The sequence below is a fragment of the Populus nigra genome, chromosome 3 (assembly GCF_951802175.1).
Source record: "Populus nigra chromosome 3, ddPopNigr1.1, whole genome shotgun sequence".
NCBI lineage: Eukaryota > Viridiplantae > Streptophyta > Magnoliopsida > Malpighiales > Salicaceae > Populus > Populus nigra.
This window is the reverse complement of record NC_084854.1, coordinates 4735285-5021155: the sequence shown is the minus strand read 5'-3', so window position 1 is coordinate 5021155 and position 285871 is coordinate 4735285. Positions and strand designations below refer to the sequence as shown.

The window sequence follows — 285871 nt, the reverse complement described above, 5'->3', positions numbered from 1 at the left end:
CCCATGAGGCCCTTCGGACTAGTACTCCGGATCAGCCTCTGCCTTTCTCTGCGTTGTGTACTTTTGTCCCTCAGACTCAGAATATTGAAAAAAAATCCTTATGATTCTTCCTACCCGCACTTTCTTCCTACATTCCTAAGTTGAAAAAGAAAGAGAGAGACAAGGACAGAGAGAGAGAGAGATGAGGGGTAGATCCTCTAAGCAAGAAACTAAAGAGGGCATGGAAACTGGTAAACTTAGGAAGCTGAAGGAAGAGCCTCATCTCTCTGGTGCTTATATACGTAGCCTTGTGAAACAGTTAACCTCTTCAAGAACCAAAGACCCCATGAATCCCAAAGGCCACGGCTCTGCTGATAGTGATGGTTTTTCTGGCAAAAATATGGCCGATTATAGCGAAGGTTTAAGTAAAAACCAAAAAAGCCAACAACCCCAAGAACCTCAACCACACAAAAAACAGGTCAGGAGGAGACTGCACACCAGTAGGCCTTACCAAGAAAGGCTTCTTAATATGGCCGAGGCTAGAAGAGAGATTGTCACTGCCCTAAAGTTTCACAGGGCAGCTATGAAACAGGCCAATGAACAACAACAAGAACAGAAAAATCAACAAGAACAAGAACAGCAGCAGAAGCAGCAGCAACAATCATCGCTGCCTGTGCAGCTTTTACCCCCTCCTTGTTTTGAACAAGAAGGAAAAATAAAATCTAGGAGAAATCCAAGAATATACCCATCAAACTCTACCGATTTTTCTAATTATGTCGACAACTTTTCCTATAAACCTTTCACTCCTCCTCCTCCCTGTCCTCCTCCATATCCCTTTTCCTGGCCTAGTTCTTCAATTCTTGACCCAACTACCGCTGAAAATATCAACTTTCCCCTTCCAAACCAAACCTTAGGTCTAAACCTCAATTTTCATGATTTTAACAACATAGATACCACTCTTTATTACAGCAGCGACAACCCACCATCAGTTTACTCATCCTCATCTCCATCATCTTCTTCTTTCCCTTCTCCTTTCATCGCCACCGAGGAGATTCCTTCAGTTTCAAATACATGCGAAGGAATGCCACCTGCAGCATTTGATGTAACTGACTCATATGGTGGAGCCGGCTTACATCAAGTGATGGATGATGAGGAGATGGCAGAGATCAGATCAATAGGAGAACAACATCAAATGGAATGGAATGATACTATGAATTTGGTCACATCAGCATGGTGGTTCAAGTTCATGAAGACCATGGAGCTTGATCCTGAAGTGAAGAGTACAGAGGATGATGGCTGCCACCCATTTGAACAGGTCATGGAATTCCCAGCCTGGTTGAATGCAAATGATCAACAACATTTCAATGATCACTTCTCCCAAGACTATTTCCATGATGCTGCCTTGCCTTGGTAAGAACCCAAAATTTTAATATATAATTAAAAGATGCATGGTAAATAAATAAATAATGAGGAAAATGTTTTATGTTTCATGTTGTGCCACAGTAGGTGATTTTCTTGTCATTAAATGAATTAAGAGGTTTTGTTGATTTCAGACAACGAATTTCATTATCTGAATATGGTTTTAGATCAATAAATGCTTGCTAGAACCCTGAATTATACACGGATTAGCTAAGAGGTTGATCAGTGTGGGTTCAGATTTGCAGCAATAAACAATTGCAGTTTATGCTCTCTCTTTTCTTATCTTCTTTAAAATTTATGGCTTGCGAGGGACCTCTGAACCTAATCAAGGAGATGATCACCGGCTTTACTTTATAGGCTTGCATTAATTCAATCAGGCCGCAGAAGTTTTTCTCAATTGTTATTTATTTATTGATTAAGATTATTCCTTCGTTTTGGGGATTAACCATCTAGTTGTTGCGTGCTGAAAGAAAGTTTATTTTATTCCACACACGTCCAAAAGCTGTTGGTGGCTGATGAGTTCACTGATTATATGTTTTTGTTTGGTTTTGGATGTACAGCATGGACATTGGAGAAATTGAAGGAATTGATGGGGAGTGGCTAGCTTGACAAGGATTTTGATTATTTTTTGTTAATCAAATCCTTGGATGTTTTGTTCTCTTCTTTTTTTGTCTTTCTTTTTATCCATCGATCTTTTTCTTTAGTGGTCTTTGAGCAGCTTTGTGATTTTAATAAGGCTTGCAATTAAAGAAGTTAAGGTTGGGCACTGCCAGGCCATGAAGAAAAATAATTTACTCGAGGAGTATGCTTTTCAACTGCTTAATTATATTGAAATATTTATGCAGTTCTCACAAATCATATCACATTTCAACGTTTCGGAGGAGACACGCATCTTCGTATAATTATAGCATAATGCATTTGCTGCATGTTCTATAAGCAACTTCAGTTTTGGGGAAAAATGACAGCTTACAGCTCACAAATTGGCCTCTTGTTTTATTCTTTATCGTGAAAAGTCTGGGCAGATTCCTGTGATTTTGTTGAGCAGGGTGGTGGAAGTAGCTATTTGTTTAGTCAAGCAAACTTTACCTCTTTGCACTCAGTTTCTGCTACTTCTATATTTCCGAGGGTTCTGATGTATATTGGTTCTGAAAACCAGTCCTTGTTCCTCCAAAAAGTCCATCCCGTCTCCTCAGAATTAAATCTCGTCGGGTGCAATGCATTACCTGTTTGTTCAAGCATGTTTTTAACCTTGCCAAGCTTTGATCATCATTCGACTTGTATCGCAAATCTGCCGTGTGCAGGTTGACATCACCTTAATTAATTTACCCCTCAGAGTCATGCTGGGAATCCATGAATTCATCTCCTGCATGCCGGGCAATGATATTTATATGATTAGTTCTTGAAAGAAAACAGCATGAACTCATTTAAGCATGGTAGAACCCATACACACTAGTAAAACATAAGCGATTTTCTAAGAGGTGTTGTACACAAATAATATTAAACGGGGTTGATCTCGTTAATAGCTTTGATCCCGAGTTATATAGGATGACTCGAATTAATCCGAATCAATCTAGAAATTTTAAAAAAATATATTTAAAATTTTAATATTTTATATAAAAAAATTAAAAAATAATTCATACGAATATAGAATATACATGTTATAAATAATAAAGTTTAAAAGATTATTTCAAAAGATTTTTTTATCTCATATTAAAAAAACATAACTTTTTTTTATTGTAAACATAGGATATATTTATTAAAGTACTTCAAATCCCATATTGAAAAAATAACTTTTTTCTTATGAACATAGAGTATATATATACTAAAGGGCTTCAAATCTCATATTGAAAAAATAAAACATTCTTCTATTAGTTATATAGTGAATTTTTAAAAGGGTTAATAACGAACTAAAAAATATAAAAAAAGGGTCTTTGGCTAGGAGAAAAATCACATTTGAAAAAAAAAAACAAGTCTCTTTCAGGTTTTGTCGAGTCGACCGAGTTTGACTGTTTTTTTACTCTTGTCGGTCTTTAACCTTACTTGAATCGATCCACCTACCAGGTCAATCGAATTCCAGGTCGACTCATCGAGCAGTCCGGGTTTAATAATTATGATTGTACACGCATGAACTAAGAGTTTCTTTTGAAAGTAGCACAATAATAAAAAAAAAAGTTTAAAAAAATAACAATCTAGAAAATATTTAGAGTCGATGAAAGACTTTTTTAAATTATTAAATAAGCTAGCATAAATTATAATGAAATATATATATATATATATATATATATATATAAAAGATAAATTAAAATTTCAATGACAACACAACAAATATTATTTAATAAATCTTAACAAAAAAAAATATCATGATACTAAAAACTTCACTTACAAGATATCCACCACTCATGTAGCCATCACTTTTAGACAACTCATATGATCTATATGACCCACTAGTAAAATTATGACAGCTAATATTATAATAATATTAATAAAAAAAATTTATTTTAAAAATAATGATTCGTGGGACAAATAAAAAATAATAAAAAAAGCAACAAAAAGAGACAATTAAGTAGATGGTAACTTTGGCAATGTTTAAGAATGCTATGAAACTATATTTTTTAAAAATTTGAATTTGAATTTTATTTTATTTGTTTAAAAATAATTTTTTTATGTTTTTAAATTATTTTAATATATTAATATTAAAAATAATTTTTTTAAAATAAAAAATATTATTTTAATACATTAAAAAAAACACTTTAAACTGTAACTGTTATAAAACTTCCAAACACCCTTCAAAGAACTTATTAGTCCATTATTAATTGTCTCTATTTATAACCTTTTCCTTGATCTTGTATTCGTTTTTCTTCTTATTAAATAAATAAATAAGTAAAAAATAAGTTGAAACCAAACTCTTGTTAAAGCGCCAATACACCGTACCGGTTTCTTTTTCTTGCCACGCTATTCGGTTCCTTAAAACGCCCAAATTAGGGATTCTTACTGTTTTGATTGATTAATTAATCGCATCTTTCTTCAATTTCTGAGGCTTAAAATAATTGGAAATCTGTATGAAGCAATCAAAATTAGGTCTGTGTGGACAGGACTGATGGAACTGAAATGATGTTTGTTTATTTGTGGTTTCAGGGATGCGAAAATGTCATTAAGTTGTTTCTTTGGCGGAGAAGACAATGAGACGGTGTTCCTAGGCATTGGAGATAGAGGTTTTGGTGCCCTAGTATGTTAATACTAGGATATGAACATGGTGTATTTGACGGGCATGGTTCAGTAAATAGTGATTTTTCATTTTCAGTTTTGATCAAGCTTGAAGGAGTTGCGAATGCCACAAGAGATCAAATATGGCCAAGCTTGTTGGTTGCAAGAATAGATCAAATATGGTCATCACGCTTACATCCTTAACTTAATTTCAAACTCATAATTATTTTCTGAGTTCTATAAATCATACTGGAGCCTCCAGTCATGGAGGTGAAACTTGCATGTAACGCTAGAAATTAGTTCAAGAAACATTTAGAGTCGTTGAGTGAGGAGTTGATGCTTGTATTTTAACAAGTTCATAAGAAGTTATGTAGGCTGGATCAAATTTAAAGAATGGAGGCACTGATCTTGGCAAATAATAATCACAGTAGTATTTTTGATCGACTAAGATCGATTAAACAGAGAGACTGCTTAAATTATTTTTCACAACTTGCAATCAAAGCTCCAAATAGATTGTGCTTCCTAGTGACACCTCTACCGGAACTTGTGTTTTAACTTAAATATAGAACTTCAAGAACATACTTAAATAATATCATATTATAGACTAGACTTCAGATTCATCAACTTTAAGATCAATAAAAAGAACTGTCAAGCCATATATAGGGATGCCAGAATGCCTAATGCCCCCCTTTGTGCGAGTCCAGTGTCGATAGGTATCCACAGCTTACAAAGGCACGGGGTATCTGTCAATGGAATCGAGCCAAGGATTGTTCCTAGAAGGCTTTCTCACACGCCCCATGGACCTCCAAACCACGCTGTTGCACTTGAACCCAGACCCGAAAGCAATTTGCCAAATCCTGTCTCCTCTCTTCACCCTTTCCTTAGCTTCCAAGTAGGCCAACTCATACCAGACACTGCTGCTAGAAGTGTTGCCAAACCTGTGCAGTGTCATTCTTGATGCCTCTATGTTCTTCTCACTCAGTTCAAGATTCCTTTGCAGCTCATCGAGCACCGTCTTGCTGGCTGCATGGACACAGAAGTGCTCAAAGGCAAGCTTGTAGTCTGGAATGTAAGGCTTGGCCGGTGGCGATGATGGGGACCCGTTGCTGTTCCCAGATAAGTGCCTCCAAATCAGTGTGGTAAAGAAGAGGAGCTGCTCTGAGAAGGGTAGCACTAGAGGGCCTAGCGTGGTGATGTTGGTTTTAAGGGCTTCACCTCCTATTTGCACGAGGTCTTTGCTGACTTTCAGCCCCTTGAACTTCTGTTCATCTTCATCTTGGTAAATACACCTAAAGATATAGGGAAGTGCATGAATTAGCTATGGCAAGAAAATGGACATCTCTTTCCAGAGAGAGGAAGAATAGTGATAAGAGCCATGATTCGTCTTCTGACGAATCATCTAGTGTGAACACTCTCATCTAGTTTTTTTAAAACTCAATCCAAGCCAGTTTCTAGATTAATCTACATCGAGTTTAATAACAAAATTAATTAGTAGTCCAAAAATCAATGTTTGACAAAATTTTTTCTTCTAATTATTCAAAAAATGGTGCCTAATAACTGCTGACGGGTATATATAATTAAAAACCATGATGAAAAAAGCTAATAGCATTTAATATAAAAATATTTAATTTAGTCCCTAATCTATATATTCATTGTCAACTGACTCCTAAAAACTGATAAAGATAAGATGAGTGGTAAAAATATTACCCATTAAGTTTCTGTGAACCAATTCCACCACCTAGTTTATCTGAAAGGCAATTAATTAAAACGGGCCAAACAAGCAAACCTGAAACTACGGTCATCAGCTCCTTTGTGGGTACGGACTATATGTTCAAGGCGGTACTTGGCATGGCGAAAGTCGCGGCGGCGGTTAGACAAGAGCACGGCGGAGCAACCCATCCTAAAAAAGCAATTAGGAATAAGCATAGAACGGTCTCGGCCTGGATACCAATTATAGCCCACCATCTCAGTGCTAACCACCACAGCATAATTATTTGGGTTAGCTTGTAACATGTCACGGGCTAAATCCACCGCTATAATCCCAGCACTGCAGCCCATACCACCGAGATTAAAGCTTAAAATGTTGCCCCTCATCTTGTAGTGATTGATGATCATGGCAGAGAGCGACGGCGTTGGGTTAAAGATGCTGCAGTTCACCACGAGGACCCCAACATCTTTGGGGCGGACCCTGGTCTTTTCAAAGAGCTCATCAAGGGCCCCAAACATTACTGTTGAGGCTTCAAAACGCCCTTCCTTCATGGTTGCACAATTCTCGTGTGACATTATTGCTTTTGGGATATAGGTCTCGTCTCCTAAGCCTGATGATTTCAGAATTCTATTTTGGAATTCGAGGCTTGCCTCATCAAACTTGCCTGATTTCCTCGCTTGCTCAATGAACTGCTCCCTCGTCACCTACAGTGGGATTTAATTGTCATTATCAGACTTCGTGATATTATAATATTTGACTCAAAACCATTTGTAAATGCTATAGAAAACCCTTCAAAATAATACTAATAATTGTTGATGCTCCATATAAACATCAACGATTCCTCTTTTCTCTTTTCTTTTACGAAACTCATTGATTCTGAAATTACAGAACATGGGCAACTTTTTCCCTCTTAATTTTCATCCTAGATATATAAAACAGATTGGACTCAGAGTCACTTATCATGCCAAATGACTTCATTGAATATCCTAACTAATTAATTCCCACAATTGACATATAATTTCACATCTTGAGAAACCTGATTGTTTAAAGGATAACAGCACCATACTGCATAAGTCAAGTTTCGATGTCACATAAACCATGAGAACAAAAACCTTTTTAGGACACTAATAAAGGAGGCAAAAAGGGGTGATAATGAGATAAATAGAAAGAATTATTACCTTGAGATCATCATCAGGACGATAACATGCAAAATCAATGAGATAAATAGACCTTGGGCGTGACATGAAGTGGACAGAAACTGTGAACACAAGAACACCAAAGGAAGCAAGCACGGTGGCAAGATCATAGCGAGCATCTTGCCAAAGTTTCTTCCACAACTCTTCCCTGCTAAGGCTCCCCACCTCAGCACTAAACACGAGGACCAAAACAGGAATGGTAGCCAAGTAGATGGCATGATTGATAAGGTAATGGTAACCCAACTTGACATACTTTAGATTCACCGATTGAAGAAAGTCAGGCAACCTTTTCCTGACCCTCACTGAAAATGTTAGGGAACCAGCATTGGGCCCTGAAGACTCGACCCCATGCTTCACAATCTCGGTGGACAAGAGATCTCTTTCATTAGCCATTTTTAAGAGTCTAGTAAGGTCTTGATTCTTGATGAGAATGGTTAATGCGCATGTTCTGTGCTTTTATACAAGTCTGCATGGGATTGGCATTGATACTGATAACGCGAGGGGGTCAGCGGTGGGTGAGGAAAGTTAATGTTTACAACAACTTGAGTAAATGTGTAGTTGAAGTACCATCAACTGTCTTAAATTCTTCATTAAATGAAAGTGGCTCAGAACACAAAGTTCAAACTAAAAATTTTACTTCGTTTTTTCAGCCATTAGCCCATTACCATTTAAAGAGGATGACTTCACTCTTTTGCTGCGTTTTCTTGTGATATAACATATACAGAAAGTAGTTGAGACTTGAGACTGCTTGAGAAGAGTCCCTTACCAGACTAACATGCACCAGCTGGACCTAATTCATCCCGTATGATGTCAACTTTTTTATTTTTTCTCGAACCGCAATGTTAGCTTTTTTACTTTAGCTTCCACAGCTTAGCTTTGTACGTCACTCCGGTTCAGCACAGCCGTCGATATTGCCCAAAACGAAAGCAGCACGGCACATACACACTCCTGTATAAAAGAAAGAAAAATAAAATCGACAACTTTTAGCCGCATATTAAAATGTGTTTAGTATTGCGATAGCTATTGTGGTTATAGTTTAAAAAAGATTGTTTTATAAAAAATATTTTTAGTTGAGATTAGTTTGAAAAAATAAATATTTGATTAAAACTGTGGTTAAAATTAAGGTTGAACACAAAATAGTTTAATGTGTTTGGTTATGAATGCTTTTGAAATTAAAGTTATAAAATAATTTTAAAAAATATATATTAATATTGATAATTTTTAATTTAAATATTGTAGATTTAACTACTGCTACTACATCATAAAATAAATAATACTTTATATAAAATATTTTTTATTGTTCCATTAAACTATTTATAATTTTATCACGTATGAAATTCATCCGACAAGGACTACAGTTTCAATAGTTTTTTGAGCGTACAAAAAATCAGGTAAAATATCATTATGAATAAAATTAGAATTACGATCAAATTCTGCAAAGGTTACGCTATCATGCGATTTCCTTCTAATTTATGTAGTGTCATTGAATAATATTAAACACTAATTTTTTAGTAAAATACATTTTAAAACAAATGTGAAAATCACTAATTTATGCAATGCATGCAAGTGAATAAATTCACTTTACTGTTCACATGAACAGTGCAGTGAAAATCACTGCACTGTCAACGTATAACACAAACAAATATGTGCAGAGCACACTTTTCACTTTTGTTAAGTGAACAGTGTCAGCAAAGCAGGTATAACTTGCTTCTTCCCTACCTGCGTTTTTATGCGATTTTCAGTGGGTCCCATCAACTAAAAACACTGCTTTTCACTTTAACCAAACAGCATAAAATTGTGGTTTATTCAAAACGTAACTGCTACCGCGTAAACAAACACAGTCATAGGTGCTCTGCGTTCCGTCAAGGGCCGGGTCGGTTTTTTTTAACTAAAAATTACGACGTTCAAGTACTATACAAATGTATTTTAAAGAAGAAAAAAACATCTTGCAAATTGAGTTATAAACTATATTAGATTCAATAAGAATGTTTAATTTAATTATATGATAAAAAAACAATGATAATAAATATACTTAATTTATAAAGAAAAAGTGATATCAATGACTTGTAGAAAAAAATCTTGCTAAAAAAATAAAAATAAAATAAAATTACAAAGAATTCCACGATAACCTAATATTAAAGGATAAAATTAAAAAAATTAAAAAAAAAATTCGAGTTAATCCGAGTTAGCACAATGTTGAAGAAACTAAATAAAGTAAATAAAAAAAATTACGAATCTCAATTTTTAACCAATCTAATGTTAAATGATGAAATTTAAGAGAAAATTAATTTTTAAAAAATGATCCAAAGCAAAAAAAGAATAAAAATTAAAAGAATAAAAATCAAATTTGACATAAAAACAAAATAAAATGAAATGAAATGAAAGCTCTGAACCAGTTTGAGTTGGCATGATAAATTTATGACCCAAATCTTGAGGCAGTGTTATCTTCATAGAAAAAAAATCAAAAAATAAAAAAACTTGATCTTCAATAAACTCAATATTGAAATATAAAATTAAAAAAAAAGAGTAAATTGTTGTAAAAAAGATATATAAAAAAAGACCGATGTCAATTGAAGTTAACATTTTATACCCATGACTTGGGTCATGAGATCAGGATCATCGAATCAAAAAAATTATGAAGCTTAATTCTTTAAAAAAATATTAAAGGATGAAATTGTAAAAAAGAAAATCTTTCAAAAAAAATGGAATTTAACATAAAAATAAAATAAAATAAGAAGGAATGAAATTGAAGAGAAAAAATTAACTAAGAAAATGATATAAAAAATAAATAGCAATAAAAATAATAAGAACTAAATTTAATATAATAATTCATCATGATCAAATATAAAAGATGAAATTAAAAAAATATTAATAAAAAAATAATTAAAAAACAAATAAAAAACATAAAAAGAATTGGTATCACAATTGAGATAAAACAAAATGAAAGGACAGTACTAGTTTTTTTTTTAGGAGAAATAATCATAAAATTAAAATAAAAGAGCAAATTAAAAACAATAACAACGTATTGTAGCGGTCCTTTTTATCCTTTCACAATTTTTTATTCATGAGCACTCTCTTCTTGGTAAATTTCCTTCTTAGTCCCTTGATTCTTTTTTTATTTTGATCATCAAGCTACGGTTTCTTTCAATTTGATCCTTAAAAGTTTTTATTTTTTTTTGTTCTCATTTTTATGCACACCCAAGGTGCCAAAAATTGTTTCACAATTTAATGAAATGTTGATATTGCATGGAAAAGTTTAAAATATTTGCAAACAAAAAAAAAAACAGGGATCAAAGTTAACATTTACAATAATTGGTTGCCTTTTTTCCATGTTTATTGTTCAATAGGCATGTAAATCTTGGTTCCTCACTTTATATTTTCTTTCTCATCTGATCCCATCTTTTTTTCTGTTCCAAACTTCATTTATTTTACATTTCAGATCCTCGAGCTTGAGTAAGGAGAGAAAAAGTAACTGAAATTGTTTAGGAGAGAATGCTTTTGAGTGATTGAATTTCGACCACTGAATGCTTTGATTTTAGTATCTATCGATTCTTTTTTGAGAAAGAAATTCAATGAAGATAGTTTTTACCTTCTCTGGTGTCAAAAAGAAAACATGAATTGAAGCTTGAGAATTTTTTTTGTTTGACTTGATTTTAAATGTTTAGACGGATTAAAATGTGTTTCCTTGTTAGAAATGAAGCTATAGAGGTTCATAAGGTAATTGTTTTTCAAGTTTTAGATGAAATAATTGTTGAAAATTGATTTTTTTTTGTTTAAAAACTCATACCCCATTTTTTTTATCATCAAAGTTATCTTCGATGACATAAAAAGATGACATATGAACAACCTATCATCTACCAATACAAGAGATGTGTTGTCCACAAAAAATAAAAACAAAACACTAGGGTGGATGCTCTTTAAGAAAAAATAAAAATAAGGAGTGTTGGCCTAGGCTTCTAGACCCAAACATGCCTAGGTTTTTATGTTAGGTTGGATGCACGTATCAAGTCCATGTGCACCTGCCTCTTTAATTTTTTATTTTTTTATTTTTTAAATTTAATTATTTTTAAATAAAATTATTTAGATGATGTTTAAATAATTATGCTATTATTTTCAAATAATATTAGTAACTTCCATGATAACACTAGGAAGTTTTATAATTTTTTTTTATAATTTTTTCTTATGAGGTCATTCCACACTTATGTCCAGGTTACGGATTTAACAGGTTAACTCCGGTCGAATCGAGTTATTTTTTTATTTTATTTTTATTTTTTTTAAATCAATATTTTAACATTGGATTGATTGAGAATTGAAATTCATAATTTATTTATTTTTTTCTGTTGGATTATTCCAGTCTCATGACCCGAGTTGCTTGTTTGTCAGGTTAACCTGGGTTGACATAGGTCATTTTTTGTTATTTTTTAAACTTCATCTTTCAAGACTGGATTTATTGGAAATCAGACTTTATATTTTTTTATTTACTTTCTATAAGGTTATCATATTCTTATGATCCAGTACACAAATTGGTATATTAACATGTTTTGACCTAAATCAATCCAATATATTATAATTTTAATATTTATAAAAAAAATATCATCTTGATTATTTTATTGGAGTCAAATTATGTTTTTACCGGTCATTCAAGTTATTTTTAGACTCGCTAAATTATTAGAATCATGTCAAAACAATTCTTATAAAATTTAAATTTTTTTCCTACTAAAAAAACATATAACAATCTCTAAATATTTTCTAACATTAATTTTTTTTAATTCAAACTCGTAATACAGCGCAGGCTAACAATACACAGTACATCCTAAAGAGAAAAGGCTGTGCGCAAGCCTAAATATAATGTGTTCATACATGGCATTAATGTCTTCATAGTAAAGTGTTGTTGATGGCACGAGCTGCTATCTACACCGAAATAAATGCCCACTAACCGCCTAGCTGGCTACCTTGCTCGGTCAATGTCTCTGATTTTTGATTTCGAAGAACATACATTTCTCCAAAAACCACAGTAGCTAGCTTTGCCAGTCCTCCCATGGCGGCTCATTACTCAGTAAGGACAGAAAGACTACAGGAGAGGGAAACAACTTGCTGCTCTCTCGTACATATCTAGTTAAATTAAACTACCATATTTAAGTGGTCATCAAGGCTGTTCATGCTTTCATTTCTTTTGGTTGGGCGTTGGAATTAAGTGTGTTAAAAGACGTTTCTGCAACAAACACTAAGAATCATTTTGTTTCATGAAATCTAGATTTTCCTGTATTTATTTATAGTTAGAAAAGTTGGTTTGGAGAAAATATTTTTTGGCAAAACAAATTTAGTTTGGTTTTTAATAAAATGTTTTCATTTTATTCTATTCTGAATAAAAAATACTTTTCAGAAATTATAAAAAAAATAAAAAATATATATCTTGTTATTTATTGATTATAATTGTTATATATTTTGTTCTGAATCTTTTTTTCTTCAATTTCTTCCCTTAGAATTTAATTTGATTTGATTTTTATATCAATTTTATTTTTTATTCTTTTGATAGTTATTTTTTTTCTTTTATAATTTTCTTAAATGAATTTTGTTTTATCTATCAGATTTAGTCTTCATTATTTTGATTGTTATTTATTTTATTTGAAATAATTTATAAAATTAGATTTTTTTTTAATATCATCCCATGCCCTTTCAACTTTTTTATGTTTCAAATTTAATCTCTATTTTTTTTATTAATATTTATTTTATTTGAAATAATTTATGAAATTGAGTTTTTTTCCCTCTCAATTTCATCATCCTTTAACATAGAGTAGTTAAAATAACTAAGTGAGTCGTAAATTTTAAACTCGATTGGAGTTAACTTGAATCAAGTTTTAGAGTCATAAATCAGGCGGATTGACCCTAATTCACTCGAATTAATCTAATTATTTTTATTTTTTAATAAAATAAAAATAATATTTTTTTAAAAAATCACATAAAAAACCAACAAATTTTAACCGGATTTAAATAAAAAAATGTTGCTCTCAAAGTCAAACAATTAATGGACCTACGTACTTAAAGTTTCCATCGTACGAAAACTAAGTAGGAGTAATTTCTTAAAACGCAACATCTTGTTTTATTAGGAAATTGAGATACAGTTGGAAGCGTATGGTCCCGTTTAGATTTAGATCAATCACATTCTTGTATCAAAATGGAGTCAACTTTGTAGCTGCCATGAAATTACATCCTTGTTAATCGTTGACAACCAAAATATGAAATGTGTTATTACGAACATTGCTACCATTGTATCAAATATAGGATGCAATTGTGTTCTTCTTAAAGCTTTTATGAAAAAAATCATCATCCAAGCTACTAACGCTGAAACAATCAATATTTATATATTTATCAACTTTAAAAAGTATAATTTAATTAATCAGATTTTAAATTTGATTTTTAGAGATTACCAGTTCGAGTCTCACAAATCTCAAGATTATTGGAAGTTTACATGATCATTAACTTCAGGGCCAATAAGATTAGTCGAGGTATGCATAAGCTGACCGGATATCCACATTAATTAAAAACAAATCATATATTTATCTTGTCTTATTATAACTTTAATAAATTGTCTAGTTATTAGTTAGGTTTCTTTATTAGAAATTGTTGGGTGTTGATTTATTAGTTAGGGTTTTTTTATTATAAATAATTTCTTCAATGATATTCTTATATTTATTCCAATTTTATTTAAAAACTTATTGCATTAAGTCTATATCATATTAATTACTAGTTATATTTATAATATAAAACAAATACAAAATATAATCTCCAAGGTGGACCTATCAATTACATCACAGGATGGAATAGTGATTAGCTAGCAAGTATTATGGATATTTAATTTTAGCTGATTATTTTATTTTTAAGAGTGTATTTGGTATTGTGGTAGCTGTTATGGTTGTGGTTTAAAAAAAGTACTTTTATAAAAAGTACTTTTAGTTGAGGTTGGTTTGGAAAAATATATGTTTGGTTAAAAAATTATTTTTCAAATTGAGGTTATAAATATATATATATATATATATATATATATTAATATTGATGGTTTTTAATTTAAATATTGTAAATTTAACTACTGTTAGTACATAATGAAATAAATAATACTTATATGAAATATTTTTTATTGTTCCGTTGGTTTTTTAAGTGCACAAAAATATCAGGAAAAATATTATTTGAAACAAAATTGGGATTGCAATTAAATTCTACAAATGCTACGTCATCAAGTGATCTCCTTCTAATTTTTCAAATAAAACACAATTAAAAATAAAAATAAGAATTAAATTTTTTTGAAATAGATCGGATTCGTTTCAATACATTTAGTTAGTTTTAGGTTGGATTCGTTTCAATGCATTTAGTTAGTTTTAGATCGGATTCGTTTCAATTCATAAATAAGTTGAATTAACATGTTTAAAAAATATAAAACTCAATGCATTTTATTTTTTATATTATCTTTATTATTTTTATTTTATTTTTTCAAAGGTATTGAAAAAAAAGGCTAGATAGTTTTTTTTAAAAAAAAATTAATATTTTATTTTTATTTTTATGATATTTCTAGAGATTAAATTTATTTTTTTATTAAAATTTTTAAATTAAACTTTATTTCAAAAGGTAGAATGCCTTGTAACCTTTTCTATGGTCAACCAAGTGTTATGATCTCCTACCATTTTATCCTTCTGGCCCCATCTAAGTAGGTTTGACTTTCAGCAAATTTAGTATTTTTGTGAAAGAGAGTAACAATAGTTTGCAGAGAGCAGCTCTCAGCTGCTTTTCACAAACCTGTGGTTTGCGTGAATCCCATATCAATAGTAAAATACATTTTATTATAACCAAACATTTATTTTGTACTGTTTATTTTAAAAGTAAAAGCTACCGTATAAACAAACGGGCACTTAAGAGACCCAAGCTACCTTGGGTATATCCAAAATTTATTTATTTTTAATTTAATTCTGATTCTTTTAATTAAATCCATAACATATTTTATCTCATTTGCTGAATTCAAACCGTCTTCTTCTGTTATTTTCTCTTACACTGGGACTTCTCATAGCTGTAATGTTACTGAGTGGGATGTTTTAGGACCTGTCTTATTTTTTCTCGTATAAAATCCACAGAACCTTTTGTCTTGACTCGTAATGTCAGCACATGGTGCATTCCAATCACATCCAGACCGTTGAGCATCAAGATCTTACTTTTCTATATATGTCTTGATAACATTAGGATAGTCAAAGATTCATTTAAAGCAAACTTCCAATATTAATTTTAAGTTACCAGATGCAGTATTTGTCTATAACTTGAAAAACCAGACCAACACAATTCAATTCGATTCAGTAGAACACTTTTAATTTCTCTTTAATTTAAATACTTTAATTCTTCGAGATTTTTCATAAAAAATAAAATAAAAATCAGAAACGGAAATCTTACTTGAAAAACAAAAATTGAATAATCAAACTCAATCCTTCTTCCAGGGAAGAAGTATCCAGACCTTTAGATAGAAGAAATACGTTGAAGTTATTAAATAAACACAAGTTGATCGTTTATCTGTGCAATATCGATTATTAGTTATTGCATCACATATCTTCATTCCTGTCCTGCGATGCTCTTTTTTTTTTCTTTTTTTTTTAAGCAAGTATTAATGCCCAGCCAAGGGCGGAGGCATGCATGGGTTACGGTGGGCTTTAGCTTAAGTCAAGATTTTATCAATATTTTTTATTAATTTTATATAAAAAAAATTTGTAATTCTTAACCGAGATATCAAAAAATTCTGAAAATTTATGTGGAGCTTTCTAATATAATGCTTTAGCTTGGGTTAAAATTTCAGAATTTTTAAAGAAATTCAGAAATTTGATAAAAAAAAAACTCACAATTTGACCAATTTTACGTTATTGAGTGTAATTTTCAATCCAACCATCAGATTGAGCTGAAATTTTACAAGGGATCTTAAAATATATTAAATAAAACCTGGTTAAAATTTTAGAATGAACAGAGATTGGTAGTGCTAACAAAAAAAGCATCAAATAAAGGCAAAAAAACTCATTAAGGGTAAAATGATTATTTGTCATTAAAAAATAATTAAAACAAATCAATTCTTTCTTCCTTTTATATGTTGACGACTAGGCAGAAGCAGAATAGAAAAAGAAAGAAAAGAAAAGGCGAGAGAGAAAGAGAGAAAAGTAAGGGAAAAACATAAAAAAAAAATCCAAGGAAAAAAATAAGAAAAGTGAGAGAATAACCTTGTAAAATTACAAAGTCCAACTTATAAAATACTAATCTAAGGAAGAATCAAGTGAAGGAATGAGGAATTGAGAGAGAGAAAAAATTTAATTACTTTGTTTTTCAGTTGACATGAGATTGTTATTTTATACCGGTTAAGGGGTTGTTACAATATCGATTCAGATTTGATTATAGATAAATTATATTCCACAAAGTATTGAAGGATGTAACTTTAATAGTTAGTTTATTTTTACTTTCACTTTAATTTTATATACTTTTAAATTTATTTTTTAATATTTTGAATAGTGTATTTGAATTGAAACTTTACTGTTAACTTTAAAAATTAATGTACATGAGTTAATAATTTATTTTAAAAAAAAATTATATATTTATTTAATAATTCAAGACAGGAAAAATTCCTCGCTCCGCGGCGCTTGTACCTAGCCCTCTGGGCCGTCCCCTGGTCTCAATCCTAGGCAGATGGATAAACGCTACCCCACTTGAATGCTAGGTTCCCAGCTTTTCATGGCGAGGTTTCTGAGGGGCACTTCTATCCAACTGAAGCTGTGGACGATATGAGAAAAAAGCATCCGCAATATCTATGTAAATTCTTGTGAACGGAAGGGATAGTTGGCTAGGTAAGATCGAAATCTGCCACTTTCATGATGTGTGGATCGTTTTATCCAGATCGGTTGAACATCTATATCTGACCATTGATGATGAAAGAGCATCCATCGCTTTCAAAATCCGGAAGGTATCTTCTTACTTACCTCATCGTTGATGATATCACAAGCAGGCAAAGGCAATGGTAATGGCACTGGCATCCTTTCTGGTGGTATATGTAACCAACTCTGCGGCGCCTACCTTGACTTTCGATGTCATGCCCACTCGCTCTCGTGAGTTGGATGAAAAGCCCTGGCTCTGCACCTGAGTTTATATATAGCGACGGCAAACAGAGAAGATGCACTGTAACTTTGATCAAACAAATATATGATTGCAGTCATCGTCCAATATTTCCATGCAGAACAAATATGTTTGAATGGAAATTTAACCAAAATGTTTGTGGATTGATCCTCCTTGTAAACTACATGGTGAATTTCTTGATGGATTTAGAATCCGTTTGGCTACGTGGTGGCGTCCACGTTTCCTGCGGTCAAATTTTGTAAGCTGTTTGGTTAATTAACAAATGCTTATTACTGTACATGGGGCCAATAAATTACTGTGCTTGAAATGCGGGAAAAAAGAAAGCATTGCTTTCTGCACGTTACAAGACAAAGACCATGCTTCACTGTTCAGTGAACAGTGGATGCATAGCTCCATTATTCACTGAACAGTGAATGCATGCATCCACTGTTCACTGAACTTTTTTTTTAAATTCGTGCAGTTAATTAATTTCACTCACACTGAACATGAACAACAATTTTTTATTTTTTAAAAAAATTAGTTTAAGGTGAATTAAATTTACTTGTACTATAATCTCAATTTTATTCCTGATAATATTTTACCTAATTTTGTAGTTCTTGTCGGATGAATTTTGTACGTAATGGAATTGTAAATAGTTTAATGAAACAATAATTTTTTTATATATATAAAGTATGATTTATTTCAGGATGTAACAACAATAGTTAAATCCACAATATTTAAATTAAAAACCATCAACATTAATATATATATTTTTTCAAATTATTTTATAACCTCAATTTCAAAAGTACTCTTAACCAAACACATTAAACTGCTTTTTCTTTAACCTCAATTTCAACCACAGTTTTAATTAAACACCTATTTTTTCAAACCAACCTCAACTAAAAGTACTTTTTATAAAATAACTTTTTTCAAACCACAGCTACAACAGCTACCGCAATACCAAACACATTAGTATATTAATATTTATAATATAGTGTTCTTTACGCCTCTAAGGTGATTGATTTTTCCTGTTTCTTTGTCTTGATACAAAATTATTCCAACACAATCAAATAAAGACGAGAGGCCGTTAATGGATAATTGGAACTTTAACATCACAACATGGAACTCAAAGTTCTAATTCTTGATGCATGTGTTGAGATTCCTTAAACACATATATGTCACGGAAATTATAAATTAAAAAATATTTCAGGAGTTTTAAGAATTTTATTAAACAAATTTAGAGTTGTTTAACATCTATACAAAAATTACATAAAAATCAGATATTTTTTCAACTATGAATATTTGCTTTAAAACTTGATTGTCGCAAACTATAAGTCATCCAAATATTCAGTCTCTAACAATAATCCATACGATCCACCAGTAATAAATCTCTTAAACCTTTTTAGAAAAGAGTACTTGTTATACATTAGAGTGCTAACTTTTTTCTTTTGTGTTTTAGGTATTTACGTATTGTACTCTACTTATCCTTACATCACTTAGAAAATAATACATATAACATTCTAAAAATCTTATAAATGACAAACTATCAATTTTCTCCTTAAATAATATCACATATATTATTTTAAACTGATTTTAGAAATATATTCAATCAAGTATTTACTTGATTGTTTCTAGATCTAGAATTGTAATCCCTTGTATTAATCATATTCTAGTCCTCAATTTCTAAAATTTATTTACAAGCAAGTCCCACTTGATTAACTATCCTATTTTAATTTCTGATTTATAGTTCTTATATGTGTGACTCATTAGGTTCTCTAATAAGTTGATCCAAATATAAATCACAATCTTAAATAAAATAAGATTAAATTAATTAATTAAATAAATTTATTATCAATTCAACAATTGATTGATTTATATTTAATTATTAAGTATCATGTCTAACAACCTGTCATGATTTCTTAAATATTAGAAAAGTCATAAGTAATTTAACTTAGTGACTAGTTTCTCACTGTAATTATTATACGTTCATTAACAGTGTTCCAATTTAGACATATAGCATGAACTGTGTTTACTATGTCAAATCATATTTAATCTTAACATCATAGTCATTGATTCTTTAAATAGGATTTAAAACTCATTTTCAAACCTCATTTCACATTGTGCAAGAATTTACAATTAATATTATTTGAGAATAGATGAAATATTTTTCCAATTCATCTTGGGTGATGAATCTTCTTTTGATTACTTAAATATTTTCATATAGTTCATGTTATACTCAATATCTACTTATTTGTTACCCTTGATTAGAACAACATGTAGCATGATCAAAACATAACATTCTTTATTTAAGATAACTTAGTGATATCAAGTTTAAGAATTACTTACATAACCATCACGTAAGTCTTTCTATAGACACATGTGATCTCTCCATATGAAATTCTCATACAGGTCAATTCAGTGTACATGTTATACAACAAGCACTGGCATATTAGTTTTAGGTATTCTCCTTACATCTCTGTTTATGAAAACAATTGTTTTCTTTCATAAGAAAAAGAACATAATATATATATATATATATATATATATATATATATATATATATATATATATATATATATCAGTTTCAACAACTCTAATTAATGTTTAGTTTTAATAGAGCACTGACTAAGAACATTTAGAAACAATGCTTTGATACAATAAGAATCTCATAATTATAATAATTTTTTAATTTTCTTTGCAAAATATTTTTGTCCTCAGAACTTTATTTTTATTCTAGATTCTTTAATCAAATATTTGATGAATATTAAAGATAAATAAGTATTTACTAATAAATTATATATATATATATATATGAACAAAATTATATCAACTAGTTAATTACCTTATACATTATTAGCATGATTATGGGCTTAAAAGGCAAGCAACAGCAGAGAAAGTCTTGCTGAAAAACCACAGTCCAATTCAAAAAAGGTCCCAATTCAGTCAGAATTGTGGACCTTTTGTTTTATTTTGGCACAATGACAATATACAGACCCCAAAAGTTGCAGATCGACTCTGAAGTCTGGCCCCTAATTTCCTAGGACGGTCTTTGTGTTACTAGCTACTACAGATGCCTAACACTTGTTACCAGCACCACACCTCATAATAACTTGCAGTCGATTATCTCACTACAGTAACTGTTCCTGTCTCCAAATAAGTCAGCAAGCAGTTAAGGCTTCATTTCTAAATCCAGTAAAGGCACCAGAACTCATCAACCACACTTTCCTTCCAAGTGGCTGCATTACGAAATTGGGCACCATGGGCAAAAGCAGACTGGGAAGTGATTGATCATTGTATTATATTGTGGTATTGGATCAGTATATTGCATAAAGAAAAACAAAACTGAGCCAAAAAATAAATAAACAAAAAAATGCAACTCTCACATGCCTTCTAGAAATACCATACTGTTCTAATTTCTAAGCATTAAGAAATTTACACATTCATTTGATGAGGAAAAATTAAAGCTAATTATCTATTTTGCAGTCTATATGGCATAATTTCAGAGGCCAGCACATCACTCATCAGTAAAAATAGCAAAACAAATTCTGAAATATGTAGTCACTACCCCTATTTCTGACAAGTTTTGATGATCTGATACAAGGCATTCAAAGGGCCTTCCGTTTTTCTCTGCCCCCCCTCCCTCATATGTAGATGGTAAATTTGATTAGTGATCAGCGGCAGTATGCAATTTCCGGATTAAAATACCTAGATGACAAGAAGAGCTCTCTGCTTTGCATTCATAAGCTATAGCAGAAAAACGAACTCCATCAATAAACATATAATGACTCAGAGCCGAATTAAGTGAACAAAAAAACCTACGAAGGTTTAAATTTATGACCTCAAGATTTTTCACTGTTCCAGCCTGCGAGGCCAATTTCTCCAATATTCATCTCATCATTGTCTGCAAGTAAAGCATCTTCCACACCGACCATCTTGTCCTCATGCCCAAAATGCATACTTATATTTTCGTGTTCAGAACTACTCTCAATCAAACCACTATCCTCCAAGTCCGATAAATCGCCAAATGTTAAAATCTTCTTCTTCTTCTCTCTGTAACCAACAAGACTCAGGAGTTTTTCCTTCCAAACAACCAGAGGGCATTTTTCAATCAGTTCTTGACCTTCATAAGCTTCAGTCAAAAATACGCTAAATCTCTTCCCCCTCTCAGACACATAGAAAATCCCCATATGCTTTAAAAGAAGTCTCATCAACTTCTGTGGCATCACAAATTCCGTCCGAAAATGCGTAAGGTGATCAGTCACCAATCTCTTCTCAAGGGTAAAGCTAAGCAACTCATGCATAATGGCAACAGCCCTCTTATCAAATTCTAACGACCCAGCAGTAAGTCCCTTGGCATCTGCATATGGTGACAAATAAGACCTTTTCTGAAAATGGTCGATTTTCTCTCGATGTCTATACACCTTCTTGTAATTAGAAGGAAATCTCAAAGGAAATGACAATGAAAGCATTCCCGGCTGATAATTACTGCTTTCATTCACCCCTAATACTCTCTTCTCTAACTGTGTGATAGCCCAATCAGGATTCCAAGACACAAGCTCCAAATAACTGACTTCATCAACCAACTTAACAACCTTAAACAGTTCTGGATACCTATGCACCCATTTATCCCTAAAATCAACAGGCAAACCAAAATCTCTCCTAAAATTTGCTATTTTATCCAACCGAAGCCGCCTCTCAACAGACATCATTAAACATCTCGTCACATATTCTGCGACTTTGTCTGAATGCTCCTCGATTAATCTTCCCTCTTCTTCTACTAAATCCTCAGCTTCTTTTGTCATTCCGCACCATAGCACTCCCCTTTGATCCTTGTACAATTCAAAAAGCTTTGGCGATTTTCGAAGGAAGTCCGAAATTTTATGGGGTTTAGGCAGATTGATTTTAATCCTGTGTCGTTCAAGGTTCCTTACTGGGATTATCGTCTCTGGCTCCTCATTTAAAATCTCCATCACTGCCTTCACTTTTGATACTATTTTCCATTTCTCTGTCACTATTTCAAGATCTTGCACCCTTTTCGTGGTGCTTCTATCCTGCACTCGCTTACTTGTAGTCATCAATCTATTCTGCAACCAACCCAACAAAGTTTCTCTTTGCCATTTTCTTCTCACAGGCAAATAAGCAAACACCTGCGGCCCATTGGATTTATAGCTCAAAATTGAAGTTCTAACAATTTGCGTAACCATTATTAATGTATAGTGAGTTTCTAAGTTCAGACAAATGTATTGCGACAAGTGAAATAAGAGAAAAGGTCGCAATCTTGCCTTGAGTAAGGTTAAGAGGAACGTGAGAGGTGTGAAAAGGTAAAGAACGTAATTTAATGAAAAAGAGAGAATTGTGTTCCTAAAGTGTTTGTATAAATGTCAATCTGAGAACAGGTTCTTGACTGGAAAAGAAGCCCAAAAAAATTACTGCTGATTTGTTGCAAGAAAAGAGATAACCGGGAGAGACCAGACAACCAAGTTTCGATCACAAGACCAAAATTATCCTTCACTAAACAAACATTTTTTAAAAAATAAAGCCCTCCCATCCCAAATCATGCTATGGCAAATTTTAAAAATAGATCCATGGGCTTTAATATTCTAAAATAAAACAATTACAATGATATTTCAAGAATCATATAATGATGCCATAGTTTTCAAGTAAGATTAGAGGTTTTTAATGGCAATATTAGCAATTACTTTATGAATAATTATATATAAATATAATGTGCATAATTTTTTAAAAAACTTTCTTATGAATATTTAATAAAAATAAAATATCCATTGTTTTTATTTATAGGTTTTTATACAATTTTCTTAAATTAATTATTCCTTTATTTTTGTATATAGTTGCATAAAAATTACAAGGTATATTTTTATTTTTTGAAAACTTGCTTTTCAAATCATGATATGTTTTTATTAAAAAAACCATTTTATGAATAAACAATATATGTTCTTATAAACAAAGAAGTGATTTTTAACTAGAGAAGTTTTTTACAAAAATTCATAAAAAAACTGGTTGTTCAACACAATTGTGTCTCAACAATTTATCAAAGAAGAGAAAAATCTTTTTTCAAATTAAAGACATGTTGTTCCGTGCATTATTGTAAAATAATTTGCCGTTCATATATCAAGTAAAAGAGGTACTTATGTGTATACATCAAACTCTAATTTTTAATGAAAATTTTATTATCATATAAATGCTATTGTTTTCATTGAAATAAAAACCCACAAACACCAATAGATTTAGTAGTTTTACTAATGACAATTTCTGTTGATATTTACACTAACAGTCCATCTGTAATTATTTTACTGATGGGATCATGGACAGAAAGCATCCATCATAAAAATGTTCATTGATAATTTATGGTTTGTCAGCAAGTCCATCATTAATAAATTTACCGATGGACCATGAGCACCAAAAATAAAATTACCCTCTTCATTACGTCGATAATTCTTTCGGTACTATTTAACATATCACCAACATGAGAACTATATATAATTTCATTGGTGAGTTAATAGTTATAGTAGAACTAACAGTAATTCTTTTCCAACTCTCTAGAATATACTGACAAACTAATTTTGTCGGTGAGTTAACAGTAGCATTGATATTTGCTATAATTCTTTTCCAACTTTATAGAATATACAAACGAAATAAATCTGTCGGTAACCTCGTCAATAGTAATATAATTTTTTTAAAATAAATATATTAAACAGAAATAAAAAAATAATTAAAAAATAAAATTATATAAAATTAAAGCATTTATTACAAATTTAAATATTTGTACATTCAAATATAATAAAACTAGAATAGAGACGACGCTCAAAGAGGAGGAAGAGGATGTTAGTCATCCCTGAGACCATGTGACCAATAAGGAGGTGTACATGTACGATCCATATGTAATCTCATCTTCATTTGTTCTCGGTGGAGTTTTTCATAATCTACAGAGAGTCATGCATATTTTTCATTGAGATGGGTCGTACGTTATTGTACTCATTGATCTAACAAGGCTACGAACTCTAGAAATTGAGTGCTCGAAACCAATTATGAACATACAATGGTCAAAACACATAGGTTGTCTACAAGTTCTTGGTCGTAGTGTTAGAGAGTTCGTACACTTAACAATCTTGCCTCCAACTATAAATTTGAATTGATATTCAGGTGGGTCGAGAGATTGTCCTTGTATCTCTCCTTTAACCAACTATTATATATGTCCTGGAAATAAAAAAAATACATTCATCAAATTCAAGTAAATAATAACTAAAGAAAAAAATGGTTGAAAACCAACATACCACAAGGTTTTGAGCTCGGCTATCCACAAACTGTTGCATTTTGTTTTTGCAGTAATCACTTCGCACGTGTGTTTCCACAAAAAGCTCTATTGGACTTGACTTGTGTCCAAGAATCATAGCTTGCAAGAGAAAAATATTATCAGTTAAATATCTTTATAAAAACCAACAAATTAAAAAATAGATGTAATTAAAAAAAATCTTACCATCCGCTATGATGCGAAACGAATGGAACGAAGCCGTTGGCATGCGTGGTAACGGAACTGTGAATTTGCCAGCTCTAGCTCCCCACACCGGACTGTGACTATCGCATGAAACGTGTGGACATCATGTGTTAAATGTATCCGCCCATATAGTCTCTGAGATGTGTGGCAACTTGAAATCCTTCTAAACCATCATGTCATTCTAACCTAGCAGATTGCTTTCTTTCATATATATTTTGGATTTCTTTTGCGCCTTGTACAAAAAATCATGCAACTTATATGGTATAAACAAATTATCTATAAGTAAATGACAAATAAAATTTTAATATTTAGAATAAAAAAATTATTTTGATTTTGATGTTACCTCTTTGCAACGTGATTTTTTTAAACCCTCCTCACAACATTATCATTAGCTCTATCTCACTCAAATTCTTCCATTGCAGTAAAAATTTATATTAAAAAAATTCATTAAATGGATCACGCTGTGAAAGGACCTCCCTTTAAGTTGCAGCATCGCACTCGAAAAGGCAGTGTCATGGTGAGTCGATGTCTGTGCCTCAGGTACCTCTGCTTGGTCGGCACCTAATGACTTGTGGTTGTCATTATCGTTGCTAGAAAAACTAGTAGTGACCTTGTCCTCATGATGTGCGATTGATTTTTCCCTAAGCATCTATACAAATTTATGGAAAAAAATAAACAATTTTGATTTTTTGAAAAAGATTTGGCAGCACCTCCTCTATATGGGAAGCTACCCAAAATTTTTAATCTTGCAAATAGACAACATATATGCCACAAACTAGTTGATTTTATTCAATTTCTACCAACAATGTTGAATAATTCAAATTAGAACATAGATGCTGACAAATCGAGTGTTGTGGTGACTGTATTTTGTTGTAGGAGGTTGGATTGTGTTGAGATTGGGGGGGAGGGGGTGGCTATTTGATGCAATAAAAAATGCACAAAGAAGAAGTAGAAATGGGGAAGGGGGAGAGAAGGATCGAGCGCCAAGTCATAAATTAAATATTACCGATGATATTATTTCGATGGTAACTCCGTCGGTAATTTTATCGGTAGAAATATCACGTCACCATATTATTTGTCTTCTTAAATCCCGTTGTATTACTGTTTGTAATGTTGCCAGTATATACTGATAGAAGTTTTCTGTTGGTATATTCACAAACGAATTTTATCATTAGGTTAATTTTGTCGGTAACGTTGTCTGTAAAAATTACATGTTATCGTATTGTTTGGATTTTTTTTATTTCCTTTTTTTCCACCGCGATCCCTCGGTATATATTGTAGGAATATTCCTATCAATGTTTACCGATGGATTTAGCAATGAAAAATTCATTCGGTAAATATCACCACAATATACCAATGAAAAAATTACATTGGTGTTTACCTTTGTATTTACTAATTTTCTAATAATGAAAACAACTTTGAGAATTAAACTAGTAAGAGCATAGCTATATGAACAAGCATAAATATTAATTTTAATAATAGATTTTTATCTATTAATTTTGGATCTTTAAAGTGATATGTATATAGGATGCCAAAATCTTTTTTTTATCAAAATAAAGAGTCATTCCTGTATGTTTTTTTTTAGAAAAGCCATAGAATAGATGAAAGATTTTAAAGGTTTTTCTATTTAAACTTTCCCTTTCTCTTTCTTCGTTCCATGTAAAAACTCAAAATGAAATGTTAAAATACTTTTTTTTTATTTGAATATCACATGTAAAAAAAAAACCTAAATTGCACCATCCAAAATAATGTTATATTGATAATTTAACTCTTTTAACTAGCTTTTTTTCATTAGAGAGGCCGAAATGTACTCATTAATTTGAAAGGCATGCGTCACTAACTTAAATTCTTATCCGTCACCAATCAATCATCCAATCATCTCCGTACGTTTTGAACAATTTTTTTTAAATTGGTGCCAGTACATGACCAGCAGAATACTGTTTGCAACTTGGCGTATGCAAGAGAGTTAGGGTTTATATAGTCCTTCGTCTTATACAGAATTCCAGGACAACTATATATCATCAACTTCTAAAGTTGAAGATAATTTAGGATTTGAAGTAAGAATTCAATTTTAATCTTGCATGCCTGTCTTAAATTAATGGAGAACATGTTTTGGCCGTGCAATGAATCATTAATGTACAGTAGTGAACCAACAACCAAAAGAAACGTTGTCCATACCCATTCTTTAAACGAGGAGGAGAGGGTGGGCGCCAGATCAGGTTAAGTGTCCAAGTTGAGTAACGCGTTCGTTGAGTTCCACACTGTGTTCAAGAAATCCCAGGATTTTTCATCACTTTCAATTCTAATCAAATTCTTCCTCTGTCGTTTTCACTTACTATTACTCTATATATACTTTTCTTTTCCTTTATTGTTTCCAGTAAAGTCAAACAGGTACGGTTGCTTGTTCCTTAGTAAGTTGAGGTGAGCTCGTCAGGTGAAATCTCCCACATACTCTGATAAGCTCTGATGATGCAAGAAGCAGCTCCTCCTGTCATTTAAAAAAACATATATGAGACATAACGTTTAAGATTTTTATGAATTTGAAAGAGTTTCATGGTAAACTTTAGCGCTGTAAGTTGGAGTTTGAACTTAGAAGTAGCTCTCATAAATCGAGCTTGGATCTGTTTCCATCAAACGAGCTGTTTTTTTGCAAATTGCTGCAGACTCTTTAATTACAAGTTGGAAAAATGGTGGCCTGCTGCTGTTTCAAGAAAAAGACAGGCCCTTCAGTGGGGCACCACCGAAGCTTCCCTTCTTTTCCACTACATGACAAAAGCCCGCCATGAAATTAATTACAAGATCAACGGCATTTCCGATTTTTTAAATAGTGTAAATATAACTTGTTTATATATATATACATCTTAATGATATAAAGTTATTTAAAAGAACGAATTATGTTTTAATATATTTGATATATAATTATTTTAAGATTAGATTTTTCGTTTCTATTTTCTTCCAAGGATGTAATCAATTTTTTTATGGTATCATGAAGACGATTTTGTTTTTTATATATTTTTTTTAGAATAATTTTGTTTTTTATATTTAAAATGGAAGCAATAACGTGAAATTAAATCATTATTGCAAGCACTAATATGGATGATTCAATATGTTAAAAAAAACTCCAATCCACCATAGCCCTCCGCATCCCAAAAGCAGAAACAAAACGAGTATAATTCACCTACTCTGTAGAAAATATGAAAATTACAACTTCGCTTGCACTAAAACTCGTACGAAATGTCTTCGATATTCCAAATTATAACATAAATATGATAAAATCTATATTTTATGATTTGAAATTCTATGTTTATAATATAATTTCATAATAATAAATATTTCATTAAATATGATTCACCCATCTAGATTTTTTTCCTCGTAATTATATCATAAGCTAATTAAGAGCATGGTTTTTACTAATGAATGGCAAGCTAAAGGGTTTCAAAGCCATCACGGAAAGAGAGAGAGAGAGGTCCACCACCTAACCCCACTCCGTTCCTTTCATCCCAATTTGCATGCACATGTAATTATCACAAGTTCAACAAAATACCATCAAACACCTGACCTGCGGCTGAATGCTCCCGCGTCGTACCTTCGTTTTTGGCCCTACCGCGTCCCAAGTGTCCGCGCTCCCTCGCACTCTCCCCCTCTGACTCCCCTCAGTCCGATCAACACGGTTAGAATTTAGAAGACCTCCCATTTTCAAACCCCATCTCTCACTATATATACCTTCAGCTCGAGCCGCCATTTTCATTATCCCCCACCCCCACAATTCTCACAATCCCACCAAAAACAAAACGAAAAACGAAACTGGTCCCGGTTTTAAAGTTTTTGGATCATCAAGTTAATTGCTTGGTGTACTGTTTAGTTTGATTGTCCTGAAACAATGGTGAGACCTGGAACGTCATCTTCGTCGGTGTCATCTGAGCAACAGTCTGATAGAACTCATGAGCCCAAGTACAAGGGTGTTCGAAAGAGAAAATGGGGTAAATGGGTGTCTGAAATTAGGCTGCCTAATAGCCGGGAGAGAATTTGGTTAGGATCCTATGACACGCCCGAAAAGGCGGCGCGTGCATTTGACGCTGCCCTGTGTTGCCTACGTGGTAGTGGTGCCAAGTTCAATTTCCCTGACAATCCACCGGACATTGTCGGCGGGCGGTCACTTACCCCGCAAGAGGTGCAAGATGTTGCTGCCAGGTTTGCTAATGAAGAGCCAACATCGTCCACTGCTATGGGAGGTGAATTATCGTCACGTGTGGAGAATTACACATCATCATCGTCTGACTGTGGGGCTGGACAAATGGATAGTGATACTATAGACTGGTCTTTTTTGAATTTGTTGGATTCTGATGAGGGTGCATCCGATTTCGGACTCTATCATGGGCTGGACGATATGGGTGGTGATTATTATCCCCCTCCTACTCCGCCGCCGCCACCTGATTATAACGGGGACGATAACAACGGAGACGAAACTTTCTCTCACCAGTCATTTCTTTGGAACTTTTGAAGGGATTGATTCAAATTTTGTGAAGAACAATCCTAGCTACTGGAAAACGTCAGGAATTCAGGCTAATTTTAGCTGCCGGGTCACTGATGCTGCTTAATTCACATACATGTTGCTCTGTTTTTTCCAAGTCCAGGAAGAAGTTCTGGCACGAGAGAGGGACGTGGCCCAGTTTTTTGGTGCCATCTTCCAGTAGATAGGAAATACCAAGTTGTTCTCACTCCTTGAAACAAATAATGGTGTACATTTATTGTAGGAAGCCATTCTTTTACGAGGTTTCTTTTCTATGATTTTTTGTCCCAATTAAACAGTCCAAATAAACATGAAATGCAACTTGTTTTTTTTCTATTATTGCCTAACAGCACTCTCAAAGACTGTATTTCAATCCAATATTGTGGCATTAATTAAAAACAAGTGAGTTACGCATGAGCCAGATTCTCCAAGCTACTCCAAATGACAAGACTTGTCAGAACTTCTACTCCATATATCTTTCCAATTGTAAGATTAAACCACGCTACAACAAGAAGAATTTTATGCAGAAACGATTCTAAATAGGCAGCCAAATATTCTTGAAGGAGTGCTATATATTCCATATGCTAAACTACCTTTATTTAATTAATCAATGCTCATGATCATCATGACTTAATTTCTTTTGGTCAAACAAGAACTTAACTAAATAAACTACTGTGCCTAATCAAGCACGGCCACGGATATGTGTGAGAAACTACCTGGACGTGCAGAGGAGAATTTGGTGGTCAGAAACCGGCCATGGCAAAGTTGGAAACAAGCGATGGACGTCAATGGCTTTTAGGAACACAGATAATATAAAACTTGGAAGACAACTTGCATTTATATCACGTTGCAAAAATGCTCTAGAATGTATAGGGTTTCTTTACACCAGCCATCTATTTTTTACTCGTGACGACGTGGTGGACCAAACCCACTTTTCTTAGTATAATCAACTCGCTTCTTCTTCTTCTTCCTCTTTTTTTTATATATATTATACATAGTTGAGAGGAGTAGCGCTTTGATGCCGAATCCTGCCCTTATTATTATTATATATGTTGCATGTCGAATATCACCACAATGTGATGATTTATAATTGGTCCTCCACTCTTTGACGACCGTGGCTACTAAATTAAATAACTTCATAAGATTGAGACCCTAACCTTAACATACATAGGTAGATTATTAAATAATCTATTAAAGAACGCTACCAGTATTTTATGTGCCCTTATGTTGCGCTGTCGTAAATTATGAGTCTATTTTGACTATTTGCCCTAATTTTGACTCAGTGTATAACATCAATGTTATTTGAACCGTGGGTTTAGTCTCTCTTTTTTTTTTAAGTTTATCCCAGTTGCTTTTTTACATTATTTTTTTAATTTGAAGTTTTTTTTCATTTTAATCCTTAAATATTTGATTGATTGAAATTGAGCTTCCTAATTTATTTTAATTTGCATTCTATAGGATTATCACGATCTCATTACTCGGGTTGTAAATTGGTCCAAATCGAACAAATATGTCACCATCTCAATATTTTTTAAAATTTATCATCTGGTATGTTACAGTCTCATTATTTTAAAAATATATTGTCCGATATGCATCAGATTTTAGGTTTTCTAAAATCTATTTATTTTTTTATGGTTAGAAAAAAATTGATTTGACCTCAACATTAGAGGTGGTGTGTCTTCTCCATGCACAACTTGTCTACTTACCCAGACTCTTATAAACCAGTAGGTTCTTTAGTGACTATAATATAAGGTGACGACTTCTCAATCATTCAAATTATAATTTTATGAATAGTCCCAATATATTTAAAAACTTCTTGATCCAAGAGAAAAACTTGTCATTCGACGTTGTGTACATCACGACACTATGTTATTGGTATTTTTGTTAAATAGCCCTTAACATGTTTTTTCTTTATTTTATTTAAAATTTTAGATAAAATTACCTTTAAATGAGGTTATTAAAATGGCATTTAAAGAATTATCTAATTATGTAATAGTTTTTAAAAAGACTAGAGCTTTCTATGCCAATATTAACAATTACTTTATGAATATTTATTTATTAATTAACTTGATATGCAAAAGAATTTAAAAAACTTTTCTTACTAATACAAAATATTAAAAGGGAATAAAATTTTCATTTTATTACTGTATGTTATTTATTTATTTAATTATATTATTTATTTATTTAATATTTATTATAGCTAATTTAATTGATTCTTATGAAAAGCAAATGAATCAAAATAGTTTTATGACAATACTGAGTACATTAAAAAAAATTATATTCCAGAAATAAGTGAATGAAATATAGTAAATGAATAATTGATCACAAATTAAACGTTTATATTTATCATGATATATATACACACACACACACACACACACCCCTTCTTTCTTTTCGTTCAATTAATTAACCAAATTTCGATATACATACTCAAGAAATATTTAAAACGTAATTCTTAGATTTATTTATAAATTATTCCGTATAAAAATTAATTCAAATATAAATAAAAATCTAGCATAATCCACAGACTAGCCAATAAATTTAAGATATATATATTCTAAAAAGTTTATCTGGTGCAATATTAAATTCTTAAGCAAGATTTTTAAATATTTATAATAAATTCCACCATTCAAAACACCTTTTAAATAATTTATTATATAGCTTGCATCAAGAAAATAAGAAGTAAGTATTATTTAGAACAGTTTTGATAAAAATTAAATGACGACAATAGAAAAGTAAAAAAGATTTTTTTAAAAAAAAGAGTGAGGAACCGTAAGAGTGGATGATTGGGCCTGGAAAGCTATCCCCTACAAGGGCTTGTATGGCGCACGGGCCTAGCTCTTGAAAACAAAGCGTTGTAGATGAGGTGTCATCCAAACACGGCGTTGTTTGTTTTACATGAGATGTTACTATCCAAACATAGCCTAAAACCCCTAATTTTAGTCAAGTTAAAAGCACATCCAAAGCTTCCTCTTACCATCCAAAAATATATTTAAAGCTCGAAAATAATATTTAACGCATGAGAAATAAATGCAAAAAAAAAAAATAACTAAATTGTGATATGAACGTAGATTATGTTTCTGGTTTGATTTGGTTGCAACTAAAAATAGCTTACTAATATCAAATCCAGTTTTTTACACACAAATTATGAGCCTCTTTTAAAAATAAAATAAAATTATAAGTGCTGGCATATCATTATTACAAAATAACTATAGCATAAAGATAAAAATGCCGGCCAAAATCATTTTTAAAATTTAAAAAATTAAAGGTTAAATATGTAATTTTACTTTAAAAAATATAAAAACAAATAAACTTATTTTTATGAACAACCAAGTGTATAAGTGTTATTTTACTATACAGATAGAAAGAAAAGGATAAAAAAATCTCCTTAACGAAAGATCATTTTTTTTTCCAAATTTCAAGGGTGAAAAAATATAATTACTAAGATTGTTTTTTATCAAGTGACAAATGATATTTATTTAAAAAGATAACTTCACTCTCGATATCAAGATAATTATTAAAAATAATAAAAATAAAATAATCATTACAGTAATTGAATCCATAGTAATTCTCCTCAATATTAGAGGAAAAGGCCAAAACCTTTTAGTTTTTTTCTTTAGGTAATGTTTTCTACTTATTTCGAGGCACACAATCATGCCCTGAGCTTGAACAAGCTCACAAATTTAACCGGCCTTAATAATTGGCACTCAGAGACTGTTTGGTATTATGGTTGGAACTGTGTTTTGTTCCAACCACAAAAAATAGTTCTTTGGTTAATATTTTAAATGCAGGTTTTGAAGATGGTCCCACTAAAAAATATGTTTCTACTGTTAGTTTTGATGAAGCAGAATACTGTTGCTTTTCACTTTTCATTGCCGCTTGTTGCCATATCTTGCACTATTCACTTCTTAAGCTTTCTCTATTAGAATGATCCTCTACATCAGCGTTATCATCAACTTAATGATCCAAAACCAATTTTTTTTTCTGGGTAAAAACCAAGTCACCCCAGAAAGGCCTAATTAGACAGTAATCATCACAAAATAGTTTCATGTCCAAGTAAACACCACAACAAGAACACTTCAAATCCACCTCACCATTTTCACTTAACTTACCACCCCAAATCTTGAAGGTCACGAAGTTGCTTCATCCAAGGAAAAAAAGCAAACTTGTTTAAGGATTCACAATGAGATGAGGATGATTAGTCCTCACACATATCTTGCGAGACTGATCAGAATACATTCAAGGATTGCATAGACTAGGACAGTGATCTTGTTGGTGTTTCTGTTCAGCATGGTTGTAAACTTGTTACCGGCCATGGACCTGCTCTGTTTTTCTTGCTATGTACAAGGAAAGAGATAGAGTTGGGTAAGATATCAAAAGATAATTTATCAAATGTGAAGTTAAATGGCTTCAAGACAGAGAAAAAGGGGACATTGAATGTTAATTCACTTGGCACAATTGAATTAATTCACGGGTAGTTAACAGTGTCTTGAAATTCTAATTTTATTTCTATGATATTTTATTTAATATTATTGCGCTTTTAAAAAATCAAGAAAATTTTAGTTTTTATTAAACGTAATGGAATAATAAAAAATCTTTGATATAAGAATGATTTATTTCATGATTTAATAGCAATAGTTAAATCTACAATAATTAAATTTAAAACCATCACAATATATATATATATATATATATATATATATATATATATTAATTATTTTATAACATTAATTTGAAAAGCATTTTTAACCAAACACATTAAATTATTTTTTGTTTAATCTCAATTTCAACCATAATTTTAATCAAATATATATTTTTCTAAACCAACCTCAATTAAAAATACTTTTTATAAAATAATTTTTTTCTAATTAAAACCACAATCACAGTACAAAAGACACTCTCCTCCTTGGGTTATCATCTATCCATGTTTCCAATGAATGAACCCCACGATGATCTTGCAGTCTTGTCTTAAATTAAATTGGACTAATCATTAGCAACAAGAAGTCTCAATCAACCGTGAGAATATTTCAGGTCGCAATATTTACATCTCATTCACATCACCATTGATGTGAATCATCTTCCTCCTCTCCAAGCTTTTTCTTCTTTTCTCCGACAAACACGTTTATGGCACCATTGCTACCATGATGCTTTCATTCCTTTCTCGTTTTCACATCCCCCGACATTCATTTTCTTAATAATAATAACATCAATATGGAAGATTGAACCCTCTGGTGTATGTTTCTGTTACTATTTATAAAAAAAAATAAAAAAAACAACATTAAAAAAAAGGAAAAATTGAAGCACACCTGGTTTTGTTATATATTTGGTCATCCACTCAAGCTTATTTTGTTTCAATTCAATAAAATGACAGCCATTTTATCCCATTTTGCAGCTGCAAGATAAAGCCAACATAACACCATGTTGCACTTCATTAATTAGTGTTGTGAAAAAGAAAAAGAAAAAAGTCACCAAAACCCCTTTCATGCTATCAAATTTGGCTTGATTTGCCGCACCATGTGTGCTCTCTTTATCCCCTGTTCATAGCTGAGAAACACGTTACTCACGCATGGAGTAGGAAACAAAAACAGCAGCAAAACGACGTTGCCCGCCGAAAAAACGACCACCACAACGTTTTTTTTTAAAGCTGCAACACTGCCTATTTATTTGTTTTACGGCTGCCAAAGCACTCACGCTTTTTACAGCATATTTGAAGGACAAGGACATCTTTTTTGAACTCATTTCTCTAAAACAAACAAAATACTTTCCCTTTTCTTTTTATTTTCTTTTTACTTTCTCTCTCGATTCTTGATATTTAGAAACTAAAATGTGATAAAAAAAATAGAATTAAATTGTAAAAATCTAAAAACTAAAGATCAAAATTGAAAAAAAAAAACGTTAGGAACCAAGGGCGGAGCCAGGAATATTTTTTATCCTGGGCTACGAACAAATAAACATAAATTATTTTTCAATATCAATTAATAGACATTTTGGTTTCAGGCCTTTTATTTTCCATCACTTCACTAATGATACATGGAAATTTTCACATTATGAATTGAAGGATGAGCTAAGAAACCATACTATATACCGATGGGAGTTAAGCAGGTGGCAAAAGATGTGGTAAATGCGTGAAATATCATGAAGTTTGATTGAGTATTTATTTATTTATTTTTATTAATATGGATAATCGGGTCAGCTTACGTGCACCTCGACTAATCCTACGGGTCTTGAAGTTAACGACTATGTAAACCTTCAGTGACCTTGAGGTTTGTGGGACTCGAACTAATGACCTTTAGGGAGTAAACCTAGAGCTTGACCAATTAGGTTACTGACACGACCAAAAGATTGATGTCTTTATCCAAGTACAGGAGTGTCGAAGTAATAAATAACCCGGCAAGACCGGGGTCGAACCACAGGGAGGTTATTGTATAAATTATAAGCAACAATAATATAACAACAATAGTAACAACAATAACAATAATAGTAGTAGTAGTAGTAGTAATACTAGTAATAGTAATAGTAATAATAATAATAATACCAATAATACTATTAATAATGATAATAATAAAGATGAAGAAGAAGAAGTTGATGAGAACTTTGAGATGGAAGATTAACGTAAGGATTAAACAATGATAACAACATATGTCAAGGTTAGAGGATCCACTAATGGTACTTCAAACAAGTATAGTATAAACTCTTATTATTCAATTGGAAACCACACACAAAGGAGGTTCCAATCAGATTATAAATTGTTAACATGATTACATTAGTTATCTTATTCGAATAATGCTAATACTTGTAAATGTTGTCAGGCATTCATGATTATAACTTATGTTAACAACAAATCAAGTTCCTTTCATAGCTCAGGTGTCGGTTATACCATACAGTATGGGATATGAAAGTGCCAAGTATTTGTTGTACCAAGTGTTATACAACATAAATCTAGATTAACCATTTAACAAGCAAAGTATTAAAAGTGAACAAGATAACAAATATAAAGCATGTTAGTATCCAACATTAAGGTCCATGTTAAGTTTATATTATACTTATTTTTACACCATTAGTGTACCCTTTTCACCTTGACATAATTAACTTAGCTAGACATAATGAAAGAAAGAAACATAAATAAACAAGATAAGAACATAAATGAGAAAGAAGTTAACTAAGTAAAGAAAAGGAAATGAAAGGCATAAACAAGAGATTAATATAAATCTTAAGTATTACAGAAGAGAGAGCAAGAGCATGATCTTGATCTGAACACCAAGATGCCTAAATACATGGCAAATGCCTCCTTTTATAGGCCTAAATTTGGAACTATTGATTTGTTGACTAATTGATGAGTGGGTGGCCACATCTTGACTTGGTGACAATTCTTATCTTCTTGTCTGCCAAAAACGTCATTGATAACGTCATAATTTGAACAGACTTAAATCATGAAAGCTCTAGGAAATTATCTCATCTTTCCAGGGTAAAAATTTGAGATCATTTGGATGTCTAGAACTCGAGATATGGGCTGAACACTGAACAGTATCTGGGCTGCAGGACAGATTCGGACTTCTTCTTTGTTGCTACAATTTGGACTTGAAAACGGCCTTGTTAAATCTTGGGCTCCACATGAAAGTTGTAGGCCTATGTCTTATCTTTCCATCCATATAAAATGGACTTAAATCCAAGATCTACAACTCCATATATGACCCAATTACCGAACTATGTTCCAGTTTGGACTGCACCAGCATATCTTTGGCCATCTTTTTGTCATTTCAATTTCAGTACTTCAACTCATCAATCAATTCTTTTATTTATGGGATAGGCCTGCATTTAAGATGAACATTTACTATAAATTAAAGGTATCTTATATAATTAGATATGTTATTATAAAACATGCTTTAGTTAAGGAGTTATTGATACTTCAAGTGCAAAATGATGATATAAAACCTTGATAAAAATGCACTTTTAAGTACTAATCAGTTACACTCCTCATTGTTGATTGAGTATTTATTTCACTACCAGAAAACCGATAAATACAAACGGAAATACCGAGGGAATATTTCCGTCGGTAAATTTTCGAGGGATTTTACCGACGGACAAATTCCCTCGGTATATACCGAGGGAATTATAGAGGGACAAAAAAATTAAAATAAAGCAAAAAAAATGATGACGTGTCAAGATTTACCAACAGAATTTATGTCCGTCAGTAAATCTGTTGGTAAACTTGTTTACACTATTCATCATGTCAATTACAAAGGGAATCACCGACGGACAAAATCCGTCGGTATTTTCCAGAGAGCTCCAGAACTGTTCACTTTCCAATTGCACTGTTAATTGTTGTTCTTTACAGGAAAAATCACCGACGGATTGAAAAGTCGTCGGTGTTATTTGGTGGTTTTCTGAAAAAATTGAATTGATTTAAAATTTTCATTTAAATATTACAGACGGAATCACCGACGGACTGAAAAATCATCGGTAATTGTTGGCGGTTTCTGAAAACTTTTTACGAAACTGAAAATTTAAATTAAATATTACCGATGAAATAATTAAAAAATATTAATATTCAATTATCCATCGATAAATCCATCGCTAACGCGCCCCAATAAAAAGCTTGAATCCCTTATTTCACAAGAGACAGACTTATTTCTTCTTCTTCTACTACTTCTTCTTCTTATTCTTCTACTTCTACTTCTTCTTCTTCTTATTCTTCTTCTTCACTATATGTAAAAAACATCAATATCTATTTCTTTCTCTTCTTTTCTCTCCTCATCTCCTTCTATTTTTCTCCATGCTCGGGTATGTCTTCTTCTTCTTTCTTCTTTTATCCTCTTAGTTTTTTTTAATTAATATGCTTTACGAAAAAAAATTTCTCTCCTTAGCTTCACTTGCAACTACATTAAAGTAAGATTTTTCTTCTTTTTTCAAGATTTTTTAACCCTTTATATTTTTTTTATTTTATTTTTAATTTTTTTTGTTCTTAGTAATTGTGTAAATGTTGTTGTGAGATTTTTTTTTCCATATGAGATTATTTTTTAGTTGATTTATTTATAGGATTTTTAAATTTTTAGCAATTGCAACTTTATTTTTTTCATATGAATTTTTTTAGTTGAATTTATTTTTTCATTTTATTTATTTGTTGCAAATTTGTTTGAGTTTATTTTCTTATTTTTTTTCAAGCATTTTGAGTATATATTATACAGTGTTGATTTATGTTAATTTAATTATTTTATAATTTTATAAAATGATTTTTTTTTAATTTTTTTTTAATAATTACCGATGGAATTTCCATCGGTAATTCCGTCGGTAAATCCGTTGGTAATAAAAAATTATTACCGAGGGATATACCGACGAAATGAAGCGGGTAATTTTATTTTTTATTTCCGACGGATAAAAAATTACCGATGAAGGATTCACCGACGGAGCATTTCCGTTGGTGATGTCGTCGGTAAATTAATTACCGATGGAATATGTGTCTTACGCCGACAGAAAAATTCCATCGGTAAAACTGTTAAATCTTGTAGTGTTTGCTGCTATGGGATGGGGCTAAAGAGAGAGCGTCCGCGTTCCCCCAAAATTATTATTATTATATTTTTCTAAAAATTAATTTTTTTTAATATGTTTTGGATCGTTTTGATGCGTTAATTTCAAAAATAATGTTTTTAAAAAAATCATTTTGATACATTTCGGCACGAAAAACACTTTAAAAAACAACTGCAACCATATCTAAACTTATTTTTTAAAAATTTTATTTTTTTTCAATTAAAATTTTTAATGTTTTTCTATGAATCAAATATATATAAATTGGGATATATAAAATGGGTTCTTTTCTTCGGAATAGAAAATCCTAGAGATTTATTCAATGAGTAAGAAGAAAAATGGGATGCCAAAGGCTAAGAAGCCCAATAAAAAGGCACGAGGCTAATAAGAAATAATGCAGATGGGACTATTTACATGAACGGATTTGGAAAAAAATAAATAAAAAGACTATACATACTTATAAGATGGGATATTAGGTGTTTTTTTGGATCTATTTTTCTACCTGGAATACAGCCAACCTCAATCTTCTATGCTCCTCCGCCCCTGTTAGGAGCCGAATCAAAGTTTCTCGGCGCACCTTTTGAACAGTAAAAACAAAAATAGCTTTGCTTGATTTTATGTTAATTTTTGGCCATTGTTGTTGCAACTTTTCTTTTACTATAACCTAAAATTATATTTTATAATATGAACTTTTAATTTAATATTAGAATATTTTATGACATTTCAAAACATAAAACCATGACAATATAACGGGGAAGGACAAATTTGAATAAAGTTTAATGATTATATGCTGTATAGTTTTTTTAAGGATAAAAAAGGGATAACTATGAATTACTCTATACCCATTGTGTATTTGAAAGATAATAAATTAAAACTTTTAATTTATTTTGTAATAATCTCTCTAACCACAGTTTGACCTTTTAGGCTACCAATTTGTGGTAAGTATCGATACAAAAGTCGATTAAGGATTATTTTTAGTACTCTAGGGACCTAATTTTTAATAGAAACAATTGTAGACATGATAGAGATTTGAGCTATAGGTTGCCTAATTTCAGATTTACCCTAAAAACGAAAAAGCTCAAATATGCGTGAACAGCAGGATTCGAACCTGCGCGGGCAGAGCCCACATGATTTCTAGGCATGCCCGATAACCACTCCGGCATGTCCACCCTTTGAGGAAAGGTCTTTAAATATAATACTTAATATGTTAAGTCAAGGATTGAGATTTGAACACTTGTATACTTGTAAACACAGCCAAATAGACAATTGAAAGATGGAACTGGCTTGCTATAGCTTCCTTGAACGTAGTCCATAGCAAGCATGCTTCAAAAAATCTTAGCTAAAAATATTTTTGCTTTGAAGTGATCTTATCTGCAATGAAGATTTTTGGTCACAAATCAGAGTAAACTCATAGTTTCCTTCTAGCCAGTTTGATATAAATGTAAGCTTTCAATACTTGATGATAGATTCCAATAAAGCATTTCTCCAGCAAAATTTGTAGGGTTGGAAATGCTTGCCATCTGCCTTCAGATCTCTAATACAAAAGGAGATTTTCTCAGGTTCTTATGACTACTGCGTTAATATCACCTTGACATCAGAATATGCAGCAAGAACTTTGAATTAAACAATCACGAAATCTTGATATAGTCTCATTGCATCAAAATTAGATGACAAGTCATCATTAAGTGCCTTTACTTCAACAATTTGCCATTTAATGTCACAAATTGTACATTGATATTACATTATTCATTATAGCATGCTAGCAATACCTGCTAACACAGAATAACATACAAGGAATTTGGAGGCCAACTGGCAGCTTTTCCTTGGAATCATTTCATCTATTTTGAAGAAAAAAAAAGGGCTTCTACTATGAGATTCTAGTCAAACAATCAAGACAGCAGGAGGGAAACCATATCATTGGCAGAATCTGGTCCATCATTATTTACACTTGGTATTATGTTTTCAGGAGACACAAACTTCACAAACTCTCTGAGTTCTGTAAAACTGCAATGCTCACTGTATGGTACTTCGTATCTGGTAAACATACAAGCAAAAATTTCATATTAGTTCAATTCTGAAAGCGAAGTATGATGTGTGTCAAATTATGTCTATCATTGGAGCAGTTGATATATTCCTCAGCCAAAATGATGTGACCAGGTTTTCACATGCATTTTACTGTTTATATAACTCATTAAGCTATATAGTTCGCCAGTAACAATACATGGCAGGTGGCAACTAAACTCAAATGCAAAATGCACAAGTACCTTGCAAGCTGGCATCAAAGATCTTTCACTTCAAATATTTCCTTCAAATATTTTTCATGAATGAACAGGTAAGGTTTTTGAAGCCAAACACCTGAGCAAAATTTTGCATCTTCTATTATGATCCATGAACCACAGAATTGCATTCTCACTCCAGACATGAATCATTCCCTTTTTAAAGAAGATGAAAAGTGCATCACATGAATTTAAATAGTCAGGGATTTGCAGGTTTCATGCTGGGTTATATTAAATGTATTTTGTTTTCTAGACATTTTAAACTGGGTATGAATAAATGGTGGTCATGTTTAAAACTAAAACAATTTGAAGTTGGAGAAAAACAGAATAAGCGCTCCTTCCTCGGCTATTAAAACATTTTTCTAATTATTACTCGAATGTCAATGGATACTGTTTACGAGATAGAGATAAGGATAAACCTTATAATAGTTCCCTGCTGACACCTTCTCCCTGGAGATTTCTTCTTCCCTTTACCAAATGTCCAGCCAGTGGGGGAGAAAGCAACTATGAGAGTGAATCGACCCTGATTCATAGGAATGTATAAACTCAAAAGATCATACAAAAGCTAGTGGCACAGGCCATGATATTGCCATGCTAGCTCAATAACATAAGCAGCAACTAGCTAAACTAATTAGTGATGATAAGCATGACCAAAAGTGCTTGGATATGAAAGATGTGTCTACAAATTTCCTGGAATAGTTAGTTACTCACAAAAATATGATAGAAAATGGAAAGTTGATGTCAAAATCAAGCTTGTCAATAAATTTCAAGCTCATACACACACAAATGGGCGCTCTTGCACAGTACCCCATGTTAGTACGGCCTATGTGCTCATCAATAGAGAGCAAATAAGATGGAATACTTGTGCAAAATCATGTCACTTGGAAATCACAATCACTTAATCATACAGAGCACATTGAGGCACTCATTCAGGCAACTTTCCCCTTTGTGCATCTTATAAATTCACTTAACACTTTTCATGCCCTGTATAAATTAACTCGATTGTTGTAAAGCATGACATGCCCCCTCCCTACACATTCACACACACACAACTATTTATGAAAAAAATATACCACAATCTTTGGTCACTCACTGCATATTGACTTGATAAATGTTTCAATCTTTTGAAGCTTGAAAGCGTCCACATAGGCACAACATGAATGTGGCTTTCTTGTTCATTTAATGTAATCCACCTCATATCTTCTTCAGGGAACCCCAAGCATTCTAAAAGACGGAATTTTGCCATGTTGACATAAACCTTCTTATGGAGCACACGAGCAACCTCCAAAAACAACCTTTCCTTTCCTTTTCAAAAAATTGAAAAGAAAATGTTGCACCAAGTGAGAATAGTGTCTCGTTCAAACCATACAGAGAAAAAAATGAGACAGAGTGTGTGTGAGAGGGATGAAGACAAACTCAAGGACAGAGGGAGAGTAACAGAATCTACCAATTGTATAGCTTCCGATCAAAAAAAGTGTTTTGGGGTTGAAAGCTTCAGCTTGAATGGCCTCAATGACAAATTGTATTACAGCCTCCTGCTTCGGAAAGTCATACTGCAAATAAAAATTTTCAATGAGAAAATTTACCATGTGAGCTGATTCTTTTCGAAGGAAAAACTGGGAAGATGACTGATGCAGGAGCAACTATTGCTTGGATTTAGCCTTTTATGATTCCTATTTTATACTATTTAATTTAGTAGCACATGTTTGCGATTAAATTTTTATTAGAAGTGAAGTTTCAATTCAGATAAGTTGGGTCTTTTCTAGAATGGGTTTAGACCTGCCCTACACGAACCAAAGGCCCAAAGCTAGAAAACCAGAGATTACATCATTACCAAACATGGACTTACCTTGGTATTACAATATGTAGTATCAAGGATGAGAGTATGGATAGAAGACATTTGCAAAACAGGCATCGTAACCATTTTCTCAGAAAAACGAAAATCTCCCGTGTGTAGCACAGCCTGGCATTTACAATTTTGGTATTAAAATAAGAAATGTTAGGTAAAAAGTATAATATAACACGGTGTCTTAAAGTTCTAAGTGGACACACCTTACCATTGGGAGGTTCGAAGAGAATTATAATGGAGCCTGGACAGTGGTTTGCATCCAAGCATGTCACATCAACACCAGCAATACAGATCTTTTGGTTGAGAGGTAAAACATGTAAACTATCCCAAGGGATCCCAATCTTTAAATTTACAAGCTTTGCTGTGATCAAGGAGCAGTAAATCTTCCCATGACAGAAAGACCTTGTTAATCCTTGATAATCTGCAAAGACAATGAACATAGTTTCTTGAGAATTTTCAAGCTTTTAATTTAAGTACATTGCTTTGAAAGACCATACAGCGATGGGGAATGTGCCTAATAATTGATTGCTAGCAAGCAACAAATGTACTTTATCATCTTTCTAAGACACCTTAAGTGAATGCCCCATGCCATTAGTGACTTCTTGATCGGAGCAGATAAATTGACTTGTTTATGACACAAGGCATGGTTGAAAATAGATGCATACTCAAATATCTTTACAACTATTAGAATTTTCTTATTTAGTTTGCCAAATACAATTATTTTAAGAACTTACGGTCCATGTGGAAGTGAGTAAGAAACCAATGGGAACAATCTCCTCTAAGATATTTGAAAGCATCCTGCCGATACAGAAATTAGATTGAAGTAAGCAATAAACCAAGAAATAACATTAGTGAAGCAAAGGCGAAAGGAATAAATAAATTATCTTCTACAGCTCCATTCTGTAGTTAACATCAAAGGTGACAATGACACCAAATAGTGCCATATTATCAACTTTTGACTTTTGAGTGAAAAAAAGGATTGGTAATTAAGTAAACCGAGCAAATTTGACATGAAAAACTATGTTGAATTTTTACTAATGAATGATATATCATTACCACTCTAAATGGTGTCCCTGGTATGCTACACCACAAAGGAATATCTTTGAGCTTTCCTTTTTTAGTATTGTTTTTCACCCCTTGTTTACGAACATAGCCTGGCTGACTTTTTTCTGCTCCCCGTTGTTCTTTAGAGATGACACTAGTTTTTTTCTTGATAGGTACAGATCCAGGAAAATAATCCGTAATCAATTTGTTTGCAGTTGGTTTACTAGTGTCATCGCCAATAATTTTAGAAGCCTCTACTTGCATTTCTGCTCCATGGCTTCTCCGTGAACCAACTTCACCAGAGGCATGTGCATCTCCATGTGCCTCAATTGCATGATTAGACCCTTTTCTAAGCTCACTAAGAGCATGCACAATCTTCTTCCTAGGACCAAGTGCAGTGACACCAATGCCAAAGAGGTCCTGGAAAGAAGAAAAAAACAAGCATTTACCAGATCATATTCATTTCAGCATAACAAACAGAAATGACAGCTTAATGGAGAAAAGTCTAGAAGTCTAAATCACCCCCACTATCTAAATAATCAAGGAGGAGGTTATGACAAATAAAATTATGGTTCCACACATACAGAACTGCCCACGGCACAATCTTTCAATCGCTAATTCTTGGTGTTGATGATTGCTAGACAGTGTGTTTGGATATATTTTCCGGTCAAGAGCAGTAAACTCTTTCAAACTAGGTTAGTTAGTATTCTGTTGTCATTGCAAGTATACGTAGATAGGACTAGGCTCAATCCAGATTGTAAATATGAGAGGATAAGGTCACAGGCTATCCTTTGTAATCTATTTATTCCAAGTGAATGCACAGAAAAGATCATCCCTGCAAAACTTTCTTAAAACTTAATATGGTTTCAGAGCCTCAAATGACCTCTACCAATGCTTTTTAGTCTTCTGCTCTTGTCCCTATCATCCCAATTTCTCAACCTGTTTTCTCGTCTCAACCCAATCACTCTTTCACCATTACACTTACTCATAAAACTACATTGTGTGGAAAACACAATTTGAGCCTTTACTCGATTGTCATGATCTTAAAGGGTTCAATGATGGAACCTGTGCTGCTCGTCCTCCTGAGATTCCTAATCCTACTACTTCAATTCTTGAACCAAATCCTGCATTTTCTGACTGGTTCAGAAAGGATCAAACTCTATTCTCCTAGTTTCTCTCTTATATTTCCGAAGAATGTTTTTACTTATGTTGTGGGCCTTAAAGAGTTCTTTCCAGGTGTGGCAAGCACTGGTTAAGGCCTTTGGTTAGAACAGAACACTAACGAAGATAGCTTGAAAGAGAGTTCAACTCTTGACAGGAAAATAATTTGAACACAACGTCCAACAATGATTATATACCCCAACTAGCATTCTCTAAGTAAAACAAAAACCCAAGAATTTATTACTTAAAATTAATTTATCATGCAACAAAGTCCAGTAAATTTAAGCATACCTCTTCTGTCAGCCACTGTAAAGTCTCCCAATCAATCTCTTCTCGAACAAAATCCTCTTCATATCTCTCTAAACCCAGATTCCTTAGCCATTTAACAACAGGTGACACAACAACTTTCTTCGGACCACAAACAGGACCCTCCACGCCTCGTGGCACAACCTCAGGTCTCCCGTCATCACCACCAAGAACAACCTGCAAAAAACAAAAAAAAAATAAAAAAACACATTTACCAATCGAAGTCGTAAAAGCACAAAAAGCTTACAAGAATCCTAAAAACACTCACATCTGGAACACTATTTTCTTCTTTATCTAGGCACTCGTTAGTATGGACTAATCGAAATTCCTCGCTCAAATCCGAAATATCTGTCCCACAAAGCGGACATAAGACAAAACAATATTCATCGCCATTACAATTAACCTTAATTTTCTCTCTAGCTTCACTTTCTTCTTCCTCGGTACATAACTTAATTAAGGCATCAAGCTCACTATTTTCTTCGAAATCCTCTTCTTTACCAACATTAACTCCACTATAATCCACTCTTGATTTCATTAACCTAGCCTCAATCGAATTACACAAATATCCTCCACTCACTTCCAATTTTTCTTTTTTACCGCTCCCGCTATCAAATTTCTCGTTTCCAACTTTAGAAGAAACAGTACAATCGATGCTTGACTCTATAAAATCCAAACTGCAATTCTCGTCTAAATTGAAGTAATTGGCACCGGACTCAGTTTTCTGATATGGTAATAGAGAGTTGGGATCTATATTTTCTTTGCCGGGATTGGTGGGTTTCTTTGGCTTTTTTGACGGACGGCGAGGACTGTTGGCGGGTTTGTTGCGGATAGAAAGAGTCTGTTTTGGTGTTTGGGAGAGAGGGATTTGGAAGTCGTCGTCGTCGTCGTCGAGGGAGGAAAATTGGGACGAATTGAATTTTGAGGACATTTTGTTAGGGTTGGGGGGGCTGAGCTTCTGCAGGTTACGGGGTATGTGCTTTGTTTATGAAAGTAGCGGTAGAGTTTAGAATTGGGAATATGGGTTTTTGAATTTTTTGGAGCAGAGCATGAGGAGGGAAAGAAGTGAAGCATTTAGTTGAACCCTACAGTTTATAATATATTTCATTTTGGTCCTTACATTTTAAATCTTATCAAGTTTTGTAATTTGTTGCCTATAAACACGAACGAGAGTAATTATCTTTCTATGCGTCTTTCACTCACACGTGGATCCAATTTGACATCTTTATCTTCCTCCTCCCCTGTTAAAATCTCAGAGTGAGATCCTTCGTCTAATTTCTTTTCTCCACAACTCAACTCTCTTTTTCTTCTTCTTGTACAAAGAATACAACAGAGCTCAAGTTTCAAGCTGTAGACGACAGGTCATCGATATACTTCTCCTCTTCCTCAAGCATTGGTTATTTTTTATGAACAAGCATTACAAGGTCCGTATGATTTTCTTTTCTTAACTCAATTTTTTTCTGAATGGCTGATTTAATTTCAAATCCGATTCAGATCTCGAGTTACCAGATCTATTTTCAATGCTGTTTGATTTTTAAAATAAAAAATAAAAAAATTTATAAAAGTGACGTCATTCCTATCAACATAATCGTCATAATTTTTATTTTATTTAAAGGCTATGTTGTTGGAAACACAATTTTGGTAAAGGAAGTATCTTGATGAGGTTTGTGAGAATTTCATACTATAACTAGGCTTTTCATAGTTGCATTCTAAGCTAGTAATTGGCGTGCAAAACAAGTCCCTCGTATGAATAAAGGATCTTTCGATTTTGAAGCTAATAAATAAGTTAAAATATATAAAAATGATGAAATGTGTGTGAAAAAAGGTCAAGTGAGCTTCTCTACCGGTAAGAAGTGATTTATGATATTTATAAATATTAAAGGTAATGTAAGCTTATTTGATGGAGAAAAAAAACAAAGAGGGAACATTTTATTACATATAAAATTGAGTTATTGATTGATGTGTTACGCTTATTATTAATAGATAAATTGGTGATTAAAAGTAAATCATTAATAAAAAAAATAATCAGACTTGCTATTAATAAATAGATTAATAATTAAAAGTAAGTCATTAATAAAAAATATAACTAGACTAGAAAAGTAGGTGTATAATCAAACTTAAAGATAATTATCGATGAAGAAGAATAAATATACAATCAAGCTTAAAAATAACTATTAATGAAATGAAACATTTTATTTCATATAAAATTGGGTTATTGGTTGATGTATTACGCTTACTGTTAATAAATAGATTGGTAATTAAAAGCAAGTCATTAATAAAGAAAGTGACCGGACTTGTTATTAATAAATAGATTAGTAATTAAAAGTCAGTCATTAATAAAAAAAAATGACTAGACTAGAAAAGAGGGTGTATAATCAAACTTAAAGATAGTTATCATGGAGGAGAATAAATATATAATCAAGCTTAAAAATAACTATTAATGAAAAGAAATATTTTATTTCATATAAAATTGAGTTATTAGTTGATGTATTATGCTTACTATTGATAAATAGGTTGGTAATTAAAAGTAAATCATCAATAAAGAAAGTGACCAGACTTTTTATTAATAAATAGATTAGCAATTAAAAGTCAGTCATTAATAAACAAAATGACTAGACTAGAAAAGAGGGTGTATAATCAAACTTAAAGATAGTTATCATGGAGGAGAATAAATATATAATCAAGCTTAAAAATAACTATTAATGAAAGGGAACATTTTATTTCATATAAAATTGAGTTATTGGTTGATGTATTACGCTTACTATTAATAAATAGGTTGGTAATTAAAAGTAAATCATTAATAAAGAAAGTGATCAGACTTGTTATTAATAAATAGATTGATAATTAAAAATCAGTCATTAATAAAGAAAATGACTAGACTAGAAAAGTGGGTGTATAGTCAAACTTAAAGATAATTATCGACAGAGGAGAATAAATATATAATCAAGCTTAAAAATAACTATTAATGAAAGAGAACATTTTATTTCATATAAAATTGAGTTATTGGTTGATGTGTCATGCTTACTATTAATAAATAGGTTGGTAATTAAAAGTAAGTCATTAATAAAAAAAGTGACCAGACTTGCTATTAATAAATAGATTAGTAATTAAAAGTAAGTCATTAATAAAAAGAATAACTAAACTAGGAAAGTGAGTGTAGTCATTATGGTCACTCTCTTTATTAATAACTTATTTTTAATCATCAATCTATTTATTAATAAAGAGACTGACTAGACTAGGAAAGTTGGTGTATAATCAAACTTAAAGATAGTTATTGATGAAAGAGAATGAATATATAATCAAGTTTAAAAATAACTATTAATAAAAATCAAAATCAAACAAAAAAAATACAAATTTAAGTTTATAGATAATTAGGGGTGAAAAAGTTAGCCAATTCAAGAAAAAATTATTTATTATCAAGAGATGGTGGTCATCAACCAATTTATAGCTCAAAGGACTTTCCCATCATCACATGAACCTCCTTAGCCAAGAAACATATGTATAAATTGCATATATCGAGAATAAACTCCTAGGATGTTTATTGCAATTTCATTCTTTTTTATAAGATATTGTGAAGTGCTTTTATTTTATATGTAAGCTCCTAAGAAATTCTAAAATATATAAAATTAAAGTAAAATTAATAACAATTTATGTAATAAATAGAGAAAATCATGAGGACAATACACTCGCCTTGAACCACCTTCATCAATCATCATTCCAATGGGCAGTAATAGGTTCGTAGGTAGTAAGCAAAACCCTCTAAAGCCTTAATATAGCTTTCAACATTCCATGTAAGTGTTTGCTCATGGATCGTCTCTCAATATTGTTGTAAATCATATTTATTTTATCTATTTTTTCTTTAAATTATAGTTTTTAAATCCAGCCTAGTTCAAGATTTAGATTTCGAGTTTTGACAGGGTCACCGGGTTAGCTGGGTCAATTTTTATTTTTAAAAAAATTCAAAATGACATCATTTTAGCAAAAAAAAGTTAACGGGTTGCAACTGGGTTTTGCCGAGTCGCAAGGTCAATCTGCCGGGTCAGCCGGGTCACATCTGGTCATGACTTTTTCTATTTTTTTATCAACCCGACCCAGTTCCAGCCCCGGGTCGTTCGGGTCTCGGGTCGACCCGCCAGACCGGGCTGGATTTCAAAACTATGTTTTGAACACAATAAAATACAAGAATATTATAGTTATTTTCTCCATATTAATATTTTTAGTATCACTTGATCCTTCAATATCTTGAAACAATAAGTAAAGAATATTAAAAGTATATCTATATATTTCTAAGTCACTCCATGCATGCAATATCACTTGGCAATTATCATGCCACAATGTAAGCTATTGGATTATGTCTATGTAGCTCCTTTATCAACCTCAAAATATGCCTCTAAATGACATGCATCAACACTAGTAAAAAATTTAAATGTTTTTTCCTTAAAACGTGTCTACCAACACCTCTATTGAAAAATTGATGAGTCATTACTGTTTTTATCATTATTATATTAAGAAATAAATTTAGTAAGATAAATTATATTCTCTTATTAATATATACTAATTATAAATATAATATCAAACAAACAAAATATATGACAGCTTTATTGAGAATGATGAATATTTAATATACATATCTAATTGAATTAAATAATTCATTTTAGATATGCTCTTAAGTAATAAAACATATAAACATTAGAAAAAGCAAGAGCTAGAGAGCAGATATAAATAAGATTAGATATTTTAATACCTTATTTATTGCATTATAAAAAATTATCTTATTTTTCAATAAGTTAACTAATTACTCGGAGATTAATAGTTGTGAAAATTAATTATAATTTAATAAAAAATTCACTTGTCATGTTATAAAAGAAAAGGACCTTATTTAAGTAATAAAGCATTCATTTTTAAGTGATTATGAACTAAAACGTATAAGCACCGTAAACTTCATCTAATTAATTTCGTAAACTAGAAGCATTATAATTATAGTCCTTTCAAATAACCATAGCAAACAACTATGTAATTGATTGTAAATGTATTGTCTCCAAAATATGTCTAGAGGCTATAATTGAATTCTTTTTAAAAAAGTCAATAAATAGATTCAAGAAACGATACGTCGTCGGAGATTTTGTTTTCCGTTGGAGAGCCCACAAAAGAATAAACCATTAAAACAAAATAGAAATCGGCTGGCAGGAATCGGAGATTCCCTCAATCTTGCTCCTCTCTACTCCTCCCTGTCTAATTATTTTATTATATAGCAAACCTTTCAAAGCCAGATCCCAATCAAGCATCAGCAATCGCAGAAGAGACTGAAAGGTCAGCCACCAACGTCACTTCCTATGCTCTTTAAAATTTAGCAGATACTGAATCCGCATTGTAGTAATGTTTTGATTTTCCTTTTTTTAACTTGCAGGAGGTCTGTATCGATAATGTCAGGGGAGGAGAGATGGTGTGTGGTGACTGGAGGCAGGGGATTTGCAGCCCGCCATTTAGTAGAAATGCTAATTCAATACGACATGTTTTCGGTTCGTATAGCCGATTTGGAACCCCAAATTACCCTCTCCACGGAGGAGCAAAATGGAGCCCTCGGTCACGCCTTGAAATCTGGCCGTGCTAACTATGTCTCCGCCGATCTCCGTGATAAACCTCAAGTACTCAAAGGTTACATAATCACCATCTCGATTGATTTTTAGCTAATTAAGTAATTTCAAGCAATCTTTTTATTTTTATTTTTATTTTGGTTTTTTCAGTTATTGAAGGAGCTGAAGTCGTGTTCCACATGGCAGCTCCTAATTCGTCTGTTAATAGCCAACAGCTTCACTACTCTGTCAACGTTCAAGGTTAATACCTTTTTTTTTTGCTGCCTTGAGTTTGATTTATGAAGTTCCTGGTTTTTTTTATTTTATTTATTAGGTCCCCCCCGCCCCTGTAATTTATGTAGGAACAAAGAATGTAATTGATGCATGTGTGGAGCTAAAAGTGAAGAGGCTTATCTATACAAGCTCAGCAAGTGTGGTTTTTGATGGAATTCATGGAATCATTAATGGAGATGAGTCGTTGCCTTATACAGATAAGGTATTAGCAATACTGGTATTGTTCGGTTGAATTTGATTTGGGATTAATGAATTGCTTAGCGGAGATGAATCTTTTTCTTCTTCTTTAAACTGTTTCAGCCTCTCGATTCGTATTCAGCGACTAAAGCAGAAGGTGAGGCTGCGATTCTCAAGGCCAATGGTACTAATGGACTGTTGACATGTAGTTTACGGCCTAGCAGCATATTTGGCCCTGGAGATAGGTTGTTTGTTCCATCTTTGGTTGCTGCTGCAAGGGCTGGGAAATCAAAGGTAAATATTTCTTTTAAGTAAAAATGTGATATAACTTATTAGGATTTTTAAGAGATAATGTGTGTGTGCAGCCATGCACAGTGCGTGACCAAATGCTATTTGAAGATGATCACTAAGTACTACAAAATTCGTGGATTGTTTCTGAATATCTGTTGGTTACAGGTTTCTATGAACTTATTAAATGTCTTCTTATTGTGCTAGTAGTTGGAGTGGAAGAAATAAGTGTGCTCTAAATGAAAAGTCAATGTAGCTTTGAAGGAGGTTGAACTTTTATTGAATACTTTTTCATGCTTTTCATGCTAGTTTCCTGCAGTCAGATTATCAGTTTGGATGGCTAATAAAGTTATGTTGACCTGAATTCTTATTGAAAACCATGCTAATATATTAGATATGATTTGCAAAATTTTATTCTAGACCAAAAATTGATGTCCATAGCCATCAAATTATGTTCCATACTCTCTTTTGCATTAGCCATCTGCCATGCACATATTTAAGTTACTTTTATTCCCCGTTGCTGCAGTTCTATGCAGTTACTGATGCATATGTGGTATGTTTCTTTCATTACATCCAATGCTCATCTTTCTTCCTTTATTATTGTTTGAGCAGTTCATGATTGGTGACGGCAATAACATATACGATTTCACATATGTTGAAAATGTGGCACATGCCCACATATGTGCCGATCGAGCTCTAGCATCAGAACAAGAGGTTGCAGAGAAAGCAGCTGGGCAGGTGCCATCTTTTTCTGCTTTTCCATTTTTCTTTCAATAACATGTGTGCACGCCATTAACTTTTCTTGTTATCTCTTCTATTCAGATCTATTGTTGTATATAACTAAAGGATTGCAAGAACAAAGTTTGAGTCAGGAGATTATTCTAATTTTCAATAATTCTATTTCTTATCTGCGAAGAGTACACTTGCTGCTTATAACTTCTATCTCGTGTTTGAGTCCTGCAATCGTATTCTAGTTTTGTAAGTTCATTCCATGCATGAATTGACAGAAAGACACTAGTTTGGTTGGTACTTGCATGCAAGATTATATTCACAATTTTAGTTGGAGATGCTCTGGCCAGTGAGATTTCATAGACACTGCAAATGGGACAGATATCAATATTTATTTGGCATAAGAAAATCAGGTGAAGATAATTGGTCCTTGTCTAGCTGTGTGCAGATAGTATCAGTTCATTTTCTGCAAGTCACATGGCAGAGATATGTTAATAAGGAAGATGGATGGCATGACTAAGAGAGGATACAAGGTAGATTTGGTCAACTAATTTCTCTGTTGAAACCAGGCCTAAGAAGACAATAGCCACATTTGTCCATGAGGACCATGACAGCATATTCTTGATACGCAAGCCTCTACCTTGGCTGACAAGCCAAAACTTTTAAACCTTCCTGTGTCAAAGTTGGACTGAAAGTGGCGAAGTCACCTTGAAGGCTTGAACCTTCCTGGTCACTTTGATTCAGGAAGACATAAAGATCGAAGTGCATCATCTACATCTCACCCTTTTTCATGTAGGAAATTGATATGTAGGATGTCATGCAAAGCCATATGAAGTCCTTGAGAGAGCCCTTTACCTGTAGTCTAAAGGAAATCCCCTTTTAACTTCTAATTCATATGCTGTGTGATGATATGAAGAGAAATAATATCTTCTCGATGCTTTATCATGTTAGCTTTAACAAGAACTTGTGCGACTGCGACATGGTTCATATCAATCCAGATTCTGAAATGCTTCAGAAAATGCTGGAAAACAGAATAAGTGAGAAGGTTCTTGAGGGAAATTGGGAGAAGGTCCTGATTATTCCATGATGACTTGCTTTCTATTTTTTTCTCTTAAATCAGGGCAGTGTCATGCTTTGAAACTGTTATTTGCATGCTGACGTGATCCGGAGATTGCTTATAGCTAAACTAGATTAGATTTGCAGGCATATTTTATAACCAACATGGAGCCCATAAAGTTTTGGGAATTTACATCACTTATATTGGAAGGCCTTGGCTATGAGAGGTACTCCTTTTCTCTTAACTCTTTTCATTCGCCAGTTGTGTCCAAATGCTTATTTGTATCTCATAGTTTGATCAAATTACTCAGTTGTTACGAAGTGTTTGCTTTTCCTTTCCTCTCTTCCTAGTTTTGTTATCCTGATTTTTAACTGTTTCTCTCTCTAGTTTTCAACAAATAAGATGATTTATGTTTTTGCCTTGGCCATTGTGTACATTTCTTTCCTTTTGAACCTCCACATTGGTCATATCCAGTCGAGTCATCCTCGTCTTGTATTAGGGTGTTGATTTTAAGTCAGTCTAGAATCATATGGCATGCTTCTTAGATGCAACCTATTTCATATTATTAAAAATAGATATGGCACATTGTAATTGAATGTAATGTAATAAAGGAAGGAGATGCTACTTCTTTTCTTCTCCATCCATTTTGTTGCATGAGATTTCAGTACCTTCTTCCCAACATAGCATAGCATTCTGTATGTTTTTTTTAAATAAACAACTGTTATTGTTTTTTTTTTTGAGTTGGGGGAAGGAAGTAGGAATAAAGTATTTTCTCTCTTTTAATTATGAAAATAGAATTTCTTCATAAACAATGCAATAATAAATGTTTCATTTTAATTCATTATGTCTCCTTGTATGCAGGAAATTAGAAACAAAAATCATTGTCTCCTTGTATGCAGGAAGCTAGAAACAAAAATCATTCATGTATTTGCTAGTCCACAATTTCTGCTATCTGAATTGTTGTAGTTTGCAGACCAAGAATAAAGATTCCCGCCTTTGCTGTGATGCCGATTGCACAAGTGATAGAGTGGATATATAAGATATTTGGCCCATATGGGATGAAAGTTCCGCAGCTGATACCTTCAAGAATTAGACTACTCTCATGCAGCAGATCTTTTAATTGTTCAAAAGCAAAGGATAGACTTGGTTATGCACCTATTGTACCACTTGAGGTTTTCCAACATCCCATGACAATTTGCTTTTCTGCATGACATGATCTAGAATTATTTGGTAGTTTTCACAAACTTTTGTTGAGATTTGCTACACCTTCCAAATAGTTTATACAGAACCTTAATTAGATGTTGCTATAAAAAATTAGATTTAAACCCTGCATTAAGTGTTAAATGTTTCCATTCTAGTTTCTCAGTTTCTCTTACAACATTGTTATAGTAAGTTTAAACACTTTGAATAGTTATTCTAACTAGTTTGAAAGTCCATCGCAAGAAAAAATATTTTTATATGTTTTGGGCATTCTGAGTTGTTCAGATTTTGTAACACCATCTTACCTGTCAGCACAGCTCTCACTCAAACCTGAATGTCAATCGATAAATGCTTTTATCCTTACTAGCTGCTCAGATCCCATTGTCACTGTTGTTGCAGTCAATGTAAATGCTTTGTACTGTTATTCTAACTTGCTTGAAGGTCCACAGATACATTATTCTTATTATGTTTTGTGCATTTTGAATAGTTCAGATTTTGTAACGCAATCTTAGTGGTCAGTACAGCACGCTCTCTAACTTGAATGTAGATTGGATGAATGCTTTTACCAACCACCAAACATAAACACCAATTCAAAATGCATGCTATACTACCTTTTTTAATTCCACTACAATTGGATTGGTAATTTTTCTTGTGGTAATGTGATTATGATTTTTTGCAGGAAGGCTTAAAAAGGACGCTTGAGTCATATCCACACTTAAGGGCTGAAAATCAACCTAAAAGAGAAGGGCCATCTAAAGCCTCCATATGTCTTGGAAGTGGAAAGGGTACAAGTCATCAATTTCTGTTCTTCGTCATATTTTTTATGTCTGGCTCTACCGGATTTTAGCTCCCTGAAAGCATTTTTACACTATGCTGTTGAATGCCGAGTTCTATATAGAACTGAAATCGACCAGAAACTTGTGTACGAATCACCCATTGCACGCTTATAATGCTGGCTGCATTTTTATGGATGCTGAACTGTTGCAAACATTAAACAATGCAACTGGGAACATTGAAAATAGAAAAAGTTTGTGCCGAACCATGGATTTGGTATTTTAACAAGTGATTGTAGGTCACAAAAGATGAAAGGATTGAGGGGTTTGAGCTGGTTTCCACATGCCTGAAAATGATAGAATTGGGCATTTCATTTTTCTTTCACTTTAAGGTAACTTGATGAATTTAAAATGCAGAATAGGAATGTTAGCAATTGAAAGTTGTGGGGACATCATACCATGCATATTTTTTTTTGGTGTGGAACAAGTTGATATCAGTCTTTCCAGTTATCTCAACACTCATCTCTCCCCCCCCCCCCCCCTTCTCTGTGGATGTGTGTGAACTTTACCATGTATTGGAACTAATATATTTTCAGCTGTTGCCATTTTCAGTTGCTGATACACTACTTTGGAAGGATAAAAAGCAGACATTGATAACATTGTTAGTTCTGGTTGCAATTTACTACAACTTCATTGCTTCTCAGTCCACTATTGTTACTGCTGCTTCAAAGCTTCTCTTGGTGGTATCAGTCTTCTTGTTCATCCATGGAAATTTACCAGAGAAAGTGTATGCATGCCTGCGTTCCTTTTTCACTTGTCAATAAGCCAATCTTTTGTTTCTTAAAGAAGCATTTTTTTATCACTTAAGAATATGATATCTATAAGCCACATCCTGAATCCAAAGGTCCAAGTGTTTTACATGTGGTGCCAGTGGTTCCTTGCATGTGGTTCTTATCACATTTATCTTTTCTGGGAACAAATTTTCCACTATTAAAGAATATAATGAAACATGTGAAGTTTTGGGTTTTCAACATCATAATCTATTAGCTGAAAATTCAGAAAATTGCTTGCTCGAATTTCGAACACCAAGCATATCCTAAATCTTCTGATACAGTGGGGGACTGACAGAAGGTCACTGCTCTTTAATCGAGGAACATCAGTTCTGTATAGTAAAATTTTCTTTTTGGTGCAGGTTTGGATATACAATTGAAAAAATTCCCATGTCATATTTCAACTTGTCAGAGGAGAGGTCGCACCAAACTGCCCTTTCAGTGGCTTCATCATGGAATGCTGCTGTTAATGTTTTAAAATCTCTTTGCAAGGGAAATGACTGGTCATTATTCTTCCAGGTATTCACTGTTCCTTACAAGTTTCTTATTACAAGTCTTATTCTGAAGTGTAGTAAATTCATATTTGGATTTGCACATTCTTTTCTTAGTTCAGAAACTGTTGTACATCTGCATGCTAGTTCTGAACAGGGTTTGCATGTACAGAATGCAAAGATACTAAACTGATAATGTAAGAATAGATGCTTTCATGTAATGAAAGCTTCCGTCCGATACTTGATACTGCTAAACGACAATTTCTTGCTTGAGATATCGTTACTTTATCGAACATGTAAAATAACAAGCCCTACCGCCTGATTGCTATAGCTATGAGCTCCTACATTGGAATTGAATCTTGCATTATTTAACTAAATGCATTAAATATGTAATTTTGTTCTTTAAGTTACAGCAGAAATAAGTTCTGTTACAAATTTTATTGTGCTTTTGAAGTGCTTGATTTTACCTATTCAAAGATTTGGGTAGTTTAGCCATTCTTGTTTAAAAGTTGGGATGCCATGTGCCATTTGCTAAGGTTTTCCATTTGTAATGGAACAGGTGGTGATATCACTATTGATTCTTAGCTTCCTTGGAGCCATTTCATTTCAGACCTTATTTATTATAGGTACGCTCTCTGCTGTTCTTGTATGGGCATAAATATGCAGATATGCAATTTTCCTTCTTTCAATTTTCAACCCTATAACCTTGTGGCAGTTACATCAAGACTAATACTTTAAATTGAAAAGAGCAAGCCATGCCAAAAGTTTTGACATGACCTCTTACCTGTTATAACTGTCTTTAAGTACAATTTAATCAGAATTCTGCTTGCCCCATTTAATTATATTCCAGATGCAACCTTTTTACCAGAGTTTCTTCTTGTCCTGCTCCGACTACCATTATATGTATAATTTTTTAATGTCTTTTTTCTTTAATCACAGCAGTCAGTTTGAATAAGTGTGGTTTTGTGCTCCGTTTATTATTGCAGGACTTCCTGTTGCTTTTGCTGCATTCTATTTGTATGAGAAAAACGAACAAGCAATTGATTCTATGTTTTTGGAAGCTCTCTCTTTGGGTTGCAAAATGAAATCTGATATCACCAAAAAGGTAGTTGGTTCCAAGAAGAAAGATTGATGGCTGACTTCCATTTTTTCATCCGCATGCTTGTATTGTGTCTGGTACGGACTGGACTCTCTCACTTGGTAGTGTATTGTGTCTGGTACCGACTGGACTCTTTCACTTGGTAGTTTGATTTTGAAATGTGGGGGTTGTCATACGGTTTTGGGTTAGATGCAATTCTGCTCATGTTTGTCTATAGAGAATCCTTTGTGGAAATAAGCTACTCCTGTTTTGTTTTATAACTTGAATTATACATGGGAGCTGACATGGATATTATTCTACACTGATTTTTCTTGTTGATTAACATGCAATTTTTCTTTGTTTTAATGGAAACTGCATTAAAACTTGCTCCAGAAATTTTTATTCTTCAATTTTGAAGAATATGTTGCGGTAGTTTGTCTCTTCCACGTTGTTCCATACAGTTTGCCTGCATGTTAAACAGCATTGATTATGGAGCATGGAACATCTCTCAAGTCTTGGCTTTGAGCTTCTTTCTTCTTCAATCTTAAGCACGGACAAAGGGAAACTTTATTTGGTACATAAAATGGAAAGGTAGGTAAGTTATCCATTAACACATACCGGCAAAATGACGCCTCTTTGTGCACGGCCAGCTAAACACCGCAACTAAGGAATTTTTTTTATTTTAATATGTTAATGTTAATAATAAATTTATGTAATTTAAAAAATATTGAATAAGTTCTAAAATAAGATGGTAATGGGTTTAAAAAATATTTATTTTTTGTTTTAATTTTTTTAATTTTTTAATTTTAGATTATATATTAATGTTAAAAATAATTTTATTTTTTAAAAAATATATTATTTTTATAGATTTTCAAGGGAAAAGTACCTGGGATGTGATATGATTAAAAATTAAAACTACAGGGGCACTGGTTGTTTTTTTGTCTTAAAAAAACCCTCCATTCATAAAATCGGGCCCAGGCCTATGAATATGCTACGTAAAGTAACAAAGCAGACGGCTCTCCTTCTTGAAACCGCAAAGTTTAACAAATAACAAGTGCCTCTCTCTCTCTCTCTGTCTCTGTATCCAGTGAAGTCGCAGAAGAGAAACCACACAAAGCAGTTTGTCAGCACATGAAAGCATGGATTTTGTAAGCAACTTGTTAAATCATCTCCTTTTTTTTTCCTTGCTTCTGGGCTGCCTCTCACCTTTTAGTTTTGGTCTTGCTTAAAGAATCAGAAGAATTCATCAAGATACAATTAAGATACTTTATATATTCTCGGTCAAATGTATTATTTGTTTTGTACTTTTAGGAATCTATTACGCAAATAACTTCAGTTTTGCACCCACACACACACACAAACCATTTAAGGCCACCAGTAACATGAGTGTTTTAGAAAAAAAAAAAAGAGTAGTTGTTCTTGTTTTTGCTGTTTAGTTAAAGCTTTGCATGAATTTCGTGCTGTGCATGCATGATTGTGGATTTTGCAGGATGAAAAATGTGAATGATTTTCGTTTCTAATTAATCATGGCAGCTAGGGATGCTTATTCTACTTCCATGATTTTAAATGATGTAAATATTGAGAGCTGGATTGTGTGGGAAAATAGCATAAAACTTGATATCTTGTGTCAAGACTCGCATATTGCTCTTAATGAAGATGAACCTGATAAGCCAACTGATGGAACTTCGCCTGAAGAAAAAGCTAAGTATGAGAAATGGGAGAGAAGTAATCGTTTACGCCTCATGATTATGAGATCCAAGATCTGCAGAAACATCTACCTTTTTGATAAATCTCGCAAAGCTAAACATTTATCCTATGATCATATTTCCCCTCTCCACAAAGTTTGTACTACTCAACTGACCCTTCTTAAAGAGCCCACAAGTTTTTCACAGGCTATTCAACACCCACAGTGGCGCGCTGCCATGCAGCATGAACTTAATGCTTTACAGGCCAATAACACTTGGAGCCTAGTCACATTACGACCTTATAAACAGCCCATTGGATGCAAATGGGTATATAAGATCAAGCTGAAGACTGATGGGACCGTAGAAAGATACAAAGCCAGGTTGGTGACCAACGGATACAATCAGATAAAGAGCATTGATTACAAGGAAACATTTGCTCAAGTTACAAAAATGGTCACAATTAATTTGTGCCTTGATTAGTGTTGCTTCCTTGCGTGGTTTGTATTTGCATCAATTAGATATTAACAATGTTTTCTTGCATGGTGATCTCACTGAAGAGGTATACATGTCTTTATCTCCTGGTTTAGGACGAAAAGGGGAGAATCATGTTTGCAAGCTTCACAAATCACTATATGGCTTAAAACATGCATCTAGACAATGGTTTATCAAGCTGATCAGGAGCACTCAAAGATGCTGGATTTCATAATCAGCTGGCAGACATGTTTACTAAACCATTAAGCTCCACTCAATTTGGAGTCTTGCTTCATAAGTTGGGTGTCATTAACATACACTCCCAAGTCCCAACTTGAGGGGGGAGTGTTATAGGAAATTAGTCAAGCCAAATAACTTGTCAATCATGACAATTAATGCAGCTCAATCTCCCGTTATTGTTTCCTGCTTGTACACAATCAAGCTTGATCATTGGCAATAGAGTGTGTGTGTGTGTGTGTGTGTGTGTGTGTATGTTGTAATCCCTGTTTCTTAATACGACATTAATAGACTTTCTGCACATCAAAATCGTTTTAAGATGGTTATGAAGGAAGAAAAGATAAAGGTGCCTTCAACGTTAAAGAAGTAGTTGAGTATGAGACTTGATGATAGGCAGGATGATCTGCGATATAACGCACGGTGAACAATGAGTTAAAATCCAACCCAATTATATTCATTAACACCACTGCTAGATCTTAACAGGAAGCTTCAGTTTAAACTAAAAAGTATACTCTTCTTTGTAGTAGCTGGGCCATTGGCTAGTCATGGTGTTAGAACTTCGTACTCTTAAACTATTGGGCTCAGCCCCGTTAAACTCTTGATGAACGACTGCACGTTAATTTAATTTTCTGGTCAACCATCATCAATCATCCAGGAGATGATCCAAGAACAAATTGAGGAACGGCTACATGTTTTGCAGGTCAATTTAGAGGAACAAAATAGGAAAAATTAGGAGTAAATACATGCATACTTGGCTACGTATTATATAATTAAGATATTTGTTTAGAATATTGTTAAACAAAATTATCATGAGTTTTTGCAATGTAATTAAGATATTTATATGGATGACATGGAAAAATTAGCATGTGCTAATTACATCAAAACGATCGTTTTGGGTAATCAAAACCATGAACTTCATTTTAATCAATGATTGGGTTCCTTCGTCTACATTCCCCTAATTAATTACGGCATTAATTAGGTTTGACCTCTCGGTTAGTCAAGCAAGGCAAAAACTTTTCTTTTTTTCTTTTCCTTTTAAGAACATCAAATGAATATAAAAAACTTCTACCACGTACGTAAATGGTTCTAAATTTCAAACAAATAAATAAAAAAAAATTAAAAAACTTCTACCACGTAAGTTTAATTCCAAATTAATATCATGTTCTTGATTTAATTATAGGATCTGAAGATATTATAGATTGGTCAAGCACCAAATTAAAGTTTTAAACATGATGTATCAACTTCTTCAATCTTGATGTTTTTTTTCAGTTATGTATTTATAAACATTCTTTTTTTTTGTATTTACTTTTTTTTTGTGACTTTTTTATATTTTTTTGTATATTTTATTTTTGGCTACTTTCTAGATAGCCTTTTCAATATATCAATTTATTCCAAAAAAAAATCATGTTCTTGATATTATAAAATATAAAAGTAGAACCCATCAAGAGTGCTTACCTTGAACCACAAGAATTCCACCGAGCAAAGCCTTTTTAACCAAGTAATCCCTTTCAAGTTATTACCTAAACTACTAAAAGTCTCTACTAATAAAATCTTTAAAGAGAACTATTTTTTTCCATGTGGAATACTTTTTTTTTCTTATATTACTCAATACAATTTATTCAATCATCTTCTATATTTAAACAAAAAAAACCAAAGAATCCGTTGTTTCGTATTATGATATTTAAAAGTATATTAAAATAATAATTTTTTAAAAAAATTAATTTTAATATTAACACATCAAAATAATCAGAAAATATCCAAAAAACATTATTTTAAAATAAAAAATAAAAAAATATTTTGAAATAAAAAAATAAACATATCCTTTTAGATTGTAGTAGTAAATTAGGGTACAAAGATCTTTTTCTTTTTTCAGAATAATAAGACATCTTCAATGCCCTTAAAAACACTCAAAAAAAAAAACATACCAAATAATTAGTTTTCAGGAGTTTCTTTTTAGATTTCATGTTTTTTGCATAGTAAATTAACAAGTTTGAAAGACTTTTTTAGGTCAAATTAATTAAGTACCTACAAATACTACAATGATTAAAAAATGTCTTATACTATTTAAAGAAAATTAGGGATTGTTCGGCATGTTCTTACTTGTGGAAAATTAACAATATTTAAGCATAAAAGGTCATACGTCCAGTTTTGATTATTTTTTTCCAAGAAGTTGAACAACTACGAAATGTATTCAAATGTTTTTTTAATATAGAAAAAAGCCTTTTTTGTCATAACTACTCTCTCTATTTTCAATTTTTATGTCCTATATATTATTTTAAAGCAAGTTAAACGTGTCTTACGTACGTTTTTTGTATTTTGCAACGCAAGTAATTGTTGGGCGAACATGTTTTTTTTGGTCAGGAAAAAAAAAGGTGTAGAGAAATATATTCAAAAGGATTAAAAATTAAAGATATTGTTTTGTAAATTTTTAAAAAGAAACGAAATATTTTTTTTTAATTTTTATAAACACAATGGACACTCCATTAATTCTGGTGCAACAAGGCAAAACATCAATCATATATATCATGCATGAAAGTTAATTGGTCCAAAATATGATATTCTCGGAACATTGAAGAAGAAGAAGTTGACATTATTTGGGCGAGATGATATCATTTCAATCTTTAATTCCTTGTTTTAAATCCAGATAAGATTGAATTTTGCAGTTGGTATGAATTAGTAATTTCTTGAGTATCTTGCAGCCGTTGAACAGAAAAAGATAGAGAAAAAGTCCCAGGACTTGTTCAACAACTAAACGGGGTTGGTTAATTAAAAAAAACTTGTATTGTTCAACTAAAACACGAGGTCGACCACTCTCCCTCTAGGTCACGAAATACGTGTAACTTGCTGAGGAAAAATAAAAACATTTATTTGAAAAATAAATTTTCTTTTTGGTAAATGATCGTGCTGATGAAAACTAGCTGATATTATTATTATTAGGGTAGAAAATGTATGGAAAACAAAGTATATTTTCCAATATTTCCTCGTAAATCAAACATAGATAAGGAAAATAAACCCACCGAATTGGGATTTCGGGATGGGTGGTTGGAATAATTACTAGCAACATTCCTAATCCTTTGACAATATCGGTAAAAAATCTATATATAGTCAAATGAAGCCCAAAGAAAGTTGCTGAATTACCAACTTATTTAATTTAATGCCAGGAGGTCTCCACCGCATAAAGCATGGTTTTTTTTTTTCCAAATAGTCAACAGAAAAATCAGAACTCAAAATGGTTTATAAATTAGGGGTTCTAGTCAAGTTTCAAAGAGACTGGATGGCGTATTGGAGTCTCAGTCTCTCCGTTTTCCTCTACCCCTGTGAGCAAACTTAGCTGACTCCGACGTCTGCTCGAGGTTTCTAATTCCAGCAGCCAACCATTTTCTTTGTTAATTTTCCAAGCAAAAGTTCAACAAACGAGATTTTTAAAAACATTAGTACAGACAAAAAGACATTCTTGGACGGTTGGAAGGATCCACTTGCAAATTAACATGCGCCATCCACTGAGGTTGGATCCCATTATCGTATTGGACTGCGCCGTGTTCCTGCCACCGTTTGCTGTGCTCTTGTACATTTTCCTAGAATTACACAAAAACAAGATCTCATTTTGTTTGCTACTATAGTAGTTTCTTTTCAGGAAGTGTTGCTGTCATAATAGAGTTTGTTATTTATTTAAAAATATATTAAAATAATTTTTTATTTTTTAAAATTTATTTTTAATATTAATTTATCAGAACAATTCAAAATTATAACAAAAAAAATATCTAAAACTTTTTAAAAAGCATGACTCCACCACAACACCAGGTGGTTGTTAGTTTCAAAGCTGTTCTGGGTGTGTGCAACGAGAATTAATGAACCTTGGCGTAAAGGTGGAGGTGAAATTTACATTGTAATTAATGAAGAATATTCTTCGAAGATTTTTACAATTAAGTCTATTAAAAATAATAATCAATCAATGTACAGACTACAGGGAGAAAAACATTAATTATAACGCATGCTTAAATTACAAATGGATGCCTATCGTCAAATTTCGACTGAGATATCCAGCCGCGGTCTCGTCTTGCTTTCCGGTCGACAAGATTAACTAACTTTGACGATAGACTAAGGAGGTTAACGTTTTCGAAACTCAAGTAGACAACTACTTTCTCGAATAATAATAATAATACGAAGAACATTCTTGAAGGATTGAGCCATTTCCAGAATGAATGCGAAATGCACTAACCTAGGGTTTTATTTAGACTAAAGTATTTAACATCACCGCCGTATTTCCCTGCTTCATATCATATATATGGCGTTTGGTCCTTCATTAATTTCCCTTTAAAACTGGCTCTTAAAATAATAATTGTATACATATATATATATATATAAAGAAAAAGATAGCACAAAGGTGACATCGCCCATCAGAAGATGGAGTGAGTGGCTTCACTTTCGGTTGATAAAGAATTGATTTTTTATATATTTGTATAATAATCTATTTATTTTGTAATTATTATCATGAAATTTGGAATTCAGGCGAGTTTGAACACCATAATGTAAGTTCAAACGCTAAAATAGTTATTACTATAGAATTTAGAATTTAAATGAGTTTGATCCTCCTAGTGTAGCTCAACACTAATTTATATTTGATAGAAAATGATGCACGTTTTACACTAACATATCTAGAGTGATTCTTGTTACATCTATGTTGTTGTGATAGAAGTTTAAAACACCTTTACAAATAGGATTAATCAAATATAAATATAAATATAAATATAAATATGTCACTTCAATAATAAATAGAACTCAAACGTGAGACCTTAAAGCTAAATGAATTTTTTTATTTATCATTTAAACTAATCTATTGGAAAATATCGCTATTAGAAAATTAGTATAACAGATATACCGACAAAAAATTTTGGTTAGTAAATTATGGTGAATTTTTCTTATTAAATATACTCCCGTAATAACTACTGGTAAACACTATGGCTGGGGAATTGTGGATGACCCGTAGTGTTTCAACTGTCGGATGCTCTCAATCGGTTTTGAGCACTCAAACTTCGGAGTTCGAGGCGATTTTAGACTAATGAGTTCAAGCTCAAATGGCTCATCTTGCTGCTGATTATGAACGATCCAGTGCTGGGATGACTAAACTCTACCGATTGGTAATGGAGATGAGATCACAAATGAGTGGTACACGTGTTTTTTATTATTCGACTCACAATCCCGGCAAAGACTTGCCTCCTCCTCCTCCTCCAGCACTTTTATTCTAAATTAATTGTATTTGAACTTATAAATATTTAAACTTGTAATAAATATTTGATTTTTATATTAATTTATTTTATTTTAATTATCATTTTATTTATGTTTAATTGTTTTTTAATATATATATATATATATATATATTTTTAAATTATTACTGACGGGGTTACCGATGGACTTTGTTCGTCAGTACATTCCAAGAGCTGAAAAAGAATTGCTACAAATATCATTGTCACTGTTTACTCACTAACGGAATAGTACATGGTTTGTTTGATATATAATTTTTCTATTCGTTATATGTTATATTTATTGATGGAAATACCGATGGAATAAAGCGGGTAAATTTGTTTTTTTTTTATTGTTTTTTTTGTTAGGAAATTCATCGGTAAAATTATTATCAACAAATTCACCAACATACTAAAAATCACCGATAAATTAATAATTAGTGAACCTATCAGTAAAATTTATGCCGGCAAATTTTAAGTATAAATACTAAAAAAAAATTCTTTTAGTAAATCAAAAAATTCCGGTAGCTTATCATTTTAACTAACAAACTAGCCATTCAAAATTGATATATATAACTTGTAATTCTACTATTTTTTATATTTGATCCTGTAATCGTACATAGTGTAATATATTTTATAGAAACCATGCTACATAAGCGTGCATGCCATTCATTTGCGTAATTAAACTATTATGAGTTAATACTTACATATATTAAAACATTAAATCATTTGTTATTTTATTTTAATGAATTTATTATCTTGAAATAAAGGAGAAAAAAATTGAAAGCTTTTCCTAGAGTAATACTATCTTACATAATATATAATTTTATAGAATTTAATATTTATCTGTTGGAGAGGACAATATTTTGGTGAGTTGATCATTAAGATTGAAAGATTTTTATAAAAATGTTTTAGAACTCCATAATTAAGTGGAAGATTTTATAAGAATCTTTTTATCCTACAATAATTAACTATAAGACTCTTATGAAAAAAAAACATGATTTTCTTTTAATTTTGTTAATTTAGGATTTGTTCTATTTTCTATTTTCTTTCTAGATTTTCTACAATATAATAAAAGTGTACGTGAAAGGCAAGTAAATCTAAAATATCTTTCCTTTCTAAATTTTCTATCATATCATGTGAACCTATACATCAAATTAAAGTTTAAAAGTGAAGTGTATCTAAAATGATTTCTTTTTTCTAGATTTTCTAGGACATAAAAGGAAGTGCGAATATCTAGAATAGCTTAGTTTCGTGTTTATTTGGAAAAAAATGATGTGTGAGTATCCAAATAAAAAGGGAAATGTTCCAAATATATAGGCTGCATTAATTAAAAATAATACATATACCCAAGTAAAAGTCACCAAGACAAAAATAAAAAATAAAAAAGCTGCTCCTTGCGTCCTCCAAGTCTCCTATGTAATTGGTTTTCAAATATTTGACTAAAAAAATGGGAAATTAAGTTGCTGCAATCTATCTCGAGAAGGCAATAGAGTTGCTATCTCTGTTTGAAAAGAAAGTGTTCTCCAAAACATGTAAATTTCCCTTCTTTGTTATTGTGGAAAATCCCTTCCAAATTCTTTTATTATACAAGTGTGTGTGTGTGTGTGTAGACACACGGAATTTTGTTTGATTAACTTAATTCTATGCCGGTTTGCTTCGGCAATCAAAAGGTTAGGCAGCATCAAAGACTTCTACCGTTGTGAAATAGCCTTCCATTGATTGCTGTTAAGCCCAAAATCTGACCTTTTTCTTCAATATTTACCAAACTGTGTCACATTTTCAAAGGTCTTGCATGAGCAGCTTTGAATGAATTCATTTATTTTCCTATTGACCGCGTGATACTCTGTGTCTTGTGTTTTGGTTTGTGGCTGGCTAGATATAATGGTGTACCAGGTTTTGCGTATGAAGACTAAATCTCTTTCACCGAGCATGAAAATGTAGACAACGAGATATTCTCTTCTGTAGCCAAATCATCTCTATAAAAGATGACATAAATCACTCCAAAACTCAACCGTGAAACCCCACAAAAAGCACCTTGGGTCTATCCCTCGGCGTATTTTCTCCTAGCATAGGAAAACATAAATAAACAATAATAATAAAAAACTCCCGAGTGTTGTAAACACATATAAAAGCACCCGAGAATCATTCTTGAGTTATTAAAAGGTCATTGATCACGTCCTTTAAACCAATCCTTGCCCGTTTCTGAGTTGATTAAGCAGATTTTTAATTATTTGCTAGTTAGTAACTCTATGTAAAGAAAGACGATAAGATAAATGAAAGTTATTCCTATCTGATAACTTCTTGTGCTTCATTCCTTTCTAAACAGTGCACTTCCTCTTGCTTTGGATAACAGCTTTCTGGATACACCTCGGCATTAAGCAAGGTATGTCTATGCCTTCTCCCTTCTGGTAATCTTAGCTTAATAGCAATTATCTTCTATCCATCCCATTCCCTTTTAGCCGTTTCCAAGTTTATGCATGGAAAACTTTCTCGTCTTTTAAGTTTCATGTTGTTGGGTAATATTGTAGAATTCATGATCACAAAAATGAAGAATGTGCGTTGTCGTGGCGGGTGTCATCTGACCTCGGTCGTCTGGCTCATCATCTTCTGCTTCTTCACAGCTGCTTCCGCGAAGACCCCAGTCAGGTTCGTCCTCGTCCCCAGCTTTCCCCCCCTTCATTTTACATTTCTTTTTGTTCGTGTGTGTGTTTGTGGAGAGAAAGAAAGAGCCGGAAGAGAGAGAGACATTAGAGAGAGAGAGAGAGAATGCACTAATGAGATTATTATTGTTATGTTCACATGTCTCGAAACTGTTCTTAGTTGGAACAGGTGAATTTAAGGCAGACATTCACAGAACAACTTTTTCGATAACTTTTTCCTCTCCAATAATTTTTGCGTCATGTTTTTGTGTGGTGAATGGTGGCCAACACCCCACAGTTTGGTGCTGCCCATCTTTTTATTCTTGTCTTGTTCTTTTTTCACGTTCACAGTCAAATTAAACAACCATTTCCATACATAGTATTTGGTTCTCTCCCCCTTCTCAAGCATTAGAGCATTAAACTAATCAAGGTCCTAATTAGGCTAAAACATAAGTTAACAAGAATCTAGCCATAAATAGGTCCAATTTTTAAAAGGCTGTGCAGTGGCATGCTTTGCCTTCAAAAGCAGGGCACGCCTGTGAGTTGTTTTGTTAATTGTCATCTACAATACATGAAGATTCGGACCCACGACATTTCAATTTTTATATATTTAAACTTAGAAATTGATTTTTTCTCTCTATTTTTCTCTCCTTCTGTCTACTTATTTTTTATTACGTGAGTACTGCAGTTATTCTTTTAATATTATAAAAAACTTCATGACTTTTATGGGACAAATAAATGTTCATAAATTCTTACTTAACATTTTCAATTCTTAGAAAATATTGTAAATAATTATAAAAATAAAAAAGGGATATATATATATATATATATATGTATGTATGTATGTATATATATAAGCTTTATTGTGAGGTGTAATATATGTTACCGTGATTTACTATGCAGAAAAATTCCAAGGACCAGCGACAGCTCGGCTCTTGGGGTTCAGCTAAATATAAAGAATCGTCAACGGGTACTCAATCATACATTATTTTGGCTAAATAATTAAGTTACCAATGAACCATTGATGAACATGAAGGCGTCATACTAGTACAATTTTTACTAATTAATTGGTTTTTTTGGCCTTCTCAGGTGGTGATTGATAATGGACTCGTCGAAGTCACATTCTCCAGTCCAGATGGTGATGTTACCGGAATCAAATACAAAGGAATCGACAACGTGCTTGAAATCGGCAACGATGAAGATAATCGAGGGTATGCACATTTCATTTTAATCGTGTAAAAACCTGTTCAATCTTCTATAGAATCCTTTAATCTGTGTTAGCGAGAGCAATTATACTAATTGCACTTCACGATATTTCGAATACAGATACTGGGACGTCGTCTGGAACAAGCCAGGAGATCCCATCATCTTCGACAAGTAAATTTCTCTCTCTCTCTATGTTGACATAAGCCAATGCCATGATACTAGATTTAGATCCTCTTATATTCCAAGAAATATGAATGTCCTGACCGGTGCAGAGCGGCAAATTGCACAGTTTAGGGTGCATATGCCATGCTACCAAGCTTAAATTGGATTGGAAAGTTGTTTTGTAATTTAAAATTCTTCTACTCTGCAGGTTAGTAGCAACAGATTTTAGAGTGATAATGGAAGATGAAAACCAAGTGGAGGTATCCTTCACCAAAACATGGGATCTTTCAATGGGAAACTCCACAGTTCCTTTAAATGTAGACAAAAGGTGAAGTCTAAATATTCTACACAATGCTTTAATACCATGAAGAATTAAAATATGCTTTCATATTAATTTGATTTCATGTTTGCAGATATATAGTAAGGCGTGGTCAGTCGGGGCTCTACTTGTACACCATATTGGAACGCTTGGAAGGATGGCCCGATGTTGACATGGATCAAATTAGAGTCGTTTTCAAGCTCCAAAAAGACAAGTAAAAACTAAAACAAAATCCATTCAATTTGCTATTAATCGATGAGTTCTACTGTAGTAGTGCTAGGAGTAACCAACGACTGATCTGATTTACTGTACATGTAAATTCTGGAATTTATTTTGTCAGGTTTCACTACATGGCATTATCGGACTCCAGGAAAAGGACCATGCCAATGCCTGAAGACCGCGTAAGTGGCCAGCCTCTGGCTTATCCCGAAGCTGTTCTTCTGACCAAACCGATAAACCCAGAACTTAGAGGAGAGGTAACTATTATTTCATCTTTAATTTCTCTGATGTGCCAACCATAAATAGTTGAAAAGTGACAGGCATGGTTGTCACTAGCTAGCCTCTGCTAGGGGATTATCATTGCTGGCTCGGTGAATTTTTTTCGTCATTCTTGTCCCTTGCGTCCGTTGTCTGAAAGTCCCGTGACAATGTGAGGTGCAGGTGGATGACAAGTACCAGTACTCATGCGAGGACAAAGATAACAAGGTGCACGGGTGGATTGCAGAGGACCCCCCTGTGGGATTTTGGATGATCACACCCAGTAATGAATTCCGCGTTGGTGGACCCAACAAGCAGGATCTTACTTCCCATGTGGGCCCCGTTGTTCTCAATGTAAGCAACCCAACTCTCTAATTTATCCAGATTCTGTGATACATATTCATGTCCGATTCCTTTAGTGCCTAAACAAGCTGAGGTTGTCACTTGTCGGCATAATTTTCTAACTTGCTATGTTCAGCTTTTGTCTAATTCCTTCACTCACATGTAGATGTTCACGAGCACACATTATGCTGGGAAGGACTTGAATACAGAATACAGAAATGGAGAGCCATGGAAAAAGGTCCTTGGCCCGGTACTCGTCTATCTTAATTCTATTTCACCGAAAGAAGATTCCTCGATACTTTGGGAGGATGCTAAGGAACAGGTTATAAATCTGCTACTCAGCTACTGATTCTATTGAGACGAATTGCGGATCATACATTTTTATTGACTGTAACATAATGTTCAATTGATTAATTTAGATGTCAATAGAAGTCAACCGGTGGCCATACGATTTTCCTCAATCAGAAGATTTCCCTTCTTCAGATCAGCGCGGTGCTGTCACTGGCCAATTACTAGTTCGTGACCGGTAATGCCATGGTGACTCTCGATGATCAACATGATTGAAGTAAATAACTGCTAATAATTGTTATTTTTTTTCTTTCATTCCAGATACGTCAATGAGAGGTTACTGTATGCCTCCTCTGCTTATGTGGGTTTGGCCGCGCCAGGAGATGTGGGCTCATGGCAAACAGAATCCAAGGTAACTTCAGTTTGAACTTGAAAAATCTTTATTTGAATTATCCAGAGATTTATCTATCTTCTTCTTCTGAAAAAATTGTTCTTTTTTCAGGGTTATCAATTCTGGATTCGAGCTGACAGACGTGGGCATTTTTTGATTAAAAATGTCAGAGCTGGGAACTATAGTCTGTATGCATGGGTTCCTGGTGTCATTGGGGATTACAAGTATGATGCTAATATAACAATTAATCCAGGTATGATAATCTTTCCCTCTCTCTTCTTGATCAAGAGTTACCTGTAACAGGATCAAAATGGATTTCCCTTATGTTGCATACTATGTGTAATGTGTCAAAATGCAGACGTGGTTATATTGAAAACTATGAGACTCTTGCTTCTTTGTCCTCCTCCTTTTTGCTCTGGTTAATAGCTTGATTATCACATCCAAAATGCAGGATCTAGGATCAGATTTGGTCACCTTATATACGAGCCTTCAAGAAATGGTCCTACTCTGTGGGATATAGGCATTCCTGACCGCACAGCTGCAGAGTTCTACGTACCAGACGGATACCCAACACTGATGAATAAATTGTACACCAGTGATCCAGCAGAAAAGTAAGCCCTCGTCAAAACTGCCACGCATTCCGGCTGCAGATTTGTCTTGCCTTCCATATATCTATATAACTCTTTATATGTCCAGGTTTAGGCAATATGGATTGTGGAACCGATACTCCGATTTATATCCCAACGATGATCTCGTTTATACCATTGGTATTAGTAATGTTAAAGACTGGTTCTTTGCCCATGTTACCAGGTAATTGTCTCACTTAATCTTTTAGCAGTAAGCTGGCTATTTAGGTAACTTTTGCCACTGCTAATTCTAACATTTGATCAACAACAGAGATGCAGGAAATAAGACGTACGATCCAACAACATGGCAGATTATCTTTGAACTCCAAAACGTAAACCGAAATGAAAACTACACTCTCCGATTGGCCTTGGCTTCAGCTACTGCATCCGAAATACAGGTATGTAAATTACGCCTCCTTCTCATTATCTGCCATTTTACCTGCTGCTAGAATTGCAGTTCTCTTTAATCAAATAATACTAAGAGTTGCTATAATTTGGTCAAAAGGTTCGGTTCAACAATCCAAGTAGCGATCGGCCACTATTCACAACAGGAGCCGTAGGAAAGGATAATGCGATTGCAAGACATGGGATTCATGGGTTGTACTGGTTGTATGGCATTGATGTCCCAGGCTCTCAGCTTGTCGAGGGAAAAAATACAATTTACCTCACTCAGGCTAGAAGTGATGGCCCCTTCCATGGTGTCATGTATGATTACATTCGTTTAGAAGGACCAAGAGGAACTTGAACAGTTGTAGAGGAATCCTATTATTCTTAGGATCCAAATAGATAGATTATATGTTAATTCAATATTGATGGTATAGTTCATATTCTTTTATACAGAAGAAAAAATTTGAATTCCAGCAATGATAGAGGCTCGCAAATTTCAATTTCCCATGTTTCCTTTTTTCTTTTTATGTCAGTAATAATTCGGCTCTGCCTTTCCATTGTTCTCTCTTTGTCAATGGTCCGATGAGACATCTTTCTCTGCATGATTACAACTTGTAAAACAAACCCTGTAAGAAAACATCAGTATTTGGTCATTAGCAACAGCAGTGCATAAAACCTGGATTCTTAGACCGACCAATTTCTAGTCTTAAACAACGTGAGACAACATTTCCTCAGCGATCACGTATTTGTTCCTGTTTTTTCTTAACCTTGGTCTTTGTTTTGGATGTTTAAGATGAATGAATTATTACTTTGGTCACTGTGTTTGGGTGCGTGCCTATCATTGCTAGCTAGTTTATGAGCAATAAACAAATGGTTTTAGTTTATCAGCGCTCTTTGTATATCATGAGCTAGGAATCATAAGAGGGTTTAATCTAACCTAGCACTAATCTTGTCCCAAAACATTCCCTCTCTTCCCCCTCATTAGGGGTGGAGTCGTCTTTGAAGTTCTGCTAAAACCCTCAAGTCTAGATAGGAAATTTGGTTTCGATTTGAATAGCCGGGCAGCGGGGGATTTTTTACTGAAAAACAAAGTTCTCTGACATCGAGCACCGATTTAAAACAGGAAAAGCTCAAGCTTCTCCCACTTTGAAGGTGGGTAAAGTTTGTTCAATTGTAGACCTTGCTAATAACTTGTTAGAAACTCGAAATAAAGTTTAAGACCTTTGCTAATAACCTGCTGGAAACTCAAATCCTGTATTACGAAGTACAGACCCAGCAGCATTTTACTGGCTTCTAAAGCATTTAGAGACTGTATACCCCTTCATCACTGCTTACACCCCTATAGCATTTTGCTCCCACCCCATTTGAGTGGATGTTTTTCTTCCTTGAATACTTATAGCTTAAAAAATGAAAATAAATAAATAAGCTCTATTCAGTTTGTGGCCGACTCAGGAATCATTTCACAAGTCTGGATTACGACTTCGCAGGCCCTTGGTTTTTTTTTCCTTTTTTGATAGTATGCCCTGTTTTCTTCTTTCAGTTGTTAAATATGGAAGGTATCCTGACCATTTGTCCTTTGTTGTGTTGGTGGTGCCTACAAAAACATGAGAAATAGGTCGTGGAATGCATCGTCTGCCATAGTACCGACCCAGATTTTCATAATCCCCTGTTCTTCCATCATCTGCGATTAGCTCATGCTCTGGCACTTAGAGAGAGATATTCAACTGTTTTGCCCTGTTTGTAGTGGCCGCCCAGATGTAGTGCTCAGAAACCATGTTTTCAGCACTGGTAATAGCAGTGTTCTAAAACTCTGGTAATGGCTGAACCATTGATAGTCTCTCGATATTCAACTTCAAACACCGGAGCTGCAGTGAGCAGCTTCCTAGGGCATCCGGAATGTATTCCTCTCAAATTCATCAAATAAAAAACAACTGCACCCTCAAGCACATTATGATGCACTGTTCTTGGAAATCCTAAATCAAGGAGCTCAGCAAGAAGGTTGGGTCTAAAAGACTGACTTTTGCAGGCGTATGTTAATAGTGGAGGGCATATATAGGTGTCAATGTTGATATCACCAAATATAATGATCATCTTCACATTTTACTAGCTGAAGCAACAAATTTCCAGTTTATGCATAAATCTTTCTCAAATTTTCTCCTCCTATTCCTCCCCCTCACTTTCCACCTATCTTTCAAATAAAGGAAAATGCCTCGGAACGTGTGATTTCGTCTCTCTTTCCTCCGATTTTAAGAACATGGAGTTCGAGAATTTGTGCAGCTAAACGATTATTTATAAAAGACCTACATCATTAATTATATGAAATGAATCCACGAACAATGAAGAGATTGGTTGCACAACACAGTAAAGAAAGGATCTGCTTCTCTCAATATAAATTTATTGATTGGCACTGTTGTCATTTACTGTACAACTCGACAGCTGAGGATTCCTATGGAACATTCAAATGGCAAAATTCTCCTAGTATCAAGGTTCTTAACTGGGGCAATGAACCCCAATAAGACCTACACACATTCATGAAACTGTATCATGCTTGAGCAACTTTAAATTTTCCACAACAGGCATAAACTCTTCTAGGCTCTCTTCAAACAAAATCTCAAATCGGCCTGGCCTCTAGATGCTGCAGCCAAATTATTCCATATTTTGAAGTTTAAGTTTTGACCTGAGTTTCCTTAGAAAACCTTCATTACAAAAAAAAATCTAGAAGAACTCAGAAAGTAGCCTTTCTAAGCTGCTTAAATGCTTCTATTAAAATTTGTAAACCATTTCCTCTGTGTATCCAGCTTCCTTTAGTAGGCCAGTGAGCTGCAACAGGGCAAATAGCAAGTATTAACCAAACGACAAATTGTTGACTCGTCAGAAATAACAAAAAGATGAATGCACCAGTCCATACCTCCCCCTGTGAACGATCTTTAGCCTTATCACCAGATATATGTTTCATCATCCCAGGGGGTCCACACACCTGAAAGAGCAAACAATATTGAGAGCGGAGGGGTTCAAAATGAGTTACAAACTCATTCCAATTTCCACGTCAACTATATGGGAAAGCAAAAAAAAAAAGAGTTTACAGCTGATATGGATGGGTACATTTTCTGCCATGCAAGAACATATCTTTTCACTTAATGGACTAATGAAAGAGCAGGGTGACACTGACTGTGAGTTGAAATTTATAGAACTTAATTAAAGAAAATAGAAGTTGAAAACTATCCTAAACAGGGTTAAGTCCTTCGTAGCGTACCCAGGAAATAGTGATTATTGTTTCATAATTCTATGAATGCTATGTTGGTCAGTGATTTAAAGAAGCTCCTTATAACTCGCAACTTGAGTTTAGAAAAACGTAATCTGTTATGTAGGAAAAGGTATCTGTAACACGCAAGAAAGTCCCGACATCAAGAAGCAGTATTTATTTGAACAAGGGTTCATCATATCTGCTACGAAAGAAAAAGTATTGGAAGGGATAATGTCAATCTGAAAGCTCTAATTGACAATGCAAAGACTTTTTAAGGGTTCAGTGAAGAAAACAGTGATGGAGCGAAGATTTTCTTGGGTAGGCAAACACACATGCAAAACAAATCCAAAATAGTAATACCTGTAAAAGAGTATGCTTGCATAAGTATATGTTTGTGTGTTTGAATGTGTAATTACCTACATGCAAATTTAAACTTGCCTTGATATTAATGTGTATATATCGAGTACTCCACGTGATTGGAGAAAAAAGCCAAATCCAGTGTACCATATTAACGAATATATTAGGCTCAGCTTCGGAGCAAGAAACATGGATGACTAAGTATTTAATGAGCTACTATATAGCATAGATCAAGAAAACAGAAAAGGCTTAATTATCTAGTAATTGTTTCTAGTACAAGTAGGCCATGGCCCCCTCCACCACTGAACTAGCTTATATTTAATGAAGGCTAAAGATGCAGAAGTTACAAATTGACATTTACCAGGATAAGTGTATCATCACTCGGACCAGGTAAGCCTTTAACAACCATATCTTTTGATATGTAACCTGAACCTCCTTTCCAGTTCTTCGATGGATTGTCTACGGTATAGAATATCTGGGATTTTTACCATAAAAAATATCAAGGAGTTTTCATTGGAGAAGAATAACTGTAGTTAAACTGATACAGCAAATTTTCAAATTCAAACAACTGATACCTTTAAATTTGGATGGCTAGCAGCAAGAAAGTCAAGCTTCTGTTTAAGAAGTATGTCATCAGGGGAGACATTGGCATAAAGCAACGATACCTGTTAAGAAAAAATATAGATCATCAATTTGCTACTACTTTAGGTGAGAAGACTTCATGAAAAAAATAGTGAAAATGATTGATCTACATAAATAAATGATCTTGTAACTTATATTTGTGATATTCTGACATCCATATAATATTTGATGCTAACAGAAGCATTCAAATCATCATTAAGGTATGAGTGAAAATACAAAGTTACATATTAAATGGGCAGAAGCTAATGATCACAGAAAATAACATTAAGACAGTGTCACCTGAGTGTTGTCATCGGGATTCTTCAGTATAGCCTCAATTACTTGAAGCATTGGAGTAATGCCTGTGCCACCTGCAATCTGAAAGAACATGATAAAATCATCAAACTGGATAGCAATGAACATGTTTGTAAATGGACCTTGCAATAAGAACTAGATAGCACAAATGCAAAGTGATGAAAATATAGAACAAAAATTGAGCTAGCAAATCTTTTCCTTCGTGCTACATGTAGAATTGGACTGATAACCCACTATTATTTAATGTAAATATGATAATTGACTCTTCAGAAACACATATTAGGCATGGTTAGAAGAAAGGATGCAGAGCTGGCAATTCCCAACACCACCTTTCCCCTCATACCACTATTCTTTAATGTAAATATGATAATTGACTCTTCCGAAACACATATAGCCATGGTTAGAAGAAAGGATGCAGAGTTGACAATTCCCAACACCACCTTGCCCCTCATAATTAAGAGGGGTTAACACCCTTCACTTCGCTTCAAATCTACATGAGCTCTTACCATGCCAATGTGCTTCTTCATATTGGGAGAATATCTGAGCTTTTCAATGGGCCTGAAACAAGAAAAAGGCATCAGTGATAAAGACAATGTACAGTAAATATCTGTTAGCTTATGGTTGTGAATAACATACCCTTTCACTTCAACAACATCTCCAGATTTTAAGGTAGCGAAATGCTGACTCATTTTTCCTTCAGGATACACCTGTAAAAATTTGAAAGGAATGGGAGAAAAATTCAAGATGAGGAGCATTAACTAGGAATAAAAGGTCATCTTTAATAGTCTAAACTGAGGAAGTATGCGAGGAAAAATAGCTAAACAATTATGTCACTTACCTTGATTAATAAATCAAAATATCCCTTAGAATCGGGGTCTGATATAGGAGTATACCTGAGTAGAGAATAAGTTCCACAAATTAACTTTCAACAATCCAAGAATAAACTAACCATTTTGCCAGTAAAATCATTTCAAGAGAAGAGCCATGGAAACCACATTTTAACATGAAACTGTTTATCTTCCTTTTTTTCCAAGGAGGAGAAAAGGGAGGCAGCAGCTTTGATGGTCAAAATTCTGCTTGTCAAGGAGACTACAAAGGCCATAGCAAGTACAATTCGGATGGAATTCCATCCTAGGTCAAAATTCTGCATGTCAAGGAGCCTACTAACGCCATAGAAGTATAATTCAAAAGGAATACCATCCTATGTATTCAAGACATCCAGTTCTAAGAAACAATTTCAGTACTCAAGTATCAAGAACACTGAGATCCAAGAAAAAATTATAAGCAGTCAACTTTTACTCTAAAGAAAACAAGCCTCGCCATGAAAAAGTATGGCTGGAAGAAATCAAGCACCATATTGAGAGAAATAAAATTGGATCAAGCATATTGGAATCTAGAATGGGGAGACTTACGGGCGTACAACATATTTTGTTTTTCCTTCAGCATCTTGTCCTATTGGAGCCCTGCAGTTACAAAAGTACATCAAAGCAATGAAAGAACCAGAACACCAAATTAAAAAAAAAAAAACAAAATCTACAGAAAATATATGGAAGTATCAGAACAAGCGGCATAAAACACACCTTGTAATAATGCATGAAGCAATATCTAAACCCAACTTTGCAGCAGGATCAAAGGAAAACCTGGCATTCCCAAGAAAAGGGCAGGAAAACAAGTCATGATTATAGGCATGGAACACAATTAACAACTACAGTAACATTTGCCTAGAAAATCAGTTTCTCAGAGACATCACATAACGTGCTCCAGAACAACCCAAATTCAGTCAAATCCACAACAGGGCAAAAAAAAGCATACCTGAATAAATGAGTATTATGGCTAACTCTGGCAGTGTCTTGCAGCTTAAATTCAATCCATTTATCTGGATTGAGAGCTGAAAAGAGAGACAACAAGCAAGCAAGCATCAATATTGTTCCCAAAACAGCATAGCCACATTCCATCTTATGAACATAAGGGAGGAGAGAGAAAACCCACTCACCAACTTTTGGGCTGCCTTCTACTTTCACCTCTTCTAAATGAGCCTGGTACATTGTCAAAAATCACAAAGCATTTAAAAAATACTAAAACTGAAGAAGAAAAAAGGAAATACTCATCTCATAATCAATCGATTATGATGATGATCATCATCATAATCATAATATCCATTTAATCAAAAACAAATGAGTGTGATTTGATAGAAAACCCAGATGGGAAATTACCAAATTTGGAGAGTTGTAGTAGTACAAATAAGAGATTCCACCGGTAACTGCAGCGATTGCTCCAAAAGTGGACTTGGGCTGACCTCCGAATGAAACTGGAGTGGCCTTAGATAGTCTCCTGAAGAAGGTAGAAGCCATTTTTGTACACTCAAACTAAATTCCAAGCTGCAAAGCGAAGAAGCAAACTGTTAGCTAGGTAAATATATTCTTAGACAAATTCTACAGTGCCGCTGCATTAAAATGCCGTTACTGTGATACAATGCCGACGCTGTCCCTTGGCTGCCACGTGGTGATGAACCTCTGTATTTGTTTTTCATTCTTTCCCTCAAAATATTGAAACTACAATTTCGCCCCACACTTTATGAAATTTTAACGGATTAATGACACATTTCCCCTTATACTCTTACTTTTTTATGGATCTTCCCTTGTTTAGAATATTTTATGCATTCTACCATTTTACTATTGTTTTGTTAAAATTTATATCCTTTCATCTAATTTTATTACGTGTCAAGAATATATGTATTAATCTATAAGATTATCACTTGAAAATTAAGCTGAAGTCGGGGATTTCAAACCGCTATTTTTATAGAAGACTGTATAAGCCACAAGCTGTTCGATAAAATGACAAGGAGAAAAAAGACTGGAGTTAAATGGAGGAAATCATTTTTGAATTTATCCATCCCTTGTAAGAAGAGAAATACTAGTGAGAAAGAGAGAAAAATTTGCAGTTGGTGGCACTCAAACACTTAGTGCTAACTTTCTGAGTACAGGTGCCGATTAAAATAGAGACAACCAGGTGTGTGCGTGCAAACACAAGGCCATCCTTGAGGACTGGACTTCTCACACATTGTGGAGTACCAGTATAAAACCCTGAGCATATAATTTCTCTCGCTCTCTTTTAATTTTTGTTTTTACATCTATGCATGGCTCCTTGTTTTACCATTTGCTCGTGTGATTGGTCATCCCTTTGTACTATTTAGTCTCTCTTTTCTTGCCCTGAGTAAATTGTCACAAGTATTGCTTACACATTACTAGCTTATGTACACATTTGTGTTTGGAGTTATCTTTCATACATCTTTCTATTGCCTACGGCATTGTGTACTGCGTACTGTGTTTTTGCATATCATCTAGTTTTTATTTATTTCTTACAGTGATAAGCCAGAGTCATCAATCAGATCCTCAACAGTGTGGAAGGCAGTTTGGTGCCTGAATGCCCCGGAAAAGATAAGGAAAATGCAATCTCATGCCAATCCAACTGCTTTAAGCTCTATTTAGTCCCCTCTTCCCTTTGTAGGCATGCCAAAAAGAGGAAGAAGCTGTGGAGCCCACAATTTTCTTCTACGATTATGTGGAGACCACATGGTTAGCTAGTTCTAGGGTTATCAAGAGCAGGGTTTGGAAAGTAGCACTATTAATAAGCTGGGGAATGAATGCAGAAATGACTACATTGCGATTAGTGCTGCGTGTTTATGTTGACAAATTTGGAAGAGTAGGAATGAAAGTCAAATAGAGTCGTCCTATCAATCCACGTGAAGTAGCAAGAAAGTCATCCCTGCTCGCAGCATAGTTCTCTCTCTTGCGGACCATCCTTCCTTCTCCTGCTCCAACATCTTCTCAAAGAGGAGTCCAGATGGATAGAAGGGAAAAACCACTTGATGGGAACCTGAAGATAAATATGTAGGGGTTCCACTATGGTAAAGCGGTGGATGGTAGGGGTTCCAAGTGCAAGAGTAGGTATGTCGCTCGAGGACAAGCCATGAAGATTAGGGAAGCTCTCATCTTCGCGACTTCGTTGGGAACTCATGGGATTGTAATCGAATCTGATGCTGTTGCTACTGTGTCAGCCATCAAGGATTCAAGATTGACCCCTGCTTGGAAAGTTGGTCTGGTCACAGCAGACACCAAGCATCATTTACCATTTATGCTAATGTGTCCGTAAAGTTTATCAGTATAGAGAGTATAATATGGTCGTTTGAATTCTTTGCCTCCAGAATTCATTAGGGTTTTACAAGTCTCCATTGCATGTAAATCGGATGCCAGATTACATTGGCTAACACCCAAATGTAGTCTCTTTTTTCTTTTCTTTTCTTTTGACCAGCATAAATCATGTCCTTGCAAATCATAAAGATAAAAGAGAAATGACAAGACATCTTTTAAAGGAATGAGAGAAATAAAGGAATCAATGCACCGTGAAAACAAAAATGAAAAAAAGAAGGAAAATACTATGAAAAGAATACCCTCTCTCTCTCTCTCTCTAATTATAATTACTCTTATAATTGTGTTTTTAGATGAGAAAGATTTCACAATTAATGTATTAAATAGAATGTTTATGCAAGGAATATGACACTGATAGGTTGCTCTACTCCAGGATGCAATATTGCTACTACTTTCTTCCTGCGGATGATTAATTGAAGAGTAAATGTTATAGAATAAGAATAAAAATTGGCTTTCTCCTAGAAGCTATTTGGTTATGAGCGGTCGTTGTCAAATATTATCAATTATGAGGAAAATATTATAGCTAGATTTATTGTGCTCCCTCTCATATTTCGAGTGGTGATGTTTTATTTTCATTTTAATTTTTAAACTTTGTTTCTTCTTGATTGAGTCTTGTCAAATTAATGGTCAATTTCTTTTTAATTTATTAATCAATAACTAAATTAAAAGAGAGAGAACCATGGTGAAAAAGACACTAAAAATAGGTTGATGATTTAAAAATTCACACGAAACATTCACTTTAGTCCTTATAGCTTTCATTACGTAAATTTTTCATCCCTTTAGTTTGTGAAAATTAATTTTGGTCCGCAACTTTATTTTTCTTGTTTTTTAGTTTCTAATTCTAGATAAGAGAGAGAAAGTCATCAGAATCTAATAGTAAAGAGAGAAAATATCAATCAACACTAATTTAAACGATGAAAAATATCAATCTTGGTATCAATAGTATTCATTCGATGAGAAAAGTTCATCTAGGGTGTTCTTTTCCCCCCTCATTGCCCGAGAGGGTAGATTTGACTTTGAAATGTTTTTTGAATTTGATTTTTAGATGTCTTTATGTCTTATTCAAGGACATAAACAAGTTTACCAAGGTTTTTAAGATCTTTTCTAAGTGTTTTTGGGTCAAAATTAATTGAAAATTAATTCTTTTGACAAAAAAACCATTACTCTGATTTTTTTAGCAACCCTCTAATTACTAGAATTTAGGGTTGCAAACCACGAGTCGCTTATGATTTTTTTTAAAAAAAAAAGAAGGGTCGTTTGGCCTATAAATATTTTGAAAAAGCAATAAACAAAAAAGGCTTAGCATGCGGGTCGTCTGTCCATTGTTAATTTTTTTTAATGTTTTTTTAATCACTGCATTTTCATCCCCCTCAAAAATCAAAATAATAATATTTCATTTTTTTTGTTTTTTAAGTTCCACTTGCATGTCCTGTTTGTTTTTTAATATTTTTTATTTGATAAAAAATAATCCCGTATGCATGGTTATTGTGTAATTAAATAAAAAAATATTGAAAAAATATAAAAATATTAAATACACTAGTATGCATAATCACGATCATGAGTTTAATATGATATACTAGTTTCACTCATGTCTTTTTAAAATATTTTTTATTTTGAATTTTTTTTATTTTTTTATTTTATTTTATTTTTTATAGATTAGGCGTGTGGTTTGGTCTATGCTCCTACCTTATTATTATTTTTTAAAAAATATTTTTTTATTTAATGTTTTTTTAGCCTCTTAAAGTTAAAACAAACAAAAATTAACAAAATATCTCTTTTTTATTTGATTTAAAAAAAATATTTAACTTTAAAAAATAGGTCTTTTTTTTTTTTCAGACCCACACTCCTATCCTTCTTGTTATGTTTTAAATTACTTGATACTAAAAAAAGTCTCACCCACCTAGTTGTTGTGTGATTAAATAAAAAATAATTTATAAGATTAAGAGTTATTAAATTTAATGATTTAAATTATTGGTTTAACAAGTTGATATGAGTTCACTCGAGTTTTTTTAACTTTTTCTTAATTAAATATTTTTATTTTTAATTTTTCTTTTTATAGGCCAGGATTATAGGTAGGTACATGAGTCTAGCCTTATTGTTAAATTTTTTAAAATTTGTTTTTACTTAATGCATTTTCAGCCCTTTAAAATTAAAACAAAAAAATCATTCTTTCTTATTTATTTATTTAAATGGCTCTTTTTCTTATTTGACTTTAAAAAATATTTTTTTTATTTAACTTAAAAAACTAGGTTATTTTTTGTTTTTTCAGTCTCTTGCGCCTATCATGTTTGTTTATTTTTCAAATTGTATTTTATTTGATACAAAAAAAAGTGTATCTACCAAGTTGTTATATAATTAAATAAAAGATAACTTAAGAAATAAAAGTTATTGAATTCAGTGAGATATATGACTTGAATTACAAGTTTAACAAGTTAACTCGAGTCTAGTTTTTAACCTTTTTTTAATTGATTTTTTTTTAATTTCAACATTAGGTTGCTTTGAGATTGGATATAATCATTTGTTTTTTTTTTATGAGGTTGTCATGATCTTATAATTCAAGTGCGAGTTTAATTGATTAACCCGAGTTAATCTAGGTCAATCTAATATATTATCGTCTCAATATTTAAAAAGAAAATTCAATAAATCACTTCTCCGACATTGAAAAAAGATATCGTCCAATATAAATCAAACTTTGCATTCATAACTATTTTTTTTCTTTTTAGAAAACACAATATCAATGCATAAATATTGTTTTTGCATTAAAAAAGAATCAAATCTGCAGTGTAGCATGGATCAATGGACTAGTACAAATAAAAAACATGGGGTAGAAACTTCATAAGAATTGTGAGCCACCCCAAGAGTATTTCCCCCCATTTGCATTCTTTCTTTCTTTCTTTTTATTGAGTCTTTCAAACTATTTTTATCATATCAAATCTTTTGTTTTCATTTGCATCCTTCTCTCTTTCTTATAATTGGGTCCTTCAAACTTTTTTTTTTCATTCACATCCTTTTGTTTCTCTTTTAACAATTGTAGTTTAGTGTTACATATTCATCCTTAGTAAATCATGAAAGGTGTTTGGAATCATGAACATATGAGACAATGAGAGAATGAAGAAATATTTGAAAAATGAAAATACAATATAGAAGAAAGACACAATCTACCGTGGGTTGCAATAGTTACCATTTATTTTCCTTTTTTTTTCCTTTTCTTTTTAATTTTTTATCCCTTAACTTTTTTTATTTTTTATTTTATCATTTAACATTAATTTGATATGAGATTGAATTTGATGTTTTATTTCATTTGACTTTAAATAGGGCTCTCGCAATGTTAAAAATAAGTTTTGATATTGAATTATTGTTTGATTTGGCAAAATAAAATTTAATTTTATTGACTCAATCTAATTAAAACTTTAGAAATCCAATTTCAAAATGAAATGAATATTTACTCTTTTTTTCCTTCCTAAGAAATAACATCTTTGTCTTAGCTTTTCAACTTAATTTTTGGTTGGAATCAATCAATTTATTATCATTTATTAGTCACACATTATTCTCCATTTGTTTTATTGAACACGAATATAAACCTTTTAGTTTGCAAATATAATTTTCTTGATGATAAAAAAACATTAACACAACACCCGCACGCTTTATGATGTTGAAAAAAATGATTTAACCCGCAACGAATCAAACTAGTATTAGGCAAGCAAGTTTGAACGGAGGTTTCTACCAGTGTGAGCCACCATCTGACTTAATTTTGACCAGCATAGTGCACAAGTGTTGTTTCAAAGCATTTTTCAAAATTTATTTTTTATTTAATAATATAAAAATTAAAATAAATATTTGTAAGAAAGTTAATTAATAAAAATTTGAAAGGAAAATATTTTTTTAATTAAAATTATCTTCTCACATTCATGTGGTATTGGATTTTGAAAATAACATGTATTTTATTAGCAACAAGGTTTATTGAATAAAAACTATTGGCAGTTAAAAAATATTCATAAAAATTTTAATGACTTGAATTAAAGAGAAAAATGTATCTTTTTAATAAAATACTCACTTTTTTTATTCATATATTTCTTTTATTAAAAGTTTTGTTTTTAAATAAAAAAATTTATTATGATCATGAAAACAAGTTTAAATAAGAATAAAATAAACTAAAAATCATGGGTCAAGCATTTCTACACGCTATTATGAACAAATCCAAGAATAATACGTCTTATAATATTTTATAAAAAATCTATAATAAAAATCTAAAAACTCATTTTCAACTTGTTTTCACATGTAAATAACTATTAAACATCACCTCGTTAAACCTATTTTTATCTTAAAAAACCTCTATTCTTTCTAAAAATTCAAAATTAAACCACATCAAAAAAATAATTCAAGCTCCAATCTACTATTTTTTTTACAAGATAAAAATATCCAAACTACCTTCATATAACTCCTCTATTTTTTTAAAGAAAATACAATGCATCATTTTATAGTGCAAACAGTAGAATCCAACCATTTATAGTGATTGAAAAGTCAAGATCTGGATTTTAAGACTCTAAAAATTCATTTTTCAACTTGTCTTCACATATAAACACCTAAAAAACATTATAAAGGCCTTGCTAAACCCATCTATTTGCCAAAACACCTCCAATCTTTTTAAAAACTCAAAATTAAACCAAATCACAAAAACCCTTTCGAGCCCCAATTTATTTTTCTCAACAATAAAAAGGATTTAAACCACTTCCATGAAACTCTTCTTTACAAAATAAACCTATTAACATAATGATCAGTATTTTTCATTACCAGAATGTGCCCAACTAACCTCTTTCTCTTTTTTTTTTTATTTTTTTTAGTGATTTTCTCTCTTCTCTCAACGTTGTAAAAACAATGAAGTTTCAGACTATAACATAAAATTCTAAAACATTAGAGATCAAATAATGTATAAACTAAAACTTGAGGGGCTACACTAAAGTTTTCCATTCTTTTTTTAATTCCTATCATTGTGTTTGTTTTCTTGATTTCTTTTTTAACCAAAGCCTAAAATTATATTTCTCACAATTAATTTTCAATTTAACGTCATCCTATTTCTCGATACTTCGAATATGCAATAGCATGCAAAGTGAAAGCAACTCTTTTTTTTTTTGTGGCTTCCTTGTGTACATTTTAGGAAGTTGACAGATTAGTTGACCGCATCCTCCTCTTTCCTCCCCCTCTTTACTTGATTTAATTTAATTTATTTAATTTTTTAAAAAAGTGCCTGGACTGGACCATTGACTCGTATATTTCTATGGCTACGCATGTTGTAACACGTGGAAGCTTGCTGCGCAAGGTTTGGTACGCGGTTGATGGGAGACCAATGCGATAATCAAGAACGCACTAGCTGGTTGCCTCCACACATCAAATATAAATTAATTAGTCTAATGCTGTTAGATCGGCACTTTCCATGGTGAGCTACATAATCTTAGTATGATCTGTCACATCATTATTTACTTGATTAATAATAAAAAAACATTATGACAACATTAATTTATAGCATTAGTGGTTAGTGCTGTGATAACATGAACTTGTGTGCTTCCTCGCTATAGCTCGGAAAGTGTCCATGTCCCACTCTGCCCAAACAAAAGGTATGTATCTTGCTGCCTTCTGCAGCCAAGATGAACAGTATAGGATGAGATCAAATCTAGAGTTCACTGCCCATAACTTGGGGTGGGAGTTTAGATTGGCGGTTGAACAACATTTTTTTAAAATATTATTTATTTTTTAAAATATTTTATTTTTATTTTTAACTTCATCACATTAATGTTATATAAATAATATAATTATATATTGATCCTCATTTAACAGTTTACATTTTTTGGTTGAGATGATTTTTTGATATGGTATCAAAGCTTTAATGATCAAATGGTCACGAATTCGAATCTCACCATCCCTATTTATTTGATAAAAATCAAGCACCAGATAATAATAACCGAAAAACCGAAAAACCGATTAAACCGAGAAAACCGGAAAAAAAATAACCGAAAAAACCGAACCGTGAAAAAAAACCGATTAAACCGATTAAAATTTTGAAAAAACCAACCGGTTCGGTTCGGTTTCGGTTTTTTAAGTCTGGAACCGGAAAACCGAACCGAACCGAACCGAAACCGAAAAAAAACCGAGCCAAACCGAAAAAACCGAGTCAAACCGAGCCAAAACCGAGCCAAACCGAAAAAACCGAGCCAAACCGGTTGAACAGGTTTTTGCTATAAAAAACCGAACCGAACCGAACCGAAACCGGTCGGTTTGAACCGATTTCGGTTCGGTTTCGGTTTTTTTTTTAAAAAAAAAAAAATTTCGGTTTGGTTACTTTTTTTGATAAAAACCAAACCGAACCGAACCGTGAACACCCCTAGATAATATAAGTTTATACAAGTTTCAAGCTCAAATGCCTTTCATTTGAGGAAATATATCAGAGAATAAGATAATTATATTTTGGAATCTTATATAATAAAATAAAATTTTAAATAAAATTGATTTTTTAACAATCAAAATTATTAAAAATTATTAAAAAACAATCAATTTAATATATTTTCAGCTAAACCTTTTTTTTTTTTTGAAACGCAACCAATACAATTTCAAAAGCAATGAGAAACTGTGCCTGAATAGGCTTTACGGCAGTTTGCTCATTTCCCCCCTTACCATGTGAATTTCCAAGGAGCAGGCAAGGGACAAATAGTGATCTTCTATGCATATACATGAATGAATTATAATAGATGGCTGTGGAGCTTCAGGAGTGGACATGGCCTACCACTTAATTGGACAGTGTTATCATTTTATCGTGGACTAGAATCCTGATTTGTCATCATCTAGTTGCTGAATATTTCATGTCGATAGGTCAAATTATACATTCTCTTTCATTTCCACTGCCTGACTGCCACCGTTTTCGGTCTGATTTCCTTGCCGGGCTCTGATCGTTTCTGATTTCACAAATCTTCCTTGGATACACAGCGTTGACTTGCTATCCAGGATACCTGTTGAACCTGTAGAAGCAGGAACCATAGCTAGCTGCTGCCACAATTGAAAATCTCATGCTCAAATCCAGTCCGGTGGGCAATGGCATCCAAACTTGAAACAGCCAAATACCGCAGATGAGGATTTGAGGAGCCTTTCGATGTATGTGGGATCATACTATTGTGGCACTCTTGCATCATTGTAAATACAGAAAAGACTCTGCCCTCCTAATTTCAAGCTTAGAATTGCTCGTAGTGACTAGTTTCTTTCTGCTTTTCATAACATCAATCATGTCATAAACATTTTTGTAGTGCGTTGCTGGCAATGTCACTGCTTATGCTACCTTTATGCTACAAGCCATTGAATAATTCAGGCCAACTTTAGGTGACCTAAAGGAGTATCGTGGAAAATGACAACTACCCGTGAGTGAACCAATTCTAAGCATATCTATCGATCTAACTATTTAATTACCCTTTTTTAAAAACAACAATGAAATTTCATTAACATAAGACGACATTATAGAGCAATTGGATGTAGTGTAGGGTAAAAACCCAGCAAAATAATTAAAGCATAATGACTCAAACAAAAAAAAGCTCAATGAAAACAAATAGCATGTACAGAAATGAGTACAGCAGGTGGTAAAACCATGTTGTTATCGTAAATGACGACAATGCATGTATCGAATCACGAGTTAATCTACTGGATCAATTTAGATCTATCAGGGGTAAAACTCGATCGGAGTCAAGTTTCGAGTACCAGGTGGGCGGGCATAGTCACACTGTGCTTCTAACACTGAAGTCCAAAGAAGCTTGTTCGTCAGGTAGCATTCCGAGCCCAAGACTGGATCCATCCGCTTCCTGACAACCGTGGCGAAACGCACCTTAACGTGGCTTTAGATTCCATCAATGCAGGCAGAAATATCATGGCCATGAGGATGAGGAGATTGACTTGTTCACCATGTAAACCGGGCCACTAATCTCTCATGATCTCTAAGTTTATCAAACTTCAACGAGCAATAAATTTAATCAAACAACTCAATGCCTAGTCCACCTGCCTTTCTCACGATCAAACAAGTGAGAAGAAAGGAGAAAAGGTGAAACATGTTTTCATGCTCCTCAACAACAACTTCAATCACCATCTCTTTTAAACATCAAGGAGTTCACATCATAATTATTAAATTAATTGCAGGATGTAACTTGTCTTCTGTCATATTCATCTAAGTCTTGAAACTGATGGCCGTGGTTACTGGTTAGAAATCTTGGGAGTTTCTCTTTTTTCTTTTTTGTTTGTTATAATTTAATGATACACACCATGATTTCTCTTAATTATAGTTTAGTTCTTTTAGTTTATCAAAACAAATTAATTAGTCCTCATGATTTCAAAAATCATAAATTTAATATTTAATTATTGTTGTCTATTTCATGTTATTTTCCATTAGTTTTATTTTTTGTTTCGAGATTTTTTTTAAGAAAAGAAAAGGATAAGATGGAGAGATTGATGAGAAATAAAGCTTTTTATTTTTTGGAACAAAATACTTCTAAGTTAAGCATGGTCAACATTGATTAAATGATTATTTAATTTTTTTATATTATAGGAATTAATTAATATATCTTAATAAAACATAGGGACTAAGTTATAGTTAACTCCAATATGCAACAACCACATAGGCTTTTCAACTCTACAGCAAAGCCACTTGTATTTGTACAATGTCAGCCATGTAATTGCGCAAAAATAACATGTCTATTTTGGGTAGAGTAAATCTAGCTTTTGAATGTGAAATACAGAGAAAAGTGAGAACTTCTTAGTTCACGCTCGTGGCTTTGGCTTTGGCTTTGGCTTTGGATAATGAAATGGTGCGATTCCCCTTTTTTTTGAAACCAATAAAGCAAAAAACAAAAGCCAAAGCAGTGATTTTTACATTACAGATTCAGAGCCAGAGAGCAAGCAAAGCACGACATTCAAAAATTTTCTAACTTTTTAAAGGGATCTCTTCAAGAAATTCTCTATTTGTGATTTGTCTCATCAACCTCTGCTACTCCTACTACTTTTAACACTCTCTTTGAATCAAAATTCACATTCCTTTACTGTTTTGTTCTCTTCTTCAAACACCCTTTTCTTCCAAAGTCCTATACTGTTTCGTTTTAGTACTACTTCTTGGTTGAGGTTTTGTTTTTGTTCTTTTTAACATCAACCCACTTTTTGTTTCTTGTCAAGATTTCTACTTCGGTTTATTTCTAGTCATTTCAGAAACACCATAATTACCTCTAATTAGTATTGTCTTCTTTCTTTTTCTCTTTCCCGCTCATTAATCTATTTTTGTTTCATGCAATGGAATCTTTATTGTTTTGTTTGAAAGACTGGTGCTTTATTGATTTTTTTTCTATGGTTAATTATGGTGTGAATCAAGAATTAAAAATAGATTTTTAAGTGTGGTGGGGGCTTATGGGTGGTGCTGGTGATGGTGGTAGTGGTAGAGTTCAAGTGGTTGATAGTAAAGGGTGTTCAAGGTTGTTTGTGGGGATGTCAGCTTCATTGCCTTCTTTTAGAGGGTTGCAATCCTTTGAGCCAATGTCTCCTGTTACTTCCTCTATTGGGTCTGAGCCTGTCGTGGTTAGATCACATGGTCCATTTGCTGGTCTTGTCATTTGTGTTACCGGTCTATCCAAAGGTATTTACTTTGTGGTACTGAGTAATATTTTTGCTTGTTTTTAATTTTTAAGATGTTGAATTGTTGATTTATTGATCAAGAAAAACATAAAGAAGGCATGGAAGAATGTGATATTGTGTTTGAAATTTGTATTATATATTGTAGATTTGTGTTTATCACATAAAAGTAACGTTTTTTTTATTTGTATGAAGTCACGAACAATAACTATACAGTTGCAGCTGTTTGTGTTATTGTCATGATAACAGCAACATTTTTTCTTTGAATTGTTAGGTATTAGGTACATATTTGAGGTATCTGTTTTATGTAATTTTCTCTCCTTTAAAAGAAAATATGATGCTAACTAAGGTAGAATTATGGCTATCTTGAGTATGATGTGTTGCTTCATCTTTTTGATTCTCTCTTCTAATTATTTGATATATTAAATTTGTATTCTTTTTTAACAGATAAAACAATTCAATTTTCTCGTTTAATTAGCTAAATAAGTAGTTGTTCAGGTTTGAAATTCTTCTTATGCAGAAGCCAGGAAACAAGTCATGGAAGCAACAGAGAGATTAGGTGGTCAATACAGCCCTAATTTGCATCCTCAGTGTACCCATTTGGTGGTTCAGATATCCTTTTACTCTTTTTAGACGTAGATTATATCATTTTTTGACATGAAATGGCAGTTTGGTGGAGATGCTTCGTTGTAAAATGGGCTTGTGCGTTGGATATGCATGCGAGTGAAATTTTGCAATCATCTTAATTCTTTGGTTGGGTTGACTGTATTATTAGGCATTTCTCATTGTCTTTTAGTCCCAGAATACATTAAATATCTTTTCGCCATTGATGCCATGACTCTGTGGAACCTTAACACTAGTTACAGCTTTGGTGGACGTAAATTAGAGCATGCTTTGAAGCATGGATCTAAAATTGGTCTCTTTGTTGTAACGCTCGGATGGTTTGTGGACAGTGTCAGGAGGAATGGTAAGAGTTGACTAATTCTGGTTTTGTACTAATCAGTTATATGCATTTAGTTGCTAATCAAAGGTTCTCTCTACCAGAGCTGGTTTTGTGCAATTTTCTGTCACAAATTCAATCTTATTTGTAAACTCACATATGAATTAGGAGATTTGATCTCTCTCAGAGCTATGGTGCCTTTTCAAGTGCTATACTGATATTTTTTTATGCTTGCCTTTATTCTGTTTAAAGAGGGTTCTATGGGTTTTCCATATGGTTTAGGTGGGCTATTTGCCTGAGTTTTTTTAGCGAGGCTTCTGTTTGTTAGGATTTTTATGTGAAAATGTATCTTGATTGTTTTTCTCAAACAAGAACACAACAAGGAAACAAGAGAATTAAAGTGATTTTATTTTTAGCTCGTTATATCAAATCCATTTGTTTTTTCATCCGTTGCAGTGAAGTTGAGTGAATCACTCTATAGTGTCAAGAGTGTTGGAGAAAATGGTGCACGCTTAGATGAAATGAATCGGCTTGTCGGTTTTACTGGTGCTGAAAATCTTTGTCTTCCTGCTGGTATTAATGATGCCAAGCAATTCAACAAGAGTGAAGGACTGCATCAACTATCTTCTGGAAGAAGTCCTATCAAAAGTATTGGCTTGAACCTGTCTGGCAATTCCATGTATGTTGATTCAGACATTTCAGATGATCTGCGAAGTAAGGTGAGTTGAAATGTTGGTATTAGATAGCAGTGAGTTTTCTTTACTTTTGCTGATGTTAGATAAATGAGTGGGACTCCATGTTTCATCTATGTTTACTGCTTTACAATGTCTTTGATCAACTCCTTGAGTCATTTAATATGCTTGATAGGTTTATGAGGCAGCTACAAGAGAAGGTGCCAAGGTTTTAGATCGATGGTTTGTTGGTTGCAGTGCAAGTTATGTAGTGTGTGAAGGGGCTTCTATCCAAAAATACCTTGGCCATTCCAGTAACCTTGTTACTGTGAGTTCTGCATTGCTGATTCCACACTAGAATGAGCACTCTGTGTTCTCATTTTCTTCTGAAATGCTGCTCCTCTACAGAGTTGCTTTTTGATGCTTAAACTGTTTGAATTTTCCAAGTCAGTTTTTTTTAACTGTTTGCGAATTGTAGTTGCATATATTTTGTATGATCTAACTGATGACATGATCTACAACTTGAAAATCGTTTTACTCTTAATATTGACTAGCACTCTACTTCATTAGTTTATTTCATTTAAATTCTTTGCGCATGTAATGTATTTCAGCCACCATGGATTCTGAAAACCGTGAAGGAGAAGCACATGCAGAGGCTTGTTCACATGTCTGCTGATTTGGCCAGACATGTTGGCGTGATGCTGGAAAATTTTCAAAATCACATTACAGAAGAGGTACTTTTGATGTTCAAATGCTTATTTAATGATGATTCTTTTTAATTAATGTTTTCCTAGATGTTTGTTTTTGTTTCCCCTGTACTTTGCATCTTTAAAATTGATTTTGTTCTAGGAAATGGATGGAAGAAATGTTCCTCAAGATCCACAGAGTTTGAGAGGTAAAGCAAGTCACGAAGAAAGGCTACAGATTGTGAATATTGCTAAGAATGGGGTTAGAAATCGTCGCAGTCATCGTATGCAGGTTAGTGGTTAATAATATTCATGTTTTATCAGATCTGCACTTGCATGCTTGTGTTTTTCATGTTTAGCTATTCTCGCATTGCAATGCCTTCTGTCTTTCTGTTCTCTCTTTTTGGCTTTAGTGTTAGAGAGACTCAGTTTTGCTTAATGTGTAATAGACATAGAAACTGTTGGTGAATATAATGAAACCATTTGCTTGGATTGAACCACACTTCTTTGACATGATATCAAAGCCTTAATGACTAAATGGCCACAAGTTCGATTCCTAGCAGCCCCATCCCCCCATTTTTCTAATTAAATTAAAAATCTCGACACAAAGTAGTGGTGAGCGTGTTCAAGTTTTAAGCCAAAGTGTTTTCATGAGGTGTGCTAGTGAATAGAATAAACTATGTTTTGGGACCTCATCTAAAGCTTAAGCTTTTAAGTTGATACGGCTCTTTGATAAACACCATCGACTAGAGATGTATTTACTTGAACATGTAGAATTGGGGTCTTTTCTCAAATTTGGGTCATTACAGCTATTGTCCCATGAAAATAAGTCATAACTTGAAAGACTTGGGCCTGATTACTGAGGGGCCATCCCTGTTGGGATGGTGAAAATCTTGGGCTGTTGACATTTGATCACCATGCAAAATGCTGAAGAGTGCTTTTACAGAATCCTATGAACATGATAATTTGCTTGTAAATTTTTCACCTGAAAGTCATTGTTTGTCAGTTTCTTGGTGATCCTTGACTCCTTGTGCCTCTGCATATTTTTCAAATGAATGACATGCTGGTGGTGATGTCTTGTATATTATTTCATGTTTTCTCTTCCTTTCAAGTGCGTTTTTCTGCATGTGGGTAGGTTCATCTGGTCCTGTATTGAAAACTGCCTTGTGTTGATGTGAAACATATCTTTTGTTCTGTGGATTTTTACAGACCTGTCAAACCCCAATACGACCAATAACCCCTAGCAGCCTTCTGGATTCAATCTGCTGGTCAATATCTGAGCCAACTTCAACAGCTTCTATTTACACAGACTCTTTTAGTAGCGAAGATGTTAGTGAACAGCATACATCTGTATTTTTTGATGCAAAAGGAGACATCAAGGACTCAGAAGCTTCATTCGCAAACTTAACCCGGCCACTGACGGAGAGGTTATTGTTTTTCTCAACTGGGATGCCTTCCAAAATTATCCTCAATGCTTATGAGTGTCTCACTGCATTCTCTTTCTGTGTCTTGCAGTGAGAAAACCGAATTGATATTTAAGAATCACTTTCTGACTATACTTTTCCCTGTTGACCGATTTTCTGAAATGGGGCCATCTTCAAGAACCTTTTTCAGTGAAAATGGTTTTGCATGTTTGGAGGTTTTAGATCATATATATGCATTTTATCAGGTAAGTTTTGAAAATATTTTCCCTTCCCTTAGCTAGTACGTCACTTCCTGTGATCATAAATATAGATGTTTTGATCAACTCGAATGATCAATCCTGATGGCTCTTAGAATCAATGCTGATGTGTGTTATATTCTCTTCCAGGAGGATATGTCAGGGCAAGAAATAGGAGCTGCTATTCATACTGATTCCAGACATGCTGACAGGCTTCGATCGGCGTACTCCAGCAAAGAAACATCAGTGCATGGTTATGTGATTTTTAAACGGATTGATTTCTTAGGGAGCCGTAAGAGTTTTGAGATGCTGAAGCGTGTTAGCGGGGATAACAACAGCAATGTATATGAGCTTTTGATTAGAGCATGATGTCACTGTATCAAGCTGGCATACACGCTGCTTTATAGTCACTGGCCAATGGTGACTTGTGAAAACTGAGAAAGCTCAATGCTGTGGGAGTTTGCTGTTTCCACCACCAGCTTTCTGAGAATGAAAGACAGTTTCTACTTTGCATCACACAATTACCCTCTCTTTGCATATACATATGTACTTGCATTTGGCGTGCATAAGGAACAATAGATGAGTGAAAATCCCAACAAATTTTGTTGTTTTTCCTAACTACACCTTTTACGTATACAGTCCATCTCTTCGGTGGGTGCGCTTTGACACCATACCATGTAAATTTAACACATTGCATAGATGAGGTCTTTTGGTCAACTCAAAATAACTCTCTTCATGCAAATGTAAAACCAAAAAGGGGCGAGTGGATTTGTTCTGCGTCGTGTATTATTATTCCAGTTGCCATGACAGAAAGTGAGTTGTCAATGAATTGTCATTGCCTATGTTTGCAGGAATATTTGCACCAGCTAGGCATTGCAGATTGTGCAGGTTTTATCTTCCTTGACATTATCAAAGCCAGGAAAAGAATATGCAGTCAACTTGCTGTAGTTGGTTTACTAATTTCATCACCAATAACTTTAGAAGCCACTTGCTTCTCAGCTTCATGGGCTCATCATGATCCAACTTCAGTTCAACGAGAAACACGTGCATCTCCGTACGACTCGCTGGAGGAGTGCTGAGTACACCCTTCTCTGAGATGGGTTTTGATCCTGTGGCTTTACAAAGCTAGCACACCAATATCTTTTGTAGTATTTTTTTTCGTTATTTGATCAAGAACTATATGAAACCTAATGCTCATAAAGACATGTTTAACTCGAACCTTAACACAGTAGAATAGATCCATTGAACTCAACATACCAAATGGCCATTCTTAATTATTTTGAAGAAATATTTCAATTTGTATGACAATTTCATAATTTATTAAGAAATGATCTACTGAAAACTAAAAAGAATATAAATTATAAATAATTAACCTTTAATGAGGATTAACATAGAAGTACGATTAATGTTGTCAGAAATTTTGATTCAAGGCTTTTATTTCCATTTTTAATTTTTAACCCTTTCAATTATTTATTCAGCCCATTTTTTATATCGCTAATTTTTAACACACGAGACTGGTCCAAATGTCAATGTCATCGAAGTCCATCAGACAGGCATCCGCTAGATAAGATGCTTTCTTGCTTTTCTTTTCTCTTCTCTTTCTCTTTTTACAAATGTTAGATGAGATTTATGTAAATTAGAAGCCGACATGGGATAAGAAAACAACTTGCAAGTTATATGCTTTTTTCTTTTTTGATGCTAGATGGATTGACCAGTGAAACCTTTCTGGTTTGCAAGAGGGCACCACTGAACTGCAAGCCATGACATAATGCTACCTTTTTTTGTTTCCTGTTTTAATAGTCAAATCATATACATAAACCCTTCTGGTTACAAGGTTGATTGGCGGAAACATTATCCAGGAAATGGGGGATAGTTCACAAGTTACTCTAATCTAAGCTTACAACAGCACCTAGGGCAAGGCGTCACTCACTACTTTCCTGGTTGCTCTTTGTTTTGAATCAAGAGATGGCAGATTATTAAACAAAAATTCACCATCATGCTTCCAAAATTAGACAGAATAGAGAATAGTAACTCAGACCACAGCAAGTCTTATATTGATTCACCAATGATGACCTGCCCCCGTTTTTGAAGCTCATTAAGCATGGCAAGTGCTGCAGAGTCATATGAAGTCTTCTTATCAGCCCTCGCATTCAACAACGCCAAAAGACGGCATGTTCAAGATGGTTTTTTGATACGTAACTGTTAAACCCCTTTCTTTTTTGGGGGCCTTCACCGAATTCAATTGCAGTTCTGTGTGAAGAAGTTGATTAGAAGAAAGAGAGAGAAATATGCAGAAAAAATGTAGCATGGAAAACAAAATACACTGTACAATTAATAACGGTGAGAGGAAATATTTGATCTTTGCATATAAATGAAAGTTTGGAGGGAAAAAAAAGGCAGGAGAGAGAGCTAGTTGAATTGGCAAACCTGGATTTCGTTTCTGTTGTATCAAATGTAGGCATTGGCCACTGAACTTTCTTACAAAGATCGTAAAGAGCAGTACGAGGTCCTCCTTTCTTCATGGTAGTACGAGGTCCTCCTTTCTTCATGGTAACAGACTCAATAACTGCAAAAAGGTGAGTTCAGTGAGATATTCTACCATTTTTTCTTGGTTATATATTTTAGAATTTATTTTGATTTGCATGTTTATCGTATATAAAGATGGCAGGGAATATTTGGATGTTAGATTAAATATCAATTTTACCAAATAGAATATAAGTTATTGTTAAAAAAAATTAAAAGATCAAGTACCAAAATAAACATAAATAAAAACAAAGCTCTTTTCCAACTACATTTTTCAGAGATGTGGAGAACTTCATATTGGCCCTTTAATTTTTTTAAATTTAGTTCCTATTCTTTTATGATTTTTACATTTTAATTTTAAACTTTTTTTTTTTTTTTCATGTTTCAATATGTATGAATGCTCAAAGAGTAGAGGGACTCAATAAAAAAGAAAGATAAATGAGAAAGAATTCGATCGATCATATTATGACCATAAAAAATACCGATCTTTGTATGAATAGATTCGTTTTAAGGAGAAGAGTTCAATGGAGATAGTTTTTCTTTTTAAACTTGCTAAAAAAAATAGATCAAAACTAGTTAAGTTTTTATGGATTCAGTTTGATTTTTTTAAAAAGGTGATTTCATTTTGTTTCAAGTTAAAAAATGGATTTATAAAAGTTTTATGATATTTTGAGGTATTTTTAAGTGAAAATAGATTGAAATTTTAATTTTTGGAGTTAAAAACCTTGGACCCTAATCACCTCTAATGATTAAAAAACCCAAATAATAACATGTCGTTTGGCAAAAAAAAATTGGACTGGAAAATACAAAGATTGTATTTCATGTTAGCCAAAACCAATGTCATTTATTTGTGTGCATTGTGATAGTTAATCAGCAATTGAAAGATCACAAAGTGGTATGTATAATAATAAATCTAAATATATACATCATAGACATAATACTATTAAACACTTGTTCTCGAAAGAAATTATTTATATTGGCTATATAAAATCAAAGAAAAATATTACAGATCCACTAACTAAAGGTTTGTTGAGAAAGCTTGTATATGATTCATCAAGGAGAATGAGCTTAAAGCTTTTAAAATATGAAAGAGTGTAATGAAGTAACCATACCTAGTTGATTGAATATCCCAAGACTAGATTATGGAAACTAAGTCATATAACATTTTTGGTGGCGCTAGAAAACTAAGTCATCATTATACAATTACAACGTGATAAAATATGAGCTGAGCTCTTAATAATTTTATATTTTGGTACACCAAATGAAGTATAGCATAATACTTTTAATGAAAGATCACTTATATGAGTGAGAAATGTAGATATTTCTTTGAGAATTTTGATAGAAGCTAAATTTTTTAAAACACTCATGAATCCAAGAGTTGCTCAAGGCAAAAAAGAACACAATAGTGAGAACCAAATGAAATCTCTAGATAGAGAACTATACGAGTATTGTTATCTTGGTTTACATAAAAAGCTGAATAGTTCAAGACATTCACTATTTATCCGAGTAAATCTGATAGTATTTCACTAAGAAAAGTTCAAAGTCAAAAGCTACCTGTTCTGATATAGTAATCTACCAAATTAGTATCACCCAACAAATCTTTGAGTCATTTTCAAACCGATGAGATAATTTCAATTCATGTGGGGGATTGTTAGAAATTTATTTAATTAACATAATTTAAACAAATTATGAGTGAATGAGAAATTAATCTCAAAGAACCCATGGTTTTCCTAAACTTAATCATTAGTTTATGGTGGTTAATCAAAGATTGATAATGGTGGAAACTAATTCCTATTAATTTCAATCTTTTAACTTCTAAAATTCACTATAAAAAAAAGGGTGAAAGAAAAGTTTCTAAAATTCATTTATTGTATTTTATATTGAAAGCATGTTTGTCTTGAATTTTATTTTCTATATTTATGAATTTAAAATTGTATACACTCTAGGTTTACTTAGAACAATATTTTATATTATATATGCTCTTGTTATACTAAACTAAACATTATTGCTCACTAGCTTAATATAATACAACATATTTTGACACCAATATATGGTTAGCTTGATGGGTTAAAGGCAAAGCTAAAGTTAAAGACAAGCCACCTATGATATTGTCCATCAATTCATATGACCACATTATAATAGGCAAGGTTGGATGTCTTCTCTCTCGCATTTATTACATTATTAAAGAATAATATAAATCATATCTTGAAACCTCATCTAAGAGCTTAAGTTTTTTGGTTAAAATAATTTTTTTATGTGATATTAGAGTCTTGATGATCAAACGGTAAAGCGTAAAGAGATTTCAAGAGATTTCAATTGAGAGGATGCGTTATATAATAATATAAATCATATCTTGAAGCTTCATATAATATCTTAAGATTTTAAATTGAGATAATTCTTTAACATTCACTATATAACATCAAGTATCTAATACTAACTTATCATTTCAAACTCAAAATATAATCTTATATACATTTGACAACTCCGTATTATATACAATATGGCAATGACTCATCAAACCAACAAGAGAGAAACTCATTCGGCTTCAACATAGGAATAAAAAATCATCCACTAGATTTCAGGTAAGATAGACTTATAATTTTTAAAATTTAGGAGCCATTATATTTTAGAGGTAAATTGTAAATAAATTAATTAAAAAAATTAAATCAAAGATATTGAGAAATTAAATCATTTCATGATTATTTTTTTTCTATTTTTGTGCTTATACTGATTCTTTTCCATTTAAATACATATTTTTGTAAAATTTGATCAATCTTAGTATTTCCGTAACCTTCTCTTATAAACTAGTTGAGATGGCAATATGGGAAGTCATCCTATAACGTAGTTCGGCCTTTGAGCATAAGATTCTCTCTCCCATGTCTGATTTGTATTGGAATTGTCTGCTACAATTCTTTCAAACGAATGTGAGAGGATTATGTTAGCTTCTGAAAATCATTCATGGTGAATAAACTTACAGGAAATATTCGGAATTTCACTCCTGGATTGCTACTAATGCTTTGTGTTCACTTAGGATTGCGCACGGCGACTTTCCTCCAGCCCACTTTGCCTCCCAGCATGAAAGAACTTTCAGGCATCATGCTCAATTTGTCTCAGGGTTCTACCCTGTGAATATAACGGGTGCGTGTGTTCGGAAATATGATGTTTTTTAACTGAAAAACTATCAAATTTCCAGGTTCATCCACAAGAACACTCCCATATGAAACCCCCACCAAATTAGGCTCAAGTGCGTGGAAAGCTGGCTAATGCGGTGACTCCATCACCAGCAGACCAGACAGTATCAAAAACGTCAGCACAACTTCACCCATGCTACACAACAACCAGCACTCATCTATCCGAGATGAAATTTCAAGATTTCATAGCCATCAGGGACAACTTAGTCATGCTTGATGAATTGTACTATCATGTAATTCAATTCTATCAGTTACATCTGAGAATAAAAAAGAAAAGATAAGGAATGTTACAAAAAAAAAATTTATGGTACAAAATTAACATGCTGCAAAAGTTTCGGCTTATGTAGGTTCCCTGATCACTACCAAAATGTAATCCTGCTGTCAACCTGTTAACACCTTAATGGTACATTTCTGCTCCCTTTTTCACCTTTTCCCTAACCTCACCTTTTTTTTCCTCCTTTTTTTCTTTCATATTTTCTTTTTTCAGGCTTTCAACTACTTTCTCTTCGATATCTTCCATGTACAGATACAAGAACGATTTGATGACTATGACTTGGATTTTGCATCGTGTCAAAAAACTCACACTGGTTCAATATATCACTACTCGAAGCAGCCCTGGATGTGGTTCTGTGTAGTCAAGGCCCTCTTCTTCAAGCAGGTATCGCTGTACAGCGACGGGAAGTCTTGCAGGAGTGCGTGAACCTCTGGTGTGATGACCTGTTCCAACACATATATAGACCTGCAAACGCTGATCTGCTGCCTGGGCTGTGCTCCTCAGAACACTCAATTCATGCTTTAGCACATGAATGGCTTCAGTTACATGCAGACCATGCAGGTCTATCATTTGTTCATGTCCTCTTCCAGTTCCCTGCATCTCTAGACTGACTGGATTCCTGGAAAAAAGTTCAGGCAGAGAGTTAGAACAAACCCAACTATTAGCTTACAAAAATTAAAACCTCCTTGGGTCTAGGGAATTAATGAACAGAATGTCTACTTATGGCTCTGCACAGCAGGCATTGTTGACACTTTGAGAAACAGGCCCACACAACAAAGAATGTAATCAGTAAACGAAATTGAACATGCCAGGGTGAAATGATTTAACCAGACCTGACAAAATCTCATTTGCTTCAAGGAAAAAAGGAAGAAAAATAAAATGGATAAAAGCAATAGTCAAACACAAAACATCAGCATGTCACAGCTAACGCTAAAACAGATGGTTTGAAGAGGGAGAAAGGGGAGAGAGGGGAGAGAGGGAAAACCCATCACCTATTATCCAAACACATCAACTTGTCATGGCTGAAACAAACCATGAGAAAAAAGAATTGACAAACCTCTGGTGATAAATAGATTCTTGAGCTTTTCCATGAGCTTCCTTCATATGCATATTGTGCAGTTGTCCTTTGACACTCAATTCCTTTGCCAGAGCCTTATTCCCAATGAGGTATGCTTGACGTGCCTGTTGTGAGATATAAAAACCATTACACCTTATGATTGATTATTTTGATTGTGCTGACGTGTGACAAAAAAATCAAATCGTGAATAAAGATTGGAGCAGACTCACAAATTACTTGGCTCAGCGGTCAGCAAGCATCAAATTTGCTGCATGATAATCTAGTACAATGTCCACTGCAGTGGCACACTAGCATCACGTTTGTAAAAGCAAACCTATCAGTAACACATGCTCACCCAGCATGTTCCAGGCTGATAGTGTGCCTGCTTGCTCATGCAACTCAGCTTGTTCTAGATTCTAGGTGAGCATGTACAGCTGTAGTTTGTTCTAGATTCAGTTTAACTTACACCTTAGGATCAGCCAGTAGATTTACTGATCAACTCAGACTTTAGTAGGTCTAATTTCAATCCTATTTAGGAAAAGGGCACGCTAGATATGGGGTTCATCTAGGTGGCTTATATAAATTATAATTCCTGATTTCTGCACTATAAAGGGCCATCATCAGTTACTGTATTTGGATAACATATACCTCCTTATGATGACTCATGCATCTTTTTCGAGCCAATTTTAAGGTTGTTTTGATCACAGAACACCTTGAGGGTCAAAATAAGAAAAGTTTAAACAGCAGGACAGCAAAAAAAGAAAAGGATATACCTGTTCAAAGTATGCATTCCTTAAACGCGCATGATCACGAGCTTCTTCCCGCATCTCAGAATACATGTTTGCTGCCATCTCAACAATGTTAAAGGAAATATATACATGGAAGGTATTTGCCCGCATTTAAAAGGTGCATAAACTCAATTAACTTTGTTGACCGAGGAATATTACCCACTGCTTCTCCAGTTTCAAGCCAGACAGGAGCTTGTCGACCTGACCCGCGACTTTGCAGCCTGTCTGCATAAATGCCTCTCCCATGACCACCACCATAAGCACTAGGCAAAACATGGGAACTTCTGCTTGAGCCAACTGTGGAATCAGCAGAACCATTTCTGTCATGCTTCCACATACTAGAATCTTGAGATGCCAATTTCCTGACAGCTGATGCAAAATCCACTGCACCTCTAGATGAAAAGGAACCACCAGGTTTAAATAAAAGCATGTTGTCTTTGTTAGAAGATCGATAAGGAACACTAGCTTGCTGAAGATCATCCCCAGTATATTTTGAAGAACCATTCTGATTATCTAGCACTGTAAGTGCAGGAAAGTCCAGTGCACTGAGATTTTTGGGAGCTGACAAAGTCTTCGAGTTCGTATTCTGATTGAAACTGCCATCAACTTGAAGCTACAAATTTAAGACAATAAGTAACATAAATGCTCTGTATACAAAGCACAGTAGACTGCATACAGAGAAAAATGTAACTATGATGAGCAGAATCATTCACAGATGGGATGACAGATTTTAGCCACTTCAGGAAATATAAGAAAATATGTTATTCTTGACGTCAAGCACTAGTGCTTCCGCCAAATCACATTTACAAAACTATTGCAACAGATATTACAAATTAACAAAAGAAAGAGCAGAACATCAATAGGAGGAAAGAACCAAAACAATATGACTAACCCCCTGTTACCAGGAACAGTGTCTTAAGAACTTGAGGTTACACATAAGACCATAGTCAGACTGAGTCATCAAAATCTTCGGGAGCAAGCTCTTCCCTGCCAACATAAGGCATGAGAAGCATTGCTAATCACAGTTAGCATCCAACCAAATAGCAGAGGCCCTGCATCTCTACAAAATTATAGGATGTGTAGCAAAAGGGCTGTCTCCACTGTATTAATTCCAATACAAAGTTGTGGGAAACACAGACAAATTGGATTCAGAATTTCAGAAGACTTAAGAGAAAGACAAAAACAAGTAAAAAATATTTTGCATTTAGCAAAGCGCAGGCACACTTTTTGACAATGCATTAACATAATACATCTTTTTAAAAGCATCTGCAAAATGAGATACAGACAAAATAAACGTGATTGGAGGCAAGAAACAAAGGAATTACCTCTAGCTGAGTGAGCATCTCAACAGTGAGATTTAAGTCACAACCATTTGCAAAATAAACTTCTGCAAGGCTTTCAGTAGCAAACCCAGGGAATTGTGAAGCCAAAAACCCCAAAGGGTTTATTTCAGTATCATCCACTATTGCATGCTCACCCAATATTTCACTCCTGAACCCATGTCTAGAATTTCCATTGTAGGGATGTATCTCCCTACCATTGCCAAGAAGGTGATCACCGTTTGCAATTTGCTTGTCCCACGGCTTAGTTGGCAAATTCAGAAAACTTGCTGAACTAGGATCTTCTCCATAAGCAGACGGATATCTCATCTTTTCACCAAAGCTGCTACCATTCATATGACGTGGAGATGGTTCCTGCTGCTCAGTCAATACATATCCACTTCTGGAGGAGGCATGGAACCTAGGCACTTCACTGTCATGTAAAGACAAGCCTGCTAAAGAGAGCCCTCCTAGTCCCTGAGACTCATCGTCGCTCATAACCTTAAAATCAGGGGTGATATCATCTGGCAGCTGGTGGCGCCAGAATTGATGGGCCTCATCATCAGAAGCATTAGAAACAGATGATTCTGATCGATCAAGCACTGCTTTTCCTACAGTTCCAGAAGTAGTGAATTTTGTTGCAGCATCTGCAGTGTTTGAGGTACTTCCAGATGGCGAAGAAGATGATCTGAGGGAATAGGGAACAAACTCTGCTGCATTTGGGTTCAAAGTTGTTGCTTTGCTTGGAAGATTAAGCTTTGTATCGTTGGTTAAAGAACCTTTCTTGGATAAGCTCATTTCTTTACTAAAAAGGAAAGAAAAAGAAACTCTAAATGCATAAAAAGCGACTGACACAAAGAACACCCCTGACTTGCAGTAGGCTTTATCCGAAACCTGCAAACATTTTCATTTACTCATCAGTCAAACATGCAAAAAGAACTACATAATCCATGACAGCCTCACAATCATAAAATCCAGTCCTGGCCGGAATGACCTCAACAACCCTTATCTAAAAAGACACTGATATTTGCAACTGGCTTATCTAAATTGAAATCATCCTAAAAGAAACAGCTTTGGCATACCCATTTCCAAACTCAGCTTTTAAAACACGCTAAATACAGTATACATGGAACCGGAACTTCACCGCTATATCAAATCATTTTCTCCCCAAAACCTGGTTGAACAAAACCAGGTGAAGGTTAATTGAATACTGTGAACTATGACCGTCAGCACAGAATGCATAACATGTTAATAAAAAAGAAATCTTTTAAGTGAAACATCGAATCAATTGCATTAAATAGGACCCCAATTGCACAAAACAACGCTTCAAACCCCACAATTGACTAATTAGTAAGCTATAGCTAAAAAAAGGATAAATTACATCCATTTAAATCAAAAGTTAAAACCCAAAAAAAACAAAAAAAAGAAACCCACATGGAATAATTAAACACGGAGCTCATTAAATCAAAACCCTTGCAAAAAGATTCCACAAAATTAAATAAAAGCAACCGTTACAAAAGAATTTTTTTTTAAAAAAAAAAACACAAATCGAGCACCGGATTCTTACATTTTCCACACAGTCAATCCTTAAAGATCTCAAAAACACAATATTGAACTAACCAAAAAACAACTTCGAAAAAAAACTCAAAATTGACAAGAAACAACGAAAGATCTATAAAAGTCAAAGACAGAACAGAAACAAAGAAAAAACTATACCTTTGCGAACCAAATCAAATGGATCCATAGCAAAACAGAAGATAAGATCCGATGATGATGATGATGATGATGATTAACTACAACTAGTCAAAGAATTTGGCCCGTCATGGGCTTCGAGCTTTGAGGTTTTTCTTTTTCTTTTTATTTTTATTTTCTCCCCTTGTTCTATCCTTCTCCTAGTAAGTATATATGCAAAGGATTATCTTTCAGCTTCTCTCTCTTTCTCTCAATTACTTTTATTTTCTCTCTATTATTATTATTATTATTTATTATGAGATGGGATGGGATGGCTTTTGGGTATATGCTAACAGTATCAAAGAAAGCAGGCACCACAACCACATAAATAATTACAAAATCCCTTCGTCACTCGATTTGACCTTTCCATCTCTCTATGGAGTTTTTGACTATTGACCCTTTGATTATTATTGCTGATTTTTTTGTCTTTTTTATATAATTTAATCATTAACTGGGATTGGGAGAAGTTAGGCCACTTAACCCTCTTTTGTCAAGCTACTCATCCTCCCTTTTTCTCTCTCTCTCAACTTGATGGCAATATACTTAAATGGGTTAATTAATATTTGAAGTTTCAAAATATTAGCTATTATTTAATTTAATATAACTTCTTCCTCTTTTCAAAAAATAATACACTGAAAGTGTTTTATTGAAAGCTTTTAGTTTATTTTTTATATAATGTATCCTACTTTAATAGTATAACGATATGATATATCCATGTACTACCATGAGTTTATAAAATAAATATATTTAATATTGTTATAATTATGAATCAGAGCTAGATAAATAATACAAACTAAAGGTATGATAAAGCCAATATTTTATGACAAAAAACAATTTTATAATTTTTTTTAAGATAATAGATCCTATTTTTGCAGTGTAATAGAAAATATATCAGAATTATGTATTACAATATATATTGCTCCCCTCTATTTAATAGGGAAACCTATCTAATAAATATATAAAATTGGATTGACAAATGCTCTAAATAAAACTATAAAAGAACATATATTTATAAAAGAGAAAATGCACCAAAAAGGTGTGAATGCATCTAGGTCTAAAGAATGGTTATGTACAAAATAAAAAATACCTAAAACTAAAGAGAGGATCGTACTCCAAAATATCATCATTTACTGACGTGTTAATCTCCTCGCAAAAAAAATCTACAGCTATAGGTTTACTATTAAACCCATGCTATTACTCTTTAATATCCAGATTGCCCTTTGGAAGCTCAATAATTTAAAAACAAATAAAAGAATGAACTGGAGATTTTTCCAGGAGAGCAAATCGGAGCCATCGAGATTCCTACACGTGTGGTGGAGCAAATTCACATTTTAAAGCATAGCAACTGAATATCAAGCGAATAGCAAAAAAAATATTAAAATATAAAAACAATATACAATAAAAGACACAAATTCAGATTTAAATAGCCAATATCTTGTCAAAATTGCTACAATGATAAAAATATAATAGTAGAAAGCAGTATATGCAATTCAAATTTGTGCCAATGGATAGGTTTCCAGTTGGGAATTTTAGTTTGGGAGGGCCAAATCATAGAAAAAAATTTAAGGGGGGCCAAAATTTAATTTTTTTTCATTTCAAAAGCTAAAAATCTAATTTATCATAGAAACAAACTGGAAAAAAAAAAATCCCTTGCAGAGGCCCTTGCCTCTGCCAGCCCCCTCTAATTTCATCCCTGCTTCCAGCAAAAGAAAAAATCTTGCGGGCATCAAAAATTGCAAAAATCAACAATAATAACTCCTTGAGATTTGTAAGGTTAGGAAAAGTATCTAGTGCCATTTTAGCATGAACAAAAAAAATCTTTATTGAAAATTTTGTTTTGCTTATAATTATATTCAATAAATAATAATTTGTCATGTAACCTCAAGAGATTAACTCAACTAGTTATATTTTAGGTTTGTTCTCTAGAGATCACCAGTTCGAGTTCTACAAACCTCAGAGCCATTGGAGGTTTACATGATCATTAACTTTAGGATTCATGGAATTAGTTGAGGTACGTATAAATTGACCCAGACACCCACATTAATAAAAAAACAATAATCTATCATGTGCATAATTTATTACAAAAGTTCATAAATCATCTAGTTATATATATAATAAGTTGCAAGTTCTTGAAACTGGACTCATGAAAGACAATATATCATTGAGTTAATGAAGGGAACATTCATTTGGTAATTTCGATGTTTTACGAATATTTGAATTGGAAGTCATCTTATAAATTTTAATTAAAAAAATTATTTTTTTTTAGAAATTTCCAAAATTTCAATTAATAGTCATCTTACAATTTAATAAAATTTAGTTAATTTGGATTGAATTAACTAAGTCTTACAAACATAAAATAAAGTAAAGTTTGACTAAATTTTTTCACAAAAGCTTGTTTGCCGAGTTGATATAAAAAAGGGTTTGAGGTTTTGATGCAATAATAAAGTAAAAAACTATACAATTATTATCATATGAGAGGTAAGAGCACCAAGCGTTCCGTTACGTGGCGAATAATAACGTCTCATAAAAAATAAAAATAAAAATAAAAAGAGAGAGAGACTGCAAGGTTGTCAATTCCGTTCCGTTCCGTCTGGAATGGCCGAAACATTCCATACCAATTCAAAAAACGGAACAAAACGGAACAAATTTCATCTCATTTTAAATCTCGGTCAGTTCCGGATTTTTCAGCTAAATTCCACCCGGAACGTTCCGGTTCCATTCCACATGTTCCGTTCCGCTCTTGAAAAGCCATTGAATCAAATTGAACCTTATTCAATTTAATTAATTAAACCACCCAATTATAAAAAGCTCATTTTCATTACTATTTTCTATAACAATGATATTAATAATAATATTGAAAATTATTATTACTATTTTCATTAACAATGATATTAATTTTTTAAAATTAGATTTATCACTAATATATATGGTTTATATTCATGTTGTTTTTTTCATGTTTATACTTTGTAGGAATTTGAACAAAATAAGGGATGTTTTAGATTCCATTAGCCTTAATAACATTGACCTAACTTTATATTTAAAATATTTGTGTTAAAACATTTTACTTTCATAATATTTTGATATTTTGTTTAAGTTGAATTACTTTAAGTTAAAGATCTATTTAATCTTGACTATTTAGAAATATTTTAAATTTTGAAATTATATTTGTTTGGCATTGTGTTTGTATTGCATAATTTATAATTAATTTATCTTGAATTTGAATTATGTTTGTTGAATATATATATAAACAGTACAACCCCAAAACGGCACGCCGAAACACTCTGAAACTGAAACATTCCATTCCAATTGAAAAAACAAAATACCTACCAAAACAGAATTGACAACCTTGAGAGAGAGAGAGAGAGAAATCCAAGTCTTTCTCGAGAAGGACATAATTTTAAATATTTAATTTTAATACGACGAAAAAATAATCATATACAGGCCAAACTCCACATACCAACAAAAGAAATGCAGAGCCGTCAGCTGACTAATAAGGCCCAAAAAGTCAGGCTACTTTATAAAATTATTCTTTATTTAATTTTGTGGTAACTTACATAAGAAATTAACTTGGAGGGGAAATTTTTATTTTTTTGTCAAGATTCCACTCTATTATCCTCATGCTCCTTTTTTTCTTTGATGAAAGTACTTTTTTAGCTTTTTTAATAAAAATTTAGAGTAGTTAAAATAAATATTCGTAAGAACCCGATAGTTTGTATTAAAAAGAATAAAAATGTATTTATTTAAGCAAAGATCACCTCTCTTATTGATATTTTTTTTATCTAAGGAATAGTTTTTAAAATCAAAACTAACCATAATCCACAATGCAAGCTTCAATAAAAAAAACAACATACCTTTATAATTTTCACCCAATCATACGATAAATTAAAAGAATAATTAATGTGAAAAAACCATATAAAAATTATGAAGTCTGGTTCCTAACTAGTCACAGTCAACGAGTCAAACTGGTGACTCGAGTCATAGAATCAATTGGGATAAATAATTTGTGTAAAATGATTTTTTTTATCTAAAATAGACAACTATAAAATTAAGAACCAACCAAATATTAGGATAATTAAAAAAAATACCAAATTGAAACAAATTACATTGCCCAATTAATAATCAACAAAGTATTAAATGATGAAACGAGAAAAAAAAACTAAGCGAGAAAAACCAATAAAGATCGATTATGATGGGTAGAATTTGAAAGGGGGAAAAGGAGAAAAAAGGACTAGACACCTGGGTCTAGTTGACCCAAAACATATGGGACTGGAAAAAAGCACATGCCCCTGGGCTTTATTATTATTTTTTGAAAACAATTTCTATGAGTGGATTACCTATCATTCGTCCTTTAATCTTTTGAGAGAAAAAAGTAGGCAATGCGTCTCTTGCCTCACTAAGGCAAGCGAGGCGTTGCTTGCCTTGCCTAAATTCCTGATTTTTGTCAATTGAAAAGTCAGGTTGTGATGTTTCAGACTAAAAAACTCATTTTCAACCATAGTTTAACCATTGAAGAAAAAAAAACCCTAAACACATTGTAAAACATATTCATGGCCTAAAACAAGCTGAAAATTGGTAAAAAAATCCACAATCAACCAAAAACCAAAGTTGTATTTAGGCTCAGATTTACTGTATAAGGAAAGTTCTAATAAAAAAACACCTAGGATATATTTTCATCAAAAGAAATCAATTGACACTAAAATCATCATTTTCTGCGGTTGAAATTCGTGTAAACGAAGATTTTCTCTTTTTATCATCAAAATTCAACTATTTTCTCTCTCATCTCTCAAATGAGGAACCAAAAATAAGAAAAATAAAGTTTGGGATCAAAATTGATTGTTTTTCTTACATTTTGATAATTGAAAGGACCAAGTATTTATAATTGAAAAAGTTTAGGGATTACAATGAACATTTCATCGAAACTTTGTTAAAGCCACCCATTCCCTCTGTTTTTTTTTTCACTTTGATCCCCTATCTTTTAATCTTCTTTTCATAACAAATTAACCTAAACTGACATCTAATTTGTTAATTTAACAGTGAAATTAAAAAAAGTTTTGGAACGAAAAAAAATTGTTATGAAAGTCCACAATGAATTGTGAAAGGGTCAATAGTGCGTGGAGGAACATTATTTCCCCCTTGCCTTTTAGAGTTCTACACTAACTATTTGACCTGTGCTTTATAGTAGGTTAAATATTTTTTTTCAAATAAAAAAATTAAACATGCAAGCTTTTTTGACATGTTTATTTTACATAAAATTTATTAAGTGTAAATTGAAAAGTTTATGCATGCATTTAGTTAAATAAATCGAGAATCATTCATGTCAATAATTAAAAAAAATCATTAACAACAACTAAATACGTGTATGAAAAAGTCGAGAGGTCATTTACCGGATTGTGTTCAATAACTTTGTTTACAAAAATCAATTTTTATTTAATCAAATAATTGTAAAAATAGACACACACATAAAATTGATCGAATAAAATCAATATGTTTATCTTTTATCTTTTCACTTATTAGAAATATTATCCAAAAATAAATATTTAAAAAAAAACAAATCTCAATTATATAAAACATAAAAAATTATAAATGAATGAGAATAATCTCTTCAAAAATTAAATACATAAAAAATAATTAAAAAACAATAATTATTTTAAAAAGACTAAATAAAAAAAATCAAAGAGAAGAGATATTATTTTTTAAAAAAAAAATTGTTTAAAAAAATATTAAAAACATGTTTTTTTTTTTTAAAAAGTAAAGTTAAGAAAAAAAAAAAGCAAAGAAAGAGGTCAGGTTAGCACCAGACTCGTTTAGAAAAGGCCATGCGCGGACCCTATTTTTTAAAAATAAAATTGGGTCAAACTACGCATCCCATTATTTTTTGAAAAATAAATTCTAAAGGATATGTTGTCTTGTTTTTCCTAGATTTTGACCATTATGGTGGCTAGAAAAACATGATCTATGTTTTTTTATTCAAAAATCAATTTATCAACTCATTTTTTTAATTCAAAATACTTAAAAAAGAACCTAAACACCTTGTCAAACCGATAAATTGTTTTAAAAAACCAAAACAATCCACATAAAAACTTGAAATCAAACCGAAATAAGAAATTTTCCCAATCTTAGATTTGAGTTTTTAGATAATTTCAAGGTAAAAAAATATAAGGAGAACTCTCCTCACCAAATGGAACCTGTTGACACTGAAATCGACTATGTTAGTGGTCGAAAATAGCGTTAATGATGATTTTTTCTCTACCGTTGGAATCTGGTATTCTCTCTACTTTCTCATACCAGGAACTAAAAACTAATAAAAATAAATTTTTGTATCAAAACTATTAAGGGGCCTAATAGATATAATCTGTAAAGTTGGAGGACTAAAGTAAATTTTTTATGGGAATTTTGAAACCATCACCAATTCGTGATGTATTTTTTACTTTGATTCTATTTTTTTCAAATTTTTTTCCTAGTCAACAAATTCAATTTTTTTAATTTAGCTAAAACAAGATGCAATTGTAAAAAACAAAATTTAAGAACTAAAAAAAATAATAATAATAACAGATAATTCACAGTAAAATATAAGAGAGTGATACGAATATGTGTGCACAATGTTTAATGCTTCTCTGCATGCAAATTTAAACCAACAACCATAGAATTTAGCAATATCAACTTTAATTAATGTCAAATCCAACCATAGCTTTTTTTTTAAATAAATTATATTTTTAGATTATTTTAATATATTAATATTAAAAACATATTTTTTCAATATATTTTTAAAAACGACAACTACATGCATCACAGATCTGATCTAAATATCATTTGCATCTCTTATTTGCATTAGAATCAGGCAATCAACATTGCATGCAAGAATAAGAAAAAAAAATCAATTTCACAATTGATTTTTTCTTTGCTTTCTCTTTCCTTCCCTCCCTCCCCATACCAGAAACACAACCTCTCTCTCTTTTCATCCTTGCACTTGCTATTTGCAGTTGAGAGCTTCTTTTGGTCTGGGTTTTTTTTATTTCTGACAGAAATCACCATTGCTATGTCTCCGTGGCAGGGGGGAATGAGAGGGGAGAAAGAAGGGGAGAAAAAGGGAAAACAAATTGATTCGTCTCTGTAAAAGAGTGGTTGCCATTAAACCACATCTTCCAGTTCTTAAAAGGAGAAAAGGGAAAAAAAGGAGGAGATCTGTGGCCTGTCTGCTGGGGGTAAGAAAAAAACTGAATAATTGATTAAATCGAGAATACTAGAAAAAAATAACTGGAAAAATCAAACAAAAAACCAAATTAACTAATTAAGAAAATTACAAAGTTTTGGTTTGATTCGGTTTCTAAAGTTTGAAACTGATTAGAAAATCATAAACCGATTAATAATAATAATAATTTGTATAATTAGGAAATCTTTGGGGCTTGTCTCGCATGTAAGAAGATGCAACCAGCGAAGTAAGAGACGATATTGTTTGCTTGTATTAGTGTATCTCTGTCTTTGAATTCAAGATGTCAGCTTTGTTTCAAAACCTAATAATAAAATAGGACTAGAAAATAAATAAATCCCAATACAAGAAGGAGAAGGAAATCCTTGCCTAGGGCGAAAATAAAAAGCTTTGGCTTTTATATATATATATATATATAATGCAGCGATTTTGTCTGCTTCGGTTTCAATAGATCTCTGCGTTAATTTTGCACCTCTACGTAGGACTAATTCTTCAGATTTCTTCTTTCTTCTTTCTTCTTCCCTTCATTATGTCAACCATGGACTCACAAAACTATAATGTTTATGTCTCTGCGATCAACTCCAGCAATCCTAGAAACAGCAGTGCATCTGTCTCAACTAACTGCTCCATGATTAGTGTTAAACTTCAAGTCATGACAAGCTATGTATCGGATGTTACTGTCTATATGCCTATGAAACACAATTTATTGGAATCATTCACCAAGTCGAGGTCGCCGGTGCCACAGACGATAAGAGATCATGGTCCACAAAAATCTTTCACCTTTGAATCATGTCACTCCTTGACCAGAGACATTATCTCAGGGGTGATATCTGAAGCCAACATCGGCTTCTCGCTGGATAGGATTCAATGGAAAGGAAATCCAAGAGAAGACTGGACTCGGCTAAAGAGCCAGGATGATCTATTTCGGTGCATATTGGATATAATTACCTATTCTTATGACAATGAGTTCACCTTGTTTTTGATGATCGACAGGAAAATAATTCTGCCACGCCATGTGTATGAGAGAATGTATTATGCAAGAAGTGTTCTAAGAGAAGCACGTGATGCAACTAGAATGGTTTCTTTCATGAACCAGCAGCAAGCTAGCTTAGGGAGGCCTTTCTTGCCTAGTATATGGCAGAATACTATTCATCAGCCATTGAGAGATAGGGGTGAAAAACTTGGATTTAATTCGTACGAGTCATTGATTGATCTTGCCTTTATACAATATGCAGAACAAGAAGGATGCAAGCTAACTCCGGCCACTAAATCATCGATCCAATCATTAGAGGAGGTGATCTTCGATGGTATTGAATCCACAACATTCTGCACAATCTGTTTGGAAAACATGGAAATTGGTTCTCCAGTCACTTGCATGCCATGCTCCCACAGGCACAAGTTCCATAATCCTTGCGTTGTTCTTTGGCTTGAGATTAGTCATGTGTGCCCGCTATGTCGCTTCGAGTTGCCAACCGAATAGAAGATTAATTTTTTTCCTGATCAAGAGATCTTCATAAAGTTGAGAAATAGTACTAAATAAATATAGATATTTCTTAAGATCAATCGTTTTTTCATGCTACAATCTATTGCCAAGCAGTATGATGCAGCTCTGCTTGTTGTCTCCGATCTCTCTTTCCATATTTTTAAGGAATTTATACATGATTTAACTCGGAAATCATAAGTTTTAACCAAAGGAAAATACTCCAAAGTACAGAAATTGAGGTAGATACAGACACGATCATCCATCTTGCAGCAGCAACGAGTCATGCATTTAAGTTAAAAAGAACGGAGGAGGATAGCTTCTGAGAATTTATATAAAAACAGTACTGATTAATGATCAGTTAATTTATCATCACCAAGAACGCTATTACAGCTTAATGCCTATTGGTTTCCTCTAGCAAAGCTTAATATATGGCTGATTATGAAAGAAACGTTCATTGTTTTCTTGTCCAAGCTAGACTGATGGAAGGTACACTGACAAATATGAAAATTTCTTTGCTCAAAAAATGCGCAACTTCAGTTTGAGTTTCAGTGATATTTCAAGCAGGAATTCCTTAGAAAATGCAAAATAATATATGAGAATCATAAAAGAATTAACTAAACAGATAGAGACAATAAATTTACAGTGTTGCTATTAGGTTACTGCCACCAGAGTTTCTTTAAGGATTTAGATATTTAGTAAAATTTATGATTGAGTTTTCATGTATAGTAAAAAAACATATATAAAATATTTAGATATATATAGTTGTGTTTGTAAGTATGGTTGTAATTGCTTTTCAAAATGTATCTTACTTGGAAATGTATCAAAATAATTTATTTTTAAAAAAATTATTTTTAATATCAGTGCATCAAATTGATCTGAAAACACAAAAAAATATTAATTTGAAATAAAAAAAATAAATAAATAAAAAGTTTTTCTAATATAGCACACACAACCAAATTTTTGGTTAGCCATTGCAGTTCTTAGAAAATCTCAAAAAGAGAATAACCTAAAAACTTGCACACAGGTACATTCAAGAATCTAGATGCATTTCTACTGTTCCATGTACCTAACATATTTATATGGTACTAGTTTCTTTGTCTTCGATACGTACATTAAATTAGAAAAAAAATCTAAATATAATAAAAATATTAAATTACAGAAAATTATGATCAAGTAGGTCGATTTCTCAATGTCTTACTATTTATCTAGTTCGAATTTAAAATTGATCTATATAAAAGTTGTTTCAACATAACTTGAATGACCTGACTAGTCCAAAAGTAACTTAGACAACTAGTAAAAAGCGTGGTTTGACTTTAAAAAATTTTAAAGCTGACATTTTTATTTTAATATTTTTTTTCAATCAAATTTCAGGATATTTATTTGAGATTACAATAACCTCATAGAAAACAAACTGAAACAAATTATGAAGACCAATTCAAAATCAACCAAATGTAGAAGGATGAAATTGAAAAAGTCATTCAATCAAAATATAGAAAAATAAAAGATGAAATTAAAAAAAAAACTATTTGGCATTATCATTAAACTCTACTTAGCAGGTCAACCTTAAAGCCTCTTGACCTGACTCTCTATCTAGCCCAAGCTTAAAATTAACTCGCATGAGAGTTGCCTCTACATAATCAAATCAACTTGGTAAGTTCAAAGACAACTCGGATAACTAGTAAAAATATTATTGGATTTTAAAAAAATCAAAATAATATTTTTTTAATATTGAGACGAGGACATATTGAATCGATTCAGGCTTTACGACCTAACTCGTCAAATCTGCAACCAAGATCATAGACTCCATTGGGTTTAAAAATTATTCTTTTATCTATTTTTTATTTGATGATATGATAACAGAAATAAAGAAGCGCTTGCAAAATTGAGTAACAAGCAAACATTGACAAGTTTATTTGAGACAACAATAATTTCATAGAAAGTAAATTAAAATAAATTATATATAATGATCAATTCAAAATTAATAAAATATTAAAAGATAAAATTAAAATAAACACACACATCCAATTGAAAGAAGAAAATATTATAAGATAGAAATTGTTTTTTTAAAATAAAATAAAAAATATTATTTTCTTCACTGTTCATATAATAGTCAATTCAAAATCATATTAAGAGAGAATGTCAAGAGAGAGAAAATCAATCAAAAGAAATAAAATAAAACTAAAAACAAAAGAGAGAAAGAAAAAACCATGTTGACTACAAGGGGATTAGTGTCTAGGTTTGTCCTTCAACCAATAATTTCATATGATAGCAATCTTCACTTACTTTAAAATAATCTAGCTCATTTTGAGTCTTTTTATTTATTTATTTATTTAAAAAAATTTAATTTAATTTAATTAATTAATTAAATGTAAACATGAGATACTTACTTTATAATATTTTAAAAAAATAAAAAAAATTATTGGATGGACATCATTTTATTGGCACAAATAACCGTTTGATTAAATAAAAATATTTATTCAAAGAATCAAAATTATTAAATATAAACGAGTACATTATTCATGTTATGAGATTAAATATCTTAATTTATATTTATCTCTTAATTTTTTCAATTTAGTTTGTGAGATCAAATATCTTAATTTACATCTATCTCTGGATTTTTTCAGTTTAGTCTTCACTTATCATTAACATTATTTTTTACATTGTTGGCATGAATAATTTTCAATTTTTTAATTAGATGCGAGTATAAACTTTTTAATTTTTTATTAGGAATGTTTTATAGCTAAAAATGCATTGAAAAGATCAATATATTTATTATTTTTTAATAAAAATAAAATTAACTCGCAAAATACAGGTTAAATAGCTCATATGAAACTAATAGTGTGGATTATTTTTGCACTCATTTACATTAGACATTTGCCCTTATTTAGATGAATTGAAGTGGATGTGAAAAGCTTATATCCTCGTGAATAAAAATACTCAATTTAATCGGAAATAGATAAGATATTTTAATAATTTATATATAAATAATTTAATTATCAAAATTCATTAAAATAATTATCAAAACGTTTATAACAAAAATATGGTTTATGGACTAATTAAGCATTTTTTTAAATATCAGTATAATATTTTTCAATTTATGTAGTTTGACTTACTTTGTTTGATGCGTGAAATATATTTTATTTTTAAATGGACTATTTATTTCTTTAATGTAAAATGATATATACAAAATAATGTGAATTTGCATTTTTGGGTTATCTTAAATGAAAACAGATAACAAGAATTCAAAATTATTTTAGATAAAAAAAGATAATTTTCCGCGGTACATTGCGAGTTAGATTAATTTTGTTTAGGCATAAAAAAAACATCAATGTATTGTTAATATGTATTCTAATAGAAAAAAAAAGCTTAAACTATATGAGGATTGATTCAATATGATATGGTTGATTTTTTAAATCTAAAGATAACCCGAACGATCGATAAAAATATAATTTAACTAAAACAAATCAAGACAACATCTTTTTTAAAAATATTAAAATGATAACATATTAGATTATTTAGATCAATTCGGTTTAACATGCTAAATCAACTAATTAGGTCATGAGATTTTAATAACTCTATAGAAAGCAAATACAAAAAATTATTAAATCTAATTTTCAATCAACACAATGTTGAAAGATGAAATTGAAAAAAAATTCAATCAAAAAATGAGCTGAGTGAACCCGACTTAACTTACTAAACCTAGGACATGAGACTGAGATAATTCTATAAAAGCAAATAAAAAATTTTATAAAGTTCAATTTTCAATCAATTCAATATTGAATGATGAAATTTTTTAAAAAAATATATTAGAAAATGATACAAAAAACCACATGAGTTAACCGCTAAAATTTGTGACTTTGTTTATGATACCGGGATAACCTTATAGAACATAAACCGAAACAAATTATGAATTCTATTTCCTAATAAAATCAATATTGAAATATGGAATTAAAAAAAAAAGAGTCAACCAGCCTAACTTGAGACTTGAGTCATAAGACCATGATAGCCTTATAGTAAACAAAAAAAAATGAAGCTCGATTTCTAATTAACCCAATGTTGAAGAATTAAATTGAAAAAAAAAAACAAATAAAAAACATTTTAAAAAACAACTCAAGTCAACCCAAGTTAACTTGTTAAACTCGGATCAGAAGACCAAGATAGCTCTATAGAAAGCAAATAAAAAAAAGTTATAAATTTAAATTTTTAATTAACTTAATGTTGAAGGAAGAAATTGAAAAACAATATTTAATTCAAAAAAAAGTCAATCCAGCTAACTTGTAAAACTTGTAATCCGGGTGATGAAACTGTAATAACTTTATAGAAAATAAATCAAAAAACAATTATAAAACTCAATTATAAATCAATCTAATGTTAAATGATGAAATTAAAAAAAAATAATTAAAAAAAATAAAACAGTGACTCAAGTCAACAAGGCTAACCTTTAAAATTAGCAATCTAGATCATGAGACCGAAATAATTTTGTAGAAAAACTAAGTTCAATCCTAAATGATGAAATATATATATAAAAAACTAAGTTCAAAATTTTTTAAAAAATATCCTTAAATTTTTTTTAGAAGCAAAGAAATAAAAAAGCTTTGGCATTTTATTATTCAATTTCATTGTCTATGCTAAAATAAAATATGAAAGTTAAATTAAAATAAAATAAAATAACAGTGCATAGGTTAGAGGTCCTCTGGCAATGGAGATGAGGAAGGATGTACAGGTAAATAAAAAATGGTCCATGAATAACTCCACGTGGCAAAAATACAATGATTTAATAAAGACAAACTAGCCTAACACGCATGTTCAGCAAACATAGACGGGTTCATAAATGGGCCCAACAGGGGCACCTCTTAACAAAACAAAGCCCAATCACGCGCTCAAGAAATCACGTGGAAATCAAAAGAACACGTTTGTCTTAGAAGGGTTACTTTCATCACAGCTGGCATTGTCATCATTATCTTCTTCTTCTTCTTCTTCTATGTAAGAGCCACAATCAAGTGCATCAACGCACTTGACCCTCATCATAACTTAAGGTGGCTAGGTGATTCCTGCTCTCTACGGCTACGCCTCAAGGTCTCCCTAATGTCCAATTAGGTCCTATTGTTTACAAATCTTCATTCTTATCCTAAAATGATTTGTTTTGCAATGCTCGCCCTAAATTAAGAAGTTACTTATCCTTTCTTTCTTTGTTTTTATTTGCATCACATAGTAAAAACATTTTTTTTATACAATCAAGCCCCTAAACTCCCTTTTAAAATAAATAGAAAAGACAAGAAAAAAGAGGTCAAGTTTCGTGTAATAAAAGACTTAATTTATAAGAATTGAAACAATACGACTGTTAAGAAAAATATTATTTTTTAAATTTAAATTAAATAATTATTGATTATATTTCATTTTAATAGTCACACCTATCGGCTAGCTTTGGTCAATAAAATAAATTTTGGATTTTAAAATATATAAACAAATAATTTTATGCAATTTTAGTTTCAAATCTCAAATATATGATTTTATAAAATAAAAAAAATAAAAGAACTTAGACATTTATTGCACAAATACTTATATTTTACTGTGGATTCACATAATTAAATTACTATTTTACTTTTAATTGACAAACTCACAAAGCTTAGGTTTAGGAGTATAAAAATCTTTTCCATAAAAACCGCTAGTCATTATTAAAAAAAACAAGGAAAGGAATAACTGCTCATAAAATAAATTTTAGGCGTGGGCAAATTTCTTGCTAGAACACGTGCAAGACATACGCGCGTGATTGTCGCGCGCCATGTAACATGACAATGTATTACGTTATGCATGGAAAGAAAACATAAAGAATAATTCAAGAAGAGGCACAATTAATGACAAGTTTTGTAAGATTTGACTTTCAATGATTTGCTTTCTATTAGAAATCACATATTAATCTAGCAGCTACAAATTCTTAAATGATTATTTTCCGGTGTTTCTTTCAAGTTGTACGGTAAACATGCAGCGGCGGAGCTAGAATGTTAAATTTAGGGGGGGAATTAAACAAAGAAACTTTTAGAAAGGTTAAAAGTTCAAATTTACTAATTTTAGGGCTAAAATTGATAATCACTCAAGGGGAGACTGGGAAAAACAATTGCAGGAGCCGGGCCCCTTGCAAGCCACCCCCTGCCTTTGCCCCTGTAAACATGCTTCATCTTCGCCTCAAAAATAATATATATATATATATATATATATATATTGTACAAAAATAAAAATTAATCTAGAATGATTAGTACTGTCATATAAAACTTCATATTATCTCATAGATACCACTTCAATCTTTGTAAATTCGCTTCTAATCCCACATATTTGTACGTGCTAAACAAATATAAAAACAAAAATCAAAAAATAATAATTGAGAAAGTAGATATTCTATTAGCTGGCATTAGCAATTCAACAAATAAAGGATTGAAATTGGAAAATTTTAAACAAAAAGGAACGATGTCAAGCATTTTGAAACTAGAGGGGCCAAAATAGTCTCCGTAAAATAAAAAAAGGGCTATCGTGATAAGAATATGATGAGGATCTTGATTGCTAGGGAACATATGATTTTAATAGGATAGCGTAGCATTGAAAAAAAGATGAAGACTAGCAACTGTCGTACAAGCAAATGGCATTCACCTCCAAAACGCCAGTGATTGGGCAGTGCCTTTAATAATATAAAAACCCGCAATCCCATATCTCTTTGTTGCTTAATTTCAGCAGATACAACACAATCTCCATACTGAAAACATTGTTTTTCAGATGAAATACTACCGGGTTTTAGACAGAATATCGCGAAAGTTCTGAGATGCATCTAATGTTTGGAGTTCCTGTTGTTCAAGGAGATCATAAAGTTGAAGAGAGAAAGTGGGAGAAAGAGAGATAGATATTAGCTCAGGCCAAGAAAATTTCAGATTTAGTATTAATTCTCTTTAGTGCGTAAAGGGTTTTTTCCTTTTTCTATTTTTTTCTATTTTTTGCATTCAGACTCTTTTATTGCCCATAAAGCTGAAAGCATTGAAGGATTTTTAAGAGTGATTTAAGGGAAACGGTAATTCTGTTACACGAAGAAAAGATTTAAAATTTTGAATTCCAGACAAGCTAGCTAGCTCCTGTTGTATTTCAGTTTCAGTTTGTCCTCACGTTGTCTTATTTTTTTGACAGAATGGCTGCGGCAGTGATTAAGGAAGCAAAACCAATCTCTTCAGCCTCTGAAGTTGAGTTTGCAAAATGTGACTGTTGCGGCTTTTCAGAAGAGTGCACGCCAGCTTATATTTCTCGGGTGCGAGAGAGGTATGGTGGTCGTTGGATTTGTGGATTGTGTGCAGAGGCTGTTAAAGACGAGACATGTAGGGCCAAAACTGATATTAGTACTGATGAGGCATTGAAGCAGCACACGAAGTTTTGTCAACAATTTAGATCTTCTACACCTCCAAGGAATCCTACCGAGGAATTGATTTCGGCCATAAAACAGCTGCTTCGACGAGGTTTGGATTCTCCTAGGAAGAAGAAATGTTCCGTTTTCCCATCAGAAGGCTCATCGCTTTCGATTGAGAGTTGAAGGCTTTGAAGAGGATTCAATAATGACCATGAATGGTTCAGTAATTGACCAAGAAAGGTAAGGCAACCTGGGATTAGTTACGGCTCATGTTCTTAGTTACTCCAATGTTTTTCTAATATGTTCTTGGTGGCTAGTGGGATGGTTTTAGTGTAATGGTTATGCTAATGACATTAGATTGAATGGGGCAAAGTTGAAGGGATTTCCCTTCATGAACTTCAATCGAATTGAATTTGGTTATGTTCGATCTTCTTATTTTTTTAGTTATGAGGACCTCTTTTTCCTTCTTTGTGTTGGAAGACTAAACTCCGATAGTAATTAACGAAACAAATCAAACTATGATCGAGCGATGTTAAGATCCAATGCCATGTATTATCTTCATAAAACTTGCCAAGCAGATATGTATTGTGTGAGTACTCTCTCGCAGGAAAATATAAACATGCATCGAATGGTGTAACAATGGAGTGGCATTTATTGGGCACCATTCAGGTGGTGTGATTTTTGTCATAAGCAGTAGTTACTGCCAAGGGAATCAACTTTTGACAGGAAAAATCAAATTTCAAACAAGAAATGAGGCAAACTGGTTTTTCCTGAAGAATTTGTGGCAGCGGAAAGCGTATACCATTTCTAGGTAACAGTTTCGTGAAGACGCCGGTAAAGAGAAGGAGGGTTGGAAAAGCTGTGTTCTCTGTTCCTGCTCTCCTTTCTCTGACAGAAACCAGTGGATCGGGATCCTATGAAATATCGAAAGTATCGGCCGCGAGGCTGTGGTAGATAGGAGCCGAAGGGCCCATGCAGCTAGGTGTACGTCCCTGTCGTCGCTTTACCTGTATTTGTCAATAAAATTGTTATGATCTGAAGATAAAACACGGTGTCGTAAATAAAATGAGAAAAACCAGCAGGCATTATAAATACTCGAAAACAACAATCCATCGTCTTGTTTCAAAAGATCTTTGTCTGGTGTTTTGCCATAGGGCTCATCACACCAACAGGAGGTATGACGGGTCTCGAAACATGCCACTGGAGTACGATCTCCCAGATTCCTAAATCTTGCTCCATCCATTTCAGGATCTGAATTGAGATCTTAAAACAGAAATATATTTTTTAATGATGTATTTATTTTTTCCTATTTAATCTAGAAAATTGATTGATAATTTTATTTTTTTTATTTAGTTTAGTAACCCTTATAATAATTCTATAATTATTTATTATTTATTTTCAAAATAAATATATTACCGGTATAAATAGGATTGTTTGCTTGTATTTCAATATCTAATTTGAAGAAGAAGAAAAAATATTATGTAACAAAATTGTAAATCAGTATTTTTGTGAGATAAACTTACGTGCAGTAGAATTCTGTGTTGTTTATGTTTGTTATTTTTTTTTATTGTTTATATTTGTATCAATTAAACTGGCTTAACAGATTAATTTGACAAACTCAAAACTTGAAATCTAATCCAAGATGAGTTTTAATTTGAATGGATTTGATTATTAATCTAATCAAATCTGTATGACTCAACCAATTAAGTCACATAACTGATAAACTTAATAAAGTTAAGTGAAGTAATTTTTTCTAAACAAGATTTAAATAAAAATAATAAATTTAAATTGATTGATGAATTGAATTTTAACCCAGCGATCTATTTTCAAGTTAGATCCGATCTGACAACAATACGATTAAGGTAACATTAAAAGGAAAAAGATGTTTAGGGGTAGCCTAGAAAAGGGAATGCACTGACATAGGAGTAAATTACTGTGATATTACCTGCTACATCTAAAAGATCTGGGTTGTCAACTCATCCTTTTTTTTTTTTCTTTGCATTTCCTTTTTTTTTTCTTTTTAGTAGACTTCATTAGCCAGATTGAAAATTTGATCAGTTAAGCTACAAAACCCGAGTCTATTAAATATATTATTGTTTCAATATTAATATTAAAAAAAAAGTCATTTTAATAAATCAAACTATATTTTTTTCAAGTTATTTAAATTATTTTTGAATTTTTTAAATTAAATAAATTATATCAAAACAATTCTCTCATAATCTAATTTAAAACTCATATTATATAAAGAGGTCTAGTCAAGAAATTCTAGATTAACTTATTCTAGATTAACTTATTGACATAAGTTAATAATTATATCAAATAGTTTAGCTTGATTTTTTTTTTATTTTCAATTTTTTTTACTTGTACTGTAGTGCAGCGTAATAAACTAGTTACAAAGGAGACCTTATATGGTAGCGTGATTAAGAAAAATGTAAATTAGGAGAAATCTATATGGATAGTTTATATATTACACCATTTATCAATCATATCTTTTAATAAAGGAAAAGTAATTAATTATATCTTTGGTTTGTTCTTGTTCTCAAATATACCTTTTTATAAAATTAATTTTATTAAAATTGACGATCATTTGCGTTACATGAAATAATTTTAATTATAATTGATAAAAGTATCGATTTAAGCAAACAAAATAAAATAAAAAATATTAGTGTGGTGATTTGAACTTAAAATTATCAAATATATCATACATGAAATTTATTTTATTTTATAATTTAAAAAGGTATTTTTTATCGGTTTAAATGAACATTTTCATTTATTTATATAGAATTATCACGTGATATAGATGTGACTAACATATTAACTCGCTCTTCACAGCGGGTCAATATCATTGAGTCTGACAGTAAAGCTAGACCCAATAGCATTGGGTCTGATGGCCAAGAAGTCCAAAAGTTGTTGGGTGTGGCTGGGCAGGCTGACCCAATGCTATTGGGTTCGGCTGTCCAGCAGGACCCAACACTTCTTTCCTTCTCTTTTATCACCAACACCCTTTGAAAGTCGCCTTACAATCATTCCTCTAGCAAAATCTCACCTGACTCTCAAACTTTCCTCACCAAAGGGTAAGAAATTGAATTGCATACTTGTGTCTTGGGATAGAACCAAAGTAGTGGTGCTCATCTAAAGATTCTTAATAGGTATAATCAAAGGTTGGAGCATCAGGCATTTCATCGAGTAAGCAGTTGGCTACCAGAGCCCCTAGGGTGAAGAAGGAGACATCGAACATAACAGAAATGTCTCAAAGAGATTGGGGGAGACCACTCTCTTTTTAGCTTAGACTACGGACACCGATTCCTAGTGCTATAACAGAAATTGCACTTAACGCGTAAATGAAAGCCCTCACAACACTGTAACTCGCTAACTTCATAAAGGATGAAGCAAGACCCAACGCTATTGGGTCTTGCTGGTAGCAGGACCTAACATTTCTTTCCTTCTCTTTTATCACCAGCACCCTTTGAAAGTCACCTTACAATAGCTTTGGGTTTGGCTTCACAGTGTTATCTACAATGCAATAAGTCTATGTCCACAATACATGCACAATATTTTTTCCATACCTTTTAAAGTATAGTATAATTATTAACTTTTATAAAATTAGTTGATAAAAGAGTACGGATATGAACAAACTAAATTTTTTGTTTATATAGAATGACATGATTAATAAATAGTGTAATATACAAGGGTATATTAATATATTCACCTTTAAGTCCCGTCTCTTTACTGAAAATTAGTTTGTTTTTTTAATGCAAATTTATAGAAAGTAAATAATTTTTCGATGTTTGACAATGCTATAAAAATGAGTTAAAAAATATTTTTTAGTATTTGGTTATACCATGAAAAATAAATTAGAAAATAATTTATTAATGTTTTAATCTTTTTTTTCTAGTTTATTAAAAGAATGAAAACCAAATTAACATATGAAAAAGTCAAAAGAGGATGAAAAAAAATCAATTTCATAAATTATTTCAATTAAAATAAATATCAATTAGAAGAATGGACACCAAAGCTGACATATTAAAAAGTTGAAAGATGATGAAATTAAAAAAAATTAATATCATAAACTATTTCAAACAAAATAAATAGCAATCAAAAGAATATTAACCGAATATGATTGATAAAAAAAATCTTAATTAAAAAAAATAAAAGAAAAACAAATAACAATAAAAAAAATGATGACTAAAATTGATATAAAAATAAAATTATATCAAATTCTAATGAATAAAATAAAAAAATAAAATATATAAAAAATAAAAAATCGATGATCAAATTTAATATATTTAAATAAAAATATTGTTTTACACGCGTAAACAAATCATGTTATTAAGAAAAATTGTGGTTTAGCATGGTAATAGAAAGGAATCCAAATAAAGATTAAGAATTTGTGTGAAGTTTTACACGTGTAAATAAATCCCTCCTCATCAGTATTCATTACAATTTAAAGTTTAATGTTCATTAACTTTTGTTTTATCATATTGTTTACTGTGTAAGAGGTCCTAGGTGGGTACATGAAGGGTCCTTGGCTTCTGTAAGGACTCGACGCAGGAGACAACATAGGCAGTGATGAATTTATGGAAGATTTTTGAACTGCCTGTGTGGTTTAAAAATTTTTTTATTTAAAAATACATTAAAATTATTTTTAAAATAAACATATCAAAACGATCTAAAAATATATATAAAATAATGTTTTATAAAAAAAATTAAAATTTTAAAAAACATGATTTCAATCATGTTTCCAAATACTTCTTTTACTTGTATTAGATAACAATGTCTGAGAAGTCGGTTGGCATTGCTTGTCAAATTCAGGTAAGGTGTGGGTTGCCAATTTCTTATATTTCTGAAGAACACATTCAATTTAATCTTAGCTTTGGTTTGACTCATGTAGAGCAATTTGTTTTTAGTTTTTTCTCCTTGAAAATCATGTTATTTCTCATTTTTTGTGCGGTGATTTATTTTTTCTTTGCCTGTGAAGCGTTTTTCATTAACTAAATATGAAAAAAAAAAAAAACGTACGGAAGCGTGAGCCTTAATATTTTAAGCATTATAATAAGTGAAAAACACATGAATGCCGCGTCTAGCACGTAACTCCAATATCTAATAATTATACTATTTTGTCTGCGTATATTATTATTATTATTATACACATGCAGTGCGGTGCCACGTCAGCAGTGATGGCAGATGGGGGGAGCTGTGTACTATCACAATTCACAGCACGCTCCTTTGTACTGCATTTCACCTCCTCTGACTATAATATATTATTTACCCACCAATCATACAGAGTTGACATGGAATTTAATATTACTATGCGGGTAGTGTTTGTCGTGATGGTTCACCTGTTTTTTCCAAGTGTGTTCTAAACTATTATTCTCATTAAAAAATATATTAAATTAATATTTTAAAATATTTTAAAATGTTCATATTAAAAATAAAAAATTTATTTTAAAAAATATTTTATACTACATTACCGAACATGTACATACAAAGTCAAGTAACTGAACTCAAAGAGTTATTAATAATATCTTTGAGGTGAGAGATGGGTGGGTAATAAAATTGACTGGCTGCTTGCATGTTGAGATAGATGGCAAGTCAAAGCTTTAATGTAAAAATGTGATCCACATGAGGGTAATGTGATATATTGTGATTATTTTTTAAAATTTAATTTCAATATTAGAATATCAAAATTATTTAAAAACATAAAAAATATATTTTAAAAAGCATGGAATGACTGCAAATACTACTTTTAAATGTTCTTTTTGTTGTTATGTTGTGAATAAGGATGATAATAATTGATAAATTAGAATTATTTAAATTCACAGAAACTATTAGAACTACCCCCAGCAATGTCTTGATGATGTAAATTAGAATTATTTAAATTAAAAAGCATGGAATGTCTTGATGCAAGTAGTCACGTTTAAATTTAGTGACTTAGAACTCTATCATCCTCTTGGACAAACGAATCTTGAATTTTACTTTGTTTTTTTGGTATTATTAAATCATATAAAATCAAGCTTGGATTTGACTCGTTATGAACTCATTGATTGAATGCATGGGTTCATAAACAGTCTTGAAAAGCTCGCAATCTTAAAGATAAGATGATGCTTGACGGAATGAGTAGCTTAGAATTCCAGCCATGGCTACTACCTAATCATTTTATGTTTAAGACAATCAATAAAATTAATCATCATTTCAATCATGTACTCATATACTGCCACCATCTAATCTCTATCCCAGCAATTAACAATTTTAAATTAATTTTGCAAGAGAGATTTGGAAATATATAAAAATAATATATATTTTTTATTTTTTAAAATTTATTTTTAATATTAATACAATAAAAACAAATCAAGTTTCTTAAAAAGCGCTACCCAACAATCACTAGACTTAACTCAATTGCCGAGTTAACCTATATCTATCTCAAAACAATATTTTTTTATTAATAAAAAATAAAAATGATGTTTTGAAAAAAATATCCTAGAGTTGGCTCATTTGAATCTCACATGGTTTGACCATATCAATAAAAATTTAACCGAGTTAATTGCAGGTCAACTGTAAATTAAAAAAATATTTAACAAAATTATGGGTCTATACATTGAGTCATTTTTATCTGACTCAATATAAACCTAGTTTGGACTAGGCTTTAAATTAACAGGTTATTAAGTTAGTCTATCAGGTTAGGCTAAATTTAACTTGTTTGATAGTATGATTTAAGTCGTTTTGAACATGCTTATTAAATTAATTTTGGTGCGAAAAAGATGTTATTTTAATATTTTTTAAATGAAAATTAATTTTAAAAAATATAATATACTATATTAACAAACACTTACGTGGACCCATTTGTTTACAAAAAGCACTGTGACACACCTGTAAACAAACACAACCTAATACGCGACTCATCAAGTAAACAAACATAGCCCTAACAACGTGGCCACTCTCCCCTACTCAACTTCAAAAGCGTAATAACTTCATTCTTCTAAGGGCAAATACGTAATCCAAAAATTACCGTAGGAATCGACAAAGCGTACTCGCTCTTCGTGTACTACACAATTAAGTACAGCTTTCTTCCTTTCATACTTCCTCCCCTCCCCTCCAAAGTCCAAACTGGCACGCCCCCAATTCTCTAACTCCTCCTCTTTTCTCTCTCTCTAGAACTCGCTCCTTTTTTCTCTATCAAAAACTCACTGAGTCAGAAATCATGATGCACATGACTTTCTATTGGGGCCGGGAGGTGACGATCCTGGTTAACTCATGGCACACAAAGACATGGCTCGGTTACTCTCTCTCTCTACTCGCTTGTCTCCTCGCTTCCATCTTCTACCAGTACCTGGAGAACCTCCGCATGCGACTCAAACTCATCTCCTCCGGATCTGTGAAAGCGAAACCATCACCATCGGCTACGATCGCTGAGCCGCTGCTTCAAACGATGGGTGGTGGAGGAAAAGTGAGGTGGTCTGCCGCGAGAGTGGGAGGAGCTGTGCTTTTTGGGATAAATTCAGGGATTGGGTATCTGTTGATGTTAGTCGTCATGTCGTTTAACGGAGGGGTGTTTTTGGCTGTTGTCTTGGGGTTGGCAATTGGGTATTTGTTATTTAGAAGTGAAGATGAGAATTCGATGCTTCTTGATAATCCCTGTGCTTGTGCTTAGACAAGAAAAAAAATTGCTGTATATTTTGTTAAAAAAGAAGAAGAAAGTTTCTACTCTTGATTGCAGTAATGTTGTGAGCGTTCTTTTTTCTATTTTCAGCTGTCTTTTTTTGGGTGATTTAAGGATTTTAATTTCAATTGAAGATGTTAGGTAAAAGGAAGTGTTGTAGGACCAGTTAAATCCAGAATTGTCTTCTTGTTTTTCTGGATTGTAAAACAGGTTTCTGTTTGCAATGATTACAGTCATCTCAAAATCCTGAAAAATCCGTAATTCTTGATCGACTATTAATCGCGTGTTTGTGATCTTGATCGTGATGGAGAATTCTTTAAAAGTATTTTTTTGAGATTATATTTTAATTTCTTATATCAATACATTAGAATTACTAAGAAATATTAAAAAGTAATTCAAATGATAAAAAAAATACATTAAAAAAAGATAAACAATTAATTAATTTTTTTGTTTAAATCTAAGAATCTATTAGCTAAAGCGGTGTACCGTTCTGCAAACAACACGAATAAAAAGAGACGTAATCTGGGTTGAGAATATATTTTAATAATTTTATAGAAAATTAAAATAAATTATAAAATTTAATTTTTAATTAAAATAATATTAAAAAATAAAATTAATAAAAAAATTTAAATTAAAAAATAATACTTAATAAAACTCTAGTTAATATGGAATAATTTGTCAAACTCGTGATCTAGATTAACTTGTTAAACTTGTGATCTGAATTATAAAACTGTAATAATTTTATAAAAAATAAATTATAAAATTTAATTTTTAATATAAAAATATAATATTAAAATTAAATCTAAAAAAAATAAAATAAAGTTAGCTTCATTAAAATCATTGATGAAAAAAATCTTAGTTTCAATTTGTTGTTCAGTATAACATTAATGGTCAGCTACAAAAAGGGATGGGGGAAATAGTTTTATTTGCTCTGTGTGTGATAATTTTTTATTGGGTTTGATTTTTATTAAAAAAATAAATAAATCAATTTATTTTTAAAAAATTAAAATTAGTTCAAATCGACTAATTTCGGTTCAGTTCGGTTCGGTTTTTAGGATAAAAACCGGTTCAAACCTGTTGGCTCGGTTTTGGCTCTGTTTTTTCTGATTTGGCTCGGTTTTTTTTTCAGTTTGGATTCAATTTGGTTTTTTCAGTTTTAGACTTATAAAACTGAAACCGAACCAAACCGGCTGATTTTTTTAAAATTTTAATTAATTTAATCAGATTTTTTTCACAGTTCAGTTTTTTTAATTATTTTTTTTCTAATTTTCTTGATTTTTTCCTCGCCCCCTGCTCTCCATCTCTAGAAATAATAACAAACTCAATTACATCATAATGGCACCAAGGCGACTTCGAAGGAGAAATTCATCAGCCCTGAATGTTCTTATACAATTAAACAATATTATGACCGAGCATGGCATCTGACTCATGACGCTAAAAACACTATCATCTTTTTAACTTATCCGAAAAACACCCAGGTAGTCTTTTGCTCTGTCCTAGTTGCTGACCTAATTGATGAAGCTTGCATCTGATGGTTCCATTGGAACTACCATTTATAGCCAATGATTCAACAAGGAATTCTTACCAACTACTCAACTAGGGGGGGGGAAAAAGAAGAAGATTGCTTACCAACCCATTAAAAAAGTTTCAAGGCCGGCTTACCCCCCATGAACCACAGAGTCAGCTTTTCTTCTAGGTTTCGGTCCATTTTATCATTCGGGGGGGGGGGGGGGGGGGGGCTGCTTGTTTGAGATACTTTCAATTAGAGCAGGTGAGTGGTTGTTGAAATTGAGATATTCCCATGCCGAAATAATCAGATTGCTAATTTTATTTGGTTCTAACAGTACTGGAATTCTGTGCTTGATTATGATAGATGTTTGGTGCTTGTCTATCTCAATGTAATAAATAACGAGAAGATATGATTCATGAGTGGATGTGTCCTTACGATTTACGTTAAGTGCCTGTCTATTCTTGAGTTCTAGAATTCAAATGCTTGGTAACAGAATTCGTTGAATATGCAAGGAGAAAGAGAGATTCAACCTCTCATGCAGAAGCGAGGAAAGGAAAGAAAATGGCATTTGCATGCTGTCAATGAATGCCCTTGTTCATCATCCCAGTACCAGAGCAGTGCTACTCCTCTGCTAGATACTTTATTCAACAGTAAAAGAAGATTTTCACCAAACTAAGTAAAGCGCCCTGGCTTGTATTTTACAATCATACATTCCTTCTCAACAATCCAAACTCTTACAGGATCATGAAAGTATTTTAGCTACAACTTTGAGCAATATTTCTTGCATCCCTTCTGTTGTGATTACACTACATGTATCGGACTATACGAACCTATTCATGAACTAAACAATAAATCTCAACGGAGAAAAAAATATATATACTTTTTTAAATAGGTTTCTTTTATCTAGACCTCTTTTCTATTAGGGGAGTTTAAACCATTTCCATAATTCTCATAAAGGACAGGATCCGAATAAGATACTGGAGAAAAAGGCAGTTTGATCCTATGTCTCCAACCACAACGTTGATGGTGCCTGTGATTGTGGCATCCATTTTCATTAGTTGCATCCTTTTCTCCTTCACTTTTCACTCCTGCTTCTCTGCTTAAAGACTCGCTGCTTCCATTTTCAGTTGGCACTATGTACACGAATGGTTGAATAAATGTTTCATCAAAACCCTGAAGAGACTCCAAAACCTCAACCACGTAACTCATCATGGGCCTAGGTTTTGGATGATGACTCAGGCATTTATAAGCTAATGCAGCAGCCTTTTGAGCTCCCTTGGTGGAGTATTGCCCTTCAAGTCTTGGGTCCATGATCCTGTCAAGTTTGCTGGCGTCCTTCAACAGTGGCCTTGCCCATTCCACAAGGCTTTGCTCTCGACCAGGGCGGGTGTTATCCAAAGAACGTTTACCTGTAAGCAACTCCAACAGAACTACGCCAAAGCTGTACACATCACTCATGGTTGTCAAGTGGCCTGGAATCAGGATATCAAATTGGGTTAGGTTTCTCGACTTCCGAATGGAATAGTAACCACCTGATAATAACATTTCTAAAATAGGTGCTGCCAGCTTCTATTCGGTGAAGTGTCGCTGGTAGTAGAATTTATGTGAACTAAAAACTAAAAAAAGCTTAATACATAGGCTTCCAAAACAGAGAATTAAAGAAATTCAAATAGGGAAGGATGGAACAAAGTTTCAGTAACATCAATTACCAGTCATGATATACTCAGGCGCAGCATAACCTTGTGTGCCCATTACACGTGTTGTCACATGTGTCTCTTCTCCTTCAGGACCATCCTTTGCAAGTCCGAAGTCTGAGAGTTTAGCAGTGTAATCCTGCAAGGAGAGCATTAGGGAGAAATAGTCTTTAGGATCAATTTAACATGAATATTTATCTTGTTGCAAGCCAGCAATTTGATGGGAAATAAAGCTCAAAAGAGGGGGATTACCGAGTCCAACAAGATATTTGAAGATTTAAAATCCCGGTATATCACTGGTTTGTCTGATTCATGGAGAAAAGCTAGGCCCTTGGCTGCTCCCAGAGCAATTTTCATCCTGGTCGACCACGGTAATGCAGCGGAATATCCTGCATATTAACCAAAAAGAAGAAAGAAGAAATTACTAACAGCAATGTCAAATTAAGTGTCACCTAATTTTGTTGAGCGGAAATCAACAGAACACAATTTTCCTAAGCAGTGACTGATTCTAAATTTGTTCAACTCTGCTTCATTTTATACAGGTGACAGAAATTTCTACAAATCTGATCAATGTTTGGCTGCAATCTTGATTTATGATGAAAAAAAAGGAGGAGGCCAAGCAACATACTTCTGAAGAGTTGATTCTCTAAGCTGCCTCTTGGCATATACTCGTATACTAGGAGTCTCTGGTCCTCCTCGCAGCAATATCCAATCAGCTTGACTAGATGAGAATGTCTCAGTTGTCCAAGAAAGATTATTTCTGCCTGCAAGAAAAACACCATAATGTTTTAGATGAGAGCTGAGTATAATCAATAGCCGGTGCCAAGACTTTGAAGCGGTACTCTGAAATGGTAAATTGTCTCAAAATTATTCTAAACAAAAACCTCTCTTATAACTTGAATGCATAAAACTAACCATCCACTCCTTGTGTCCTTGCAAGCCATCCAAGTCCAGTGACTTCACAGCTACAGGCTGGGCATCCAATCCTGGCCTAAGCTTATCATCCACAAACCCCTTATAGACCGGCCCAAACCCGCCTTCACCAAGAAGATTACTTCGCGAGAAATTATGTGTTATAACTCTTAGCTCTGAAAATGTAAATATGTGCAGTTTTGAGCCTGTGAAAGAATTTGAGATATCTTCTATGCAGAATGGTAAACTGGGATCGCTCACATCTGAGAGAGAGAGCCTCTGAAAAGAACCTTGTTTGGAGATCCGATTTGTGGATTCTGGCAAGGGGCTGCTACAACAACTCAAGATGATGGATTTTAGTGTAACCTTCTTCATGGTCATCTTGTATCGACAATATGGATCAATCAGGCCTCGGATAGTCTTTTACAGAATAAAAAATATGAAGAAATGATTGGTCCTGAACATAGGAAACCTGAAATTTTACGCACTAAATGAAAAGAGCAGGAGAAAAGATGAGATGGATATGGAGTTTTCTGATGTGAAAAATCTTTATTGAGGGCTGGCCTTATATTTTGTTCACTCACCTACTACTCTCAAAATAGATGGAACTATAGCCTTGTGTATTCTGTGATTATTGCAACTATAATTTATACCTCTTTCATGATTTGATGATTAAAATATCAAGTCTTGTCTTCAAGTTAGTTAGAGAGAGAGACATGACCTGGCTGCCTCTTGACTTTGTACAACATCAATAGAAAAAGAGAAAACAAACAACTGCCCTTTCCAAGCTCCTTTTCTTCCATGGTCGATGCATCCATGTATTTGAATCTTCCCTTCCCACAGCCCTCGATGGTGCAAGGTCCACATCCATCCCCTGGCTGGCAGCTTAAATATAAATAATTAAGAAAATATGCGCAGGCATAGATCCTGTTTCCTTAACAAAATGTTGAAGCTGCAAACTGATCCAAGTAAACAAATTTTACATTAATTATTCTAGCCACCGGCGCAAGACCGGACTACGAAGAGGTGTCATGTTTTGAGGAATTCCATATGAGAAACAATAAATAACGGGATGCCATATAATATCTGATTTCTAATTCTATGTTTCTGGATAGACAAGGATTTTCATGCCAAAGACTTCTGGTTAAGGTATTAAGATGTCAGGATCAGACGATACCAACCAGACAAGTTCTGGTTTTTTAAAAGAGTTTCTACGACGACCTCTTGTAGTAGTGACCTGCAAGTTAAAGGGAAAGCTTCTAGAAAGAATTGACCCCATGACTATGCTGAAATGAAATCCTTGTTTGCGTAAATCCAAATATTTAACAACAAGCTCTTCTGGGAACATTCATGCAACCTTTTATGCGGTGATGGCAATGGAACCAATCCTGTCCACAAAAGAAATGGCGCTACAGTTATCATACCCCAAGCCCTAATCATTGTTGAACCATCACTACTTTGTGTGCATTAATGCCTGCCTGGTGATGTGAGTCGAGATGTAAGTCAAGCAAGTGGCATTAAAGGGACCTTATGGTATAGGCCATCGAATTATGAGGCTCAAGAGGTCAAAGAAAAAGGGTGAACAAATCAACCTACCCACAACCACTCCAGTCTCTCAGGGGAATTTTACCAAACACCATGCATTTATAACTTAATACCTTGGAAAAAGCATGGTTTATGTATTGCACGATACTATTTTTTACAGTTGTATTATTGTGATCTGATTTTCAATTGACTATTAACCACATGGTAAAACCATGAAATATGGTCATTAGTAAAGGGGTGGAAAGGTTCAATTATATGCAGATAAATTATATACAGAGGAGTCTCCCTACTAGCCAAACCTTTAATGCTAACTGATGGGTACATGTATGTTACTGATATGTTTGTTTAAAGGTATATGGTTAAAAGGGTTAAAGGTAAGGTAATAACTTAATGTATCTAAGCTTTGATAAGATGACTAGCCCTCATGATATTAGCCTGGTATTTCTTTCAAGCTTAATATTCTTGAGTTTAACTACAGCTCAAAGACATATAAGTCTAACAAGATATTCGACTCAATTGCCTTGGATTCAGTTACATACTGAATTCAAATGAATATGAGTCTGACAAGAAGACAAATTTAAATGTCTTGGGTTCAATTATGCGTTAAGTCTAAATATATAGGTCTGACAAAGTGCTAGACCCATCACCCTTGAATTTAGAATCATTCCGAACTCAATACATATAGAGATAATAATATTTCTAGGTCTCATGTTGGGTCTAGTGGATTTGTTTGTTTATTCCCATATTTTTTTATTATAAAATATTAAAAGTCAAGAATGATTATTTTTTTATATCTCTAGGTGTATAAAAGTCTCCAAATGGTTTATCATATTAATTTTGATCAACATTAATTTTGTATAAGGGATATCTATCTTTCATTAATTTGGTGTGAGGGATATTTATTTCTTATTAATGTTATTAAGAAGAAAATATACTTTAACCTCTTATATAAGGGATATTTATCCCCTATTAATATTATCAAAAGGAAAAGATATTTCAACCTCTTCATTCAAGCAACATGACAAAGTTCAGAAGTTATTTATACCATTAATTTAAACTATTTAGGTAGAGGATTCATACATTTTCTATTCTCTATTTATAATCTTACTTTGCATAACATTTATCATACATAACTAAGAACAAACACTTTTATTTTTAAGAATAATTTCTTATATAAAATCACTAACTTTATCGTTAAAAAATCTTTAAATCTCATAAAAAATAATTATTTTACTTGAGTATTCTATCACCAATCATTATCTTCTTGAACTTTAGAAAATAGAACATCAACATCAACGTGTAATTATTCTCTATTTAAACACTTAAATAATTTTTATTCTTGAACATATTAAATTTTAAAACATCATTACTAAAGATTTTTTATTCTGCATACACAGTAATGTCAAGATTAGCACAAGAATATAATAAAAAGCAATGCAACCAATAAATCTATGGAATGCAAGAACAAACGAAAGGATTCCCTCCCCCATGGTCCAACTCCAAAGCTGGCATCACTTTGGCAGAAGCTGGTAGCCACCTGATTCTAGGCAGGAAGACATGGCAAGTCTAAAAACACTAACTATGCCATCTATTTACATGGGTTATTGCCAAGTGTCAATTACAGATTGAAAAGGGGGTAACTTGTCTTCAAGCTGATGAAGTTGCATGCCTGTTCTTTATCCTCCTTCACTCCGCAACAAACGGAGTAATTTTTATATAGGTTGATCTGAAAAATAATTGGAGCATTAACAAGCTGTATCTGATTTGACTCTAGCTGATTGGCATCTCTTGGCTTTGATTAGGGATGATAATTTGATTCAATTCAACTTTATCTAGATAAATTAGTGTTTTCTACATAATTATTTTATTCGGTAATAAATAATGAATAAAATTATAAATATTATTAAAATTGACTCGAAACTCACACTTAATATATTATGACATATGCATATTTTAATATTGACATAAAACAATGTATATTTATAGTATTTATCACTTCATTATTTAATACACACACTTTAAATATATATTAATTATTTTATTTTTTATTGAATAATAAATAATGATAGATAATAGATACTCTGAATATTCAAAATAATTTATAAATATTTAATTTTTTATCCAATAAACAATAAATAAGATATAAATATTAAGAAATTCGACTCTACCCATTGCCATCCTTAGCTTTTTGAGAAATCTGAGAAAACGTGCTAGAATGTATTAAGAGTCTAATTATAAGAGTAGTAATTAATAATATTGTTGCAAGCTAAGAAGTTAATCATAATGCTGATTCCCACTAGACATGACATGACTCCATTAATGTCTTGCTCCTTGCTCGGATCTCAAGAAACATAATCATGATTAAGCTGTCAATGTTCTTTTTCTAGCAAGAGGATCAAGAGTGTGTTTGGTATTGCGATAGCTGTTGTGGTTGTGGTTTGAAAAAAATTGTTTTATAAAAAGTACTTTTAGTTGAGGTTGGTTTAAAAAAATAGGTGTTTGGTTAAAACTGTGGTTGAAATTGAAGTTGAACAAAAAGTAGTTTAATGTGTTTGGTTAAAAAATTGCTTTTCAAATTTTAGGTTATAAAATAATTAATATATGTATATATATTAATGGTTTTTAATTTAAATATTGTAAATTTAACTATTGCTATTACATCATGAAATAAATAATACTTAATATAAAATATTTTTTATTGTTCAATTAAACTATCTACAATTTCATCACGTATGAAATACATCCAACAATGCTATAGTTTTCTTAGTTTTTTAAGCGCGCAACAACATCAGGTAAATTATAATCAGGAACAAAATTGAAATTGCGATCAAATTTTACAAATGTTATGTCATCAATAAAACACAATTAAAAAGAAAATTTAATTTTCTTTACTAGGTCGGACCCGGTACAATATATTTAGCTTTGAACTGGACCCGGTCCGACCGAAAATCATGCACCACTGTTCACGTGAACAGTGGTGCATATCCAATGGCGGAGCCAAAAATTTTTAAATAAGAGGGCAAATTATTAACAAATATTATATTATATAGCTTTGATTGACTCTTCATCCTTAAAGGATTTACGCTTGAAATACTTGTCTAGTGACATGTTAATTTAACATGAACCTCTTGGATTTTTTTTTATCATCATTAGTGTCTATATAATAATTAACATAACTACACAATAATTCACTGTTAAACAAAAATTAGTTGAGTTACATAATAATTCTAAATTTTTCATATGAAATTAATAGCAAAATACACGTTAATTCATCAAAATCAAAACTTATTTCAATTCATATCTATATGCATATAATAAGTATGTTGATTAAATTATACTTAATCATTTCTAGACATTTAATTAAGGAACAATGCCTAGTGTATGTGTAAGAGGAATAATGCTTGAAATTAAAACATGCTTTCTACTTGATATTTTACTTACAAACAAATCATGTGAAAATATTAAATTTCAATAAACTACTCTGTCAATGCAAGAGATGTCAAGAATAGTGGTTTTGCATGAATATTAATTTATTTTTTTATAATAAGAAAAGAAACACTTAATTGATTAAATTAGCAGATTTAAACATTTATTTTGAACATATTCATATCAAAACCTCTAAATTATCATAAATCTTAATATTTTTAATAACTAATTATAAAAAAAATAAAACTAAAATTAGATAATGAAATAAATAGAAAAGATGAAGAAAATTTATTTAAAGTATAAAGAAAAACACAAAAAAGATTAATTGATAAGAAATTTGCACAATGAAAGATAAAGATAAAAAAAAGGGGAAAAGGGGAAAAATTGGGGCAGCTGTAATTATATATATATATATATATATATATATATATTATATTATATTAACATATATCAAGTCAGTTAACAATAAAAACCTTCCTTCGTATAGCAATAACTCATTAAATTAATATATTAATATTTTAATATATAAAAAAATAATTAAGGGGGCAATTGCCCCCTTTTAACCTACTGTGGCCTCTGCCACTGTGCATATCTCCACTGTGCACTTAAAAGTCCACAGTGGAGCTCTCCGCTCCACACTGAAAGTAGCATAGAGCTGCTTTCAGTAACCTGCGTTTTTAACGCATGAATTGCTGGGACCCACAAGGCTGAATTAAATTTTCAGCCGTTACCAAACATGATGTTTACGCGGTTAGCTTTAAAAGCAGAAGCTACCGCGTAAACAAACACCATCCAAATCATATCGCCCTCTTGGTGGCATGGGAGGCATTCAAGAGCACATCAGAGAGAGACTCATTTGAGAACCCTTCACCTAAAATTTAAATGTTTTTTAAGAAAAGTTTAAATAACATTAATACATTAATCTGGCAAGAATTATGTCAAATAAAATGCACATACATTACAATTATAATTGCAATGAAACCTGAAGAAGCCTTTTTTTTTTAAAAAAAAAATATTGACTCTAAAATTTTACATGGTTTGATTTTGTTTACATTCATTTTTTAAGTTAAAAAAAAAGAAGAGGGCTTCTGAAAAATAATATAAGAGTGAAATAAAAAAAGGGTTAAATTTGATGCAATGTGTTCATCTTCAAAAAAAAAAAAAGTATTATTGAGGTGTTTTTGAACTTTTATATTACCAAGAAAAATAAATCATAGTTGAGAATTGTTTTTTTTTTCAATTTGATTTTATGTTTTTGAATTAATTTAGAGGTATTTCAAGTTGATAAATTAGTTTACTAATATTTCTTGAGTGTTTATTACGTATTTTTAAATAAATTTAATTTTTTAAAAATGATTTTTTTCCAATAAAAAACTCTAACTTAATTTTTTAATAACCTCTAAAAACAAGTAAAAGAGCATACAACATGCCATCATCCCTTAAGAAAAAAATAAATAAATTTGATGGCAAGCATACCGGTCTAGAATATAAAACCAAACGTGCTGACCCCCTTTTTTTTTTTTTTTGTTGGGCCAAGCAGCCCCATTTTTTCAGTCCATCCTTAACTCTTTTCTATTTTTTCAAGAAATTATTTTTTTAATTTTCATTGAAATGTATTATAAAAAAAGGCTTAACCTATTATTTAAATTACTATTCAATTTTCCATGATTATTAAATAATATTATATGTTTTTTTATAGAAATGTTATCAATTTTTCTTCCATTACTATGTACTGAAATGCAAAATTAAGAAATTAAAGATTGCTCATGAATATATATTCAATAAAATAAAAGTTATTTTCTCTAATTGTTATGAAATTTTTATATTTTTTATCATATTTTATTTATTTAATTAATTACATACAAATTATTGAGATATTGTCTTACTATTTTTTTTAAAACTATTTTCTCAAGGAAATGTTAAGGCCAATGACCAGTGAAAAACTGTTTCCTATTTAGCTTTTTTTTCACCTTTTTTCAATGTGTTTCTTATATAACTTCTTCTTCTTTTTTTCTCTCATTATATTTCGTTTTCTATATTATTTCTTCTTTTTGGATTCAATCTCCAATCTCCAATATCCTATATAATAAATTCAATATAATTTTTATATATAATTTTTTTAGACCACAAGAACTTTTCCTTTTACTTGAAAAACTATCTTTATGTTTATGATTATGTTTATGTTTTGAATACCTGTTTCTTATTTAGCTTTTTTTCACCTTTTTGCAATGTGTTTCTTATATAACTTCTTCTTTTTTTTCAATATAATTTTTATATGTAATTTTTATATATATAATTTTTTTAGACCACAAGAACTTTTCCTTTTACTTTTTATTTTTTATAGGCAATTCACTAATCAACAAAAAAACAAAAACAAGACTACATTGCTCGAGAATCCTTCTATATAACTAAAAAAGACTTTTATCTTTTTTATAATATTATTTAGCTATTAGAAATAAAATACTTTGAATATTTTATTTTTTAAGATATTTTAAATTGTGGATGTTATATAATTCGAAGTCTTGTGAATATATATTTAATATTTTGAATATAATTATTGAATATAGAGCCATTACTAAAATAATGTTTAATAGAATTTGAATAATCCACACACAATGCACGTGTTTAAAATCTAATTCAAATAAATAAATAAAACATAAGAAATTTAATTTGATCCTTATTATTAAAAATCAAAATAATAAGGATCAAATTAAAAAAAAACACACAATATATGATAAATTAGAATTGAAGAACTAAATCAAGGATCAATAAAACTTTTACAAAAAGAACTGAAAAAAATAAAAATAAAAAATAAGGATCATAGTTGAAATATCAATAAAAATAGAATCGACAACAAAAATAGAACCGACGTATAATTTCCAAGGGAGGAATGAGAAAAGAAAAAGAAAAAAAAGGTTTACTGATGACAAACCGGCTAACATTTGTCATCGCGCGTCGCATCAGGAGGAAAAGAATGTGGCGACTCTTTTAACAACGTGGCATAAATGTAGTTTTTATAACCACGAGGTGCTATATTCGCTGCACAAAGAGCATGGGTGTCTCTCATGTGTTGACGCGTGTGCCACATGTTCTAACATTGTATTAAATTTAAATATTGATTAATCAACTTAAAAAGATCAAATTACCTTTCACGATTTGAAATTAACAAAAAAAAAAAACTTATGTGGAAAGACTAAAAAACCTCCGGATCAAAGACTTATTTTTTTTTTAATTTGAAGGGTAAAGATGTTTTTTTTAGTGTAATTAAAAAAACTAAAGAAAGACTTAAATACATGTGGTAACCAACATTAATTATTATTTTTAGCTGGATGGTAATAAAACCATTTTATTGTTTCTAAAAATAAGGAAAAGGCACATAAAAGCCTGACTCGTAAGCCTTTTTTTTTTCTTCCAAGGGAAAAAAAAAATTATACTATAAATATATTTGGATGCACGCACAATATATATTTTTCCAAAGTGTTTTAGAATTTTTGTTAATTATACACCCATATACACAGGAAATAGAGTTATGTCCTCTATTTATTTCTAATAATTGTAAGCAGCAAACGAATAAAGTCCAGAATTGTAAAGGACAATCAAATAAACCAAAAACCCAAATTCCATCGAGACTTGATTTTAGTTAGAGGCCATATTCTATCAACCAAACTCACTCACCACTTAGTTTATTTCCGACATCCTCTTCTAAACCAAGTCTTTAAAAAACCTAGAACATGAACACAAATCAAAACCAAGTCGATGGATTTTCTTAAAACTAATTTCCTTACCTTGTCCTATTTTACAACTATATATATATATATATATATATATATATATATTTGCATTATTATTATTATTATTATTATTTTACCCGGGTATTCTCACACCCTTTTAATTAAAGATGAGACTAGTCCCGTTCGGGGTTCGTGGTTGCCCCTCCCAATAAGTGCATTTCCTGAAGATTAAACTTATATTCTCATCCTTGAAGAGATATAATAGTACTTTAACCAATATCTTTGCATCATGGTGTGTATGTATCTCATTCTCATAATTAATAACATTATCCATATTTAGTTAATTAAACAAATCAAATACCTAACCATTAAAGAACCAAAAAAACCATACTTTATTTCAACATTAACTATTCAAATAAAATTTCCCAAATAACAAAAGCAAAACAATGTGCTCGCCACTTGCTTTACTCCACCTTCCAATATTTAAATGAGAGAAACAAAGAATCTTTCTGCCATGAAAAACAAAATTGCATAAAAAAAAAACCTAGAATAAATGAAGAGTTGAGGATTTTTTTTCCAAAAAAATAATTCATTTTTTTTATCGATTTCCTTGAACTTCAATTTTCAAGTCCACTTCAGGATACACTAAATTGACACGTGTCAGCATGCCATTAAACTTCCCAAGATTTTCAATTACAAGATTTTCAGCATACCTTTGTCCTTATAGTTTTCAAATGATAAACTTTTGGTTCCTTACCCTTTCAAAAATTCAATATTGGTCCATAACTTTATTTTCATTATTTTTTAGTCTTAGTTTAAGAGAAAAAAAAAAGAGAAAGAGAGTTAATCGGGAATTCAACATTATAATATGTTTCAGTTTGTTTTTTTATGGTGTTATCACAGTTTTATAACTCAAGTCATAAATGTAGTTGATTAACTTAGATTTACCTGAATCAATCTAATATGATGTTATCGTAATATTTGTATAAAAAAATATCATTCAATATATATCAAATTTTAAATTCATGATTAAACTTGCTCTCTTATAAAAGACAATGGCAATAACCGAGCATTTTTTTCTTGCGCTTGAAAAAAAAACCAACATGCTTTCTTTTTTGTTTTTGATTTTATTATTATTATTATCCTTATTCGACTCAATAAAAAATTAATTTCAAGAAATAAAGTTATTCAACATAACCATTTCTATTTATTATAAGATTATAGCTGGTGATAACGGTTATTCGCGGGTTAATGGATATGAGCCAACTCTATCCCCTAAGAGTACACGGGCGACGATTACAAAGCTGCTTATGGCCCTGAGCACTACTAGCTCTCTCCTTCGAGTAGTTGTTGGATGCAGACGCTCTGGCCCATGTATTTATACTCAAAATGGAGGTGTTATTAATGGATTTTTGTACTGAAGCCCCCCCTGCTGGGCCGATGGTGCTGTTCTTGAATAGAAACTATCAATCCTTTGGTCCTTTCTAATTCAAGATTCATATCGTTTTTCTGAATCAGAAATGATCAATTACCTCTGTTTTCTGATATGGTCAAATATAACTGCTGCAAACGTATTAAATATGAATATCCAATGTATTCATATTTATGCCAGGTTCAAATCCTTACCGACAGTAATATTATAGTATTAATTTACTGTAAGAAAAATATAGAATATATATATATATGATGACGGTAAGAAATATCTGTTTTTTATGTAATTTTTCAAGCTCATCCCTAACCTGCCACGGCGATAGTTAATTAATTAGTTGTCTGATTTGAACAGTGCATCTCCATCCATCTGACAGTCTTGCCTGCGTGCATCTTGGCTGTTTTCTAGAAAATATTATCGACAAGACATTTGAATCCTCCCGGTGTAAATGGATAAAATTCTAATATTTACAGCGTTTGTTGGAGCCGATCGAGGAGGAGATCATGCCAAGATGCGTGCGTTGTGCATTATAATTAAAGGCCCCTTTCCCAACTAATTTCTCTTGCAAATTGTAATGTAAAAAGAGGGTTGGGTAAGCAATTATGGAAATTTGAGGGAGGAATTATCAGCTTTGAAAGATTTATTGGTTGAAAGTTCGCATATTACCTATAATTTGATCGGTATATTAATAGTAATAATGATATTTACAGTAATTTATTTTTAACTTTTTGAAATATATTAGTGTATATTAGCGGTACAATTATGTCGGTAACTCCATTAATAATAGTAGTATTTGTAATAATTCTTTTTTAACTCTTTGAAATATACCGATGGATTTGTGTCATCGGTAACCTTGTCAACAATATTTTAAAAATAACATTTTTAAAAAATATATTGAACAAAAGTAGAAAAATAATTCAAATAAAATGAATTAGTATAAAAATCAAATATTTACTACAAATTTAAATATTTGTACGTTCAAATATAATAAATCTAAAATAGAGACGACGCTGAAGGAGGAGGAGGAGACTGGTCGCCACCAGGACCGTGGAGTCAATTAGGGGGTGCACATGAACCACTCATCTGTGATCACATCTCTATTATCAATTGGTGATGTTCTTCATAATCAGCAGTGAGTTGTTCATATTTATCGTTAAGATGGTACATCCAATCCTATACTTGTTGGTCTAACATCAACGTGAACTCTGGAGTTTGAATGCTCGAAATCAATTGCGAGCATCCAATGGTCGAAGCACTATGGGTCATCTGCAAGTTCTCATCTGTAGTGTTAGAGAGCTTGTACACTCGATTCTTATTGGGTCCACCAGACGATCCTACCTTCAACCATAAATCTGGATGGGTCGAAAGATCGTCTCTGTATCTCTCCTTCAACTGACTGTTATATATATCTTGAAAAATAAAATTCATCATATTCAAGAAAATAATAACTTAAGAAAAAAATAATTGAAAATCAACATACCACAAAGTGCTAAGCTCAACTATCAATGAACTGCTACACCATTTTTTGGGATCATCACTCCGCACATGCGTTTCAACAAAAAACTTTATCGGGCTTGGCTCGCATCCAAGAACCATAGTTTGTACTAAAAAAAAATATTGTCAGTTAAATATATTTATAAAAAAAACAACTAATAAAAAATAGATGTAATAAAAAAGAATCCTACCTTCCGCTTCGAATGTGAAACAAACAGAATAGAGATACCGATGTGCGTGGTAATGGAACCATGAACAAGCCTCGAATATGACTGTCGAGTGAAACACATAAATATTACTTGTTGAATGTATTCCGTCCATACAGCCTCTGAGAAGTACAACGATATGAAATTCTTCCAAACTACCACGTCATTTCAGCCTGAAAGCTCTTTTTTTTTTGCATACTTTTTTTATTTTCTTTTGCGCCTCGTACCAAAAATCACGCAACCTATATAGTACAAATTAATTATCTGTTAGTAAATGAGAAATAAAATTTTAATAATTGGAATAACAAATTATCTAAATTCGATCTTACCTAATTGCGGCGTGATTCTTCCAAACCCTCCTCACAACATTATTATCAGCTCTCTCTCATTCAAATTTTCCCTTAAAGTAAAAATTTATAAAGAAAAATTTCTTTAATTTCAATAAACGGTCCAAATTAACATAAAAAAATATTTAATTTATTACTAATCTTGAACCTTAAAAACCATACATCGACATGCGGTTTCCATTCAAGATGTTTGGAAACCTGACTCCATTAAAACAATAGAATTTCTATTGATGATTTAAAAGCCGATGTTATTGTTCTTGCAACCCTAATATTTATAAACAGTAAATTACATACGTTAAATGATATTATTTTTTCAAAAATTATTAAATATGTCATTGTAAAAGAAAAACAAACTTACATTGAAAGGTCATTTTTTCACTAGGCCTCGTACTTGAATCCTGTTGTGAAGGGACCCCCCTTCGATATTGCAGCATTGCACTCAACATAAGTTTCATCAATTTACAAACAAATATAATTTTATAAAATCTAAAATAAACCCTAATATTATACAAAAAATAAACAAACTCTAATATGTACAAATTATAAATCTATACAACAAATTTGTATGAGAAAAAACTATAAAACAAGTAAATACCTAAACAAAATACATATAGTACAAAAAATATACAAAAAATCAACATTTTAAAATGTGTTTGTCAAGGAAAATGCCTTTATGCATGTGCTTCATTCTACCCTGGGATGTTACCTAGTCAAGTTATGTGGAAACCTCGAGCCTAACTTAAAGATCGATATATCTTAGAACAGTTTGGTGAACTAGTGAAGATTGCATTAATTAGTTGAACTCAACTCTGAGATTATAGCTTGGGTACGTCCAATAAGGTGTTAGGTCACATAGTGTTGTCGAACATAAAAATAAAAAAAGGAATTTGTACTCGAGCTTTAGGGCTTAAGAGAGGTGGGGGGTTTACGGCTAGTTGAGGCTTATGGACCTTGCTTCATGTTTAGTGCTGAGATTTATGATGAGATATGCAAGAGCTCAATCCTAATTTCATTATTAACATCCTAAACTTGGACAAAAGATGAGGGTACTAATCTCGAGTTTCTTTATGTTTAATATCAAACCAACATGAAAGGAATATTGGCTATATGTTGTACTCTAAAAAGTAATCTGGGAAGTCATGAAGTCTAGGCTAGAGGAAAACAAATACATACATACCTCCTTATGGATTGGACTTGATAAGGTACAAACTTGTATGAATAATTGATTACCGTAAGCACATAATTAAGATAATGAAATTAAGCAGTTTCAGGCATGCATAATATATATCAAGTTCGCAAGATTTTCAAAACTTGTCTATCAGCAGACTTGTAATCCCATAGAAAGATGTATAGCTTGTAGGTTGGTAATTTGTAGACAATAACTAGTAGGCTTGTAATCTCGTGACCCTATAGGTTTAAGTTTTAATTACTAAAAACCCCTATAAATACAGAAAACAACATATCAATTCATGCTCTCTTGTTAAGGATTTCTAGGACGTTGGTTGTGATCAAATTGAAAATCACTCCATAAATGTAAGTTTTTTTTATCTCAAATTATTAAGTTATCATTTTGAATTTAAAGTATTCAAGTTATTTGATTACTTCTCAAGTTTATAATACCTGTATTAAAGTTACATCATTATAAATCTGGAATCACAAATCTAGAATTACAAGGAGAGTCCAAGATCCAAGTTCAGTTTAAATATAAAATTACAGTATTTTCGACAGCCACTAATGCCGTTAGTTAAGAAATTAACACCCCTTCGCCAGAATTAATATTCATATTGAATCATAGGGTTGTGTAAAAAAGTTCAACACTGTCGAACATTGATGGAGTCGTCCAAAGGTGAGTGCTCAATATATAGTATTTGTTACACATTTTCCCCTCTGCATACCCATATTTTTCATAAATTATTGCCACTTGATAGCACAACAAATTCTAAAGAAATCCTCGTTACACCCCTTATGCATACCCATATTTTCATAAATTATTGCCACTTGACAGCACGACAATTTTCTTTAAAAAAAATCCTTTACAGAGAGAAATCACAATTCTGATACTCAGATACCTGTCTATGCAGTACTGACCAAACAACCTTTAGTTTCTGTTTTTTATTGGTCATTCTTCAGACACTACTAAAGCAGCAAGAGAATTTTTGTTCCCTGAAAGGAAGGAACAGAAGAATTAGATTTCCTTACGTTCCAGAGAAAAACTTGCATTGACACCTCAATTCTTTGTTAGGTAAACAACCAAATTTACCTTAAAAAAAGTTATCTGTCCGCTTATAAAATCATACTACCTGTAAATTCTAGTTGTAAAGATTGTTTTTCTTTTTTTCCTTTTATAAAATGAAAGTATATTCAAATTATATTTATATATCAAGATCGTATTTATTTTCTATTAAATTTTAAATATTTATCTTTATATTTATACCGGTGTATCCATTAAAAAAATATTTTTGATCATAACGTAGGGTTTTTTTTTTTTTTTTGGCGCTAACAAAGAGGTCACCTAAAGAGAGCAGTGGCATTTGACGAGGAATCTCCATGGCCTCTAAAACTAATCACGAGGTCACATAAAGGATGCTTGCAGGCCTGTTGTGATCATCAACTGTTAAGAAACTTGAAGCAGCGTCTTTTTCTCCTATCCCTCCTAAACTTATCCTCTATCTCCACCTGCAATGGTTTATTTATAGAAAATATATTGGAACCTCTGTAACTAATTAATTACTCTCCTCTCATCTCCTCCATGGCTCCATCCTTTCTCAGCTTGGCGTCACTATACTCCTTCTATCTTCGTCATTGCTTCACCTCTTCCGGCCTTTCACAAAAATCCATCAACGTCGGTGATGAGACCACCATCCACTACTGGGCTCCCACTCAACTTGGTCAACCCAAACCAAATCTGGTCTTTATTCATGGCTTCGGTCCTGTCTCTCTATGGCAATGGCGCCAGCAGGTTTGGCTTTAGCTTTTCTGTTTTTTCTTCCTTTTTTAGAGGATCAACCCCCATCCCTTTTCTTTTATGTATGTAGAGAATCAATCTTGAACTTCCCTTTTCAGAAATCACAAACACCCATCAATCTTCAAAACGTAATTGTTGTGTTGGCCTGGTGATTTAGGTAAGGTGATGTGTGGTTTAGGCTCATAGCTGTAGCTAGGTTCAATTCCTGATGCAAACAACTCCACGTTTAGGCCAATTCTTTGACCAATTCACATGCTATAATAGCGATATATATATAGATGCTGAGATTTCAAGGAAAAAATGTGTATAAAGTCATAATTTTGATCGTATTTGGTGAAATCTTTTGCAGGTTCAATTCTTTGCGCCTGACTTCAATTTGTACGTCCCTGACTTGATATTTTTCGGTGACTCCACAACAAAATCCTCAGAAAGGTCAGAGATCTTCCAGGCGGAGTCGGTGGCAAAGCTGCTTGAAACGTTAGGTGTGGAGAAGTATTCTTTGGTGGGCACAAGCTATGGTGGGTTCGTGTCATACCACATCGCAAGGATGTTTCCAGAGAGGGTTGAGAAGGTGGTCGTAGCAAGCTCTGGGGTCAACATGAGGAAGAAAAATAATGAAGAGCTTGTGAAGAAGGCAAAATTGGAAAAAATTGACGATCTTATGTTGCCACAAAAACCTTCAGATTTGAGAGCTTTGCTAGGTGTTGCTGTGTCCAAGCGAAGTCTCCTCATGATTCCTGATTTTTTCTTGAATGACCTCATAAACGTACGCAATTTCTTGATTTCTACCCTTTTTTTTCTTCCTTGATGTGGTAATTAATTTCTATTTCTAGCTCAATTTTATAAGGTTAACAACCAATTTCGTCGAGGAAGGATTTTCTTTTTCTCTTGTTAGGAATTGAAGGGATAAAAAATAAGAGCATAAGATTGTTTAAATTTCTAGAATCTACTCATTTAATACATAATATTTTTCTGGAAGTAAATTCCAGAAAGTATTCGGTAAAGGAGCTACATCATGGCTATTAAAAAAACTAGATCACTATCAAATTTTTTTATTTTTCTATGTAGATAATAATATAAATTATATTTTAAAATTTAGTTTATTTTTTTGAAAAAAATAAATACAAATTTAAATCTTATTATTTTCATTTTATTTAATAAAAAATTGAAACATGAGTTACTATGAGCTTATATAAGATCAAATGAATTTCATTTACAAGAATATATTAAAAAATAATATAAATTATATATTAAATAATATGAGTGTGTATATGTTTCAAGTTTAAAAATCTTTCATTTAAGAGAGTTTATTAAAAAATAATATAAATTATATTTTAAAAATTTAAATTCATAGATTAAATTTTTTTTGATATATAAACCTAGATCACTATCCATTCCACCCTCCTCTATTAAAAAACAGAGTGCCCCTCTCACGATCTTTCCTGAAACAAATGAACTATCAATCCCTGTGTAAGTCTCAGAAGTAGAGCAGTATATTAAGCAAATGAAGGATCAAGAAACTGCTCATGTTCTTTAAGATTGATTTGCTTTTAGTGCTCTCTTGAAATCAACATCATTTTCCAACTAACAAGAAAATGATTAGTGCCAAAATGAGGTTGTTGGATGGGTCGCTGATAAATGAATGCCAGCGGGACCATGCTTTATTGTAAAGGGGACTTGTGGTCGCGTTAGGTGTAGACTTTTCCTCTGTATATTCAATTGGACAAATAAAAGATCCCGAGCATGTATAATTTGTTATTTGGAATATCCTATATAAGAATTAATTAATTTAAAATAACTTTATATTTTAGAAACAAAGATGTTTGTTTTTTAGTTTTAAATTTGTTAATATTTTGAAATCTATATATTTTTATCTTAATAAATAAAAAATTTTGAACCTTTTACCAAGATAATTCAGGAGATATTTTTACCGTCTGAATCTTATCTTTTCTTATAAAAAAAATGCGGGAAAGTCATCTGCTTTTAGTGATATTAATAGAAAGTAAACATCTCGTACATATTATTAATGAGATAATAAGTATAGAAAAGTCGTTACTTTAATATTAATAATTATTGTAGATAAAGAAGCATGATGGTTTATTATATCTTTAACACTTACATTGTAGAAGATTGTCTATGATCAAACATAAATCTTTAGAATTAGATAATATCTAAGTTCTTTAGATCTTATATATTTGTCAGAACAACATTACCTTGAACTCGACGAACTGTTAAATTCAAGTATCTTGAGTCTGATATCTTTATCAAATCCATTTAATTTAAAAAAAATCTCTATTTATAAAAATCTTAAAAAAAAAGTTAACTCATTAGATACCAATATATATGTTTCTCTTGGTCCATGGAACAAAAAAAAAAAGAGTAAAATTAATAGCAATAGAAATTGGTTCATTAAAGGTAATTTATCATTCATTTTGCAGCTGGTTCATAGAGACACCCTAGGTTGTTTTTTGATTCCTCTGAGTACACTAGATTGTTCGAGGTTTTATGCAATAGTGTCTATAAACGAGGAGAATTTCTTAATTTTCGAAGAGCTTCAGCACCGTTGATATGATCAATTAGCTTCAAATGACAAATGGTTTATTATTATGTACGCAGAAATTGTTCGCAGAAAACAGGAATAAGAAAATGGAACTTCTGAGCGGATTGACCATTGGACATGATGATGCAGTAAATATCTCCCCACTTCAACAGGTTGGTAACCTTTGATCCTCTGCTCATACAGCAACATGATTGCCAGAAGCCGAATTATACCAAACTTTGACTCAATTTTGAAAGCTTTTAATTATAGCTTGCACCCAAAAAAATCAATTCAGTCCTAAATTTCCAATCCCGTCCGTGATGATTGTGTGATGGTACGTAGGGATGGAAATTTAATCCAAAATATTACACATAATATTTTTTATTTTTTTATTGAATATATATGTGTATGCCTCGAATATATATTATTATTTTATTTTATATAAGTAGTCGGATAATAAATATTTGAAATCCGATGAAAAGAATATAAATACTTAGATATAATAGAAACCTAACCTAACTTATAGGCAGCCATTGCTATCTAATTAGACCCACATCACTCCGCATCTAATTCCTGTCTTCCTCTGAATTGCTATGAAGGATGTCTTGTTAGTATGGGGAGATAAAGACCAAGTATTTCCTCTGGAGATGGCTAAGGATTTACAGGGGTACGTTCTCTTTATTATTTATTGTTAATTTATTTTCTTTTATTTCGATCCATTTTTTTTTTTTAAGTTCTACGTACCAAACTTATCTTTTAACACATTAATTGTTTTAGTGTTAATTTGAAGCTTTAATAAATGATAAGATTATTCTAAGTGAAATCTTTACATATGGTGAAGTGATATTTTTGTGATTTTGTATGGAATTTCTGCTTGCAGGCTAATTGGGAAGAACGTGAAGCTGGAAATAGTAAAGGACACATCCCACGTACCCCAAATTGAAAATGCAGCAGAATTCAACAAAATCATCAAAAATTTCTTGAGTGCCTCTCCTTGACTAATTATGTACCCTTTCCAAGCTCTAAATAAGCATGTAATTAATTGAATTTCTGCTGGGTATTATGCTAGAGGACTGAAGATTTACTGATTATGTGCACAATTCTTCTCAATGAAGGCATGCTTGCCCTTTTAATTTTTAGCCTTCTCCTCGCCCATAGCCTCCCTAAAATCTTTTGTGGCTTCAGGATTTTGATGACGGTGGAGGAGCTTACAGGTTAAGATCTTCAATGGTTTTATTTTACATTGGATGCAGTGAAACAATTCACATGAACCTAACTTAGTTTTCCAAATTTGGATTTAGGTTCTGTTGGATATTATGGTCGACTGCAAAGTGCGAGAGCAATATTCGTGGAGCTTGAATTGCGATGAGGCGAAATATCACCGATAATGCTCGAACCATCACTCTTGTAATTGCTTTTACGGCCACAAATCGCTATACTAAACACATTCATCTGACAATATTTCAATGGCGTTTTACTTTAAGAAGAAGTGTGCTTTGTGTTCTACAACATAAAATGAATATAGACTTCTTACAACGAGGTTTAAACTCACAATTTATCCTGTCTATTGGCTTCTTCAACACCATGGCAACTTCGGATGTTGTGTTGGAGGGTTGCGAATGGATTGATTTGTTCGTGAACTGTTGGAAACTTGACTTTTTTAAGAGTTCAATTCGAGTTTGTTTGTTAAGATTATCGTCTAGGTTTGACCTTAGCTAAGTTCAATTGATTTGAACTCATAAATTCGATGCATTCTTTAGGTTTGTGGAGCAAGTTCATTTTAAAGCTCGCGGGAAAGCTTAGGCAAAAGATTGTAAACAAACTTATGTATGATTTGGAGGGTGAAAATGTTGCATAAAATCTCATGAATAGGCTAAACCTACATCTCGGTTGTCAAAAATAAATTCCTATTTATTTCTTTATTTTTTATTATATTCAATTCTTTTCGCTAACTAAAAAAGGGTTTAAAAATGTAAGTTAAGCTCATTTATTTACTCATTTTAACTGGAAAAACTCAAGACAAGTTCAACAAAATTTAAAGAGGTTGATTTTGATTTTCATATTTCAGAGGGAAAGGCTAAGGTGCCCTCGTTATCATATGCCAACACAATTTTTAATAAATATGAAAATCACACCTTTTAATTATGTTTGCTTTTTATTTTGTGAGAAAATCTTATGGTGCACAAGGAGTATTATTCATTATTTCATGAAGTCATTTTAAAAAAAGAAAGCTCACTTAAAAAAAAAAACATATGTAGGAGAGACAAAATCAAATGAGGGCCAACAAAAAGTAATAAACATATCTTCACCTATAAGTTTTCTCTCTTGTTTTTATATCTATCTCTTTCTTTAAAGTGGATCTAGTGAAATAACTAATAGGATGCCACTAGTTACTCTCTAAATACCCAAAAACTAATCATGGTTAAAATTCTCATTTAAAAAGTATATTTGTGTATAAATACAAGCTTACGATAACCATATCCTGTGGTGTTCAGGGTATGGTATCATAAATATGAAACATCTTTGAAACTTGCCAAAAAATAAGATGAAATTAAACACGTTTTAGTGTAAAACTCGAATAATTTATAGCCTTAAAATGAAAAAAAATCTTATGGTGTTCATGGAGTAACTAGTGACATCCTATTAGTTACTCTCTAGACCTACTTTGAATAAAAAAACAAACATAAATATGAGAAAGAAAATGAAACCTATGACCTATAAAAAATGATAAGAATATCTTTACCGATGATTTCTCTCTTCTAATTGCATCTTAAAAAAAAAAATTAGGCTTGGAAAATAACTAATATGATATCATTAATTATTCTCTGGACGCCATAAAACTTCTTTAAAATGAGTGTGATTTATTTTTGTTCTCTTGGACTAATTATCTTTTCCAATATAATTTAGATCAACTTTTTTTCTAATATCTTGTGTTTTGTAAGGGATTTGACATATGACGTGTATTGATAGTATCAACATAAAAAAGGTCTTGATGCGTCGAACGAGCTTTCTAATAAAAATAAACATGACTTTTTATGTGCTCATTAGATTGGGATGGAATTAAAAGGATACATGGAAGGCACAAACAAGGATTATGATGAGAAAAGAGACGTGGTTAGAGAATTACATTGAGGCAAATCAAATCCCAAACTTGTTCCTACACTCCCGCATATACAACTTATTTATTTAGAGGAATTTGATGTGAACAAGGCTAATGGAGATTGTAGGAGTTTTGCCAATTATGGTATCATGAGATAAATGAATTTCATTTATTTGAGAGTTGATATCTTTATCTTCAATAAATATTTGGACATAGATAAATTCCTTGAATGAGTTGCCGAATGTGATAAGCTTAAAGAATAACTAAATATCTTAGAGAATTGGATTATAAAATTGATCATATATAAATTGAAAGGTGTAGCTTATTCTTGATGGAGTAAAAGGCTTAAACTAGTATGATCATACATGATAGGCTACCTCTTGCATTCATGTTTTGAATGAAACTATTATTGAGGAATAAATTTGATATGCTAGATAACAAATTAAAACCAAAGACTATATTACAAGGGACATCTCAGTGGGCTATAATATGAGAGGAAAAAATTAGAAAAAAAAGAGTCATCATCTAGTTTTATGGTAATTAGAAACTTTAACTAGTTTTTTTAGATGTTCTAATTAAGGGACTGATTATACTAAAGAAAAAATTAAAAAAATCTTAAAACATCTTACTTAAAATAAGTTGCTTTGTGTTTATTTTTTTAATGATAAATGCATCTATGGTGCTTACATGCTAAGATTTTTCTAAAATGGTATATATACTTTTGATATATAAAAGTAAAAGATTATTAAATATTAAAGTAGTGATTAGGAATTCTAGCTCAGATATAGAGCTAAATACTCAATTTTAAAATATGAATGTTAGATCCAAAAGGATGGTAATGGTCATTAGGCTTTGGCCTATTTATCTTTTTTATATTTAAAACGGGTTCAAATGCCTTCACTCACACTTAATAAATCTTTATAAAATTATGTCAATGCAACTCAAATTTTCTCACCATATAAGGAAAAAAACGTAGCACCTATAACATATTTGCACATATAAAAAAATCATATAGAAAAATAATCATTGTTTTTTTTAGAAATAATAAAAAAAAATCATGTATCAATAATTTCCATTATTTGATTGTCAACATCCTTGAATAACAAATGACTAATTCATTTATCTTGAGTTGATTTTATAAATAATAAAAACAATTATTACACAATCACAAATAAACATGGATAATGTATTTTTTAAAAATAAATTTGAGTAATTAAAAGTCAAATCACATGCTAGATATTTTTATTATCCACATGTCAATATCCTTAAATAACTACTAGATGATTTATTTCTCTCGGGTTGACTATGTAATAAATCAACAATTCTTATGCATACGGAGCCAAAACATATCAAACTCATAGTTAAATATAACAATTCATAATCCATAGAAATCAAAGTTCATAATAATTAACCATCATTCAAAACACATAAAAATCCATCTAGGGTTTAAGATTGACCTAAAAGCTGCGAGAATTGGTCGAAAAATCAAGGAAGCTGGCTAGTGGCGCATGGTAGTCATGCGCATGCTGGGCTGACAAGTTTGGAGGCGCTATGCTACGAGGCACGTGTGTCCCACACCCTGACACTAAAACTTGTAAAATCAACAGCAAACAACTGGATTTTAGGTGGAAAGCTACGATGACTACTGCTAGATTGTTTTGCATATGAGTTTAGGCAGATCTAGAGGGAAAGTTTATAATAATAGCGTGGATGTTTTGGGTTGCCAAAGACTGTGATGGTTAAGGGTCTATTACTATCACAATTTTACCTTGTTTGGTGGTGTTGGTGGCTGTGTGGGAGCGAGATAAGGGTTGATATGCTGTTGTGAGGGCGGTCACAATTTTGAGGACAATATGGACACTAATAATGGCCGGCGCCGAGGTTGTTTTAGGCGGAGAGAGGGCCGCACATTAACAGGTGCTACAATTTACATACTATGACTTTATTAGGATAAATGAGATCGGAAGGGAAAAGAGAGAGAGAGATTATATGACATTGGCCGCAGATGGAGGGTGGTGGTGACAATTAGGTTTTCAAAAATAAAAGGAAGGGAGAGAGATGAAGAGATGGGTGGTTAAGTTTTTTGTGTGAAGGTGGAGCCTGGGAGTTGTTAATTTTTGTGAGAGATGAGAAGACGATCGAGAGGAGTTATGGTTTTTATATTTATTTATTTTTAATTTTCTTGTACGGGGTATATTTTGCTAAAATAGGTGAATCCCCTCCTCTCTTTTTTTTTTTAATTTAAATTTTATTAGGAAAGAAACTAAGAATTAATGGGAAATTCTTTTATTATTTCTCTTCTTTAATGAAAATCTTGCTTTAAATTTATAAGATATTTTCTTTTTTCCACTGATTCTACCATATTTTATATTTTCCTCTTTAGGAGAATCCTCAATCTTTTTATCTTCTTTCTAATTACATGCTATTGAGTATGTTTGGCAGTGTGGTAACGGTTGCTTTTTAAATAATTTTTTATGCCGAAATACATACGAATGATAATTTTTTATTATTTTTTAAAAATTATTTTTGATATCAGCACATCAAAACGATCCAAAACATATAAATCATATTAAATTTTAACAAAAATAATTAAATTTTTTAAAAACACGGTGTACACGTTCCAAAAAGTTTCTAAATATTCTAATTAAACCTAGCTACCATTTTTTTTCCTTCCTTTGTAAGAACCCTTATATTATGGAAGATAATCCTTATATATTTCCAATATCAAATATGAAGTTCAGGCACTTGGCAAAGATCCACTTGGTCTTGGAAGCATAAAAAATTACATGCATATATATTTGCTAAATTTGGATTTAAATTATTTTGAACAAATTATCTTGTGAATAAATTAACTATAATTCTATATTTAAAGCATCTATTTTTTTTTAGAATGAAAAGGTTCAATTTCTAACCTTTAACTCAAGGATGGATTTTCTTTAAATGAGGGAGCCTGATATGGAAAGTTTCAACAGTTTCAAGATCAAGTAGAAGCATATATTAAACAAGTTCTTCTATAAAATTAAGCATAATTTTTTATTATAGCATTAAATTGGCCTAAAATTTTGTAATTATATTCTATTTCTAGTTCTACAGGTCCAATTTATTAAGAGATCAACTAGCTAACACTAGCTGAGGTTGAAATTATATCCAAATTAGATCTAGAAAATGTTATTTCATAATTTTTTTTTTTTTAATTTGGCTATTTCATGCTGTTTCGTCTATGATCGTGGATTACTTATACCTTGTTTATTTTTACGTTTTAAAATCTCTTTTGAAAATATTTGAAAATTTTTTATTTTTTATTTCAAATTTTTATTTTGATATTTTTTTATCATTTTAATATACTAATATTAAAATTAATTTTAAAAAATAAAAAAATATTATTTTAATATATCTTAAAAAATAATTATTATTATGCTTTTAAATACTATTCTACGCGCAAGATTTTTTCAGTATCTTGCTGAAAATCCAAATGCATTTTGGACTGCCGGTGGGACCCCACCATCCACTTTTATCCCAAAAATGGCAATGTAGACACGAGAAAAATTGCCCTCTTTTTTTAAGGATGGGAGAGAAAGCAAGGTTTGAATGGTCTTAATGGAATGTCGCATCCAATGGGGCCTTCTGTAGAGAGGTCAAAGTCTCAGTCTACACGCCTTTGCTGAAAACAAATGAAAGAAAAGCACTTCAATATTGTGATTTTTTTTTTTTGTCAAATTCCATTTTCCCTTTGATTTTTTTGTGCTGTGGTTCCTTTTCTCTTCCGATTCCTGAAAATCAATGGGCCTTGATTACTTTTCTTTGATTTTTTTTTTAAAAAAATTTTAAGGGAAAGGGAACTCCTAAGCATAGTTTTGAAATTCAGTCTCACGAGTCGATCTAGGACTCGATTGATTCGGGGTTGAAACTGGATCGAGTTGAAAAAAAAATAGAAAAAGAAAAAACCCGGTGTGACCCGATAAGATCCGGTCAAAAACCCGGTTACAACCCGTTGACTCTTGTTTTCTTTTTACTAAAATGACGTGGTTTTGATTTAAAAAAAATTGATCCAAACGACCCGATAACCAGGTCAAAACTCAAAACCCGAACCTTGAATCGGGTCGGGTCTAAAAACTACACTTTTGAGTATAGTTGAAGAATAAGTTATTGTTTTTATTAGTTTGATGGGATATTTTACTCCAGAATTATTGGTGTTGTGGCCAACTAAGGTTTGTACTATTAATTTGATCAATCTTGTTTTTTAATAATTATATTTTGAATAAATAATTTTTTTTTGATTTGATCATTATTATTGGCAAAAAAAAAATTAAATAATCTTTTTGATACTTTGAGCTAGAAGTTTTCACATATGCTAATAAGAATACAATATACTTTCAAAAATAATTTAAAAACTTTTTTGAGGTCAAGAAGCATTTTTCTTTAATTTTTTTATTTATTTTCTTGAAAATTTTTGAAAATAATTTGGAAAAGTTCCAAATTTTGTTGGGTCCTGAAAAATCATATTAATTTATCTCCTATGTCTTAGTATGATTTTCAAATTTCTTATATGGTAAAATGCATGACACCTAATTAAGTTTAAAATAGGTTAATTTTGGAAATTATATATGCAAAAATTTTGAGAATTACAGTAAAAATTACCTATGTAAATTCATATAACCTCCTTAGGATTTGAGATAATTCTAGCTTAATTTCTATTTTCATGTTTTATTAAATCTTTATTGTTAATGAAATAAAAAAAACCTTTTAACTTCAAAAAATCTTAAAATTATTTATGAAAGTGGATTGAGTTTTTTTAGCTTATATGGGAAAATTTCAGTTAAAAATACAGATATGTAATTTTTGTTAAAATAATTTTTGGTTAGCAATAATGATAAAATTAACTATATTTGTTCAAATCATAATAGTTTAAGGTCCAAATTACATGCATGTTACGTTGTTTCGGGTTGATCCATGCTAGTTTTTGTTTTTCTTTTCTATCAAGTTTCATGTTTTTAATTTTTAATTTTTATTATCATTAATTTTTATTATCTTATTAAAATAAACTAACTTATTTGATCCGGTTAGAATTATAATTTGAATGGATAGTTTTTGGTCTTCAAGGAGCGTGACATGATGATAAAGAGCTTGAGATCTGCATAGCAAGTCTCGATTTCAAGTCAAGACATACACATCTTGTAAGAACCTGAGACAGCCGAGGTTTTACTCGCTTACCTGGACCAATAAAATACGTTTTCAGGGAGACAGGATTTCCTCAAATCCAAAAAAAAAAAAAAGGTTTAAACTTTGATATTTTAAAAATAAATATAAACTCGTGGTGTGATTTGGATTCACAATATAGCACGGTCCAAATATAATTAAAACTAAGTGTCAACATCAAATGGAATTCTTAGTGAATCATTCCTTATAAAAGGGCAATAATCAGCTCGGACTCCGCTTTGGGTAGATTGGAAAATATTTGTTGGGTTATTGCGTACAACTCGAGAGTTGGTGACTTCGATTTAATTTTGAAAGTGAGAGACACGAAACGAATTCTGTGCGTTAACCTTAAGAGATTGTCCAGCGGCCAATAAGCTTCACTTTCTTGTTTAATTTTCTAAATTTAAGATTTAAATATCAGTATTGGGATTAATTATTTATTTTAAATATATCATATCAATATAATAACACACAAGTACACGAGAAGTCCCATTAGATTGGATGTCTTTGCAATTCGATGGCCCGTCCTTTTCATATGGTGATTCAGTATTGTGGCTTTCATTCTCCCTTTCATATTTTCTTCTTGTATTTTATTTTCATGTCCATTTGAAAATGCTCCATTTCAATTTCTCCAATGAACAGTGGCTAGTTATTGTGTCGTGAAATTATTGAATTGAAATGATTCTTTAATGTGGTATTAAAATTTTGATGATCAAGCAGTCACGAGTTCGAATCTTATCATCTTTATTTATTTAATAAAAATTAAACACAAGAAGTGTAAATTTGTGCAAATATCAAGTTCAAATGGCTTTCACTTAAGAGAATGTAGTAGAGAATAACATAAATCATATAATCAACGAACCATCTTAACTCAATAACTTAAATTGTTAGATAAAATCCTAATATATAATTTATAGTATTCTCTAACGTATTAAATAAAAAAATTAATTTGGTTTCACGTGGAATTAAAACTTTTTGTATAGAACTAGCTTTCATTTTAAAAACAAAATCTAAATCTAAAAAAAAAGAAGAAGTTTGGTTTTAGTTTTTTTAGGAATTAAAAATATATTTAAAGGTTTCTGTGTTTTTTGAAACAAAGATTAAAGGGTATTTAGGCTACTATTTTTTTTTAAAAAAAGATGGTCATAAATATCAGATCTTTTTAACATGATGGTATTGAAAGATTGGTCTGGCACTGCAAAATCCTATTGTTTCTCAGTGGATGACGAGAATTCAAGATCCATTTAAGATAGAGGAGACACAAGTGGCCATGAACGAACCTAGTGAGAAGCCTTGTAAAAATGGACAGCCACAAAAACACACAGAGCAGCAAACATGTCCCATTAACATGTCATCTCCATTGGTCACAAGCGTGGCAAGAATAGATGCCCGACCCCTTGTTTTAGATTACCACACGGACAGACACAAACAGAAACAGAGGGGCAAAGAAGGAGAGGACCGGACCGGACCGGACCAGTTCAGTCTCAGTACAGTCCAAATCACTGCCTTATTATTTAAATAAATAGTTACGGAACTTGTTTGTGTTTTATTTTTCCAAGACAAAGACGCCCTCATGTCCATGAATGTACTGGGGGTGGACACACTGTAATCCTCTCCTAAACTAATATAAATACTCCCTCTTTCGTCCATTCCTAGCTGTAGATACAAGTGTACATCTTATTTCTTTGACTTTGACTGCAATGAAAGCAAGCAAAGCAAGACAATAGTAGTAGTCGTCGAAGAAGAACAGCAGACAAAGCAAATTGGGTGGCTTTGCCTTTTTGTTTGCAGCTTTCGGCGCTCTTTCTCCTCTACTTCTCTTGCAGATTTAGCTCTGGCTATTTCCCTTTACCTAGCCTTTTTTATATAATTTTGATATTAATACCCCCCATTTGTTTATTTCTGTATTTGTTTGCATAAACTTTACTCCTGTAGCTTATAATAACATATCTTCTTACAACAAGAACTAAGCAAATCAACCAAATCTATAGCTACCAACTTCTCTTTACTTCCAAGTAAGTTTCTTTAAGCTTGTTTCTTCTTTGCATTTGCTAAAGTTTTTGTCTTTCTAGATCTTTGCTTTCCCGGGTTCAATTTTTTTGTGGGATCTTTGTTTTGTATTGCTCTAACAGTCGCGGATCAAGAATTGTTTTCTTTTTTTGGTATTGCTCTTCTGGGTTTTATTTAGAACGTTGATGGGCTGTTTCTCATGACCTTTATGTAATTACATGCTTATAATTCTCAATCTGCTCCTTTAGAAATGAAAAGTTTTTCATGAGGGAAGTTGTTTTTTAATAATGAAAAACTCCATAACTGATTTGCTAAAGACATCGATAGTTATTATGAAACGGGAAGTGGGTGATAAGTGGCTGAAGGGTGTGTTGATGCTATGTGCAGCGGTGAAGTGGTAAATGCCAAAACCTGTGTAAATTTTTACCGGGTATTAATTGTATGTATAAATGGAAGATGAGTTCTTGGCATTAATGTATGTGTGTATTTATTGTCTCTGATGGTGTTTCCTAGTGTTTTTTTTTTTTAACTTGGAGTCACGAGAAATGATATGTAGTTCTGGGTACATGGTTATGTTGTACAACTCCTTAATGTGTGAGTTTGATCAAATAAATCTTAGGAGCCAAATTTTTGTTTTAGTACTGTAAGGCTTAGAATTCAAATGAAGCTTGCTTCTGGTTAGCTAAAAATGATGAAGTATAATGTTTAATGACTTAATAAATAGAAGGAATATAATTTATTATGGTATCTTGATTCCTAATCACTCGTATCATTATGTGAATTTAGTTGAGTTGGACTGGTGATTGAGCTTAAGCATTTTTACAAGGAAGATGTATCTAATTTTTAATGGCCTCTGCAGGGCTGTAGCACTGTGATCAGGTCAAATTGACCGCATTATGAGTAATCTTTATAGAAGGGTATCGACAGCTGCTTGAACCCTGGTGAAGCCTGATAAATGCACCTTCTATGCTGTCTATTATAACACAAAATATGGGCTCACTCTGCAGTAAACAGCGGCGATGTAATGAAGCAGATGCTGAAGAGAATGCACAAGTGAGTTACAGTAGATGAAATGCATGATTCGTGCCCTTCTATGAGTATGGTTTTGGCGATTCTGTGTAATCTAGTTTATGATGATAATTATCCCTCGTTCTGTGTAATCTCAAGTTTGCAATTTTTATCTTGGCATTTCCAGGCTGCAGAAATCGAAAGGCGAATTGAACAAGAAACCAAAGCTGAAAAGCATATTCAAAAACTTCTGCTTCTTGGTATAAGCAAATCAAGCTTGTTTCTCATTGCATTAATTATTTGGCATTCAAGATTGTTTCATACTATGTTAATTGTTTGACATGTAAAAGTGTAACCATGGTATTCAAAGTTTATCATGGTTGTGGACTTGCGTTTAAGGTCTGGATAGCACAAGCACCATAGGTACTGTGAATTACTTCCGTGAAGAGGCAGCCTCTCTCATTTAGCATAAGAGAAATTATGAATCAATTTGTTTTATTAATTTGAAAGCTTATGATATTAACCAAGGACTGAACTATTAAGTTCTTAATTGTGTTGGGGAAAGTTATTTGTTGCTTTCTGTACTATACCCTTTGACAACAAGTAGAGATAATAAAAAGGGGCTGTATAATGCGTGACTATTGTCTAAATGTAATTACCCTCCGCATCTTGTTGCACACTTCTTTTATTTTTTTCCTCCATTCATAGTGACTCTTGCTATGGCCCCAACCCCCTTGGAAGGACTCATAGATACATGGTCTTTACTTCCCTATGCACAGTACTGGTTGAGAATATCATTGTTTTGGGTGTAAGCCTTCAATTTGAGTTTAGCAATTTTCGTTGCATAACTTTGGTTCTACCCATTTCGACTTAGGCTGCTCGATACCTGTCTTTTCTTTGTTTTATTTATTTTCAAATGCTTCGATTCTTTTTCTGTCTTTGGGTTTTAAAAATGACGTGATCAATATCTCATGATCAAGGTGCTGGAGACTCTGGGAAGTCAACGATTTTCAAGCAGGTGAGATGAAACATTTGTTGTTTCAAATGTGAACTTGTGTTTGCCAGCATTACTGTTTTCTATATCTTCATCTTATGCATGTTCTGGATGCAGATAAAACTTTTGTTTCAAAGTGGTTTTGACGAGGCAGAGCTCAAGAGCTATATTCCAGTCATCCATGCCAACGTCTACCAGACAATAAAAGTATGCAAAACTTGAAATGGTGTGTTGGTTATTGTCCCTTGTTGCATAATGTAGAAAATATGAAGAGTCAGGCATTGATGGTGAAGATTTTGAATGCAGAAGTGTTAAATTTTATTCTATAAGTTTATTCTATGTGTTTCTACAGATTTTGCATGATGGATCAAAAGAATTTGCTCAAAATGAAACAGATTCCTTGAAGTATGTTATATCCAATGAAAACAAGGTTTGAATTCATCACTTCATTGTCTATTACTCTGCTTAAAGTAAGGTTATCAGTCTTGAAAAAACAAATTCTAGGAATCTGGTAATGAGCAACTGTCTAACATGTATAGGTTAATATGATCGATTCCTTTTCCTATACATTTTGCTTGATCTTTTCCTTAAGGGATCTGATTTTACAATCCATTCATTTCATCATACATCAGGATATTGGGAAGAAATTGTCGGAAATTGGAGGCAGGTTGGATCATCCGCGTCTCACCAAAGAACTAGCCCAGGAGATTGAAACTCTATGGAGAGATGCTGCAGTTCAGGTAGCCAGTTCATCAAAGATACATATGCTACTTCCCTGGAATCTGTATTATTGATACAAAGTTTGCCGTTTATTTTTCCTATTATATCATTTAGACCTAGGCTTTCATTTATGGTGTCTGAATGATGCACTGCAGTTACTAATGTAATGTATACCTGTAGGAAACATATGCCTGTGGTCATAAGCTCCAAGTTCCAGATTGTACCCCTTATTTCATGGATAATTTGCAAAGATTATCCGACTCAAACTATATTCCGACTAAGGTATCTGAAATTTATGTTGTTTCCCTATCCTTTCCATATTATCTGGATGTTATGCACGTCCTGTTTGCAGAATTAGAATATCAGAACACCTTTTCAATTATCAACTTCTACAAAATGCATATAGAAAATAATGTCACTGTGAACATCATGGTATAAGCGGGCCACGATGGCTTTGTCTGACATATAGATTCATAAAGACTAGACTCAATGGCACTGCATTTCCTTGCTCTATATAAAAACCTTTATTTAAAAACTTCAGTGAGCTCCACTTCTGTGTGTGGCATGCATCCAGTTTAAAATTTTGATATGCTCAGTCCAGTGCAGTGGTTTTATTTGGGACATTCTGATGCACTTGTTGCCATGATGCTATTAACAAAGACATTTTGCATAAAAAACTGTTCCGCATAAACGTTGGATTTTTGGCATTACTTCAGCCTCTGTAGATGGCTAGCGAACTAGCTAACTTTATGCATGCACCCACCCACATAATATGATTACGATATTTTAGGGTTCTTTCCAACAGCTTCTCAGTGTATACGGTATTTCAGGAGGATGTTCTTTATGCAAGAGTCCGTACAACAGGTGTTGTAGAGATCCAATTCAGGTGAACATACTAATTCACTGGTACCTGATTTAGCATTGATCTCAATGTGTTTTTTCCCAAAACTGCTATAACCTTTTAACGTGGTATTACAAGGTGCAATGTTCTTGACTTGTATCAATTTCACTTAAAGGTCAACTGCACCTGATTGCAAAATGTGCTTTCCAGTGCTTCCTCAGTTATTTGTTTGGTACCCAAAAGCTAATGTTGGCTATGATTTGGCAGTCCTGTTGGAGAAAACAAGAAAAGTGGGGAAGTATATAGACTTTTTGATGTTGGTGGGCAGAGAAATGAGAGGCGGAAATGGATTCATCTATTTGAAGGTGTTACAGCAGTAATTTTTTGCGCTGCAATTAGCGAGTAAGATGTCCTATTTTCTTTCAACTGTTATAACATCACAAATTTGTTGGCTTTTGGATGTTGAACATTAATATTTGAGATTTGTAAGTTTTCCTTTTAGTTAGAGATATTTGGCCATCTCTGGATTATGCTTATTGTAGCATTGTTTTCTTGATTTATTTGTTATTCACGGCAGTAGCCATTGCAGTACATTTCACATGCCAAATTTCCAAAAGCAAATGAACTTTTCTGAGGGGATCTGACCTATATTTTCTGTAAGGACATCTCAGAATGGCTTCAGTGTTTTATTTGAAAATGGAAATCTTGTTAAGGGTAGAACATTTTGTTGTAACTGTCAACTAAGTTTCTGTAAATGCTGTTCCATTTCCATGGTTCATGTACTTGCTGTCTGCAACACTTGATCAGGGAAGCAGCATTGAGTTTGAGTGAGCTCACCTCAACCATAGTCTTCTGTTAGCATGTGAAGTGGCAATTCTAGCATTAGAACATATTTTAAGCTGAAAAGGGTGTGTTTGACTGTTTATGTTTTCAGGTATGATCAAACACTGTTCGAGGATGAAAACAAGAATCGAATGATTGAGACAAAGGAGCTGTTTGAGTGGGTCCTGAAGCAACCATGCTTTGAGGTTTTCTCTTATGCCACTTTACCCCGTCCCCATGGTCTGTTGTTATAAGCTCTGACTATAGACATCTGGGAATCATTACATTTTTCATCTGGCTTTTTGTGTGCAGAAAACATCCTTCATGCTGTTTCTAAACAAGTTTGATATATTTGAAAAGAAAGTTCTAAAAGTAAGAGCTGCAGAACTGTGCATTCTTATTTAGTATAGAAAAATAGCATCGGTGTTGGCCTTTGATGTTGTGCATTGTTACAGGCACCATTGAATGCATGCGAGTGGTTCAAGGACTACCAGCCAATTTCAACAGGAAAACAAGAGATTGAGCATGCATATGAGTGAGCATTTATTTCTTGCTGGTTCATTTCCTTTGTATTAGTGAGTGAGAAATATGATTGCACCAAATAGGCAAAAGGTGTCAAAGTTTTGGCCAGTCGGTCTGTGCTTTGCTGAAATCTTGATTTGGAAGTTTCACCTCATGGTCTTAAAGAATTGATGCAAGCCAATGCTTGTATATTTGTCAAATATATGTGTGCATTTTGCAAAATGTTTGTTCTCAGTTTCCAAAACAAGCTAACCTTTGACCTTCGTTACTGATGCTATTGAATGGTTTCAAAGATTTGATGGTCATCATTAATGGCATTATTATTCATCAGGTTTGTAAAGAAGAAGTTCGAGGAGCTGTATTTCCAAAGCACAACCCCTGATCGTGTTGACCGAGTTTTTAAAATATATAGAACCACTGCACTTGATCAGAAGCTTGTCAAGAAAACCTTCAAGCTTGTAGACGAGACTTTAAGACGCAGGAATCTCTTTGAAGCTGGTTTATTGTGACAAGAAGAAGCATATGCTTTAAAAAGAATGTTCATAGTTTGAAGAACTTGATCAGGTTATGGATATTAGAGTTGGAAGAAACACCTCATCCGTTTATTGCTGGAATCTTACTCACAGGCGAAAAGTTTTGGCACCATTTGTTTTCTAGGTACGGTCGAAGAAAGAAGATTTCCCCCCCCCATGATTGTATTGTCTGCGTAATTTTCTGTAGAGAAACCTATCCAGAGGATATGTTCCCTTGCATGTTCTGTTTTGTTTCAGAGGGGATTAAATTGAACATATGAAAGTAAACCTTATATTCTTTCTATCCCAATACAAGCCACTGCATATTTACTCTTGCCCATCTCCTTGAAACCATGGTCTTAGTTTTCAGAAATTGCCATGTGTGAAATGCAATCAGAGAAAAAGACTTCCATTTATGTGCTTGAGCTCGTTCTTGAGTCTTGTTTGTACGAGTAAACTAGTCATCCTTGATCTAGATAGAAATCGGATCAAGGGTTTTTATTAGTCAGTGCTGTGGAAGCCTTTTTCTGGAGATTAATAATGTAGATTGAACAAAATCTAACATGGATTAAGAAACATGGTGAGTTTATTAGACAAAATCAAAAAGAGATCATAGAATTACTTGTTCAAGTGCGATTAGTCCTCCTTGGACCTCTTTCAGCTTCAACGGTCATCATTACGTGTCAAACTTTCCCATGTGCCATGTTCAACAATAACAGTGTAAAAGGCTTGGGTTCGGTCCTGGTTCTCCTCTCACTTTCATCATGTCCATATTTAACATGCTTCGTAGCACTTGCACGTGTTCCTATTCGTGGGAAACATTAAAAGTATAAGTATATAGGTAGAATAGTTTAATTGGTGTTTAAGAATGTTATAATAGTTGTTTTTAAAAGTATGTTTTATTTAAAATAATATTTTTTATTTAAAAATTTATTTTAACACCAACATATTAAAAAGATAAAAAAATATAAAAAAAATTAAATATTTAGAAAACACGATTTAAACTGCATTTTTAAATGTACCATTCACATTTATGTAATTGTTATAGATAATAAACTAATTATATTATTAAATATATCAAAATTAATTGAGAGGTAACCTAGACCATAAAAATGTTATATTATTGTTTTTTTAATTTAATAACAAAAAGTATTGTAAAGTAATTGAAACTAAGTTTTTCCCTAAAATATCTTAAAGATACTAAAATTTAAAATTCAAATTTAAAAAGAAAAAAGAGAAAGCACACTGCCTTCCTACCAGTAATTCTCTTAAAGTTAATCATAAATATGCTTAACTTAAAAAGTTTTAGATTTGGTGTTTGATGGAAATTGGGAAGTGACATAAAATTTGATGATGAAGGGTCACATTAATCTGATTTAAGATTTCCAGATGTCTTAAGCATCACATCAATAAGCAAGCAAATGCTAATAAAACTAATATTATTATTCTGACATAATTAATATATATATATATATATATATATATATAGACACACACAGAAAGGATATAATATCAGTTTTTTTTTTATCGTAGCAATCATTTTATCATTTCAAAAAAATTAAATAACTAGCTATTAAAATGATATGTTTTCTCACAATAATTTATTTATCATGATCATAGGGATTGAAAATAAATATATCTTTTCATATATCTAATGTGCAGTAAAATAATTAGATTGCTTTTAAAATTATTATTTTTTAATTGGTATCTAGAGGTTTTTTGTATTTTTAATTTTTCAAAGCACAATAAAACAACTAAATTATCTTTAAAAATAATTTTTTAACTGATGTCTAGTGTTTTTTTATTATTTTCATTATGATTTTTTTATTATAATCAAATTGATAAAGATAATATAATACTTTTACAAATATAAATATTATTTAATAAAAAAGACATTAGGAGACCGAATAATGGCACGTTCGAATAGTCTTGGCAGCTCCTCTATTCTTAGACACGCACACGTGGCCAATATACTAGTTATCCTTGATCTTGATTTTTATTTATTTTATTTGAGATATTTTTTAAAATTAATTTTTTAACGATTTCATCTTTTATTTTTTTTCCTATTAGATTTGATTTTTATTCTTTTTATTTTGATATTTTTTATTTTTAAAATTTTTTTAAATTGATATTTCTTGTTCTAGTTTATCCTTTAATATTAAATTGGTTGAGAATTGAGTTTTTTTATTAAATTCAGGTATAGAATTTTACAGGTTATAAATTTAAAAGATTAATTAATATTAAAAAATTATTTTTTAATTTTATATATCAATATTTATTTTATTTGGGATTTATTTTTTACTTCTACTATCATCCTAAACTTTTTATATATATTAAAAAAAGTTTGACCCGCTGACGACATAGTGTGGTTTGCGTGGTTACGGACGGTGATGTGCTTCAAAGTGTATCCAGGTCGGCAAATGCTTCCAATAATAGTAGGTGGGGTGATCTTGGATGTGGACACCTGCAATCCTACCACTGACAAGGCCAGCTACTCGCTACTCGTATAGTGTAAGAAAATTAAAATTTTTTAATTTTTTTTTATCATTTTAATGCATTGGTTTTAAAAATTATTTTAAAAAAATAAAAAAATATTTTAATATATTTATATGTAAAAAATATTTTAAAAAACAACCATAATTATACTCTCAAACAATCAAAAATATCATGTACACAACAATATCTTTTTTCCTTTTCTTTTCATTAAGTGTTCAAATACTATTATCGTATCCAGTTTTTAGTTTTTGAATTGTATTTTAATTTTTTTATATAAAAATCTTGATTGTTTTTGTTGAAAATTATTTTTTTTATGTTTTTAGATTATTTTAATGCGCTGATATCAAAAATAATTTTTAAAAATAAAAAAATATTATTTTAATATATTTTTAAAATAAAACATATTTTAAAAAATAATCATTATTATATTCACAAACAACCCCTAAAAATTAATGTAATATTTAATTTCATCCTGTCTGGTATTCAATAAAATAAAGTTGAAATTCAATATAAAACAAAGCCTAAACTCGAGCATATAAGTTGACCAGTATAGAAATTGTAAAGGACTAATGTGAAAATAAGATGAGATGAAAGGATAGAGAAAAAAATTAAGTCATTCTTTAGGGGCCAAATGCATATCTAATATGAAACAATCTTCAAAACAAAGGATTAAATTAACAAACTTTAAAATTTTGGGAGCGTGCCCGTTCTAGCTAAATCAAAAGTTCTATTCCTGGACGTGACTAAAAAACTATTTAGCATTCCGATCTAATTATAATCTTAAAAACTTTTTAATTTTTTATTTTTAAATTAATATTTTTTAGTGATTTTTTTATTATTTTAATGTATTGGTATCATAAATAAATATATTTTAATATACTTTCTTACAAAAATCATTTTAAAAAACAATCTAAAACACATTCCCGACACATGTTCTACATTTACTGCCTTTCCATGCCAATCAAAAGACATGCTATCTACAATGAAATTTTATTTCTTGTCAAGGTGAAGCATGCAAACTTGCTATGTGTTGCAACAATGTTGTCTTCTACATTTACCATCTTCATCTCCCACTCCATTTTTAAATAATAGTAATAACAATCCGTCCAAGAAAACTAAAGAAAAAGGAAAAAAATAGCTTAAATTTAAATATATATATATATATATATATATATATATAAGATTAAATGAATTGAACCAATGACAATGACTAGGTAGATGAGTAATATAAATACAACACTATAATGTCAATTAATATATTTATATTTATAATTTTGATGACATAAGCACTTTTATAATTTTTTTTTTAATTTTGAAACTATCCTTTAAAATTTCTCTTTTCTATTTCTATATGTATAATAAATATCTAATAATTAGAGCTTGAACATCATATATTTTTTTAAAAAATTATACATCAAGGATACATCATTTTAATTTGACTATTAACATATTTAAAATTATCATATTATAGCATTCGGTGACCTCGTAACCCTCTAGCAATGGTTTGAACCCAAATAAAAAAGACTTTTAAATTTTGAAGAAAGAAAATAAAAATATAGAAAAAAAATTATTAAATTTTGGACACAAAATAAGCATTTGGATGGAGGTGTTTGAGATTGTAGTGTATAGTATTTTTGTTTGAAATTGTATTAAAATATTTTTACATCAAAATTATTTTTTAAAAAATAAAAATAATAACTTGATAATTGTTTATAATAAAATACTTTTAAAAGACATTTAAAAACACAGTATTAAATCGCACTTCCAGACATCTCAAGGCCGTGAAAGTCCCGAAACTTCGTAATAAAAAAATAATAATATATATGTTTCCACATGAATTTCTGACACGCACACCCTCTCTGTCCTTCCATTTGCTTGCCACCAAAACAAATTAGCAATAAAAGAAAAGGGAGAAGAAGAAAAGTCTTTCTATTTTCTTTCAATAAAAAGGAAGCCTCTATTGATTATGAATCACTTTGACTTGTTCTCCTTCTGAAACCAAACAATACTCGCTCTCTCTCTCCAAAGTATAAAACTGGAACCCAAGGAATTTATGGTTTGAATTTAGCTGGGAGAAACCTATTTACCATCATCATTTTTTTTTATCTTTGCTACCTCTTGATCAAAAACCTTTATTTCTTCCTCTAATATAAGGTATGCTCTCATTAATTTCTGATTGCCTGCGCACTTGATCATTTGACACAAAAGAAAGAAAGGAAAGGGCAAACTTTTGCAGTTTGTGGTCATTTGTTTTTTCATTCTTACATTAGCTAGCTTAATAAAGGCCCTTGATCTTCTTGCTTCTTTGAAATGTTGGGGTTTGTCTGAATAAAAATGATGGGAAATTGTTTGTAGGTGTGATTTGCTTTTTCTCGGTGGGATTAACTAATAAAGGTGCAAGCTTTTGTTTTCTTTGGTTGTATTGCATGGTTTATTTATTTTGGTTCTTTTTGCTTCTTGAATTCATATTTCTTGTTAGGATGAATATGTGATCGTGAAGCTTGCTTGTTTTTACAAATTGATGGTTTTTATTGAAAATAATTGCCTGGTGTTTTTAATTCTGTGACACCAATATTAACGACAAGCCGTGGTTTTTATATGTGATTAACTGACATTTCATTGTTCAAAATGTGGGACTTTTCAATAATGTTGATCCACAAGGTGTTTTCCTTAACTAGCCTCTGAAGGATGAGAAGCGGCAATGTAGCGTTTACATTTAGAATTCAAGTATTTCACACATTCTTAGTTAGATGTTTTGTTTATGTTTTTGAACTTCTTGCAATTATGAGCTTCTCATACTGATCATTTATTCTTGCAGGGTTTTCGCATCCGTGTGACCTAGGTTCTTCCGGTATAGAAGTTTGAGACTCTTGAATTGGAAGCAGTAATGAGGAACAATTGGTTGTTGTTCATGGATTTAAATGGAGAATCTCAATATACGTTTCCCTTAGAACCCCTATTGTCACAAGGATTTGGGGCTAATCTCTTTTCTCAAATTAGTTCATTTGTTGACAACCCGTTGCACCAATCGGGATTCTTACACGTCCCAGAAACAATGGCTTTTCAAGAAGCTTTGAACCACGTGTCGAAGCTTGCTGGTGGTTTGATTTTTTGGTTCACTAGCGCATCCAGTTCAAATTTGAGCCGGCAAATATCAGGCAATCAGCGTTCTCCCCGACCAGGAAGCTGTAAATCTCCTGCACAAGTTAAGAACTCTACTTCTACTAGACATGATCTTGCTGGGTTAGGCTTCGGTTCCATATCAAAAGGAGAGTCTTCCCATCCTGTGTTTTTTAGTAGGATTTCAAATTTCGTGATGAGGCTTCTACACAGGGAAGCTGAAAGACTTCAATCATTCCCTGTGCTCTCATTAGCTGCTGCTCTGATACCACCATTTGGCAACTTGTGAGTTATTCGAGATATAATCAAATATGTTGCCTTCTGTTCACTTACTGGCACTTTGGGCTGTTCTTTTACTATCTAAAGTTTGCTTTCCTGTCATTGGTCATCAGATCTTCAAAGTTACTAGCTATTCCTGGGGAGAATGATGATGTACCAGTACATGCATCCACTGGTCAAAGGCCTTGTGAAGTTGAGCGTTCTGGATGTCCAGGCCTCTCATTTCCTGATTTAAACTGGACAAGGCATGCTGTTGAGCCCAGAACGGGCATTGAGTTCCCAATGCTTTTGGACATCTTAGCTGGGCAGAATAGATCTAGATTAACTTCAGAGGTAAATATTTCTGAACTTCACGTTATTGCATGTGTGTGTTGTCAAAGCTGGATAATTGGGACCTGTCTGTGCTAACAATAACTTAATATAAATAAATTGCATACGTTCTGGTTGGTGTCCATTAGGGATCCTGAGTTTCAGAAGATCACTAGAAATTTGGGCTACAAATTCAAATATCTTATTACAAATCAAATTCTATATCCTAACTAATTGTTAAGCTTGAAATATTACCTGAAAATCGTTGCCTATATTGACTTTGAGTGTTGATGTCTTTCTGTTTTAGAGCGCTCCTGTCATCCCTCTTGCTTTTGTATCACTGTGAACATTTTCTACATGCTTTATCAGGTCCTTGTTGCCACTGGATCCAGAACTATGACAATAATCAGAATAAAGACCCTGAAGATTTATGCATTTGGTTTTTGTAAGTATTTTTAGATTTCCATTGAGGATTTTTTTGTTTGTTTGTTTATTTCATTCATGTCCGTGGTATTCAATTAGTGACACTTGTTTTTTCTTATAGATGTTCATCCTAATTCTGTCTGCAAAAAACTGGGCCCAAAGTATGCTTCCGTTCCAATGGGTGAATTAAATAAACGCCGTGACTTTTACGAGGATCTTCTCAGGTATATGAACACTGGCTTTGCTGAACACATTGTTCGTGTATAGCTTCTTTAAGTTAAAATGTTGTTGCATCATTATGCGTCTGTTCTTTTTCTTCATATGTTTTATAGTAAACTTCTTTTTAAATCAAGAGCCTGAAACTTTCAGGACAAATCTTGTTAACTTTTCACTCCATTCCAAATTTTTAATCCACAAAGTCAGTCTGCTTAGAAGTTATATACAATAACTTATAAATCTTGTAGGCTAAGAGTGTTTTCCTGGAGTGTTAATGTAGCAAATAATATTTCTATGGGAAGTTGGTTTTGTTAAATGAACAAACAATGTGGCAGGTTTGGAGCATTAATTAATTAAAAAAGTAGAATTTTGCAAGGAAATTGCTTGTCACCTACTTGATGTATTTGTATATCATGTTAAGCGCTTGCCATGGATTTGCTGTCATTTGTGTACTTTTACTTTTTCACTGTCATGGCTCTGCAACTTGATTAATGCACTTTGATGAATTTTTGGATACTGTTCTTATTCAAGTTCTAATGATAATAATGCAGGGAAGACATCTCTATGACTGTTCGACTTGTGATTAACTGCAATGGGATTAAAATCAACACTGTTAAAGAGTAAGTCAAACTTTGTTTGTGTGTGCATGAAATTTTAGTGGATTGGGCCCCTGATTTCAACAACTCCTTGGTATAACCTGGACATTATCAGCATAATGTTTGTAGTGGACCTATCATTTAAAGGATTATTTTTAGCGCGGGAGTATGTTATCATTATATCATATATTAGTAGTTCAATTAGAATTTTAGGATTCTCTGGGCCATGCAGGATTTTGTGTGAGTGTGTGTAAATGGAGCTTCCTTTCATTTTCTGATTATTAGACCATCCAAGTTACCCTCTGATTTTTGTGGGCTACTAACAAAAGATGTATTGGATGATTGGGTCTCAGTCAGGCATATTGAAGACCTTGATCTAAGTTTCTTATCCAATCACTTTATAAGTTTTTAAATTCAAGTTCTGTGACCCTTATGCTTACTGAAGCTAGGTCTTGTCAGAGAATATGGATTATTTACATGGCCAGCAATGCTGAGCTTCACCAAGAATAGTTTTGCCCTGGAGACTTGTTAACATTAATTCTGTAAAGTCATAGATGAAACTGTAAGACTGATGTTGAAAATGAGCATCGACACTCAAATGCTTTCATTTTATGTGCTTGCAGTGCCTTTGAAAAATCACTTCGAAACCGTTTGGTGAAGGTAAATTTTTCAGCTTGTCATTTTGTGTGCATTAATCAGTTTGTAAATAGGGGGAAAATGGCCATTCAGGATTCTGATTCTCTAAAATGTTTTCCCTGACATCTCTCAGACGAACCCGGACACTGATTACAATTGCCTGACAACATTTGGTTCATTCTTCACAAAAGATGTCCCACTACCTGCGGTAAGTTCTTCTGGTTTTTGATCTCATTGCTTTACCTCTATTTATATTTCACCAGATTGCATCAGCTTTAAATGGAATTGGTGCAGGGAACAGTAGTTGATTTTCGACGGACAGCTGATGGGCAACTAATAACTGAAAGTAAGTAGTTATTGATTGGAAATCTTATACTCTATATACATTGTTGTTGGAGTTAGTTTAGCGGCATCTCCTTACAGATGCTGAGAGAGATTGAAAAGCATTACTATATTAGTTTATAGTTGTCTGTTTTCTCAGTAGGACGTCTCATTCTCCCTTTTTTTACATACCTGATCCTGTTCATTAATGAATTTCTTCCGCCCCGCCCCCCCAAAAAAAAAAAAAAAAGAAAAATTGTTGAAGTCAGACCTGCACATACTTATAATGGTGTCATCTGCCTGAGAGCTTCCCATTTTAGTGTAAAGCAAAAAGGCTGACTATTATACCCTATCGAGGTGCATGAATGATCTAACAATATCTTTTCATTCGTATATTGTCACATTTTATACGCAACTTACAGCAAAGATTCTATTCTTGCAGTTGGAGGTAACCAAATTGGAGCAGTTCGTAGCAAAGATTTATGTAGTGAGTGAATGGTCCTTCTCCTTGTCTATTTGTGCGCGCGCCACCATTAGTTGATTCTAACTTTCAGTTTAACATGACAGGGGCTTTCTTTGACATGTACATAGGAGATATTCCTGTCTCAGAGCAAACTAAGGAAGAGATTGGCAAGAATGTTGCCTGCATTATTGGGAAGTGCTAACCAAAAAACCTTCCATTGTCCCAATTTTTTACGAGCAGTTGGCTGCAGATTCATTGAACTTCCGGGTCACATTTTTGTGACTATAAAGATCTGTTGATGACACGCACCTTTTAAACCTGGTTGTGGCCCAGCTGGAGGGGATTTCAACGCGCACTGGAATGTGCATCTAGGAAGTGGTTGGATGGGAGGTCATACATGTTATACAACAAGTAGATTTAGTTAAAAAATCAAATCTGAGATGAAGATGGGGACCTCAAGGGGGTGCATAACCACCACAGAAGCGATTCTTTGTAACTTTTTTCATGGGGCTTTGCTGCCCCCAACTAGATCCAAGTTATTACAATTATCTTTCAGATACGAAGAGGATATAGGAAAGCATGCTGTCACTGCTGTGTTGATGCATACATACTGAGTTTCTACCACAGAGGATGCACTATTGCTTGTAGTCAATGGCTGCAATTGCCGTTCATTCAGACCATGGTTCTGCCCTGCGTTTGAAACAAACTGCTCTTATATAAGCCTCATCGGGCACGTTTTGTGATTCACTCATTGAGCTATAATCCCAAAACCAGCACAGTGGCTATTCCATGTTTGTAAGCCAGACGAGCTCCGGCCGCAAATCGATACGGAAGTGTCGGTGGTACTCAAATGGGACATCCCAGAGATTTAAAGGGACAGAAACTGAAAGGATCAAATGGTCGCCATCTTATGTTGCGAACTTGTCATAGGCTATGAAAGATACAGTGAAAGATAACCCTTTCCTGTCTCTGAACTTGGTGCCTGCTATGGTCAAGCATATTCAAGTATATTCAGCAAATTACAATGGTGGAAGAAAGAAAAACAATAACTAACAACTCTTAGAATAATAAATTTATATAAAAAAATAGAAACATAATAATTGAACAACCAATGAATTCATAAAATTAAGAAAACACACACACACACACACACACACACACACACATATATACAAACAGAACATGCATTCATTTTGTCTTGCAAAATCTAACACCCTCATATTGGTTTGAAATCATCATTACAGATTTAAAATATTTTATATGCATTGACAGATGATAATTTATATTCTAATATACACTTGATTCTATCCAGAAACAATAATATATCAGAAAACAGACATTTGTACTGTCTATAATGTGTTTTTTTTTTGGTTAATTTTTTTTTGAAGATTTTTGAATTTTTTTTTGTTTTGAATTATTATTTTTATATAATTTTGGATTGTTTTGATGTGATAATGTTAAAAATAATTTTTTTAAAAATAAAAATATATTATTTTAATGTATTTTCAAACAAAAAATAATTTAAAAAATAATCATTATGACACATATTTAATATCTAAAAATTAAACTTTTTTTTTTGTTTCTATTTCTCCAAGAAAACACTTATATTTCCATAGCATGAAGAGATGCATGCAAATTTGTTTATAAAAGTAATCGAGTGTTAATATTATAATCAAAGTAAGAGTATTTTACCAAGTATTTGAACTCGTGTAGTTGAATATTGACCATACATCCATGATAGAAAATGATTACATAATACACAAGAATATCAACGGTTAATATAGAGCACATAATGCTTACACGTCACCTATCAACCTATTTAATTTATCATAATAAATGATTAATTACACTACATCAATTCATCTTTAAGTTAACTTTAATTCTTTGTACCTATGGTTCTTTACTTTATAGCATAGTCATCAAACCCAACTGGGAAGTTGACCCAGCTAAGGGGTCAGGTTATGGGTTATATGGATCAACTAGGAAAAAATTAATTTTTTTTAAAATTTTAATATTTTATATGAAAAAATTAAGAAACAATTCATGTGAATATAGACTATATATGTTGTAAATAATGAAGTTTACAAAAATATATCAAAAAGTTTTTTTATCTCACATTGAAAAGATATTATGTTATCTTTTTAAGTTGAAGTATTTAAACCAAAATTTTTTATTATTCTACATTGAAAAACATAACTTTTTTCTTGTGAACATAGAGTATATATACTAAAGGACTTCAAATCCCACATTGAAAAAATAATTTTTTTTCCTGTGAGCATAGAGTATATATACTAAAGGGTTTCAAATCTTTCAAATCTCACATTGAAAAGATACTATGTTATCATTTTAAGTTGCAGTATTTAAACCAAAAAGTTTTTTTTATCCTATATTGAAAAAACATAACTTTTTTCTTATGAACATAGATTATATATACTAAAGGACTTCAAATCCCACATTGAAAAAATAACTTTTTTCTTAGGAACATAGAATATATATACTAAAGGGTTTCAAATCCCACATTGAAAAAATAAAATATTTTTCTAGTATGTATATAATGAACTTTGAAAAGGGTTAATAACCAGCTAAAAAACTATGAAAAAGAGGGGTCTAGGAGAAAAACCACATTTGAAAAAAAAGGGTCTCGTCCGGGTTTGCCTGGGTCATGAGTTGACCCGCTGGGTCGACTGAGTTTTGTCGGGTTTTTACACTGGCCGATCTTTTGCCTTACCCAGACCTTCCAACCACTAGTTCAACTGGGTTCTAGGTCGACCCGCTAGGCTGGTTCAGGTTTAATAACAATGCTTTAGAGCTGGTCCATTGGCCCATGCTCCACTACAGGCCAGGGCGGACAAATTTTTTAAAATATAAAAAACATGCTAAGAGTGTAAACATTTTTTTTAATTGTTTTATTCAATATAACTTAATAGTGCAATTTTGAAATTTTGCTACTTAACTATTTGCCTAACTCGAGTGTCAAACTAAATCGTGCAGGAGTTAACTCAAATTAAATTGATTGATTTTATGGATCCAAATGCAATCTTAATAATTGGTAAAAACATGATTTGACTTTTGACAAAATTTCAAGATGATAACTTTTTTAACAAAAAATATTGAGAAAATGATATATTGGATAATAATTTGTTTTTTATAAAAATTGTTTTTAATTATATGATAAAAATATATGGTAACAAAATTGAGCACCAACCTAAAAATAAAAACTTATTTGAGACGGTGATAACCTTATAAAAAACAAAAAATAATAATAAATCATGTAATTTATTTCTCAACCAATCCATTATTATAGGATAAAATCGAGAGAAAAAATCAACAAACAAAACACCAACCTAACACCACAATTATCAGACCCGACCCGGAGGTTAACCCGATAAACCCTGGTCACCTAGGAAAACTAAAAACAATTAGGGTTTTAAATTTTCACATTAAAAATTTAAGAAATAATTCATGTAGATATAGATTATACATGTTGTAAATAATAAATTTTAAAAGATTTTTTATCTCATATTGAAAAGATATTATCTTTTCCTTTTAAGTTGAAGTATTTAAACAAAAAATGTTCCTTATCTTATATTGAAAAAACACAACTTTTTTCTTATAAACATAGAGTATATACCAACAGACTTTCAATCTCACATTGAAAAATTAAAAGCTTCTTCTAGTATTTATTTAGTAAACTTTGATAAGGGTTGTAACCAACAAAGAAAAGATGGTAGGCTCGCACATATAAGGTTGAATCGAGTTAGTGAAAAACCATCGATTCTTCCCTATGCACGTGAGGCAATGCTTATGCTAAATGTACATTACCTTTGGTCTTCCTTGATAATTTATTCTATTCAACATGCATGCCATATAAAATATATGCCCCCTAATTATTCATTCATTCTTTTGCTTATTAATTGATTTATTCAACCTGTTTAGAAAAATTATAACCTTGTGCACAAGAGTTGGAATACTTATCTTTTTTTATAAATTAAACATTAAAAAAATTATCACAATCTAATTAAAACATAAAATTAAAATTTATTTTTAAAAAATAACATATCAAATAATGCATTGTTATTACGGTACATTCACCTCTTTATAAACTAAACATTAAAAAATCATCATAATCTAATCAAAACATAAACTCAAAATTTATTTTTAAAAAATAACATATCAAATAATGCATTATTATTAAAAAATAAAAATAAAAAACTAAAAAAAAAAGAGAAAAAAGAATGAGGCCAGGCCAAGCCAGCGTTTGGCCCATGCCTTAAGGCCCCGTGTGTGGGTCTGCAATGTCAGGTCCAATCACATGGACCTTTATTATTTTTTTGTTAGATAATAGGGCAGATGACATGTCATTCGCTGCAACTGAATTTCAAAAAAAAAGATGTGTCGTTTGGCATGCCTAGATTCCGGCCATCATAGCGAACGAAAAATCAGGGTGGTTGGTTTTTTTCTTTTAGAAATCCATTTTCAACTCAAAATACCCTAATAACCTTTTTAAATCAATCCTTAACCTTCGAAAGTGCAAAAAATCAGTCAAAAACCCAAAATCAACCCAGAAACCAATTTCTTCTCAATCTCAGATATGGTTTTTTAGGCATTTTAAGGTTAAAAAAAATCCAAGTCAAACTCCCCTTATCACATGAAATCATTTGAAACAAAAGGCTAATGTTTTGGTAGCCAGAATCGAAGAAATGATATTTTTTCTCTTAAAGCAGGATTCCAATCATTTTCTCTCTTATCATCTCACTCACTAAAAACTGAAAAATAATAAAAATAAAGTTTAGTATTGAAATGAAAGTTTAAAAAATGCGAAGGATTGGTCACCTTATAGTAAAAACATATGGGGGACAAAAATATACTTCACAAATAAATTTAAACGTGTCACCCATGTTATCTTTGTTTTGCACTTTAGTCCATTGTTTTTCAATTCAACTCACCCATAAAAAAAACATTTAATTAAGCTATAATTTGGGCTCAATTATATTAAAACAAAGTTCGAGGATCAAATTGAACTTTTTAAAAAATTATACTATTATAGTTCATAGTGAAATATAAAAGAATGAATAGTAATTCGTGTATAGAAAAAACTCCACATCAGCTTTATGTATAATTTCTGGAGCTAATTACAATTAAGAAAAGTGCTGATATCATTATGAAAAAACGTGATGCTTCAGTATGCATCACTGACTCATTAGCTACACTTAACGACTAATTAATAACAAATTAATAAATATCAATACCATTTTATTAATTTAATTAAAAATTTTTGTATCTTTTTTCAATTAAGATCTTGAAAACTGGCAACAATCAACTCAATAAAAACAATCAATTGTACAAGAATATCTATTAATTATTGAAAATATTTCTCTTATGCAAGGAAATATATTGTACTCTTGTCAATGCATATGGATACACCAAGTCCATACAAGAGAGGCAATGGTTGTATAAGCTAGAGCATGGCAATCAAGAAATGGCGCATGCATGTGAAAGATTGTTCTACGTACTTTTAGAAGGTTGACTAAATTTCAGGCTACATAAACGGATACCAAACCCTCTTCAACCTACCGAATTTGAAACTAAAATTTGAGTAATTAACCTAAGATTGTCCAAAAGTTTGCCCCGAATATAGATTTACGTGCATGGAACTTTCTCTATGTTTAACCATTAGAATCGCCAAACAACCTAATTACCACATGTAATAACAGCCTAATTACCCCATTTGATCATATTCCAAAATAATACCTACTCTGATTGCAGTCTCTCGTCCTCAAACCTCGAGAAACCCCACGTTTCCATCCCCGAATCTCTCCATTAAGCTAGCACAAACACACGCATACAAACTCACTATCCCACATTCCAGCCAACCATTATATGTATATAAATATATAACTAGCAACTGAATTCTTTCCCACACATCACATTTATAGCTAGCTCAAATAATTAACCATCTTCTAAGAGATCCAAGAGCCTAACCGCTTCTTTCCTTCGCTTTATATATAAACCCCGCAGCCATTCTAGCAAAAACACATCCAATTCTCTCATTCTCTATAAATCATTCCCTTTAATATTTCTCTACTTGTTCTTGGATTCTCTAATAGGCTCTTGGATTCTGAGTTTGATTTGTTTTGTTTTTGCCTCATGGGTACCTCGATGAGATCATGGATGGCCATTTTGATCATGGTTTGGCTTACTCTCGTTCAAGGAATTTTTGTGGCTGTTGATGCTACTTTTAACTACAAGGATGCCCTTACTAAGTCCATTATTTTCCTAGAAGCACAAAGATCAGGAAAACTTCCTCCAAACCATAGGCCACAATGGAGAGGAGATTCTGGTCTCGACGATGGTAAACTTGCAAATGTGAGTCCCCTCCCTAATTTCTCTACAATGTTATTCATCAACGTTGCATGAACACTTATGATCTTTGTTAATGATTTCAATTATCTTGCTTGAACTTGTTTTAGGTGGACCTTGTTGGGGGATATTATGATGCAGGAGACAATGTGAAATATGGACTGCCAATGGCTTTTACTGTCACCACTCTGGCTTGGGGTGCTCTCGCTTATCACAAAGAGCTCCATGCCACAGGCGAGCTGCCCCATGTACGTTCTGCCATTAAATGGGGCACAGATTATTTTCTTAAAGCCAGTTCCAGGAAGAACCGTTTGTACGTGCAGGTAACATATATAATTTTTCATATTCATTAATTATATCATAAATGATTTAATCTTAATTTGAGTGGCTGATAATTGTTTGTTGGGTGCGAATTATATAAAGGTGGGAGACCCAGTGCTGGATCATCAATGTTGGGTTAGACCAGAAAATATGAGGACACCAAGAACTGTGTTGAGGATTGATGAGAATAACCCAGGAACAGAGATTGCAGCTGAAACTTCAGCTGCAATGGCTGCTGCTTCCATTGTATTTCGACACACTAATCGTACCTATTCCCGTAGACTCCTCAACAAAGCCAAGTTGGTAGGGTTTTTTCATCCACATTAGTGTTTCCCTTAGTTAATTTGTTCTTTACCTATCTTTTCTCATTTCTATTCTTGCAATGTTGGGATTGTCTTGATTGTACAAATTATATCTTTTGTGATTGATTATTTCTTTTTATTTCCCTTCTTTTTCAGCTGTTTGAATTTGCTAAAACACACAAGAAAACCTTTGATGGAGAATGCCCATTTTATTGCTCTTTCTCAGGCTACAATGTAAGCTCTCTCCCCCTCTCTCAAGTAAAATATAGATTATATGTTTAATATGGGACACAAGCAAGATGGCGATGGATATCTACAAGGATGACAATAGTATTATATTCATGGCTTATGTGTTTATTATATCTATATCTAATAGGTAAAAAAATTAAAAACTTATACTTTATTTATCTTATTTTAGATATTCATACAACTATATATTATTTAAATTCTATTGTTATTCAACATAAAATAAAATAATACATATAAGCATACTAAACTTATTATGCATATTTAAGGAAGTTTATTTATAAGCATACTAAAAATATCGAGAAATAAATGTTATCTTAATTAAGCTAGTGAATATTGATGGAAATGCAGGATGAGCTGTTGTGGTCAGCAACATGGTTGTACAAGGCCACCAATAAGCCTATGTACTTAAAGTACATCAAAGAAGAAGCCACTAGTGCTGCTGTGGCTGAGTTTAGCTGGGACCTTAAATACGCTGGAGCCCAAGTCCTCCTCTCTAAGGTGAGAATCATCTCTCTCTCTTTCCCTCTGAAAATGGTAAATGATTTCACTCAAATATGGTTCGTTAGTACTAATTTTCTGAAGCTAAATAATCACAGATTGAGATGATATAATTTTCACTTGATATAATTGCAGCTGTATTTTGAGGGAGTGAAGGATTTGGAATCCTATAAGAAAGATGCTGACAGTTTTATATGCTCAGTGCTCCCTGGTAGCCCCTTCCATCAAGTATATATCTCTCCTGGTGGTATGATTAACTTGAGAGATGGGGCCAACACTCAATATGTTACCAGCACAGCTTTCTTGTTTAGTGTCTACAGTGATATCCTTGCCGAACACAATCAAAAAGTACAGTGTGGAAACCAAGCATTTGACTCTACCCGCGTCATGGCATTCGCCAAGCAACAGATAGATTACTTGCTAGGGAGCAACCCTGAAAAAAGATCATATATGGTAGGGTTTGGACACAATCCACCAGTGCAAGCACACCATAGAGGCGCTTCTGTTCCAGTGATGTCTACTAATACAATAGTGAACTGTGGCAAGAGCTTTGCTAACTGGTTCAACAAGGATGCACCAAACCCTCATGAACTAACTGGTGCCTTTGTGGGTGGACCTGACCGGTTCGACAACTTTGTTGATAAGCGTTGGGATTCATCTAAAACCGAGCCTTGCACGTACGTTAACTCTATTTCAGTTGGTGTTTTGGCAAAGCTTGCAACAGATGGCCGTGTCTAATAATCAGTCACTAATCCATTCCATTATCTGTTGTTTAGTGATTCATCACGAGCACTCAAAGTACGTGCGTGCGTGCGTGTGTGTGTGTGTTTCTATATATATATATAGTCCAAAGACTGAATTTTGCATGCCTCAACACTTCTTCTTTTTCCATCAATTCCATTGACACCAGAGAATATAATGATATGTAATGTGATTTTCAGTGGTGTTTAGTGTAGGGAAATAAAGCTAGTGTAGTTTTGCTAGCATTCTATCTGGGTATGTATATTTTTCCACACAAAGTGGATTAATTTGCAACTATGAACAGAGACACTGGTTGCCCTAATTGTGAACTATAATTGAATCTTGGCTATGATCATTTGCGAGGATATGGCACTTCAATTTGCATTTGTAGAACGATGGGTTATGTTGTTGAGATACATTACTGGTTTTTATACTTCTTTTCTTTCTTTATCAAACCAAATATTTTACAAGAAAGGGTTTGATTTGATATATCATGTTTGTTAAATCCTAGTCTTTTAGATTCTAAGATGGCATGGATTATTTCATATGTTTATTAATTTTTTTAAAAAATTACCTAATTTAATCATTTATCCTCTAAATCTTTTTATGGATGTTAAGAAAATTCCATTTTTATACAATCTCTCGTAACAGTTTTTATTTTGAAAAAAAATCCTTTTATAAGCTGAAATATAAGATTAAGAAAAATAGAATTGCAGACAACTGATGTATCTTCCATTGATTGAACTCTTGTGTATATATACACTTACGCGCTGTGTTTTTCTGGTCTCCTTCAACCTTTTGCGGCATCCATTTAGAGATAAGCTAACAACATTATCCTATGGTTTAAAAGACAAACATTGGTTGTAATAGATACCTAGGATATATATATATATATATATATATATATATATATATAGAGAGAGAGAGAGAGAGAGAGAGAGAGAGAGAGAGAGAGAGAGAGGAGTACACCAATCAACAGACCTCAAATGCAATGCCTTGAAGCGGGAGTTTAGTCTATAAATGGAGAAAGCTGAAGACCATGAAATAGTTTACCTTGTTCTTCAGACAAAAACAGAATGGAGAAGGACAATTTATCACATGGACTAATTTAATGAAATCCGGAGAAAATCAAAAGAACTTTGACTCATAAAAGCTAATAATTAATTACACTGAAAATTACAAATTATACTTTAACCCTCCCTTTTAATTTGTAATCTTTAGAAACTCAAATTGTTGAAATTTTTCAACTACAACAAGTTTTGTGAGAATATCTGCAGATTGATCATTTGTATTGATAAACTTCAGTTGTTTTTCTTTTTTGCTAACCATGTCTTTGATAAAATGATGTTTTAACTGCATATGTTTTAATTTTGTATGAAAAACTGGATTTTTGATCATTACAATTGCTAACATGTTATCATATAATATGACAGTAGGATCAATGACCTTTTTTTATGCAAATCAAAAAGAATTCTCGTCAACCACATTGATTGACATACTATTTTATTTATAGAAATGTATTTTGCCTTTGCAGAAGATAAAGCTATAGAATTCTGTTTCCTTGAACACCATGAAATTATATTTGTTTTTAGACAAAACACATAACCAGATGTACTCTTTCTATCATCGCAGCTTCCAGCCCAATTACTGTCGGAATAACCAATCAACCTGTTATCTTCTTGTTTCTTATACAAGATTCCATGATGCTTTGTTCTTTAAAGATATCGCATGATTTTTTTTGTTGCTGTAAAATGAAGTTTGCGGAAATCCTTCATAAATCTGGAAATAATACTTACCGAGAATAATATATCAGGTCTTAAATTTGTGAGATAGATTAAAGATCCATCAAGACTTTGAAAAATCTTAGAATCCACCTTCACAGCACCATCATTCTATTGTGACTTCTTATTTGCTGCCATAAAAGATGTTATTGGTTTATATTTTGACATGTTGAATTTCTTGAAAAGATCCGCAACATATTTTTCTTGTGAAATAGAAATTCTCCTAAAGATCGCTTCACTTGAATGCCAAGAAAATATCTCATTAATCTAAGACTTGACATTTTGAATTCTTTCATTGTAGCATTCTTGAATTCTGCAATCATACCTTTACTTGTTCCCGCATATATTAGATCATCAATATAGAGTCGGACCATTAAAAAGTCTTTTCCATTTTTCTCCACATAGAGTGATGATTCAGATTGACTTCTTTCAAATCCATTCTGATGAAAATAAAGATCAATTTTGTTGTTCCATGTTGTTGGTGTCTGTTTTAATCCATAAAGAGCTTTATAAAGTCTATAAATTTTTTCTTCTTTTCCTTTTAATTCATATCTTCGAGGTTGTTCAACATAGACCTTTTCCTGCAATTCTCCATTAAGAAATGTTGACTTAACATCAAATTGAAAAACCTGCAATTAAAGTTGTGCAACTAAGGCAAGAACTATTCTGATAGTTTCCATTCTTGTAACAAGTGCAAAGGCATCTATAAAATCAAATTCAGGCTGTTGTGAGTAGCCTTTTGCAACAATTCTAGCATTATGCTTCTGAATATTGCCATCCTCATTGTATTTGACCTTGAACACCCATTTTAAGTTCACTGCCTTCTTTTCTTTGGGGAGATTAACTAACTTCCATGTTTGATTTTTTTCAATACTTATCATCTCTTCATTCATAGCTTTCCTTCATTCTTCATTTCTTACTGGTTCTTCAAAATTCAAAGGTTCACCTGAAAAGAAAGTAAAATGACAAGAAATGTTAGTTAATGGTCGAAATCTCCTTGGAGGAGATTCCAAGTTTGATTCTTCATTAGAACTTGATGAGCTTCCATCATTCTGAGAATTTGAACCAATTTTATTTTGAGAAGAAGAATTGGAAACATCAAGCTGCTTTGGAACTTCAAGTAACTCCAGTGTTGCTAATTCTGGATTGACTGAATCTTTCCATTTCCAAGTTGTAGATTCAAAAAAATAACATCTCTGGAAAGAAGTAACCGATCCTTTCTAGCATTGAAGAGTTGAAAGCCTTTTGATTCATCATTATAGCCAATGAAGATAAGTCTCTCTCCTTTCTTATCAAACTTGTCTCTGCTTTGAGAAAGAATAAGAGCATAAGCAATACTGTCAAAGACTTTAAGATGATTGACATCAGGTTTTTGTTTATGCCATGCTTCAACCCATAACTTATTAGGAAGTCTTTTCCCCTTTAACATGCTTCTTGCCATTTCTTCAATAGCTTTATTCTTCCTTTCTACAACTCTATTCTGCTGAGGAGTATGTTGAACAATAAGTTGCCTTTGAATACCATTCTCTTTGCAATAATCAAGAAAAGGCTTGTTGTGGATAAACTCTCCCCCACAATATATCCTTAGAGTCTTTATCTGGCACTCACTTTGCAATTAGATAAAAATTAAAATAAAGAAATAAATTAAAGGGCAATTATAAATTTTCTATTGGAGAGTGAAATTAAAAAGAAAATAACTTTAAGAAAAAGATAAAAAATTCAAAAGAATGAGGACCAAATTGAAAAAAATAATATACTATAAACTTGAATTGAATGATGAAATTGAAACTAATAAAATTTTGATAAAAGGGCCAAGGAAAAAAAAATAAAAAATCAAAAGAATAAGTAGCGAATCAAAAAAAAAAATATATGACAAATTAGGATTGAATAATAAAATTAAAAACAAATAAATTTTTTACCAAAAAGTCAAGAACAAAAACCAAAATTCAAAAAAATAAGAACTGAAGTTGGAATATCGACAAGAAAAAGGACCAACTTGTTATTTTTTAGGGAGGAGAGAGAAAATAAGTTGAAAAAAAACCTTATTGGCAATAAACTGTCCTACCTCCACCGACACTCATCGCACCAATAAAAAGGAGAACATAATGAATCTTCCAACGACACGGTGTGAGGGCATTTTTTGCCAGTGGAAAGGCACCTTCCATGTGTCAACATCTTTTTCAATTGAAATATTAATTAATCATTGTTAAAAGATCAAAATACCCTTGGACACATGGTTTAATTTTTTTATTTAAAAGGTAAACTTGTCATTTTACTATATTAAAAAGACACAAATGCCACTATATACTCGTTTTTAAAACTGACATGAATGGTAATTAGGTTATTTTGATGTTTTTAAAATACCAGAGAAGACTCTTATACTCCCAATCAATTTTTTAATAATTTATGGATTGCATGAAAAAACCGAACCAAGACATTTATTTTATTTTTGAAAGGGCAAACACTGGAACTACACTACAATGCAGTGGAGCGTAGAAAAGTATATCTATGGCCGAATAAACTTACCTTCCATTTTAGCTTTTTTGTTATTTAAATTGCAAATTGGGTGTCCATTTACTCTTAATTGAGTAACTCGCGGTAAATCTTGAACTTTGGATCCGAAAGGACACTAGCCAAAGCAAAAGGCACAACTGCGCAAGTCTTGTGAGGGCATTTTGTGCTCCAAGCCATACCCCTCCACCGTCTTCCATGGGTCTCCTCTTGGCCATGCGTTTGGAAAGTTATTTTAGGTAATAACTCCTGCATGTGTTTCGCTGATATAATCCAATACTGTCCCTCGAAATGTAGTGTTGTCCTTCAAAGCTGGATTTTTGCTACATTTCGGATCCCTTGATTCAGGCCAGTAGATAAGCTAGAATATCACTCAACCTATAGGTCATTAAATTGACATGTCAAAGAGTTTTTTTCTTAAAAAACATATCTAAAATAACGTCCTTTTGGATAGTTTTTTTTAAAAAAAAAAAAACTAAAACAATATCATTTTGAAAAAAACAATTAATGAGTTTTACCTGTTAATATATTTTTTAAAAAAAATATTGACAAGTTCACCAAGATTTAACACACCACCAGACTTGATCTAAGACTCGAGCTGGTTCCCAAATCAACTCGTAAGGTCAAGTTCTAAAAATTGATTATCGGAGATGAACCTTCTATTACAGATACCGTAGTGCAAACATTACCTTGGTAGGTGATTGACTCCAGATAAAAAATCTATCCATGTATGATCTCCAATTTCTTAATTGAGGCCCTACATCATCTCCAATCACAGGGATCGCAATTGCCATGCAAGGATTAGCTTCCACAACGCGACTGCAAAAGAGAAGAAGTGTGGTTCCTCCTTAATTAAATCTTAAAACAATCATCAACATCCATATTAGAGCATTAATGATAAGTTTCTTTCTCCAAACTTTCCTTTGTCAGTGTGTGGGCGGATGCCCTCTGTGCCCACGCTGTGACTTCACCCCTGCTTGTGGTCGGTGTGGCCTAGCCAGCCATAGAGGAGCCATGCTCCTCGCCCACCCACTCCCTGTGATAAAAGCCTAAATGGCTTAGGATTGTTGTCGCCTTCTAGGAGCAGTTTCGGTGGTGGTAAACTGGTAATTTGAACCTATATTTGCCGATGTTAGCTGGGTTTTTTTTGTCATTCTAACTGTTGAAACAAGTCCTCATTGCAATGTTAGCTGGTTTTTCTTCGTGGACTTTGTCAGGCTTCTTATTGGTTTGATCCCATCTAGTCTTCAGACCTGGTCCAATAACATATCTTATTTGTTCAAAAATCAAACGAAGAAATTAAACTCAAAAAATTATATGTATATATAATTTAAAACATGCTATTATAGGGAAACCCTCATGTTAGTCTCCAACTTGTATATCCATTCTCAATTACATTTATAACCTATGAATTTTATCAATTAGGTTCCAAACATTTCCAAATATTCTCAATTATTGTTTTTTTTTTTGTCAACGTTGTCGGTATTTTTGTCAAATCTTCTCAAAACCGATGTCTGTTTTAGACATAAATATACATATTATATTAAAAAAAATGTGAATACTCATAAAAAACAGTTCCTCTATTTTTAAAAGATAAATTAATTAATCTTTTTTTAAAATAAATTAATTTATTTTTTTAATATTTATTTATTCATTTCCTTCCCTCTATTTTCTTAAAAATAAAAAACGTAAATGAACAGAAAGGACTAAATAATTAGTTTTTAAAATAAAATAACTAATTAATTCATTTATCAAAACTAGAAGGACTTAGTTTTATAATTTAGACCGCAGGGATGCATTGGAAACCTTGGACTCCAAGGGTGAGTCATCTCCACGTGACTATTGAGGATTAGGACAGGATTGAGGATGAGGATGAATATTGAAAGTGACCTTACCCGCAACACGTGGTCGTATGGTCTTTCAATTTCAGTGGACACATGGGTCCCACAAAACCAACATCATTTTATTTCATTTTCCCCTGTGCCTTGTGGAGAGAGAAAGAAAACCAACCAAGTCTTCTTCCCCCCCTCTCCAGGACAGGAAGCGGGACCCACTCTCAAATACCCAACCCAATCCTAGCCGTTGATTGTTTGTTTTCTGGATTCCTACTCTATCTATCTAGCTATCTACCTGATCTAGCTGGATTTAGCTGTTACAAACTGTAACAATCATATTCCACCCGCTTGAGTTGAGCTTGAGCTACCTACCTAGCTAAGCCGTCGAGCAGTAATATTCAAGCCGACTTGAAATATTAGCCGCCATTACGATTTCCGTCACCAGTCTATAACATCCTAATTAATAACTTTAATAGTGATTCATTCCATATATTTTTAATAATAATAATAATAATAATAATAATAAAATGTACTCAAAACTTAGAAGTTATAAAATAAAGATTTTTAATTTTTTAATCTTATATAAGATAATAATTCTTATCAAACAATTTCTTACGCCACAATAAAAACTATCATTTTCTCAAATATATATATATATATATATATATATATATATATGTGGCGCATACAATTTTGTTTAAGAATATAAAATAATAGGATATTTTATGGATAAAATGCTCGGGGAATAAATGGATTCTCAAGTTATTGACTAATTAATTTCAGTACCTAATCCTTGCACGACTTTGTTGTCGAGGACGTCATAAAATATATGGGGAAAAAAAGAGATAATGATGGGATAATGGGCGTGGAGCTGAGCCAAATAAATAAGTAAATAAATAAAAAAGATGTGGGTGTTATGAAAAAACGTGAAATTAAAAACGTGTGGGGCCATGAATATGGATAAGGCTAAGCGAGGAGTTTCGTCAGTTACACGTAATGGCATCGATCGAAGACACAAGAAGATAAAGATACTTGAACGTGTCTTAATTTTGAACCACTACCACCCTTTCCTCTTGCCACCTGGCCCCACCTCTTTATATTTCTTTTGTCCCCTCGTATTCTAACATTTGGGCTTCACTTTTGGTCGGCATTTACTTTTACTTTTACTTTTCCTCTTTTTTTTTTTCTCTCTCTCTTTTAATTCACTAATTTATAGATTGCTGTATGGAATTACGTGTCTTAATTTCAAATTTCCAAGGAGGCACGTTAATATTAGTAAATCAAGTTTTTTTTTTTTGTCATTTTCACAATCAAATTATTGTAATTTTAAGATGTAGGAGTGATGGCCAGAGAGATTTGTTCACTGTTTTTATTTCTTGAGTTATTGTAAAAAATCGGCTAGTAAAAATATAAAAGGTCAATACAAATTAATTTGAAAATTATAGCGACCGTTGAACCAAAAATCAAGTCAGTCATTACACGGAGTCAAATCTTAAGTCTTGAAATAAATGTTGTTGATTATGGGAATTCAAATCCTCAATTTATTCTTCTTTTAATCTTAATAAATATTGTTGTTTTTTAAGATGTTATTAAGTAATAATTTTTATATTTTTTAAAAATTATTCTTGATATCAATATATTAAAATAATTTTAAAGTTAGTTTTAAATAAATAATATTTTTTTTAAAACATCGTTTCAAACTGCATATAATATATTGGAAAATGGAGGCAATTTTTTAAAGCAGCCATGGTATGGTACCCTATCCTTTTCCCTCATTTCTATATTAGAGTTGCAAACAAGCCATTCTAATTGTCAATTTTGGGTAGTTTCTTCAATTATTAAAAATAAATAAATAAAAATTCAAAACAAAATCACCATCACACATCTATGATTTTCTTGTTATTTTAAGCATAAAATTCGACACCGCATCAAATTCCACCTTCGTAAAATTGTCTTTTAATCTTATATATAAGAAGCTGCCGTATTAGGATATATTTATTAATATAGAAATAGGGTTTCCCCACCCTTTTTTTTTTATTATAAGAAGCTACCGTATTAGGATATATTTATTAATATAGAAAGTTTAAAGAAACACGGAGGATAATAAATGTGCTTTGGTAATCTTATCAGCAAGAAAATTATTATTACTATTTCAAAGAAGAGAAGTATCTCATAATTAACCAAAAAAAAATCATCAATAAAACACAGAAAAAAAAAAGAAAAATGGGATTTATTTCTATAAGTAAAATGATATTCCAATAGAATTTTTTTTACACCACGTAAACAGTTTGGTTCCGTGGAGTAAACACAAAAATATTCCACACACAAGTATATAAAAAGAAAAAGAAAAAGAAAAAGAAGAAAAATAGATAACAAGAACAAAGCATCAAATGTGAAACCAGAAACACAGGATAGCAGCCGTAGCACCTAATTTTTTTAAGTAATTAAAAATTAAAAAATATATAGGAAATTGTAACATCCATCCACGGGGTAGATAAGGATAAGGCTAAACTAAAGGGAAAAGAAACCCCCTCCTTTTTCTCTGTCTTATTTATTAATCATTAAAATTTCAATTTTATTTATTTTCCCAACAGATAGTTTGCTTTCATTTAATTAATTAATTAATTTATATTTCATTCTATATATAACTGAAATCAACACACCACCGCATGTTCTCTTTCTTTATTCAACCCAGATCTTTCTTAAACTAAAGGCAAGAGCCCAGCAAGAAGAACATCCTCTGTTTTCAAACCACAGACACACAAAGAAGAGGAGTTTGTTTTCTTGTCTATCTAGAATTATGACAATAGCAGTGGATCATAATAGTTGTAATAGCGAAAGAATAGGGTGTGTGGCGACCTCGTCGGTGGAGAGGAGGAAGGAGATGGCGGAGGAGTGTAGTCCGTCGTCTTCGACGACATCTTCTTCGTCGTCGATCGGGAAAAATAGTGATCTAACGGATGGTGGAGAAGATGGGTTGGAGGAAAATGAGGTGCAAAGTGCATATAAAGGGACTCTTGATTCCATGGAGGCTTTAGAGGAGGTCTTGCCTATCAGGTATTTTTATAAATAAATAAATATTTCTTTTGGCTTTGCGAGAACCTTTTTCTTTTTCTTTTTTACTTGTAGTTTGGTATAAATTAGTTTTTTTCGGTAAATCTTAATCAATTAGATGTTTTTATTACTGCATTTGATGAGAACTTGATTTTCTTTACAAGAGCGTTTTGCTCTTGAATAAGGGGATCTTTAGAAGTGAAGACCTGAGCTTTTGATTGAATGGGATATGCCCTAGGTATTTAGTTATTTTCTTGACCAAGGAAGCAAGCCAATTTCAGTCACTGCTACCGTTGAGTCTTCATTTAGATCATTATTATGTGCTGGGCAGACTTTTTTTTTCTAATTCCTATGTTCTTTCCTTTTTCATGGTTGTCTCTGTGGAAATAGCAGATGATTTTCTGTTTTTGGCTAGTTTCTGCTTTGTTATGCTCTTTAAAGTTTAGAATTACAAATTGTTTGCAAGATCTGAATAGTGAAACTTATTTCCTTTGCAAGATATGAATAGTGAAACTTATTTCCTCAGAATGGCATCTTATGATTCGAGAATAGCACTGACAACAGTGGGACATTTCATATACAGATTGGGATTTACCAGATTTCTTTAGGGTTTGTCTTGTTTTGGATGTTTAGTTAATTGAACCGTGGAATAATTATGTTGTTTTGCATTATTTTGGACTGATGATTGAGAAATGTTTGCAGGAGAGGTATATCAAATTTCTATAATGGCAAATCAAAGTCTTTCACAAGCCTGTCTGATGCGTCCTCTTCTCCCTCCATAAAAGACATTGCAAAACCAGAGAATGCGTATACGAGGAAACGCAGAAACCTACTTGCTTTCTCTCATGTTTGGGAGAAGACCAGGAGTTTCCCTTACCGAAGTGGGATAGCAAAGAGACCGATTAGCAATAGCAAAAGCACATTGGCTTTAGCAGTTGCCATGAGCAGTTCTGAAAGCATCAGTAGTGCTAGCGAGGATTCGACTTCAACTTCAAAGTCTCCCCCAAATCTTCCACCTCTGCACCCAAGATCCAGGGCTTCTCATAACAATCTAACCTCATTACCATCCCCACGACAAAATTTTTCTCCCTGGCGGTCGTTCTCTTTGGCTGATTTGCAACAGTGTACCATGGTAAATTCGTTTTGTGACAAAACTGATCACTAACTTGATACTTCCATCTTAGTTTGTGCTGATCCGGAAAGACTTTCAATGTTTTATGGGGATGCAGGGAAATGTTTTCTCGTTTTTCATGGTGCTTGCCCCTTGTGCTTGTTTTGAGTTGATGGAATGCCTAAAGGAATACGAATCTTCTCTCGTTCTGTTTTTATCTTTTTGTGATGCTGTTAGGTCTTCAACTACAACCATACGATGCTAGTTTGCGCCTATTTTCCCACCTTGTCTTCACATATGAATAAGCAAGGAACTAGGAGTAGGCGTTAACTCGAAACAGCCACTCCCTTTACCACCGCGATCATGTGGAAAATGCTGATGTAGCTTAGTACCTTGGCGGGTAGAGGACAGCAGCAAGTCCAGAACCAAGCACTCTATATGCTCCTCTGCCAGATGAAGCAGCAGGAGTGCTTCAGCTCACGATCTACCAAGCCTAACAGTTAAAATGAGTGGCTAAGCTATGTTGCTCGGAACCTGAATGGAGAATTTAGAGTCACATTGCCTGGAAGGGAAAGGAAATAACTACAATAGTTGACTGTCCAATTGTCTTTGTATAGATGACAAACAAAAAATAAAACCATAATACAAACAAGCAGAATGTGTCATCGTTCAACACGAGATAAGATTCCACAAAGCGCAGAACCAAGAACTGAGCCTACCAAGAGAATTCCATTGTGAAGGATCTGTTGCAGGAGGTGTGCAATTTTGATAGAGAATTGAATGCTGCAAATACAAACTTGAATAAGCAGAGAAATAAAGAGACAACAAAATACCAAGTACTCGATGAATATTCCTCTGAAAACACATCAGAAGATAGGTTTGAAAATAATTCAATGGTAAATCCGAAAGAGAACAAAGATGATCATCTTTTTCATGAGTAATCAAAGACAGTCTACCGATCCGGGCAGATAGAGCTTTTATCATATACTTCATGAAAAATATTTTTTTAATAAAGTTTTCACTCTGAATATAAAAGAAATTCATTTTAAACTTTACCTCAAGTATGCTAATTAAACATGGTTTTAAAGCAAATTTCCTTACGGACCACCCAAACACGAACCTGTTGTTAACCCTGCTTTGTTCCCAAGTCTCTTGCACAAGTTCTATAAATTTTACCAGCACGCCCTGCAGTATCATCATTCGGTCCAGTTGGTCAATTTTTCTACATGAAACTATGAAACGATTTGCAAAATAAAATACAAATTTATATGTTAATCGACAATTACGCATTATGCAAGAAGAGAATCACCATCAAAATCATTTAATTCCCACTAAGAGATTAATAATCCAGCCTCTTCACTCTTAACATGTTGACCTTATTGTTCAAGTACATATATTTGTGAAAAATCACCTCCAAAATCAATGATAAGCAAATCCTACTCATTGCGGACTCACCTGAAGTGAATACTAGATAAATAGAAAAAAATGAAAAATGAACTATGTATAGTTTGGATCAATAATCACAGTATAAAGATTATATTTATAAGTGTAAAAGTGTTGTTGATAACTAGTTTAATTGTGAGATATTAATGTTTTTATCTATTATCTTGTTCATATCAAACAAATAAAATAACATCATAAGGTATTCTTAGCAAGCATTAATAATAAATAAATGTGAAAATAAAATCTTAGGCATTCTTAGCAAGCAACATTCATAGTGCAGGAAAAAAAACTCAAGCATCAACGGGGTCACACATTATTAGCGACAATATCAACAACATAAATTTCTAGTAGCAGCTCATCACATAAATTATATAATTTTTTATAAACAATAATAATTAAATATATAATATGGATTTCTCAAAATCATCAATCTTCTTTTACATCCTTCAATTGACACAATTACTTTGGTTAGGGTTTTAAGAGGACCTAAATGTACCGATATTAATTTGAAAGATGACATATATTAGTCAAAGGAGATATTCATTAACATTTGAGATATCAAACTTATCTTCTAGAATACTATCGAGTGCTTCATTTGAGATATTTGGATCAATACTCTTTATAGACAATAATGTTTTTACAATCCATGTCGAATTAACAGCTTTAATAGCTGCTAACATGATACAACTATGTTTTTCTTTTAAGGATTTAACCATAAATGTATTGGAACCAGGAATGAAAGAACCATATATTTGCCACGAACAATCCTTGTCCATATATTTTTCTGCAATCTTTTGTTTTTTTATTAATATATATTTTCAAGTGATAACTATGTTTCACTTTCTACCCTCTAAATATATCTCTAAATTCATTGGCATTGCTGAAAACATGAGATTCTTAAAACTTAATAGAATCATCACCTCTAACCTTGAACTTTCTTACATTTAAAATTAAGTTGTGGGATTAATCTTTCTCTTTCTCTACTTCTGATTTATATTGATATTATCCTCATTAATAAACTCATCACTGCTATCACTCTCAGATTTTTTATATTTTATAATATCAATATCATTATCGTCACTACTAATACTCCATTCATTGTCTGAATCTTAAGCATATACAGTTTTATCATTAGAACCATCACCTAACAAGCTATTAATCCAATCATCTTTAGCATCATTTATAAACTAAATCTTCATCATCATAAGGGATATAGCCCTGATCTTCTTTCTCTTCATAATTCTTATTATTACTACACATATTAACTTGTTTAAGCTTCAACATCATTAGCATCACTATCAACAAAACTACTAACATTGACATTAAAATCATCACTTGTTTCAAATTCAACACCATCACCACCAACATAAGCACATGTTTCTCTTTTTTTTTCTTCTTTTATGTATACTAATTACCTTTAACATTGAGGCATCATCCACAATCATATTTTCTTTATCATTCTTTAAGCACAAGTTTGTATCAAATATTTGCTTACATATGAATAAGATATCAATATAAAAAATATAGCCTGAAAATGTAGTCTAAAGAACAATTTCTTTGGACAAATGTTCTGCAACCATGATGAGCAATTATATTCGGCATTATGAATGTGTGTTGCAATGGTAAAGGATATAATATTACATTAATATACGAACAAAAACTCATAAGCAAATTATTAATGATTATACACTACACATAACTAAGCTATAATTTCTGAGTTTTTAATAGGATTATCAAAAATAATTTGCTAATGAGGCTAAACAATAGTAAATCGGGGTCAATAGAAGCTTAATCACATTAATCAAGCATGTAATTAAACAAGAATTACAAGATTAAGTTTGAATAGTAGCCCGTGAAAAAAAATTGGAGTTTTTTTAGAGTTTTCACAAAAAAAAATACTAATTATGGTCAATAACATAATGGGTTATCATACTTGATACATAATGGGTTAACATGCTTAATACAATGGTTTATTGCATATAATTCATGTTATAAGAAAGATTAAGAAATTAGGGTTTTTATGAACAACGATAAATTAAAATTAAAATGAGGGTTGTTTAGATAAACAATAATAAAAGATCTTTCACTACTAGAATTATATTTTTTATGTTGATTATTTTTTAGTAAAGAAAACTAAAATAATTTTTTAGGTTTTCTAGTTTTTCAGGATTGATGTTGTACAATATAAATTTGGGTTATCTAATTACACATCAATAAATTTAGGTTTTTTTTTTAAGTTACATGTACAATCGAATAAATAATTTTTAACAACATAAATTCAAATTAAAATGAGGGTTGTTTAGAAAAATAATAATAAAAGATCTTCCACTACTAGAATTATATTTTTTATGTTGATTATTTTTTAATAAAGAAGACTAAAATAAATTTTTAGGTTTTTTAGTTTTTCCCAATGGATGTTGCACAATATAAATTTGGGTTATCTAATTGCAAATCAACAAATTTAGGTTTTTTTTTTAAATTACATGTTCGAATTATTCTTATAACATAATTTATTGTGCCACGTCAAAGAGCCCCTCTATGTATTTATTTAATCAATCGTACTCTTAACTTATAAATTAGATCAATTACCCTTAATATATATATATATGTGTGTGTGTGTGTGTGTATATATGTGTGTGTGTGTGTGTGTGTGTGTGTGTGTGTGTGTGTGTGTGTGTATGGAATGTTAGCCTAATCAATCTGTAATAATAAGGTGAATAATTAACACAGATACAAAAAAGAAGAAAAGTAAAGGAGGGCATTAAAAGCAAACCTATGCAATTTATACATGGATGGAGGGTGAATCTAGAAATATTAAATAAATTGTTTTTCAAAATGTTTTTATTATTATCTTTTATTTTAAAAATATTAAATTAATATTTTTTATGTATTTTAAAATAATTTTAATGTATCAATTTGAAAAATAAATAAAAAATAATCTAAAACAATCATTATAATACATTTTTAATTAAAAAATGTTTTGGTTTGTAATAAAGCTACAATACCAAGACATGTGCACTTACACACAGGACCGGGAACTCTAAAGAGTAACAAGGCTGACAGCTCTCGCCAAAGCATCAATTTTTTTTAAAAAAAAGAAAAAAAGCATCAATTTTTTTTTAAAAAAGAAAAAAAGCATCAATTTTTTTAGCAGCCGTGATTAGGGAAAGGCAAAAGGTCTTATGCTTATTCTCTATGAATAAGATTAAGAACAGTTACTCTTGCTGTCTAAAGACTGATACTTGTTTTTGGTTTTCTTGATCAGTTAAATGGCTACAAATCCCAGCAATGGACTTGAAGGTGACAACACTCTCCAGTCTATCTGCTACCACCGTGGTTCACTTAAGCTTCTTGATCAAGTCTCTCTCTCTCTCTCTCTATACCAATCTATCTTTATTCTTATTTGCTTAGGTCTTTTTTATTGATTAGTACTATATCTCACTATAATAAATATGGTTGGTGTTTTAACAGAGAAAGCTTCCTCTGGAGACTACTTACTTAGATATCAAAGATGCTTCTGATGGATGGTATCATCATATCTTAAGCCCTTTTTGGTTTAATTTTCTCAACTTGTTTTTTTTATTTATTTTTCTAAAGTGAATGGTTTATTTGCCTGAGAAATGAATTGGGTTGTTGTAAAAATGGGGACGTAGCAATATATTTTGTGCATTTCTTGATTTTATGTCATTTTTTTCTCTACGTTTTGTTGTAAGGTTATTTTGCTATTTAATTGGGATTTTTCAACTTGTAAGTAATTCTTCACTTAATCTATCAGGTTGGCCATACGGGAGATGGTAGTTCGAGGGGCGCCTGCCATTGCTATTTCAGCAGCACTTTCTCTTGCCGTCGAAGTTTCTAATTTGGAGAATTTTAATGGGACACCTGTTGAAGCTGCTTCTTTCCTTGCAGGGAAACTGGATTATCTTGTTTCAAGGTAATCGTTGTGTTTGTATCCGACACTGTGCCTGTTGTCTGCATGTTTGGTTTGATTGTTTGTTTGAATGGTATTTAAACCGACTAATCTTTCCTTTCGTATAGATGATTAGAATAGGTGCTTGCCCCCAAGAAGTTAAGATTGTGATTATGCCATTTCTTAGATTTTTGTTGGGATGTAGCTGATTATGGAATCATCTATCGTATTTTTCTTTCAGCCGACCAACTGCAGTCAATCTCTCAGATGCTGCAACGAAACTTAAAGAAGTTGTATCAAAGGCTGCTGCTGCTGCTGCTTCCAACTGTCAGAGTGTTTTTCAGGTAGTATAACTCTGTTTAGTTACGTTTCAATCTTTATGCTGTTAGCCTGTTAATGACTTGGTCTGAAATCTATTGTCAATGACATGCTCTTGGTCAGAAATCTATCCTGGGGTTTACTCATTTGGTGAAGTCTTGATGACTCCACTTACCTGCTCTCATTTGTTTTAATTTTATGTTGTAGAAAGTTAAACTGTATTCTTACCTGCGCCCCATAATGCTTGCTTCCAATCTTTAACCATGTAGGCTTACATAGAGGCAGCTGAAATTATGCTAGCAGATGATGTTGCTTCAAACAAAGCAATTGGCTCATATGGAGCAAGGTTTATTCAGAACCAACAGAAAGATCCTACAAAACTGTCTGTTTTGACCCATTGCAACACTGGCAGGTACCCCATGCGCTTCACAGTTTGTTTTATGGTCCTATCTTTTTTCAACAAAATATATTTTCTTTTGATTGGTAAAGAAAGATAAGAAAGATGGTGATTGAATTCATATGATTAAGTTCAAAAACTGGTTCATTTTGTTTTCCCAGTCTTGCAACAGCTGGATATGGTACTGCCTTGGGTGTGATTCGTGCACTTCACAGTGAAGGAGTGCTCGAGAGGGCCTACTGCACAGAAACTCGTCCGTTCAATCAGGTGATTATCTGCATATTTGCTTTTCAGTTATTGTTGCGAACGAACCTTGTGTAACAAAGAGATATGGAGAGCACTTGTTATGTCAGAGTTGAGTTCTTTGGTTTCATGAAAGCTTCAGAAAGTACAGGAAAGCAGCATTAAAAAAATACAAGAAAGTAGATCATGCTTAAAAAAATGTATGTAAAGACATTTGCTTAATGGAATGGCTATAGAAAAACTTGGTAAAGACTGTGCTAGCTGGTAATTTATGGGCTAAGATAGGCACCTCTAAGGTAAATTGGGCAGTTGGATGTAATCTGCAGGGTGGTCCTACTGGCAGTTTCTACCACCCGGATTGGACAATCAATAATATAATATTGCTTTGAACCTTTGCCAACTGTTAGATACTTGAAATGCATGGATTCATCTCAATGCCCAAACCTCTGCCACCTTGAAGAGTGAGGTTGTAGGGTTTGCTGAAATACTGATGTGAGTGTGGCTGTGATAGTGTGCTCAATAAATTTTGTTATCTATTTTCCAAACACCTAAATTGTAATAGGTTTGTGATTTGGTTGTCATGAACTGTTGGATGCTATAAATGGTGAAGGATAATGACCAACTTATCTACATTTTAGCTGACTATACCTTCTTTCAATTATTATTTATTACATTTGAATTTCTAATTGCAGGGATCTAGACTCACAGCTTTCGAATTGGTACATGAGAAAATACCTGCCACCCTTATAGCAGACTCTGCTGCAGCTGCATTAATGAAAGACAGTAAAGTGAGTGCTGTTGTTGTTGGAGCTGATCGTGTGGCTGCAAATGGTATTGAGTTAGCAGAAAATACAATTCATTTACTTTTGTATCCTAGTTCTGCAAGTGTGTCTTACTGATTTCTGCAATGTAATTGTAGGAGACACAGCTAACAAGATTGGAACCTACAGCCTTGCCTTATGTGCAATGCATCATAACATTCCATTTTATGTTGCTGCACCACTTACCTCCTTTGATTCATCCCTTTCTTCTGGAAAAGAGATCATTATAGAGGAAAGATCTCCTAAGGAAATGTTGAACGCACGTGGAGGACTTGGGGAACAAGTTGCTGCATCCGGAATTTCAGTATGGAATCCAGCTTTTGATGTTACCCCTGCCAGCTTGATCAGTGGTATCATAACAGAAAAGGTATGAATCCTTCTGCAACTTTGATTGGAAATGTTCACAACATTTGGTAGATTTTGTCTGATCATTTGCATCTCTGAGCAGGGTGTCATCACCAAGACGGGCACTGATGATTTTGACATAAAGGATTTCATAAATAAGGCTGTCGGCCAGTGTATTGCGTAAGAGGCCAATGTAGTGAACAAGGTTTTGGTTGGTAATTTGAAGAGCTATCTGCCTGCTTTGTATTCAAGCTTCTATGATTACAGACCCATCTGATTGTTATAATGGTTGTAATTTCAGTGCAAAAGCACATATTCTATACGGTCTTCTTGGTAATTGGTCGTCACAAGGCAATGAAGTAAATGTTTTGGTCATACCAAAACCTGAGAATATCTTGTTCTTGACTCTTTTTTAGGATTTGAGGCATCCCACCTCAAATCCTTACATCTATCTAATGACGAATTGAAGTGTGCTTTGCATTGTGCACTCTTATGCTGACAACTGGCCAAAAAATAGAAAAAAAAATAAAATTCTACATGTTCAGGCAAAAGGTCATCCTGAGATTTTCACAAATTGATGAACCCTAGTCCTGTACATATTTACATTGATTGATCATGTAAATTGCTAGAGAAATATGTACATTGATTGATCATCTAAATTGCTGCCTGCTAGCCAGTAGCCACCCGTATGTGGTTAGACTTAACCATATGAATATTGTCCTAGTTTTGGAAAGCTACACAAGTTGACCCCACGCAAGCACGGCATGCTCAAGGCCGGGCATGCAACTTGCAGGGTTATTCTTGGCTTGGCAGTTCATATGTGTGCCTCCACATAACATAATAACACGAATTTGTTATTAATTAATTGTATAATTCTCGTTAATTCTTACAAATAAACTCCATTATTATTAGTCTGACAAAATCTAAGAGGCAGTGCGGCACACACCCGTTCCATATCTGAAATAAAGCTCCAGGATTATCACCAACGATCATGTCATTCATCATCTTGGATGAGCGGCTCATTTGATTTTATTTTTTTTAATATAAATATTTAAATAGTTTATATATACCTTGATTAATTTTATAAATTTTAAAATTAATAATAATATAAATTTCTTGTAAAATAAAAAAATTCAAACTCATTATTATTAAAAAATAAATTTAAAACTTAACCAAGTGAATTACTTTTCTAAGCTTGCTCATTGGCAAGCTTATTGGATTCTTTACGCCACAGGCCAAGCTACTGAGTTCACTTGAAATCTCTCTCCCATGCTCTTCTTACATGCCATGTACCAACTTTAGAATCTCAATCAAGAACTAATCTCAAACTCTTTTTTTAGCAGTAAGTCTTCACCTTACAACTTCAGTTCTTGTATCAAATGATATTAGGGTTTGATACAGTGTTAGATTTTTACAAAGTCTACTAACATGATTAAAACTAAAAGATGAAAACTGATGGTTTTACTCTCTCTCTCTCTCTCTCTCTCTCTCTTTCCACTAATTATTTACATTTCAATTTATTAACACACTAAACATCACATCATTAAACACTAAGCTTTACACCATTGAAGATGAATCTTGTAATAATTACTTCCATGATAATTCAACTCCATTTTTAAACCCTTTCACCAAACGCCATCTAAAGTCAGGTGACTTTGAGGGGAGGGAGCATGTTCATATAAAATCGTATTTTTGTGACTCATTTTTCACTTTGAGTAAAGCTCCCCTGTAGAGAAGGATTTTAGAAGAAATTGATAGCAAAACAAACTTTCAATGATGATGGGGTTTTGTTTTTCTTTCATGATTTCGAGTTATCATGACTTCACTCAAATTTAATTTACTTTCTGTGATTGAACTGCGTAGACAAAGAAACTTTACTTATTTTTCGTTAACCGGTGAAGGTAATTAATCTCAAGTTTTTTTATCATTTATTTTAATATTTTTATTTGTAATCAATTTGTGAAAAATATTTCGAAAATTGAACCATTGGACCAGCCCTGGGCTAAGAGGTTCGATAGGTTCCACAACGGATCATGGACTCAAATGATTGGTCTACCTTCGAGAACAAGCGGGTCTATAAAAGGGGGACATCGAAGAGGATTTTTGGTAGTGGCCTCGCGATTGCAAGGTTTAACGCTTGTCTGCAAATTTTGTTGATTTTTTTGGTTTCGATTTGGCTGATCAGGAGCCAAGCAATTCCCAGTGTGCTAGGTTTAGACATCATCTGGATTCAAATTCAACTTTGAAGTCTCCCTCTTGAGGCTATTCTGTCTTCAGCTACACAGCACGGCAATCCTGCCCCAGAAGGCCTTCCATTCAATACAAACGAGAAATGATCTTTACTGGCATGAACGGCGATTGGCACCTATGCATCCACTTGCAGCGAATAGGAGTCAACTTTTAACCAAACAGCGGTCACCTTGAACGGTAAAAATTGTGGAAAATATAGAGCGTAGGAGGGGTGAAGCCAGCAGGAAAGCTTCAACTCCTTCTCAAATTGGTGTGTGTTTACTTTTATGAACTAATGCTGCTTTTAAGATAAAAAGAAGTTAATCAGTAGATAAGCTCTGAAGTAGGAACCTGAAAGAACTAAATGTGTAATTCTATATATACAGATTCCAAATTAGGAAGGAAAAAAAAATCATAAATCATAATACAACAGGACGCTATTCGGAAGTGAAAACATGTACAAAGAAAGAATGAGCTTCACAAAAAAAATTAGAAGCATACTTAACCTAGATCCGACCATGTAAAGCTGACTAGATCTGAAAATAATGTATCTATCCATCAAATAACGCCAATTGGATCCCCAATATCCAGGCAAAAGTATCTATCCATCAAATGGACAGTATATAAAGCCAATATACTGATATTTTGATGGCCACAGCTCAGAGTTGTCTTCCTGTAGAAACCAAATAAAATGGTCTTCAAACCTCCACGACAAGCTAGACTTCCAAGGTTAATTTTGCGGTTCTTTTGCAGCTACAAAACTAATCATTTACGTTTGACATAGGACCAGAAACTGAGCACAAGGATGTTCTGTCAACAACTTTGGGAGTTCAACGCTGGAAGGATCTATTACAGGAATTGCCATGTCTATATCCTCAGTAGAGAATGGAATGCTGCAACAAGAAAATGGTTTATAAGCTTATAAAATAACAGACAACACGATACAAAATACTCATTTTGGGGCTGAAATGCATTCAGTGGTAAAATTAGCATGTTTCCATAAGCAATGAATACATTCAATCAATTTGTGCACCTAAAGCCTAAAATGACTAGTTACGGAAAGACAAATTTATGTTAAAAGGACTAATTTCTTTAAACTAAATGAAAACAGAGGGACAACAAATGAAATAAGTGTCAAAGGATAGGTTTATTAAAAAATCATTGATTGCGTCATAAGATTTTAATAAATTGCTAAAACTAGAAGGGAACCCAAGCTTTGATGAAGCACCAAGTATTGCAACAACAAATTTTCATAAAAATATGAACCTGGCTTATGCAAAAATTTGTCTAGATATCACTTTGGTCGGGATAACTGCAATAATTGAGCAACCAAAACACAGTCCCGCAAATCCAAAGACAAAAATTCAGAAGGTACACCAACACATACCCCCAATCCACTAACCCCCCTCTTAATATGTAAAGGCCGGATTTGATCCCAAGTCTCTAGCACAAGTCCTAGAGATTTTACAAGCAGACCATCTAGTACCTTCATTCAGTCCAGTCAGCCATTTTTGTTACCAAGCAAGTTGAGAGACAATGCAGCATACCTGAGGTCATCATCCAACAAGAAAGAGTTTGAGGTCATATTCTGATTGTCCTTGTTCAACATCTCTCTCATTTGGGCAACCACCTGCAAATGAATTGAAGTTTAAAAACCACGAGACCATTATTTTTGACAAATTTAGCCAAACAACAAAAGGTACCAAAACAGAAACTTGCCTCGTTTGACACACTCTGAGTGCCATATTTATCATCCCAGTACATGGTACTTATACGATAGATTTGGCGAACAGTCAATGCCTGTCCAAGTGTCATGACACGCTAGGCCTTAAAATAACTTCATATCAATGAATGGACAAAGAAAATTGAAAAGAGCAGTGAGTGAGATCATACTGGACACAGATCTTGCATGATTTCTTGAAGAGACTTTTTTCTCTTCTGATGAATTACCTAAAAGAATTGTACTATCCATGAGAAAAAGAAACAACTGACAGTCCACAAGGCAAGCGAGAAAAGGGTAGAAAAATTACCAGAAACCCAACAGCTTGTCTAATATAATTTAGCTCATGCCAAGATGTTCCTGCATACTGCATTTTGTACAGATTCAGACACACAAACTGTTGATTTTAACCTCTGTGGCAACTACTTGGCAGGTAAAGGACATTTTTACCTCCTCCGTTGCAACCACTATCCATTTCTCCAGTTCTGCTAGACCAGATTTCACATACTCCCCATTTGAAAACGAGCAACATTCACGTCGTAGTAGAAGGCTAAGAAAGAAATTTGTATTAAGCAACATAGGCAAAAACTAGTCATATGAAGCACAGAAGAATTTTTCAAATCATGATCACTCACCTGTTAAAAAGGGATATATTGACAAAAGAGAAAACCTGGGTGATGAGCTTACGGATGAAGAAAGATGGTACCTAAATGGATGGTTTTGAGTCAGTCAAAGAATATCTGTTAAGTAACTAAAATTCACAGTTACAGCCTGCTTGTTTACCAGCAAGCATCAAGAGATAGGGAATTTAGAGCACAAAGATAAGGAACAAAGTCAAATTGAAGCTTATTAGGTGAGACCAATCCTCTCTGATGTTTGTTGGAGTTATTCAAGGCACTCAAAATAAACAAAGTAGACCGAAAAACGGTAGCAGAAACAAAAGAAAGGGAAGAACTCAAACAGATTCAGCACCTGGATAATGAAAATCAGACAGCAGATTTTCTGAAAGTTGAAGGATGCATGTGAATGTCAATCTATCCAAAGAAATTTGCAGCAGATGCATGTACAATACAAATGATAAATTATGCACGCTGTGGAAAAACTTTGCAATTGGCATGGATAAATGCATTCTGAATTCTGAAGGACTCTATGATGAGTGAATATTACAAGCACAAGGGCCTCCTATTTGAAAATCAATTAACAGGGAAGAATGAACATACATGATTCTCACGTAAACAGTCCATGAGAGAATCCAAAAATTTAATAATGCTCTCCCACTGGCTACTAGCTGCTAGCTGAGGAATGCCACCGGGTGATCTTGATGATTTCCCAGCATGCCGTGCAGATTTGGGTGCCTGACAAGCAGTCATCAAAACATAAATTTCTGATCAATTACATCGAAAATAGATTCAAGAAACAGCCAAAAAAAAAAAGCAGGCAGAACAGAAACAACATTTCCAAGCATGTAAAATAATAGATGTTACTATAATTTTTTGCTTAAAGAAAAAGGTTTGGAGAATAGCTCAAAAGAAGAAAACATTTATGTCAACATTATGAAAAGTACAGCTGGAAAACATGCATAAAACCTATATACAGTTGAGAACACCCATCCATAGAGAAGGGAAGAATATTGTTTAATGGAAACAATTTGAAAAGGGAAAAAGATTATCCAAAAAGCATGAACTATGAATTATTTTGGGTGATAACTCCACACTAGAATAGTTAATGCTCCCAATTATCATAGTCAAAACTCCATCTGAAAAACCCATCATTCAGAATTACATTCAGAGCACTTTGTTGGAACCAAGAATAAGTGATTATTCAAATAACCAGTTTGATAGGAATGCAACCTAGAATACGGATTTTTTGTATATGCAATGAGATCTACATCCAAAATTACAATTAGGCACTCAAGACAGGGAAATATAACTATAAAACTGATCATAGTGAGCCCATGCTGGATTTGCTAAAACTCGCCTGAATACATAAACCCAGCAGTGGTGATAATTCTTTCTTCAAGTTGTCTCTAATCAAGCCAAAAATCTTCTCTACACATGCAGTTAGTTGTTGTTTAAATAGTATTGCTGGATATCTTGCTTCCACATGTGACAGACCATCCTCATATCCCATGATTTTGAAAGGAGATTTAAGACCCTGGGAATTATAGCAAACTCAAATTAGCTGGACTCAAGTCAAATTCATCAAAAATAAATTTAAAATAAACAAAATGACCAAAGTCAAACAGAATAAAATGTCACAGCTAGTAAATTCAGAAAATTGATGATGATTTGTGTCGTGGGAGATGCTAGAATGCTGCATTTCTACAATAACAGAAAATACTAATTTTTATGGAAATCTCTAACTCTTGCATATCCAGCCAATAAACTTTCTTCTTTTTTTTTGTAAGGCAGAGAAGAAACTAAATTGGGAAAATCCCTCTCCTGTAATTGAAGTTTAAGATTTTTGAGTGGCACAAAGCCAGCCATCTGTTTCTATGGTGTCCAGTTGTGTAGGACATGTGTATAGTGTTTGTTGTGTTCTTGTGGTGTACTGATTTGGAGGTTTTAGGGCATTTCCCTTAATGATATTCAGCAGGATTAGAATGCCTTTCATACATTCTCCTTTAATCTGCACAAGAGTACCATAAAAAAGGCCTTGAAAGAATGTATTACATGTATGCATTCTGCAAACAACAAAAAAAATTCAATTTTACACAAACTCACATGAATGACCCTCCCTGATAATCCAGAAGATGTAGAAGACGGAACAGCAGCAGTCAAAAAGCCATTTGACCTTAAGTTCCTCTGGAGAAGGCAAAGTAGTGCTGAGGCATTTGACAGCCAATATGGTAACGTAATGTTCTCATCCCCAACCTGAAAAAATTGTGACAGGATAACTTAATAGATGTATTTATTGTATCCTAGAAAAAACAATTCACGGCCACTCTCAGGGAAGAAAAATATGTATGATACACTAAAAGTTTGATTTTGGAGTGCCCCAGCACGTTTTGTCCAAAACAAAGTTTTCAAGTTAAAACATTAATAAAAATTGTACAGGGATGTTTTTTAGAGTGGGTGGTTAAAAAAGGAAAAGAAAGCTGGGTTTGGAAACTGAAATTTACATGTTTTTACAAATGAGTAACTAGAAAGTTCTGAATATTTCCTTACAATGTTGAGATATCAGAGAGTAACAAAATAATTACAGAGAGGAGAGAGAAAAGTAAAATGGAGGGAAAAGAAGAAGAACCAAGGCTCATTACCCAGACGCATTATCAGGTTGAGTAACATCACTTGATGCAAAAAGAACAATTTCTTTTACAAAAAAAAAAAAAAAAGTTTTCAGGACAGTTGTTTGAAGACTGAAGCATGTAACTAACCTTCAGAACTTCATTTATTCCTTCAATAATGTAGTCAAAAATGGCTGTGCGCTCAGATTCAAAGGCATGCCAGTGAAGAAGACATCTGTATATGATACAAGCTGCTAGTGGTTTGCCATCAATAAAACCCAAATCTTCTTTGATGCATTTTGAGAGGAATTCATAGTTCTCCTGTATGTCAAAGAAAATTCACTTCTTAGGTGATATCATTTCGAGAGGAATTCATAGTTCTCCTGTATGTCAATGAAAATTCACTTCTTAGAACTGAAGGCTTCACAAACAAGGAAAGAAACCTGGTGACGTTCAGCTGTAAACTTCGATCGACGTGATTCTGACAAACCATGCATGGAAGGCACAATAAGTTTTGATGGTGTAGGAGATTCCTGGAGAGAAAACACTGTCCTTGAAAAACATACTATGGTTCGCAACTACATTAACTCTAAATATTTAAAAAAATATATCTTACAAATGCAGACTTCCGCTCAGAGTGGGCAAGGGCTAGCGCACTAGAGTATTTCTGTTTCGTTAACAAAACAACAGAATCAGTGAACACTTTGTTATCCATGAAATTTTTGTTTTGTCAACAAACAAATAGCATTACAGCAGAAAATTCTCCCTATATCTATGGAGAAGGAGAATACATATCTAGTACCGCGACCTAAAACTTAAGTCTTTAATAAGAAACCACGCAACACAAGCATGCATCCAATGTTCAGGTATATATGGGAGAATGAATTTTTTTTACGGGAGATAAGGATGGAATTGTGTTTGCAATAACTCACTTCAGAAAATGCCCTCACAAAACCAGGGCGATTGCTCTTCGAGGATGGGGTCAAAGCTTTTTGTCGAAGGACGTGATTCTCATCTTCCAAATGAGAAAGCTTCTCCTCAAGACTGTAATATGGCAAACATCATGCACAAAGATACCAGGATATAAGAGTTCATTACAAGAACAGCTTTATAACACCCCCCCCCCCTGAAAAAAGTGAAAAACCACTGCAACAATAATCCACAGTAAGGTTCAGATGGATTACATTTATGCAGGTGGAAACCTTAAAGAGGCGAAATAACCAATTTATGAAACAACCATCTGTTTCCTCAAAGCATAAATATGCAAAAAATTATAGACACTCTCAATTCAAACTGTTCTGAAAATCAAGTCTTTGATGCAAATACCAATCAACATTCTCAAATTTGCACCTTTGACACCAGCAACAACCTCCAATAAATTCAGAAGAATAAGCAATGCATGAGAAGATTGATCAGGTTGATGTTGCTGTTTACAAAATTAAAGGGTGGCTGGTATTATTATTTTCAACTGATGAATACCTTCGAACAGTTTGTTGAAACTGAGAACATTTCTCTTCAATTTCCTGCAACTTCACAGTGGTATCGTTACCATTCTTTTGAGCTTCAATAAGCTCAAGCTCAATAGCAGAGTTTTTCTTTTCCAAGGCATCCAAAGAACTCTGTAAATGCAACAAATGTTTTCATTAGAAAGCATTCCACAGTAAAGCAGATGGGACCATGGGAAACCAAAGGGTGAAAAAATGAGAAGGAGATGGTGCTCCCCTATCAAAATTCATTCAAAGTGAAACAAGCAAACAATTCATCATATCAAACACTCCTAAGAATATCATAGCCATTAAAATTGTATTAATATGCATAAAGTTTCCATCATGAATCCTAAAAACATTATAATCATAGCCATTAGAATTGAACTCAATATGCATGAAGTTTCCTTCATGAATCCTAAAATCATATTAGCCATTAAGCTTTACCCACATGCATTCAATTTAGGTTAGGCAAGCAAAGAAAATGTAAAATATATTCAAACAGATTACACCTTGATCAAAATCTTGTTAATAAAAATGAGCTTGGTTATTTACTAGTGGACACTACTATGATGTAAATATCACCACTACCGATTTATACTTCTGCCAAGCAAGTTGCTTCTTTGACAAAAATTAGCTATTGTAACTCATTTACACAAGATATTTTGATGGTATTTTCATCCAAAATTTCTAACCCGTGATGTTGAAAACATGTGTAGACTTCCAATTAGTCCCAGAAAAGCTTTCTAAACATTTCTAAGAAAAAGAGGATACCTAATTTTAAGACAACTGAATGTTTTATAATAAAAGTTTATTCTTATAATGTGTGGAACCAAAATAAAAGAGAAATGGGAACCCAACAAGCATGGCCAATCGAAGTCACAATTAATATACAAATAAATTTGCATGTATGCAAAACCTTGCCAATCACCTTTAGTAAAGCATTTTCTTTTCTCAGTTCAGCCATCACTACGAGTTCTCTTTCCAAAGCTGATTTTTCATTCACTGTCAATTCTAATTGTTTTAGCAATACTGCATTTTTGTTGCATTCATTGATAGTAGCAAACTTAGCTGCATCTAACTCAAGGCCCATAGATGACACAGTATTTCGAAGCTTGGAAATTTCAACTGATTTAGCCTCGTCATTTGATACCTGTGTTCCAGATACAGGATATTCAACACAAACACAAAGTTATAAGAAGTTCAGTAAATGAGCATTGCAAGATTTAGTTGAAACAATCATAGTAACTAGCCAATCAAATCTGCTGAAAAATAGATCGTGCCTTATTTAGAAACAAGTGAAAGCTTGAATCAGTAATTAACTCAGCCCTTTCTTTATAGAAAACTTTCATATTCGTTAATTTGGAGTCAAGATACAAAGACAGGAGACAGGGAAATAAGGAATAAACTGTATTTTTTTTCTTTTGAAGAATGAAAAGGACATAAAACTTATGTCTACATATACATTTAACGATGCATAACTATTCAAATGCATTCAAAAGAGCACCAAAAGAACATCACAAAAAAAAGCAATACCCGCAATCTTTTTTCTAGATGCAACCGCCATGTGAGATCTTCTAACTGCTTCTCAAGTTTAGTCTTAGCTAAACGCAACGCACCCGCTTCATTAGCCTCCTGCATGGTAATAAACAAAGAGACAGTAAATAAATGAGGAAAAGCTAAACTCAAATAGAAATGCAAATAATATTGATTTCCCACTTGTCTAAGCCTTCGGAGCTCTCTTTTTGCCAGCTTTTGCCTCCAACGACACTGTATTGCTATGATAGAAGCCTGGCGATGTCGCAAAGCTGAGCGGAACTTGTAAATCTTCCAACGAGCCTAAGCAATTTATATTAATAAAAACAGGAAATCAAATGAGTGTAGCAATGTGGAAAACAACCCCCAAAGGCATTGGCCATGACAGTGGAAATGACTTCAGATAACTAATTCAAGGTCCCAAGAAAAATCACACAAAGCCTTGTAACACTCTCAGGAGACAATACCCCAACTTTTCCATAACATTTTAGCTATAGCCATAGATAGCTATCACACATTAAAAAAACAAAAATTCAAGTAGCAATCAGAAACTAATTTAACACTTAACTGGCAAATGAAATACAATATTTGCAACAAAACTGAGCATAGGGACATCTGATATATCCATCACTCGAAACAAGTGGTGAGGTGAATTTAGGCATTTTATGCATTACACAAACATCCTTGCAAAGTTTTGTAACTAAAATAAATTCGCTTTAATTCCCACTGATATGACTAATGATCTGGCCTTATTATTTAGTACACAAATATGCAAAACATCACCATCAAAATATTAGAAAAAGGCAAACACAATTCTACACTTGGCTAATTTACCTGAATTAGGGTGGCAGAGCTCTGCTTCTTTTCTTGCAGAAATCTTTTGCGAGTCAGGAAACCGTGTATGTTTGACTGCATGAAAATAGCAGCTGAGAGCAGTTTCAAATAAGCACGCCTTAATAGCCACTTGCGGACATACTTCTGTATGGAAACGGCAGCTGCTCTCTCTCGTTTTGCAGCAAACATTTTTCGAGCAAGGCATCCTACAAATACATCTTATATAGCAACCCCAGAGAGCTAAACCAAAATAAAATAGAAATAGAGATGCAGGGAAATGTCCATCTGATAAAATGTGGTTTAACTAAAGATAAACCATTAACAAACACATAAAGGTAAGGGTGATTGGAAAGTTAGTAGAACTGCAAAAAAAAAGTTTTGGAGCTAGATATATATAGATGCAGTAGGCAATTGGTATAGAAAATTAGTTGATAGAAATAGCAAGGCTGCTGGAATGACAAGACAAAGCATGGTAGTGGCACTAGTTGTAACTATGGGCTTTATCCTAGACACAACCCTCATATAAAATCAAACAGATAAGACCCTGTAAACATTTATGAAACTGAAACCAGCCTTTTAAGGCTACACTAATTGATAAAACATAACATTTGCAAAGTCACACAAATAATGAAGAGCTATGTTGGGAAGAGTGAAGAAGGGAATGCTATTTTGTAAGAGAAAGAATCACATTACAAATAAGACTAGGTCAATGAAGCAAGTAAAAGCAAACCTCTGCAATATGATTGAATTGCAAACGCAGCAGCACGTGTTGAGAAAAAATCTCGGCGTGCAATAAATGTGTGTAATTGACGCTGAATACGCTTTGCAGCACCATCCAGAACCTCAGCCCGTCGCAGGTCTAAAATGCCAATCTGACCAGCCCTGAGAAACACTTTGGTCCTACCTAGCTGCAAACAAAAATAAATTTAAAAACAGAGAACTTGAAACAATAACAAAAATAAGCAAAACGTTAATGACATTACAGAGCTTGATACCCAATCCTTAAACAGCAGTACCTGAAAATTGTCGAGCTTTAACTTGTGCAGAATTTTCTCTGTCCAAGTTTTTTCATCATAACTGCAACTGAGTAAAAGTAGAACTTCTTGGTACATTATAAATGCAAAAGGAAAAGATTTCTCAGCAAACAAACAATTAAGAAAAGATGGTAGAGAAAACAGTGCAAAAACAAATCACATTTTCCCAAGATCACTTGTGAGACACAAACAAGCATTCATGCATGCATGCACACAACTGATCATCCTAAAAATTTATGTCTCTAACGATTATCTATTGCCCTTTTTGTGAAGGAAACATGAAAAAATTAAAACATAATAACAAATAACTACACCACTCATTCATAGTAACAAAAAAACTACATCCTTCAGAATCATTGGTAAAGATTTTCCAAGAAAAAGCAGTGGTATTAAGAACAACACCTTCCATCAAATTCAGGAGCTAATAGTCCAAACCGATCCACAAACTCTGTGTAGCTTCTTCGAGTGGGATAACCTGCGAGACTTATCCGAACAGCTTCCAGCACACCCTGTCCCAAATTTTAATAATAATTATATCAACCTAATTTGCTAACATTTATATTTAAAAGAAGCAGTACACCTCTTTCAGCATGCAGTGAGGGATAAAAATCTAGAATAAATGGATATGTGCAAGAACAAAAAGCATAGCTCAAGCCAGTCTAACAATGAATTGCACACAGTAAATGAAAGAAAATTAAAGAAACATCTGCTTGTCTACATGAACAATAAGCAACCATGACATGAATTTTGTCATCACCATCAATTCAAGACAAGAACAGGTCATAGTAGCATCATGTGCTCATAGCATTCTGGTATCCTATAACACTGTATGCTGGTGAAGCATTTTTTTACAATATTCACTGTTTACTAGTCATGTGCAAGTCACCACACCAACAGCGGTCTAAACTCAATGGCAGTTACTTCAGTAAGACGGTCAGGTTTTTATGGCTATACAATGTTTTTGACATGTTGCATTAGAGACAATTTGACCACTCTATGAGAAACAAATGATAAATCATAGACAAAATAAACTATCATGGACACTTTTGAGTGATATAGACTGCATTACATTTAAACTAAGAAATATGACCACTCTTCTTTGAGCTCGGCCACATAACCCACTCTACCAGAATATTCCTACGTAGATTGGCCATACATACATCTTATGCCCTAGGACCACACTTGAGTTGACTTGGACATACTCATTATACATCCTCATAAGTACCATGTCATAAACATCACTCCTATGGACAATTTTGTGTAGGCTAGGGCCTCTAGGCAAGGACATTTTACACTCTCATGGCCTCTCTTATGTTTACTACTATCTTATACTTCAACAAGCATTCTAACATGGATTATCACCGCTCATCAATGATTACTCCATACAACTTAGTTTCTTACACTTCACGAACTATTTTCTAAAGCCTGGATCAAAAACCATAAACTCCCATATCCAACTAGCTGGTAAACTATTTTATCAAAGTGCTTGAACTAATCATTACATCTACAATCACATGGTCATTGTTGCTTGAATTAGGTTATACATTGTCCACTCTCATGTAATCTAGAACACGCATCTTACAACCCCGGCCATCCTTGTCTCACTTAGGGCCATTCTTCACTGGATTTAACCATACATCCTATAGTCCTTTAACAAGTGTAATTTGGACCAAATTATACTCATCATCTTCCCCATAGCTTTTCTTGTGTGGACTAAGTAATAGATCTAACACTCATATGGCCAGACTTGCATGAGTTGAATTGGACTTCTTATACTCCCAGAGCCATTCCTTGTAAACTGGATCTCACGCCTTACGCTCACAATACCACTTTGTGAGTACAAGGTGCACATTGTATATAAGTCAACTTTTGGGCAACTGAACATGTAATTCTTTTGTAGGTAAAAGCATATGCACATCTTTGTGAGTGAGGTTTTTGCAGATAAACCTCCATAAAATTTAAAATTTTGATTTATACTCTCCACCAGACAATTAGTATTTGAACCTTCCATCTGGATTTCTAATTTTACAATTATGATCCTAGGAAGTGATTTTGAGCAAGTTTTTGTCTCATACTAGTTGGGATCAACAATAAGAATCTTTTGCTAAATTATGTTGTATTATCATTAGGATTCATATTGTTAGGAAAAAAAGAATACAATGGTCTTTTACTATCACAACCTCCATTATGTTTTATGTTATTGTTGGCACAAAAAAAGTGTACCTTTCCATTACCAATATAATTTTCTTTTTATAAAAAAAAATATTGAGAAAGTGCAAAATCTGGTATTGTTGTTCATGAGTGTGTGTTTGTCTAGAAATAGAGAGTACAATATTCTTTTTGACATGTTATCATTTGGTATTGGATGAAAAATAGGTTAATTTTGACAGAAGGATCTAAAATACAATCAGCTTCTGCGATGGAGGGGTGTAAATCAAACTTTTAATACATGGAAGGATCTCTTACAAGCATTTCATAGTTGGTGGGTCTTCATTTTACCTTTGTTCTTTCATCAACCAATGCTAATAAATATTCCAGTATTTTTGTAGAAAATATTCAAGTTTAATTCCTTCATTGCTCTCACGAGAATTCAACAAGAAAAAATGAACATGTCTGCTGAAAATTCCAAGATCATGACAACTCAACAATATTTAGCAGGTACACTTGCGAGCAGTCACTTTATCAGCCACAAATGAGGGGGGGAAAGAACAAACTAGAAAATTCTAACAATGAGTGCAGTTAAAATCTAAGGAACACAAGCCATCCATTTAAACAAAGATCAAATAAAAAAAATAAGACTCTTATCTCATAAGAATCATGGATAATGATCATATACAATTGCAGAAACTCAAGTGAGCATAAGAAATGATGCTAAACAAGCAACATAAACACAATTACGATCTACTAACCCCACAGCGAAGTTGATGTAAGATGCTCAAATTCTCAAATTTCTGAGGTCGGTTCATAGAGTTCGGCTTCACACAACGTATATAATGAGGCTCTGTTGAATTAAGGGTCTCCATAAGAGCCTGAAGTTGTTGCTGCAAACCAAAAAATAAAATTATTTACAGCATCAACATTATCAAGTTATAAACAGCAAATCAAGCATTAATGTGCAAACTGAAACCTAATGGAAAAAACAAGAAAAACAGCAGTGAAAAAAAAAATTCCCACTCCAAAACTATTAAGAAGAGAAATAGAGGAATGAATCCAAAACAATCAAAGAACAAAAAAGGGGAAGTGATAAGCTTCTTCCTCAGATTACATTGCTCTCTCTCCCTCCCTCCTTTTGGTGGTTTTAGCCATCCACTCAACACAATTTTAACTGCTTAGCATGCATAACGAATCCATATCAACAAAAAATGTTGATACTGTAGCATAATCTGGAAAAAGAAATCACCATAGAAAGGGACAATGCCTTGTTCCATACATGAAGCCTTATGTTCACTCAACCCAAGGGTTATATCCATAAAAATATCATCATGGCTATTATCATTAATTTGCTTAAAGCATCTTAATATAAAGTCAACAGTCGAAGCGGTATGAGAGTTGTTTCTTCTTTCACTGCTCCTTGTTATTGTCTATTCTGCAAACAACTAACCAAACTGCATAATACTACAATGATAATGGAAGAAAGGTAAACGTTTTCTACCTTAAATCTTGAGGCCACAGATGAAAACTTGTAAGACGATCTTGAAGATTCCTCAGGAGGCGAAGGGAAAAGACCAGCAACAAAGTGACATTTCGAAGACAACATGAGATTGCAATGTTCTACAACAACATAATCACGATTTTTATCTAAAAAGGTGTCTGTTTGATAAGTAACCTGCAGAAAAATAAACAGTTCTTCGTAAAAGTTTTCACTTTGCAAGTTCTATTTAAAGTAATATAGTCACGAATAACATGCCTTGCCAGCATAATGTGAAACGGTAAAATCCGTTTCTGAAAATTTTGCCTTTTCCAGCCTTGGGTGGGCCCGGAAATTCTGAAATAGCTTGGTTGAAAAAGTTTCGTGTGTTGATTTTGGGAACATGCTGCAAAAAAATGAAATCAACTACACTTAAGCAATTTCATATAGAAAACGCACCAATTTATAGGGAAGAACTCAAACAGTACCAAGCTTCATCCAAAAGAGCAATTATTCCAATAGGTTTCTGCAAACAAGTACACGATAACATAAGTCTAAGACTAACAGAAATGAAAAGGTGGCATATCTAGAAACAGAAAAGAAAAGAAAACTTGAACTACAGACATGAAACATATTCCCCAGCAAACATTCAATTTCCTTTAATTTTTTCAGCACAAGAAAGAGAGAGATAGAGAAATAGAGGGGGTAGATCCCTACAGGGATATGCTCGGTTATTACAAGTCAAACAATATAAATTTAAATGCCAATATTGTCCCTTTTGTGTACATATAAGCTAATCTAAATTCATCAAAAAACATAATTACATGCTAAAATTTATTGCAGTACATAATCTGTTCCTGAAAGAAGTCCTTTCCTACAATCCTAATACCTCTGGGAGATGCTATAGTGATTATCTAGCTAAATCACAAAAATGGTAGAACATCAACCACTCACTACTAAGCCATTCTTTGTCTTTGTAGCATCTTCAATCGCAAGCATTGCATCATGTATCATTAAATGCATCATATAAAAGAGAAACATGGACTAAATTTGTTTGTCGATCCAAAGTATTATTATCAGTAACAAGGAGAATGGGAAATCAGCAGAAAACTGCATACAAATTCGGGAAATAACAGATTAGCCTAACTAAAACAATATTTTCAGAGGGGAAACAGTTGAAAAACCTTTTCAATTAAATCCAGAACATCCTGATTGTCAATAAATTCAATGTAGCTCCAATTAATTTCTTCTTTTCTATATTCCTCCTGCTCCATCTTGAACACATGCTGAAGCAGAGGGAAGAAGGAAATGAGACAGCATAAATTTAGTGAATGACATCACATCACAAAAGACAACATTGCACACCTCATTGAAATGTTGCTGAAGTTTTTCATTTGCAAAGTTAATGCAAAACTGCTCAAAACTGCAGAACAGAAAACATTAATCACTCAGTAGACATAAGTTAAAAACAAAAGCATTGCTGCTGAAAACAATATATGAAAATAGTAAAGTCAAATTAGTGCAGAGGAAAAAATGACATGACTCAAGGCCAATAATATTGCAATGGAGATGCAAAATGCAAAAGGGCATTAGAAAGAATGTTAAAACAACATTAGAAAAATCTTTTGAAGTGACAATCTGATAGGGTAACTGCCAGTAAAGGTGACACATAATACAAAGTTAATCACTTACAATAGAGACACACAGCATTCCACAACACATTCTTTAGAACAGTTGACTGCGTGTGAAAATCATGAACATAAATAACTTCCAAACACCAAACAAGTTCAAGGCAACATGAGAAGCTCAATAAATAATTTTCCTATAAGATTACACCTTAAGATATAGCAATGGTCTGAAAGACACAATTGAAACAGGATAATGCATTTATGAGATATTACCTATTATATTTGAAGCATTCAAAGCCATAAATGTCCAATACTCCAACTTGTATCAGGGAAGTTGGATCCTGCCCGACAGACCTATTAATCTTCTCAACAAGCCTAAAGAAACATCAAAACCAAACAAGTTTAAATTATGACAACTATGGAAAAATTATAAAGAAATTATTCTCTGCACAGTGACAATAGGCATACCAATCAAACAGCCTAGCATAAACAGTCTTTGCCAGGGCATCTCGACTAGCAACAGCAGCATTACAGTCAAGAGCTTTTATAATATTTCCTTCACGGGTTTGAATTGTACGAGTACACAATGTTGCAAACAAGAGGTTTGCATCACACCTGATTAAAAAAAGTAATTTAGTAGCTTAAATTAAAAGCCAATGAGCTATTGAAAATCATTACAGGCAGGAATGTCCACTGCCAAACTCAGTACGGACAACTTGTACTCATCCCCCCTTGATTATTCTAAAGTTGATAGTTTTTTCAATATTTGAAATCTCATTAAAGCAAAGCTCCACAGAATAAATGTGTTATAGATTAATGAAACAAAATTCATAAGACGAATAGTTCCAATATTTTCTGACCATCTTCCATTTTTAAAAGTTCAGTTTTTTCCTCTCTATCGCTATAGTGAAAAACAATTTTATCTAGCACTTTCACGTCCAAATACACAAAAACACAATATGAGAAATTTAGCTTGCTCACTTCCAAACTTAAACAAAAATAAGAGAACTGATTCAATGCTGATGGAATGTCAAAGATTGTTCAAACAAAAAAAAAATCCCAAGCAATTAATGCAATCACCTACATAAAAAGATCAGCCGCCATTTGCATGTGAAAGCTAGATTTTTCATCCTTTACAGTGGAAGAATCATGTTCCTTGCCAGGAGAAAATTCAATATTCCCAAGATGCAAAATTGCAGCCAAGATGCGAAATATAGCTTCCTAATAATAACATGGCAAACGCAAAATGAGTATGACAGCATCCCAACAAGATAATCCAAGAAAAAGCAAGAAGCACACATCAAGAACTAAGTCATTCTATGGTGCTTAAACCTGATCCTCATTGCTTATACCAACAATATCCATTGCCCTCCTTGTCTTTATGTATTCTTCTGCATTGCTCACCCCATCTAATTCATATGTCTTACTTTGATTTAAGTAATGGAAGTGATGCGGGTTATCCAGTTTGTACTTCTCTGCATCCTAGACATATCAGTAAGCTTTAAAATTCTATTAGAAAATAAAAACACCATCACAGACAAAACGCCATATTGCAAACACAACTCACAAAGACTCAGCCAGTAAGAACATCACCACACAACACTAAACAGAAAATACAGGATAGGAAAGGAAGAGAGCATACCCTCTCAGATGCACACAATTGATAAAAACAGTGATAATTCCTTTCAGGATCTGTTATTTGAACTACACGAGATCGTTCCAGAAGGTAAGTTCTAATCGCAGCACCGGATATCCTGCCAGTTGCATCAAACTGGATCTCGACGAACTTGCCAAAGCGACTGTCAAGACAAAGAATGAGATTTTAAGAAAGCTGGAAATATATTCAATGGACAATTGGGATTGCCAGGTTAACAAGTTGTATAAGAATAGATATAAGATATGGTAATCAAAAATCCAATCATATAAAACCAATAGTGGAAATTAATCAAATTTATTCCTGAATAAGACTTTATTTGATGCACACTATCTCCAATCCTTCAATATTTTTTCCCCTTCATGGTTGTATTCAGCTAAGATTCAGATATTTTCATTATCCTAAAGCTTTCTCCCCATGTCTGCATTTCACATGCCATGTTTTCTTTTCTTTTTTCAAAATTTTGTTTAGAGGCTCATTCATTAAAAATGGTACCACGGGTGATGAGAAAAAATACAATACATCACCATGTTCTGCCAAGTTGATGTTCTTCAGTTGAAGTATCATGTACAGAACATTTATTTATTGGAGTATGGAAGAAAAGGAACAGCTGGCAGCAGATACAGGTTAGCAATTAGAGCTACAGATTGGTAAAAGCAGAGTATATTTGGAAAACAAACTCCATCTCACCTTGAGTTGTCATTTCTAACAGTCCTTGCATTACCAAATGCCTCCAAGAGTGGATTTGACTAAATTATGAAAAGGATGAATCAGCCTCGACAAAAGACACAGAGATGAAAAAAAATTGCCAAGACAGATTTCACCAATCACCTTATAGCAAGTTAAAGACAAGTCAACAACCGGTTAATGTTTCTCCAGCAAAAGGGGAAAAAATTAACAGAGGATAGATGAATATGGGGTACATACATATATAGACTGAGAAACATAACCCAAAAGTAAATTTATAATTTTACAGTGAGTATATGCACTCTCTTCTTTAAAGATAGGGGCTATCGGCAAATGGGACAAAGAATAGAGGAAAGGATGTGTAAGTCTTACTTCAAGGACTTGCTGCTCAACTGTTCTGTCATCACCAGCAGCTCGGCCACCAACAAAAGTGAGATATTGCATAATCAATTTTGTTGTCTCAGTTTTCCCAGCCCCACTTTCTCCACTAACCAGTATAGATTGGCTTCGACCTTCACTCATCATAGCTCTGGAGTTTAAACCCAACAGAAGCCACTAAATACCTTTATATGATAGTGATTTATATCTCAAATCAGCTCTCAATTTTCAAGAAAACATCCTAAATACAACATACCTGTATGATGCATCTGCCACAGCAAAAACATGGGGACTTAGCTCACCAAATGGAGCTCCCTTATATTGCTCCATCATATGCACGTTGTACAGATGAGGAAGCTTGGTGAATGGATTAACAGCTATTAAAATGCTTCCCGTGTACGTCTATCAAAGACAAAATGCAGAATATGTCACATAAATATCATCACAAAATAAATGATAACTTAGATTACAGTGTTTCGGTATTAAATCATAGACTGATTAAATGACGCCCAACTAAGAAAAGACGTTATTCATCAATATGGTCCACAACATAAAAGCATAGTTAAATGGGCCAAAAAAAATCACCTAAATGCATGTTGAGCATCACGTTATCCATTTACATACCATGATCTCAATGCCAAAAGGACAGCACGGCATGCCTACTGAGAAATTAATTCAAGAATTGAACAAATTTATTTTGTTGATTTGATTAACCAAAAAACACAAAGCACTCAAATTGATCATTAGTTAACAGCACCTTAACAAAGAGCTGCTCACACCAAAAACGCTTGACCCGACATGTCAAGTGCCAGCTCATAATTCAGACACCTAATTTAACAAATTTTAAATACACTTGACAAAAAAAGTACCCTCTATACCACATTAACTTAAAATACCTAAAATTCAAACAATCACAAAACCACAACTAACAACAAAGCTTACTTAAAAAAACACCATGATTAATCTTACAAATTACCATATTTGACGAAAGACATTCATTAAACACGCAAAAAAAGACACTTGTTAACAAAAAACAAAAAAAAACAAAAGGCACGGATTGTGAAGTCCATACATAAATATCATTAAGAGCATATCTTCTTTGAAGATTATAAAGTACTCCAGGCTCATTCAAGTAAGTCAATTTAGTCATATCATCAACACCTCCATGCTCCTCCTCTTCGTCTGCATCTCTCGGACACAATTTCTCAGGCACAGTCAAAACCTACACCACCAAAAACAAAAGGTTGAAAAACAAGACAAAATCCACTCAATAAACCACCAAAAGCACCATAAAAACACCAAGATTTCACCTGTTTTCCAGTAACAGTAAGTATTTGCACTTTTTTGGCCAAGAAATCCGTTACTTCAGCAGCAACCCATGCCAAATTCTTGTCTTCGGACCATACTTTGGAGCCTTTCCGCAGATTCATCTTGGGCTCCTGTGAGATCACCAATCAGTGAAATTCAAAAAGCCTGGGTGAAAATTTTGAAATTATATTTTGAAAGAGAAACCCTAGAAGAAGAGAGAGAAGACTTACTGGCATTTCTTTTGGGTGAAGTTTTGGGTTCCCGCCCTAACAGGTGCTCTACAGTTAAAGTCCAAAAATAAATAAAAGGAGGAGAGGAAATTTCTTATTAAATATTTATTTAAAAGAGTATTTGAGATGACACGTCAAACACTGCTGTTTTGGACATGTGGGTATCTTGCTTCCTGCCCTGATGTTAACGCTCGTAGCGGAGAAAAGAAAGCCATTTGACTGGCTGCTGCGATATGTTCTGGCCTTGGGTTGGGCCGTGGAGTGTGAGTGAGGTTTTGCTTTCTTGGACGGGTGAAATGAAAATCCGTGGGGGTACGAAATGTTGTCGTCTTTGTCGTGCAGAAAATTACAGACGAATTTTTACTGATTTCCAGAGTAGAATAGTAAGGGTTAATTTTTTAAAGTATTTTTATTAAAATATATTTATTTAATATTAACACATCAAAATGATTTGAAAATATTTAAAAAAATTATTTTTTTCAAAACTATTTTTAAAATATAAAAACAAACAATAGCTTATAGGAATTAAAATATGTTATTCTTGTCTTTGTTTGACATTAGAAAAGTTGGTCAATGGAAAATACTTTCCGGAAATTGTAAAAAATTTAGAAATGTCATATTATTTGCTGATTATATCAAATTTGATCCTCGAACTTTTGATTGCTATATGTATTTTATTTTGAATATTTATTTTTCAATTTTATCTTTTAAAAATTAATTTTTATATTAACTTTGGTCTTCATTTTTATAATTGTTATTTAATTTTCCCTTATCATTTTTTTATTGAAATTTTTTATCTATCAAATTTAGTTCTCGTTCTTTTGATTGTTACTTTTTTTTTGAAATAATTTATGAAATGTTAATTATTATTATTTTAATTTCTTCATCTTTTATTTTTTTATTTTTTAGATTTGATCTCTATTATTTTGATTATTATTTATTTTATTTGAGATAATTTATGAAATTATAATTTTTTTTCAATTTCATTCTTATTTTACTTTTTAATTTGCAAGATTTGTTCCTCATTATTTTAATAAACTTGAAAAAAATAAAATATTAATAAGTTATTTTTCAGCTCATTTTCCATAACATAACCAAACACTGGAAAGTGTTTCCCAACTTATTTTCTATTACTCAACCAAACATCAGAAAATAATTCACTTTCCCGAAATTCACTTTCCAAAATAAAACTACTTTCCAGCAAACAAATGGGGCCTTAGCATAAAAATCTTTTCTAAAACACAATTCTTACAATTTCATTGTTTTCAGATACCACAATACCCAACTCAAATGAGAATTATACATTGTACATAAAGTTAAATCATATGGGAAAGTTATGTTCATCAAGATTCATTATATCGTGGATTGGAGCAGTGTACCACAAAGAGTTGCAAATACTGCAGGGGGAGAGTGGGGTTGTCTTTTTTATTGTGATACATTTGGCATTGAAGGAATGGCTTGGGAGAAAATGGCCAGTGCAAAATTTAATAGGGCATGGTGAGGCTGCAAACACCTGACGCTGGGGCTATCATGTCCTGCCACAAAGAGTTTCAAAGGCTACAGGGGGTGGGGTTATGCCCCAAGCTACAAATACCTGATGATAGGGTTGCCATGTCATGGGTGCTAGAGCCATACCCATTCGTTTGGCTGCAGGCTCAGGCAAGCAGGTTTGCAAACCAACGCATTGGGTGCAGACCCGCTCCCTTGGGTTCAGACTCATTATTAATGTATTCGCGTCCGGACCTAAGACCAAGAGATCCCGCACCAGGATTCAATTCTCTTACGTCCAGCATCTAGACTCAATTCTTTTAGGTCTGTCGTCAAAACCCAATTCTCTCGGGTCCTCCGTCATAACTCAATTCTCTTGGGTCCTCTGTCATAACTCAATTCTCCTGGGTTCGACATCATGATCAGGGGTAATGAGTCCTGCATCAGGACCCAAGGGTAATGGGTCTTGCGTCACAAACCAATTTTCTTGAGTCCGGCGTTAGGATCCAAGGCTAATGGGCCATGCATCAGCATCAAATGCTCCTGGGTCCCGCACCAGGACCCAATGCTCTTGGGACCTGCATTAGGACTCAAGGTTTCAGGGTTTTAGGTTTCTAAATATTATTATTTGTATTATAAATATTGTTATTTTTATTATAATTAAAAGTAGTAATATTAAAAATATTATTATTTTATTATAATTAAAATTATTAATAAAAAATTAATAAATTTGAAAAAAATTATTATTAATATTAAAAAACAACCATAGATTTGATTTATAGTGTTAAAAAATTATTATCAATATTAAAAAAAATACTATTATTACTATTGAAGAAAAACTATAATTTTTTTAAAAAGATTTAAAAATATGAGAATTTGGGCAGACAAATGAAATATTATTATTTATATTATTGTCAGGTTTAGCATTGCAACCAGACTCAGCGTTTTGAATCTTAGATTTTTTTGATATTTTTTATAAAAATAAAAAGTTGGTCTGCGGTGGAGCGCGAGCCACCTAACTAGTCTTAATTAAACAAGGAAAATAAGATTTAAATAGAGTATATAAAAAAAGACTAAAGAAGAAGGAAGACAAATCGATTTATAGTGTTTCTATCCTCTTTGGTGTGCCTTCACACCCAGAGTTTTCTTTCTTGAAAACTTAAATCCACAAATATTTATTTAATCCAGTGATGGAGCAACTCTCTTTCCAGTTTAAGTTTCAGATATCAGAACACTAACTTTTATGGGGCTTGAATATTCTCATAATAAAGGAAAGCATAGAAGTGAAGGGATGGGAATGATGAAATTACTCTGCACCTTCTCAATAATTGTATTAATCTGTTTTTTTTTTTTTTGCAAACTTAGCACAAGACTTTTCAATATATACAAGCACAGCCCTTCCATCTTCAAGAAATTCTTCCATCCTCCAACTTTTTAATTGTAAAATCAAAATTCTTCACATTCAAGCTCATTCTAGTCCTTGTTATTTTCCAATCTAATTCACATCTTCAACTAAAATAACAGAGTTAATTTAACATGAACATGATGTGTAGAATTGAGTTGACGAAGGGCCGTTTGGAATTGCGTTCCGCACGGTGTTTCTAAAAAATTTAAAATTATTTTTTGCTTAAAATTATTATTTTTAATTATTTTCATATGCTAATATAAAAAATAATTTAATAAAAATAAAAATAATATTATTTTATTAATTTTTAAATAAAAAATACTTTAAAAACAATTCGCTATCAACCCCGCAAACATCTCAAAAAAAAAAAAACTAATTTGCAAAGCCTATCATGTTTGTCTTAACTGTGATTTTATTTTTCAACTAATCATAAATTCTCTCGGAATACTGTTGGAAATAATCTATCTAGTTATTACGAGACCTTGAAAGCCAAGCACTATCATTTATCATAAATTGTAGAAAAAGCATCCTATCATTGTTACATTATGGGTCAGGGGAGGCGCCTAAAGTTAACAGAGGCTGAGCTCAAACCAAAACTAGACCCTAACTAAGGGCAACAAGGAAACCTTTCTGTGGTTTGGAGTCTAACCAAACAGCATGATAACAGTCACCGGTCAAGTACAAGGTTTAGATGTAAGAGAAACGATCACATTACACGGTGGTAGAGCTGAAACAAGCTCCACAAGGCTGCTTGATACTGGGATTTGATACCTCCCAGTGAAGAAGTTGCAGAATCGTTATACAGTCCAACATTAAACTGGGTGAAGGAAGCAGTGTACAACAGAAAAAAACTTGTTATTGACGAGTTGAATCCTTGATGAATTTTTTTATCCTAATTCAGCGTTGGCCTAGTGTGTTGATAGTATTATTTAGCATAAACTGCATGCAAGAAAATCTTCGGTGACAGTTGGAGGCACAGAGTCCCCTGAACCAAAGTTATTAAACTCGGTTTGAGAGTTGACCCGGCTAAGAAGCGGGGTCTCAGGTTTTATAGGTTAATCCAGAAATTCTCTTATTTTTCTTTCTTTTAAAAGCTGTTGAAAACACCTAAGAAAATTAATATTCTCACCACAACTTTGTAATTTGCCTTTCCAGCCAAATGGCTCCAAAAGTTACGGGGAATGCCCCACATTGCAATTTAATATATTTTCTAATCAACTAAAATTCTTGAAGGAAAGACACACAAAACTTAAATTTTTCCCTATCTTTATCAAATAAAACAACAAGCCGCCACTCTCCCTACTTTTAGATTTTCCAAAACCAGCCTCTCCCAAAACCAGCCACAGCTTCCTTGTTTGCTTGGCCAAAACAGTTGCCATAAGCAACTGACTATCAAAAATTGAAAGATAAAAGACATTCTCTTCTTTTTTTTCTTCACTCTCATTCTAGAAAGCATTCCGTCAAGCAGCATGGAATGAAGACCCCAACCACAACTTTCCTTATCCCTTTCTCAGTCATCCCCCTAGTTTTTTCGCCAAAACTAGAGATCCCCTCATTCTTCTTTCTTAGCCATCTCCATCTCTTGGCCAAACCAGAACCGCCGCCCATTAACACAAGAGACCACCCCCTAGAGACCACCCCCTCCTTCAACCAGGCTCCAATCACAACATCCCTCACTCTCCTTTTTTTTCTGTTGTTGCTAACAAATCATTGTAGAAAAAATAATGAAATAAAAAGAAAAGTCAAAAGACAAAAATCATATTTGAAAAGAAAAAAAAAACCAAATCTCATCTAGATCACAAGTCGACCCCAAGACCGACCGGATTTCCTGAATTGTTGCATCAGCCAATTTTTTAACAAACACGAACAAGTTCAAGTCTCAGGTCAGCTGGCCGGCCGAATAGGTTTAATAAGTATGCGAGGAAACATAAAAGGCAAGCTAAAAGGCCTTTCTCCCTGCAAAAATTATTGCCACCCCATTGATTCAGTGGGCTAGCTAGCATCTATTACTGCGAAACATCAACATCTAAAAAGGTGTACGAAGCAGCACAGTTAAGGCTCCCCAGTGAATTATTACTCATTACGCAAATAATGCACTGCTGCATCCACTTCTCAGATGCCAGAGCCTGAGGCTGTAATAACCCCACCAAGCTTCTCGTGGTCCTACAGCTGAGACTGACAGAACTATTCACATGATTAATAAAAGTACATCACACACAACCACATGAACTTGTAATTGCAACATTTTTTAAATTTCCTAGTGAAGTAGTACTGTCTTTTTCTTTTTCTTAGCTACAATAATTGGAATCCAAATCTTTGTACACAATTTCCACTAACTGGTCATCCACTAAAACCCCAACAAAAATAAGAAAAAGCATAGAAACACTTGCTCGATACTGCTCTGCTTTGGGATGTTTATACCATACTCTCACAATTTAACATCCTCTTTTCATTGACTGTTCTGGGATATTACCTCACCAAACTTTAGGAAGAGTTGGGCATCTGAAGTGCTCATGGAGGGACAATTCAAAATGTGTGGAGACTTGATATTCGCATACTCATCGATATAGCATGGGACTTTCGCAGATGGGAGTGGGGCAGGTGGAGCTTGGGTGCATTGTTTGGGTGGTGTGATGAGTGGCACAAGGCTCCCCAGGACGCGTGTCACTTCGTGCATAGTCGGCCGATCTGTTGGCTGTCTCTTGGTGCATAGGAGGGCAAGTTGAAAAACCTTCTTTACCGCTCCAAGATCTTTACATGTGGCAGTGATCTCAGGATCAACAGTTTCCATGACCTCATTGTTAGCTGTCTTGGACAGAATCTGACACGGATAAGAAACCAAAATGTCAGAGAAATTACCAAAATATTTATTTTCAAAACAAAGTAGTAATGCAATATGCTAGATTTATACTTTTAACAAGATGAATGAACAGTACATCAAATTAAGAATGACTTTAAAGGCGGAATGACGCATGTTCGAACATGCATGTCTCTCAACTCCGAAGGACTGATAAATATTTTTGAAGTGCCATTTCTTTCTGTGACAAGCTTTTGCTCGATGCAAAACCTCCATTGTAAGACAAAAGATGTCTAATAAAGGAATACCAGAGATGGATAGAAAACAAACCAGATGATGAAGATTGCATTCATTGTCAACTGCTTTCCTTCCAGTTAGCAACTCAAGTAGAACAATCCCGTAACTGTACACATCAGACTTTTCAGTGAGACGTGAAGTGCGGGCATACTCAGGGTCTATATAGCCAATCGTTCCCATTATGTAGGTAGAAGTATGGGATTTTGACACGCATAAGCGCTTAGCAATCCCAAAATCAGTGAGATGGGGCTCGAAATCTTTGTCCAGTAGAATGTTTGATGACTTCACATCCCTGTGAATGATGCGAGGACTACAATCATGGTGTAGATATGCTAGCCCTTGAGCTGCTCCAAGTGCTATCCGGAGGCGAGTATCCCAGTCAAGCCTTTTCTTCTTCATGGGGCCTGAAAACAAACAGTACTTACAAATATCAGAATCTAGAAGAAAATTCGTAGGTGCATGCAAGGAGAGAACTCAGTTGTGAATGAACTTAAACTCACCATGAAAATGATCCCACAGACTGCCATTTTCCATATAATCATAGAAAAGAAGGTTCCCGGAAGGTGACAGGGAGTATCCTTGAAGGCTGACCAGATTCCGATGCTTGATGCTCCCTACTGTCTCCAATTCTGTCTCAAATTCCTTCAAGCATTGGGGATAATGTGAATAGAGCCTCTTAATTGCCACTGGCCTGCAATTTTTCAGGACGCATTTGTAAACAGTGCTTGATGCACCATGACCAATTATGTACTTCTCACTCAAATTCTCAGTCATCCTCATAATATCCTCGTACACATGGAGTGCCATATTCATGTGAAGGATCACCAACTTTGGTGTCGAATAACTAACTGCTTGTTCAACAAACACGAGTTAGCAGCCAGGCATAATTTTCAACTGCAAGACTATCATACTCTTAAATCAAAAGTAGATTGTGCAAAAACCAAATTAAACAATATGCAGATTCCATGTGGTTGATTTTATTTGCAATTTTCTACACTCGTCAAAATTATCTCCCGAAGCAGGAATTATTAAGATATTTCAGATCTTTCAGTTTAAGTTGAGGAACATTTATTTTCCTTCAATGGGAAATTTCAGACTGGCAAAACTCCGCCATAGTAAAAAATCATCAAACATGGTTAGCATACTATGATAAAAGGAGAAAGAAAATGCCTGGTTTGTCAAGTGATCCATCTGGGAAAGGTGCTGGATTATGTGGCCGACATGCTGCTACTAAGATCATGAGAAGAATTACAAGGGCACCCAAAGCAATCCCCAGTATTGCTGCTTTAGAAATTGTGGCTGCATCAAACAAAAAAATGGTACTATCTGAAGATGATTTCATGTTTAGAAGGAAATATTTGCCTTTGAAAGGCACAAATACATTCAAATTCCTATCTCATATAAACTGATCAGTTGTCAAGATGAAAACAGCAGAACAGGTATTACCGTCACAAGTTATATCTTACACTCAGTACTTTGGTACCAAGTGTTATTCCCAACATGGTAAAACATTGGTACAAGGTTACTGCAATTGCCGGTATTGGACTCACATTAAGTCTCAATCAAATTCCAGGACTTTACCTAGGAACATTGTTTTGGTGAATATTGGATGGTTACTTCTATTACATGAAATTAAAGAGACTCGTCTAACTCATAGGATATTTCCATTGTGCTGTGATAAACTGTACATCTGAATACCTCGCTCTGCTGGATGTGAATCATGGCATGGAGAGTTGAGCCAATAGCCACAAAGACCCGGGTTTCCAATGAAACTGCCACAGAAGGCTACATCAGTTAGATGCAAGTCTTGAAATGTTAATTAGAAGAGACATGTTAACGGTAAAACAGAATAAATTCAAGCTTTGACAATGTCAATCGATTTCTGAAAATAATTACAATGCAAACTAGAAAATTGCAGTTAGAATTTTGAAAAGTATGCAGTCAGATATTCTAACCTGTCAGGTGAAAACCTTGAAAAGTTGTTGCTTGTAGGAATAACACCAGCTAGGTTGTTATAGGATACATTTCTGCACGGGTTCAGCAAGACAGGTTTAAATAAGTTAATATTTGAATCATACCATCTTACAGCACAGTAAAAGCCAAGCATCATTCAGAAGAAAGTAAAACTTTTTATGGTAAACTTACAAGACACTTAAACTGAGGCAGTTGATTAGAGACATTACATCACCAGAGAGATTATTGTTTTCCAGCCTCCTGCATTTTATGACAGAAATTTTAACTGAAATCATTGGCAATATTGATATCAAACCATCATATAACCCATAGCTTAAAGGTGCATTCAAGATAGGGTGTCCTCTTCTTAAAAAATTGTGAAGACAACAAATGACAATGACATCAGCATATAAATTTCTTTCTGAGACTGAGGCAGTTACAAAAACTTACAATAAAAACATGTTTTGAATTTGACTTAATTCCTGTGGAATCAATCCTGAGAGATGATTATCCGAAAGGTCTCTACAAGGAAAAATTATGAAATACAATTAGAATGGGCTAATCTTAATTCGAGTACATTTACAACAACATATAATCATTCCTTACATCTCCATGACACTTCTCAGGTTTCCAAACTCAGCTGGAATAAAACCTGTTAGTTGATTTCTACTAAGATTACTGCACAGCCAACATGTTTCAGCAAAGAGAATTTTAAGATGGTGAAATTATTTAGCATTGAACTCAAAAGGTTTAAGATTAGAAAGAAAACTCACAGCTTCAGAAGATGCTCCAAGTAACCAAGAGAAGAAGGAATGGATCCACTAATTTTGTTATTGGAAATGTCCCTGTGCAAGATTGATCAGGTTAGGGAAGAAGTACTCAGTTATAGAAGTAGAATACACGAGGAAATTTTAATATAGGAACAATCAATACTTACAAAGTATCCAAATTACTAATTCGAGATAATTCGATAGGAATAGGACCTTGAATATTGTTGCTAGAGAGATTCCTGAGGAAGGCCAGGAAACAAAATAATGTGAAATTATGTAAACTTAGGAAATGAATTCACTTGAGAAAATATTGATGAGTGATATTAAATCAATATTTCTAAAAGAACCCAGCTTGATCAAATATTCATCACAAAGTTGGACGATTAGAGAGCCCACTCACAGGTTTGTCATACTCTCGAGCCTGCGCAGAGCACGTGGAATGGTTCCATTCAAATTGTTTCCATGCACATTGCTGACATCAAATGAAATGGTCAAGAGTCATTTCTTAAAATGGCTAAAACTATTAGGAGTCAGAAATAATACAAATTGCTTACAGGCTATTGAGATTTGTGCATGAGCTAAGATTATCAGGAATAGGCCCTTCAAGGTGGTTGTTGGCAACATTTCTGCCAGAACATCACACTAGTTAATATAATATATATATATATATATATATATATATAAAAGAGGCTCAAGGATATCAGAACATACAGATCATATAAATCAGTGAGCTTTCCAAGCTCTGGTGGGATGTTCCCTGTGAGTTGATTATCATTCAATTCCCTGGTAAACACAAAAAAGCACTTAAGAGAGCAATACATTTTTACATTCATCATGAACAGAAGGTACTGTAATGAACAGCTCAGTACGTGGTAAGGAAAGGAGAGAATTTTCACATCATTCACTAGGATTTTACACTTGCAATCTCAAGAATATACTTGCCTTCATTGATATGGGCAAGCAAATACAATATAGTATAATGACAAATAAAGAGTATTATGAGAACTAAGAAGCTTCAGGACCATGCTTGTAATAAGTTACACTAACAATATGCTGGTGGCACTCTACAACGAGCATTATATTAAAGAAAGAGCTAAAACACGTGGGAAAAACATTGTGCATATACCTTTGTTTATTGGGGATTGTAATAGCAAATTAATGGTTATATCCTTGTAAAAACTAACAATAAACTGTTGTTTTAGAAGTAAATTCGATCTTTTCATTTGGTTCGTTTCACATTTTGGAATTTTCAAGGGACATTTTAGTCTTTGATATAGTAAAATGACTTTGTTGTCCTTAAAAGCAAATAATCATTTAACTATGGTCTAGTCTCTTTTAAGATATTTCATATTTTTGCAATGGTAAATGACTATTACCCTTGGATTTAATTTTTCAAAAGCTTTACTCGAGCCAATTCATCATTTCAAAATGGCTTTTTGCAATAATGTCTGGGTCTTAGGGGCAACATAGTATTTTAAAAAATTAAAAAAATATACACACAAAGTTGCTGCCTGCGCTAACTTGGATTAACTTGAAAAATGTTATTCCATTGTCATTAGATTCATCCTTTTCTTTATCTTCTTTCTTTCCTCGTAGAAATATGTGTTTGGCCCTCCACATTTTTATATCAGTCCTTCCAGTTATTTTCTTTTGATTTTATCCCTCATTTTTTTATTTCTATTATTTATCAAATTTTGTTTTGTTTTCAATTGCATCCACCTTCAATTTTTTAGTCTATTAGATTTAATATTCATTCTTTTGATTTGTTTTTTTTTCAATTTCATCCTTTCCATATTTGAAGCTCATTCTTTCCTTCAACTTTTTTTTTTGTTAGTTTTTTAATTTTTTAATTTAACATTAAATTGATATTTAATTGACAATAATTAAACCATGGTCAATATCTAAGAATTTGAAAGATCAGCCAGATTAATTACCATAGGTTGAAAAATAAAATTTACCGGTTTTTTCTACAATAGCTTTCATACTCGCCCTCGTTAAATTATTATGAATTAACTATTTTTTAATTGATCAAAATTAATATTGCTTGTTTTATTCTTTTTAGTAAAGTTTACTAGGAAGCCTATAAATGCAAAACATTTAACTTGAGTCTAAGGTTTTTTTTTTTTTATAATCTTCGAGTATATTGAGAAGGCCATAAAGTCAATAGCCAAAAAGAAATACAAGCGATATGAAAAAAAAAAATAATCTACTACAGCAAACAACAAAAAAACTACCTAAGATATCTTATTACACCACAATTTGATGCCATCAAAAGATCTTAAGAGGTTAATCACAATTTGAGTCCGAGGTTTTTTAAAAACATTTCACGTTTAAAGCTTGACTTCAAAAGGTCAAAAGGTTAATCATTATCATAGGAGAAATTTGATCTTTTATTTAATATTAATAATAATTAAAAAAAAACTATTTTTTTTAATTTCATCATTTCATGTTGAATTGGTTGGTTTTATTTTGCTTCTTTAAAATTATCACAGTCTCAAACAAACATATATTTTAGGATCAATGCTCAAAATTGCAAGCATCTAATATTTATTATATAATACAATAAAAAATGATTTTTTAAAAAAAGATTTTAAACCCAGCCAAGTTCATGAATCAAGTTGCAAGTGGTCGGGATCATCCAATATGTCATCTCTCACTACCTCAATTAGAAACTTTCTTGGTTCTTTTTTAAGTTGATCCATGCTTTTATCGGCCATCTAAGTTGGCTTTGAACCCATAAAATGACCTTTGAACCCATAAAATGAATCGATTTATAATGGGTTAGCTCTTATATAGTTTAATTAAAAACTCGAGTTAGACAAGTAACTATGTCAAATGATTTCAAGATTTGCCTGCTTGCTCAGGTTTTAATAGCTTTGCCAAAAATCACTCTTCGTGTTCTTTTTTATGCAAGACAATGCACTAGTACAACTCTAAAAGAATATCATTTATACTGTAGCAACGAAGTAGACCAAAGAAAGTAGCATCTAAGAGTACGTACAGGTAATGAAGCTTTGTCATATTCCCAAGCTCAGGGGGGATGGATCCAGTCAGCTGGTTACCATGCAAATACCTATAAATTTCGCCATTCCAATTAATACATAGCATTCAACAAGGAGTGAGGGAATAAGCATCACGGAAGACGTGAAAAATAATCGTTGATGACAGTTCTGTATCACAATAATTTCAAGCTTTGCAACTTAACATCATAGACACGTGCAACATACTAGCAACTGCTTCCACCACATTTCATCTTTCTGTTCAAGTTGCACCTATAAACCATAAACTCTAAGAATGGCAAGCACGTACTTACAATTTCTCTGTGTACGTTAAATTTCCCAATATAGGAGGGATTGGTCCACTTAGCATGTTGCAGCTTAAATCTCTGGTTTTTTAAGACAAGAAAACAACATACGATGAACAAATCATTCAGAAAAAAATTGAGAGATAACTGGAAGAAAGAAAAATAAATAATAACAGAACAAAACTCAGAATCCTTCGGTGTCAAAAAAAAAGTCAATAAATAGCACTTACAATACAGCAAGTGCCTGCATCAGACCAATCACCGGTGGAATCTTCCCCGTCAGTTGATTTCCTTGCAATGATCTAACATCACAATCAGTTGTTAGAATAGTTAATATACTGGAAATCATCCCATTAAAACTCAATCTGTAAACCAAATACAACTACATTGCAAGCACATACAATGTAGCTATCTGCAAAAATCCAATGTTGAATGGAATCTCTCCTGTTAGCTGGTTGAAGGACAAGTCCCTGCCAAATAAAAGGAAAGGCTTATAACTCTCAAATAACCACAGAAAGTGCGAGAAGAATATGAGTTCATAGAGTTGGATAAAGCACTTACAAGACCTGAAAGGAAGTACAGTTGCCTATATTCTCAGGAATTTTACCGGTCAAACTGTTGTTTTTTACATCACTACAGTAAAAGGAGGGACCTAGTTAGGCAACACACTGAAAGCCGCAAAGAGTTTTGTCATGTTAATGTTGGAGCAATATATACTAAGAAAACTTACAAGAACCACAACCCCGTTAACTGGCACATATCAGGAGAGAGAGTACCCACCAAATTATTTCCTCGCAAGCCACTAAAAAATGTGGAGCATCAAGATTTATGAGAAAATATCATAAGATGAGTTAATATGTTCTGAAAATATTTCAACAGACGAGAAAGAAAATTTCAAACAACATCAAATGTTTTACTCACAGATACTGCAAAACTTCGTTCCAGTAAAGAAGTCTTGGTATTTCCCCACTGAGTCTGTTCTGCGCCAGGTCTCTGAAACCGGTAATTTGGGATGTATCGATTTTAGCTCGTTGATCATTAAAATAGGAAAACAAAATATAGGGAGGATAATCTTACAAAACTTTTAAGTTTGGAATCTGTGACAGAGTCAATGGAATTGGTCCGATCAATTGATTATTTTTCAAGACTCTGAAAATCCATGGAGTTGCAAAATTCAGGTTCCAACAATAGAGAGATTCAGCAGAACACGCAAGCTTGAAAAGCTACTTACAGTAATTCAAGTTGCTTCAACTTGGATATTGAAAATGGTATATCTCCATTTATCTCATTAAACGAGAGGTCCCTGGTGACACCATGCAATCAATATTAAACTAAGATAACAAACGACAAGCATATCTGAAGTGATATTGTGGTTTTGTCTTTCAGATACAAAACTTACAAGTCTTGTAAAGAAGAGCAGTCACCCATCTCATCAGGTATCTGGCCAGAGAGACGATTTCCTTTGAGATCACTGATCAAAGTAGACACCATAAAATCAGTGTTGACCCTAGCTCGCACTCATAAGAAACAAATATGCGTACTCCATTTCTTTGAATTGGAGAGTGGGGAGAATAAAAAAAGGTTTTGAAACATGTTTCTTCCAATTTACCAAATCACTTCCTTGGAAGATTTTCCATCCGAGGATTTTGATGGGAACAAATGGAGGCTTAGCATAAAAGCACAACAAAATAACTACAAAATAGAAAAACGTTAATGAGGAGCAGTACATGGAGGTCAGGTCTTTGAGATTTCCAATTGCAGGTGATATCTCCCCTTCAAGATTCAAACCTGATAGATTACTATAACAACAGAAAAGGCCAAACATGAATAAAAACGCAATGTAACTAATTACTACTAAGAATGGCAATAGCTTTCATGGGAACAGGAAAACAAACTCACAGTGCAATGACATTGTAGGTGACATTATCGCAGATGACCCCTCTCCAAACACAATAATCAGAAGATGGGGAGTCTGTCCAGTCATACAGAACATTATCCACATCCCTGAATGATTTCTTTATCTCCAATAACGTAGCTCCTTCAATAATTCAACAAATAGAATCAAAAGTGTCAATCTCACTGAAGAGCAAGAAATATACATCACATACTACAAAAACGATCGAACCCTGAAAATGCTAAACCCTGGTTTTTTGGAAGAAAAGGAACCACACTTTAACATTACAAACTCAACATTCGACAATAAAACCTAAACAAACTCACTATCAAAGTCTTGATTTTGGGGGAGGGGGGGGAATGCCACGAACTGAATGAATTTTTAAAAGGACAAGATATAAAAAAGAAGTGGCATATTGTCCACAAGACCAACTGTATCATTAAAAAAAGGCTCTCTGGCTGGTATAAACAATTACACAAATAGAGTAGAAGCTTAAAATAATAACAAAGCTGTGTACTTTAGTTTCAAAAAACAATTGAAATATCAATGCAGATTCAACTACTTTCTACGCTGCTTTCTATATATCCCCAATAACCAGCAAGAACAAGGCTCACCATCATCAGAATGCACAGAATCAACAACCAAAGAGAGAAGAAGAGCAAAAAGGACAAGTTCCAAACGAAATGCCATCACTTCACTGCTCTTCCAAAAAAGAGAACCCAAAATTTGCTCACTTGAGAACAACCATCGTTCAAAAACCCCCCTCCTCCAAACTTAACCACTCTAGGCAGCCAAAATAACCATTCCCGTCACTTAAAACTTGGAGAAAGAAGAAACCCTTTTAAGCTCTCATTGAGAAGAAGTCGCCGACAATGAAATGAAAATACAAGGTTTCCGGAGAAAGAGAAGGGTTTATGCAAATGGGATTATGATTTTCTTTTTGAATAAATTTTTACTTTTGGGGCTTATGTAATGTAGTTATAACATGACTAGCTCTCAGTCTGGCTTGGCTTGGCTTTATATCGTTCCATCACATCGTTCTGGCAACACACAAGTCTCTCTATCTCTCTAAGAAAAACAGTAGACTCATTTAGTACCCAAAAAGATACAAGTGTGAAAGAGAGAAATATAAAGAGAACAAGCAGCTAGCTCCTATATAGAGAGAGTAAGAGAGAATTATTTGATAGATAAAGTTAAAATATATACTCTCTTACTGTCAGAGACCTCTGCTATAAAACCTGCAACTCTCTCAGAGTCCCTTTCTCTCTCTCTTCTATAACTCAATTGGGTTATTGGGTGTGGTGTATGATTTTCTGATTGTAACCAATGCCATGCTAGTGAATAATAACAAGTCGTTTTCTCCCCCTCTCTCTCTCTTTGTTTTTGCATTGAGCTGTCTTTATAACCTTACGGTAATGCACACAGAGAGGGGGATGGGTAAGGTAATGTAATTACCATGATTGTATTTAGAAGAGGCATGAAAATACATCTCCCTCTTCCTGGTGCAGGGATTAGTTGCCTAAAATGGGTTTTGTGGTGTTAATGTTGTAGCTGGCGTTTTTGTTTTGGGTCGTCATACATTTTTACAAGGTGGTGGTAGTGGTGGTGACCCCTCATCTTTTCATGTAATTATTGTTTTCTTCCCCTGGGGTCGTCAGGGGGCAATTTCCCATTTTGACTGTCCTTGTAACCAAGTCATCGCCGTATTGTAAACTGTAAACCATTACTGACTATGAAATTGTTCCGTAATTAAGAAAGTTCTTTTATTTTTTTTAAATATAAATCTTACTATTAGTAATTATTATTATTTTTAATTTATCATGTTAATGTGAAGAGTATATTTTTAAAATCATTCTAAAAAAATTGAATTTCTGTTGACGCACAAGCTAGCTCGGTATTGTACTCTTACTGTCGAAACAAAAAAAATATATCCTCTTCAACGTCATTTTCAAATTATTTTATGGTAGATTAGTTTTTTTTATAAAAAAAAAGTTAAGTTATTTAAATATCCGGAAACAAAAAAAAAAGCTTAAACCCACAAGATTTTATTTCTTTTTTAATTTTATATTAAAGTTAAATTACTTAATTATACAACTATTTTTTAAGTTTTTTAATTTCAAAATACCTCAGGGATATTTTTGTATTTTAAAAAACATTTGCATGCCCTGGACAACACATGTGGGACGTTCAATTACCAAACATCGCCTTCTATGATGGCGTTTGAAAGGTTCTGGACCCCCCCGTGAAAGGGCAACACGTGCACTAAATGCACCTCCAGTTTAACACCAATAACCATTTTTTTCCTTTAAAAATTGCACCAGCTCCTTTAAAAGTTTAGGATAACCCCTTTAATTTCCCTTTAATTTTTTTTCCTAATCATTTGATCCATATCCTGTTAATTACTATTTGATGTGGAATTGTCTCTTAGATTGCTAATTTGAAGTTTGAAGAAAAGTTTACAACTTGATCCAGCAAGAACCTTGCCTTCAAAAACCAGAGTTATATGTAATTGATCATCTTCACCCCATGTTTGTAATGAGACGCAAACTAGAAGTACAAATCAAAGCAAAGTTGATCAATCCTTCTACGAGTTTGCAAATTCAAATCAATAAATTAATATGAGAATACTCAACCACACAAAGAGAAATAAGCATTAACACATAATATGCTGCAACTTGTAGATAAAATTCATCAACCTCAAAATAATGTTAACAATTGGCTTGTATACAATAGGAAGCTAGCAATAATTTGACTTAATGAACCCAAACTTGATAAATAAGCATTAACACATTAAAAGCACAAAATAACTAGAATGATAAAATAAAATCTAACCCAGATAACCTTTAAATGCCAGACCCTATAATAAATTAAAAGATAAATAAATAATAGCCCAGCTAATTAAAACAAGCCTAGAGTTGAATTTTATAATTTGATGGCAGGATTGAAACCCAAGTTTAAACGATTAGTTATCTCTTGTCTTGGTGAATTAAAAGGTATACCATATGCCATTGAAAATGTATGAATGCCTATTTTTCAATGCAACTAGAATCGTATCAAAATTTATTTTGTAGCTCCTATTATGGTAAAAATAGTAACGAATGTTCAAAATTGACAGATTTGAATATTCTTATTTCAGTCTTTTTATAATGTTTGGAAGCTCCCTTGCAAATTTTTGTTGAACATGAATCAAGTTAATCGAGGCTTATTCTTCATTCTTTGATATCCTCTCAAAATCCATTTTAAGAAATCATTAAACAAGTAAATGATGGATTTGTGAAGGTCAGGAACGAAAAACTTGTAAACATAACAGTTATCTAGATATCTTATAATAGGATTTTGTTAAACAGCACTAGACTTGTTTAAGATATCTTATAATACCCACATATATAATATAAACAAACCTAAAAGAACAAAAAACCAAGAAAAGACAAAATACAAAAAGGGATAAAATCCAGATAGTAGCTAAAATGGTCTTACTGTTTTGGAAACAACAAGGCAGCAACCAAAACGATCTAACCATTTTAAGAAATGGTTAGACTGTTTCTTAAATCGGTCTAGCTGTTTCTCAAAATAGCTAGTCTGTTTCTAGAAAGTTTTCATAAATTTTTTGGGTTCTTCAAAACAATCTAATCAATTATAAAATGGTCTAACTGATTCTGCTAATGGGCGGAAAACGATATCTGATAGCTAATTTCTTTTCTAAACTTTTAAATAGCTTTTAACTTGCCTAAAACTAGTGTGGAACTCCTAAGGTAAAAGTTTAAGCATACTTTTTTAAAAAAACAACCTATAACATCATAGTTTCACTTGTAATCATTAAAAAACAAGGTTATGTGTTAATTGATAAAATAATCTAAATAGCTTAATTTTTATTCAAATCAACTCTACTAAAAAAGTATATTGTGGAAAGTGTAAGTGACACTCTAAACCCTTGAAAAAGTCTCATAGTGATAAAATTATGAGTGGTTTAATACTTGTCATTTAACAAATTTTGGTCAAGGGTTTTTTAGTTTTTAACCCGTAAAAAGATTAGGGGTAACAATTTGATTCTAAGCTCGCAAAAAAGATTGGATTTGATCTTGCACCCATAAAAAAAATTGTGTAATGGTTTGGTCTCACCCGCTAAGAAAATTGGTGTGTGATAGTGAAAATTTTAAATGAAAGTTCAATGAGAAAGTAAGCAGTTTGCCAAACCTTTATAAATCTTGATGCAATCTCTCTTAACTCTCACTCTTTAATTATCACATTTATATTATTTATTTCTTCGGTATTTGGCTGAGTGTTTAGAATTGCATGTTATTAGGTAAAAAAAAATTTAATTATAGTTTTGTTTTACATACCCTTAGTCACTCCTCATTTTAGGTGTTTGTGTTGCCCTAATCATAGAATAACACATTGGATCTAACCCATTAACTTAGCTAACAAATTAGTCTTTATTATTTCTATTTTGGTTGTTTTTCTCATGAAAGTCACACCCCCAATACACTTAATATTGTTACCTCCTTTTTTTTTTATTTCCAACAACATTGGACTGGCCTGGTGTATGATTTATTTTATATTATTCCAACATCCTTGCTTCTCTTACTTATACTCGTATATGATTGGGTTTGTAATTTCTTTCCTTTGACTACCTTACTCCTCTTTCACTACTTTTAACTTGTTTATATACATGCCTTTGTCGCTATTATTTTGGTGTCTTGTTTTTTTTTTCACCCTACTTTTCCTAAAATTGCCTCAATGTTAAGCTAATAGTCGAAATGCTTCATGTAGAGTTTGTTGACTTTTTTTTTAATTATTATTGACCTTTACCCACAACACCCTTTTCGCTCAATTAAACTTGCATATATTGGATTTAGTTGTTTTTTAAAAAATTTGATAACTCCTTTGTTTTTTATGGTCATTAACATATTTTTTTCCTTTTAAATAATGTCAACCCCTATTTCATTCACATTCAACGCTTACAATTTCCTTTTAATGTAGGAGGACTGACTTCTAGTGGATTAGTTTGTATTTTTAAAAGGCCGTAAGTTTATTCATTTATTTACTTTGCATTTCTTGGTTTTTTTTCATGGTGTATAAGATCTTTTATTGCTGTCCATTTTCTCTATATATATTAACCACGTGTTTATGTGTATTTTAAAACTAATGACTCTGGTCATAAACCTGAGACTAACCCTGTAGAAGAAAAATTCAAAAAAATAACAAAGCAAAACTTATAATACAGGGTAAGAAATAAAAGAACATTAGCTTAATAAAAGGGAAAAAAACAACAACAAGTAAACCCGAGCAAACCTCATAAACTTGATTTAATTTCTAAAATTTGCAACTCGTGAAATCATAAACTTAGGTTGAATCAAGAAGCTGAATCACCAACCAAATTAATTTTGAATGATGAAATAGTGAAAAAGTATCAATATTAAAAACTTGCAAAAGAAAAAAAAAGCTAGCAATAAAAACAATGAAGATCAAATTTGATAGAAAAGAACCCATCGATGATGAAATTGTAAAACAAAAACAATATAAAAAACGATCTAAAAAACAGATAGAAATAAAAAAAACAGGGACTAAATTTAAAAAATTTTAAGAAATAAAAGGAGGTGAAATTAAAAAACATCTATAACTTTATGACACAAGTGTGTTTAATTTTTATTTTTTTAAAATATAACTCGGGACATGGACTCGACCAATAAAAAAAGGTTAGTGTATTGATAAACCAAAAAAAAGAAAGGGAAACCACCCAAAAATAATGATTAAAAAAATCATATAGAAGACAAGTGAAGAAAAAAAGTCTAACCACTAACGATATAAATATTGAGTGATAACACTTTAAAAACATTAGATTTAAAAAAGAAAAAAAAAACAAGTAAATCAGGGCGAACCTTATAAACTTTGACAAAGATCTCAAACTCACAATCCATTAAATCATAGACTCGGGCTGAATTAAGAAGCTCAATTATCAATCAATTTAATATTGATAAGTAATATTGATAAGCCAAAGTAAATCCAAAAAAAAAAACAATTAAAAAGACTTGAGAAAACTCAGGTCATTTTCAAAATCAATAAAAAATTCCAAATAAAGTTAAAAAATAAAAATAAATTCAAATTTTTTTCTCGAATAAAACAAATAACAATAAAAAATAAGAACTAAATTCGGAAGAAAGAAAATAAAAGGGTTGAAATATAAAAAGGATTTTAACCTTATAAACTATTTTAAAAAGTCATTTTAAATGTTAAAAGATGAAATAAATATAAAAAATATTTATTTTAAGAATTAGCAAAAAAAAAAACCCAAGAAAGAACGATAAACAAAAAGACTCAAAATAACATGGTTATTTTCAAGACCAACAAAAAATTTCACTAAAAACAATCTAAAAAAAAAGAAACTCAATCTTTAATTAAATAAATACTAAAGGGTGTAACATGAAAAAAAATAGCCTAGGCAAAGGAAAATTAAAAACCATGCAAACCCGAGTAAGCTTCTTAAACTTGATCAAATCTTTAAAATTCACAATTTGTGAAATCCTAGATCCGAATCCAATTAAAAAGCTTATTATGAACCAATTTAAAACAGCTATCAAAGTACAAAAAAGTGACAACTATAAGAATGAAGATGAAATTTGTTACGGAAAAAAAACCGAAAAAGAGTGAAATCGTAAAACAAAGTTAATTTAATTTTTTTTTTCAAACAAAGCAAATATAAATAAAATGAATGAGGATCAGATTTGAAAGATGAAAAATTATAGGGGGTGAAATTGAAAAATCAACAAATTAAAGGGTTTTTATACATTTGTAAGTGGCTAGTGCGAAAATCTAGATTTGAAGAGAGAATAAAGGAGAAAAAAAAGAAAAAATAATAATAACTAGCACTAAACTGTTGAGAATCTTGGATTACACGTCACCACGTGACATTGGAGGCGTCGATTCCTTTAATGTCGTCTCAAAATGTGGTGTTTAGTGTCCAGATAGCCCTCTACACGCCGCTAAAACAACAAGAGGGTCGTCTATATATTCTAAAAGTTTTTTTAATAATATTTAATATATTTTAATTATAAAAATACCCTTGTTTGACATTTAAATTTATAATAAAACTAATATAAAATGATAAAAAAAATTGTTAGAGGTAAGTTATTTTGATTTTTTCTTCAAGAACATCAAAACAGTTACATTATTAAAGACCAAAATAACCCTTAGCAATAGGTATTATATTTTTATATTTTAGGGTTAAACTAGTAGTTTTATTGTACAATAAAAAATAAAATGATCAATCTAATTCATAGAATTCATAAAAAAATAATTATATCAAGGTAAAATAACCACCTTACTTTTACGGCCTAGTCTAATTTATTTTTTTAATTCAAAGACAATTTTATCATCTCATTATTTGGATAAATAGTGAACAAATATATGTTGTGATCCTATAACTTGTCATTCTCTTTTAGTTTTTTGTTTTAATTAAACTTTTTTTGGGGTAAAAAATGAGAAACCAAATTGTACAGCACGTGTCCCATTATCAAGGGGAGTAGACAAAAAACCATACAATAATACGTCGTGCCATTTACTAGCAATCAAGCATAACGGAGACCCTGTCTTGTATATGTACATTAGGAATTCGGCGAGGAAATAGTAACTCGGCGATGCTAGTAATAGTAAAGTAATTTTGACCATGGTAAGAAAAGGGAGCATCGGTAAATGAGATGGAAAGCGACCGCCAAAGGATAATCTGCAAAAACTGCAACTCAGTGGGGACCCCAACACGTCTAGTCGCAGTACTTCTGCTTTAACCTCCGCCAACCAGAGAGAAAGCGAAGGAAAGTTTTACCCTCCAATTTCCCTCCTCCTCTTTTCACCTCGGGAAGGTCAATTGTCCCGTCCATTCTCAGACCTTCTGACACCCTCCACTTGATTATCATGTGGGTCCCTTCTTGACGGCCCCCTAACGTCGTTAACGTCCCTGTCTAAAGTCATTTCGTGCCTGTTTTCCTTATCTTTATCGGCTAGAGTGAAAACTAATTCAAACCGGTCCTTACTTTTATTTAAAATATAAATCAGTCCTCAAACTATCTATTTATCGGATCATACCATCTACCTATCATTAACAATCTAGCTTCGGGACTCAATGTACGGCGGAGATGGTCGATTAAAGACAGCATCATAATTATTTTAAACAAAACAATAGAATACAATATCTTATGCTGTAGTTGGAGTTACGTTAGTTTTTTAATTTTTTTGTTTTGATATCTCCAAGTATTTAGAAAACTTATATGTACCACGATTAATTTTTGAATTTATTAAATATTTTGTAAGTCCAATAAACAAGTAAGGTATCATGAGAATGATAAATATACAAAAAAAAAAATCAAACTTGAATACTAAAATAAAACACAAGTCTCTGCCATGACCGTTGGATTACGACATCAAATAAAAGTGACATTATTTTTTGTTTTTAAAATAAAGCATAGAATTGTTTATAAAAAGAATGTCACATTCTTAAATCATATCACATGTCTTTTCTTTTTTTCTAGGAAATCATTAAATCAAATACCATTTTCTTTTCAAAATAAAAATCTAATTTTTAAAAGAAAACACAATAATTAATTATCAAACACTTAGCATAACAATTTTTAATACTCCAAACAATTCTCGTATTAGCTTCCTTAGCATGATGTGTTGCTAGCTTTCCTTGACATCATGTATAATGGGCAAGATACTTATTAGGATCAATAATAATAATAATAATAGTTAAATTAGGTATAGAATTGAAAAAAAAGAAGGACTGACTTGAAATTTCCATCACAGGTGGGAGAGGGGGAGTGGGTTTCTAGAAGTTTTCTTTAGAGTTATTTAAAATTAAAAAAAAAAACGCATGTAGAAGACATGTTTTGGTTTTATAAATATTTATTTTTATGGAGGGGGAATTTGGGATTTTGAGAGTAACTAACTTGAATCCTTTTTTTCTAACCGGAGTAATGTTTCCTGGATTAGGGTTTGTTCCTCTTACAGCAACATATCTCTATCGTCGGCCCCCCATAAACCGGTACCACGTGGTCGCTAAAAGGTTATCTTCTGCTGGTAAGTGATTGCGTAAGCACAGGATAGCATGGGACCCACCCCCCCTTTTTTAAAGTAAATCTTTTCCTGGTCGAGTTAAAAAAAATATTAAGTGTTATTTCATATATATATCTTGAAAATATATAGTATAGTATAGTAGTTGTGTTTGTTTAAAGCAAAATTTATTGTTTTGCTGGTATAAATAGAATTTTATGTTTGGAGTTTGAACTCTTACTCCCTCTTGGCTGATTAAAAAATATATATTATTATTTTTATGTATTTTTTTAATCATTCAAGAGGGAGTAAGAGGTCTAACTCCAAACATAATAATATATCCCGGGGTAGTTTAAAGCAAAAAATTCCGTTTTATTTATTATAAATATATTTTTTTAATTATATTATTAAATTAATCGAGTTATTGAATTTAACGAAGTCAATTAACATAATTTTATTAATTTTCTTTACTTATTTAAAAATACTGGCATCACTTAAATATTTTTTTCATATTAAAAAAATTTAATCTAATCTAGAGCGTGTAATACCGGATAAGCCAACTATTTAGTAAGTTACTATAACTTGTAATGAAATTAATGCTTCTAATAAGGATTTTTAGTATTGAATAAAATGGAATTTACAGAATTAAGTTGACTTCGATATTTAGCAATAACTACAAGTTAATGTAATTAAAAAATTAAAAATATTATTGTTTAACACGCCATTACGTTTTCATTCAGGGTGAAAGAAATTAAAGACCAGAAAAAATAATTCTGTAGAATAATAATTTAATTGATTAGTGTGGTACGTACTGACAAATCTTATTGCTAATTCACCAGACAGTAGCAATTTTAAATCTAGTTAAACTCTCAGCTTCTTTATCTTCTTCTTTTTTTTTTAAGTGGTGTTAGGGATTTCGGTGATAGTTATTTTTTAAAATATTTTTTATTTAAAAATATATTAAAATGATATATTTTTAATTTTGTTATTAAAATAATCTGAAAATTAAAAAAATTAACTTTTTTGAAAAATACTTTTTTTAAAAAAAAACAAACGGGTGTTAATCCTATAACAGTTGTGCTTTTGGTACAAATTAGCATGCTTAGAGGAACAGTGATAGGGAACATTCCCAAACAGTTCAGGCAAATTTTGATAGCAATTTTTTTTTTCTACTAGAAAAAAAAAAAGGCTTCTTTATTTTTTATATTTTATACAAGGATGCGATTTTTTTTATCTTAAATTTTACATCAACAAATTACTTAATGTGATTATGCTTTCGGTGTGGATTGCGAGGGGAAACACAAAGGTGTGATTATTACTTAATGTGATTATGTCATTAAAAAAATTAATTAACAGAAAATATGTTTTAATTAATGAAAAATATTTTCCAATCAAAATAAACACCAAAAAGGGTTTATAAATCAACAGGTGGAGACGTAAAGTTCATTTTCAGCATTAGCAACTGAATTTGATTTTATACCCAGATGATTCTTCCTGAAGCCAGGGGGGGGATGAATTGTTAAAGCGACATCAATACCCTCTATGCTTGCTATGAATTTGTCTTTTATTCAATGATTTAAGTACGGTCCGTTAATCATTTTAGCTTAGCCACATAATTTGTTTTTATCACTGCCCCGAGTAAAGTACTATAGTCTACTATTTATTTTCTAGTATCACCATTAAGAAGTTGTTACCTTTACTATTCACAATTTGTGATGAAGTTTTTCCAATCATCATCTAACAATTGCCATGGGTTTTTCCAAATTAAAATACCCTCAACCGCTCTAATTGCATTTATCCTTCTACTAATCATCATTAAGCATGCATGAATCACCACCATAATTTTTGCTAAGAACTCTGCAAATCTAGTCATTTGGAATTTTGTTGTAAAACATTATCCTTTTTATTTATTTATTGTGGGACTAGACCGTAAATCTTAATTATTGAGCTCATACATGTCCAATTACTAAGATAAAATGACTGGGATATAAATTTGAAAGTATTTTTAGTAAATAAACACTTAGGTTTCTTTAGTCAAAAGCCTAAACCATGTCATTCAAATATAAAAATGCAACTTTTGATATTTTTGTTGGCATTTGAGAAAATGGATTTATGAATAAAAGATACCTCTAAATTTCTGGTTGTTCGTGAGAAATGGATGGACTAGATTCTTCAACAAATTAAAAGCTTTTTGTAAAGAAAAAATTAGATTTTAAAATTTATTAAAAGAGAAAGTGTCTTGCTTTTTGTTATGTTAATTTTTTCCATGATCCATGTCACATAGAATGATATAAAGTATATGAACAAGTCATATTTTTTTTCTTAGCGAATATTTTTTCTCTCTCTGCATGGGTTAACACTTGTCAACATAAACAAACTATTTTTTTATATAAGAAAGGGCATTTTACACATATAAGATAAGCTAGGGCTCACATTTATTAAAAAAAATAGGATACGCACATACATAAAGCTTAAATAATGTTTAAGAGTGTAAAGACATAAGGTCACTTGTTTATATATTAAGATCTTCTACTCTTGAGCCTTGATTTTGAAATTTTAATGATTTATCACATCACAACTTCGATTCTCTAAATTTTATCTCATTCTTTATCTTTTATATTTTATCTAAAATTTTGGACCTTGCACAATCATTAGAAACATTTTGGAAAGTTTTTTTTTCCTTTTGTTTTGTAACACTTTTATCCTTTTCATATTTTTTCTACTTTGAGAAAGATTTTTAAATTATGCTCCTGATATGAGGGGTGATCGTAGTTTACGTTATTACCTAATAGATATTCAAGGCTCAGAGGGGACGACAAGAGATAAATTTTCACTAGTGAATAATATATAAAAAATGATCTTTTTTCATCTCAAATCCAAGTATATTAATGCTGATAAATCACAGGCTTATCCAAATGTAATTATTAATCACAAGGTTAGCTTTAAAGAAAAAAGTGATAGAATCATGCCCCAAATACAACCTATTTACCATCAAATCATTTGGTTTTATTTTAGACTTATTTTAAGTAAGACTTGTATTTTTTGGGTTTATTGAGACGAAGAAGGAAATCTTAGGATTAAAAAGGAAGAGCTAAGTTGGACTGTATCTTTTAAGATTTATCAATATCATAAAATGAAATTTTTGGATTTAAAGAAAGATTTCCACTCCTTTAAACAACGAGAAAGGGGCCATCCTGTGACTGGTTGTCATGTTCTGAAAGATTTTTCACTCCTTTGAATATCACTATCATTGCAGTTTAAGGTAATGAACTTGTCTAATATCCTCCGTCAATGAAAATCATTCCCTATACACGCAACTCTTATAAGTATTGCATGTTTCACCAGGACAAATGACATGATACCAAACAATGTTATGCCTTGAAGAAAGAGATTAAATGGTTGATAACTAAAGAGCTATATCTAACAGCTTGTGAAGAGGGATACCCACATTGAATTAGGTAGAGAAGAGTCCAACAAATCCAACCAAGCATCGTCATAGATCAACATGATTTTAGGTGGAACCTCAACAGGAGGTAATGGTGAAAGTGGAAAAAAAATATATATGAAGCAAGTCTTTACCACTACTCACCTTCTAAACACATGGCATGAACCTATCCTATTTACCCTAGAAGATAGGGAAGGGGTAACTTTTCCACATGAAAATTCTCTAGTCATCTCGATAGTTTTGACTAATGAACGTGTTTGTATGATATTAGTAGATGATGATGGTGTGATCAATATTCTTTCTAACGACTTAATAACACAAACAAGAATAGATCCCTCAAGATTAATTATTGTAAAGACTCCTCTAATTGGGATTGTGGGTACAAGTGTGCCAGTGAAGAGCGCCTTGGATATCTTTGTCATCATCGGTACTTGCCTTAAATGCCTCACCCTCCAATAGACCTTCATGGTCATTGACACGAGTCTGGCTTACAACATCTTACTTACCCCAAATGTCTAACTCCCCAACATACTTTCATTGGTATTTACTCCACTCTTCAACACACCTTCAAATGTTATTAGATCAAGAGTCATGGTTTGTACTTTTTTCTATATATAAAAAAAATATCAAAGCAAACAAGTTTTTTTCGTTGATCTTGATTTTAAGAACAAAAACTATAAATAATATATAAAGAAAACACACCCTAACTTTTAATTTTAAGTTTTTTTCCGGCTTTTTCATCAAGATTAGATTGAAGTTAAAATTGGTTATATGTAGGAACGGGAGGCTAATCCATGCTGTTACTCAAAGTCCCGTTTGGCTATGCAGTGACCATCTTGCAGAAACCATAGATCCAAAGATACTAGCTAGGAATCAGAATACAGTAATAATATAATAAATAACGCTTACCCCACTCTTAGCTAGAATCGTCTTCTTGCACATAAGCAAAATAAAACCAGTATTATTGTAATTATAGCAAAGAGACACCACAAGTCTCCTTCTTATCCAACTCACTATGCATCAACTGCATTGATCTAGACAAAAGGTTAATTTCCATTGAAATTTCATCCCCGGTCCCTTTTGGGCATGGGAATCTTAGCTAAGGAGGGTAAGCATGCCAGAAGGCATGTGATTGCAGCACAGTAATTTATTGAGGATGGGGAGCCCTGCCAATTATGTTCATACGTCAAACACATCTTCCCCAATTTGTTTATATCTCGGTACCATCCTTTCCTAACTGATGGACTGTTTCATCGGTGTAGTTTTTGTAGAAAAATTGTTCATAGCTTGCCTGTTTTCCTGCTAGATTGTTAAATGTTCATAATTGATAGACAATAGGCTCTAGTATCAGTAGGTAGTGGGGGAGGAGGAGGTCCACCACGTGTAATCAATTGGGAGCACTGTAACGTGGTGCACGGACCATGCAGTGCCAAAGTGGATACTAATTTTCCTTAAAAGATTTTTTTTTTTTGGGTGACAAGATGGCAAAAACTTCTGCAATTGTACTGGTAGTAATCTGCGCCAAGTTATCGCATGTAAAGCGTTTTTGCGCAGAGTCACGTGCCCATTTAATGCATATATTTAATGGATTCATCATTCATGGCCTAAGAGTCTACTACTCTTCTCCATTGCTAGCCGAACATCATAAGCCCATAATTTATAAAAAAGGCAACAAGAGAATATCCCATCCGTTAAGATTAACTAAAGTAATATATTATATAATAATATCCAGTAGAGGACAGTGAATTTTCTAGTGTGATGTCACTGTTGTACTTGCTACATATCACAGCGTTTGTTGATGAGGGTATTCTGCCTGTTTTAGGTAATTGATCAATCTACTTCTCGTAAAGAAGGAGAAAAACTCAATGTAAATGGAGTCGCACGTATCGGAGGAATTATTTAAGACATACAAAACAAAAAAAATTAACTTAAAAACATTAAAAAAATATATTTAAATTTTCATAAAAAACATGTTGAACTGGAGCTCCAGACAGTCACTTGCATAAATGCAGAACTCTATTAATTTCTCGGATGTGACTAAGAAAATATAATGGCTAAAATAAGCAGTAACAATGACTTTCTGCTACCAAACCTTTTCTTCAACCGGAGTGGATGCTTCCTCTACATTTAAAAAACCCAGACCTTTCGGAATGAAGTGAAATGCTACAAACACCCACCTTGGAAAAGTGGGATGGTCATCTCTCTCAACATGATGGGGAGGATGCCCTTAAAAATTAAATGCTAAAATATCAGTTCGTAAATTCTTACCCAACATGTGCTTTGTTTCTAGACAGCACAAGCAAACACCGATCTATGCATTAGATTACAGGGAAATGATTCTTCTATTGACCGTAAAGCACTGATGTCATACGTTTGGAAATTATGCTTTACATAGTTTTTTTTTGGAAAAACCTCCACTGTTATCATTCAATCGAGTTCTTGTATTTTTTTTATTTTTATTTTAGCTGACTGACTCTATCTTGCCAAACCGGAGAGGTTACTCAATGAGAAGGGCGTGGATGGTGGGAGTGAGAAATGACATTAACAAAAATAAAAGAAAAAATGATGATAATCAATCAAGTGGCGAAGAAAATTACTCAGCACGATGAGATAAATTTTCAATTTTAAGAGATTATACTTGATTGGTTGATTTTGAAAATACATGACTGAAATGATAATGGAGATGCTATTTTCACTAATCCGAGAAAAAACTGGAGATGGATACTGGGTTTAGCTCTTTTTTTTATCATGCAAATTTATGGTCAAGTGTTTGATCTCATAAATTTCAAGTTATCAACCATGTGATGCACGGAACATCTAGTTTTACTTGCGTGGCGTGAAAGAAATAAGAGACAAACAGACGGGAGTCCTGGGTGGGAGATAGAGTTGAAAATGTCTGCTCGCCCAGTACTGGAAAAGCATCCCATGCTTGCACTGTGGAATTAACACGAGCACAGAGAGGCATTTCTCATTTTTATTCCACTACCTGGGTGTTTGGATTACCTCGCTATTATTTATACAGGCCATCTCGTAAGCAAGTTGAAACGTAGGCATATTAGCTCTCTATCTGTTCCTCCCAGTTTAAGACTTGTGGAGCTGTAGAGGCAATGAGTTGGTCACAACAAATACCGAGCTCAAAGCCATCAGTCCACCTGTCAAACCAAACATCAATAGTTGCTCCGTAAACACGGAAAGGAAATTTTCTGAGATAGGATCCATGAGCAATGATGAGTCAGACTTGCTTGCTCAATTACGATCCATGGCCTTTGTTTTCATTCAGTTTAAGGATTTTTCTCACTTATGGAATGAGCAATGAAACTTTACTCACCTGAAAGTGAAGGAGTCATGGCAAAATTGTATTGGGGAAGCAGTACTCCGGCTGCAATAGGAATGGCGACATCGTTCTATGCAATTGCCCATGATAAATTTTGGTACACCTTGGCCATTGTTGCTCGTTAAAGATCCAGGGCATCTACAACCTGTCATGACATTTATCAGAACCATCCACGAGGTTTTTATCTTGGTTCTACTCACTATTAGTTATGATTGAAAATCCCCGTAGTATCATCAATGGGTAGAAATTTCATGCCAGAAAAATACAATCTCATTTCTTCTTCTTTTTTCAATTTCCAGAAAGGCAAATCTCATTTTTAATTGTTGGACAAGGACTACATCAACATTCTCAAAATTCAATGCCATTGATAATGGATTAAATGATGAAATGCCAAGAAGCTTCGTGGCTCAACAACACCCATTCCCCCTCTTGTAACTGAAAAATAAAATCGGATGATGAAGCTGGTATCGCCTTGATACTCTCGGTGACAAATAATGCCTATGAGTAATATGAATCATAATACACAGGGAAATGAAATTTCAGGATTCATCATTCATCAACAAAAAGAGATTAGTTTAAGAAATTTTATCAGAAAAGCAAATCTTACCTGTGAAATACTGTTGCCAAGAAGTACAATGGACGCAACATCAGATGCAGCATTTTCTTGAGCTTCATTCTGGATGGCAATCCCAACATCAGCAAGAGCCAAAGAAGGTGCATCATTTATCCCATCACCTACCTTCAAAAACCTAACAGTCAGCTGCGTATGGTTTCCACCAGTAATAATTTTAACTTCAATGTGTTGACAGAATAGGCATCATATATTACACTTCTAATCTCATGTTTACAGTATGGTTTGACTGCGAAAATAAAAAAAAACCACTGCAGAACTATATTTTTAGCATCCATAGCAGTTAGATTTAAATGCATGGAGAATTCACACAAATTCCCATATAGAACAATGAGTTGCAACAGCATTTCTTCAGTGAAAATATTTCAAGAACTCAAGTTCTCCTCCAATTAGCTTCGGCTGCACGCAATATTTCACTGAAAAGAATGACCGGATTTCTTAACCAGATGAGATGATTGTTGTGATATTGTTTTGTCAAGGTCAAAATAAAATTCTGGAAGCACTACAGAGAGAGAGAGAGAGAGAGAGAGAGAGAGGCTACCATTGCAACCCGATGCCCTGCTGCTTGAAGACTTGTTATAGCTTTATATTTTTGCCTCGGATTCAAGGATGCATTGATAAATTCACAACCTATTCCAACTCCTTTTTGCTATGGTTGCAACTGCTTCTTCTCTGTCCCCTGATAAGAGGACCATGTTGATACCGTTCTGCTGGAGCCTACCTATCAGAGCAAAACAAAGAAGAGAATAAAGCAGCAAACCATGTGCTTAGATGGCAAGTAGAAGATTTTAAGTCGATATGCATGATGCAAGGATAGTAAATTGATTTGTATTCAGTATCCACACAGCTTGTTAGTTATCATCCAAGTTCTGCAAAAAGCACCTAATAATTAGGATAAAGTACTGAAGTAAAAATCCCCTGCTAAGCTTGTATCGAAGCTCCTATCATGATTCAAGATCCAGGGAATACTCTAGAATTTCTTTAGTGGTTGGCCAATATTGTCACTGACTGACCATTGACAAAGGCAAAAGAAAAACATCAGGTGCATTGTGCATCACTAAGATTGTCTTGAAGAGTTCAAAGCAATGCTTCTGTTTGGATTTTAGAAAACAAAGTATTTACCAAACAACGATCAGGAAATAACAACAACCATTTCACTAATTCTAGTTGGAGATACTGAGGACAAGTCTGCTAGTCATGGAAAAGAGAAATCAAATTGGAACTTATATTTACGAAACCCGAATCCTGGTACACATGTTAAGAAAAAAGGAAAGCTCATAGCAACTTGCAACAAAATTCACTCAGAATTGTCATTTGAGAAAGAAATTTACCTAATTACAGTAGATTCAGCATCATGGCGCAAACCGTCAGATATTGCAATAGCACCAATAATGCCTTCCCCTTCACGTCCAACATAGACAACTGTTTTTGAATAGCTTGATGATGACATCCCTTCTGATGACTGATACATCACTTCAGTTTCCAGATCCTTTAGATCAGACATGCTTGTCCTTCTCTGGAATCGTTCCTGAACCCAATCCAAAGAACCTACCGCAACCAAACTTCCATCTACCTCAGCCAAGGTTCCAAAACCTGGTTCTGTCAATTGCCCTCTTGTTACCGGGATAGTCAATTTCAATGATTCTGCTTTATTTACAATAGCCCTTGCAATTGGATGCAATGCTGTTTTCTCTACCGCAGCTGCCATTTGAAGAATTTCTGATTCTTTGTAAGAGATGGAGGACACAGCAGAAACGGCTGGTTTCCCTTCAGTAAGGGTTCCTGTCTGAAAATTGGAAAATGGGCAAGGATGGAGTGTGAAGGTTCTCGATGATCAAGAGTCAAATGCAACAACCTCATGATTTATTTCCTATGCCAATCTCAATTCACATGTGTGCATTGTGTATTGTGTGTCTGTTGACAGAGAAAGAGAGCATAGTTCTATTAAATGTAGAAATAACCTTATCTAGAGCAACATAATTAATGCTTGCTAAGCGTTCCAATACATCCCCTCCTCTTATTAGAAGTCCCTGCTTTGCTCCTAATGTTTTCAAAAGAAAAGGGACTTAGTGTTTCTAAAAAGAACAGTGACCATTAAAAGGAAGATATGAGACTTTGCTTCTGTTATCATTAAAATGGAGAAACTACAATCTCATAATGGCAAGTTACCACTACATTAGAAGTGACTTTGTATACAGCTTATTAAACTTGAAAGAAACAACTGACAAGTTAGACAACATATGAAGCAATGTTCCAACTAGGATTGCAGTGGGTGTGGCAAGTCCCAGTGCACATGGGCAGTCAAGAAATATAAAGAAATTGTATATACAGCTTCAAACTCAGTTAAATAGTTCATCATGGTTAGGTTGGGGAATAAATTCATATTCACCAGGAGGAAGTCCACTCACCAAGACATCCACGGAAAGTTTCAAGCTCAACAGCAAAGGATCTCCATCCGGTCCAGCAATATCATTGAGCAAAACATCAGGAAAAAAATGTGAACCAGTGTAATACCTGAATGTGCATGCAACAAAGTGTGAGAATCAAGAAGGATAAATCTATGAATTTATAATTACAACAACTTAAACCCAATGCTTTAGCGAGAACTAAACGATATTATTCAAACAAGAAGCAAAGAAAAGTTCAAATTAAGACATAAGTTCATGACTGATTAAAATCACTCCCCACTCCTGTCAGACCGAAACATGAGTTATCTGCATCAAGTTCAAGGCTAGCACTGGTAAATGGAAATCAATAACGCAAGCAATCTAAATTTAGTGATCTAGCAAATGAGGAAAATTAAAATATGGATTTATGTGGTATAAATAAAGGGAACAAGATCTCTTAGCTAGGTAAACACGATACCCAACAAAGAATGTGCTCTGTTATGCCATTGTTGAGTTTGATAAATCAATAACATCGCTATCACCAACCATGTTGCATCCTAGATTTCAACAAGCTGATAATAACAGGTGCTATAAAAGGTGGGAAACAAACCCTACCAAAATGAAAAAGTTACTGCAGATATAGTCATTACACTATAAACAAAAGGTCCAGCTATTGAATCTGCAAGCCTTTGTATAGGCGCCTCATTGCCTTCAGCATCCTCAACCTGAAATTACACCATAAAGCTTTAACAATAGTAAAAAAAGTTTGAAGCTACTGTCAGGTTATAATTCCCAAATACAATAAAACAGTGAGCAGCATTCATCTAGAGGTGAACTTTCATACAGCCAATAAAGCTGAAGGCAGACCTTGGAGCTGCTCACGCAAATGTAACAAGTTGATGCCACAAGACTCGAAAGAATCATTTTAACATTTCATGCATGCCATTATCATGAAGTCTGAATCCATGGTTTTATGTTTAAGAAGACTGATCAAGACTAAAAAATAGAACTACTTTCTCGCTCTACTTTGCATTACTGTCTAGTAATCAACTCAATTCAGGTCAAGCCTCAATACCAAACTAGTTGAGATCAGCTTCTTGGATCTGCATGCTTTTATTTATTTATTTATTTTTTCAGGCTAAAACACATACATACTGAACTCCATTATTAATTGAATTTACTTTGTTGCCTACTCAAAGCACAATTATGCGAAAAACAATTGGTGATGGGTACCATAGACAGGCTACACATTTTTCTACACTTATAAATGTTTAATTCTGTCCCTTTTCATCTATATCACCAATACCTGCATCTGCACTCAGTTGGTATATTAAGCAGCTCATTTTCAAAATGTACACGAGCCATTCCAAAAAATGTCATGGGAATCTTGTTTAGGGTCACACATTGAGTTACTATGAAGTAATAAAAAAATAAAAGCAAATCCGTTTATCCATCTGTATTATTTGCTTTTTATTCTTTTAACAAGAGGGAGACAAATGAAAAAAAAAAAAAACAGTGAACATACCAAACAAATGATACTAGATATTGTTGAGCTGGAGCCAACAGACAATGCCTCTATCCTTAAAGGACCATCCTGAAACATTTTTTAAGAAATGCTGATTGTCAGCAATGCAATAACAAAACATAAAAGGAAAGGGCTACAAAAGAACAGGATTTTATATTCCATGTTCAAAAGAGTTACTTTAGCCTGAGATATTGACATAAATTAGCAACACAATTTTACGAGACAACTTTGGAGTTCCACGGTATTTTTACTGTGATAACCCACAAGGTTAATCCCAATCATCTGAAGGTAATAAATGCATCAATACAAAAAGTGCCACCCAGATCGCAAATATAAGCAGTGATGGGATACATTGCAATTTAAAAATATAATCATACCCAGTTTATTGTTCCAGCTGAGACTTTGAGCCCTTCTTCCTTGAATACAGGCAGTGATTCCCCAGTAAGAGCATCTCCCATTTTAAAGAGGCAAATTGATAAAATAGCATTTTGAATAGTATAAATATAGCTTTTTTTACCATGCATGTTCCAATGGAAAAAAGCCATTTGAAAAGCCAATTCTATTAGAGTAGAATAAATAAGTGTTTTATTTTTTTTTAATGATTTTGATGTTATTTTTTTTTCCACATGGCTAGATTTAATTGGCTTATTTTTTTGTTGGCCCCACTTTGTTAGTTTTGGCTCTTTTGAGAGATATGTAGGAATAGCTTTTGTGGGAAAGAAAAGGCATTTTAACATTTTGTTTGGCTTTCCCCTTGGAGTATGAAAAACAAGCAAAGAAAAGTTAAAATATTAGTTTTTTATTTTTGGCTATCCATTTAGCTTCTCCATTGGAGATGCTCTAAGCATGGATTCATCAACAACTCTTCTTCCTGCAAAAACTCTTCCCTATGACAGGAATATTTAATGTTAACAGAATCAAACATGAGTGCTACTGGGATTCAAATGACATTGCAAATTGAAATGCTGGCCACTTATTTGTCAAATAATCAGCAAGTTCCTTTTGGTTTGAAAAGAAACTATGCAACCTTTCGGTTTGAAAAGAAACTATGCAACTCTATATAAAAAATAGGTCTATGGACTTTTGTATGAATCCATTAAAAAGTCATTGGTAAGTAGATGGAGCAAGCTAGTTGAATATCTGAATACACAAGCATTTCAACGATTGAAAATGTGAAAGAAATGTTTTTTACATTGTTTGTAACATTTCATGAATATAGATATAGAAAGTAGCAATTACAGATATACCATATGCATTATATCATTGAAGCATAATTTAGGATCACTTCTTTCACTACCTCTAAAGATTCCTGCTTGTGACAAATATCAAAATCTACTGCAAATTTATGTCAAGTCGTATAGTGTTGTAAACAAGGAGCGCATTCACAAACTGCATACACATCCAGAGACTTGGATCAATGAAAAAAAGAGTTACCGTATATAAATTAAGCACTGAAATATGAGAAAAGAAAATCAAAATATAATTTTAATACCATGAGAAATTTGATAAAGATCATGTGATGCTTTTACATCTACAGGAATAGTTTCTCCAGGTAGAACTAACAGTGACTCCAACTCAAACATCATCAGTGGGGACTTCAGTGCAAATAGCAGCAGAGCAAAGAACAGTATCCGTAGGGGAATTGCTATCTGATGAAGAAATTACAAGTCGTGACTGAGTGGACATGAGTGACTACAAGATCAATGAAATCACACAGGTTATTACATATACACTATATTATTAAAGCTTACTTGGTATAGTTTAACAATAAAATTCATCCAACTTGCAGTTAACAATAAAGTCTATCAATGACTTGTTTTGATCACTCAACAATGTTGGAATTAATTTTGAAGGGTAAATTCAATGTCTTTTTAGTTCTTCTAGATGCATGTATAAGTATTAATGATTTGATTATCCAATATCTAAAATTCTCTATAGACTATTATAAGGATGTGTCGTGAAAGTATTGTAATCTCAATAATATCAGTCCAAGTTCACAGGACTTCCTATGATATGAATGAGATATGTTTCTTCACTTATTTCCAACAAAGTGGCATCGGAGATAGTTCTGTTTGGTGTGTGTTTAGAGGGATTAGAGCATGTGTGAGTGAGAAAATAAATATCTTCCTACAAACACTTCCTCTTTCTCTAACAAAAGATCTTTTCCTTGGTAACAAAGTGATATCAGAGCCCAACAAGAGAATTCGAATCTTGCATGAAAAGAAATAAAAGATGCCTAAGAGAGAGGCTTAGTGCAAGTTGACAATTCCCAACACAAGAGAAAGTGTAGTACAAATGACATTAAGAAATCTCTTTCTAAAGAAAAAGATAGAAAATGGTCAGGGAGCCATGTTATAAAAAAAGACAGCAGCATGATGAAGGGTAAGCCAAAACAAAAGCCACTTGAAAAGTCAAATCCTGAAAAAAAATGTTTGGTTAGAGAAATGTGACAGCGGGTCACAAGAAAAGAAAAATGGTTATGGGTAGCCGTGTTCAAACAAATACAATTATTGAAGACAAGCAGATGACAATGAGATGCCATTAGCTAGCCATGATAAAAAGAGTAACTAAAACAAAGATGCAAGAAAGACCTTAATATGAAGAAGGAAGATTCAAAATATAGTGGCAAAAATGTGGCTATCCAAAAAAAAAAGAAGAAGAAGATACTGAATTGTTTGTCATCAACAAAAGATGGGAAAGGTGTAGTAATCATGACAAGTTGATCCTCCAGCACAATCCAAATTTCAAGAGTTATGAGATTTTAAAAAATAACAAGGTGTTAGAATTGATTTTGAATTGTGCATTCAAAGTGTACTTTTAGTTATCCTAGGTACATGTATGTAGGAGATGTGACTATCTAAATATCTAGAATTATCTATAGACTACTATAAATAAAGTATTGAAAGAGTTGTATTCAAAGTCCAAGTCCTTTGGGAATTCCACGGTTATGCCCAATTCCTCAGTTATGGGAGTGATATGATACAAAAGAGAATTGTCTTCCACCATGCTTCCCTTCGACCTTTCTCCCCTAATTTTTTCTAACAAACAAGAGAATAAAAGAACCAATCTAGAGCAGCTAACCATGAATTGAGCCCAACATAATGAAACTTAACCAAGTTTGAAAAAACATCAGCCATCAATGCTTAGTCAAGCATGCTCCTCACAACAAGCAATGTTCTCTTGTATGTTGAAAAATAAATATTGCCTTTGTTGTCTTCACATTGGCAATAGTAATCAGTCTAAAATCAACACTGTGATATTGGAACAATGCATTGAATGGAAATATGTGAAGCATATCGCATCACAATGTTTCAGAAACTAATGAAGCTTTCTACTGTTAAGGGTTAAATCAAATTTCCATTAAATGGCCAATACCAGTGTTATTCAACTACGAATGTAAATGAAGCCAAAGCAACCAATGTCAAAGGACACGGAAAGTACAGGAGGAAAAAAGGACCAAGATTGTCTCAGCTTGAAGAAATGACTGTTTATGAGACAACAAACACCAAACAGATAAACAATTTACCGGGAATAAAAAGAGTTGGGTTTCACATGGGAATCAACTAAGCATCTCATTTACTTCTTTCACTAATAGATATAAAAGTCATTACTACTTACAAGAAGTTCATTCATATCACTAGATGCCTGATCCTTGCCTTTTCTTCAAGAGAACGTCCTAGAAGCACAAAACCAAGAAGCATGACCTGCACGCTAAAAAGCAATAGCCACCCATGAGAAACTTGTTAGTGAGACATAAAGTAAAAGCTAACTTCTGGCTTTAATTTAATACACAGAAAACTAGTGGCTGATACATGTAAAAAGGTTCTTATATAATAAGATGGGTGACAGCATTTGAGATGTCTCAACAAGATCAAGGAGTAAACTTTAGCTGAGTTGAGCATTATGTCAGACTCAGTTTGGAAGATTAAGTACCTTTCTCATACAATTAAAAAACATAAAACAAAAACTTTGAGAAGAAAATGCAAATGCTGAAAGTAAGCAAGTCACCGGTTCCTCAAAGAAAGATGCATCCCATTCGAGCTCAGGGCTGAGAAGTGAGATCTACACAAGAGAAGAATTCAGCACAAAAAACTTAGCAAAATGAACTCTTTTGCAATGTGAGCGAAATGAAAATCTTTGCACTGACTAGGGTCTCTCCACGCTGATGATAAATGCAACAACAGATCCGAATCCCACAAGAGAATTCATATTTGGTGATCCCTTCTTGAACACCCTTAAACCATCAACAAGCAAGTCTGCAAAAGATTTCGAAGTAAAAAAGATTTTACCAGAATTGTGATTGCTAGTCTCAACATTAGGGAGTCAATTACACTTTGTCAGTTGTAACATACCAGTAAAATATCAACACATTCTAATTTGAAAGAAGAAATACGATAGTCAGTTAGCAAGAATTGTAATGTCAGTGGGTATAGTAAACAGGTTTTGAGGCGTAAAGATCATTATTTTTAAAATATTAATTGCCTCCACTGTATTGTTGCATGGTTAAAGCAATATATCTTCAGGATATAGCAAAATCTTAAACTTATAAACAACAACTTCTTTATTTTGTTTATGGTATAAACATAAACATAGAGTTTGTAGAGAAAAATTAGGGAGAGAAGAAGATTGTTTTCTAATAAATTTTTGTCAATATCAAACTAATATTTATAAAGAAAATAACACTCTTTTAAACCAATATATCTGTAGCGTTTAAAGACACACCTCTACCTTCAAATTAATTTAACAACTTGGCAAGAGATGTCATGCATAATTAATTAATTCTGAAAATTAATTAATTAACTTAAATTAAAGTACCAAGTGCCATTATATATATATATATATATCAATTTTAGTTTTCCCTCCAAATCTTCCCTTCAACATCCAAATCTATTGATTTAGTGTCCTTGCATTATAAATTACAACAAAACCTCTTATCTTTTTAATGTGAAATAAATTTCTCTTTAACTAATAATATTCAAGCTATATTTTATAACAAGAATGTTAAGCAATGACCCAAATTTCATAAACAACAAAACTTTACCAGATTGCACGATTGGTACCAAATAAAAAATAACAGAGTATGCATGATCAAGTGAATTCTGGCTCATTCCTATGCAGGTGATATATAAATATAACAAGCTTGAGAAAAGTGATACAACCAAGGCAACCAAGTACCTCTTCCTGGTCCCAGAAGAGCTCCCAGAGCTAAGCCTCCCTTCACATACGAACTATGCAACACCTGCGAAACGAACCTACACCAAAAACCACATATAAGCAGGTCACAAAAAATTCAATTTTCAACTTACATCATCTTCACTTGACATCTTGAAAGTAGCACGAGTCAGGGATTATGATTGAAATGAATGCATTACATTGCATGCATGTTAGAGTGCTCACATGATTACCATGACCAGCGTGAATCCCGAGAGAGTGCAAAATATGAGAAGCATGAGATCCACAACACAAAGCAACCAAAGTCCGAGCAAAAAGCACACTATTCCTACTCTTAACGATCAACTCCTTCTTTTTAATCATATCTTTCCACATTTTTACGTTTTCTGCTACTCCACTACCCGATACCCTCTTCTTCGCTTCAAATCCGCACTCACTCAATCTCTTCGCCAAACTCTCTGTAACACTCCCCGACATTTCTCCCTCCAACAACGCCTCCGGTTTCAACTTCACCGCCGCTGTCTCGGTCAACATGTTGACCACGGCGGATTCAACTCTCTCGTCTGCGGAGAGTACGATTTGACGCGCGAAACACACGCGCCGCACATTATTCCGGTTACATCAAGGAGAATCGCCGAATTGTTTTTCTTGTTCGGAGCTTGAAACGCAGCGTTTTGAAGGTTAGTTTCGGTTTGGAGAGAGCTTGAGAGGGTGAAGTTAGGGATCGCACGTGGCCGGAGAGCCACGCGGCCGTTTAGAGTTGCCAGCACTGAAATCAACGTGGTCAAAACCGAAGCAGCGCTTCGGGTTCGGAGAGACAACGAGAAGCAAATTGTTAACCATTTTGAGATATAAATTAAAGTTTTAGAGAGAGAAACTGTGGAGGAGACAACACAGAGAGAGATTGCATTGATGGTGGTTAACGGAGGTGGTCAAAAAGAGGAGACCATTGAATAGGTAATCGTGGGCGAATAGTGTCTTGCCACGTGCGTGATTGTTATCAATTTGGCCTTTAGCGCGAGCGCCAGGATTTAAGTTGGTCCATGCTGGATTTTCCTCGCCCGTGTTTGATCTAGAATGTTTTTTTAAAAAAAAAATTCATCACTAGTCTTCACTTTTAATTAGATCGTAAAGAGTGAAAAACTTTTTTCACCTAGCTAATATCTATCAATACCCGGCCAATTCATTTCTTAAAAAAATTAATTTTATAAAAATTAATAAAAAAAACTAAAAATAAGAGTAATTTTATTGTATCTCTCCTGAAAACATTATTTATTATAATATTTTTGTTTTAATTTTATTTTTTAGTTTATTTTTTTAATTTTATCATTTAACATTAGATTTATTAATTTTATTGGGGATTAAACTTCTTTTTTTTTTCAATTTATTTTTTATAAGGTTATTTCAGTCTCATGACCCGAACCGCAAGTTTGACAAGTTAAATCTGTTAACTCGAGTTATTTTTTTCATTCTAATTGACTAGTTTTTTCAATTTTATTGTTTAATATTTAGTGGATCAAAAATTAAACTTCATGATTTATTTCGGTTTGCTTTTTGCAAAGTTATCCACGTCTTATGTCTCAAATCATGAATTTAACAGGTTAACAAAAAACTAAAAGAGAAAGGGATTTTATTATACCCCTCCTCGTATAATACTATTAACTGAAATAATGTTTCTCTCTCTCTCTCTCTGTTTTTTTTCCCTTTCCAGTCTTTTTTTTTTCAATTTGAAATACATCTTTTAACATTAAGTTTATTAAGGATTGAGTTTGATAATATTTTTTAATTTTTTTTACAAGGTTATTATAGTCTCGTGATCCAACCGTGAGTTTGAGAAGTTAACTCGGCAGACTCAAGTTGTTTATCCCTTTCCCTGGTTGACTTATTTTTAAAATTTCATCATCTAACACTTGGTTAATTGTGAATTAGGCTTCATGATCTGTTTTGGTTTGTTTTTCATAAGGTTATCTTAGTCTCATGACTTGAGTCACGGGTTTAACAGGTTAACCCGGGCTGACTCGGGTTGTTTTTTAATTGGTTTTTGAATTTCAATTCTATCATTCAACAATGGATTTACCAAGGATTGAGCTTCGTAATTTTTTTCAATTTGCTTTTTATATAGCTATCTCAATCTCATAACTTTAATTGGAGGTTTGAAAAGTTAATTCAAGTTTTTTTTCTCCTTTTCTAATTGACTTTTTTCACTCAATCTCATCTTTCAAGCATTGAGTTTATTAAGAATTAAGTTTTGTGATTTGTTTCAGTTGACTTTATATGAGATTATTCCCACCTTTTGACTTAGGTTATAGGTTTAATGGGTTAACCCGGATTGACTATTTGTTGTTGTTGTTTTTTATGTCATTTTCTTAATTGATTTTTTTTTTCAATTTTATCTTTTAATATTGAGTTGATTGAGAATTGAGTTTTATAATTTATTTTAAAAAATTTTCTATTGGGTTTTTATGATTTCATGACCTAAGTCGCGAGTTTAATACGTTAACTCGGGTTGACCCAGGTTATTTTTTCTAGGTCCCTTTTTTAATTGTATTTTTTTTAATTTTATCCTTCAACATTGAGTTTATTAGAAATTATGCTTCATAATTTGTTTTAATTTATTTTATAGAAGGTTATTATAGTCTCATTACTCGATATGCAGATTGGCAGGTTGACCCGGGTTAACTTGGATAAATTCAATATATTTTTGTCTTAATATTTATAAAAAATCTAATCTTAGATATTTATTTTGAGTGAAATAATGTTTTTACCAATTATTCGACTTACCTTTGGATTTGTCAAGTCAACCGAGTTACATCAAGTTAATCCTCATATAATTAATTTTTTTTACTAGAATAAACATTAACAACACCTATTTTTTTTTTACATTAAAAAAATTGATCCAACCAGCAGCGTGATAAGCTCAAAACATAAACTACATCTTAGTATATGAATTATAAAACCATAAATACAATCTAAACTTAAATTATAAAATGAAAACTTATGTGTTATATTGAAAAACAAAACTATAACTTCATCATTTTTTTAAAAAAATAGGTATAAGTGTTGGGTGGATGAACATCTTGCAGATAAAAACTAAAAAAGGTTTACCTTCTCACAAAGTATTGCTCACTGTAACAATGCTTTGTTTTTTTTTTTAAAAAAAATATTAGATTTATCGAGGTTAGAGCTAATTGTTTTAATTTAATTTCTATGAGTTTATTTTGATTTCATGACTCAGGTTGCAGGTTTGATAAGTTAATTCGAGTTGACTGAGATTGATCTAATATGTTTTCGTTTCAATATTAAATATCATCTTGATTTTTTTAATCAAATTATATTTTTACTAGTATTTCAAGTTATTTTTAAATTTATTAAATTAACTGAGTCACATCAAGTTAGCCCACAATAATTTAAATCTTTTTCTACTTAAAAAAAACATGATAAGAACACTTGTATATAATTTTTGCATTAAAATAAAATTTACCCGATGTTGTGGGCCAATGATCTAGTCTACCTCTACATCTGACTAATCTAACCACATTGAATTATACTCGTCTTACTGTTCAAATTTTATCCATTCTAATTTAACATGTTCAGAGAAAAAAATTTATGGTACATAATAAATAATTAGTGATATTTTATTAATTATTTTATATAATATATATTAAATAAAAAAATAAATATAAATAAAAAATAAAACTCATAACTTATTAGTAAAAATATATCATGTTAGTATTTCTTTTCCTCTTAGTGTTTTTCTTTTTATTTAAGATTGTGTTTGAAATTTAGTAAAAATTATTCTTCAAAGTAATTTTTATTTAAAAATAAATTAAAAAATTATATTTTTTTAAAAATTATTTTTTATATCAATATATTAAAATTTAAAAAATATTTTTTTTTAAAAAAACATGGTTGTGCCAGAGTGTAGATGCCACTGGTAACTAGTATTTCGATGAAATATGTAAGAAAATAAGCAAGGGCATTAGCATGAGGAGATTGGAGCGGGAGCGAATGAAAGCTTACCACGTGGGAGATACAAATATCAGCATCGAATATAGTCTAGTAAATAAATAAATCCTTGTACGTTATCCATCTGCTTCTCTATCTCTGAGCTCTTGTCTTCCTCTCCTCCCACCTTCTCTTTAACTAAATAAATAAAAATGGCTCCTGTGAACGAGAATTGTTTAGAGAAAACAAATTCAAAATGCCAAGCACCAATTTTTGCTCCAAACTCCATGGTGTTACTCTCTTCTTCAATCCTTCAAAACCCATTATTTCTCAGACCCCCAATCAAGCAAAATCCAAGTATTTTCATGGGTGAGCTTCATAATTCAATCACTTCAGCAGCTGACAAATGCTTGAGATTCCTCCATTCCTTTGCCTCTCGAAATCCTATTCTCAAAAACATTGTAACTGATTTTAACCAACATATGACCCGGGTTAGTATCTGTCTCTCAATGTAATATTATATTGCTTAAATAATTTGTTTTTACTGGAGCTGTTCTTTTTTTTATTTTAGATTCAATGCAGGAGAGAGTACTGCAGGAGGAATATGAACAACTATCTGTCAAATCACAACTTTGCAGCTGTCTTACCTGGTGATTCAGTGGCAGGGCTAGTGGTGGCTAATGGGATCATTAATTTCTTGAATATATACAACACTTTGTTGGTTGTAAGGCTTGTTTTGACCTGGTTTCCTAACTCTCCTCCTGCTATCGTTAGCCCCCTAAGGTACATCCACCCCATCTATGTAAATTAACTTATTTTTTCTTAATTTTAGACTTAGTGCTTAGAATCCAATTGTTATAACATTCTTAGAATTGCCGAAATTACTTAATTTGAGTTTTGATATGGCTAGAAAATGTCAACTTTGGTGAAAATAGATCGCCTAGTCTAACCTAATATGTTTGATAATGAATCTGTTGCCATGCCAAAATGGATCGATGTCATATCACTTTCGGCTTGAGCAACTTTTTGCTTCAGTGATGATGAAAAGCTTGATAATTGCTTGTTTATTTGCTTATTGGAATTTGTTGTGTTAGAATCTATATGCATGCATGTGATTCAGGCTTGATGTTTGAATGCAGCACTTTGTGTGACCCATACTTGAACATATTCCGCGGGATCATTCCACCACTAGGAGGGACACTAGATCTCTCTCCTATACTAGCATTCTTGGTTCTAAATGCCTTTACTAGCACTGCTACTGCACTTCCTGCTGAACTGCCAGAAAATGGAGCTTCTCCAAGAAGTCGCTCATCCCCTACATTGTTCACTCATCTCACTACAGCACAGAAGAAATGGATGAGAAGGCTCAATGGAAACAAGTCAAGGAGCTCCCCTGGTGCCGATTAGGTCATTCCCTTGACAGTCTTCTAGGTATATACGTTGTGTATTTTCGTGAGTTCTGAATACTGGGTGGTGATCTTCCGGCCAGTAATTTGAATGTTCATCAACTGACAGAAATATAGGATAATCTGTTTCTGTATCTTAATGTCAGTTATATAATCTTTTCGTCAGCATGACAGTCTGATTACATACACAGTGGCAATTCCATTCTGAAGTTAATTGAAATCTTTTATCCTGAAGCCTGAAGTGGCCCCATAACCATAAGCTTGCACATAACTCCTCCATGAAGCCATCTCACTTCTTCAGGCTCCAGCTGGGCACATTTAAAGCCAAACAGTTAATTTATGTTGTCAATGAAAACTGTGTCACTGGATGGCTAAGCACAACTAACACCACCAACGGTGTATTGATTCATCGACCGCCCTTCCTGGTGATTCTGTGTGGTTTGTCTCGTTCGATTTATTTTGTTACGCTGAAAGATTTTGCAGTACAATCCAGAAATTTCTTGACATGCTGATAGCATATATATATGTAAAAGCAGAAAAACCATAGGATGCCAATAGCATCAGATTCCCACCTATTATGTAGGCAGCAATAGAATCAAATTTAAATCGTGTCCATCTCTTTTGCCTTGTTCACATCCATCCAGCCTAACTCCAAAGAATTTCATTAAGAAGCTGTCACCACTATATTTCCTACAGAAGATTATCTTGTAACACCTGGAACTTCTGGAAGGATTCTCCGAAAACAACTTTGTTAAAAGAGAGTGCTATTTTCTCCTTTCCTGCTTTGGATAGGGACATTCCTTAAGAAAGGCAATGCGAACCAAATTTTACTTTAGCTGCAAATTTAAAGAATATTCCATTTCCACGATCAAGATGCAGAGTTCTAAAGTCTGAGTAATCCATGCTCTCTCTAAAGCATCTGTATGCTACGAGTAAACTATATTGTCAGATGATCTCAACCATCTGATATTCATTTGATTGATCGCTAACCGGCTGTCATGTATTATGGAAAAATAGAATCATGATTGAACATTTTTGGGCCATTAGATATACATTAAAAATTGGTTTTGGACCAAACTTTACTCTTCATAGAAACAATTAAGAATTAAATTATTCGAAGGCATAATCAATGGGGCAATTTGGTGATACCTGTGCCGACTTTGCTAAGCTTCAGTGGACTAAACATAAAGGAAATTAGGGGGTAGTTTCTCCCCAATTCTGTTTCCTAAATGGAGCCAATAGCTGCATGCAGGACCAGCAGGGTTTCCTCTCGTGAGAAGCTTGTGGCCATAGGCTTGGGCCTTCTAGCTGTGGTTTCACCTCTGTTTATTGATCGGAGACCAGTCAGTGAATCGGAGCTTGATGAGGAATCCATCATACATGCTTCTTGGGTACCTCTTCTGCTCTTGGTGCTGATCTTGGCCACTGCTTTATCGTTGTATCTAGACAGGAGCTTTACCAGGTTTGATCCTTATTGGATTCACAGAGCTGGTGGCTCTTCTGGTGGTATCATGGTAATACTTGTGATTCTTGCGTTGGTTTTGAAGTGTAGGGCGTCGGATATCATTGAAGAACTGGGAATATTCAATGAAACTGGAGCTTGAGCTGCTTCTGTAACAATTTGACAACTCTCTGATGTGCTTCGGCGAAAAAAGTCAGCTTCTCAGTTTATTCAGAGAAAACTTTCACTATTTCCTTCCATAAATTACAGGAGGAAGTTCCTGTGAGTTGTTGTCATTTCTTTTCAAAGAGCTAGCTACTTTAACTAGAATTGCATTGTGGGGTCTTAATTTCTACATTTGGAGAAAAGAATAATAATTTTGTTGATTTTTCAAGTAGAAAATATGTTTCTTGCAAGTAGCTTCTTTGTACCTACATGCCTCTTGCCAAAATCCAATTCCTAGCATGAGGCATAGCCTAATTGATGATACCAACTCTTCTCTAGAGGAAAAGGCTAGTTTGAGACTAGAAAGTAGACTAATTTGCTTCTGAATACAACTTATTTTGAGGTTACAGAAAAAATAACGCTGTTGAACAAGTTATGTGGCTTGAAGATGCATAAGTAATACTCTTGCTGGCTGCAATTAATTAGATGCATAGACTCAACCTTACTAGATAACATTGGTCACCTTTTTTTCAAGACCTAGGCTTTTCTAGGAGAACAGTTAGTTCTAAGCATACCATTTGAACATTACATGCAAAGCTTAATGACAGCAGATCTATAATTACAATGTTACATATTGTGTGCAGTAGTGATCAGGATTCACGATCTGTAATGCTGCAGCGTTAACAGACTAAACTGATTTGCTACAAAAAAATGTTTGCTGTCATCACATTACCTGAAGCAAAGAAAATAGTGCACTAATAAAGATCTTAATTTTACTCATTCAAGCAGTATATTCTTCTTTTTAATCATATTATATCAACTATTCAATTTTCCTTCTGTCTATACAATTTTCTGATGCATCATGCCATCTTGCATCAGTATCAACAAATAAAAAGACATAAATAAGGGGAAGCCCAAGTGAGGTCCGGTGTTAAATACACTCGGGGAATTTTTTAGTTGACAATCAAGGTGTGATAAATGCTTTGGTTTTCAGTGTTCCATGGGCCAAGAAAAAGCTGGTTACTGAAGAAGAAACAGGGTGGTTTTTGATGTACAGCAGGGATGCAAGTAGAAAAGTCAAGCATCCAGGTGGTATATAATATGTTGTTGATCAGCAAAAGCTTGTCAGTGGAGAATATCGCAAAGGATTTTCTTGAGGTTCAAGCGCATCAAGATGCTCCAACACTGGTCCAGTTTTACATCCAATGATTCGCACCATGGGGTTTGAGTGGCCATTTAGAAATGCTTCTGTAATCTGCACAGAATGCAACAAAACATCACTTACTGTACTACCATGCATTCTAACTTGTATTGCTAACGTGCTTCAGCACCAGCTGAGATGTAAAAGAAAAGGATCCAAATTTCAAAAGCTGGAAATGATGTTATGCAAGAGCTTATTATGCTCACAGGAAATACCATGTGCCTGAAATGACGAAAAAAACAGCAATTCAAGTCTGATTCTCAATGTAACCAAGAAACAAAGATCATAAAGTATGCCTCAAAAACTAAACAGCGCCAATCAATAATTTGTATTGCACTTGGGCATCTTTGAATTACAATCCAGTCCCATAGCCTACCCCTTGAGTCCACAACCCTTGCATCATTCCCATCATGTATTTTGCGATTGGTTAATTGTATTGTCTGTAGACTCTGTACTAGTCAAGGAGAGGCTGGCCACATGGATGGCTAACTAAATGTACAAGAAATGCCATGATAAAAATGCTTTTCTAAATATTCATCAATGTTAATCCAGATAAATAACATGTAAAACTGGAGAGCATGAAAAGCACAATTTGTGGCAAGCATCAGCACATAATGGGCTGGACATTAGAAAAACCAAGATTGTTTCAGATCACTGCCAAATTTTCCTTCAATCACATATTTTGGCAGAACAATAAATTCACACATAATTCTCCCTCTCCCTCTCTCTCTCTCACACACACATAGAAGAACACACGACCACATGCATGCACACATGAAAAAGTGTGTGCCGCACACCCTTCATATTTACAGAGATTGCAAATGAATATATAAAGAAGAGATTGGGTGCAGAACTTCCCAAAACCAGCAATTTGCAGTAACATCTACGCACAGGTGAAATAAAAGGCTTAAAATGAAACTGGGTTGGTAGCGGGTATACCTGCGTGCATCCAAATAGCTTGAGCAGCTTCAGTGATAAGCAGCTATCAACAATCATTCCTAGTGCCTCATCTGTTAATCTGCGGCACCATGATAAGTCCAAACTCACCAAATTTCTTGAACATTTGGCAATTGATAAGGCAGTGTTGTGAGCAACCTGTTACAAATTATTCAGATGTAAAGTTGAAGATAGGCCAGGCTCCTCTTTTTGGATTCAAAATTATATGAATAGAAATTCTGATCTGAAGATTCTTGATGTTACATAAATGCTTTTAATTAAGCTCCTACACAGAAGTAAGTTAACTAAAACGGAATTTTAATTTTTGTAGGAAGTTTTTCTACCTTGAAGTTGGAAGTTCTCTCATCTTTTTCCCCTACTGGGATTTGGATTTTCCTAACCATATCAGGATTTTCAGGCCTGTAAACAGGCCCTGTTATAAGAACAAAAAACGGAATTTAGTAAAAAAAATTCTTTTCAAGCTTGCAACTTTTCTGTGGGAGATATTCGATTAAAGAATCTGTTCTAGGTTCATAGTTGTAGAATGCCCTGGTGCGACTCTTAATTGTAAATCTTGAAATTCATCAAATCAGCCCATAAGAACCATCAGCATGCCTTGCTCACAGACCCTGTACAGCTTATTTTCAACCAAAAACAGCCCCCTTTTGACACAAACTAAACTTCATTCAAAAACCTAATTTCTCTTAATGCAAATCTGTAAGACTTTCAAGCATTAACTGTCTTATATTGGTTGCAGAATAATCCTAATTTTCTAATGACTGTCCTAAATCAATAATAGCAGAAGTTAATCCCCCAAGAAATATAGATTACATAAGAAAAGCTTTTCTGGATCCAACTCTTAGCTCAATGCACTCAATGCCATTCATTGGTGCTTACTTTGCACTCATATAACAAATATAAAGATAAGTCAAACCCCCCTAATCCATTGGTCAAAGTAGAATTAGTCTCTAAACAAATCATTCAGAGCTCAAAGTCCTTGAACAACATTAAAGACCTAAATAGTTCCTTCTGTTAGTTAAACTTAGGTTTTCATTGAATTAATGTTAACTCAAGCATGCGAGATGCACAAGATATTGTATTTCAGTCTCTAAATTGGATCAAATCTGAAAAAGAGAGAGAAATTAAATGAAAAAAAAGTGGATTTTTTTTTCCTTTTTTCAATTTTCCTTTTCTTTATTTTTTTCATTATTTCTAATTTGATCTAATTTTAAAAGTCGAGGTATAAGAACCACGTGCATCTCACATGCTTGAGTTAACAATAATGGATGAAAATCTAGATTTAACTAACATAAGGATCAAATTAGCTCTTCAATTTTGTTCAGGGACTTTGAGTGCCTAATAATTTGTTTAGGGACTAATCCTAGTTTGATCAATAGTTCCAGAGGGCACCTTTTACCCCAAATGTAATAGCAAGCGTGAGAAAACATCTTCAACATTATGAAGCTTAAACCATTAGGTTGAGCTTGCAAGTACAGTCAAAATCAAAAGACAGAATGAAAACATAGTGAAAAACTAGAAAGCAACACAAAGTATGAAGTAATCATGAGATACCATTGCAAGACAACTTATCCATGCTTCTGGGAGAAAAGACAAATTACAAATGCCACATGAGAAATCTGGTAAGGCATAATGATGTCTCACCCTATGGATATTGTTAACTGAAAGCGCATCCAGAGACTGTCCAGAGACTTCCAAGAAGGCAGCAATAGCTTCATCACTGTCATGTGTAGAACTTCCTACTGTTAGATTACATAAACTTATAAACATATCTCTTAAGCACAACTGGCAAAGTATACTACAAAATCACTATGGAATGAAGTCACAGAGATTCCTTTTAATTTTCAGTTTTCTACAATAGACCTTCAATTAGCATTAGTTCATATTGATTCCATTCAACAGGATTAGCTCATATCTGAAAACTTTGGATTTGTCCTACAGTGTTTTCATGTTACCTTGTATCCTACAGAATTGAATGCATACGCAACCAAACATAGACTCTCCTGTTTGTTTGTTATAAGGACCTAACTCAGTTTCCCCCTTGTAGGCGACTGTGCTGAAACTTAGGTCCTCAAATGGCTAAATCCAAGGTTACAAAATTAACACGAGATATAAACTATGTGATAGGTATTTCTGAACTAAGCAAAACAATTACTGATTGTGACATCCTATAACTCTCATGTCATTTGTCATTATGATGAAAACAAGCATGATCCCCAACTAGTTTGGGATTGAGGCTTAGTTGTTGTATGAAAGAAAATAATGATAAATTGATTATTAAAAAACTATGTTGCAGACACCTCAAAATATTAGAACTAGCATTAGTAAAAAAAAGCTACCAATATTAACTATGCAAGTGAGGCACAAAATCATACTCAATTAACAAACATGCAAATGAAATTGGGAACTGATGCAGGATTGCAGATACAAAACCTGAAATCATTTCGGTGAAGTTTGAGTCTCCTAATTGATTGGCAACCATTGGCTAGGTGTTTTAATGCAGAGTCTGTCAAGTTATGCAAGTAAGAAAGATCCAGAGCACATAAGTTGGGACAATTTTTGCCTACAATTCGAAGTGATATATCAGTCAGTTGCCTGCATCCAGTCAAAAGCACACTTGTCAATAAAAAAATTACAGAAGCTGGTGGGAAGCTCCTATCTATCTGTGAAAGTAAGATACAGTCAAAACTAAGGGAGACGTACACGCAATTAGCGAAACCAAGCTCTTTCATGTTTATGCCACGTGCTTTGACCAGTCCAATGACAAAATTGTCACAAACAGTCTCGATGCCTGCTACTGACAACACTTCTAGGCACTTGAGTTTCTTCAGTGCAGGTAAAATAATTGTCGCATCTATATTCTGACAATCATCTATATACAGCTCCCTCAAAGTAGATTCAAAACAGCTAACGAAATCACTGATGCCTTGAGATGTGAGAAGGGAGCACTGGCTCAGATTTATAGACTGTAATGCAGGTGCAGACACAGCCAACTGAGTTAGTCCAATATCTGACAAACGATGTGCACCCTTCAAAGATATGGTAGCTAAGGAAGGAAGTCTATGTGATGACCTGGCTAAGGTGCCATTTAATATATAATCAGGCATGCATCGTCCACAAAGGTCAAGTTGTAGCACCTGCCACCAGATTTCAAGCAATATAACAATTAATAGTTGATGTTTAATAAATGGCAGACTCAATCAAATATTATGATACTTTTCAAGAAATGTAGTTTCAAATGGTTGTCATGAATAGAAGTAAGCGCACAAAATTCATAAAAAGCTCCTGCAAGATAGTAAAGTTTATAGTAAAACTCAAATAAGAATGGTATGAAGATACCTACGACCAGTCTTCCAATAAGGATGAGGTGATTCTACAATACCATACATGCATAAAAGAAATTGAACCTGTAAAGTTACTCACAGTCAAGTCCTTGGTGTCACAAACACTAAATATTTTGGAAAACTCCTCTTCTGTCAACCGCGAAATATTCCTCAGACGAATTTCGGTTGGAGATCCCCTTGCAAGAAGTTCAACAAAGTGAGCATCCACTACTCCACAATCACTAACCAACTGACTAAGTCTATGCCGTAATTTATCTGGAACATGTTCAAGTGACACAATAGCATCAGCGTTTTTTGCAAGAGCATTCAAACTGAGGTCCAGAAGTGTAGGAACATCGCGTTTCAGAGCATCGAAATCTTTAGCTTTTGCAGGAACCCATTTGAAGAGCGACTCAGAGAAACCAGTTAATGACCCTTTTCGAACAGTTTGCCGCATTTTGATTGCTTCCAGTGCCAATGAAAATGAACTTTGAGAATCATCCAAGTCCAGTTCCATTTCCAAATCAACTTCTCTCAATTTAACTTTCTTTTCTTTATGCTGCTTCATCTGCTCTTGAGGACCTAAATGTGCAAATCGTGGAGCAACATTCCTAGCAATTTCACGCTGCATCAACTTCTGTTCCTTTCTTCTTGATTGTCTCTTCCTTACACTTGACAAAGCTATCTCCTTTCTTTGTTCAAAAACGATGTCCTTTCTTGGAACATCATAATTCTCCACCTGGGTATTTCTCTCTACACTATCAGGAAAGAAATTGTGCATCACAGGTCCTGAACTCAATAACCCTGCTTCAAATGGCCATGTATCCATTTTCCCTTCAACTGGGTCTTTCTCAAACCCCCACAAATCAAGATTAAGATCAAAATCAAGATTCACTTGACTACCACCACAGTCAACTTTAGCCTTCCCCTTCTCTTCAGTTGTGTACCTCAATCTCTTACTACTAGTAAAATCATCCGTTTCAACAACGGAGTCTCTTTCCCTTATCCTAAAATCGCTATCTCTACCAAAATCATGACCCAGATGGTCATTTTCAGCTTCTTTCTCTTCCCCTAAAAAATCTTGAAACCCTAAACCAGTTGAAAACTCCTCCTGTATAGATAAATTTAAATCAAGACCCCATTTTTCCTTCTCTTTTTTTTCCCCTGAATCCATCTTTGAAGATGGTTTCACTTCTTTTTTCTCTATAATAATAAATAAGCTAAAATTTGAGTTGAGACTCCATAGGTTTCACGACAAAAGAGGGTTTCTTTTATCTTTGAGAAACCCTCGTTTTGGTCACCAAACACTATTGAAAGAAACCCACCAAGAATCTAACTAGCTTTTTCCAAAATAAAAAGGTCTTACCTTTTTGAAGCCGCAACCCTTTTCTTCCCTTCATTTCTCGGCTATTTCCTTGCCTTGTTGCCTTGTATAGTTCCCGCTTAAAGGTAACCAAAATTTCTTTGGTCCTTGTGCAATGCATGTGTTTAAATATTTTTCCAACTATGATCGGTTTTTTTTTCTTTCCAAACTTAACAGTAAAATTGGTATACAAAATTTTAAATGCATTCTAAGAAAGGCCAAAAAAAAAAACAATTTTAATATAGAAAATATGGGATTTTTCTTCTTCTGGGATTTCATGCAATTTTACGCCTAAAACCATAGTTACATTCTAGTTTTTATATTAAAAAAAAATAAAACGATAATATTTTGATAAAAAATCAATAATTTAAAGGTTTAATTTTAACTTTTTACTTTGAATTAACCATCAAACTTTATCCTTTCTTTTATATTTTTAACTTTAAATTCAAATTAATTGAATCCCAAATCAACCCAGCCGGCTAGTCTACGTTTTATAACTAGCCTAAAACACATTATTTTAATTCGGTTCGATAAGTTAGGTATATCATTCATTTCGCGTTGAAACTTGAGATTACATAAAATAAAAAAAAAATAAAAAAAAATCCGCGACATAGACCGAAGAGTTGGCAGAGTTTGGGCTACGTGCCTGCTCATGTACAACGTAGTTTTCAACCAATTTCTTAGAACCAAGGGGAGTTGTATATAAAAATAAAAATGAGCTAATTGATCATATATTTTTACATATTCGGCATATTCTCTTATACACCTTTCTATATTTATATTTTCTATTATATTCTCTTGATTTTCTTATATACTTTTTGAGTAAAAACATGCCTAGTGCCGCCACCTGATAGGAAATATTAACTCTCAAACCTAGAAAAATAAAATTAACAAATATTTGAAAATGTAAAAAAATAGCAAGCCTAGCAAATAATAAGACTAACTTGTAGAATTAAAAAAATATATATTTATAAAGCTTCCCAGATAGAAATATGTCTATGAAGAAATAAGATTAGCAGGCAGACGGTTTTTCATTTTTCATTGATTTCCAAAAAAAACTTTCATGTTTTACGAGTTATTTCAATTTTTTCAAGGTATTCCAAGTTCTTACATTTCTAATTTTTTTCTGATTTTTTTAATATTTTCTATATTCTGGATTTTTCAATTCTTGTCGAGTTTTAATTTTTTAAAAAATAAATGATGTCTTTTGGTGATCTAATGGGTTTTTTTTTTCAAAACTGACAAAAAATATGTATGTATATAAGAGAAATTTTGAATTTTCAAATAATCATGAGAGTGAAAAAAAATTTAAATGGTTCACGGGAGAGTGTTCCAGTATAATATACAAGGATCGGTGGATTCATCATGAAAAGAATGGAATCATAATGGAGAGTTAATTAAAAAAAAATAAAGGTGAAGGAGAAATTATGCAGTTCAATACTTACATTATTATTTATTAGAATATTGCTCGGACATTATTGCTCCTGTACAAAAATAAAACTATAATATAGTTATTTTTTACAGATTATATAGGGTTATGTTAGTTATTTTATTTTTTTACACAGTAAAAATACAAATTTAATCTTGTACTGAAAAAAAAATATAATGCCTATTATTTCATATCTTTTCAAGTTTTTCTAGAGTCAAAATCAATTTAATTTTTGGAGAGTTTTTTTTTTGTTATTTTACATTGATTTTATCGTAAATTTGAAGGTTATTTAGGAGTGTTTTTTTTATAGTTGACATATATTAAATTATTTTAAAAAAAATATGTGGCACACGTCGGAGTGTGGATAGCCCTACATCGTTCGTAACCAAACATCACCTTCCTGAGCCGCGTTTGAAAAGTCTCGGTACCCCTGACCCGATGAGGCGGTACGTGTTCCAAGATTTACGGTGGTTTGATGCCAATGATAATTTCTTTTTTCCTCTTCTTCTCTCTCTCCCTACTTAAATTTTCATATCAACCCTTTAACTTGTTGATTCTTCATATTTGGTCATTTTTTTAATGATGGTTTTTTTTTACTTTAAATAGTTTATAAAACTGATATATTTTTTCAATTTCATCTCTCTTAAATTTTGTCATCTTTCAAATTTGGTTTCCATTTTTGTATTGCTATTTTTTTGTTTGAAATATTTTTTAAATTGATTTTGTTTTACAATTTCACCCTCATTTAGTTTTTTTCCTATAAATCTTAATATATTTTTTTCACGATTTCATCATTTAAAATTAAATTAATTAGGAATTAAGTTTCTGAATTCAACTCAAGTCCAAAATTTTATGAATTGCAAGTTTTAGAGATTCGACCATGTTTGAGAGGTTTGTTCGGGTTGCTTAGTTTTTTTCCTTTTTTTTAAGATGATGTTTTTTAGTTTAACTTTTTTATAGAGTTTTTCCTTGTTATTTTTTTTTTCTTGACTTGTACGGGGTTAGTATCAGATTGACGATCAGTCAAACGGTTTTAAAAATTAATAAGAGTTGATTTTAGTTTTTTTTAATCTATTTGTAAAGTTATTTATTTTAATTTTATTATTCAATGAACTTGTTACTCTAGTTTAAAATTATACAAAGAAGAAAAAAACCACTTGTGTCACCATTACCTCAACTCTAATTATTGCAAGAAACAAAACAAAGTGTCTCTTTTGAGTGTTGGATTTGCCAGGTTTTAATTCTAAAACAGACACAGGGATTGTTTTTGACAGCAACATGTATTTTGACAGATATTTATTATCCAAAAACCATGTACGCTAACGAGACATGAGACATGCATCTCACAAGCGGAGGGTTTGCTGCTGACTACTGGAACAGCTGTAATGCAATTCAGACAATTTTTCCCATATTGTTTTTAGACCCTTCCGGTGACAAGCACAGCCTAAGATCAGGATTTTAACTCTATTAAAAAAAAATTAAAATTAAAATTAAAATGATATTGTTTTAGTAAAAAAAAATTTTAAAATTAACAGGTTGGAATCATATTTTTGACTGGGTCAACTTGCTATATTAGCCGGGTCACATCAGATTTTTTTTTTTCTATTTTTTTTTCAACCCGGCCTGGTTTCAGCTCCGGGTTAATTGGATTCCAGGTCGACCCAATAAACCAGACCGGATTTCAAAACTATAACTTTGACCCAGCAACCGTGCCTTCAGAAATAAAATGATATTATCATAACAAACCTAAGAAAAAAAAAAGAATTTCATAACTAGCTCTCGCAAACAATACACATGCTGTGAAGGTAGGGACCGCACGAGCAAGCCGCTGGAGGACTCTTATGCTCTCTACACAATCATTTCAAAGTTCCGATCTTTCCTGCAGAATAATTTCCATTAAGAGATGCAGCTCACGTGGTGGAGTAGCATTTTGGCCTCTATGAGGCCGAAGGGTTCAGATTGCCATCCCCAGGCTATAAATGCCTCCCTATTAACCAAAAGAAAAAAGAAAAATTCCTCAAGAGACAAAATAAATAGATGTCCCTCTACTTCAGTAATACAGAATTTTAAGAAATGGAGACATAATTGAAGGGAATGAAAGCACATTATTGCACTCGACATAATATGAATCAATAAACTGAAAATGAATTAGAGTACAGAAATTGCATAGGCCACGCATGCCAACCAATACAATGGAGCAAAAGATGGCCCAAAATCCGGTGAAAAAATAGCTTAAACTCTGAGAAGACATGATATAGCATCTATAAACCAAAGGCATATGCAGCTGCAATGAAGGCCGTGGCGATGTAGGACCACAGAGTGATCGACCGAGGCCAATCATTAGCACTACTGCACACATCATTGGCACCACTAAAGCACCCAGGCTTTGTTATCTTAGCTTCGCCTCCCTCCAAAGTAAAGCTACTATTGCGCGTACCATTGCTGAACAACACACACCAAAAATAGGGATCCCCACCATCAGTGCCAGTAACAGCAGCCCCTACTTCTGTGTGATTTTTATTGTGGAGTATTTCTAAGCTCTTGCTATCCTTCATTAGAATTTCTGAGAATGCTTTAGAAGGCTCAACATATTTGGACTGGCAGGCAACTAAACGACCAGTGATCTGGCTGAGAGTTGAGGCTATGACGCCACAATTGGGGGCAAATGTATCAGCGAATTGAGATTCAAAAGGCTTCTTGGCATCATCTCCTCCTACAACACTGCAGTCCCCTTGGTATGCTTTTATGTACTGCAAAGCAATGCAGCCTAGGCCTGGGTTGTCATAGAGGGTTGATTCCTTTTTCGCAGTTCTATTATCGTTAAGTGCAGCAACAAGTTGATCTGCAGGGTTATCAGTTACTCTCGCTACATCTGTTACAAGTGAGTAAAAGAAAATTTTATGAGACCCCAGGTATTAAATAAATAAAGCAAATGATGTGTGCAGCAGGGACTTGATTCTCATAATAACTATCCCCCATACATACTACCAGATAAAGTGCTTTAGATTCTTACGTTAACACAAGTAAATAGTCTGATTAAAAAATAAATTTTAACATCTTGCATTGTGGATTTTTAACAGATTTATCTGGTTGTGGTTTTAGAGTATGCATGTGTGTAACAGTTCCCACATTTCTCTTTCTTTCTTCTAACAAATCTCACTCATCGAAAACTCATTAGCTATTAGGAAGACCAAGAAGTCTCCCACAGTCAAGAATACAAGTTTAGATCTTGTCTTCACTAACCAAACTTCGAATTTTCATAGATCTTCAACAACTAATCCTTGGAAACAACAACCTCTCTTATTTGCCACATGTGTTTATCATTTGGTTGCAAAAACTGGAATTTTCTTTCAACTAATTACACCAAATCACTAAGGTTGACTTTTGTGGACCAAGAACTAAAGAACCCAAAATTCAAAAACTAAAGTTGCCTCCTTTCCTCCAATCTCTTAGCAAACAAAAAACAATATAAGCTCCAGCAGAGCAGACATGGGTCTAAACTATAAACTAAAAAACAGAGATCTATGATCGTACTACAACGATTAATACCACAACCAGCACCCAGTTTGAACAAAGCAATCTCAAATCTAAAAAAGCAATATTCAATGAAACTCATGACAAAGCTACGAAACGGGTGAATGAAACCCCATGAAAACAAGTATACACATTTTGGAAATAACCCATAGAAATAAAAATGCACACATAAACAAACAATGGGAAAGCAGATCAAGCACTAAATGCAAGTTATAATTTCAAATCTAGTAACATGTCAAGTACATTTATCATATACTGTAACAACTACTCCTACTACATTTAGAAACAAAAGGAAATAGGGAGGCTTTTACTTACAGTGAATATGAGCAGAAGCAGAGAAGAACAGAAGAGAAAATAGTAGAAGAAAAAAGGTAGCCATTGTGGTTGGTTGCAGCTGTTGTGTAGTAGAGACCAGAGAGAAAGGAAGAGACTTTTAAAGAGAGAGAGAGGAGTAGATGGGATGAGTCAGTGATGCGTCCACCTCTTGCTTGGGTTACTTAGCAGCTTAAATGGCTTTCTTTTTGGTAATAAATTGCCGACGTGTCACCAACTTGTTTTTTTTTGGGTCTGATGTCTAAAAGCTGGCCGCATTCAGTCTTGCCTTCATCACAATAGTACCCTGATTTTCAATGCTGATAATTTTTTTACAGGAAATTAGACGATGATGATTTAAGTAATGAGGATAATAAGATAAATTTTTAATATTTATACATTTAATTGATCGAATAAAAGAGTTTTTTTTATGAATTAATGAAAATATAAAGTGCAAGTGATGGATTTAAACGTCTTTTTTTGTTATTCTTTTGTATTTGAAGGGTCACCTATTATTATTATTATATTATAATAGAAAACTCTAAAGATTGCGGAGCGGAGAAAACTTTGTGGTGGTTTACATACTCTCATATACATTTTTGTTCTACTTTACTCGTCAGATTTTTATTTTTGATGATTTGACTCTAAATTAAATGTTAATTGCTTATGATTTCTTAGACAAACACAACATTAAAAGCAAAAGGAACGAAATAAAAAAAAACACTCAAAATAGGTGATGTGTAAATAGTTTGCATAAAAATACACTTTGATCCTTCACCTTTATAAATAATATAATTTAGGTCTCTTTGAATGTCTAAGATTTAGTTTTGGTTTGAAACGTTATTTTTCTTATATTTTAATCTCTAGTTAAAGAGAGGAGAGAGAAGGACTTGTTAGATTTCAGTATGAAAGAGAGAAAATCATCATTGAGAATGATTTCGGCTACCAAAATTGTTGACATTGGTACCAACAGATTCCATTTAATGAGGGATTCCACTTAGATGTTTTTAAACTTTAAAATTGTCTAAAAAACTAGATCTAAGCTCGGGAACGTTTTTGGTTGATTTTGGGTTTTTATGCGGTTTTCTATGGCTATTTATGAGTTTATCAATGAATTTTAGGTCTTTTCTAGATATTTCAGGTAAAAAATAAGTTGAAAAATAGGTTTCTAAGCCAGAAAACCAAAAGCCTTGAGTTTCTAGGAACCATAATGGCTGGGATTTGGGGAATTCCAAACGACATGTCGTTTGTTTTATTTACTTTTTCAAAAACTTTTGAGGCGAACGACCCATCAATTTTAAAATAGATGAAGGCTCGCACACGTGGGCATGCCCTTGCCGGCCCACGCGTTGACCCTTTTGTAATGAGCATAGCGGTTGGTCTAGCTTGCCAAGCCGAGTAATGCCTAGCATCTTTCTTTCTTTCCTTTCTTTTCCTTTTATTTTCTTTTCTTTTGCTTTAAATTAATACTTCTTATATGTGTTTTTTTTTTAATAATTTTTTAATTTATATTTCAATTAATATCTCATCTCCATGATTTTTTTGGCTTATTTAGTCTTTTTTAAATAGCAATTGTTTTTTATGTATTTAATCTTTAAGAGGTTATTGTGACTCATTTATATTTTTTCTTGAATTTTATATAGATTAACTTTATTTTTTAAAATATAATATTTATTTTTGATATTTCTAATACATGTAACCTTGCATGATATTTTTTTTTACTTTTATTTTATTCAATTAATTTTATGTGTGTATTGGTTTTTATTATCATTTAATTTAATAAAAAACTTATTTTAATAAAAAAATTTTATTAAACTCAACTGGGTAAGCGTCTTATGTTGTGAGATTAAATATTGTAATTTACAAGTGTCTCTTAATTTTTTCAGTTTTGTTTTTTTGTTATCATCAATGACTTTTATTTATTTATAGAAATATTTATTTATTTATTTAGATATGTGCATAGACTTTTTTATTTATATTTAGAATTTTCTTTGTGTAAAAACAAGCATGCTCAGTTTTTTATTAGTAAAGAAAATACTTGACCCGCCGCAGAGCAAGAGACAAATAGCTAGTTACTGTGGTGTTTTTACTGTGTATAAAATCACTATTCACTCTCTCACAAATAACTGCGGATTGGAGTAGTGATTTTTTTTAATTCTCAATTTGATCATCGAACTTTATATTTATATGATTAAGTCATTTTTAGCCAAAATTAGCACCCAATTACATTTTATTTTGGGAGGAAGGGTTGAATTCAAAGACAGGGGACTGAAGTGAAGAACATGAGTAACATAGGTGTTGCTTTCAAATTTATTTGTGAAGTACATTTTAGTCCCCAACTTTTTTGCTATAAGGTGGCCATTCTGCTTAATTAAAAAAAACACATCTTGGTATAAATATTTATGTTTTTCTATTTTCCAATCCTTTTTTAATGGGAAGAGAGAGAAGTCGTCAAATTCCAACGAAGAAAAGGAAAATTCTTTGTTAATGATGATTCCAACAACAAAATAAGTTAACATTGGTGTCAACGAGTTCCACTAGATCAGAGGAGTCTCACGGTAGTTGTTTTAAACCTTAATGTTGCCTAAAAATCTAAATCTAGGTTAAGGATGCAATATTTTTTTTCCAGTTTGATTTAGTGGTTTAGACTGTTTTTTTGGGTTTAATGGGTTAATAGGTTGATTTCTTGGCATTTTAAAGGTGTTTGTAGGGTGTTTTGTAATTGAAAAAAGGGTTTCTTTAGGTACAAAACTTGCAAGCCCAGTTTTTCGACCGCTAAAATGGTGGCCGGAATCTAGGATGGCAGATGACACGTCATTTGTCTATTCTTTTTTTCTTAAAAAAATAAGGACGGGCATCATGTTTTCCTCCAATTTTTAAAAAAATAGCAAGCCCAAATGCGTGGGCCTGAGCTTTTCAATTTTTGATACTTTTTTATGTTTTTCTTTTTAATTAATACTTTTTTATGCCTTTTAAAAGTATTTTTAAGTTTTTTTTTTAATTAATACCCCTCCATGTCATTTTTGTGTGCTTATTTAACCTTTTTTAAATAACAATTATTTTTTAATTATATTAAGTATCTTTAATCTTTCATGAGGTTAGTATAATTCATCTGTAATTTTTTTTATATATTTCATATAAATTAAATTTATTTTTACAAATTAAAAATATTTATTTTTTATGATATTTTTAATATGTGCAATCTTATATGGTATTTTTTCCTTTTATTTTATTCAATAAAGTTTATGTTTCCATTAATTTCTATTACAAATTGATTTTGATAAACAAATTCATTAAACAAAACCGGGTAAATAACTTGTATTGCGCTATTAAATATCTTGATTTATATTTGTCTTTTAATTTTTGAAATTTTGTTTTTATTTATCGTCAATTTGCTTTTTCAATCAAATTATATCGACCTCATGATATAGG

The 285871-nt window shown here is 32.7% G+C and overlaps 26 protein-coding genes, 2 long non-coding RNA genes and 1 other non-coding gene across 41 annotated transcripts in view; 15 read left to right on the top strand and 14 right to left on the bottom strand.

Annotated features, from left to right (window-relative positions):
* Nucleotides 1-2242, top strand: part of LOC133689117 (uncharacterized) — a 2634-nt gene extending 392 nt beyond the window's left edge. The window contains exons 1-2 of the mRNA XM_062108866.1: nucleotides 1-1389; nucleotides 1959-2242. The exon at nucleotides 1-1389 is cut by the window's left edge and continues 392 nt beyond it. Of these exons, the coding sequence (XP_061964850.1) occupies nucleotides 182-1389; nucleotides 1959-2007 (1257 nt within the window). The 5' untranslated portion in view covers nucleotides 1-181 and the 3' untranslated portion in view covers nucleotides 2008-2242. The remainder of the gene's footprint in view (nucleotides 1390-1958) is intronic.
* A 2768-nt stretch (nucleotides 2243-5010) lies between these two features.
* Nucleotides 5011-7941, bottom strand: LOC133690120 (3-ketoacyl-CoA synthase 10). The gene is made up of 3 exons (XM_062110314.1): nucleotides 7489-7941; nucleotides 6389-7014; nucleotides 5011-5891 (listed from the first exon to the last, which is right to left on the bottom strand). The coding sequence occupies exons 1-3, from the start codon at nucleotides 7897-7899 to the stop codon at nucleotides 5327-5329; spliced, it is 1602 nt and encodes a 533-aa protein (XP_061966298.1). The 5' UTR covers nucleotides 7900-7941; the 3' UTR covers nucleotides 5011-5326.
* A 12608-nt stretch (nucleotides 7942-20549) lies between these two features.
* Nucleotides 20550-23198, bottom strand: LOC133689173 (protein WHAT'S THIS FACTOR 1 homolog, chloroplastic). Of its 2 annotated transcripts, none has more exons than XM_062108954.1 (2): nucleotides 21467-23198; nucleotides 20550-21372 (listed from the first exon to the last, which is right to left on the bottom strand). In XM_062108954.1, exon 1 carries the CDS (start codon nucleotides 22830-22832, stop codon nucleotides 21468-21470), a length of 1365 nt encoding a protein of 454 aa, XP_061964938.1. In that variant the 5' UTR covers nucleotides 22833-23198; the 3' UTR covers nucleotides 20550-21372; nucleotide 21467. The 2 variants fall into 2 exon arrangements, with proteins under 2 accessions (XP_061964938.1, XP_061964939.1); XM_062108955.1 differs by having other exon boundaries at nucleotides 20550-20901.
* Nucleotides 23199-28846: 5648 nt separating this feature from the next.
* On the top strand, nucleotides 28847-29984 carry LOC133689293 (ethylene-responsive transcription factor ERF017-like). The gene has a single exon (XM_062109105.1). The coding sequence runs from the start codon at nucleotides 29022-29024 to the stop codon at nucleotides 29640-29642; it is 621 nt and encodes a 206-aa protein (XP_061965089.1). The 5' UTR covers nucleotides 28847-29021; the 3' UTR covers nucleotides 29643-29984.
* A 10276-nt stretch (nucleotides 29985-40260) lies between these two features.
* Nucleotides 40261-40342, bottom strand: TRNAS-AGA (transfer RNA serine (anticodon AGA)). Its single transcript has one exon. It is a non-coding gene; the product is annotated as a tRNA-Ser (tRNA).
* A 483-nt stretch (nucleotides 40343-40825) lies between these two features.
* On the bottom strand, nucleotides 40826-46839 carry LOC133688957 (uncharacterized). 3 transcript variants are annotated; one of them, XR_009841237.1, is made up of 11 exons: nucleotides 46078-46839; nucleotides 45795-45986; nucleotides 44355-44762; nucleotides 44033-44096; nucleotides 43502-43719; nucleotides 43299-43412; nucleotides 42897-43002; nucleotides 42543-42754; nucleotides 41869-41972; nucleotides 41438-41528; nucleotides 41174-41207 (listed from the first exon to the last, which is right to left on the bottom strand). XR_009841237.1 is itself a non-coding variant. In XM_062108624.1 (10 exons), the coding sequence occupies exons 1-10, from the start codon at nucleotides 46735-46737 to the stop codon at nucleotides 41063-41065; spliced, it is 2223 nt and encodes a 740-aa protein (XP_061964608.1). In that variant the 5' UTR covers nucleotides 46738-46839; the 3' UTR covers nucleotides 40826-41062. The 3 variants fall into 3 exon arrangements, 2 of the variants coding, with proteins under 2 accessions (XP_061964608.1, XP_061964609.1); XM_062108624.1 differs by lacking the exon at nucleotides 41438-41528 and having other exon boundaries at nucleotides 40826-41207; XM_062108625.1 differs by lacking the exons at nucleotides 41174-41207; nucleotides 41438-41528; nucleotides 41869-41972 and having other exon boundaries at nucleotides 42564-42749.
* A 167-nt stretch (nucleotides 46840-47006) lies between these two features.
* On the top strand, nucleotides 47007-58662 carry LOC133689691 (3beta-hydroxysteroid-dehydrogenase/decarboxylase-like). 3 transcript variants are annotated; one of them, XM_062109679.1, is made up of 14 exons: nucleotides 47007-47230; nucleotides 51059-51116; nucleotides 51214-51461; nucleotides 51551-51640; nucleotides 51742-51875; nucleotides 51974-52144; nucleotides 52751-52876; nucleotides 54071-54150; nucleotides 54898-55096; nucleotides 55804-55909; nucleotides 56510-56684; nucleotides 57090-57246; nucleotides 57778-57844; nucleotides 58205-58662. In XM_062109679.1, the coding sequence occupies exons 3-14, from the start codon at nucleotides 51230-51232 to the stop codon at nucleotides 58348-58350; spliced, it is 1683 nt and encodes a 560-aa protein (XP_061965663.1). In that variant the 5' UTR covers nucleotides 47007-47230; nucleotides 51059-51116; nucleotides 51214-51229; the 3' UTR covers nucleotides 58351-58662. The 3 variants fall into 3 exon arrangements, with proteins under 3 accessions (XP_061965663.1, XP_061965664.1, XP_061965662.1); XM_062109678.1 differs by lacking the exon at nucleotides 47007-47230 and having other exon boundaries at nucleotides 50809-51116; XM_062109680.1 differs by lacking the exons at nucleotides 47007-47230; nucleotides 57090-57246; nucleotides 57778-57844; nucleotides 58205-58662 and having other exon boundaries at nucleotides 50777-51116; nucleotides 56494-56652.
* A 9284-nt stretch (nucleotides 58663-67946) lies between these two features.
* Nucleotides 67947-73246, top strand: LOC133688760 (probable rhamnogalacturonate lyase B). Of its 2 annotated transcripts, XM_062108367.1 has the most exons (17): nucleotides 67947-68315; nucleotides 68461-68578; nucleotides 69475-69541; nucleotides 69661-69782; nucleotides 69898-69948; nucleotides 70148-70267; nucleotides 70353-70472; nucleotides 70599-70734; nucleotides 70919-71089; nucleotides 71244-71399; nucleotides 71497-71603; nucleotides 71687-71777; nucleotides 71868-72009; nucleotides 72208-72367; nucleotides 72453-72566; nucleotides 72654-72780; nucleotides 72888-73246. In XM_062108367.1, exons 2-17 carry the CDS (start codon nucleotides 68466-68468, stop codon nucleotides 73125-73127), a joined length of 2037 nt encoding a protein of 678 aa, XP_061964351.1. In that variant the 5' UTR covers nucleotides 67947-68315; nucleotides 68461-68465; the 3' UTR covers nucleotides 73128-73246. The 2 variants fall into 2 exon arrangements, with proteins under 2 accessions (XP_061964351.1, XP_061964350.1); XM_062108366.1 differs by lacking the exon at nucleotides 67947-68315 and having other exon boundaries at nucleotides 68459-68578.
* Nucleotides 73247-75147: 1901 nt separating this feature from the next.
* On the bottom strand, nucleotides 75148-79725 carry LOC133690047 (NADH-cytochrome b5 reductase-like protein). The gene is made up of 13 exons (XM_062110193.1): nucleotides 79520-79725; nucleotides 79300-79342; nucleotides 79119-79194; nucleotides 78887-78946; nucleotides 78719-78769; nucleotides 78145-78199; nucleotides 77943-78013; nucleotides 77813-77864; nucleotides 77292-77369; nucleotides 76946-77035; nucleotides 76732-76845; nucleotides 75678-75746; nucleotides 75148-75589 (listed from the first exon to the last, which is right to left on the bottom strand). Exons 1-13 carry the CDS (start codon nucleotides 79655-79657, stop codon nucleotides 75533-75535), a joined length of 954 nt encoding a protein of 317 aa, XP_061966177.1. The 5' UTR covers nucleotides 79658-79725; the 3' UTR covers nucleotides 75148-75532.
* Nucleotides 79726-90288: 10563 nt separating this feature from the next.
* On the top strand, nucleotides 90289-95967 carry LOC133689850 (uncharacterized). 2 transcript variants are annotated; one of them, XM_062109921.1, is made up of 10 exons: nucleotides 90290-91160; nucleotides 91677-91769; nucleotides 92022-92123; nucleotides 92553-92815; nucleotides 92964-93095; nucleotides 93379-93501; nucleotides 93617-93745; nucleotides 94663-94880; nucleotides 94969-95122; nucleotides 95264-95967. In XM_062109921.1, the coding sequence occupies exons 1-10, from the start codon at nucleotides 90935-90937 to the stop codon at nucleotides 95480-95482; spliced, it is 1659 nt and encodes a 552-aa protein (XP_061965905.1). In that variant the 5' UTR covers nucleotides 90290-90934; the 3' UTR covers nucleotides 95483-95967. The 2 variants fall into 2 exon arrangements, with proteins under 2 accessions (XP_061965906.1, XP_061965905.1); XM_062109922.1 differs by lacking the exon at nucleotides 92964-93095 and having other exon boundaries at nucleotides 90289-91160.
* An 898-nt stretch (nucleotides 95968-96865) lies between these two features.
* LOC133688183 (uncharacterized) lies at nucleotides 96866-97471 on the bottom strand. Its single transcript, XR_009841116.1, has 2 exons — nucleotides 97152-97471; nucleotides 96866-97059 (listed from the first exon to the last, which is right to left on the bottom strand). It is a non-coding gene; the product is annotated as an uncharacterized LOC133688183 (long non-coding RNA).
* A 3566-nt stretch (nucleotides 97472-101037) lies between these two features.
* Nucleotides 101038-106219, bottom strand: LOC133689713 (polyadenylate-binding protein-interacting protein 7-like). Of its 2 annotated transcripts, XM_062109709.1 has the most exons (7): nucleotides 105982-106216; nucleotides 105348-105439; nucleotides 104272-105159; nucleotides 103106-103559; nucleotides 102932-103002; nucleotides 102159-102283; nucleotides 101038-101720 (listed from the first exon to the last, which is right to left on the bottom strand). In XM_062109709.1, the coding sequence occupies exons 3-7, from the start codon at nucleotides 105061-105063 to the stop codon at nucleotides 101417-101419; spliced, it is 1746 nt and encodes a 581-aa protein (XP_061965693.1). In that variant the 5' UTR covers nucleotides 105064-105159; nucleotides 105348-105439; nucleotides 105982-106216; the 3' UTR covers nucleotides 101038-101416. The 2 variants fall into 2 exon arrangements, with proteins under 2 accessions (XP_061965693.1, XP_061965692.1); XM_062109708.1 differs by lacking the exon at nucleotides 105348-105439 and having other exon boundaries at nucleotides 105982-106219.
* Nucleotides 106220-121260: 15041 nt separating this feature from the next.
* On the top strand, nucleotides 121261-122487 carry LOC133688810 (uncharacterized). 2 transcript variants are annotated; one of them, XM_062108426.1, is made up of 2 exons: nucleotides 121261-121624; nucleotides 121854-122487. In XM_062108426.1, the coding sequence occupies exon 2, from the start codon at nucleotides 121855-121857 to the stop codon at nucleotides 122248-122250; it is 396 nt and encodes a 131-aa protein (XP_061964410.1). In that variant the 5' UTR covers nucleotides 121261-121624; nucleotide 121854; the 3' UTR covers nucleotides 122251-122487. The 2 variants fall into 2 exon arrangements, with proteins under 2 accessions (XP_061964410.1, XP_061964409.1); XM_062108425.1 differs by having other exon boundaries at nucleotides 121262-121740.
* A 6646-nt stretch (nucleotides 122488-129133) lies between these two features.
* LOC133688226 (copper transporter 5.1-like) lies at nucleotides 129134-129784 on the top strand. Its single transcript, XM_062107643.1, has one exon. The coding sequence runs from the start codon at nucleotides 129266-129268 to the stop codon at nucleotides 129713-129715; it is 450 nt and encodes a 149-aa protein (XP_061963627.1). The 5' UTR covers nucleotides 129134-129265; the 3' UTR covers nucleotides 129716-129784.
* Nucleotides 129785-131895: 2111 nt separating this feature from the next.
* Nucleotides 131896-135614, bottom strand: LOC133688802 (probable serine/threonine-protein kinase PBL12). The gene is made up of 5 exons (XM_062108416.1): nucleotides 133844-135614; nucleotides 133557-133692; nucleotides 133181-133317; nucleotides 132944-133067; nucleotides 131896-132706 (listed from the first exon to the last, which is right to left on the bottom strand). Exons 1-5 carry the CDS (start codon nucleotides 134219-134221, stop codon nucleotides 132138-132140), a joined length of 1344 nt encoding a protein of 447 aa, XP_061964400.1. The 5' UTR covers nucleotides 134222-135614; the 3' UTR covers nucleotides 131896-132137.
* Nucleotides 135615-148522: 12908 nt separating this feature from the next.
* On the top strand, nucleotides 148523-152661 carry LOC133688807 (uncharacterized). The gene is made up of 5 exons (XM_062108420.1): nucleotides 148523-148977; nucleotides 149333-149749; nucleotides 151600-151695; nucleotides 152122-152189; nucleotides 152403-152661. Exons 1-5 carry the CDS (start codon nucleotides 148768-148770, stop codon nucleotides 152518-152520), a joined length of 909 nt encoding a protein of 302 aa, XP_061964404.1. The 5' UTR covers nucleotides 148523-148767; the 3' UTR covers nucleotides 152521-152661.
* An 8553-nt stretch (nucleotides 152662-161214) lies between these two features.
* On the top strand, nucleotides 161215-167587 carry LOC133689825 (guanine nucleotide-binding protein alpha-1 subunit-like). Its single transcript, XM_062109889.1, has 14 exons — nucleotides 161215-161833; nucleotides 162688-162881; nucleotides 163024-163096; nucleotides 163817-163854; nucleotides 163948-164037; nucleotides 164183-164260; nucleotides 164463-164570; nucleotides 164731-164832; nucleotides 165381-165436; nucleotides 165659-165793; nucleotides 166326-166419; nucleotides 166526-166585; nucleotides 166669-166748; nucleotides 167067-167587. Exons 2-14 carry the CDS (start codon nucleotides 162795-162797, stop codon nucleotides 167242-167244), a joined length of 1179 nt encoding a protein of 392 aa, XP_061965873.1. The 5' UTR covers nucleotides 161215-161833; nucleotides 162688-162794; the 3' UTR covers nucleotides 167245-167587.
* A 4023-nt stretch (nucleotides 167588-171610) lies between these two features.
* On the top strand, nucleotides 171611-176853 carry LOC133688415 (fatty-acid-binding protein 2-like). Its single transcript, XM_062107893.1, has 11 exons — nucleotides 171611-171897; nucleotides 172562-173148; nucleotides 173256-173475; nucleotides 173821-173896; nucleotides 173996-174098; nucleotides 174642-174710; nucleotides 175310-175346; nucleotides 175456-175530; nucleotides 175617-175668; nucleotides 176086-176130; nucleotides 176211-176853. The coding sequence occupies exons 2-11, from the start codon at nucleotides 172631-172633 to the stop codon at nucleotides 176306-176308; spliced, it is 1293 nt and encodes a 430-aa protein (XP_061963877.1). The 5' UTR covers nucleotides 171611-171897; nucleotides 172562-172630; the 3' UTR covers nucleotides 176309-176853.
* A 4718-nt stretch (nucleotides 176854-181571) lies between these two features.
* LOC133688753 (endoglucanase 16) lies at nucleotides 181572-184574 on the top strand. Its single transcript, XM_062108356.1, is given in 7 exon segments — nucleotides 181572-181628; nucleotides 182356-182472; nucleotides 182577-182789; nucleotides 182890-183090; nucleotides 183246-183323; nucleotides 183687-183836; nucleotides 183972-184574. Coding segments are annotated over 7 exon segments (1419 nt in total).
* Nucleotides 184575-186993: 2419 nt separating this feature from the next.
* On the bottom strand, nucleotides 186994-190187 carry LOC133687802 (uncharacterized). Its single transcript, XR_009841036.1, has 2 exons — nucleotides 189559-190187; nucleotides 186994-189247 (listed from the first exon to the last, which is right to left on the bottom strand). It is a non-coding gene; the product is annotated as an uncharacterized LOC133687802 (long non-coding RNA).
* A 3166-nt stretch (nucleotides 190188-193353) lies between these two features.
* Nucleotides 193354-195521, top strand: LOC133689710 (protein OXIDATIVE STRESS 3 LIKE 1). 2 transcript variants are annotated; one of them, XM_062109704.1, is made up of 3 exons: nucleotides 193354-193761; nucleotides 194461-194890; nucleotides 194988-195521. In XM_062109704.1, the coding sequence occupies exons 1-3, from the start codon at nucleotides 193505-193507 to the stop codon at nucleotides 195132-195134; spliced, it is 834 nt and encodes a 277-aa protein (XP_061965688.1). In that variant the 5' UTR covers nucleotides 193354-193504; the 3' UTR covers nucleotides 195135-195521. The 2 variants fall into 2 exon arrangements, with proteins under 2 accessions (XP_061965688.1, XP_061965690.1); XM_062109706.1 differs by having other exon boundaries at nucleotides 193361-193761; nucleotides 194461-195086.
* Nucleotides 195522-199382: 3861 nt separating this feature from the next.
* LOC133687915 (methylthioribose-1-phosphate isomerase) lies at nucleotides 199383-202668 on the top strand. 2 transcript variants are annotated; one of them, XM_062107257.1, is made up of 10 exons: nucleotides 199383-199489; nucleotides 199578-199671; nucleotides 199784-199839; nucleotides 200088-200246; nucleotides 200464-200566; nucleotides 200810-200952; nucleotides 201099-201204; nucleotides 201873-202011; nucleotides 202100-202368; nucleotides 202450-202668. In XM_062107257.1, the coding sequence occupies exons 2-10, from the start codon at nucleotides 199582-199584 to the stop codon at nucleotides 202528-202530; spliced, it is 1146 nt and encodes a 381-aa protein (XP_061963241.1). In that variant the 5' UTR covers nucleotides 199383-199489; nucleotides 199578-199581; the 3' UTR covers nucleotides 202531-202668. The 2 variants fall into 2 exon arrangements, with proteins under 2 accessions (XP_061963241.1, XP_061963242.1); XM_062107258.1 differs by lacking the exon at nucleotides 199383-199489 and having other exon boundaries at nucleotides 199501-199671.
* Nucleotides 202669-204927: 2259 nt separating this feature from the next.
* Nucleotides 204928-224064, bottom strand: LOC133689559 (myosin-15). 2 transcript variants are annotated; one of them, XM_062109457.1, is made up of 39 exons: nucleotides 223923-224064; nucleotides 223695-223823; nucleotides 223457-223606; nucleotides 222641-222786; nucleotides 222379-222535; nucleotides 222010-222068; nucleotides 221308-221464; nucleotides 220998-221147; nucleotides 220750-220886; nucleotides 220134-220280; nucleotides 219939-220040; nucleotides 219403-219460; nucleotides 219222-219323; nucleotides 218526-218563; nucleotides 218317-218443; nucleotides 218062-218235; nucleotides 217319-217450; nucleotides 214812-214918; nucleotides 214392-214452; nucleotides 214106-214283; nucleotides 213376-213581; nucleotides 212725-212844; nucleotides 212542-212640; nucleotides 211937-212158; nucleotides 211001-211140; nucleotides 210454-210565; nucleotides 210138-210188; nucleotides 209965-210054; nucleotides 209672-209842; nucleotides 209019-209168; nucleotides 208273-208449; nucleotides 207516-207650; nucleotides 206931-207001; nucleotides 206746-206845; nucleotides 206606-206662; nucleotides 206469-206525; nucleotides 206295-206375; nucleotides 206123-206205; nucleotides 204928-205468 (listed from the first exon to the last, which is right to left on the bottom strand). In XM_062109457.1, the coding sequence occupies exons 1-39, from the start codon at nucleotides 223926-223928 to the stop codon at nucleotides 205345-205347; spliced, it is 4563 nt and encodes a 1520-aa protein (XP_061965441.1). In that variant the 5' UTR covers nucleotides 223929-224064; the 3' UTR covers nucleotides 204928-205344. The 2 variants fall into 2 exon arrangements, with proteins under 2 accessions (XP_061965441.1, XP_061965440.1); XM_062109456.1 differs by having other exon boundaries at nucleotides 214392-214458; nucleotides 223923-224063.
* Nucleotides 224065-229040: 4976 nt separating this feature from the next.
* LOC133688391 (LRR receptor-like serine/threonine-protein kinase ERECTA) lies at nucleotides 229041-239212 on the bottom strand. The gene is made up of 27 exons (XM_062107863.1): nucleotides 238445-239212; nucleotides 237836-237974; nucleotides 237664-237735; nucleotides 237336-237407; nucleotides 237168-237239; nucleotides 237014-237085; nucleotides 236858-236929; nucleotides 236667-236738; nucleotides 236498-236569; nucleotides 236338-236406; nucleotides 236167-236238; nucleotides 235946-236017; nucleotides 235634-235705; nucleotides 233344-233415; nucleotides 233187-233258; nucleotides 233033-233104; nucleotides 232800-232871; nucleotides 232636-232707; nucleotides 232469-232540; nucleotides 232313-232384; nucleotides 232055-232123; nucleotides 231865-231936; nucleotides 231608-231681; nucleotides 231080-231208; nucleotides 230410-230757; nucleotides 229943-230313; nucleotides 229041-229636 (listed from the first exon to the last, which is right to left on the bottom strand). Exons 1-27 carry the CDS (start codon nucleotides 238518-238520, stop codon nucleotides 229265-229267), a joined length of 2943 nt encoding a protein of 980 aa, XP_061963847.1. The 5' UTR covers nucleotides 238521-239212; the 3' UTR covers nucleotides 229041-229264.
* A 13860-nt stretch (nucleotides 239213-253072) lies between these two features.
* Nucleotides 253073-264298, bottom strand: LOC133688384 (copper-transporting ATPase PAA2, chloroplastic; the record flags this gene model as incomplete). The annotated part of the gene is given in 22 exon segments (XM_062107855.1): nucleotides 253073-253469; nucleotides 253646-253796; nucleotides 254259-254390; nucleotides 254824-254922; nucleotides 254924-254999; nucleotides 255614-256068; nucleotides 256244-256329; nucleotides 256531-256587; nucleotides 256687-256796; nucleotides 257285-257394; nucleotides 258195-258263; nucleotides 258572-258640; nucleotides 259040-259081; nucleotides 259724-259763; nucleotides 259765-259886; nucleotides 261813-261838; nucleotides 261841-261898; nucleotides 262203-262256; nucleotides 262356-262450; nucleotides 263370-263433; nucleotides 263592-263941; nucleotides 263944-264298. Coding segments are annotated over 22 exon segments (2691 nt in total), but the record flags the coding sequence as incomplete, so codon positions are not given.
* A 3145-nt stretch (nucleotides 264299-267443) lies between these two features.
* Nucleotides 267444-268882, top strand: LOC133689065 (ylmG homolog protein 2, chloroplastic). Its single transcript, XM_062108781.1, has 3 exons — nucleotides 267444-267802; nucleotides 267883-268094; nucleotides 268451-268882. Exons 1-3 carry the CDS (start codon nucleotides 267524-267526, stop codon nucleotides 268716-268718), a joined length of 759 nt encoding a protein of 252 aa, XP_061964765.1. The 5' UTR covers nucleotides 267444-267523; the 3' UTR covers nucleotides 268719-268882.
* Nucleotides 268883-269704: 822 nt separating this feature from the next.
* On the top strand, nucleotides 269705-271736 carry LOC133689066 (uncharacterized). Its single transcript, XM_062108782.1, has one exon. It carries the CDS (start codon nucleotides 269947-269949, stop codon nucleotides 270319-270321), a length of 375 nt encoding a protein of 124 aa, XP_061964766.1. The 5' UTR covers nucleotides 269705-269946; the 3' UTR covers nucleotides 270322-271736.
* Nucleotides 271095-277186, bottom strand: LOC133689064 (uncharacterized). Its single transcript, XM_062108780.1, has 7 exons — nucleotides 277168-277186; nucleotides 275902-276912; nucleotides 275182-275615; nucleotides 274912-275073; nucleotides 274123-274198; nucleotides 272464-272619; nucleotides 271095-271578 (listed from the first exon to the last, which is right to left on the bottom strand). Exons 2-7 carry the CDS (start codon nucleotides 276628-276630, stop codon nucleotides 271435-271437), a joined length of 1701 nt encoding a protein of 566 aa, XP_061964764.1. The 5' UTR covers nucleotides 276631-276912; nucleotides 277168-277186; the 3' UTR covers nucleotides 271095-271434.
* Nucleotides 277187-280678: 3492 nt separating this feature from the next.
* Nucleotides 280679-282618, bottom strand: LOC133688179 (uncharacterized). Its single transcript, XM_062107576.1, has 2 exons — nucleotides 282443-282618; nucleotides 280679-281465 (listed from the first exon to the last, which is right to left on the bottom strand). Exons 1-2 carry the CDS (start codon nucleotides 282504-282506, stop codon nucleotides 280855-280857), a joined length of 675 nt encoding a protein of 224 aa, XP_061963560.1. The 5' UTR covers nucleotides 282507-282618; the 3' UTR covers nucleotides 280679-280854.
* Nucleotides 282619-285871: the final 3253 nt, after the last annotated feature.

Bases quoted from the DNA above. Each gene is read 5' to 3' on its own strand.
- LOC133690120 (XM_062110314.1), bottom strand. From the start codon at position 7,899: ATGGCTAATGAAAGAGATCTCTTGTCCACCGAGATTGTGAAGCATGGG. The intron at 7,015-7,488 runs GTAATAATTCTT...ATCCCACTGTAG, and splicing joins GTCCTGATGATGATCTCAAG to GTGACGAGGGAGCAGTTCAT. The intron at 5,892-6,388 runs GTTTGCTTGTTT...CTATATCTTTAG, and splicing joins GCTGATGACCGTAGTTTCAG to GTGTATTTACCAAGATGAAG.
- LOC133689173 (XM_062108954.1), bottom strand. From the start codon at position 22,832: ATGGTTACGCAAATTGTTAGAACTTCAATTTTGAGCTATAAATCCAAT.
- LOC133689293 (XM_062109105.1), top strand. From the start codon at position 29,022: ATGGTGAGACCTGGAACGTCATCTTCGTCGGTGTCATCTGAGCAACAG.
- LOC133688957 (XM_062108624.1), bottom strand. From the start codon at position 46,737: ATGTCCTCAAAATTCAATTCGTCCCAATTTTCCTCCCTCGACGACGAC. The intron at 42,755-42,896 runs GTAGATTCTGTT...TTTTTTGAAAAG, and splicing joins GATCGGAAGCTATACAATTG to GAAAGGAAAGGTTGTTTTTG. The intron at 41,973-42,542 runs GTGAGTGACCAA...CCTATGAATCAG, and splicing joins ATTTATCAAGTCAATATGCA to GGTCGATTCACTCTCATAGT.
- LOC133689691 (XM_062109679.1), top strand. From the start codon at position 51,230: ATGTCAGGGGAGGAGAGATGGTGTGTGGTGACTGGAGGCAGGGGATTT. The intron at 51,462-51,550 runs GTTACATAATCA...TGGTTTTTTCAG, and splicing joins TAAACCTCAAGTACTCAAAG to TTATTGAAGGAGCTGAAGTC. The intron at 52,145-52,750 runs GTAAATATTTCT...TTGTTTGAGCAG, and splicing joins CAAGGGCTGGGAAATCAAAG to TTCATGATTGGTGACGGCAA.
- LOC133688760 (XM_062108367.1), top strand. From the start codon at position 68,466: ATGATCACAAAAATGAAGAATGTGCGTTGTCGTGGCGGGTGTCATCTG. The intron at 72,010-72,207 runs GTATGATAATCT...TCCAAAATGCAG, and splicing joins TAATATAACAATTAATCCAG to GATCTAGGATCAGATTTGGT. The intron at 72,567-72,653 runs GTAATTGTCTCA...GATCAACAACAG, and splicing joins TTCTTTGCCCATGTTACCAG to AGATGCAGGAAATAAGACGT.
- LOC133690047 (XM_062110193.1), bottom strand. From the start codon at position 79,657: ATGGCTTCTACCTTCTTCAGGAGACTATCTAAGGCCACTCCAGTTTCA. The intron at 78,770-78,886 runs GTGTGTTTTATG...TTGTAACTGCAG, and splicing joins GCTTCATGCATTATTACAAG to GGCTCCAATAGGACAAGATG. The intron at 77,036-77,291 runs GTGACACTGTCT...TTTTCTTAACAG, and splicing joins ATCCCGATGACAACACTCAG to GTATCGTTGCTTTATGCCAA.
- LOC133689850 (XM_062109921.1), top strand. From the start codon at position 90,935: ATGGGTGGTGCTGGTGATGGTGGTAGTGGTAGAGTTCAAGTGGTTGAT. The intron at 91,770-92,021 runs TATCCTTTTACT...ACACTAGTTACA, and splicing joins TACCCATTTGGTGGTTCAGA to GCTTTGGTGGACGTAAATTA. The intron at 94,881-94,968 runs GTTATTGTTTTT...TGTGTCTTGCAG, and splicing joins ACCCGGCCACTGACGGAGAG to TGAGAAAACCGAATTGATAT.
- LOC133689713 (XM_062109708.1), bottom strand. From the start codon at position 105,063: ATGAGCTTATCCAAGAAAGGTTCTTTAACCAACGATACAAAGCTTAAT. The intron at 103,003-103,105 runs GTAATATTCCTC...TTGAGATGGCAG, and splicing joins TGAAACTGGAGAAGCAGTGG to CAAACATGTATTCTGAGATG. The intron at 101,721-102,158 runs GTTTGTCAATTC...ACTTTTTTCCAG, and splicing joins GAATCTATTTATCACCAGAG to GAATCCAGTCAGTCTAGAGA.
- LOC133688810 (XM_062108426.1), top strand. From the start codon at position 121,855: ATGGCTGCGGCAGTGATTAAGGAAGCAAAACCAATCTCTTCAGCCTCT.
- LOC133688226 (XM_062107643.1), top strand. From the start codon at position 129,266: ATGATGCACATGACTTTCTATTGGGGCCGGGAGGTGACGATCCTGGTT.
- LOC133688802 (XM_062108416.1), bottom strand. From the start codon at position 134,221: ATGACCATGAAGAAGGTTACACTAAAATCCATCATCTTGAGTTGTTGT. The intron at 133,693-133,843 runs GTTAGTTTTATG...TTTTTCTTGCAG, and splicing joins AAGGACACAAGGAGTGGATG to GCAGAAATAATCTTTCTTGG. The intron at 133,068-133,180 runs GTAATCCCCCTC...CTCTCCTTGCAG, and splicing joins CAAATATCTTGTTGGACTCG to GATTACACTGCTAAACTCTC.
- LOC133688807 (XM_062108420.1), top strand. From the start codon at position 148,768: ATGGCTCCATCCTTTCTCAGCTTGGCGTCACTATACTCCTTCTATCTT. The intron at 148,978-149,332 runs GTTTGGCTTTAG...AATCTTTTGCAG, and splicing joins TATGGCAATGGCGCCAGCAG to GTTCAATTCTTTGCGCCTGA. The intron at 152,190-152,402 runs GTACGTTCTCTT...TTCTGCTTGCAG, and splicing joins ATGGCTAAGGATTTACAGGG to GCTAATTGGGAAGAACGTGA.
- LOC133689825 (XM_062109889.1), top strand. From the start codon at position 162,795: ATGCTGTCTATTATAACACAAAATATGGGCTCACTCTGCAGTAAACAG. The intron at 163,097-163,816 runs GTATAAGCAAAT...CTCATGATCAAG, and splicing joins TCAAAAACTTCTGCTTCTTG to GTGCTGGAGACTCTGGGAAG. The intron at 166,420-166,525 runs GTTTTCTCTTAT...TTTTGTGTGCAG, and splicing joins TGAAGCAACCATGCTTTGAG to AAAACATCCTTCATGCTGTT.
- LOC133688415 (XM_062107893.1), top strand. From the start codon at position 172,631: ATGAGGAACAATTGGTTGTTGTTCATGGATTTAAATGGAGAATCTCAA. The intron at 173,149-173,255 runs GTGAGTTATTCG...ATTGGTCATCAG, and splicing joins ATACCACCATTTGGCAACTT to ATCTTCAAAGTTACTAGCTA. The intron at 173,476-173,820 runs GTAAATATTTCT...ATGCTTTATCAG, and splicing joins GATCTAGATTAACTTCAGAG to GTCCTTGTTGCCACTGGATC.
- LOC133689710 (XM_062109704.1), top strand. From the start codon at position 193,505: ATGACAATAGCAGTGGATCATAATAGTTGTAATAGCGAAAGAATAGGG. The intron at 193,762-194,460 runs GTATTTTTATAA...AAATGTTTGCAG, and splicing joins GAGGAGGTCTTGCCTATCAG to GAGAGGTATATCAAATTTCT. The intron at 194,891-194,987 runs GTAAATTCGTTT...ATGGGGATGCAG, and splicing joins ATTTGCAACAGTGTACCATG to GGAAATGTTTTCTCGTTTTT.
- LOC133687915 (XM_062107257.1), top strand. From the start codon at position 199,582: ATGGCTACAAATCCCAGCAATGGACTTGAAGGTGACAACACTCTCCAG. The intron at 200,567-200,809 runs GTAGTATAACTC...TTAACCATGTAG, and splicing joins ACTGTCAGAGTGTTTTTCAG to GCTTACATAGAGGCAGCTGA. The intron at 200,953-201,098 runs GTACCCCATGCG...TTGTTTTCCCAG, and splicing joins ACCCATTGCAACACTGGCAG to TCTTGCAACAGCTGGATATG.
- LOC133689559 (XM_062109456.1), bottom strand. The intron at 222,787-223,456 runs GTATGGACTTCA...TGTCTTTGATAG, and splicing joins ATGCTCTTAATGATATTTAT to ACGTACACGGGAAGCATTTT. The intron at 214,459-214,811 runs GTGTTGTTCTTA...ACTTTTACTCAG, and splicing joins GCTCCTGAATTTGATGGAAG to TTGCAGTTATGATGAAAAAA.
- LOC133688391 (XM_062107863.1), bottom strand. From the start codon at position 238,520: ATGGCATTTCGTTTGGAACTTGTCCTTTTTGCTCTTCTTCTCTCTTTG. The intron at 236,407-236,497 runs GTAAGTGCTTTA...TTTATTTGGCAG, and splicing joins TGTACTTCCTTTCAGGTCTT to GGACTTGTCCTTCAACCAGC. The intron at 231,682-231,864 runs GTTAGAATATCT...CTTCTGTGGCAG, and splicing joins TCAAGGTTTTCACCTGACAG to TTTCATTGGAAACCCGGGTC.
- LOC133689065 (XM_062108781.1), top strand. From the start codon at position 267,524: ATGGCTCCTGTGAACGAGAATTGTTTAGAGAAAACAAATTCAAAATGC. The intron at 267,803-267,882 runs GTTAGTATCTGT...TTTTTATTTTAG, and splicing joins TTAACCAACATATGACCCGG to ATTCAATGCAGGAGAGAGTA. The intron at 268,095-268,450 runs GTACATCCACCC...GTTTGAATGCAG, and splicing joins GCTATCGTTAGCCCCCTAAG to CACTTTGTGTGACCCATACT.
- LOC133689066 (XM_062108782.1), top strand. From the start codon at position 269,947: ATGGAGCCAATAGCTGCATGCAGGACCAGCAGGGTTTCCTCTCGTGAG.
- LOC133689064 (XM_062108780.1), bottom strand. From the start codon at position 276,630: ATGGATACATGGCCATTTGAAGCAGGGTTATTGAGTTCAGGACCTGTG. The intron at 275,616-275,901 runs GTGAGTAACTTT...ATCTGGTGGCAG, and splicing joins GTGACACCAAGGACTTGACT to GTGCTACAACTTGACCTTTG. The intron at 272,620-274,122 runs GTGAGACATCAT...AATTTGTAACAG, and splicing joins CAGTTAACAATATCCATAGG to GTTGCTCACAACACTGCCTT.
- LOC133688179 (XM_062107576.1), bottom strand. From the start codon at position 282,506: ATGGCTACCTTTTTTCTTCTACTATTTTCTCTTCTGTTCTTCTCTGCT. The intron at 281,466-282,442 runs GTAAGTAAAAGC...CACTTGTAACAG, and splicing joins TGCTTCTGCTCATATTCACT to ATGTAGCGAGAGTAACTGAT.